The following is a 248008-nucleotide window of genomic DNA, read 5'->3' as shown; positions in this document are numbered from 1 at the left end:
CTCCCCGCCAGATGTTCTCCCCACCAGATGTTCTCACCGCCAGATGTTCTCACCGCCAGATGTTCTCACCGCCAGATGTTCTCCCTGCCAGATGTTCTCACCGCCAGATGTTCTCACCGCCAGATGTTCTCACCGCCAGATGTTCTCCCTGCCAGATGTTCTCCCCACCAGATGTTCTCCCCTCTGGATGTTCTCCTCGCCAGAGGTGCCTCACGGCTCCATTCCCCCCACCAGCTTTAGTGAAGCTCTCTAAAACACCCATTGGATTTTAAATTGGTTTTTAATTTGGATTTTAAGTACCCATTGGGTTGGTTTTCTCCCATCCCCCTAAAAAATAAAAGCTAAAAAAAAAAAAGTTTTTCATTCTCCCGACGCAGCGAGACTGACAGAGGATCAGCTCTGGGCTCTGGGCTCTGGGCTCTGGGCTCTGGGGAGGTGTTGGAGGCAGCTGGAATTTCAACAAGCCCGATTTTATTTGAGGTTGAGGGTGAATCATCTCTGGTTTGCTCCATGGCTCAAAGCAATGGAAAAGAACAAGGTGGTTTTGTGCTGAAATCCTGATCCGCTGCTGGGAAAGGGAAAGGGAAGGAAAAGGAATGAAAGGAAGGGAATTAGGATGGGATGGGATGGGATGGGATGGGATGGGATGGGATGGGATGGGATGGGATGGGATGGGATGGGATGGAATGGAATGGACGGGGCTAGATTAGAATCATACAGAGCAGAGGATTTCAGTTGGAAGACACCCACAATGACAATATAATCCACCTCCCTGACCAATTCAGGGCTGACCAAAGGTTATTAAGGGACTCACCCTCTAATTGGTGTCATTACAGGAGGAGCTGCTTCTTTCAGGCAGCAGCTCAGCTCAAGGGCTCAGCTCATACTGCAGCTGATATATTAAAAAAAAAAAAAAAAAAAAAAAAAGATGGGGGGGGAAATCTGTTGACTTTGGCTCTGATTAATTTTATATAAATTCCTCTGGTTCAACTCTAAGCTTATCTAAAAGATTTGGCATAAAAGAGTGCAGCCTCCTCTCCATCAGGGCTCCAGCCTGGATTTTAACATCCTTTATCTTCATGCAATATTTGTCACAGGGATTCAGACCAAACTTGAGGCTGTAAAAATGCCAGGGATGCCCGTGGGAGTGGCCAGGAATTAAGTATTCCAGGGAAATATGTATATTATATTTAACATATATTAAGTAAATATATATAGGTATATTAGGACATAAGAATTGCACTTAATTAGGGAGTGCTGCTTCACTTGCCTCTCACAGCACCCAGCCCAGAGTAAACAGACACTGCAATACCTTTGGAGGTGTTTTAGGGCAAAGGGACCTGGAGAAGGTTCAAGGCAGCAAAGCTGAAGGATCCCTGATCCATGGGATGAGGAGCTGCAGCTTCCTGAGCCTGAAACACAGACCAGGCTCTGTGAATTCCTCAGTGCACAGGTTTTTCCCTTCCTCCCTAAGATTCCCTCAAGATGTCTTTGGGAAGAGAGATTTTCGTGGAAAAAGTGTTTTGCAATTTTCAGGATTTTACTAAAAGGCTTCAAACATTACCCAAAAAGGTTTGCCTGGTTTTGGTTGGTTTTTTTTCCCCCTGCTCCAATGCCATGAGGTTTGTACTTCCAGTTATGCAACAGACACATGATGTTAAAGAGAAAAAATATTTGACCAAAAGTCAGCCAATAGCAGAAATCAAAACCAGATCTAATTAATTCCTTCATTTAAATAAACCAAGCTGCAGCAAGGGCAATGAGTGAGGTTGGATGGGGCTTGGAGCAACATGATCTGGTGGAAAGTGCCCCTGCTCATGGCAGGAGTGGAATAAATGGTCTTTAAGGTCCCTTCCAACCCAAACCATTCAGTGATTCCATGATTCAGCATCCACGGGGTGGGTGCTGGAGCCCTTTGCACACAGAGCAGGGATGTTCCTTGTCTGAGTCATCCCACGGTGACTCACGGGGGGACGCCGAGGTGTGGCCACTGAGCTTCACAATTTTGCCTCCTGGGATCCAGGGAAGGGAAAGGCTGGTTTATTGCCAGGAGAGAGCAGAGCAGGGCTGGAACACCTTGGCTTTGGGGGAGATGTAAGACACAGATTGTTCACTCACAGTGTTGTGGTGCCCAAAAGTGCAACCCTGGCTCTTCCAAAGTGGGTAAAGAATTAGTCATGCCTCAAAAAATCAATAAATTCTGTGAGATTGAATTTTTTTAGGCACTTCCAGATATCTTGTTTGCTTTAGAGAACACTCAATATTTAAAAAAATCAAAAAACCACCTCCTTGGTACCATGGATTATTGAAAGCCTCAAACTGCAAACCCAGGGGATGGGAGATGGAGGACACAGGGAGATGGATCAGCCATGAGACCACCTCATTTCCTCTCAACTTGCCCTTCACTGCAGCCAAACACTCTAAACATGAGTTACTTTCCCCATTTGAGAATTCCCAGCATTTCTCCAATGGCAAGAGCCAGGTGATATCCAAATATCCAACAGTGGCTGGGATTGTCTGGGGGAGGTTGATGTTCCACTGCAGCAGGTACAGGGCTGTGCAAAACACACCCCACTGCAAGAGATAACTGATCTCTGAAAGCTAAATGACTTTAAAGCAGTCATTTCAAACTGCTCAGTGGAGAAGAATAAACAGAAAGCTGATGGAAGAGAGGAAACAAATCTAAGAGGGCAAGAAGCTCCATGGCATGAGAAATCTGCTTCCCTTCCCAGAGCAGAACAACCCACAGGCACATGTCCCCTGCCTTGTGATTTCTGTGGCCTGACGTGTGTGGGACTGGCAGCACCCACAGTGTGCAATGTTTGGGCTGCAGATCTGCCATGGAGGCCGTGCTTGGCACCCTCCCAGAGTGCTAAATTCAGCCTCCAGCTCTGCCTCCTCCCTGGGCCACCTCCCAGCCTGGGGAGCTGTGACAGCATCACCTCCTTTCTCAGAGCTTTGGGGATGAGGCTCCTCCGGGGAGACTTTGTGGAGCCCCTGGTTGCACTTCCCCAAGGTGTCACTGCACTCTCAGCCCCAAAATTCAGTGGCTGAGTCGCCCCCAGTAATAAAAAAAAAGGATGTAACAGCAAAATCAGGCGACAGGAATCTCCTCTGTGACCAGCCAGACTTGAGCAATATCCTCCCAGGGCTTCTGAGAGCAGGGATTGAAGAGCCCCCCTTCTTCTCCTCCTCCTCCTCCTCCTCCAGCCCTTTTGGGGACTGGGATCATTCCAGAGCCTCCTTGGCTGCATCACCATCTCCCCCTCCACAGACATCACTTTGCCTCAGCACTGGGGAAAAAGTCTGTGAGAGGAAGGTTGAGAACTTCAGCAACTCGAGTTTGATGGCAAAGAAAGGGAAATCAATGGGAAAGGAGCACCACCCATGCTGCTCACATGAACCCTCATGTGGTACCAGCAAGTGTGGACTTGCTCTTTGTCCTCCTTTTATTTCCTTTATAAAGCAGCGAAGAAAAACTCCTGCCTTGGGAGCTTCCTCCTCCTCCTGGAGAACACGAAACTGCAGCTCAGCCAGTCCCCTCCTGCTCTGGCAGCACCAGGAGAGCTGCAAGTCCACCCCAAAAAGCTTCACCAGCTTCTCATGATGCTGAGGCTGTAGATGAGCAAAAGGCTTGAAGCTTTTATATTATTAAAGATGAGGAAAAGAGAAGCACTTTGAGCCTGACATTCAGATCTGAGCATCAGTTGCTCCTCAAGCATTAAGTGAGTCTTGGATGGAGCAGTTTGTATCAACAGAGATTTACAGAAGTCCTCACACTCCCCCTGGCTTTGAACTCCATAGAAATTCCATCCTCCTCTGCAGCCTGGTGCCCAGGGGCCCCTATGGAGAGTCCTTCATGCAAATATTATTAAATAACTGCAGGAGAAAAGCCTACAGTGACCCCAAATGCTGCTGCAGATGGGGCCAAAGACCCCCATGGCTCGTTGCCATCCAAATCCAAGACCTTGGTGCTTTTCTTGCCCAGCCAACCCCTCCAGAAACTACCCCAGCCTAAAAAGCTGAGAGGAATAGTGTTGTGCTGATGGAAGGGATTGATTTAATCAGTTCATGGCAACCCTCACTGAGGGCAAGGAGAATCCCCCTTGTCTCTGGGACAGTAAAATCCCTGTGTGACACCACACTGAGCCCATGGGGTTGGGAAAGAAAAGATGAAGGGCAAAGAAAGCCAGGACAGCTCAGCCCCTCCCAGCAGAAAACTGCAGCACCAACCACTCTGAAGAGTTTAAAATTAATTTATTACACAGCAGTCACAGAATCTTTGCAGTTGGGAAACACCTTTAGGATGATCAAATCCAACCTCAGTGGGTGGGTTTTGCCATATCTCAGGAAAACAGAGGAGAGAGAAAGGGAAGAGTTTTGGAGGAGTCTTTTCCTTCTTTCCTGCACTGGATTTTTTTTGCAGAGCACAGAAATCCATTTTGCTACAAAGTCTTACACTAAGCAGGGCCGAGATTTAAACCTCCTGTGTTTGTGTTCCCCCTGCAGCAGGCAGAGCCCAGGCACTGCAAAGGTGCAGGTTATAACCACCTCTCCCAGCAGCACCATATGTCACTAAAATATCATTTTTGCCATTTTTTTAATCAAGTTCAGTGTTAAAAATAATCAATACCAGACACAGCCTCCTCTCCCAGAGGCTTTGCAGGGCAGGTGGAGCAGCAGCAGAGCCCTCTGGTGATGAGCAGGATGGTGGAGGGGCAGCCTCCAGCACCGAGAGCAAAACCCAGAGGAACCACATCCTGCTTTGCCTTTACACAGCACAAAACCCTCATTTTTCCAACATATATTTTATATATATATATATATATATATATAATTTTTTATTTTTAACTAACTCAGAGCAGTTTTTGCTCGATGTCACTCCAATCCCACTCTCCTTTCAGCAGCTCCTTACCCTGAAAGCCAGGACAGAGCCCCAGGAGAGGAGCACCAAGGCAAGGATGGTGTCAGTGGCAGCACAGAGCCATGGATGTGATCACCCCAGTGTTCCAGGTTTATGTGGTGTTGTTTTCTGAGGGGAAAACAGGGCAGAATCCAGGCAGAACTGCAGAAATGAAAGCCTGGTGTGGAAGCTGATGAGACTTTGAAGTGCCTCAATTAAAAAAAACTTCCAAGATAAACAACTGAGGAGTGTCAGCCAACCCCTGCCTTACAGAGAGAGCAGCACCAGGGTATTAAAGCAGTAATTTTCCCCACTTTAAGTGAATTTAAACTGTGATATTCTGTCACTTCTTTGGTGGATGGTGTTGCCTGTAACTGAAGGGAATTCAGGCAAATTGAAAACAACCCTTCTGAACCATTTGTCACACAAAGCACTGGAATGTAAAGATTTCGCATTGTTCAAGTTAGGCACGTTCCTTTGAAAAGGCACCACACCATTGAGTTAATTTTCATTATCCTTTAACAGCTCAGGAAAGTGGAGTATCCTGACAAAACCCCCCTGTCAGCACACACTTCTGGGGTTCTCACCATGGATCTACCCCAGGACAAGGCTGCACTCATGAGCCAGAGGTGTCACAGGATATCCTGAGTGGGGAGGGACTCACAAGGATCAGAGTCCAGCTCCTGGCCCTGCACAGACACCACAACAACCCCTGGAGTGGTGTCCAAACACTCCTGGAGCTCTGGCAGCCTCGGGGCTGTGCCCACTCCCTGGGGAGCCTGGGCAGTGCCTGAACCCTCTGGGGGAAAACCTTTTCCTAATACCCAACCTAAACCCACCCTGGCAGAGCTTCATGCCATTCCCCATTCGTGCCAAACCCAGGAATTCACAAATGGAATCCAGTGTCTTTTGTCATCTTGTGAATTTATTTCAAGAATGGATAAATTTCATATTTGCCTTTAACCAGGCATAAACCAGCACTACTAAGAGCGATGTGTGATTGTGATGGGAAGGGACACTGCTCGAGTTCTCACTTGGGATGAAACTGAGCTGATGCAGGAGTTTAGGGGTTAATTGCTACAGGAGTTCCCTCTCCTAATCAGAATGTGCAAGAGCAGGTAAGATCTTGTGCTGACAGCAGGAGGAGGAGCTGAAATGAAACCCGAGGTGTGCCAAGGGCTGCACAACACGGCCCTTCCCTGTCTTTCATGAGAAAGCTGGGAAGAGGACAGGAACACAGGCACTGTGATTTTATCTCCCCCTCATTTAACAGGGAGGGTTCACTTTGGAAAGTGATAACAGGCAGCAGAACTGTTCCTGCTGCTGCACTGAACTACCCCTTGTCACTCACCTGGGTGTAACTGGGAACTTCATCGGAGCTGATTATCTGCTGTGCAGGGGATACAAAGTCCCATTGTCATCAAACAGGACAACCTGACCAACCAGCAAATCTCTGAAACAAAAGTATCACAGAATCCCAGAATGGCTGGGGTTGGAAGAGACCTTACAGATGATCCAACTCCACCCCCCTGCCATGGGCAGGGACATCTGCCACTATCCCAGGTTGCTCCAAGCCCCACCCAACCTGGCCTTGGACAATCCCTGAGATGGGGCAGCCACACCTTCAACCTGCTTCCAACAAACCTGAGAGATTCTGCAGGTAAGAGTGACCAAAAATGTGTTTCCTCACTGTTAGCAGCTGGCATTTTTAGGTAACTCATTCCACTGACCTGTGAGAGCAGAGGAAAAGTTACAGTAGCTCGTCCCCCTACATCAGCGTGGGAAATGGGAAAGCTGGGCCAGCAGGAAGGGAAATAGGGGAGTATCCCAGGAGTGGAGCCACCATCCCTCTGCAGACCACAGCCCGTGGGTGCCCAGGGATGGGTGGCTGTGGGTGCAGAGCTCACTCCCCTGGCATGGCACAAACACCTCCAACACCCACCCACGGGCACACCCAGGTCCAAATCCACTTGGGATCCTCCTGCAGCTGTCTCTGGGATAAGCACACCCTAGTGTGGGATACTGGGACTTGTTCCTGCAGTGTGGATGCATTGATTGGAAGCTTTGTGTGAAAGCTGAGACTTGTACTCAGATACCAGTGCCTGGTGAATAATGGCTCTTTGGTGTGTATGATTGGTGTGAATGGCCCTCTAACTACTGCAATTCTGAGCTTAATTTAAGAAATAGGGCAGTCAATATTAATAAAAATATGCGTGGAACTTTCCATCCTTCCTCAGATGGCGAAGGGCTCTCACTGCACTGAGGCTCAGGACACCCTTCCTATCAAGGTGAAGGGTCCCTGCCCATGGCAGGGGGTGGAATGAGATGGTTTTTAAGGCCCCTTCCAACCCAAAACCATCCTGTGATCACCATCCCTCTCCTGAGGCAGTCTGGACCGGCTGGGCAGTGAATCCATTGATGTCTGGGCACAGCAATGGATCTGGAGTTTGGGCACTGCCTGCACAGGAGTGGAGCAGAACTGGCACATCCACAGCCTGGATGAACCAAGCACTGACCCTGGAACAGCTTTTACTCCTCTCAGGAGAATGACATAGACAAATATCACTTAGAACCACTGAATCCTTTAGGTTGGTGAAGACCTCTAAGATCAAGACCAAATATTCCCCCAGCACTGCCAAGGCCACCACTCACCCCTGTCCCCAAGTGCCACATCCACAGGGCTTTTAAATCCCTCCAGGGATGGGGACTCCACCACTGCCCTGGGCAGCTGTGCCAGGGTTGGACCATTCTTTCCAGGAGGAATTTTTAATGTCCAATCTAAAGCTCCCCTGGTGCAGTTTAAGGTAATTCCCTCTCATCCTGTCCCTGTTCCCTGGGAGCAGAGCCTCCCCTGGCTGTCCCCTCCTGTCAGGGACTTGTGCAGAGCCACAAGGTCCCCCCTGAGACTCCTTTTCTCCAGGCTCAGCCCCTTTCCAGTTCCCTCAGCTGCTCCTCACAGGACTTGGTCCCTCAAAAATATTCAAGTGAAGTTTTCTGGGTCTGCAAGGCACCAATTAACTGCATAGGCATGTCTTTTTTCATGCACAGGAGTTGCAGACAGAATTCAATTGAGAAATCCAGAGGAAGGGACAATCCCACAGCTGAATAGTGAGGATAAAGCACTGCCCACACACTGCACTGGTCTATTAACAGAAGTAAGGATTATTTTTGGACTATGGCCTAAAAACAGCTTTTCTCAAGCCTTAAAGTGGATAAAAAATAATTTTGTTTCTAATCTTTCCTGTCGCTGCTGCCATTTTTACCTTCCCTAAGGGTGAAGGTGTGAAGCAAGGCAGCAGCATTGGCCAGCTCAGTGTGAACTGCTCTGCAAACCAATGTATGGAAATGCAGCCACAAGGGATGCCCAAATTCAGTAGTTCACACTGATGCCAAGGCCTGGAGTTTCTGTTATTCACTTTATCCCATCAAACTCCTGATAACTGTGTGAGAACAGTGGTTTGGGAGTCACTTACCACATCCACGTGTGTCAATCTAGCACAGGAATTGTTCAGAGGCAGAGAAAACACACACACACAACCCTTACAGGTAAAAAGCAGTCCCATTCCTCCCATGGAACAAGAAAGAGCAGATCTTTTCTCTCCTAATTACCAAAGAATTTGTGAACAGGCAGCACCTGGGGCTGACGTGCTACACCAGAGTCATGGTCGCATCCACATTTAATATCCTTCATGTACAGGCTGGAAATATCACAAAAGGAAGAGGAAAAACACTCACAGAAGTCAAGTAATTCTGATTTTATATTCAGGCTTTGCAAATCAAGGATGTCCTATTTTTACTATTCATTCAAGGCAAAAGTCTACACAGGCATGTCAAAAGCAGGGATTGAAAAACAGTGAACACAACAGTCTTGAAAATACGTTTAATGTCTAATCTTATACAAAAGTGACAGCATTTTCAAAAAAATATCAAATCCTGTATTTATAGCTTCTCACTATCATACAGCAAATATTTGTTTCATCTAAAGAAAATACAGCAGCAGGTGATAATCTATACTTTAAAGATGTGATTGCTTATATTTCGTATTGTAAACAAATGCAGTATGTCAACCTCAAAGCACAAGTCAAAACGAACTCCTCAGCAACTGAACTCAAAAATGATGCATAGAAATGTACAAATTCCATTGCAAAAGCTTCAGGCCAGAAGTTGCTCACACTTGACATAACATGTGATAAAGTTACTACACGGTATATAGTGACACCTTGAGTTTTTACACAATAGATTAACAGGAATACCCTTTTCACTGCTATGCAAAGAACTCTGCTCACAAAAACAAAGGGGTTATGAAACAGTTTTCATGACCTCAAGAAATACGAATATACATTGAAAAACATCCCATATATATTGAATTTTAGCCTAAATGTTCCAGTAATAAATCCTGCCTATTTCAGGAAGAACCTAGAAGTCTAGTTACTTTTACAAAACCCCTTTCCAAAAATCATTACTTGCTACTTATGCTTTATCCTTTCCTACCTCTTCCCATTCCCTGCAGAGACGTATGGCCAGTGCAATTCTAACTGGAGTGCTGCTACTGCATGATCCATTCATTTGGAATAAATGTGTTTTCATTGCAATGATTTACAGTCTAAGGCTGCAGGTATCAAAAAAGCACTTGAGCAAATGCAGTCAATGTTGCTTATGTTAATTTTTAATTAGTCTTGCCAAGTCTGCTTGGAGCGGGGGGCAACTGGGGTTTTTTTTTTAAAGGTTAGTGAAGACTTGCACTTTTGGTTCTTATTCCAAGGGTTAGGTTGCTGGGGTTTAAGTTGAAATGTTAAAATATTTTTGTTCAGCTCCAGTATTGTCTTCCTAAAAGAAAAAATAGACATTCCTTTGCTATCAGCTTTCATGACACTGGATTAAAGCAGCCACAGCACAGCTGGCTGCCTTCTCCTGCAAAAATACTGTAGGACTTTGCCATAAAGGCTCTGACTACCAAGGAGCATCACCACCAGGTCACCCCATGTGCTTTTTTTAGAGTGTCCATCACACGCATGCAGGAAGCCACGAAGGTACTGGAAGAGAATTAACTCGTGTTCACAGTTCCATGATACAAAGACTCCCTAATGAGCTACCATGTGAAGCAAAATCTGTTCCTAATTCTACCCACAGAGGCTAAGTGAGGAGATCCCCAGCTGGGGGAGGAAACAAACTGTCCGTGGTCCAAGTGTAGGCCATGAAGTACCACCAAGAGACGCGGCAAACCCCTCGGATGCGCTTGGCACAGATATGGCAAGAACATGAAAACTTAAATGCAGCACCTCTCGGGAGAGGCAGCTGCACAGCAGTGCACAGGCTTCCTGACATTCAATTTCTCCCAAATTCCACCTACTCCGTGAGGTATGCAGACACCCAGCTGGGAACAGGGGGCTGCTCCCGGGGAACAGCGAACGAGACCGGCTCGCGCCCAACCGCGGCGACGAGGATCCCTGTCGGGACACGACCCTGCCAAAAATCTGCTGGGAAGGGAATGCTCAGGTTGGGTTTTTTTAAGCTCAAGTTCAGTTTCCAGGGACTCTGAAAAAGTCTGCCGGGTTTACACAACCCGGCAGCCAAGTCAAATTTGAAATGACTAGAACCCAGGTCAGAAATAGGGAAGTACCTTACGTGGGGATCAGGTTCTCTTTTACACAGACCAAGCCAAACTTCCAACCACCACAGAATGAGAACTGGCAACGGGATGTCCTCATTTGCATGCATAAAACTCACATTTTGCTGATTCAAAGTTTAACTGCACATCCAGGTTATTTCACTTTGCACAGGAATGCCTGTTTGTGAACACCAACAGTGTGCTGACGAGTCACACCAAGGCTTCCAAACGTGGCTCTTCTCCTCCGTAGTCCCAGACCGAGCAATTGGTTTGAGTATGTACAAAATGCTGAGAAAACCTTCGAGTTCACATGCTCTGTCTTGTTAGTTTGAATCACTGTAGCATGTTCAAAAATTAGGTTTCTTGACTAAAATGTTGAAACACTTTCTCTATTGACTTTTTAGAATAACCTGAAAATAGACAAAGTATGACTATCCATCCGTTCAATGACCAGCAGGAGTCTGGCAACGAGACTTAAAGCATTAATGGGAATTTAAGAATTAACCTTTTTTTTTTTAATTCCATGGGCCTGATTCTTTATAATCCTTACATGACAACTCCTGTTCTTCCAAGGAATATTTGCCAACGTAAGAACCACAGGTGTGTTAGTCCATTTCTTCTCTTTGTATTTCACTTGATTAAACCAAATAATTATGCCAGCATTATGAGCAAGGTAAATTGATGTAAACTGCTCCTTCATACCTCAAATGCACATACAAGAGGCAATATTCTTCATAGCCCCATACATTACTGAAACAAAAACTGTAAAAATCTCTGTAAGTAGTGGATGAAGGTGGAAAACTACAGTATTTTGTTGCCCAGGACGTATTCAGCGGTAAGGCTGCAAGAGACAATAGATCATGGTCAATACAGGCTTTTCATTCACAGTCACAAATATTGTTAATCACAAATTCATCCTTATATTTTTGTTATTCCCTTCCTACTGCTCTATCAGCAATTTCTTTAGCTTAAAGAGATTAGAATATTTTCACTTTCAGAATTATTACAATGTTTTCCTCCCTTTTTTGGCTTTTAGAGTCTTTCCAAGCAGTGGAAGACCACTATAATGTGAGACATGCTCCAATTTAATGTAATTTAACCATTCTAGGATATTTAATATTTCACAAATTGCAGTTATCCCACTGACTTGAGGCATAAAACAGGTGTGCTGATGATACTCCTTACCTGCACTAACAGGTTTTTACCCTAATGAATTTCCCCACTTCAAAGTGAAACAGTTCATAGAGTAATTAGAGACCCAAATGAAATACTCACATGGGGACCACCAGGCATTGATGGAGCACCAGCAGGACCAGATGGCACTTGAAAAGGATTAGGGGGCGTAGGATATAGTCCTGGAGCTGGATATGATCCTGTGGGTGGAGGGAACGGCCCGGGCGGTGACGGTCCCCACGTTCCAGGCGGGACCGTCCCCCACGGTACCGTCGGCGCAGCCCCCGGAGTCTGGGTGGGAGCGGAATATGGCCCTGGGGGTGGATATGGCATGCTGGGAGCAGGATACTGCCCTCCCATTGTTGGTCCCCATGCTCCAGAGGGCATGGATCCCCATGGCCCGACGGGAGCAGGAGGCGCAGCTGGCTCTGTCGGACCTCCGTAAGGTCGTGGAAGCTCTGGAAAGGGCATATTTGGTGGAGGGTACTGCCCTGGAGGGACAGGACCTGGCACAGTTGGGGGTGGATATGGACCACCAGGAGGAGGGCAGGAGGGTCCAGTAGGAGGAGGAGGAAATGGAGCAGGCGGTCCCGGGGGCATTGAAGGATACATTCCCGTGGGAGGAGGTCCGAAGGGCACGCTGGAAGCCGATGTGTTGGGTGGCAGTCCCGTTGGAGTCATAGGGGGGGCGCTGGGGTTATTCCAAGGGTTGGAAGCCGGCCAGCCCTGCGGAGGCTGCCCGGGCTGCTGGCCAGGCTTGGTGCTGCTCACTTTGGAGGTTTTAGCGGGCGACTGGTCTGGTAAAGCATCTGCCAACTGAAAGACAAAGCGGCGGTGAGAAGGGAAAGGTGCCCGGTGAGGAGGAAAGGCGCCCGCCGGAATTCCCGGCTGCAGAACATCCCCCCACCACGTGGCTACATCCCAGCTGCCAGAGCGGGAGGAGAAGAGCTCTCGTGGCTGCACAGAGATGATTACATTCATTTTTGTGCAGCTCCTATCACTAAGGCAGCACGGTTAAAAAAGGCAGAGATAAAAGGCGACCCACCACACGGAACGACAGGCAGCTGCAGCACAGACCTGCAAACACTCTCCTACATTTCCATTACAACTATCCTGACGCCAGGAAAGCACAGCTCCCTTTGTTAATGTCACAGGAGAGAACCCACGAGGCACCCAGCAGCTTCTGATGATTAGTCCAGGGATTGCTACATCTACCCAAAAAGGAAAACACCACGACTGCGACACAGAGGAATTCTCTCAGCTCCCCTCTTCCTTCAAAAAACTACGTCAGCTCTTGGAATAATCAACACAGTTGGCTGATCTTCAGGAAAGAAAAACTGTTACTTACCGAAAAATCATCAGTTCCAGACATTGTGCTGAAAAGTAAGGTAAGATAAAGTGAAATTTGTTGAAAATAATAAAGGTATTTTTAAGCAAGACTTCAGGAGACATCTGCATTTGTCTCGTTTGGAGCACAGCAGGTGCTGAACTGGCAGCACCTCTTGGTGCCTCTGGCCCACACCAGCTCCTGGAGCACAGATCAGGGTGGATGTTGGGGTACAAATCCCCCTGAGCCCCATCCACACAGGCCCAGGAGTGTCCAAAGATGTGAGGACTGAGCTAAAACCTTCCGAGAAATTAAGACACATAATTCCACCCAGACACGAAGTAGAAATGCAAGTTTAGTTTTAAATAAATAGGGGATTTTTAAGTGCCCTAAACAAGTAAGAGCCTGTGTCAGTAAGTAAGAAAAAGACCTAATACCTAGTTTATATTTCAGCAACATTGCCTTTTGCAAAGTCAATTAAATTCTAGTTATAACAAAAATAATGTAGCCTTACTGAAAATCCCTAAATAGAACAGATAGAGCTGTATGCCTGGAATTTGTGTAAGAATTTACAAAAATTGTCACACATCAATTTTAGCTTAAGCAAAGTCCAACACTTTTGTAGAGAGTTTGTGTTTAAGCCTGATTAACTAAAAATAAAATAAAATGCACAGAGAATGCTGAGACACTCACACTTAGGGGACACAGAACACAAGTGCTGTTGTTACTGCCTCCACTGCTACTAACAGGATGCAACAGCTTCTCCTGGGGACTCAGAGACTTTATGTGAGAAATCTTCTGCAAACTACTGCAGGCTCCAATAACTTTGCCTTCATGAGATTAATTTAACCATGCAATAAAGAACTTTGCTCTTACAACTACCAGCTTTTGGTCTTCAGTGAGAACACCCAAACTTCTCAGCATCAGGGATCAGTGCCTGTGGCTGCTGGGACATCTGTGCCAGGTGCTGCTTTGGGGATCCAAAATGAGATAATGGGAATAAATTTACTCTCTGTGTTTTAGCCCTGGATTTATTGCTGTTCCAGCTGCCTCCCTGTGCTCACAGAACAACCCCAAAATTTTCTCTGGATAAAGTTGCCATGAAAAGGAAAAGTCCTGAGTCTCCACCTGCCTCCTCACAGGCAGGTGCCACACAGGATGTAAATGGGTCACATTGCAAGAGGAAAAATATTTTAAGCATTCATATGGAGCACATGGAGCCTGCCCAGACAGGGATGCCTGGGAAGGGTTCCAGGTGTTTTCTAAACTGGGAATTGGGAAAGGTATAGGAGGATTCTTGTGGGTGAAGTCAACGCCTCTAAACCAAAACATGATTAAATCAGAGAATCAAAAAATGGTTTGGGTTGGAAGGGACATTAAAGATCAGCTGGTTACAGCCCCTGATGTGGGTAGGGACCCCTTCCACTGTCCCAGGCTGCTCCAAGCCTGTCCAGCCTGGCCTTGGACACTTCCAGGGATCCAGGGGCAGCCACAGCTTCTCTGGGCACCCTGTGCCAGGGCCTCACCACCCTCAAAATTCTTCCCCATCTCCCATCCATCCCTGCTCTCTGGCAGTGGGAAGCCATTCCCTGTGTCCTGTCCCTCCATCCCTTGTCCCCAGTCCCTCTCCAGCTCTCCTGGAGCCCTTTTAGGTCCTGGCAGGGGCTCTGAGCTCTCCCTGGAGCTTCTCCTCTCCAGGGGAACATTCCCAGCTCTCCCACCCTGGCTCCAGAGCAGAGGGGCTCCAGCCCTTGCAGCATCTCTGTGGCCTCCTCTGGACCTGCCCAGTAGCTCCACATCCTTCTGACGTTGAGGACCTCAGAGTTGGAATCCCCACATGGATCTTATTGCCAAAAATAAAAGAATTATAGCTTTGCTGATGGTTTATCCTCCAAGTATTTCAGAACAAATAGCACCAAGGGCAGAGGATTTATTTACAATCACCAACTCCAGCAGTTGACTACAGAGCTGTCATTAACATGTATCCAACTTCCAACCTCTCCACACTTCCAAAAAAATAGGCACCAATGAGCCATATTAACAAATAACCAGAGGTGAGGAACTGTTAAAAAGATGACCAAGAGGAGCCAGAAAGTTTTAGGGGAGAGTGTAGGAGCCAGAAAGGAATGTAAGAGGAGGAAACATGTAAAATAGAAGTCAAGAGTATAAATACTACCGCAAAGTTGGCTCCCACATTACACCATCCTTGTATTCCCCTTGTTGATGGTGAAGAACTGAGTTCTAAGACAAAAAGGTCTCAGGGATGGAGGTTTGTAAGAAAGCTCAGATCAAATAGGTTTATAAGCTCCCTTAGGTTAATATATATTCATATTATTTACATTATATCATTTATACATTTATCTCTGAAACTGCACTGTAAATTTATTATCTGCACAGTCTCCTGATGTCAGGACAGCTCTGGATCAGAACAAGGGGCCACTTATCTCAGCATCCCATTTAATCTGAACAGTGACCAGTAGGGAAGAACAAGAACAGGAATGACACCCCAACCCTTCAGTGATTCCAAGCTCAGCCACTTCCTAAGCTGTAGACAATTTCCCTGGAGTAATAACCCTCAAAAAATTCCTTTTCCACAAACACATCCAGTTTCCTCACTTAGATGAGACAATGTCTCATTTGCCCCCTTCAGTGCTGTTCCTACAGCACCCACTGGCAAGAACTCCACAGGTTTTGTTGCACAAAATCCACCTCCTTTTCTTGTTCTAAACCTGGATTTTACTGGTTTCACTTGTTGCTCCTCCATTCTTGCAGCTGAGGAAATCAGCAGGTCTGTTCTTATCCATCCTGCTCATGCTGATCATCATCCTACAGACTTTTACCATTTTCTTTCAGCTTCTGTCCCTTCTCCAGGCTGAGCTCCAGCTTATTCCCCTGACCCTTGTGCAGCAGCTCTTCCACACCTTTAATTCTTCTCCCTGCCTCAATTTAAGGCTTTTCTGAGTCTTTTGGATCTTTTGGGATGAATGACAAGAAAGAACCACAGAGAATTGAAGATGTGGGATGACCATTGATTTATACAGTATCATAATTATGCTCTGGTTTGTCTTCTATTTCCTTCCTAATACTTCTTAATTTTTCAGCTGCTTTTAGATCCCTGTGGAACTGACACTTCCGTGGCAATATTTCACTCCTCAGTGTCAAGGGTCAGCCCAGCATTTTAGATGTGAAATTATATGTACCACTCTACATTTATCTACTCTGAAATCACGGCAGATTTATTGCCATTGAATTATTTCTGCCGATTTATTACCCAATCCTTACTTTCCTGAATGGCTTTGTGTCAACAAGACACTGCTCATCTCATTTCCCAAGTTATTTATGACCACATGGAACAACCCATGAACTCTATGGAAACACAGTGAACTTTTCAAGTTACACCTAATAATTTAAATAACCCTTTCAAGAAATACCTTGTAATTTAAATAAACCTTTCAAGAAATACCCAGTAATTTCAATAAACCTTTCAAGAAACACCTAATAATTTAAATAAACCTTTTAAGAAATATGTATCTGCAAAGCTGATGGAGTTCAGTGCCTAATTGCAGGAATACAAAGGTTTGTTAAAACTCCAGAATTAATTTATAATAGCAGTGGTTCTTTCAAGTGAGGACTCTTTGTCTCAGATGAGAAGCATGTTCAGATCAAAGACCGTTTGCTGAAAATTGAGAAACCAACTGAACCACATCAGGGAAGTGGTTTCTCCTCCTGTTATTAACAGCTCAGCTGTCTGAGACATATTTACCAGAAACTCAATTTCTCTTCAAGAAATCCCTCTTCTGCTAAGAATTCATTGATTTTTGCAATTAAAAACACTCAATAATGATAACTTGGCAGGTGCTTTTTGGTGGTGCTGTAGTTCAATTTACCTCCATGGACAGAGAAGCTACTTAATATAATCCCAAAAATAAAGGAAAAAAAATCATTAATATACAGACAAGTACAAAAAAAATCACCTTTACATAAGTACATAGATAATAATAATCATCACCATAATCAGATTATTAAAAAAACACCACCAAAACAAGTCAAGAGAATTTTCATTTCTTTAGGCAGATGGAGAGATGGGATAACACCAACTGAAAACCAGATCTAGAACAGATTGAAAAAAGTCCACAGAAGAAGTTGGAACATTTGCTGCGAGGGAGAGAAGGAAGAGAAGAAATGAAACTACAAGAGAAGTCAGAAGAAAATCCTGTGATCTGCCACAAAAGTGTCAGAGAGGAGTAAATTCAAGTCAAGCAGTGGGTGAACATGGTTAAAACAGGCCTCCTTCCCAAATATCAACTAATACCCCCAATATTTGTTAGCAGATCATTCCCAAATATTTCTGTGCCATGAAAATGAAGGGAACAATTCTGCTACATAATTTATGGAACAAAAAAAAAAAAAAAAGTAGTTAAGCATAGCTTATAATGAGATTTAGTGGCTTTTTTACTTTGGCAAGCAGACAAGAGCAACATTTGTTGGCAACATTTGGGATAACTGAGCCCATGCCAAGCATGTCAAGGATCCTCTTGCAGACAGGATGGCCTATTTCAGGGATGTTTAAAAAACAGACATTTAATCTGGGTACTGCCACCTTCATCTCATAGAAAAGAAACTGAAATTACCCTTAACATTCAGACAACATATGAACTCATCTGTACTTAAATCTGGGATCTATATTCCATTCAGGTTGTTCAGCAGTTGTGAAAAGAATTTCAGTCAGAACCTTGCAGGAATATCAATGATATTATTACAGTTATTGCCCAAGGCATTCACATGTTGATCAATCAGACTCAGAGACAGTGTCAGACAGAAAACCTCCAAGTAACTAAATTTTAAAGTCCCTCCTGCTCACATATGGACTCAAGATTTTAGGAAAAAAAACCCACATTGAATGGTGGCTTGATGGGATTTTTAGAGTCATCAGAATTAACAAATGGACTCCTGAATTAACCAATTATCTCTTGATAAGCTTTCCTGGTGCTGATGGTTTATCCTCCAAGTATAACTGATTGTCACTGATTGTCAGCAGAGAAACCCATTCAATGAATGTTCCAGACATTCATTCTGCCACGTTTAAACTCTCCAAATTATCTTCCCTGCAAGTTGGGATGAAGAAAGACCAAATGGAAGGAGGGTTCAGGAGCTGAAGTCATTTGGCAGGGAGGGAGCAGAAAGACAACAGAGCTGGCAACATTCAAACTGAAGTCCTGCTTGAATCCCCTGTGCTGTAAGATAAGATTCCCTTTGTTTTCCCAAGGCCAACGCCCCTGGAAACATCTCTGGCTTTCCAGAAGGCCAGAGCCTGCCAGCCCCAGCTCTGCTGAAGGGATGGAGATGAGGGATGGAGAGAGATGATCAATGCCAGGAGCTGAATCCCTCTATCCTGAAGAGCTGTGACAGGCAAGAAGGACTTTCACAGCACCTGCCCAGAAATTAAACCCTGAAAAACCTTCAAGTCACAATCCAAGGCCTCCTGGATAATCCATGAGCTGCTCCCAAAAATTCCCAGCAGGTGGGTGAGATGAACAGGGCTGTGGGGCTCACTGGGAATACAATTCCAACAGGGCTGTGGCAGGAGAGTCCTTCCAAAGGTGTTCACAACCAACTGGTGACTCTCAGAGAGGTTTGTGCAACTCCTGTTTTGGGAAGTGTTGGTGCTAAATCCGTCCCACTGAACAGCTTCCACAACAAACCAGCTCCACGCTGGTTTTTTCAGCTCCAAACCCTCTTGGATTGCATCCCCCTCACTGAAACTATGGCTGTAGTAGCAATTTTCCCCATGATTTTGCCTTTCCTGGCTTTTATCCACCATCAGTCCTCACAGACCCTCCTTAGGAAGAGCTGCCCAAAGCACTTTTTCTTCCTTTACTCAAAACTAAGCATCAACCGCTTTCCTTTTCTTCTCTCTTCTTGGAGTTGTATGACATTCATCCAACACTTGACGTGCCAGATTTAGTTCCTGTCTCCAAGATCATCTTTCAAACACACAGGAAAAAAAAAAAGGTTTTGGTTGTGCTGCATTTCCACTGGGTGGCACGGCTGCCTCGGCAGAGAGGGTTCCTTTGTCACTGTGACATGACTAATTCCTGCCAGCATAACCTCATCCACAACAGGATTTCTGCCCACATAAGTGTAACTACCCAACATAGCACACGGAGAAAATGGAAGAGACACCAAGTCTTTGACAGCTTCTGAATGTTTTCTAAAATATGCAAATTCCTGCAGCTCCAGGCGTTAAATATCAACACTTCAAGAGCCTTTAGAGAACCCCGGGATGGTTTGGGTTGGAAGGGACTTTAAAGCTCATCTTGTGCCACTCCCTGCCTTGGGTAAGGACACTTTGCTCCACCAGACCAGGATGCTCCAAGCCCATCCAATTCCAGGGATGGGGCAGCCACAGCTTCTCTGGATAACCTGTCCCTCCTCATCCTCACAGGGAACAATTCCTTCCCAATATCCCACCCAATCCTGCCCTCTGGCAGTGGGAAGCCATTCCCTGTGTCCTGTCACTCCATCCTCCTTTAAACAGTCCCTCTCCATCTTTCTTGCAGACTCTCTTCAGGTACAATGGGATCATCCCAAAGCCTCCTCTTCTCCAAGATGGATCATCCCAACACTCTCAGCCTTTCCTCACAGGAGAGCTGCTGCAGCCCTCTCATCATCTTGGTGGCCTCCTCTGGCCCTTGTCCCATCTTTTAAGCCTCCCCAGTGCTCACACACCATCAAATAATTTGGTGTTTATCCAAATATTTATCCAATAATTTGGTGGGTTTGCCCTGGGAGAATAAAGTTAATTGACAAACTAAACCAACAGCTACACCATCAGTGGCTGTGAGAGGTTTGGGGATATTTCTACCCTTTTCCCTGTCTGTTATAAATGAAAATAATGACAAAAGTCAGTTTTCAGGTTTTCAGGACAGATGTCATCAAGACCAACAACCAAACTGTGGCATTTCCTGTAAATTATCAACTACCAAAAAAGAAACTAATTCTCCAAAACAGAGGTCCTGGCAGTTTGCAAGAGCTGTAAACCAGAAAGCCATAAGGATGTGTGATCTGTGCCAGCTCTTCACCCTCACCAGGCCATTCGTTTTCACAGCTGCCTCCCCACCAGGGCAGGGCTGATCCCCCCAGCTGGTCCCCAGCCCCAGCAGATGGTCCCAGCCCCGGCAGGGACAGAGCACAGGGAGGGGCCTTGTCCCTGTGCCAGCTGGGACACAAAGTCAGGGCACAAGAGAGACTCTGCCCTGCCAGGGATCCCTCCTGCCCACAGCACCCAGCCCCGGGAATCCTGAGAGATCTGTCAGTGCAGCAGCTTGGGATGATCAGAACTGATCTGTCAGAGTTGCCTCTAATTTATCTTGAGAGTTACAGAGCCTCACCAGCGAATCCCAGAATGGTTTGGGTTGGAAGGGACTTTAAAGCCCATCCCATTCCACCTTCCCCTATCCCAGGGGGCTCCAAGCCCTGTCCAGCCTGGCCTGGAACACTTCCAGGGATGGAGCAGCCACAGCTTTCCTGGGCAGCCTCTGTTCTCCTCTCAGTCATTATCAGCTGAATTATTTCGATTGTTTTGGATGAAATAAACGCTCTGACCCCGAAGGGTGACTATCAAACAGCTCAGCTGCAGGGTTTTGGTGTGTAACTCCCTAAAAAAAGACCAAACCTGTGTGTCACATCCCAGCTGTGACCCCACCTCTGGCACACAAACCCAGTCACCTTTTTGCCTCCTTGGCAGAGCCTCTTTCCCAGGAAAATCCCTTTTCAGGATTCACACGTGGCACTGTTAAAATGCACTTGAATGAACTCAAAGCTCCAAGAACACCCAAAATGCTTCCCAGGACCGGCCTGACATTGACCACAAACTGTCCCTTCAGCCCCAGATCTCCCCAGGTCCCGGGCAGGGCAGTTTCAGGGCGTGTCGTTTTGGTTTCAAAAAGACAAAAGCAGCTACTTTTGTTCCTGCACCACTGGCACTAAGGCTGGGTACCACCAGATCAGCACCGTTTCCCACGGAATTCACCTGGAAACAAGTTTTTCATTAGAAATAAAACCTGACACTGACACCACACAGTGCTGGCCCTGCTCTGTAAATCAGCCGCCTTAAACACGTTAAAATTTGATAAACCAACTTCTCCTCAACTCCGAAAAACCGCCTTTCCCGAGCCTTTCTTTAGAGAGAAGGTTTTAAGTGAAAGTCGCTTATCTGCAATCCACGCTCATTGATGCGCTCATTAATAAACTACGACCACACAATACTAAAAAAAAAAAAAAAAAGAAAAAAGGAAAAAAAAAAAAAAAAATTTAACCCAGCCATTTAAGACAGCGCTAGGGAGGCAGCAGGCCCCGCCACCAGCGACCCCCGGTGCTCTGCAGGCACCAGCACCGCCCGCCCCCCGCAGGCGGGGCGGCACCTCCGGGATGTCTGAGGCGCGGCCCAGGCCGGCGGCTCCCCGGCCGCAGCCCCCCCGCCCCTCCCGCGCTCCCCGCGGCGGCGCAGGGCCCGTGCCGGCGGCGGGCCCGGGTGGCGGTACCTGTGGGGGGGAGCCGGTGCAGGCCCGGAGCGACGCGGCGGCCACAGCTCCACCGCCACCGCGACGGGCACCGGAACCGGAACTGCGTCACGGCGGACACGCCCACACCCCCCACCCCTCCCCTCGCCGCCGCCACCGGAGGGGCGCGCGCTGGGCCACGCCCCACCTCGGCCGCTGCGTCACCGGCACCGCCCACTCCCCCTGTCTGGTCACGCCCACAACGCGCGTCACCGGCCGCACCCACCCGTGACCACGCCCCCACCCATATTTTCCCGCCCACAAATACACGTCACAAGCCACGCCCCCTCCCATATTAGGCCACACCCCCTCCGTCCATAAACGCTGATCTGGCTGAGTGGGGGTCACGTGACAGCGCGCGGGGCCCCGCCTTGCCCGGCGCGCGCCCCCCTCCCCCGAGGTGACGTCACTCTTCCCCTGAGGGGGCGGGCGCGGCTCCTGAGGGGACCCGGCCCCGTGTCCCCTCAATGTCCCCAAGACTCCGGAAAGCTGCTCTTAAACGGCGTTTCGGCACCGTTTTCACCACTTTTATTACAAAAAATAAATAAACCGGTATCTTGATTTGCTGCCCCTCCTCGTTCGTGAAGCAAAAACTGCGCCGTGCTGTTCAAAACCAGCGGCAGAAATCAACAACACAAAGCCCTCACGTTTCTGCCCCTTCGACAGAAAAAAATAAGTGTAAATGTTCTTTGTTTAAAAAGAAAAATTAACAATTTAACTACTAAGAAAATGTTATTTCTGTGTGAAAGGTAAATCGCCACTGATGTTTGCAGTGAAAGCTCCAAGAACGTTGATTTGTTCAGACCCAAGGCCTCCAGCGCCGACACTTCAGCAAAAGCTGCACAACTCCTGTCATGTTTAACAGTAATTAACAAGCACATAAACAGTGTAATTAATATTCCTATAAACAGCTGTTTCTCGTGGATCTGTATGACTGCTGAAAATCCAATTTTGATTTTCTCCTGAAACATCTGAAGGCAATCCCAGCACCAATTCCAACCACCTTCCTGAGTGCTTTGGCCAAACCCTCCCTGAGCTCTGCCAGCCTTGGGGCCGTGACCACTGGCGGGGTTTTTCCCCTCATCTTGTACAAAAATCTCACCAATTTTTCACTATTTATCTCAAATAATCAAAGTATCCCAAATAATCCGTTTTTTTACGTTTCAAACCTGAAGTCGCCACTGAAATCTGCGTTTTCCCCTTGCCCTCTCCCTGTGTCCCTCCATTTGTGGTTCCCTGCCCTGCCCTTCCCTTCCCAGCTATGGCACTAATCCCGAGCCTTTCCATGCCCGGATAATTCCGTTCCACTCAGCAGAAACGTGGGCACGGGCGATGCCCAGCACATGCCAACCCGGCCGCTGGCGCCCTTCCCTCGGGAGTGACCATCTATTTGTGCTTTTCAAGGTCATTGTTGGGCTGTTTCTGAAGTAACGGGGAAAATTCAGTGGCAGGAGCTGGGTGCTGGCAGGTCAGAAACTGCCCGTGTCCTGGGCTGTGTTCCCAGGAGTGTGAGCAGCAGGGAGAGCAGGGGAATCTGTCCCTCTGCTCCAGTTTTTCCTGAGACCCAGCTGGAGTGTTGTGTCCGGCTCTGGGACACAATGGTCTCTTCTTTGTGTCCGCCAAAATCGAAAGGAGGTGGAGGTGCTGGAGCAAGTCCAGAGGAAATCCAGGAGATGCTCCAAGGGCTGGAAGCAGGCTGGGAGAGCTGGGGGAATTCACCTGGAGAAGAGAAGGCTCCAGGGAGAGCTCAGAGCCCCTTGCAGGGCCTAAAGGGGTTCCAGGAGAGCTGGAGAGGGACTGGGGACAAGGGATGGAGAGACAGGACACAAGGAATGGCTTCCCACTGCCAGAGGGCAGGGATGGATGGGAGATTGGGAAGGAATTCTTCCCTGTGACAGTGGTGAGGCCCTGGCACAGGTGCCCAGAGAAGCTGTGGCTGCCCCTGGATCCCTGAAAGTGTCCAAGGCTGTGTTGGACAGGGCTTGGAGCAGCCTGGGATAGTGGAAGGTGTCCCTGCCCATGGCAGGGGATGGAACAGGATGGCATTTAATGTCCCTTCCAACCCAAACCATTCTGAAATTCTATGGTAGCTGTAACAGGCATGAAACTGCAGTGTTTTTACTGACTCATTTTCATAAATAATTAATACCAAAACTAAATGGGCATTTGCTATAGACCCCATCCCATAAGGACATGACAACCTGCCCTCTGAATTTAAATAAAAGCAGAGAATATATAGGCTGACTTCACAGCTCTTTCACAATTGCCTTTCCGAGTCCAGCGACCCCTGGGAGTTCCTGTAGGAACAGCCCTTTCAGCGTTGCCTCCTTGGGAGAAATGAGCAAATAAGGATGAAATCAATCCTCCTTCCAGCTGTGTTCAGGGTATCTTTGCTTTTCCACTCTTGAAAGGGCAGTGCCGTGGGCGCCTGCTGCCGTGTCCTGGGCTGCCAGTGGTGGCAGCAGGAGTCTCCAGAGCCTGATGTTTCTTCCTGAGCAGTCTGGTAGTTAGAAACCATAATTAATGAGCAAACAGGCAGCTGACAACGCTGGTGATGTCTGACTTTAAATATCAGACTGGGGCTGCAATAGTGCTTTTAATCAATAATCTCACCAGCCAACCTTGCCAAGTTTCATGTTAGGATCACACAATATGTAGAAGCAGAAAATGATGGTGATTTTTAAAAATTTTTCCCCTCCCTTGGGCAAATGCAGCTCTTCATCTGTGTATGTGTATATGGTGAAGGGTGTACACGAATCCCAGAATGGTTTGGGTTGGAAGGGACCCTAAAGACCACCTTGTTCCAGCCCCATGCCATGGGCAGGGACACCTCCCACTAGACCAGGTTGCTCTAAGCCCCATCCAACCTGGCCTGGAACACTGCCAGGAATGAGGCAGCCACAGGTTCTTTGGGCAGCCTGTGCCAGTGTGGAATTTACATTCAATTGATTCATCTTAGTGCCAGGAATAGGTCTTGGGAGGGGCCAACACCAAGCCCTGGTCACATCCAGGAAGATGTAACTTTGCACACTAAATTATGTAATGAAAAAAACGTTGGGTTGAAACTGTGAATTTAAATTATTCAGAAAGGCTGTTTGGTGCAATAATGTGAGGGCAGCTCTTCATTACAGGCCTGCATTGCAGGGCCTGCACTGCTGCCTGTGTGCTACAAGTATTGGCCACTCTGTTTTTAGCTCAGCTTCATGTAAATATTTGGGTTGGAAGGAAGCTCTGGTCTAACCTCTGTCTAAAAACAGGGATAGCTGTGAACCTTGTCTGCGTGAGTTCTGAGTGTCTCCAAAGTCGGGGATTGCTCAACCTCTCTGGATGTTCCATCCCTAAAAACAGCCCCTGTGAGTGCTGCCATTATTCCCCTGATCCCATCAGACTTTCCCTTGCTGTACTTGTGGCTTGTCCTCCTGCCATGTACCTCTGCCCACTCAGTACCACCCGCCTGGATGGCTGGAGGCTGCCGTGAGCTCCTTCCTACCCTCTCTCCCAGCTCAAAAATACAATTTCCACAGCCTTTCTTCATGCTCTGGCCCCCAACTGTGCCAGTGGCCCCTGCTGAACTCCCTCCGGTTTCAGCATCTCTCTTGTCTTTCAGTGACAAAATTGGGCATAATTGCCTGCCTCAGCCTTTGTTTTGGGGTAAAAGACCAACAGACAATACTTAAATTGTCCGATTCAGTACTTTTCAGGGACAATAACACGGATCTTGAGTTGTGACAGGCATCAGAGGCAGGGAACTTTATCGCACCCGGAGGGCTCTTCATGCCACGAACAGTAAATTCAAAGGAACAATAACAATATCTTTGTTGTACCTCCCTTTTTACATCAGCCAGTCAGGAGGAACAGCACACAGCGGAGGCATCGCTTTGCCATCCAACCCGAAAATAAAAGGGCTTTTTTTTTTTTTTTTTTTTTTTAACAAATTTAAAATTCTGGAATATAACGTCAGCTTTCATTAAGAAAATGCCAGTCTCTTGCTGATGGGCTGGAACAGTGAGATGTAAGATATTAATCTTCAGTTCCAGTGTTGATTCTTACAGGGCGATGTCACTCGCTTTTCAATTCATGCCTCAGTGTGCTCTGTGAACATCAAGCACTCTGAAGAATTAGCTGAGCCACCCTGAAGCTAGATTTTAAAGGATACCAGATGGTATGTTCAATGCATGTGGTAAGCTTTTATATGCTTTTCCCCTATGGCCAATCACTGACTGATCATTTATTTCAAAACTCTCATAAAATAAATCACTTTGAAAATGACGCCGTCTCTAGTTAATAAGTGCTCTTCCTCGAAGCAGAGGCTTGTTGCCATGAAGATAAAATCATAAAACTGGTTCAAAGTGCATGGGGATGGCAAATTCACCCTATTGAGGAGAGGAGATAAACTGGATTGAACTGGAAAGGAAGCATAGCTGTCTGCTTGTTGTGAAATTATGAGCAGGTGAACTGTCATTAAAGACACTCAGACAGCCACTTTGGTACTAACACATGAGCTTTCTGTGACAAGGAGTTAATTTTTTGGGTACATTTTCTTCCCACAGTGGTGGATATGTAAAGCCTTGATCATGTGTCAAGTTACTGTATGAGTTTGTTTTCAGGTTTTGGAGTTAGTGATTATGTCTGGCAGCAGAAAACAGAGCTCTCTTCACTTTTTTTTTCCCTTCTTCTTCTTTAGTGAATAAGAAGTAGGAAATTCCTCTGTGGGTGACAGCAATGGAACCCACCTCGCCATCTGTCCTCTCAGAGAGGTGCTCACCTTGTCCTCACCCCCAAACTGAGAACCACAGTTTCCTGGAGTGATCCAAACCTTTGTCACTAATCTGTCATGGAGTCACAGAGTCGTTTAGGTTGCAAAAGACCTCCAGGATCATTGAATCCAACCTGTGACTGTCACCTCCCTGTCAGCCAGACCAGGGCACTGAGTGCCACAGCCGGTCATTCTTTGAACACCTTGAGGGAAGTACTTCATCACCTCCCTGGGCCAGTGTTAAACCTTTCCAGTGGGCCAAAGTTAAACCTTTCCAGTGTTTAACCACCTTTCCATGAAGGAATTCCTTCTGATGCCCAGAATTCCTTCTGATTCCTCCTTCTGATCCCTTCCTGCCCTTCCCCTTTGCTCCACATGCCCAATCCCAGAGCCTGGTGGCTCCCAGCGTGGTGTTGCAATCCTCGCAGCCTCTCAATGAGTTGTGTGACATTTGCTGCCTGGCTGACAGCCATGGCTCCAACAGGCAGATGATAATATAGAATTATGGCCCTTCATTCTCTGAAGGATCATGTTTTCAAGTGCTCAGCGCTGTGGAGAAAAAGCTGGAATATTTGTTTATCCTTGAAAAGCAGATAAAAGGACCCCTTATTTTATTTCACTCTGATGTTGCAATTGTACACAAAGCTCTGATTTTTTTGGAGAGGGAGGAGGAGGAGGTGAGGAATAACTGGCTGTGGAGGCTTTGCCCTGGCAGTGAGGGCAGAGTTGATTTTCCCCATGGCCCAGATGCTCTGACAGATATAAATACCCAGGCACATTCACACATCCCTGGGGGAGAGGTTTTAGAATAGTCACAGCGGGACAGCCCAGAGGTCCAGCTGGCCCCGTGACTGTGGGCAACACCAGGTCCTCAGGAAAAGGGGAAAGAAAAGGAATGTGGAGTGATCCTCTCCTTGCCAAGCCTCCACACCCCTGGCATTTGGCACTCTGGGGTCACATCTGGAGCAGCAGCCATGGGACACCCACCCAAGGCATGGCTGTGGGACAGTGTCATTTGTGCCATGGGTGATCTCTGCTGTCCTGTGAGCAGCTCCTGCAGGAAGGATGTGCCTGCATTGCTAAAAATCTCAATCACTCCATTTTTCATCACCTCCCCGTGACATCATTTGTGGCTGCATCTTTGTGCCTTGTTTTTATTTTTCTGTGTTGGGATCCATTTGCTCACTGGGAGATGCTTCCGTGCCCGGGCACTTTTCTCTGCAAACCTCTGAGGATCTTTTGAGGTCTCTGGTTTTGCACAGCCACTGACACAAGCCTCAAGGACAATGGTTTAGTGGTGAATATGGCAGTGGTGGCGTAATAGTTGGACTCGATGATCTTAGAGGTCTTTTCCAACCTAAACGATTCAAGGATTTTGTACATGACATTAAATGTTCGATACCAAGTTGTTCGTATCTCTAGTTTGGATGTGTATTGATGGTGTGGCCACACTGGCAAGGTCAATGATCCACTGATGGGTGCCAGAGAACACATTTAACAGGAAAATGACTTGTAGTAATGCAGGGAATGAGGCACGGAAGGATCGTTTGAGATCTCTAAGTCATTGATGTGACAAAGGTGCTACTGAAGGGCGTGTGATGAATTATCGACAAGAGTATTGAGTAAAAAACACTCTGTGAGAAGTGTTACATCCAGAGCTGATCCCGGGGGGGCTGAGCTGCATTCTCTGCTTTCCTGATATTCTTCTGGTAATTTCAGTAGGTTTAGGAATCTTTCAGGGTGGGAAATTTTTTTTCCCCAACATTTCTTGGCTAAACTGGGGTGGGCATTTAACAAGTGCCTGGTGCAGCTAAGAGAGTTTATTTCATTCCAGGACTGAGTTTTGTGTCTTACCTCTACCCTCCCTGCTCCAGGCAGGGATTTGATGGCTGCAGTTCCTTTGCCAGTTTTGGGTTACCTCATCCAAAAACCCCCGAATTTCACCCACTGCAGCTTCATACATTTAAATCTTGTCCCATCAGCTAATAGCAATTTAATGCCCCAAGAAATTCTGTGGGAATAACACCCATGCTATTCCTCCTCCTTCTCCTCGGCTTTCAGGCCCTGATTAAGCAAATAGCTTAAGTGCCAGGCTGAAGTGGTGCCTTTTAGTTGCTAATGCCATGCAAAAATGCCCTGAGAATAAAGCAGTTTTCATGATCTCTGTTAAGAATCCGCTTCCTTCTTTGGGTTTTATTTTTCCATCAGCCCGCTGGAGGAGTACAGCCAGAAAACAGATTAGCCCGGGAAGGACTTCTCAACTAATAAACAAACCGCAAATACACTTCTTAGTCATATTTTAGGTCAAATGGATTTGTCAAGTCAATAGTCGCCCAGCTATGAAGGAGTCCTATAAATAAATGAGACTTATATATATTTTAATATCTACCTAACAGAGATCCTTTAAGGTGCAAATGGAGCTGGAATTAACTGAAGTCAAGATCATTTCCAGAGTCATTAAATAAAGGAAAAAAAAAAAGAAATAAAAAAGAAAACAATAATTTGAGCTTTTTAACCTTGGGCTTGTTTCCAGCCACATCTCTCACAATGATAATAAATTCAGAAAATTCCATGAAAATCTCTATTCTTTGGACTCTTGAGGCATTTAGCATAATGTTCTCAGTTCCTCTTTCCCTTACGGAAAACAGGAAGATATTATGCATGATAGTAGCTGTTTAAATACTAGAAATTCTCCCTGGGGAGAATTACAGCCATTTCAGTGATAAATTACAAGTGAGATAAGGGAAGGTTGGGAATGAGCCCGATCCAAACTTCATTTCCAGGCTTCCTCACTGATTTCAGGGCTTTTCGGATGAGGTTTGGCACGAGAAAGTCTCAACCCTGCTGAGTTTGAGTGGCAGGTTTATCTTTGTGCAGGTTTACACTGGGGAGTTCTCGTTGGAGCGGTGCAAAATAATGTCAGCTCAGCACTGGGGTGTTTCTTTTTTGCATGGAAATCCTACATCTAGAATTCATCCCGAGCCTTCCCAGCAGCCAGAGCAGAGCCTTACAGCTCCAGGCAGTGAATGAGCATCATCCCTTACCTCAGCTCTCCCTGCCTGGGGGCCAGCACTCCTCCTCCAGTGAGCCTTTGCAATATTGTCTGAAGAAACAGATTCCAAATCCCCACCGTCAGCTCTTTCCCCCTCCTGGGGCGAAGGCATCCTAATTAATTAGCGGGAATACTCCTCTCTACAGCCATTTAGAAAGCGAAGGGGACTGACTGTTGTGATAAAGTGCACGGCAAAACATCCCGGGCTGAGCTCTAACAGCATCGCAGGGATCTGAGGACATAATTGCCTTGTTATTTTCCTGCTCCCCAGGGCTGTGCTGCAGGCACTTCAGCAGAACGGGCACTTAAAAAGTGCCTCCAGCAAAACTCCGCTCCCCGCTGCTGCTTTCCCAGATCTCTCGTTGCCTTTGCTCCGCTTGGCAGGAGCTCGTTCTCCTCCTCCTCCTCCTCTGGGAAATTCCCGGCCTTTGATTCCCCATCCCATGACTGCAGCCCCGGCCTTGGTTAAGGCGCCCGCCTCCAGCACCGCTCCTGGAGCCATCCATTGTTTCCCACTCCGAATTTCTTCGGGACGTGGAGCATCTCCTCGGGTTGGTTTCGAGGTCTGCAGCGCCGAGCGCCTATTGCAGCACAAATAATGTGAATAATATTTCCTCTGTGATGTCCCAGCCCGGTGTCACAGCGCTCAGGCCGGTTGGTGACCTGAGAAAACCAGTCCTGTTTCAGGACCTTGTCACACTCCTTCCCTCAACACAGGGAAACAACAAGATGTGCTGCCAAAATAGCAGAGAGGACCCACTCCCCAAACAGGAGGCCTTCCCCCAGTTTGAGCCGCGGGTTTAATGAAGTAGCAAGAGGTAAAAACAACCAGCGAGGTGCTCTTCAAACTCCTGAACAGCAGCTCCTAATCACACACATTGTTTCTGAAGAACACGTAGGTAGGAGCAAGGATTTCAGGATAAGACTCCAGCTAAACCATTGTGCTGAAGTGCAATAAAAAATGAAAGGACTCTTTCCCTCAGCAAAGATTTCACCGAGGTTAGGTCTGCTACTGCTAGGAATTGCTTTTCTTTTAGACAATGTATATATTACACGTGTGCTAAAATGTGTTTTTGTAGTTAAAAACGAGCTGTAATTTAGCAAATGAATTAAGTGCACTTTTGTGGAGATCCACTCTCACTCACTCACCGATTTGCAGTCAGTTGTTTGCAATGACTCTCCCTACTGACAGAAATTCAGACACCTTATAGCATCTACCCCATAAATGCAGAACAGCAGAAACACAGAATATCCTGAGCTGGGAGGGACACACAATGATCATCAAATCCAACTCCTGACCTTGCACAGGACAGCCCCAAGAATCCCAACATGGGCCTGAGATCGTTGTCCAATGCAAGAATTTAGTGTTTCATTCTAAACAACTTCATATAATAATGATAAATTTTATTTTGAGATGAGTAAAGCACATTTTGATAAATTGGGCTGGCTACTGCCTGAGCTCCTCTTCCTTGAGCCTTCACTTGTGGCTGCTGTGGGATACAGAGGACTCGTCCAAATGGACTTTTGGCCTAGCCTGGTGTGCCCATGGACATGTTCTGCTTTTAGAGAAAACCAAGTAAATCTTGTATTAGAGCACAAGAAGGAATTTTGGATGCTCATGACAGCACTCCAGCCAGCAGGCAATGGAGGGAAGTGTACAAGGTTTTTTTTTGTTTACTCCCTCCCACTGAGCATTTCAGGTTAAGGTGGATAAGACCCACTTGTGATTTCAGCTGTTACAGTATTAAATTTCATTTGCTAATGCCATATGTTGTGTGCTAACAAATGTGCCATTTTTAGCTCATAAAGTGCTGAATGAATTTATCTGGAATAATTTCCACCCTCACGTGGCCAAACATTTGGCAAACAAAGTCCCCAAGTGTGCTTTTGGGAGCTGTGTTTGATGACAGTGTGTGGGTATCGAAATAATTAAGAATGAAGGCTGGGGGAAGGAGGACAGAAGATTACAGAGCAGGGACACAACTCATAGCTTGGGAAGCCCTTGGAAAGAGGTGACTCCGGTTCCTCAGTTTCCCTGCCTCCTCTTTGTGTCTTCTTCCTTCCCTTCCTTTCCCCCTCGATAATCCTGCCCGTCTGGAATCAATAAAAGGAGTGCATCAGATAAGGCAAGGGATTATTTCCTTTTGCTTTTGCTATTATATGAAGCACAGTATCAAAGTATTCCCTGCATCCTCCCAGCTCCTTTGTGAAAGAAAGGATCCTTTTATTCCTTGCCTGGCCTTTTGTCTAGCCAAGAATCTGCCGCCCACTCGGGTAATTTGTACCAACAGATCCTACCTGTGGGAGCAGAAGATCCTGTCAGGAGGGAATATCCAGCAGAAACCAGGCATTGCTCATGTGTGAGGAAGGCTGGAAAGGGAAGGAGAGCAGCTGATTTTTTTTTTTTTTTCTTTCAACTCCTTTAGAGGAGGGGAAGGCTTGGGAAGAGGCTTTTGCTCAAACAGAGAACTTTTTAAAATCTTGCCTTAATAAATGTGTGTGTTCCTAGTGAGACGATGAAGTGCCTCTGCTGAGGGCTCAAACTCACACCCTCCCACTCAGTGACCCCCTCGGCCACATCTTCCCCAATAAAATATTCTCCTATTTCCCCTTCACATGTGCCTTCTCCTTGGGAACAGGACCCAGATTCCTGGTGTACAAGGATGCCTGAGCCAGCAAGCAGCATCACACTGGGATATAATTTGTCTATATTTGAGAGTATAAAAATGACAGGAGTGCAAAAATGACAGGATGTCCCCGTGGCCAGCCCTGCAGTACCTTGGCGCCAGCGACATCTCAGGCAGCTCCCAACCTGATGCCAGAGGTTCTGTTGGGAACAGAGGGACAAAAACAGCCTTCAGCTTGTCCTCAGCCTGCAGCTTCCCAGGTCAGAGATGTCAAAAAACCACCAGGGTGGAGGCTCCCACTCCCACTGCTGCAAGGTCATGGCCAGCCCCACAGAGAAAAGGCTCTGTTGTATCCCAGCACTGACTTTTTTCCTTGCTCCAGCTGTTAACCCAGTTCCCCTCTCTTGCTCCTCTTTATCCCTTCCTGCTCCTGCAGACACCCTTCCCTCAGGCTGACAGCATCCTTGGTATGTTTGTTGCATGGGAGGCTTCTGGAATAACACTACGATGCTGATAAAGAAATTAAGTTTGGGGGTGCGTGGGTGGATTAATGTCTAATATGTTAAAACTATCTGAAAAAAATAGCCACAAACATGAAATTACCTCAATTTGCGACTGTGCAAATGTCATATTTAATAGAGCTACTCCCTTTTCACTGCCCCAGTGTTCATAAAGACCTTTCCTCCTTCCCCTGAGTCAGAGGATGAAAAGTTTTGGATGGCTCCAAACAACACAGCCATTGCTCAGATTGATTATTCTTGACTAAATTTGCTTTTTTTTTTTTTTTTTTTTTCCGACTTTGGATATCAATTAAAGGAACACAACTCTTTTGTCTTGTGCGTTGCTCCCCTCAAAATAATGAACTGTTTAATACACCAGAGGCAATTTCAAATTATCTAGTTTAATGAGGAAGGTTGTGACGGAAGATTTATTACCCTTTCTGATCTGCTAATGTATTTTCTCAACCATCCCAGCAGAACCAATCACTGTATTTTCATTATACACTCTATTTTCAGGGGTTCATTAGTTGTAGACTAAAAATAACAGTGAAGGTCTCAATCTGAAAGCTAATCCAATTTCTTTTAATTGGAAGCAAAATTTGATCAGACAACTTTCTAATCATAACAGCATCAAGTATCAAGACCCTTACTAGGTGTTTTGTCCAATTTGAAACTTCGTTTGGCTACACATAAAGACCTGACCTAGAAATATAATCATGTCACTGCTAGGAAGGACAAACCCAGCCTTTTCCTGAACAAAAAAAATCCCACATTAACACAAGTCATGAACTGTGTTCTAGTCCAATTGACACACATTAAAAATAAAAGGTCTGGCAATGAACCTGCTCATCTGAAACAAACTCAAGAGATGCTCTGAACTACTGGCTCAACACCAGACTTAAGAGACAAGTAAGGCTTTTTTCTCCCAAAGAATTAAAAATAAAATTAAGGAAAATAGGATGGAAGAGCTTCTAGGTAGCCAAACGATCTCCTACCTTGAATCTGGATTCAAATCTTTAAGTTGGCACTTCCCAGCAATGTTGGATTACAGGATGTAACATGGGCCCAGTGTTTTTCCTGCTGCATCATTCTGATGTGCAAGAGCCACAGGAAAAACAAGAGGACAGGGAAGAGGGATCCATATTCCCAAGGCCCAGCTTTAGCAGAGGGGCTCTGGCTTTGGCCCTCTACACAGGCCAGACATCCTTCCTGGGAAATGATGGTAATTATGTTGTGAGAATGTTCCTCACAGAATCATGGAATGTTTTGGGCTGGAAGGGACCTTAAAGATCATAACATTCCACCCCCCCCTGCCGTGAGCAGGGACATCTTCCACTATCCCAGGCTGCTCCAAGCCCTGTCCAACCTGACCTTGGACACGTCCAGGGATGGGGCAGCCACAGCTTCTCTGGGTAACCTGTACCAGGGCCTCACACCCCTCACAGGGAAGAATTTCATCCTAATGTCTCATCTAAACCTACTCTATGTCAGTTTGAATCCACTCCCCCTTGCTCTGTCACTGTATGCTCTTCTAAAAAGTTCCTCTTCATGTTTCTCATAGGCTCCCTTCAGGTACTAGAAGGTCACCCTGAAACCTTCTCTTTCCCAAGCTGAACAATTCCAATTCTCTCAGCCTTTCCTCACAGGAGAGCTGCTCCAACCCTCTGATCACATCGTGGCAACCGCGGGAGCTGTGCTTGCTGCAGGCATCCCTCAGGCTGCTCCCAAACCCACTCTGCTCAAGGGATTCTCCACAGCAATAAAATATCTGGGATGCCCACACCAGGCTGTCCATGGGGCACTTGGCAGTCATTCCTAAAGGATCCCCACAGGAAGATGTCTGCAATGTGGGGAGGCTGGGCTGAGGATGTGTTTTGTCCAGATAACGCATCACCCAGACACCCAGGGGATTTTTAAAAGGGATACAGGGAAGTTATTGCACCTCCCGTCAGCCCCCACGCTATAGATTTTAGATGCATAAATTATATATTTACGTCCAAAACTCTATTATTCATAGAGTTGAGTAAACAAGTATTGATTTTTACACTGTAGCACGGATGGACTATTTGTGGCGATGCAGAAGCTCCTCTTTCACCCCGGGTACCTCTGACCTCAGAGCGAGGAGCATCCTTTACGGAGGATGACGATCAAGTTTAGAACCAGGCGGCTGCCGCTGCTGGGAATGGAAATCGATGATGTGCATTTCCTTGTGAATGGACAATTCCCCACCCACGGGCGGCTCGCCGGGGATGCGGGGCCAGACAGGCGCGGGCGGGGAGCGAGGGAAGGGAGGATGTGTGAAACCATCTCTGCTCACACACGGCAGCCTTGGCTCCTCCACCTCCCGGGCACAGGGGAAGATGTGCTGGCTGTGTGAATAGAGCAGGAAAAATAGAGAAGCTCGAATGCTATTTTAAAAGCGATACTACCTTTGTGAAGGGGCTGGCTATCAGTAGGTGAGCTCGTGTCCAGATTTCCCTCTATTAAATATTTCTCTCTATTAAATCTACAATGCCACTGTGCACGTTTAGGGGTGGCAGGGAAAAAAAAAATAAAAGTCCTCTAACTACATTTTCAAGTGCTCCGTTGTTTCAGAGGTTAACCAAAATTACTTACTTCATGGCTAACTTTGCTATATTGAATCAATGAACAAGTTCCTTATTGGATTTTTATTGCAGATAAAATTGACAGGGAAAATCGCTAGGATATACTTAAAAATGGGAAGGAAATGTACGTTTACAATAAAAAGGTCTCTGAAGGTCTCTTGTTTCATAGGAAGGAAGCTGTCTTTATAGTGCATGAACTATAAAAAATGATTAAAATTGAAGAGAGACAGGAAGCTGATAATTTGATTTATCATCTTAATGGCTATGATTCATGAATAAATAATATAATGGTTTATGTCTCTCTTGTAAAAGAAGTAGAGGAGAGCAATTTGTCTAATAAATGACTTCAAAAATTACAGCTGAGTCTTGTTTGCCACGTTTGTTCTATTTAAAAAGAATGAGCGAGTATCTTATTTCTTATTACTTACTAGGACATTTGTTGTATTATTTATAAGAGTCAAAAACCTTAACTAAAAGCCACTCATCTCTGACCACAGTCTCCCATTAGCTTTAAATTCAGGAAAGAGAAAAGGATTGATCACTAGATCAATAAATCTAACCTTGGATCTGACTAAAAGCTTCCTTTAACCTCCTTCCTCCAGTATCCTTTTTCAAAATTAAAGTATCCCCGTTTTTAATTATTTAAGAGCATGTCAATTTTATAGTAAGGCCCTGTATGACTGCATCATACAAGGATTTCTTCTTTATACTGGAAGCCCACCAGCATCTTTAAAAGGAAACCATTTAAATCATGATAATTTGTTGGTTTGTTTTTTTTTTTAAGTTGGATGTGCTGCTATAGATATACACACCCTGCTCCAAATACACCCTGGATTTCATCAAGACAAATGCTGAGAACAGGAAAATGGAGAAGAAATGTGTATTCCCAATTATCAGACACAAACTACCCCAAGGCCATCAATGATTCTGCTGGAGCTGAAGTCGCTCTGTATCGATGGCCCCGGGCCAGCGAGTGACATTGTTACAGACCTGCAAAAAGTCATTCCAGGCAAAAGCAAACTCCAGGGGACACAATTAATGGAAAGAGTGTTTAATCTTTTTCCTAAACCATCCTGTAAAAATAACTTGTGTATGTAGTTTGCCTGACCATTTCCATCAAGAGTCTGACCATTTCTTCCCTCCCCTTATATCAAAATAATTTATGCAAATCAGATCTTCTTTTAATGAGAAGCTGTTCACACCAATTCAATACACTCTGTTTCCACTTTGCTGCTATGGGACAACCTTCAAAACAATCCAAAGCACCTCTTGCAGGCACAATTCCTGATGCACAGCTGGTTGGGTGCCCCAAAACACAGGAGCTGTGGTCAGAGTCACCTCTGGATTTATGATCTTGCTCAACCACTGGTCTGCTGCATAATCTTGAACACGTGGGTTTTGGCACATTTTGCACCTTTCCTTGTTCCACTTTAAATCTTCATCCTGAAGAATGGAGGATTTCTGTCTTGGCAGGATTTGGGCTGAGAAGAGAGGCTGTGGACTCCTCATCCTGGAAAGTGTTCAAGGCCAGGTCAGACGGAGCTTGGAGCAACCTGGAGTAGTGCAAAGTGTCCCGGCCCATGGCAGGGGTGGAACTGCATGATCTGTAAGGTCCCTTCCAACCCAAACCATTCTGGGATCCTGTGATTCTAGAAAATGGAAGTTCTTACCCTGTTTTTGAGGCTAACTTTTAAGAGGGTTTCAAAACTGAAACCCTCTTTGGGTCAAGGTGTTCTAAGGTGGTTCTGGAACTGATAGGACTGTTAATGACAGCAATGGGAGGAAAACTTTAGAATGACAATTCTTGGCATATTGTAAAACCAGTTTTCTCTACCAGGTTTATTTAAAATAGAGAGGGAAAGAAGAGAAAAAAAGGTAAATGGATTTAAACAAAATAGACCCTTTGAGTCCTTCCATTTCATAAAACATGTACAATTCATGCCATGGATCTTGCACAGACTGCAGGTGTGGCATGACTCGATGTCATCAGGGACAAATGTCACACAGGTGGACAAAAATCAGGAAAAAATAGTGGGAACTTTCACAAAATCCCATTTATCAATACTTTCCACATGTAATATCTTTAAACTAATGCAATTAACTGCCCCACAGTCCAAAGGCAGTATTTTTATATGCCACACCTTCTTCCCCCAACTGCTGTATTATATAGGTCTCCTAAATTTGGAGTGTTCAAGATGTTTTTGGGGTAAGTGATGCATCAACTCATGTCAAAACAACGTAGGCTGCATCCAAAATGATTCTGAAATGTAGTGTGTTGGGGAAATGATACCCCAAAAAAAGTTCTCCCCGGCCTTTCATTTTGAAGGGACAAAATCTTGGCTGACTTTGAAAATGATGGTGGCCTTCAGTAACTTCTGAAGTAAAACTTTTGGTCAAAACCTCATTTTTATGGTCCTGCCATAAAAATAATGCTAATCCCTATCTAAAATTATGAGCTTTTTGCCCTAATTATGAGTTTCTGAAAGAGAATTTTAATCAAGAAGACTGCAAATATATCTGAGGCTACTCCAGATGTTGAACCAGAAGCTTTTTCTTTGTACTGCAGCCACCCAAATTCCAGCCCACAGTCCCACCATGATGGGCACAGTGGGCAAGAGCAGAGCAATGATGATCCCTACGCTGCATCTGGAAAACTGGCAGTGACAGGGTAAAATAGACTCAGCAATATAAAGCTGCCCTTGATAAAATACAGTTTATGTAAAAGGCAATGAATGGAAGCAGCACAAGAGAAAAATTACAGGAAAAAAACCCAGGGTCATTTTTCTGACATCAGTCCCACAGTTCCATTTGGATATGGAGGAGGGAGGATCTCAGCTGGGATAAGCCACCCTAAGTGTATCAATAAGGCCACGTTGATTTATAGCAGCTGAGAATTCATCCCGGAGCGCATTCATCCATGTGCGATGCCATGGATTGATGTGTTAGCATTTTCTCCCTGGAGACTTTGGTTCCAAACCTATTTAAAACCCAGTGAAAACAAACGGGCTGGTCTCTAGGCAGATGTCCCTGGAAATCTGTTTACATCATCACAGAGGCAGCAGCTCAGTGGAAAAGGTTTTATCTGCTCAGGTTGGGGGTAAGGGCAGGGTGGCAGGTCCCAGTGGAGTTGCACGGCAAAGCTCCCTTGGTAACTCCTGAGCCCACACCTTGCAGGATGGATTTGATGTCCCCAAATCCATAGGATTCTGTACAAGGTGAAATGGAAAGATTCGAATAGAAATATTGCTTAGTTTGAGTCTACAATTCTTGAAGCCAGACTCTACAGCACTGCCTGCACACAGATTCCCAAGGGATCAGTGATGGGTCCAGTCTTGTTCAGCTTATTCACCACCCTGGATGAAGGGACAGAGTGCTCCCTCAGCAGTTTTGCTGCTGATCCAGAACAGGAAGGAGTGGCTGACACACCAACAGGCTGTGCTGACACTCAGCCAGACCCAGAACAGGCTGGAGAGACGGGCAGGGAGGAACCTAAGGAAGTTCAAGCAGGATCCCCATATCTGAGGAAAGAATAAGCCCAGGCACCAGTCCAGGCTGGGGGCTGACCTGCTGGAAAGCAGCACTGTGGGGAAGGACCTGGGCTGAGCCAGCACTGTGTCCTGGTGGCCAAGAAGGCCAATGGTATCCTGGGCTGCATGAGGGAAAGTGTGGCCAGCAGGTGAGGAAGGTGATCCTGCCCCTCTCCTCAGCCCTGGTGAGGGCTCACCTGGGACTGCTGTGTCCAGTTCTGGGCTGCTTACTATGAGAAATGCAAGGAATTGCTGGAGTGGGCCAGTGGAGGGGCTGTGAAGGTGCTGAGGGGACTGGAGCTCGTCTCTGCTATGAGGAGAGGCTGGAGCAGTGACAGCTGAGAGGGGAACTAATCAATCCATACAAGTATCTTAAGGGCAGGTGTCAGGAGGATGGGAACAGACTCTTTCCAGCAGTGCCCTGAGATAGGACAAGGGGCAACAGGCACAAACTGAAACACAGGAAGTTCCATCTGAATACGAGGAAAAATCTCTTTACTGTGCAGGTGATGGAGGCCCAGAACAGGCTGCACAAAGAGGTTGTGGAGTCTCCTACTCTGGAGATGTTCAAAACCCACTTGGATGTGGTCCTATGCTTGAGCAGGGGGCTTGGATAAGACCCTCTCCAGAGCTCCCTTCCATCCCCAACCATTCAGTGATAACCTCACCCACAGGTCATTGCTGATTTTTTGATAGGATCCTTCACATGCATGAAATTAAACACATTTGTAATTTGGCAAGGCTTGGGGCTCAGTTTCAAAAGCATTTTGAGAGGATACAAAGGCTCCCTGTGGTCAAAGGAGGGGAAACAATGTGGTTCTTGGAGTTACAATTACACCATCTCACATTCTTTTGGCAGAGGAGTTCCGGGCCTGGTTTGGGTGAGGAGATAAAGCACATGCAGGGAACAGAACTGCAGGTCACCTCCTGGAGCTGCCAGCCTGGAGTTTCCTGCCTGAACCCACATCCACTGAGTCTCGTGGGATTCCACCAACAACAACTCAGCAGCAGATCTGCCTATCCATGTAATGTAAGTAATGCTTTTAGGAGCATTATCCATGCATGGTTTTCCCGTACATGGAATTTGGCAGGAAGCCACTCGACCGAATGCTTCACATTGCAAGAAAAATCAGCAGACTTGTTTTCTTTTTTAACTATACTCATTAAAAAAAAGCCAACCTCCCCTACTAACAAAGTAGGAAAGTTAGTCACCGTCACCTCAGGCTCAACCATGCAGAATCAGATTGTTAAATATGCAGATTTTTAAGGAAATATCTTCCTTCCCACCCTCCCACCCTGTGCTTTATCATTTAATCAGTGGCAATTCCTACAGCAAAAAAACCTGGGTATTTCATGTAATGCAACAGTAACACAGAAACAGAGCTCCCAAGTCCAAGCCCCATCTATCATCAGTAACTACATGATTATCTCTTCCAGACACTGATCAAATCCCAGTTTATGAGCAGTTTGCTTTTTACTGCTATTATACAAAATGAAAAGCTCTTCCAGAGCCCCGCTGCTCTGACGACGACGAGTCTTCCTCCTCTCCAACCAAAATCTTTTCAGGACCAGTTTATACATGTTTGTTCCTGCCCTGAGTGTTGTCCTTAACTTGAATTGTTTTTCCTCTCCCTGGTATTTAGTCCCCTGATATATTTATAGAGAGATCATATCCTCTTTCAAACTTCATTTTGCTTGGAATAGTAATGTTAGAAATAGACTGATGAATTTACTGCAGTGGATAGAGACGGACAGACACACACACACACACAGAGGCTAGAGCACTCATTTTAAAAGAAATGCAGAAAATACAGATGAGTCAATCTTTAGAGTTAACAGTGCATTATTTCAATCATGTCAGCAACACGTGTCAACTACAATAGAAAAGACAGATCAAGTTCAAAACTGATTTTCAGGGAGTTTTAGATCTAACGACTATCCATCCATAGAAATACCAGAAAGCCTACCTGGAATTCTATAAAACTCTAGCCTAGGGACCGTACCAAAAGCCCACAATGAATATAATTTCTAAAAAAGAGAGCTGTGAAGACTCAAAAGTACATTTAAACATAGACTAGTTGGGGTGGTAAATAATATGCAGAAAAAGAAAAAATAATCAAGTCGCTATTTTAAAAAAAAACCTAGAAGGAAAAGAGATTGAACATACTATTGTCTGTTCGGTGAAAATTTCTTGCACAAAAATATTTTCTAGCTTTGCTGCTCTGGCACATCAATCCTGAGCACTCTAACTTTTGACTTATAATGATATTCCTTCAGATACAGCTTCACCGAGGGAGGGATGGGAAGTGCATCGATACCATCATAAGTTGTACAGTTGCAAATGACCGTTCTACATATATGCTGGAGAGAGAAGGGAAAGGTCCTGTTCAAGGGGGTGGATAAAAGTGGTTCAAAGAACATACAGGAACTGGGATCCTTGTAGTGTTCTAGGAGTCCTGTGATGTCAGGAGAGTGGAAGACACAGGGGTCATGGGCATCAAAGCTGAAGTTGTGATTCCACTGCTCTATCCGGGCGTGGAGGGAGCGACTGTAGCGCCTGAAGCTCACGGAAAACAAATAGTCCTCCTGGGCAGAGTCTCTCAACAGAAAGGTTCCCTCTGGCTTCCCCTCCAGCAGCGCCTCAGCCGCGTATTTATCCATGACTCCCCAGTAGCAGGGATTGTTATTGATCTGGAGGAGGTCTGGCACTAGGCAGTGGACATAATCGATCTGGGTGTGGTATTTCGGGGGCGTTTCCATCCGTAGCAGCTCGTCATCCGTTTCCCACTTGGGCTTGTTCCGTTTCCGAGAGCTCGTGCACAGAGTTATGACTTCATCATCCGAGTCCATGTCGCTCTCGTCCCTGCTGCTCCTGCCCACCTTACCTGTCCCCAGCTCGGGCCTCGGGTCACCCCGAGAGGAACCGCTGTCAGTGAAGTCACAGGACGGGGAGGGAGAGTCCATTCCCCCGTTGGCAATCTCCTCGTCCCGCAGCTGATCCTCCCTGTCCTCGTGCTGGGATAAATCAGCGATTATCCATTCTTCTGCCTTTGGACTGATGGGGGCCGTGTGCCTTTTGATCAAGTGCCACCGGAAAGCCAGCTCGGAGCGCGGGGGGAAAGGGCACTTATCCAGCATCAGCTCACTGATATGGATTTTCCTTTTGGATGGCAGTCCGGAGCCGTGCCGGCTGCTGCAGTTCTTTATGGGAAAGCACTGGCCCACAGCATCCTGCAGCTTCTGCTTGAGAGACCGGCCCAAAAACCTGTGCCCACAGGACCGGTCTAGATCCAGCTCGATGGACGAGCAGCTGTACTTCCTCTCTTGGCTCCTTAAATTATTCCCTGACCTTCCTGCAGCACTTGCTGTTTCGGCATCAGGACAATGCTCAGTTTTCTTGGACCAGGAGAGCTTCTTCCCACTCCAGACATACCCATCCTTTCTGTCTGCGCTTCTGCTCCGGCTGCTCTTGGGCCTCACATCTGCGCTTTTCGCGCTGCTGTCCTTGTTTTCTGCCATTGTGACAGCTTTGCTTCACAAGCTGCCAGGAGAAGCTCACACTGTGTTTCTCGTGGGTTTTTTTTTTCCTACATAAGGGAGCTTCCTCGAGGCACTTTCTGGAAATATCTGAGGAAAAAGGAAACACAGCTCAGTTAACTGTTATGCACACACACACACAATGCAACAGCAGTGCTGGTGGATATAGGAGGACAGTGACAATTGCACACCATGCAAAAAATCACAGATTGAGGTGAATTCAGTAGCACACCCCACAAATACCAGCCTGATCCCAGAAAAAGCTCTCTTAACCCTTCCTTGGGAAAAGCATCCTCCAGAAAAAAAACTACCTTAACGTATTTGTTGAGTTTTCATTGTGATTATGCAGCGGAGCAGAACGTTTTAGGTGTTGGCAACCCCATTGTGCCAGGGCCCATTGCAAAAGGAAACCCTTCCTGGGGCAGGTGATATTGCTTTAGCTGTTTATGGAGCAAATTCTGCATCTCTTCCAAATAACCTTTCAAGAAGGAACAAACCAGAACAGAAACAAGTAGGTCAGAGTACAAAGAGCTACTGTACCTAGATGATATGCCTGTTTGCTACTAATCCACAGGGTGGGATGCCAGAGATCTTTTTCTTAACTGACACTTTTGGGTCACTTTCGGGATAAAAAAAAAAGAAAAAAAAAACCAAACCTAAATTTTATCAGTCACAGATTCTGTCAGTTTCTGAAAGCTGTTTTCCTCTGCCTTTTCAAAGGAAGGGAGCTAGGAAATACTGAGGCCCTAAGGGATTGAAATATCTGGGGCTTTACATACTGAAAAGGATTAAAACAATCCAGCTCCTTACTAAAAGCAATTTTAAAAGGCTGTGAAAGATAGAACTGCTTATTACTCATTAGAGAAGGAAGTTTACATTATTAAAATCAGTGTTGCTTTGAGACCTACGGTTGCTGATTTCATTTTCTTTTGTTTCCAAAGGTATATTGAATTCTCAAACAGATAAGAGGTTTCCTTTTGACTGCTGCACTTTGAAAAAAAAAAAAAAAAGATGAAAAAAAATCCTCTTTTGATTACTCAGTTGTAAGTGGAGCAGGATTTTTTTCAAGATACATAGATAGCAATATGGTATGGATGCTATACCCCCTGAGGCATGGCAGGATGTAGAAGTATTTCCCATCACTTATCATAATCAGGATATTTTATGATTCTGTGATGCTTCTGCACCAAAACCATGCACAGCTCCTCTGTTGCACTGGGTGGTTTGGTTTTTTTTGGCTGTGGGTTTTTCTGGGGTTTTTTTGTGGTTTTTTTTTGAGTTTTGGAATTTTTTTACAACTAATTGACATGGTAAATACTAAGCAGGAAAAGAAAAGGGCATCCACTTCCTCTCTCCATTCAATCCATTCTCATCATCAGGATTAGCCAGCATGACACAACCTCTCTGCAGTCCCCCGGGGCTGCGCAGGCTGAGTTCAGCCTCTGCTTTCAGTAAAAGAACAAGACAGCCTTGCCAAAAGGCTCACATGCAATCTGTGGGCCAAATGCAGCCCAGATGGAACTTTCACCCAGGAATTTTTCACATTGCATTCCTTATTTAAAACCCACAGACCTGAGAGCTGTGGGGGAAAGGAAAAGGCAGGGGAAAGGAGGAGATGCTGAAATGTAGGATGAAGGTAAGATGGGTTCAATACTGGAAATATGTTGGGAAGAAAAATGGCATTAGAGCAATGCAGATGAATATCACCTCACTGGTACCCAGAGGAACCACAGGAAAGGGTCCATGTTTTCAGCAATTACAAATCAAAGATTAAACTAAAGTTTTATTTTTCTTTTCTCAGTGTTTTTTTGGCTAATTGCCTTTCAGTGAAAGCATGGCAAGACACAATGAAGACAAGAGAAAGGAAACATTTGCATATGAGACTCCAAATATCTTTATATAGACCAAGATTCATTGATTGCTTTTGGAGTGTTGATATTTTTCATCCAGAAATACCTAGAGTGGAGCACTGAATTTTCTCCACAATTCAAAAAAAAAGAGGAGAAAAAAAGCAATCTCATTTACCCTGGTGATAATCTGAAGCCATTGAAGACAAGAAGTTTTTAGATTCATCTTGTAGTAAAATATATTAATTGTCTATATATGGGATTTTTAATTGGACAGAGAGATATCACTGAGGTTGCAAAGTCAAGCACTTAAAAATTAGGATACGACAGTTTGTAATTGCTTTTGAAACCTTCCATTATCTCACTCTGCTCATCCAGCCCATATAAGGAATAAGAACATGCAGAATATGGGTTTTTAATTAAAAACTGCAAAACATACAAAACCCAGAAGTGCCTGTTATCTCCTAATTTCAGCCTTCCAACTGAAAGCAGCTCGGGATTTACGGGAATTTCTGGGCTGCTGTTGTACCAAGCTGTAAAACCACCTTCTCCTTTGTACCTTCCTCCTGTCGTGAATCATTAGTGGCACCTGAACCCTGAAAGAGAAGCTGGGGGAGCAGCATGTGCTGCTGCAAAGCCACGCACCATTAGCCTGAGCTGCTTCCCTGGGGTTTGAAGGGCTGCTGGAGCCACTCCTGCCACGTCACAGCAGGAATTGCTAATCAGACAGAACACCAGGGCTGTAAAAAGAGCAGAGAACAGATGAAGAAAAAAAAAAAAAAAAAAAAAGGGATGTCATCCTACTAAAGCCAGGTTTGAACCTGATCATGTGTTAGTTACAAAGGTCTGTGTGCTGGGGGAGAGCTGCCTCTCAAATCCCACAGCGAGGGATCCACACACCTTCACACCCTTCTGCATCAGTGATTCACAGCCCCGCTGATAAAACAGGGCACCAAAAATAATTAAAGTGCCAGAAAGAAAAAGGCATAAAGGGCAGGGAAGGCATTCAGTGCTCTATTACCACTTCGGGCCATCCATCTAAAGCAGCTCTTCCTTTCACTGCAGCGTCCAAGGGAAATGCCACATACTTCCATTAAGGGCTGGAGCGCTGCTGGAAGAGCAGGACAGGAGGGCAAGGATGAAAGAGAGGGAACACAGAGTGCACTTCTCCCTAGAGGGGAAGGTTAAATGGAGGAGTCGAGCACTGTGCAGCTCACACGCATCAGGTCTGAGCTCCTTTTGGGGGAAATAATGAGTGTCCTGCCTGCAAAAGCCTCGTCCTGCACGGGGACACCTCAGGCATCTCCGATGATGGCAGATTTGACAAAACCCTTATGCTGGAAATCCTTTCCCCTAAGGAAATAGCAAAGATAAAGACACATGGGGGGATGAGCAGAGTTCACTTCGGGCCACAGGACCCGGCTGGTAGTCCAAGGTTACCCAACACTGTCACAGCTACAGTCCCTGGGGACAGGGAGAGAGCTGGGTGGCTTTTGCTGTTGGTTTTGTGCTGTGCCCAGCTCCCTCCTTCAGAGGTTCCTCTCTCCTGTCTGTAGACAAAGTGCTTTTTCCTTCACCAGCTGATGAACCTGAACCCTGAGACTTCAAGCCCAGACTAAAACCAATATCCAGCTGCTGTTTGGAGGGATAACAATATTCCCTCCTAGCCAGGGGTAGGCTGCAACCCACAGCTGTGATAAGACAGCGACAGCCTCACCATATGTCTAATCAATAACGCCAATAGGAGAATCAAACCTGTAAATGTAGACAGCCTTTTTTTAAATTTACTTATTAAATAAATGCTTGAATATTGAACTGCCTTAACCAGATACTTATGTCCTGAGCTGCTGGATCCTTCTTGCCTCTAGCCCAGCAGTCCTCTCCATCAAGCTGCTTCCCTTTCTGTATAAAGAAGGAGCAGATGGTGGGGGGTCTCCAGCCCGACCTCCCACTTGGAGTGGGATTGCTGCCAGCAAGGGCTCAGGGGAGCCATGGCACGGCCTGGCCATGTCCTGAAAACCTCCCAGGATGAAGGTCCCACCACCTCTCTGCTGCTCCCACACTGCACAACCCTCCCAGTGCAGGAAGGACTTGGAAAGTTTTCTGTCCCAGCACATGAAGCGTCGCTGTATTGTGACTCTAATTAAACGACAAAAGAAGGCTCACAAAGAGCAATGAATCAATTTTGGAAAATTGTTATGAAAGTTGATTTCGTAGAGCTGATAAAATCCTGAGAAGAGCAGGCTGCAATAAATTGAAGCACTTTCTCTTTCGTAACTTACATAAAAGTTATTTTAAAACAAAATCTCACTGGTCACAAGCTGCTTTCATTAATTTCACCCGAACAGATTTCGGCCACAAGACCACATTTTAAAACCTGACCTTCCCAACCTACCAAGAATAACAATAAATCTCAATTCCACCATCTTAATTTATTTTTCTTCAGTTTTGGCTTTACTTTGATTTATGATATGACCTAAAAATACCTAAAGCTTGACTCCAGAGGCCTTTACAGCAAATTAAAACACTTATCACACATACACACAAAAGAAAAAGACTTTCTAAAGATGCCACTGGCAACCTAAATATTTCTTCCTTGGAAACACCGTGTGGAACTGTAGGAGGAGGGGAGCCATGCCCAGCTAACCCCAACACGAGGGATATTTTATTCACTCCCAGGAGGTGGAACTGAGCTGGCAGCAGGTGCCAGAGGTGAGGGCTGCTCGTATCTCCTGCCTTTAATGAAGCTCTGCTCATGTGTGGCAGGAGAGATGCAGAGGCAGCGCTGGGCAAACCGCAGCAGCCTCTCCAGCACTAAATCAGTGAAAGCTTTATGGTCCATGACCAACACTCCGCGCTCCACCCAGAAACCGAGCAGAGCAGCCCATTCCCGGCTCCCGCCCCGCTCGCAGCCACTCACACCTATTAATCAAGGCGGCAGCAGCCCCAATTCCCGACCGGATTTAAAGGATAACTTTTGCATTTAGTGCCGTGTCACTTCGGACGCCACAAAGCCACAGCGCCTGCAGTTCCTTGGAAAAGTGACCACAGGATCCTGACTCTCCCATGAAAAACCTCCCCCCAGTTTTCCTGTGCTGTTCCAGGAGTTATCCCAGCAACCTCCAGACAAGGGAATTAGTTGCTACACAGAACCGAATGTAAAATGGCTTTTATATTGCAAAACACTTTAGGTGCAGTTTCTATCACAGCCTCCGAAAATTAAAGTGATTAAGAAAAATAAACACATTTGACAGGCATTTGTCTCCATCCCAGGCAGCGGCTTGCAGCAGGAATAGCTTGGTCTTCCCACTCATCTGATAAGCAGTTCAGCTCCGAATCATTTCTCTAGAACACATTATCCTCGCCAGAAATCACGATTTACTGAAATATGTAGGGTACACCCATGGAAAACATGTCTCTACACAGCTTCCACGAGGTTTAATAATGAAATCCGGCCATATTTCTGTAATTTTTTTTTTTTTTTTTAAGAAGTGTGCCTGCTTTGTAATCCTGTCACTTATTCATTCATGAAACTACCAGCAATGTGAGTGTTAGAGAGAAACACATTTCCAACACAAATAAATCACTCTGCTCACCCCAACCACCAATAACCCTGCAGCAGAGCAAAACTGTAAGATAAAAGGGTTTTGCCTGGAAGCAATTTTTTCTTAGAAACAGGAATAAACTGGGCCAGATCGTTAAGGCTGCATAAAGGGAAGACAGATAATGCTGTTTTCGCCTCTATATTTCAGGTATGTTCAGTTCTAGCTTAAAAAAAAAAAAAAATATTCCTTCAAGAGATCAGCCAGGATGCTTTCTTCCTATTTTTCAACCCAAAAAAAAAAAAAAAAAAAAAAAAAAAAAAAAAAAAAAAAAGGAAGAAGAAGCAGCTTAATTATTTTTTGCAGTGCAATCACTACCTGCCTGACTACCACTGCTGTCAACTCCACCTCGCACACGCATCAGGATGGCTGGAATTCCAGAGTAATTCCATCATGACCCATCAGGATCCCCGAAGGGGTTTGATCCTGCGGCTGGGCGAGCTCTTATGGGGGTGATGCCCAAGGGGGCACAGCCCCTCCTTTGGGGCTTTCCCTGCCGTTCCTGTGCCTCTTGAGGAGCTGCCATTAAATCCATATACAGAAGGATAAGCAGGGAATATATATGTGCCCTATTTGTGTTAGGATATATATGTCAGGCACGGGGTTTTTCAGAGGAGAAGCCGGCGACAGAGCGAAAATCCTGGACAGAATCTCCAGAGTGACAGGAGATCTCGGTCTGAACGTCCTCGGTGACAGGAGAACCTGAGCCCGCCAGGCACCGGCAGCGGCCGGGCCGGGCCGAGCCCCCGGTGACAGGAGACCCTGGACCGAATCCCCCTGGTGACAAGGCTCAGCTCCTGGGCCGAGCCCCCCGGTGACAGAAGACCCTGGACCGAGTCCCCGGTGACAGAAGACCCTGGACCGAGTCCCCGGTGACAGGAGACCCTGGACCAGGTCCCCTCAGTGACAGCAGACTCTGGACCGGGTCCCCCCGGTAACAAGGCTCAGCCCTCGGGCCGAGCCCCCCGGTGACAGAGGGCAGACCCCAGGCCCAACCCCGCCACAGTGACAGCCGACCCCGCTCCGAGCCCTCCGGGGGCGCAGAGCCCGAGCCCCGCCGCTGTCAGGAGACACCGATTTCCCCTCAGCACCGCCGTTCTCCCCCGCCCGCCGCCCCTCAGCCCCCGAGCCCGACTCACGGTGGTGCGGCCGAGCTCTCCCCCGGCTCGGTGCCCGGCCGGGTGCCGGCGGCTCGGCGGGCTCGGCGCTGGCCCCGCGGCCCCTCAGCCGCCCGCCGCCGCCGCCATCCCGCTGCCGGGGCCGCCCCCAGCCCGCCCCGGACCCGCCCCGGCGCTGACGGCCGGGCCCGGCCCCGCTGAGGGCGGAGCGGCGGCGGCGGGCGCGGGAAGGCTCGAATGGGCGGCGGGGCCGGCGGTGAGCGGCGGGAGGGAGGGAGGGAAGGAGGGATGGCGGCTAAGGCCACACCGAGACTCCCGCGGGCGGTGCGGGACCTTGGGGCAGCCGTGGGGAATGGGGGTCCCTGCCGGGGTCCGGCGGGTGCGGGGCGGGCCTGGGACGGCCGAGGGAGAGGCCCCGGCCGGGGGAGAGGCCCTGGCCAGGCCCCTCCGGGCCTTAGGAACCCGGGCCCCAACCCCGCAGTGTTCCCATCCCCGCGATATCCCCGTCCCCACGCCTCCTATCCCCGAGTCCCCTTCCCCACGGTGTCCCCATCTCCCATCCCCGCGATAGGCCCATCTCTGAAATGTCACCGTCCCTACGGTGTCCCCATTTCCTACCCCGTGACCTCATCAGCACGTCCCTGATCCCCGTAATATCCAATGTCCCCATGTCCTTTTCCCGATGCCTCCATCCCTGTGGCTCCCCGTAATCTTGTTTCCCCATCTCTGTGGCTTCCCCTAAACCCGTGTCACCATCGCTACAGTGTCCCCATCTCCTGCCGCCGTGACTTCATCAGTGTCTCCCCATCCCTGTGGTGTCACCATCCCTACAGTGTCCCCCTCTCCCAACCCTCGTGCTCCCCTCCTAGCAATGTCCTCATCCCCATAGTGTCCTCATCCCCATAGTGTCCTCATCCCCATAGTGTCCTCATCTCCCATCCCCTTGGTGTCCCCATCCCCATGTCCCCATCCCTTTGGTGTCCCCATCCCCACAGGTGGTTGAACGGGTGGCTGTCCCAGCAGCTCTCACCTTGTCCCGCCTCCACCTGATGCTCTTCCTGAAGTGTTTCCTTTTTAACTGATGTTATTTCTCCTCTTTTTCCCCTCTCCATGAGCAGGGAGGTTGGATCAAAGATGCCATCGAAGCAGAAGCCGATGCGATACGGCCACAGCGAGGGACACACCGACGTCTGCTTCGATGACACCGGCAGGTAACAGCCCCATCCCAGAGCCCCAGAGAGGGATGGGCTTGTTCCTGTTTGATTTTATACCAGGAGTTTAGTACTAGCAATAGTTTTGTCTCTGAAAGAGTGGCAAGTCGTTGGCACAGCTTGCCCAGGGCAGTGGTGGAGTCCCCATCCCTGGAGGGATTTAAATCCCTGTGGAAGTGGCACTTGGGGACGTTGATTGGCAGTGCTGGGGGAATGGATGGGCTTGATGATCTTAGAGGGCTTTTTCAGTCTTAATGATTCTGTAAGTTTCTGTATCAGCCACTGCTGTGTGAGATTCTGGGATGGATTTATGGCCTGGCATGGTCCAGGAAATCCTTTGGGTTTTGCCTGTGCTGAGAACTGTCTGTGTGACATATTTAGGTGCTCTGATTTTAGAAGTGATTGATTTATAACTTAAATGTAACCATATATATATCCTTATGTATATATATAGTAAGTATTATATATATAAAAACTCTATATGCACATTATATGGGAGTGACTTCATAGATTTTTAGCAGAAATCAGTGTAGTGTGGGAGTAAATACATTTATGTATGCGCTAAGAAATTAAAAATATGGCTGAAGGAATGCAATATTGGGATTGCTGTATTTTCATCTCTTCCTTGTGCTAGTTCTTGAGTGTATAAATAAAAACTATATATTTAGTATTACCTTTTTATAGACTAAAAGGTGAACTAAAAAAAAAAACAAAACAAACCCCAGGCTCTCTCAAAACAAACTCAAAGGATACACCTTATATACTGGTTATGGTTAAAGTCCACATTATTTTATTCCTTTCTCAATTTCATAATCATTGCAAAACTGTTCTTAAGAGATGGTCTAGTAACAATCTCTTGTAACCACAAAAAGCCTCGTTTGGTATCACAACCAAATGCTTAAAAAAGGATGCAGATTCCTGGATTTTAACAAATCCTGTCTCTTTCCACAGCTGCATTGTGACTTGTGGCAGTGATGGGGATGTGAGGATTTGGGAGAACCTGGATGATGATGATCCAAAGTCCATTAATGTGGGAGAAAAGGCCTTCTCATGTGCTCTGAAGGTAAGGATGTTGACACAACTCCTCACAGTTGTGGATTTTCTTACAGATTGTGGATTTGCCAGCTCAGGGGATGCTGCTTCTGTAGGTAACAATAAACAAGAATTACCTCTGACAATTCATTCTGCCCCATAAACAGCTGTAGAGGAATTATCACTTACACTAAACTTTTGTGATGGTTTTTCCCCTCCTCTTCCTTCACGTTCAGTTACATTAATTTCTGACTTTGATCTCCTTTCTGAGGAACAAAGCCAGCAGATTAAGCTAATTATGCAGTGAACTTTTGAGGCTGTTTCAGTGCTTTCTCACCATGTGAGTTGCAAGAATTTTCCCAGCATAGGATGTGATCATCAAGTATTAGGAAGAAAGCCAAGAGGTTGTTTTATGTGGGCCTGTGTTAAAGTCCAAGGAATTATAATCTGTATTAATCAAAACTTGTTCTCACAAAGTGAGTAATGGTTTGGTAACACATTTTTTTAATAATTGGTTGATGTTTCACTCTCAAAATTGTTGTTTGGCCTAAAGATGCCTCTAACCCAGTGTCCCCAAGGTGAGAAGAGGATTAATATAATAGAAAATAATTATTTTTACTCTGTGTGTTCATGTTTTCAGCTTGAGAATTGTCACTTTATTTCCTTCATGTCCAATTTTTTTATGCTACATTAATCATAGTGGGTCTAATATATTGTCTTTGTGGCAATTTTAGTAGAGAAGACTTCCAGAAGCCTACATCAGTTCTATTCTACAAATGTTGTGTATTTAATCTGGAGGTGATAAAGAGAAATTTTAAAATTGTTTTTCAACTGCTTGTGATTTTGTAGAGGAGTATGAAAGAGGAGATAAATGAGCATTCCCATATTTGTATTGCATTATAAGAATTATCATTTGAAATCCTTTTAAGAACTACTACTTTAATTGAACCCTCTTTCTTATGTCCTTTAAAAAATACCTCATATATCTATTCCTCAATAACTGTAAAATCTATTTTCATCACTGATTTTTAGAGTATTTTGCTCTAGATTTCCATCACATTAATTATTATAATAATTGCTAATTAATAATTATGTAATTATTATTTCACAAACCAAGTGAGGTGACTTGAGTGGGTTCTCTTAACTATTCTCCATCTCCATTTTCCTCATCTATTCTCCAAAACTATTGGAGAATAGATGAGGAAAAATCCTGGGAAATGTTAAAATTGGTGCTCTAGTTTTGAGGAATGTTTTATTTTTAAATAGTAGGGACTTAAATCTCCCAAAATCCTTTTTTCAAAAATCACTCTTCATTAATGAAATGTCATGAGGGACTATTCTGAGATGTTGATGTAATCTAGGTAAGAAATCCAATCTCTTATTTTTTTAGGTTATTCACTACTGACTGCTGCTTCCTTTACCTTCAGGATTTTTACTATAATTTTACACACCTTAACAAAAAAAAAAAAAAAAAAAAAAAAAAAACCCAACAAAAAAAAACCCCTAACCACAATACTGCCTTTCCTGCCAAAAATACACACACAAAAAAAAAAGAAAACAAAGCATTTCTTTATATTTATTTTAGAGTTTTACTGCTGTGTACAACTGAGGAATAGTATTGTCACTCAAAGATGTATTATTTTCCAAGTATGGAATAATTATTTCTTTTCTTTTGCACTTTTTTAAAAATCTGGATTAATTATTAGTAAATGTCTGCCTTCTGTTTTCTGCAAAGAACTGAGCTATAGTTCATGAACTTCTCATCTTTCCTTGGTGGCATTTAACTGAGAATTCCAGTCCAAGGGTGCCCTCTCCTGATGCTGCAGCAGATGAATCTAAATAGCATGCAAGTTAGTTTAGTTAAAGTGATAGATTATTAAAGTTATTATGCTTGTCTGTATTTTTTGGGGAAAAATTTGAGTTAAAGAGTATTTTCCTTACTATTCTTACCATCAGACCTTTTTGGGATGAATAAAGTTAATCTGCCAAAATATTTGGGATGTCAGAGGGGGGTTTTTTATCTCTGTGGCATAAATGTGTTGTAAGTGACAGATTTTATGGCTGATTTTTGTTGTCAGAATGGAAAGCTGGTCACAGCAGCCTCCAACAACAGTGTCCAGGTCCACACATTCCCCGAGGGAGCTCCAGATGGGATCCTCACTCGGTTCACCACCCACGCCAACCACGTCACCTTTAGCCCTGATGGCACCAGGGTTGCTGCTGGATCCAGGTGATGTTGGCACCCTGAGGAAAAGCCCTGCTGCCCTTCAGAATCTGGGAAATTCCTCACAGGAATCTTGGCTGGTTGTCACCAGTGAGGGCGTGAACCCACAAACCTCTGAGGGCTGTAAAAGGGTTGGAAAATGCCTTCAAGGGGGTGGAGGGGAAGAGAGGAATGAAGAGGAGTTTAGGAAACAATGCTCTGAGAGATACTTGATCCACCAAGTGGTTTTAAATAGAAGCCTGGTGTTGTGAAATGATTTCTTTTCTTTAGGGGGCCTTGAGTGTTTTCAGCTCTCAGCCTGAAGCACAAGTGTTCACCCTTATGGATGTCTCCTCTTGTCAAGGAGCTGAGGATGATGTCCCAACTGCTCAGGATCATGGAGCTGCAGATAAATGTGCACATCTAAAAGTTAGATTGGTTCTGATTTGTGTGAGAGCTTTGAGTCATTCTCTGGCATAAGCATCACCGATCTGCCAAACGATAACAGATGACACTTCCAAGAGTTGCCTGAGGGGAATTTAATATGCAGTTTAGTTCTTTTCTTAGGGCAGCACGTGTACTTTTACAGAATATACTCTGGTCCTTTAACAGAGGAAGCAAAATAGCCAGAAGGCAATGGGGTTTGTGTGGGGGTTTTTTCATGTGTTTAAGGCTCGGGTGATTCTTAATTGGATTTGGTGAACTCTTTGGGCAGTCATAGCTAATTCAGGCTGTCTGTTTGCCTCTTTTCTGGAATTCTGCTCCACAGGGGGAGGTGGCAGAGATCTGCTTCCTGACTCCTCTAAGTGTGGGTTGAACCAGAAAAGCATTTTGGATGTAAATGCTGGACTGTGAACTCTGGCAGCAGCTCCACCAAAACTGGGAGGCTGGGCAGGAACCACTGTAATCTCCAAATCTGACAGGGATCATGGCTTTGGGCCCTCTGCCAGTGCTTGTTTCTGAGAGAACAGCTCTGCCCCAGGATCCAGCTTTGATTAGAGAGATTAGGCAGGCAGCAAACTCTTTGCTGTTTCTAAAACTTTTATAACTTCCCCCCAGTACTCCTGCAGCCTGGCTGGGGCTCACACATTTTTAGGAAAAAGAGCTCACAAGACTGTCAGGCCACCCCTCAGTGAGTTCTTCAATGTCATACTAAAGGAGAATGGTGAAAGCCATGAAGTGAAGGAGTGCAGCTGAGAAGAATTGCTTTTATTTGTACCAGATTTCTCCATTTTTACATGAAATCTCCAAACTTCAGTTGTATATAAATTTAGCATCCAACTAGCTGTCAAAGTTCTCATGAACTGCATGAAAAAGGTTAAAAGTGATGGTTAACCCTATAGAATTAAATCCTAAAATGAAGTTTCTGAGGGTATTGCAATGAGGTTTGAGAAGGAGTGGTACTGGAAGTTTATCACAGGAGCTCTTTGTCTTAGGAATTAGGATTGATATTTTGATTTAAACTGCAGCAGTGGCTGCAATTTTGGAAGAAGGAATGAAGCAGTAAATTTTTTCTTATTGTATCTGATACACTAAATAGTCTTAAAAATCCTGTTAAAGAGTAACACAAAATAAACTACTTGCACCATCTCTTTTTTAAAAACCACTTGGCCAAATAATTATAGTAATGAATATGGGTCCCACTCAGCAGATAGTAGTTGTTAAATCATCAGGTCTCTGGTATCTGAGCAGAGATTTTTATTAGATCATGTGGAATATTATATTGAAGAGATATATGGTCTGTGTGTGCATAATATCTTCTTAAAAAACCCACTATATTTTATGAATTTGGACAGGAACAAAAATAATTTTCTGATAAAAACAGTCTGGCCTGACTCCTATTCTAACAAGCCTCAAGATTCTCATTTTCCATTACATCATGTGGTGTCGAGAGCTGTAACTTCCCCAAAAGATACTCAATGCCCAGTTTTTATTGCCATAAAAACATAGCTTGTCATTGTTAATAGGAAGCAATGTTAACAATTTGATGTCATTGTGATCTGCAGTGACTTTATGATCAAAGTTGTGGAGGTGACTGATAGCAGCAAGCAGAAAACGTTCCGAGGACACGACGCTCCTGTTTTAAGCCTGTCTTTTGACCCCAAGGATGTTTACCTGGTAAAAAAAAAAAAACACCAAAAAACTTTTCTTATTTGCTTTCTGCTTTGAATCTCATTTTCCCTGGGGAAAAAAAAATTAAATGTAATTTTTACCAAAAAAAAGTGACCAGTGACTGGGCAGATGAGACAACTTCATTTCATCTGACCTTGCTGGTGATGGAGTCAACTTTTTGCCTCCCAGGAGAACTCAGTCTTTGCTTTACTAATCTGGCTGTGTTCTTCTTGAATCTAATTTAGAGGAGAAAAGGTGCCTCACTAAAGAAATTTAATATTAATTTTGAGCCTCTTTTGCAAATAAATAGCTCATTTGAAGTATGAGGGTTTGTAATTACAGCAGCTTGGAGCTGAGTACAATTATCAAGATGACAGCATTGGAAAGTTTTAAATCTTAAAGTGGTTTAAACAGGGAGGCTTTCTTCTTAAAACTGCCTGTGCATCCTGTGTCTGTGGCATTGGTTATAAGGATTTTTTCTATTTTGTAGCATTAATTTCTCTATGTCTTTAATTATTAATTTGTTTACTCCTTTCTCTTACCGAGGCCTCGGCGAGCTGTGACGGTTCTGTCAGAGTCTGGAGCCTTGCAGATCAGGTAAAAGCTGCCCTTTCCACGTGAAATCTTTCCTAAGCAGTCCAGGATTTCACAGGCAGCAAGAAGAGCTGGACTGAAATAACCCTCCTGGAGCAGGATTTTCCTTTTGAGGATGAAATCTAGCCACACTTCACAGAATACTTGTATCTGCTTCTGGGAGAAATTCCAAAAGCTGATTATGAAATGTTGCCTGAGTAGCTGTGTTTTGTTCTTCCTGTCTGTGAAATCCCTGATTCCTTCCGTTCATCTCTCCTAATTGGCCAACACTGTGAGTGCCAAGGACAGAAATGAGGATAGCAACTGACAGCAGATTCCTCATAGCAGAATTTTCAGCTCGTTGCTTTCAGGACTGAGGAATTTTGATTACCATAAACAATTTAGTCATTGTAGTAAACACATTCAACCTCTGCTCTTAGAGCTCTAAGGAACATGAGAATTTCAGGTGAAGGCTTTAATAAGGCAGTCCTGCATTTGGATATGGCATTAGTTTTGCTAAATGCTAAATGCCAGTGACTGGAGTAAGAATCCCTGTGGAATTATTCCTGTAAGTACAGTTGAAAATATACCCCCCACACTTGTGGCTTGCTACTTTTTTAAGACACAAACACAGTTGTGTGAAATCTCATGTTCCAGACTGACAGTGGGTGCCTTCTGGGGAAATGATCCTGAAAATGTTCCAGGATTGGGGCAGTTTGATGCATGAATCTTGCTGTGATTTGAGATTAGAGTCATTCATTCTTTATACTGCTGGGACCATATTCAGGCAGCTGTGTGTCACCTTGCTGCAGTTGATCTGGGTTTGACAAATGCTTTTTGGCCACATTTCTCTATAACCTAAAAATAGATGATCTCATTTGTTCTGTACTTAATTAAAAATACATGTTCTGTGATCTTATTTCTGTTACAAGTAGTTTTATTGTCATTAAAATAGTTCCAGGGCTACATTGACAAAGTACTTTCAAGGCAGTATGTACTACTGTATTTTGATGAAAGAGATTATTTCAGTTCAGATATATTTCTTCCTTTTGTTTTTTTTTCCCCCACCCTTTTCCTTTAAGAATTTGTACTAAACAGCAGATTTTTGCTGAGCTAAAAAGCTTATTTTATTTTTTTTTTTTCAGACATGCACAACAAGCTGGCTGCTGCTACAGAAATGTAATGATGTGATAAATGCTAAATCAATCTGCAGGCTTGCCTGGCAACCTGGCACTGGCAAGGTAAGTGACATTGTTTTATCACATCTTAATCCTTATTTTGCCTCTGAGTCCAATGGTAGAATTCAATCTGGGCAAGCCCAAATTGCACCTCCTGGGAGTAAGGAAAAAAATTGGGTGAAGTTCCCTTTTAGGGAACATAAAAAGCTGGAAATGGCTCCTTGTTTAAGCTCCAGACTGAGTTTGGCAGGAGTCCAGCTGTCAGCCCTAACCAGCATGAAACAGTCTTGGTGTTCTGAATAGGAAGGAACATTGTACACGAGGGAAGTAATCAAATTGTTCACAACAGAGCATCAAAAGAGTCCTGTCCTTCTCTGCTTTAAGTAAATTATTTACTAGTCAGTAAATGTTTCCTCAGTAAGTTGCTCCCTTTCTTTTCACCTGAAGATCAAAGTTGCAGGAGCATGTAGCCAGGTGGGAGTTGGTGTCTTCTCCCAAGTCACAAACATCAGGACAAGAAGAAATGGCCTCAGTTTGCATCAGGGGAGGTTTAGATTAGATATTAGGGAAAATTTCTTCACCAAAAGGGTTGTCAGACCTGGCACAGCTTCCCAGGGCAGTGGTGGAGTCCCCATCCCTGAAGGGATTTAAAACCTGTGTGGATGTGGCACCTGGGGATGTGGTTTAGTGGTGAAGATGACACTGCCAGGTTAATTGACTTGATGACCTTAGGGGCTTTTCCAACATAAGTGAGTCCATGATTTTTCAAAATCCCTGGCTGCTATGACAGTGTTATCTATCAATTTTCCATGGAAGAGCGAATGTCACCCTCAGTACAAATCGTTTCAATATCCATATTGCACAAAACCAAATAATTTCCATTTTCAGACTAATTCTTCACACACACACACACACACACACACACACACACACACACACACACACGCATATTTGAAATGTAAGCAGTTGTCTTGCTTCTCTTACAAAGCAAATTGTTAAAATCCTAACAAAAAGAAACCCTAAAGAAATAACCAGCCAGTAACATTTATGTAGTTTTATGGAAGATGAAATGAGCTGGTTTAAGAATCAGCTACTCAAATCAGATGTATTGAGAAATTGTAACCTGATCAAAAGGAGTTTGGGGAGGGAGGGTAAAGAATCACCTAAGCCTCGTGCTCAGGGCATTGAAAACTATGTGTGTGTGTGTCATGTTTTGATAAATAAGAACTTAGAACCTTATGGTGCAGTTTTCTGCCAGAAGGAAATGAAGATTACAGTAAAAACAGGCATGTTTTGCTCTGTTGCCTGTGGAAAGCATTAAAGAACCTTGTAATTTAAATTACTTCAGCTTCCTCTCTCGGTTGGCATGGCTGGGATGTTAGAGAGCTGTTAAATCCTGAGGCAGTGCATCTGTGAGGCTTCTGAATGAGGGAACTGTGCTGTTTGAGTGTTCTGTTTGACAGGTAACTTGTTCTAAATTGTGTAATATTTTTCCTTTTGAGCAGCTGCTGGCAGTTCCTGTAGATAAAGTTGTTGAACTGTTCAGAAGAGAAACCTGGGATAGTCAATTCAATCTGTCAGATGCCTCCATCACACAGGTAGGTGCAGGAACCAGGGGATTGTTAAATACTCTGTAATTTAAATGTAATTCTGCTAGAAATTGTCTTCTGCACAGCACCTCTCCCTTCCCTGGCCCCCTTCTCTTGGTAATGATTGTTCACATTTTCTGTTTCACTTCTGGCCCTTTTACTTTCTGTTGGAAAACAGCGCAGAGGTGCTGAGTGGTGTCAAACACCTTCATGTGGCTCTGATCCCCTTTTTTTCATTTATAGTAACCCACCAGGTCTCTAAAGCCTCCCAGTGACTCACTCACTGCAGCTGAAGAACATCTGTTTTCACAAATTGCTCTAAATACAGAGCTTTTTTTAGAGGAAATGTCAGGAGTATTATTTCTGTACAGAGAAGAGATGTCGGTTGTTCACTTTATATTTTATTGAGCTGAAATTTAGTAGACCTGACTGTGCCACCTTCTTTCTTTTGGCCTCACCATGTACTTGGGAATTTTTGGGTTGAGGAGAACCACCTTCTGGTGTTATTAAGATGCAGAACACACAGCCTTGGATTTTAATTTATGGGACTGTATTTTTTAAGTTCATTAAGTTCAATATAAATAAAGCTCTGTTTAGTGCTGAGTTTGCAAAATGCTTCTTTCTGCATGTCTAGAATTGGGTTTTGTTTGGCCTCATGGCACTGTTTAATGACAGAAGATGCATATTCTGAAACAAAAATAGGTGTGCTGTCTTAAAGAGTGTTTTTTTTAAGCAGCCATTTTTATAATAGTGTTTAAAGAAAAAGAGCTGCTTAACCCCAGCCCATATACAGGAAGCTGGATATGGTCTGCTAAAAATTATTATTAATTTTCTTTATTCCAGAATATCTGTCTGTTTTTAAGCTCCAGAATAGGAATGCTGTGCATGCATTAGTCACTTTTTATTATTATTTGTTTTATTTTTTATTTTTCCTTAGCCCTTGAATGTTGTGGTCTGGTCTCCTTGTGGGCAGTTCCTGGCAGCTGGAAGTGTGGATGGGAATATTGTGGTGTGGAATGTGGAGACCCAGCAGTGCATAGAGAGGTATTTAGTATTGTTCCATAAATCCCCAAATTCATCTCTTTTTTCTCAAAATAGAATTTTATAATCTTTTCTGTAATACTTTTTTTTTTTTTTTGTGCAAATGCAGAACTCTGTCTCTTGAAAAAAAACCCTGATGAGATTTACAAGGTTTTCTGGTTGCAATTTGGTTAATTGAAACTTTTAAAAAACCCTAATTTCCCCCCAATTAAAATCAAAGATATTATTAAATGAGGTAGAGAAGAAGAGAATTATCTGAATATTCTGTGTAGGAAACATGATTGTAACTGCAATCTATTTATTAAGAATTATAGACAGATTCATTAATAGTTATGTAAATAATAATTATTTATATAATTATTATTATTATGTACATAATTAATGGAATGATTTTTATAAGGATAAAAGGTGGAAAAGACAGAAAATTAATTTATCTATTTATTCAAGAGAAACAAATAATGTTCTTTGAAATACTGGATGGTTCTGGAATAAATGAATGCTGAGGAGTTCCTTTGTCTTCTAAATGTGTATCAGGAAGCTGTTGTTTTAAGAATATGATTCTGATTGATTTTTAAACCTTAAATTATTTTCTTCATAGCAAAGGAAGACTTGCTCTGTTTTTAGAGCAGCTGTTTACTCTGAAGGGGACCTATTAATTATCTTATTATGTGTAATATCACTTTCTTGCACTAATAAAAATTACCACTTTTTGCAATAACTCTTGGAGAGGAAGGTTCTGTCCCGAGGACCTTACTAAAATCCATTACTTTAATTTTCTTTTTAGGATGAAGCATGAGAAAAAATACTCAATTTGTGGACTGGCATGGCACCCTAAATACAAGCAAATTGCTTACACAGACACTGAAGGAAATCTGGGGCTGTTGGAGAATATTGGTGATGTAGAGAAGCCAAATGACAAGGTGCTCAGTACCAATGACTTCTTGTATTAATAATATTATATAATGAATAATTATAATGATTATAATAATTAATAAAACTTGTTATTAATAAATAATTCTTAATTATAATAATTATAAATAATTCTTAATTATAACCATTATTTAAGTTATAAGTTACATGGAACACTCTGTTTTGTGTTTTGCAAGTTCCCTCTTGTGTGTTAATTTATTTCTTGAGTTCCATGTCCAAAGGAAGTTCTGTGCCAATCTGGTTGTAGGTTTCCAGTGCAGTGGCCAAAGACTACAACGACCTGTTTGATGGAGATGATGACGATTATTTAAACGGGGATATGGTTGAACCACCTTCTTCCCCAAAAACTGGAGATAATGAGGATGATGCTGATGACCTTGTGCAACCCCCAGGCCACATGAGGCGGGCAGTGATTGATGATGATGATGATAACTCACTAGGTACTCAATGAACTTATTTTCTAGAGCTCTTTTACTGGGATGATCATATTTAGCATCCTCTACTCAGATATATTCTGCTTTGTTTTTCCAGACAAATCTTGACTGTTTGAATTTTTTTAACCTATATTCTGTCATAATACTGTATGTAACTTTTTTTCTTTTTTAACTTCTAGATATTGGGCTGATAAAAGCAAGTTCTGGTCTTCTTGAAAAGGAGGATGATGCTGATGATCAGCCTGGTGGCTTTTCAGCTTTACCATCATCTACACAACAGCCTTTGTATGATGGGCCAATGCCAACCCCCAGGCAAAAGCCCTTCCAGTCTGGCTCCACTCCTGTGCACCTCATGCATCGATTCATGGTAAATCCGTGTGGTTATTTAGATTTAGATGCTTCATTTGTATTTAATATTGTCCATTTTGTGTCGTGTTTTAATCTAATCCAAGATTTTTTTTTAATACATTACATTGTGAAACTAAATAATGGAAATTAGCTTTGTTTTCTGGCAAGGACTCCATAATGTTTTGGTTTACATTTCAGTAGCTTTAGAAATAAATACTTTGCTTTAAGACAAAATCAAGCTAAGCAGTTTGTACCTGTGCTACTCAGTTCTAGCAAATCCTTTTAAAAATTCCTATTAAGTCAGAACTGCAGATATTTTTGTGCTGCTGAGACTCCTTTAATCATTCACTATTTCTTTTTATCTGCAAGTTCTTTACACTTAATTTGGTAAGGAGAAAGATTGCTGAGCAGTGAGAGTGAAACTTTTTTCTGCCTAATTCAGCTGTTTTAGGAGCCACAACTCCTGATTACACAGGTCTTCAATCATTCTCCAGCCTGCCACCCACTTTGGTTTCAGATAAAAATCCTTCCAGCAGGCTGGTTTAGGGCAGTATATCTGATGGATTTAAGCCATTTGATTTGATTTTTTTTGACGGGTGTCTGTGGTTCCTTTTGCCAGGTGTGGAACTCGGTTGGGATCATTCGCTGCTACAACGACGAGCAGGACAACGCCATCGACATCGAGTTCCACGACACCTCTGTGCACCACGCCACACACCTGCCCAACTCCCTGAGCCACACCATGGCTGACCTCTCCACTGAAGCCATTCTGCTGGCCTGTGAGAGCACAGAGGAACTTGCAAGGTAAACTCATGGCCTTGCTCTCCAAAACCACATAATGGGGATGTAGTGGTTTTGTGTTTGCCGAATTTTTGTTTTGTTAAATTTGGTGTAGTGGTTTGAGTGTCTACTTTTGGGATTTTTTCTGGGAGATAGGATTTGAGAGAAAAGGGCAAAGCAGGTTTAACTTAAAAGTAAATAGATAAATTTTATTAGCACACACACTAAAAGAAGAAAAAGAGAGGGAAAAAAAGAAATGAAACTTTCAAAATCCTTCTCTTACCCCCACAAGTCTTTACTTTTTTGCAAACAACATAGAGACAAAATTTGTGATTTTCAGCTAGTTTTATTATTTGAATATAGATTTTTATTAATTTTTCAGAAGAGGAGTCTTTGAAGTTTACTAAGGAATTTCTTCTACTGATAATTTAGAACAGTTTTTTTTGTGAGTGTGAACTTACCTGTCGCTGACTGGAAGGAAAAGAACTTGGCTTGGACATGTTCAGGATTTTTTATGGATATTTTTCCAGAGGTGTATCTAACTCTTTAATTGGTCAACTAAGCTGTCAGTATCTGCTACAACTTTTTTAGAAAAAAACCCTCACATCTGGGCTAAACCAACACAAGGGAACTGCTTTTCACTTATTGCCAATATTTTGGCTTTTATTATCAGCTTTTGAGCTTTTTGGCTTTTGATTGTGTTTGTTATTTATGGGACCACTTTCCAAGGAGAATTTGAACTTCCACCCACTTGAAGACTTCAACAGTATTGAAAAATGTAATTTGTTAATTGAGAATTCCTTTTTAATTCCTTTTTCAAATATATATATACTGGAAACTTCACACACTGCAGGCTCCAAGGGAGTTGTAAACATGAACAATAGTTTCTCAGTCTGTCAGATCAAAGATCAATCATAAGGTTTCAGCTATTTCCTTTCACACTGTTGCTAAGGAGATATTGGGAGATACTCATAAGAATTTCAAGTGTGAAGAACACAACTTTATGAAAACCACAGAAAGATTTAAGCAGCTGGGCCAGCTAAACTCTGTTCTTGCATTTAAGAACAATTTCAACAGTATTTTATTGTTGGTTTCTGTGGAAATATCTTGAAGAAAGAGCTTTCTTCTTATTTTCACACATAGAGCCTTGTGGTAAGTTGAAAAGCACCCTTTAAAAATATTATTTATTATATATTGGTTGTCTGATTTTCAAACTGTCGCTGTTTTTCTCAATGAAAATGGGTAACCTCTCAAAAGACACGATGTCTGTGGATTGGTTGTAGGCAGTTTTCAGTTATTAAGGACTGAAGTTTTTAATATTTTTTCCCTTTGAAAGACAGCATAAGATGACTGACTTCTAATGAGGGCTGATGTTCAGGGTGCCAAGGAGGACATTTACCTGCTTCCATCTGAAATATCTCCCCTCAGACCTTTCAACTGTTTCTGCTTCAGGCTTTAGAGGCTTTAAATCTACAGTTCTGGAGGTCAAGCTGGCTCTTCAGTTTTTGAATAATAAGAGCAACACCTTTGCAAATGACCACTGGAAATTTGTAGTTCCCTCTGGAGTTCCCTCAGAGATCTCTGATAAAAATTTAATATACTGGTGTATTTTCAGATATTGCATTTTCTTTATGTTGAGATGTTTATTGGTTCTTTGTCTCTGCCTTAGCAAGCTCCACTGCATCCATTTTGGCTCCTGGGATGCCAACAAGGAGTGGACCGTGGATATGCCAAAGGATGAAGAGATTGAGGCCATCTGTCTGGGTCAGGGCTGGGCTGCCTGTGCCACCACTGCCCTGCTGGTCCGTGTGTTCACAGTTGGGGGAGTTCAGAAAGAGATCTTCAGCCTCCCAGGCCCTGTGGTGTCCATGGCAGGACATGGAGAACAGCTGATGGTTGTTTATCACAGAGGTAGTTTTCTCTTTTCTCCCTTTTGTCTTTTTTTTTTTTTTTTTTTTGAACTGGGGTTGTTGTCAATCCTCACCTCTTACTGGCTTCACACACTGAATTTGTTTGTAATCACCAGAGAGTGTTTTCTTCTTTTCTTCATGGTATTTCTTCTTTTCTTCTTCTGGGTGATGCTTTTACAAGGACATCTATCCCAACCCATGGAGCTGAGACTTCTGAGAGCAGAGCCTGTGTTTGATATTGGGATGCTGAGATTTAACTGTGGGGAAGGAGAGAACTTTGCAACAGTGAAATTAATGTATTAAATTTGGGTTACAGATGTGCCAGAAAGAATTACTGTAGGAAATTAAGGAAGTTGTTATGCACATCTTGTGTGTAAAATATCAAATAAGTGTCCGACAGTGGTATCCATGGGTAGCATTGTTTTAGAATTAATTTTTGATTCAAAACTGATTTACCCAATTCTTCTGTTTTCTAACACAATCATTGAACAACTTCTTCCTAGGTACAGGGTTTGATGGGGACCAGTGCCTTGGGGTACAGCTGATGGAGTTAGGAATGAAGAAAAGACAAATTTTGCACGGAGACCCTCTTTCCCTTACCAGGAGATCCTATTTGGTGTGGGTTGGATTCTCCGCTGAAGGTATGAAACACCTGCATGAGCGGTGTTGAGGAATATTGACACTGCTGGGGGGATTAACAGGAAAGCTGGGGAGGGACTTTGGACAAGACAAGGGGAAATGGCTTCAAACTACCAGAGGGCAGGGTTGGATGGGATATTGGGAAGGAATTCTTCCCTGTGAGGGAAGGCACAGGGTGCCCAAAGAATCTGTGACTGTCCCTGGATCCCTGGAAGTGTCCAAGGCCAGGTTGGATGGGGCTTGGAGCAGCCTGGGATAGTGAAAGGTGTCCCTGCCCATGAGACACCTTTTATTATCCCATTCTTAACGTTCCTTCCAACCCAAATCATCCTGTTATTCTCTGGAGAAGTTTGGCTAATTAATGCCTTTTCAATAATGTAGATCTTGGGAATTGGATTTTTTCCTTCCAATCTCCTCAACAATAAACAAAATTCTATTTTTCTATTCTTTCAATATATTTTGCAAGAAATCTTCAATGTTTTCCCATTCAAATGTTACCAGAACTTGTTCTCCTGATTGGTTTTCCTGCTCAGTCAAAAGAAATAAACTATGTTAATACACCATAAGAGCACCCCAAGCCCTTGAAGTTGGTAGCTTGGGAAGACCTTTTATAATAAACATAAAAACTAATGGTATAATAAGCTGATTTCCTTTGGGAATCTGCCCAAGCATTATAAATTCGATTTCTCCATAAAACGTTTTAATTTTGGAACCTGTCAGCTGCCCAGCAGTGGTGTTGGCTGACAGAAGGTGGCGCCCCTTTCCAAGGAAACCGCCTTTCCCAAAATAATTTGTGCCACGTTTGGGAGACAGAATGTCCTGTCTGAAACGTGCAAACCATCCTTTCCCAGCTGGATCCAGCACTCCCACCTGAATGCTCTCGTTTGTAACAAACAGGTACCCCTTGTTACGTGGATTCCGAGGGGATCGTGCGGATGCTGAACCGAGGGCTTGGCAACACTTGGATTCCAGTGTGCAACACCAGAGAGCATTGCAAAGGGAAATATGATCATTACTGGGTCGTTGGCATCCATGAGAATCCCCAGCAGCTCAGGTCAGATAATTCACAAGGAAACACTTTGTTTGTCTTGGTTTTCAATCCTAGGGAATCTCTTTTTATTCCCTTTGTACAGATAAAATCTTCAAACTTCAGCTGGTGCTGAAACAGGTGCCTGGTAAATATGCACAGCAAATGGTAACTCTCCAAACAGAATTCTGCACGGAGGATTCATTATTAAACTGGTTTTGAGTAACTCATTTGAGTTTTATAATTTGTAACTGACTAATTGGCTCAGAGGTGTGTGTGGGTACTTTATTGACACATTCATAAAGCTGCATTTTTCTAGAGAAACTTTCTAAAGTTATAGTGGCTGGTAGAAATCTGCTTCTGCTTTTGATGGTTTTGGTTGTTTTTTCTTTTTTTTCCCCCCTATGTTTTCCATTTTTTTTTTGACTTTGAAAAGAATCCAATCCTATAACTCATCTACATCATCAGACATATGTAAATCAGAGCAGTCTGTTATTATATTAATATTTCAACTGTGGCCTTGAAGAACCATTTTGGATGTAAAATTGCTAAAATATTTAGCTGAAAGCCAACCATTTCTTTATAAAATATTATACTGGTGTGTCTAAATAACTGTTTCTCTTCAGTGTGACATGCATGCTGGACATTTTTTTGCTAAGCTTTATTTGTAGCCTTTTTTATTCAGTGGTCTGTGTCCTTTTCCTACCAGGGCAGAATCTATCAGCTCACATATTTTACTGAAATTTAGACTCTCTCACTTCACAAATTATAGACAATTGTGGAGTTTGGTGGGAGAGTGCATTTTATTTAAACTTTTGTGGCGTTCTTCATAGTACTCTGCTTTTTTGGAGTAAGGAAAATAATTTGATGCCTCTGTTTAAATGTCACTTCCCTGCCTGTTTTTCCCTCCAAATCATTATGTTGGCCTCCAGAAAATTCACCAAAAATGTGCAGGTCACATCACATTGATAAGATGCGCAACTGTGAGTCTCTCATCCTGAGTTTTTCCTTCTACTCCAAGAAGGAGAGTGCTGCTCTCTGAATTGCAAAGAACATTTTACTTGAAGCCAGCAGCATAATGAAGATAAGGAGGGGGGGAGAGTTGTTGTAGAAACACCACATGCCTTAATTAAGAGATAACCAGAACACTGATGCTTCCTGTTCTTTTTTTTTTGTCAAGTCTCTGAAACAGCAGCTTAGAAACCCAGATGTTTTTGTAAAATGCTGCATTGGTGCTGCAGGAAACACAGCTCTGCCCCAGTCAATGGTTTGCTTAAGTGATTGTTACCAGAAATTACTCCTTTAAAGTATAATGAAACAATAAGTCTGTGCCTTCAGTTGTTCAGTGGTTTCTGATTTTAATATATTGCATTTACTCTTTGTAACAGCTGTTAAATCAAACATGATGTGAGGTCAAGATCAGAGTGTGTTACGTGCCACATTTGGAGTTTAAAGTGTGAACAAGAGCAGCGTGTGCCTTGCTGGTTTTGAAATCTTTTCTTGCTTGCCATGTAAAGATAACCATTTATCATGCAATCTTGCATATTGCTGTATTTAAACCAGTCATTTAATTGCTACTTTCCAGAGGATAAATCCTTTTAAAGTCCCTTGCTGCTTAGGAGCCCTGGTTGAGATCATGGTGGAACATCTGATGACAAGTGGGTGTGTGTTGTTTCCTGTGCACAGGTGCATTCCTTGTAAAGGAGCCCGGTTCCCTCCCACCCTGCCACGACCTGCTGTAGCAATCCTGCCTTTTCAACTTCCTTATTGTCAAGTTGCAACAGAGAAGGGACAGATGGAGGTATGGAATGGTGTGGAGTCTACAGCTGGGAGGCTCAGGTGTCCCTGGAGTAGGGATTATACAAGACTCCTGTTAATCAGCTCTTCTGTGAAAGAGGACAGTGCAAACCCTGAGTAAAACACGTAGCCAAGGGGGTTATTTGGGTTGAGTGTTTTGTGGAGCTTTTCTGTTTCTTCAGTTCACAACCATTCCTAGAAGAACACAAAACAGAACTGGTAGAACTGATGCAAAGTTGTATTTACACATGACCTGTTTCTGACCAGTAAAACCTTTCTCACTCTTGTTATTTTAGTGATACCAGATTTGGGGATCCCAGTCAAGATGCCCTTGAAAATGTCTGGGTTTTACTATTTTAGGCCTAACAAAGTTTTTGAAAGGTGGACTAAGTATCCAAATTCATAATCACTAAAAGCACAGGTCTTCTGGCTTGGTTTATTTAGAGGCTGATTGAAGCAAGTTGTGCTTGTGGACAACTTCTAGAAAAATAACTGTATTCTTCAATTTTTATTGGTTTAAGTATTTCAAACTTGTGGTGCTCAGCTGTAATGCACAAAAGAGAAATTAACATAAAATTTTAGTCTCAGCCTTTGAACAGTTTAATGCTATTTGAAATTTATTCTCTTTGCCAAAGGTGTAGATAAAAAGTTTCAATAGTAAACACACTCATTTTTAATGAATTCTCCTTCATTTAGTTCAGCATTTTGTTCTTTATCTGATAGAATATGTTTGCCATTCCTCTCTCTACTCAAAATAATGGGATGAGAATGCCAAGAACTGTTAATTTGGCTTGAGGGAATATGTGTAGGTAAAGAAAAGTTATTCTAATACATCTGATGAAAACATACTGGTTTTGAATAAGTTTATAATTATTTTGAACAAGGCTAGCCTGGTCTAATAGCCATATTTGCATTATAGTTTCTGTTTATGTGTTTCTCAGGTAAATTAAATTTACTGAGTTATTCTGGGATACTTCCAGATACTTCTGCTGTGGGACAGCAGATAAAATAACTTGTTCTAGAATTGTCTATCCTGGTAGTATATTGGTGAACATGTAGGTTTCATCCTGCTGCAAGCCTGTAATATAAATGGAATTGAACATATATCTGGCAACTGGATCAGTTTGTGTAAGTGTGGTTGTTATCCATCTTTTCCTTGGTAGGAAAAGACTGAAGGGATTGACTTGAAGGAAAATTGTCTACCCCTCACAATCATTATCAGAGGAAAGGGGCATTTAAGACTAACTGGATAAAATAGATTGTAAATTATTAGGCATTTGTGTTGTGGACTGTTTTTTTTTCCCTCTGAATTCCAACACTCATTTTTTTTTACCATTTTTTCCAGGAACAGTACTGGCGCTCTGTTCTATTTCACGGCTACCTGGATTACTTGTCAAAAAATGGCTATGAATTTGATGAAAATGCTAAAAATCAGGCAGTGAAAGAACAGCAGGAACTTCTAATGAAGCTGTTTGCTGTAAGTACAAATAACATAATAGAAAGAATCCCTGAGATATATCTCTGACCCTGGAGGTGCTAAGGGCCAGGTTGGACGAGGCTTGGAGCAACCTGGGATAGTGGGAGGTGTCCCTGCCCATGGCAGGGGGTTGGAATGTGATGAGCTTTAAGGTCCTTTCAACCCAAAGCATTTTATGATTCTATAATTTATTTGGAGATGGCATTTGATGTAAAAGCTGATGTGATTCCTCTTATTAAGAGTCTGGCTAGTGAATGGCAATCTACCTGGGGAGGTGGTGGATTCACCATCTCTGCATGTGTTTAAGAAAAGACTGGATGTGGCACTTGGTGCCATGGTTTAATTGAGGTTAGGGTTGGGTTAGACTTGATGATTCTGGAGGTCTCTTCCAACCAAGTCATTCTGACTCTGTGACTGATAAATGTGGGCTGCAGGTAATCTTGTTTATCAGCGTGAAGCTTTTTCTTTGATCTGTAGCTCATGATTCTTGGTGGCTTATCTTTATTCATTCACTCCACCAACACAGTGATAATTCTACTCTTGGAATCTTGAAGCAGCTGAGGAACTGAGGTGTGTGACTCCCCAGGCTTCTCTTCTCTTGCAGCTTTCCTGTAAGCTGGAGCGCGAGTTCCGCTGCGTGGAGCTGGCCGACCTCATGACCCCCAGCGTGGTGAACTTGGCCATCAAATACTCCTCCCGCTCCCGCAGGCTGAACTTAGCCCAGCGCCTCAGTGACGTGGCTGTGGAAAAAGCCTCAGAGCTGGCAGCAGCAGCAGCAGCACAGGAAGATGAGGAGGAGGAGGAAGAGGATTTCCGACTCCACTCCAAGGCTCGGTAATGCAAATTTCCCTGCCTTAAAAACTGGGGTGGTTTTTACTGCTCTGTTCATGTTTTGATGTGCACATCTCTGGCCCGCAGTTTGCAGGGTGTTTGTGGGTGAAGGGACAGTTTGAGTTGCTCTGTTTGTGAGTGGTACTTGTGTAATGGCACATCCTTGTGAGGATTCATTAGTCCAGGGATAGCAGCACAGAGGGAAATATCTCCACTCCTCACTTCCTGTGTGCTGTGTCCAACAGCCTCAGAGCCAAAGCAGCCTCAATACTAACTTTCTCTGACTTGATTATTTGACTCCCACCTATTTTTTTCCTCTTTGTCTCAGTCTCTCAATCTTGATTCATTCCACACCTGTCTTAAAATCCTGTCTTTCTTCACCCATCCCTTCTTTTCACTATCCTACCTCAATTAATTTTATTTAGTCTTATTCCCTCCTAATTAATCCCAGCTCTTCAAAGCTATGGAACATACTACAGATTGGCTTTGTGTTCTTTTTCTCTTTGTGCTGTCAATCTTTCCTCTCCTACCTGCATCTGCTTTGTATAACATGATGAGGCAAAAGGTGTGTTGTGTATGTGTGTTTTGGTAGATTTTTAAAAATTGTTATAAGGTTGTTTTTTAACATATTTAAATTTATAATAATAATAATATTTGTTTATATTCATTTATATTGTTGGAAGCAATGTCTTCCTGTAGCAATTTTATGTATGAAGTTTGGGACTTATTTAAGCAAAAGGAAGTGGTAAGTCCCTGAACTTATCTGTAGCCTTTCCCTTATTCTTCTGTGTTAAGTTGCACAGCCAAAACTCATTTCTAAATATTCTGGCTTGTTCTTCTGGATCGTGTGTGGCAGCTATAATCCCATGTCTGCAAATTCAACCACTCTGAGGGTTAAAATCCATCACAAACACTATGCTGTTTTTAGGGCCAGAATAATCTAATACTGACTGTTTTGGTTGAAAGAAATGGGCCTTTTGTTTATGTATATTATACAGATTTTGGTAATTGGCAAATTTTAGGAGGAAAATGCAAGAATTATACATCCTACTATACTGGGAATTTAGAGAATGATTAGATTAAATGTTAAAAGTTGATGCCTTCACTATAAAATTATATATCCATGTTACCACCTGTGTGTATATTCATGGATGCAGAAAAGCAATCTGATGATACTGGAGGTATATGTGTTTACAAGGAGATTACAGAAGATCTTTAATATTTGCATTTATATTTATTGCAAAGTGTTCTGGCAATGAAGTTATGGAGTGGTTAATGAATCTTTAATCATCACGGTTTAATCAAGGCATAATGCACATAAATGCCAAGTGTTATTGTTCTTATTGCCTAAATTAGGTAAATGAGCTTGCTCTCTGTTGTTTCAGTTTTCCTTCTGAACTTGGTGACCACTTCCTTTCTGCTGAATTCCTTCCTTTTAGTTACAGCAGCTCTGCCACGAATCGGGGTCAGCTGCCAGGCAGGAATGTTCAGCAGGACCAAGAGGAGGAAGATGATGAAGAAACTGAGGCCTGTGAGGAAGCAGAAGAAACCCCAGAAGTGCACCAAGAGAGTAAGAAAAATTCTCTGAATAGACTGGGAGTTTTCCAGATAACTTTTGCAGACTTAATAAAGAATTAAGTGGCTCCATATTCCAGCCTGTGCCTGCAGTCGCTGCAGAGAAACAAATTCACTGTGTGTCATCTGCTGTGTCACAGCTGTGTGTGCATTGTGCTCAGTATCCATTAGAAGGGCCCTGGGGGACTTTTTCCTGTTGCCTGATTTTATTCCTAAAGGACTGGTTCACCTTCTAATCAGTTACTTTGGTTTCAGTTCCAGTCTTGCAGGAGGTGGATTGATGGATGAGTAGTTTTCTGGGCACACTTTAAGGAATAAACTTAAGGTTTAAGAAATAAATTTACAACTCTAAATCTAGGTAGAGGTGACAGATGGTTTTGTAAAAGTGTTTGTACTGTCTGAAAATGAAAAGTCATGCTTTAAAATATAGACAATTTTACTGTAAATGTGGAATCAAAGAAAGGTTTGGGTTGGAAGGGACCTTAAAAATCATCAAGTTGCAGGCTTGCTGCCAAGGGCAGGGACAACTCTCACTAGACCAGGTTGCTCAAGTCCCATCATTCCTTACTTCTCTGTTTGGTTTGATTTTTTTTTTTTTTTTAAGAATTTATGCTACAATATTTTATTGCATTTAAATATGTACTCCTTTCTTTTTTCAGAAGAGCCAAATCATTTCTCCAAAGGTGTCACTTCAGCAGAGGTGATCACTCCAAAGCCTGGTGAGTAAATAATTTATTCCAGGATAAGAGGATGACACCTTTGTCATTCTTCACAATATCTGCTCCTGTTTTTTATCCTCTGTTCTCCCATTACTACTTATATTTAGTGCATTACAATGTTGTCAAATGGAAAATTCACAGAATCATGGGATGGCTTGGCTTGGAAGGGACCTTAAAACTCATCCCATTCCAGCCCCCTGCCATGGGAAGGGACACCTTCCACTATCCCAGGTTGCTCCAAGCCCTGTCCAACCTGGTCTGGTCACACTGGTTGTTGTTCTCAGGTTTTTAAGAGGTTCTCTATTCCTGTCTTCACTACCTAATGATGTTCCATATCACTGTTGTGATTGCCTTAGCTGTGCCAGATGCTGAATCAGTGCCTGCCTGGCCATGCCATGAAGACATTCTTTGGGACAAGGGAGACATGAGAACACTGATCAATGGGTTTGTTTCACCAGTTACAGGCACATTTATTACTTGCAAGGCAGAGTGAGAAATCCTGAGGTAGAACTGTGTGTGTGGGCAGGCAGGGGCACAATGTGACCTCCAGCAACCTGCCAACCCCCTTGAGCAAGAATAATAGGAGTGGAAACGGATTTGGGAGTGGAGGAAGTCCTGGGTCTTCCTCTGGGTTTGTATTTTAAGCTGTTGGTCCTGTGTGGCATTTCTGATAACTAAGAATAGCTGAGCACGTACAGCATAACCTTCACGGGGTTATTAAAGTCTCTTTCTACTCATGTAAAATGTGCACATTGCCTCAAAGATTAGGATATATGTGTGAGTGCACACATTTTTACATTCTCTTTTTATTCTCTCCTCTGAAATAGCTCTGGTTGCATCCAGCAGCAGAGGAAGAGTGAATCCATTTAAGGTAAGAATTTTTGCAGCTGGGTCGATTGCGGTGCTCTGAAAATCACAACAGATTCTGTCTGGAGTTTTTCCAATATAACAGATACCTTGGAGGAGAACATGACAGAAAATAAATAAAACACCTGTTTATTTGTTTTGCTAGGTGTCATCCAGCAAAAAGGACCCAGTGGTGCCTTCAGCTAATATTTTAGACAATATGACCAAATACTCAAAGAAAACGTCTGGCAGTCGAGCTGTAAACAAGCAGAACCCTCCAGTTATAAAGCCTCTGACTCCCAAACCCAAGACCAAGCAGGTAGTGTTTGTAATCTTTCTTGCATCATTTCAGTGAGGAAAGAACAAAAAAAAATGGAATTTCACCAGCTTTTATCAAGTATGAAACCCTGTGAGTGAAGCAGCTTGGATGGCAGAATTCATTTAAGCATAGTGCAAAAACTATCACATAAAACAGCAGAAATAAAAATCAGGTGTAGAAATTACTTTCTGTACTGAGAGTTGTGCTTTTATTTTAAATAATGTAAATGTCTGCTGTGCTGAAATTGGATGGACTAGATACTCTATTAATGCAAGTGATTATTATGTCTTTAGGAAAGGGGTTTGTTAGGTTACATGGTACATGTCTGAGAGTGAGGTGTTGCTACTTTTTTCTTTCTTTTTCTCAATTTCTTTAGGCTTTGGCAGCTTCCTTCTTCCAGCCTCGCACACCTGCAATTAATCCTGCTGAAAAAATAGTGGAAGAAAAAGAAGAAAAAGAAGAAAAAGCAGAAAATGAGTCCCAAGAAACCAAAGTCACTGCACAGGAAAACACTGAAAACAGAAGGTGAGAGACACTTGCATCTCAGTGCCATGGTCCAATTTTGATAGAAATGCAAGTCCAAAATCTATTTTATTTCTGAAGATGTTGGGCTGGCCAAAGAAATGCAACATGAAGATTAAAGTTTAGCTCACAAGTTGTCACATTCATGAACCCACTTGAAAAATGTGGGAGGGAATAATAAATGAGCAGTTCAAAATATAATTTTGGGGCTCTAAGCAACAATTTTTGCCTTGTTACTAATTGTAATGACCTTTGATAAATGAAGCCACGCTGCTGTGTCACTTTCAGTATGGGAAATACTGAAAGCTTCAACAGCTCTAGAAAATTTTAGTCTCAAAGCCAAGAATCTTATGTAAAAGAGTAAAAGTTTTATTTTGATTTTTTTTTAAAGAGAAGATCAACAAAAACTTGAATCACTTGAGGAGCTCCTCTCTTCTTAGCTAAGGTTCTAATCTGTCTTGTTCCTGAGAAGCAGATGTACTTCCTAACAATCTCAATCCTCATGAAACCTGCATTATTACAATCATGTTTCATTTAGGCTTCATTTAGCTGAGGAAGGTGAGGGTAATTATTACTCATTTGGACTGGCATTCTTTTTGTTAAGCTTTGCAGATGATGTTCTACAACAAGTGGCAAGGAGAGCTGTGAGAAGGATGAGCTGAGCTAATGAATGTGCTCTATTTTTAGGTTGATGGGACCCTGTCAGAAAGGAAGAGAACCATTATGCTTTGTCATTCTAAAACTGGAATATTAATCTCCAAATATATATATATAAATATCTCACAGTTTTAATAAAAACGCTTGACTTAGTCTTGCCTTGTCAGCATGTTCTCTGAGCATCCTGCAGTGGCAGAGAGGAGGCTGCTGCCCTGAGAGCTCTTCTGAGAACAAAAAAAAAAAACCTTTTTGGTGCTGCTCAGAAATGTTGCTTTGGGAGGATGTGTGCTTTCCTAGAATCTTCTTAACCAGGCAATTTTTGTGTGCTTGCTTTAGGCCAAAGACAGGTTTCCAGATGTGGCTAGAAGAGAACAGAGCAAACATTTTGACAGATAATCCTGACCTGAATGAAGCAGAAGTAATAAAAGAAGGCATGAGTCGATTTAGAATGCTGACATCAGAGGAAAGGATGGTAAGGAAACATTCTCTGATTCTGTGGGTTTGATAATTTTTTTCCCTCCAGTGAATCCCCGGGTTATTTTCAGTTAGGAATTTTTTTTCTTGAAATTCCACTCTTGTCTGTCTTTATGGATTTCAGTTTTGAATTGTGCCATGATCTATGACATGTAATTTATGAATATATAAATTGAATTATAAGCAATATCAGAAAACAGCTTTTCCTCACAAAGTGAGGCTTGTGAGACAAATGCAATCAGTGAACAAATAAAAAAAGAAATTAGTGTAAAGTCACATAGACAGGCTTAATTCACTGGGGATTAAATTTGTTCTAATTTAACTCGTTGGGCCTTTTGGGTTTTTCATTTCCCCAGAAAGACAATTAAGAGCTTCAATTTCATATACAGTTTCAAAAAAGTCCAGTTTTGAAGAAGAATGTTGTTAAAAGAAAGGAAAGGGAAGAAATAGTTCCTTAATTCATCCCTATTAGTTCTTCGCAGGAATTATTTCAGTACCTTCAGTACCTAAAATCAGAGTAATAATGTGTATAAAACAAAGTGATGAGTTTTGTGGCCGAATTTGCAGTTTTCTGTTCCCCTTGAAAGGTGTGGACTGAGAAAGCAAGAGGAGGAAGAGTTGGTGACTCAGCAGAAGACAAAAAGAGGAAACGTCCCACGGCTGAGGAAGATGAAGTAAAAAAGAGCCAGGAGCAGAAATCTGAAGACACAAATGTATCCAAGAAATCCAAGCCTTTAGATGCATCCACAAACAACAGATTGTCAGCTTTTGCCTTCAAGCAGAGCTAAATGAAGTGGTGCCCTCTCAGTGTCTGTGTTCTGAAAGTATTCATGGAAGAAATTCCTCTGTGTTGAGGAATTGGCTCGGAGAGTGCGGGCAAAAAGAGTGTCTGGCTCCAAATAGTCTATTAGAAATTTTATCAATTTTTGAGAGGAATGTTGAATCCCCTCTCACAGTCTTTTCCATGGGCCTGTTCCCTGGCAGCACAGCCCTGTGTAGCTGTGGTACACCCTGTGTGCCTTCATACCAGGGATATTGGGTGCTAAATGCAGATTAATCCTTCTGGGGAGGGTAAACTGTGTCCAAAATCTGCCCTGGGGTTTTAAAGAGGCAAAATAATGGCTTCTCTACAATTCCTACTGCCTTGAGAGTAAGACACTCAAGGAAATGGCTGTGAGGGGGAAGAAAGCTGAACACCAGCAACATTTTAAGATGGTTTTCAACATCTGTGGCAGTGGCAGAGCCTGATATGGCAGGGATAGAAAACCAGAGCTGAAGCTGTGTTAGGAAGGTCAGGTGTGCAAAGCCAAGCCATTCCAGACTGTGCAAAGGTGCTTTCCCAATCCATGCCTCAGCAGGATCCAGAAACTGCTCAGGACTTGTAATGTTTCTAACATTTGTTTCTGTAATATTTGTTTCTTTAAATAAAATGTAGCTGATTCTTTGTTTGAGGTGGTAGAGTCTTCTTTGCAGTTGTAATTGAAGTAAAGAGATTTCTACTTCCCAGTCCTAAGGCTCTGGAGGCAGAGCACCATGTCCAATAAATGTATTTAAAGCAAACTCAAATTTTGAAACATTTTCTAAAATCAGTTAAAATAATATAACTTTTTAGCATAACAGCTGAGACTGAAGAGTTCTCAAATTCTTTTTTCCCCCCCTGTGTTTGCACAGCCTTTCATTGTTTTCTTTTTTCATTCCTCTTCATACTGGCAGAGGGTGCCCAGAGAAGCTGTGGCTGCCCCTGGATCCCTGGAAATGTTCCAGGCTAGGCTGGACAGGGCTTGGAACAACCTGGAACAGTGGAAGGTGTCCCTGCCCATGGCAGAGGGTGGAACTGGATGAGCTTTAAGGTCCCTTCCAATCCAAACCATTCTGTGATTATTGTTGAAAATACATCAGTTGGACTTGATGATGTTAAAGATCTTTTACAACCTTAACAATTCTTTGGTTCTATAAAAGGCAAAAAACTTTCTATTCAAAACAGGGTTTCTATTTTAAACCCTGAAATCTGTAGATTGAAGATTGAGTGAGATTTCACCAAAAACCATCAAATCTTACCATAAGGAGTGTTTTGTTAGACTATTTTAGCAGTGGCTGTAGGTCATTTTGGAGAAAACAAGAAAAAAAGGGTCCTGATGTCAACCAGTGATGGGAAATACAAACAGAAAATCCTGAAGACCTGACAACTTCAATACTTCTGTCACCCACAGTTCTTATCTATCATTTCACATTTTATTTGTTTGGGCTGGTAGTGGACAGCAGGTAATATTTAAAATAAATAATAACTTTTTGCATTGACATAATGCAGGAAGCATTCTGATTTTTCTGCATCCTTTGGGAAGGAATTACTGTATCAGAGACTGGGATTTATTTTTAGCTAGTAAAGCCCATTTGGATGTATTGGAAAAAAAAAAAAGGATTGCACTGGTAAGGAAAACATTTTGATGAAAAATCACTGTGCTTGGTGAAGTGAAATGTTTTCTTGTTTTCTTTTTCCTAGACTAGATTGTTCTGAGGGTAACTTGAGCATCTCCAGTGTGATGCTGGGAAATTTTCCAGGTAATTCTTGTCATCCACATCCAAAAATCCACATTTGGGCTGCCTGTCCAGAGTCCTGATGTTGGAAGTGGGCAGGGAAAACTTCCAAGGGAGCTGGGGAGGCATCCACTGCTGCAAACAACTGCTCCTCCAGAGCATCCAAAGTCCTTTTGGCCCCCAGTGGAGGGAGGAGGAAGCAGCCAAAATAAACCCCCAGGGGAGTTTTTTGGGAGCTGGATGTTTGCAATCCTGCAGCTCTTCTGAACAAACACACCAAAGGTCGGTTTAAAGGGAGGCTCCTGGATTTAGGGGGTGGTTTCATGGAAATCACTGGGGCTGTTGGGCACCATCCTGCAGGGCCCTGATTGCAATGTGGGTTGTTTTTTTCTCCCTGCATAACAGTTTTTGCAGTGTGACATTTGTGGGTTTCATCAGACCCAGTGTCCCCAGCCTTGGGGTCACAGTCTGGATCTCACAGCAGGTTAGAGCTGGCAGAGCTGTTTCCAACACCAGATTTGAAAATTTGCATCAGAGCTGCATGACTGTGGGTAGAATCATGGAATTTTTAAGGTTGGAAAAGACCTCCAAGGCCATGGAGTCCAACCATTCCCCCAGCACTGCCAAGGCCACCAGTGACCCATGTCCCCAAGTGCCACATCCACAGGGCTTTTAAATCCCTGCAGGGATGGGAACTCCACAACTGCCCTGAGCAGCTGTTCCAGTGCCTGAGAACCCTTCCCATGAATTTTTTTTTCCTGATATCCAATCTAAACCCTCCAGTACAACTGAAGGGTGTTTCCTCTCCTCCTGTCCCTGTTCTCTGGGAGCAGAGCCTGATCCCCAGCTGGCTGTCCCCTCCTGTCAGGAACTTGTGCAGAGCCACAAGGTTCCCCCTGAGCCTCCTTTTCTCCAAGTTGAGCCCCCTTTTCTCCAGGCTGAGCCCCCCAAGCTCCATCAGCTGCTCCTCCCAGGACTTGTTCCCTGGTGATTGCTGTCCATGGCCATAAAATAAACAGCAAAGAGGCTCTGGAGACCATGGCAGTAAATATTCCAACTGCTTTAGTGCTGGGAGCATCATCTCCCATGAGGCTGCTGTTACATTTTTATCATCAAAGATGGGATTTGCTCTACTACACAGCTCCAGGCAGAGCTACAAACACATCCTCCATCACCTGGAGCCTTCCAGGGAGCTGTGCTGAGCCAGGCAGGAACGGGGTGCGCTCATCCAGCAACAGCACAGGCAGGACAGGGATGAGTATAAATCCTAATTGGAGTGGAAATGAAATGCCAGACCAAGAAACAGAAAATGTGGAATGGATTTTCAAGTGAAAACAGGTAAATCTCTGCTATCTGGTTTTGATTTTTTTGTTTGTTTGCTTGTTTTCAATCTTTTTTTCAAACAACATTGCTGAATAATTCAATAGAATTTCACTGGAGTCTTCAGGAATGTTTGTTGGTCCTGAATTTCTGCTGGAAAACCAGCAATTTGTAAACTGTGACAAGGAATCTGCCTGATGTTTTCTCTTTGGCTGTGCTAGAAATCCCAGTGATTGGGTTTGATGCTTGGACTTGGTGATCTTAGAGGTCTTTTCCAAGCCAAATGATTCTGTGGAATGGGAGAGTCGGGGTGGATCCATCACTTTTGGATTCTCAGGGTGGAGCTGAGCAAGGGACAACCTGTATTTGGACAAGATTTCCCCTCTCAGAGGTTCTCTGGCTATGAGATGCACCTCAGCTTCCTTCCAAAAAGACATAACTGTCCTAATCATGGAGTGACCTGGTGGTCCTGGCTGGATAATCCAGGGAGGAGATGAGTTGTGAGAGCTGCCCATGAGGAAGTTGGGTATTTCATGGAGTTCTTTGACAGAGAACAGCAGATCTGGCTTCTCCCTCTGCCTGGTTGTTGCACTACAAACGTGCTGAGCTGAATGCTGCCAAACAAACTAAATAGTAAATAATGTACTTAAAGGCAGGCAAAACACAAATACCGACCCAGGCTGTGAAAAGAGCCACTTGATCCTGACTCAATTGGACACAAATGGCAGGGAAAATTTGCAGGAATAGTTTCAAGGCATGTGTTGCCAGGGAACAGTCTGGCCTCCAAATCACATTATCGATATCTTGGGGTTTTAGCAGCGAGGAGCAATTGAGGGGAGTGATGCAGGGACACGGCTGCTGTCCCCATTTGCCTGGGCTGTGAGTCCAAAGCCACCCTTGGTGATGGAATGGGGTGGAATGGAGGGACCCAAAGATCATCCTGGCTGATGTCAGGTACCTTCTGTTGGGAGCAGGTCCATGACAGCCAGGAGACTTTTGTTCTATGTCTGGTTTCACGTTGATCAATATGAATCCACCTGCTACAGCCTATCCAGGCCGCTCCTTCTGAAGTTTTCCAGATTTTGGGGAAGAGAGGCCCATTGGCAAGAGATCCTGTGTCCTTGCTCTGCAAGGGCAGGAAAGGAAAGCTGGGGCAAGGTAAAACTGCTGCCTCCACCTCCAGTCTCATCCCTAAAATCCTAACAGGGAAGTCAAAGTTCAGATCCCACCTGCAGAAAACCCCTCAGACCCTGGAGATCCTCTGTCCTCATGGGGCAACAAATCCTCCTGTAACAGATGAGTATTTTAGGAGCCTCTAATCAATTTTGCTCATTATTCTGGGTAATAGAATTAAACTGCTCGTGATTCACTCTTGCAGCTGACGCACTGTGATTCCAGAGGCTGATAAATCTCAGGCTGTGCTCCCAGAGCATGGCAAGGATGTCCCTAGGCTGGGATGTTGCCATCCATCCCCTCTGTGGGCTCAGCTATTATTCCAGGATCATGTTGGGGCCACGTCCTGTTAACAGCAGGATTGATCTGCTTTGCTGCTTGAGCTGTTAATGATGCTCTGGGTCTCTGCACTGGGGGAGTGCAATTCATCATCCCCAACTTTAAGCTCTGAGCCCAGACCTGAATGATCCCATTTTGTAGCCAACAGAGGAAAACCAGGTGTCTTCTGTGCACGATTTCTATTTATTCCCCGCAGCTTTTTAGCAGCTGTTGGTGCAGAAATTCCCTTTGAAACACCTTTTTGATGCCTTCATCTCTCCCCCTGAGGACTTTGCAGGGTATTTCATCCTTAGCTTTGGCATGGAGATGGGTTTTTTTAGGTGATTCCACTCTTCCAGCCCTGAGAAGCACCTTTTGCACACAGGGAATGATGCTCCAGCCCTTCCCAGCTGGGTCCCCTCAATACCACCAAAGCCACAAGGAAGCTCAACAGATTAAGATTAAGTCCTTGTTTGATATTTTCCCCACTTTCAAAGACAAGAGAGGCCTCTGAAGGTCTTTCTCATGGACCTTGGCCCCCAGCAGCATCCCCTGGTTCTCTCAGGGACCCCCCAGTGCCCTTCAGTAGGTGCACAGGGCTTTCACCTCCTCTGAACCTTATTCTACATATGAAAATAATTTAAGTCACAGTCTCAGGATTTTTTGCACTCCCTGTGTTGTTGATCGTTAAGAATTTCTTCTCTCGAAACAACGAAAATATCCTCAAAGCTTTAATCAAGCAGAGAAGAGAAAAACAGGGCACATTCCCTCTAGGGGAGGATCTGGAGCACAAATCCTGTGGGGAGCAGCTGAGGGAGCTGGAAAGGGGCTCAGCCTGGAGAAAAGGAGGCTCAGGGGGACCTTGTGGCTCTGCACAAGTTCCTGACAGGAGGGGACAGCCAGGTGGGGATCAGGCTCTGCTCCCAGGGAACAGGGACAGGATGAGAGGGAACAGCCTCAGGTTGTGCCAGGAGAGGTTTAGATTGGATATTAGGGAAAAAATTCTTCACTGAAAGGATGGCCACACATTGGAATAGGTTTCCAATGGAAGTGGTGGATCACCATCCCTGGAAGTGTTTAAAAGTCATGTGGATGGGGGTTGTCCCCATGTCACTTGGGGACATGGGTTAGTGGTGGCCTTGGCAGTGCTGAGTTAGTGGTTGGACTTGGTGGTCTTAGAGGTCATTTCCAACTTTAAATATTCATTGATTCCTCTGGTTTATAGTCTGTATTTCACTTATTTTGGTATGTATTCAGAAATAGCAAAGAAAAACTTACTTGAGGAGGGTTAATGAGAACATGGGGTGTAAATAACAGGGAACTATCACTAAAATCTCATCATAACATACTTCAAAAACCCAAAATGCCAAGGCTTAGTGCTTCTTCTCACCCAGCTGATGTGGGGTTGTGTTTCAGAGGGAGAGGACTTCACTGTGCCTGGAAATTGGGTTGTGTCCTTTCACATCCTGGCACAAATCCCAATTACCTGAAACTCCTAATTCCATGTTGGCCAAGGCTGTTAACAGAGCTGCTGACATCAGCTCCCGTGTGTGCCACCTCTGCTCAAACATCCCCTGAAAAAGTGGTTTTCTGCACAGCCAGGCAATGATCACACTGGTAAATCAGCTGGAAACTGCCCTTTTTGCCCCATAAATAGGAGAAAAATTACAACCAGCTCCCACAGCAGCCAAGCTCAGGCATTTACAAAGTCAGGGTTGACTCCAGAGGGAGCTTATCATCTTCTTTTCCAAGAAAACAAGGAGAGCAAAGACTGGGGAGGGCCAAGATGCTTTGATGGCCTTTGCTAACCCCTTTTCTGTATGGATGGTTGGGTCTCAGTGGTTTGAAGCTCCTCAGGAACATCACCCAGCCCCCTGAACCGTGGCTGCTGGGCTGGGATTCAAAGGGAAGAACAATCCTTCTGCCCACAGATGTTTTTAGTCAGGGAACTTGCCTGATTCAAAGAGAGGATTTGGGCATCCTCAGAGGATTGGGAAACGAGCTGGGTGTCAGGGGAGGAGCAGGGATGCAGTTCAAGGCTCCAAATCCTCCTGGTACAGCAGTTCCTGTTCCTGATCAGAGCCTGGGGCAATAAAAGGGAATAAAGCCTGGCCAGCTGCAGGGCCCTGGATTTCACCTGAGTCATCCTGACTCTTCTGGTAAAACCTGTGATCAGAAACCAAATGATAAATGTGGAAATGTGGAGCATGTTACAGCTGCTGGGTTGGTTTTTTTTTTAATTTTCTTTTTTCCTTTTTTTTTTTTTTTTTTTTTTTTTTTTTTTTTTTTTTTTTGCCTCTTGCTTGTCTTAGTTAAATGCAGCTCTTGTGTCAGGGGAAAGAGGAGGAGGAGGAAAACCAGTGAGTCACACCCCACCCTCTGACAGCTCCTTCCCCTCCTTATCTTCCCAGCAATTTGCCATTTCCTAGGCACAAGAAGGGGACAATTTGTCCCTGCTGCCTTAAGGACCAATGGTGTGAAGAGAAGGGTTTGTGGCTCCTTTAGATCTTGGCCATTTATTTGATTTCAATCCAGAAAATACAAGTCCCCCTCGTGCTTGGGTGATGGAGCATTCACCCTATGCTCAGCTGAGCCTTTAGACTCAGTTTCCAGCTCATAAAGTCCTTGAATAGCTGCAGCTGGAGGGGACCTGCGTTCCAAAAATCTGTCCCAGCATTTATTTATTGACCAGCACCTGAACCCAAGCTGTGCTCTGCCTGCTGGGTTTGCCCTAAAAGCACCCAGGAGGACACAAGATGCTCAAACCACCTTTTTGGGGTGACACTCCAGTAAGTTCCCCACCAAAAATATTTGGTCTTGCTCATCAGAGTGATCACATTTCCAGGATCTTGGGTGGGAACATGAAAACATTGGGACAGGCCAGCCCTGCAGCAGGAAGGTGTCTGCAGGGGTCTGAAGGGATGGAGGCCCAGCTGGCAGGAGGTGCTGGGAATGGTCCCCAAGGAGGGTCAGTCCACTCCTGGGATCATTCTGGTGGCTGCACCCCAACCCCAGTGGCCTACAGCACCTCACAATGGTGGTGGTGGCACCCCAGCAGTGCCAGAGAGTGACTGGGCAGGACGTGCCAGCACCACCCTGGTGGGAAAGGGACCAGCTCTAGGAGTTTGAGGGATTGGGGACAATGTGGAGAATGATTCTGGGAGCTGCTGTGCAGGGTATGAACCTGCATCCCAGCAGGACCTGCCCCATCCATCTCCTTGCTGCTCACCCTGGGCTCCTCACAGGCCTCCCCCACATCGGGGTGATGGAAGGAGCAAAGACTAGACTCCTACAGCAGCTCGGGGCTGAATCCCCCAGGGAATCCCCCCATAACCCCAGCCCACACCCAATACCCCCTGCTTGAGGGATCTCCCTGTACCCTCCTCCCAACTCAGGAATTCTCAGTGTACCTCCAGCCCGGGGGGTCCCCCTGTACCCCCATCACACATCTCAGCCCAGGGATCCCCCCCACACCCTCAGCCTCGGGGGTGTCCCATATCCTCATCCCCAGTGATCCCTCCACACCCCCAGCACACCTCTGCAGGATTCCCTTCTGGAAGCTCTGGACCCTCAGCCCAGGGGTCACTCTGGATCCTCCTATAGCCCCAGCCCAGGGCATTCCCCCCCTGCTCACACACCTCATCCTAGAGGATGCCACATCTTCAGACCTAGACATCTCTTGGGATACTCCATTAACCCCTGCCCACAACTCAGCCCAGAGATCCCTCCATCCCCTCAGCCTCAGCTCGGGGACCCCCCTGCACTCCCAGCCCAGATCTCATCTGGGGGGATCCCCTCTGACCCTCCTGTACCCCCAGGCAGGAGCACCCCCAGTACCTCCAGCACACTCCTCAGCCCAGGGATCCCCCTGTACCCACAATCCAGAGATCCCCTTGGATCTCCCTGTGCTCCCAGCCTGGATCTCAGCCTGGGGCATCCCCTCAGATACCCTGAGCATCCCCCTGCACTCCCAGCCTGGGGTTACCCTGTATCCTCATCCCTGGGGATCCCCTCTGGTACCCCGTACCCCCGGCCCACACCTCAGCCCAGGGACCTCCCTGTACCCTCAGCCTCAGCTCGGGGACCCCCCTGCACTCCCAGCCCAGATTGCATCTCAGGGGGATCCCCTCTGATCCTCCTGTACCCCCAGCCCGGATCTCAGCCTGGGGCATCCCTTCAGATCCCTCAGTACCCCGAGCATCCCCCTGAACTCCCAGCCTGGGGTTACCCTGTATCCTCATCCCCAGGGATCCCCTCGGCTCCCCCCGTGCCCCATCCCGGGGTACCGCCCTCAGCCCGGGGGATCTCCCGCTATCCCCATCCCGGCTCAGGGATCCCCCCCTGTCCCCCCATCCCGGGCAGCCCCTCCCGGCCCGCGGGGCTGAGGTGACACGGCGGTGACACGGCGGTGACACGGCGGCGGCGGCGGCCAATGGGGGCGGCGCGGGCGGGATAAAAGCGGCGGCGGCGGGGCCGGGAGCGGCGGGCACGGGCACGGGCGGGTCCAGGGGGGGCTGAGGGGGCTCGGGCACGGCTCTGCCCGCACGGCCCCGCTCCCAGCGCGGCCCATGGAGGCGGCGCGGGGCTGGAACGGGGTCCCGCGGCAGGAGCGGGAGAAGCCACCCCCGGACAAGCCGCGGGTCCCCCCGGGCGGCGGCACCGGCACCGGCCCCGGCGGGGATGGGTGGCGGGGAGAGCGGCCCCGCAGCGAGGAGGACAACGAGCTGAGCCTGCCCGGCCTGGCCGCCGCCTACACCTCCATCCTGAGGGCGCTGGGCGAGGACCCGCAGCGCCAGGGGCTGCTCAAGACGCCCTGGAGGGCGGCCACGGCCATGCAGTTCTTCACCAAGGGATACCAGGAGACCATCGCGGGTAGGGAGCGCTCCCGGGGCTGCCTTGTCCCTCGGAATGAGTTTCTTAAAGCATCCTTGTCCTGTCATCGCATCACCTTTGTTGTCACCTGTGTGTCTCCTCCCTCCCCAGATATCTCGGGTTTATTTATTTATTTATTTATTTATTTATTTTATTATTAAACTCTGTGCAGGGGTAAAGTTCCCATTCTCGTTCGGGTGAGCAGAGCAAGTGCTTTTGCTTTCTCTCTCTCCTGATGGGAAACTTTTCCAGCCCTGCCTTAGGAACTTGTGGGTTTCCTCCCTCCTGTGTCCGGGCAGGGTGGGGAATAGTTGTTTCCATTAGTAGATAGAAGGGGGTTGAGTTTTCTCAGGAAAAGTCCTGTTCTATGGATGGTTTAATCAATCGAGGTTTGTTTAAAGGTGGGGATGAAACTTCAGGAAGCGAGGTGAGGAGAAAGGAAGAGGACAGGGAGGTCCCATCCCCATCTCAGGGTCCCAGCAGCAAAGGCAGGTGTGGAGGGGAACCCCAGGTTCACATCCCTGCCCCAGCTGAGTGTCTCTGCTTCCTGGCTGAGGAAAACACCTGGCTGAGATGTGTTCTCACCAATAACTTGTGGCTCCAAGGCAGGGTAAATACTGCTTGAAATTTTTATATTTTTTTACATCACTTTTCCTCTTCTCAGCCTCTTGACTAAGGACTGCACCCAGTACAAACAGTAAAGGAGTCTGGAGAGCTTGGGAATTCCCCTTTCTGCTCCTTTTTACAGCAAAAGGCGAGTTCCTGTCAGTAAGGGATGCAAACAAGGGTCTCTGAGTGGGGCTGGGGAAGGAGCTGCTCCTGCTCTGCTCCCTGGAGTCCAGCCCTGGTGTGCTGAGCCTGCCCAGAGCTGCAGCAGGAGATTGTAGCCCAATGTAAAGGCTGAACTGTGCTGATTGATGACCCATCAGAGTCCTTTTCTATGTGCACTGTGCTTCAACTTAAAGGCTGGGGGTTTGTGTTTAGTTTCATTTTTATTTCTCGGCTGTTGGCTCTTTTGAAATCACATTACAACAACCTCCAGCATTCACTTACTCATGGGCAGCTTAAACTCTCCTGCCAGTGCTGTGTCCCAGCCTCTCCCAGGATCAGCATTTCTGCCTTGGGAGTAGTTCTGCCTTTCAGATCAACCCAGGTTTTTGGTTCACATCTGGGAACAGGCTCTGGGCTGCAGTGACCATCCTTGTTCCTCTCTTAGTCCTGCTGCACGGTGTGTTTGAGGGGAGGTTTCATCAGGGTTTCACAGTATCATCTTTTCTGTTGTTTTGTTTAACTTTCCTCATTTGGCCTGCTGTAAAACACGGGAGGCCTCTCAGTCACCCAGAAGGGATTTTTTTTAGTGGTGATTTGAGCATGAATTTCTGGGATTTATGCTCAAATGAACCTGGATGAGGTCGCTGCCCCTCTTAAGTCCTCTCTTATCTCACTGCCAGTTTTGTGTGCACACATTACCTAAAGTAATCTTAAAAACTTTTTTTTCTGCTCCAAGGTGGGTTCTCTAGGATCTCTGGGGTCTTCTAATCTCTCACATTCATTTAATTAAGCAGAGTAGTTGTGGATACTCCCCTCCTCTGGTTATCCATACCTGGGGGAGAGCTGTATTATATCCAAGGATAGAAAATGCCACTGCTGGGTGCTCTACTCCTGAACTGCTTTTTTCTTTTTAAGAAACCATGTGAAGCTGTGAAACTTAACATTCCTTCCTGTGTCAGGTGAAGAATCCTTTTACTTTCCAGCTACTCTCCTCTTCTTGCAGGATGCTCAGCTTCCACTCCTCTCACTCTTCCCAGGCAAACAGAAGGAAGAGCTGCAGCTGAACAAGCCCACAGCAGACAGCAAAGCAAGTGGTGGATCAAGAGTTTGTTAGGAGAGTCAATATGAGTAAATTATTCTCAGGGAATTTTAAATCCCTCATGAACCCTAGAGCCAACAACTACAGAATATTTGGGCACAAGAGTGGCTGTGGGATTTCTGCTGTCTCTGCTGCAGCATCCTGTGCTGTTCCCTTGGTTATACCAATCCAGCTCTCTGCCTGGCCAGGCTGTGAACTGGACCAGCAAGTGGCCTGTGAAAAAGAAAATGAACCAAAAAAAAGCCCAAACCATCCCCAAAAATCTGATAAAAATCAGCCCTGACCTCTTGTTTTCTCAGGTTTTTTTTTGCAGCTTATTCAGCTCCACATGTGGAGTTGTCTGGATAGGCAGAGGTTAAAGCAGTGATTTGCAGGGTGTGTTTTGAGGAGTGTTTCCATTTCATCCCTGCAGCAGGCAGAAGATGAGGGGCTGTTACAATAGCTGCAAGTTCCATCTTCCCAGGAAAGGTTCCTCAGGTAAAAGCTCAGTGCTGGTGGTGCTTGTACAACAACACAGCCAGAGGCAAAGTGTGCTGCAACAGGTCCCTGCTGAGCTCCAGACCCAGCCAGGAAGGATTGACACAGGTGAACCAGGACAGTGAATGTCAGAACAGGGACAGGCTTTAAAATCAGCCCTGTGAACTTTGCTGCAGCATCTGCCCTGGGGAGGCAGAGGGAAAGCAATTAATGTCTCATGGAGCTTTCATTTTCCATAAAAGAGCACAAAGAAAGATGTGGCAGATATACATCCAAATTATAGACTTGTTTAGGCTTCTGAGATTGAGTCCAACCATTCCCCCAGCATTGCCAATATTACTGTTAGCCCATGTCCCCATGTGCCTCATCCACAGGGCTTTTAAATCCCCCCAGGGATGGGGACTCCACCACTGCCCTGGGCAGCTGTGCCACTGCCTGACCACCCTATCAGTGAAGAAATATTCCCTAATATCCAATCTAAAGCTCCCCTGGAACAACTTGAGGCTATTCTCTCTCCTCCTGTCCCTGTTCCCTGGGAGCAGAGCCTCCCTTGGCTGTCCCCCCCTGTCAGGGAGTTGTGCAGAGCCAGAAGATCCCCCCTGAGCCTCCTTTTCTCCAGGCTGAGCCCCTTTCCCAGCTCCCTCAGCCTTTCCTGGTGCTCCAGCCCCTTCCCCAGCTCTGTTCTCTTCTGGTGAAGTTGCCAGGCCACTGCCAGAGGTCTATGCTTGGTGTGCTTGACTTAAACCTCCCTCAGTGTGTTCCTGCAGAGGGTTGGACATGTAGCTGGCCTTTAGGGATCCCTTCCAGCCCAAACCATTCCATGATCTTTTTGGTTTCTGTGTGTCTGACAACACGGTACACTTGGAGCATGGTTAAATGTGCTGGTCATTTGATCTCCTGGGTGTTGTCACTGCTTCCATGACACCTGATTGTATTTGTGTGTTTAGATTTCCCATAGCTTACTTTGTCGTGTTGTAGGGAAGATAACACCTCAATTCTGTCTCTCCATTCAGATTTGTGAGCAGCAGAGAAGCTGATTTCTGCTTTCCAGCTTCTACTCTGTGTTTCCTCACTTGTTTTCAGCAGTGCAGAGTGACAGTGTTCCTGCTTTCCCCTCATTCATCTCTGCTATCTGTGTTCTGCAGCTGCTCAGTGTTGTGTGTCAGAGCCATTAGTAGAGTTTACTCATTAAATATCTATATCAGGCTCTTTCTGTTAATTCCAGATTGTCATTTATTAATCCTGGCTTTACTAAAGGCCTCAACCTCTTTCATTGACAGGATGTATTCAAATGTGCTGTTCCCACTTCTGTAGTACCAGTCATCACCCTTGGATTGCAGTAGTGAGAATGCCTCTAGTGATTTCAAATAAAATCCACCTGGGGACCAGATTAAAAATCCTGACAGCTCAGTGCAGACACTTGAGCACTGCTGTAGACTGGCAGCTGTTGCAACAGAATCCTCTCAATGTCTTGGTAAGGATGGCAGAGTAGGAAAGTCACCAAAAAAGTAACTTCCAATTTCATGGAGTGCCCCTGTGCCAGCATCCAAGAAATGTGCTCTTTCCCAGAGTCAGATCTATCAGCTTGTTACTTCTGGGTGTAAATTGCATTTCAGAATAGCCCCCTTGGCTGCTGAGGGTTAATAGCAGGGCTGTGAGAGCCAGGTGCCTTTAGCTTTTTGACAGCTGGTTCAGGCAGCTACCTGCCCCACAAAGGTTAAACCTTGTCCTTCCTTTTGCTAAAGGCTTCATGTCATGCTCAGAGATGCTCTCTGAGGGTCTAATAATGAACACTACAAAGCAGGAACCCTGTGCAAAGGCAGTAAATTAGTGAATAAATGGAAATACAAGGTTGCAGACAGCACTAACTCACAACTGAAGCTGAAGGCTTCAGACCCAAACAACTGGTAAGTTACAGAAACAGTGTCAATGGTTCTGCCTTTGAAAGGTGAATCATAAATGAGTTGGTTTGGGTTGTGTAATCCTGCAGGAAACATTAGGCACGGGGCTGGACAAGCTCCCTGCATCTGCAGGAGGAAGTTCACTTGTTTTCATCAGCCACAAACACTCAAAGCAAAACATGTTCACCAAACTGGGTTTGCTGCTGATGGTGGGAGCTGCTACCAGAGGAGCCTCCCAGCCTTTGTTCATATAAGCATGGCAGCTCTCAGGCATGTTGGCAGGTTCACCTGTCCTTTCAGTGTTTAACAGGGAAATGAAAATCAGAAATGCTGGGAGGGGATAACTTTGCTTCCCAGACCTCTGTGGTTTGAGAGCTGCATGTTATTTTGCCTGCAAGCCAAGTCACTCTGCTGGGCAGCTTTTATTTCAAGGCAAGCAACTAGTTAGGTCATTTCCTCACTCATTAGTTTGTGTGCTTTTCCTAGACTGACAGGTGAAAAAAATTCAGCCTTAATATTCTTCTCTTCTAGTCTGTGCGAGTTTGGTATTTTCACAGAGAACATCAGTGGTGTGAGCTTGTAAATTTTTCCAGCCTGCTTGGTTTGCTGTGCTGAGGTGATAAGCATTGCTGTGTCAAAACACACAGAGCTTTAAGCAAACAAGGCTGTTTGATCAGCAGCAATGCCCTTTGCTGGGAGCTGGGGAGGTGCTGTGTTTTCCTGGAATCGAGGTGCTGCTGGCTCATCCATGAGGACACAGATGCAGCACCGTCATCTATTAACAGCTGAAACCTCAGCATTGTTGTGCTCCAGCCATGGCTTGTTCCTGGTAAACCAGAGGCTGGGAAACACAGGGTTGTTCAGAGTGAGGTTATTTTGGGGTTTCTTCAATCTCTGCCCCCACATAAGGGAAGCTTGCCATGCTGGAGCACACACTAAATGCAATGAAACTTCTGGGAACTGGGATTTTCATGGATCATCTCTCCTGCCTGGTAATGCTCAAGTAACACTAAGCTTGGTTGGATTTTGTCAAGAATTTATTAAATATTGTAACCTCTTGGGTCTGAGCTGTTGCAGGCTTCTGATCTTTCATGTTGCCCTCCTGAAGTGTTTTGTCTTTGATTTTTCCTTTGTTTCAGTTTCAGAAAGAAGTGTGGATGAGCACCTTCTGTGACATGGGACATTGAAATGGTTATTGAAAAGCTGATACATTTTAATGAGCATCTCCATAACGCTGCTTTCCCTCCTATTAATAAACCTCCTGGCAGAGAACAACTCCTAGAACCTAATCTTGACTTCATCTGTCTGCAGGAGCTGATCTGTTATGAATAGACTCCAGCCTCACTACAACGTGGAGGGTATCTTAGAGAAAAATAAACAAATCTGTACAAATCACAGCCAGAATTAGCTGAACACCAATAATGCTTTTCCTTTATCTTTGCTCCTGTGAAATGTCCCTTGAATCACGCGTCTGGTTCACCTCCCTTCTGGTGGCTGAGGGATTAAGCTTTGCTTCTGCAGCAAATGTTCCTGTCTGAAGTGTGGAGTGTCTGGTTCTAGTCTTTTGGTGATGAAATCTGAAATAGTAGCCAGAACCTTGTAAACTCTTTTGTGTCTAAGGTTTCTCCTGGTTCCTGCTAGGAAGGTTTGTTGTGACAAGTGTTCATTTCTCAGCATCTTTTGAACTCTGTGGGCTGTTTAAACAATCATGTGGCATCTCAGGCTGTGCCTCTTTCTAGAGTTCTTCAGGATTTCTTGAAGCAAATGACATACCCAGAGCCTCCCCTTTCTTAGCAACCTGAAGTCATTAACTTTCTGCAGCAGTATAAGCCCTTTACATTAATATTTTTACTGCCTGGCTCTCTGAATGCATAATAAATTCCTGGTGCCTTTTCAATACTCAAAGGCTGCAAGAATTTTCTTGTTGCTTGTCTGGAATGTTTTCCCTAACTTCAGTTACCTGTAATGTCATCACAGGAGTAAATAAAAAACAAAGCCAGGTTTGACTCTACACTTTACTGCTCACCCAGCAGTAGCTGAGGGGTTTTTACAGCAGTTTCCTTCCAGATTTCATCCTGACCCTGCAGTCTGCTGGTTTCCCTGCCACTCATTCAGCTGTGAACTCATGTCCCCTGCTGCCTGTTACATCTGTCCTCAGCTGGGAGGGAACTCTGAGCAGGACAATCAGAAATACCTGCCAGAATTCCCCAGGTGGTTCTGCCTTACAGATCAGTCAGCCTTAGTTGGGTCATGGCACTGCTCTTCTGGAGCATCCTCCAAACCATGACCTGCTCCTGGGTTCATGTGAGGTCCCTGCCAGTGCTTTGGGGGTAACTCTGTGTTCCTGGAGGTGTCTGAGCTCAGCCAGTGTTTAGTTTGTTCCAGCTGGTGTGGTTTGTCCCATGGGATGTCATCCTGCCTTGGCCTGAGCCCATTCCTGCCCTGCCTGTAGCACTTGAGGGTCACTGTGAAGAGCAAAGGACAGAGGGGACAGCCTGGACCTGTGGGATGAGTGTCAGGAGAACCTCATGCCTTTTGTCTCTGCCAGGATGTTTGAGCTCAAGCAGCAGTGTCAGGGAGTTCCTGAGGCTGCCTTCATCCTGCTGGCACTGAGCAACCTGCACTTAAATTGGAGCTGTGTGGCAGCTTAACACCACAGGGAAGTGCTTAAACTCCTGGTGAGAACAACCTGCATCACTTCACTCCCAGGCAGAGTAAAAAAAGGCAGCTCTGAAGTGCTGTGAAGCTGCTGCAGTGCTGCCATCCTTCATCCCCTCCACATCCTGAGCCCGTTCTGGGTGGGCTCTGCCTTCTCTGATTGCCAGAGGTGCTTTTGCTTTCCTGTGACACATTAAAGCCATGCAAATAGTTTCTATAGCAACAGATATCTTTGCTGAGCTCTGACGCAGAGTCCTGAAAGGTCTTTCTCATTCTGTCTTCATCCAGTTTTGATTTTTCATTTTATCAACTCTTTTTGAAGATAAAGGGCATATTAATTCTGCTCTGTTGTAGAAATGAACTTGCAGCACAGGTGTCTGTTCAGTTTTAACATCCCATTGAAGTTTTTTGCACTGGGATCTGAACTTTTGGCTGAAGGAAAAATCAGCTGGGATAATTTAGGGAGCACCCTGACTCTACAAACCATGGAATCAAACTAGTGAAGCAGGCAGCATGGCCTAGTAGGTAGAGTGGAACAACAGGAAAAGGGGCAAAAATTTGTCCCCAGCTTTGCTTCTGGTCTGGTTAGTCTGAGGCTCTTTCCCCTTTTGTCCTTTCAACTCTGTTAAATTCTCCAGAACATGTTTTGCAGCACACAGGCTGAGCTTGTCAGAGCCCTGTTTGATGCTATTGCAAATGGAAAAACTAGGAAAAAATTCAAAAAAGTATAAAAAAAACCCCTGACAAATTTAGATAAAATGGTGTTGCTTCCCTTCACAAGGTGTTTGAGTCTCTGCCAGAGAAGTGTCTCCTGTGTAATTACTGCAAACAACTGCTGCAGTGGGTAGAAGCAGCTGTGAAAAGATGCTCTGCTCACTCTGCTTTGCCAACACGGGGCTTTGGCTCCAAAGGAAGAGATGTAGGGATGGACAGGCTTCAATCTGTGCTGATGTGCAGGAAGAGAGACTTGGGAAGTGTGAGCAGGAGGGGCTGGAGCAGAGTAGGGGTGACTGGGGCTCTCCACACTGTGGCCATTTAATCAAGTGGTGACTTTCAGCCTCACACTTTGTTTTACCTTTGTGTCCTTGTGTCACCTGGCACTTGGGGAGGAGTTTTTGGGGGGCCTAACACTGAGCTGATTTCTTCCTTTGTGGGCCCTTCTTCTCAAGGAGTAGCTGGTGCTGACAAAATCAGCACATCCTGCTGCAGGCACAAGTGCAGGTGTTGTCTGTGACCTGGCTGCAACTTGCTGCTAATATTAAATAAATAAAAGGTGCAAAAATGGCAAGACCACTATAAATAAGAAGTGTGAAGCACCTCACAGCTCTATGGCTGCATTCTTGACATGCAGATCTGTTTTCTTACCTCTCAAACTCCCCTGGCTGTGCAGGGGTATTGCCCACACTGCTGAGACTGGGATGTGCCTTTTGTATTCCTGTCTGATTGCTTTGGCCATGAGAAGGATGCAGGATGCCTTTTATTCCTGGAGTTGCCTGTGTGGTACCTCTGAGGTCACTTAAACTTCTCTTTGGCTGATCTGTCTCCATGATACAACACATCTGTGAGAGAAAGTTTGTAAGGCTCTACTAATATATGTTTTTTATGTTAATTAGTGTGTAAATGCATTTATATGCACATGGGTATGAGGCTTCATGGGGGAAGTACCTTCTGTAGCTCTGGCCCTGCTCTGTGTCACACACTGCCACAACTCTTAATGAGAATTTGGCCATTTCTGGCTGTTCTGAACAATCTGCTTTGCGAGTGCACTGACGTAAATCCGTATCTGACATCAGGCTCTGATATGCTCCTGGCAAGGCTGCTGTGAGCTGAGCTGGGGGGTCTAATAACAGCAGCAGTCACTCTAGAGATGCTTTGTGGATCTGTTTGGATTTTGTTTTAATAACTCTGGCCACGGCGGCAGGTTTTGTGCAACCACTGTTTGCCTTTCTGCTGTGGAAATGGCAGGGCTGCAGAGTGCTGCAGGAGGGAGCTCAGGATCCAGACAGCTGCTCTGCCTCCCCTTCCCTCTCCCGTGAGCCTGTTCACATCCTCTGCTCTGGATTCTCTCTTTGCCTGGCTAAATTCATGATTACACAATGCATGATGCTGCCCATGCAACCAAAACCCTCCCCAGCAGCGCTTGGTGTAAATCAGAAATTTGAAGGACAGAATAGTGTGCCTTCACAGAGTTGTTCCCTGGTCTTTTCCGTGCCCCCTACTCCTGCTCTCTGACCCGACCCAAAACTCTTCTAGGATTCATCCTGGCTGCCTTGCAGGTTTCCAGCCCTTCCCAGGAAAGAGCCCTCGTCGCAGGCGGAACGCCGTGCCGCAGTTTCCAGGGTTACCTGCGCAGAGCTGATAGCAGGCAGGAAATTAAAATGTGTTCTGATGATGATGATCCCTTATCGACAGCAGATGGTGGCCATTAGCTGGACGTGCTTGTCAGGGGAAGGCACCAAGGCAAGCAGAGCAGACACCACTATTGGATTTGTGTCACCATTGCTGTCAGATTTGTGTCACCATCACTGTGGGGTTTGTGTCACCACCTCTGCAGGTGCTCCGTGGTGCTTGCAGGACAGTCCCTGAGTGCCCTGGTCTGGCTGTGGTGTGTGGGACTCTGCTTTCCTGGCAGCGACTCCAAGGAGCCATCGTGGCTTCCAGCTGAACTTGTTTGCAGAATTCCTTGTCCTTGTTATCAGCCCATCTGCACAGCTGGTTCTCTCCTGCATGTTTCTCCTCTCTTGTTCTTCAAAAGACCTGGTTTCTACACTTGGGACTATTTGACTTTTAAGCTCTCTGAGCATGGTCCAGGTGCCTGCAGTCTTTGTGGAGACTCATATGCTGTAACCTGTGCCAGGATTGTTTGGGGATTTGTCAAGGGACTGCTGAAAGTGGAAAATCAAGTGAGGATCCATTCTGCTGAGCTCTGAGACTGGCCAAGTGTCATATTATATGTTCCTTTTCTTACTGAGCTGTCTCTTCTCCCTTCTGTCTCTGTGGGAGTTCATGCACCTCACCTTTCTGCTAACTCTGAGGTGCAGACTTAGGCTGCAGTGTGGATGTGCCTCCCCATTTCAGATCAGGACAGCAAATATCTCCCCAGATGTGTCTCTGATTTCTGCGTGTACCTAAACAGCTGCTGCCTCGTTTGCTACAGGATGAAATCTGCATGCAAAGCCTTCTTGGAGACAGCAATGCTGGTGTTAAAGTATTTGGAGGAACCACAGTGATGGCTTAGCTTTTCCCTGACCCCTGGGAATGGGGCTGGCTTTGCTTGTGGAAGCAGCGATGGAAGCCATGGTGCTCTCTTTGTCAGCTGTAGGCTTAATTGCTCTTAAGATGTCAGTCATTCTGCAAAGACCAGACCTGTTCTAACCCCTGCTCAAGCTATTAATTAAATAAAACACTCCAGGCTGACTTCTGGGGCAGCACGTAGGCAGTGTGACACTGTGGAAAATGTGGGATCGTTCACAAAAAAAAAGGTGCTTGTGATGTTACTCCTTACTTCCCTCCCAGACCTTAACCCTCAAGTCTACAGCCCTGAGAGAGTTCTGCCCTCACCACAAGCTTTTTCAGGTGCTGGCTGGAAGAGCCTGCCGTGCTTTTTATGTTTATTTTTAATGCAAATGTTTAAATTTCAGATGTCCTGAACGACGCCATCTTCGACGAAGACCATGATGAGATGGTAATTGTGAAGGACATAGACATGTTCTCATTGTGTGAGCATCACCTCGTTCCATTTGTTGGAAAGGTAACTCTCCCTCGCAGAACAAACCTGGGAATGCACAATAAAAGACCTTAAGTTCATGTAAAAGACTCTGCAGCTGTAGCTGCAAAGCTTTTAAGGCCGTAAGTACTTGCTGCTTAGGGCTACAGTTCTAGAAGTTTAATCTGCAGAATACAAATAAGGAAGGTCTCCTTAATGTGAGGTTTTATTTGAATTTAAGCCCCTGAAATATAGTGCTCAACCTTTCCTAGTCTAAGTAATCTAATGGTTTCTGACATTTCATATCAAAGCTCTTCTCCATGAAGCAGCAGCAAGCCTCGAGGGCAGACATCTTGATATTAAACCAGCTCACCCTGCACACTGGCTCTGTCATGGATTTAGCTCCTGGCTCAGAGTTATCCAGTGCACATTCATCTCTGAAACCCCCTGGGAGTGGAACAAACTCATTAGTAGCCCTGCCTTAATTGTGTGAGCCGAGTCAGGGTGAGGGTGGCCAAAACTGGTGATCCTTGATTGGGGAGTCCCGTGAAAAGGGCTGGTGCTTCAGAGGGTTCAGTTGGAATTGTAGTGCCAACAGCTTCAAGGAAATAAAATTTCTCCAGTTAACCACTGTAGAGGTGATGGAGAGTTCTGAGTGGGAGCTGCACAACTAAACCTCTTCACTCCCTTATCAGCCCAGAAGGATGGAGCTTAGCCTCATCCATCTGTTATCACAAAGTGCTCACAGGTCCAAGAGCAGCACGTGCTTGTGTTGTCTGTAAAATTCAATCAGTGCCACATATGTTCCAAGCAAATTGTCTCCCAATAATAGAATACATGAACAGAAAACAGCTGTTTATTTGGTTGAGTCAATTCAGTTTTGTTTGCTTTCTTTTCTTGCTGTTAGTGTTTTATGCTGGAGAGCAGGATAACCTTTTTCTGTGCAAACTTTCTGTTGTGTGCCTGTTCTTGGTTTGTGTGTACTGTGAATATTCTCCCTGTTACTCCTGTGGCAATGTGTGCATTTTTTTTTTTTTTTTTTAATATCCAGCTGTTTACCCTGTGTGATTTGGAGAAATCTCCACACAAACACTGACTCAGTCCTACTAAATGACTTGGTATGGCTCTAAATACTCAGAATAACCATTGCCCTGCTGGGTGCACCAAAGAGGCTGCAAACACCCACCTGTAGGTCTTGCATTTGCAGTTCTGTCCTAAAGGAAATCAATAAACCTGCAAAACTACGGGGAACATGGTTCAAAGCTCAGTTCTAAGTCGTGTCTCTCACTTTGTCTGAAATGTTTCATGTCTTTTCAGGTGTCAGTGGGTTGGTTGACTAACAGAAGGGGTAGGAATGAGCAAGTTAGCCAGGTAATCAGGTGCACTGTGGTACCTCTACTGCAGGTACAGCAGCACAGGATTCTGAGATTCTCCAGGCAAAGCCAGAATCCCCCACTGACACTCCCCTGCTGTATCTTGGCTCATTTTTCAAGTCTCTGGTACAGTGGCACAAGTACTGGTTTATAATCTGTTATAACTGTAAACCTATTGGAATTCAGTGGCCTCCATGGCTTTCTAAAAACAAGGAGTTAAATGTCCTTCCTGTCATATCTGAGCACTTTTCTGCTCAACTTCTTCCAATTTAGTTCATGTTCAGCAAATCCATATTTGAGCAGGATGGAAGCTGAGTTAATCATCAGTGATCTATGATACTAAAACAAGAAAAAAAGAAATCAAATCAGGAAGTGCAGCCTGATTTTTGGTTGCAAAGTACTTCTTGGCATCAGAACTTTCACTGGAAGTGAAGCACAGTCCCTCTTCCTTCCGCTCCCTAAATCCATTTAAGAAAAGCCTGTTTATTTTAGACAAATAATGCTGTGCTGAGTAATAGGCTGCCTTTGTCCCCAAATGCAGCAGCCTTCTGTGACATTCCTGAGACTTGGAACATAAGCCTTGACTCCTGAAGAGCTGTGACTTTTGTCCCCCTCAGAAAAACTCACCTATTCTCCACCAGGACCTCACGAGGCATTCACAGCCTCAGCTCCACAATTCCCCAGGCTTGCATGGTGCCACGTTCCTCCCACGTGCTGAGACTTCTGGGCTGTCCCAGAGTTAATTCTGGGGGCAAATGCACATCTCATAGTCTGTGCATGAGTTTCATCTGCCCTTGGGAGGGTGATATTGCTGCTGTTAATGTTTGTTCTCCCCTATCCAGGTACACATTGGTTATCTCCCCAACAAACAAGTGCTTGGCCTCAGCAAGCTCGCTAGGTAAGTGCTCTAATGAAAGTGATGCTAATTTGTAAAAAGGATTCCAGGCTGTGCTTAGCTGTGCTAATCTTTTTAATCTCCTCTCCCTCTAAAGCTCAGCCTCACTTTGTGTCCAGGATTTGGATTTAGACCAATCCCCAGTATTGTTTTTCTTTGTGGAGAGGACAGATAAGTCTTGGAGCTGTGTGTCAGTTCTCACCAGTGGCTGCAGCAGAGCCCTGATGCTTTTGTAGGTTCTCCCAGAGCAGTGGGGTCTGCAGGGAGCTCTGAGGCAAAGAACAAGAGAATTCGGTTGTGTTCTAAGGCAGGCCACAAAAAACAGTGAGAATTTCCAGTTCTTTACCACTTGGTTGTAGATTGAATAATAAGGACAAAAATCTGATAACATCCAAACTGTAGATGATCACATTTTTTGTGGATATAAATTGAATCTAAAGCTTATCTCTCTTAGCTGACTCTTCAGAAAAATTTGGCATTTCTTTGTTTCACTGCAGAGGTGCTGAGAGTGCTGTGGGGTAGATTTTATAGATAAAGTGCAGCCTAAGAAACAAAGCAATTTGTGATACACTTGAGAAATTCATTTCTTATGTAAAATAGTTTTTTTCCTCAGCAAGTGCCTTTGGGTCAGTACTTGCACTGACTCTTGTAATTAAGTGACATTTTCTTGTGCTGGTGAGGAAGAGGATGGCAGATCCCTTCAATAAGCAGATTATTTGGGATCAGAGTGGAAGGGTCCCTTTTTGAGAAACAAATCCAAAAATCTGACTGAAGTTCAGAAAGACCACGCTGGTGTTGCTTTCTCTGATGGGTCTGTTAATCCTGCTGCAGTTGCAGTAACACTAATGAGAAATTAGCCCTGCAAATCTGCCCTGCCTGCTGGGTTTTCTTAGCAGGCAAGAAATGTGTAGGGTATGACAGCAAAATGTCCTAAAGTGAGCCAGATTTGTTCTTCTCTGCTTTCCCAACAGGGAGTTGAAGGATCCTTGGAGGTCCCATCTCTGCTGTGTGACCTGGTATTGCAGGGAGGCATCTCCCTGTCCCCAGCAGAGCTTTTGGGAGTGAGCTTTGCTCTGATTAAAAGGCTGGAAAGAGCTTGTTCAATCTGTAATGTTTCTCCTGCTTTTTTTTTTTTTTTTTTTTTTGGTGGCTGTTCAGAGCTGCTGGGATTGTAGGCTGGGGTTCTGAGCTGTCACAACTGCAGTTGCTGGGCAAAAAAGTTTGCTTCATCTCCTGTTGGCTGCTCATGCTTGGGGATGTGTGTGGCATCCCATGGTTTCTGTTGAGTTTTGGGTGGTGCAGGGCTGGGGGTGTTGTTTTGTTGTTGTTTCTGAGGAGAATCCATCCTTCCTGAAGAGCCTGTCCTTAGGACGTGGTTTCATTTCTGCAGAGTTCCAATGCAGGATTAAGGATCACATTTGAAATGTGCATCTGTTGGCTTGTGCTTGCTCTGATCTCTATTTCTCTCCTGACTGCAGTTGTAAAAAGGAGCTCAAAATGCTTTTCAATGATTTTTTTTTCTTTCAAATGCAAGTGGCAAGGTGCTGTTAGAAAGATACAGTTTTCCTACTATTTATCCTCAGAATGGAAACCTGCATCAATAGGTGCAATATGCTCAAAGGTTAAATCTTGTCTCTTTCTAAAGTGAGGGTAAAAAACTCCCATATACTGCAATAATGAAGAGATTAGATCCTTGTAGAACAAAATGTTCTCACTTTGGAGTGCTTGCCCTGAAGAGGTTGGGGGCACCAAATTGTGCCTCCCTTTCGTGCCCTATATAATGCAACCAGTGTTCAAAGCAAAGATTTGTGAGGCTGTTGGTGCTCTAGGCCTAATCTTTCATAATAGGATTAGTCTAATGTGGTGAGTTTCTGTAGTTGTGGATGACCTGCATTCAGTAAACAAACATCTTTCTCTGGGTTTTAAACTGAGGCTTGAAAATGCTCTTTCAAATAACTGTTTTTACATGAACACCTTGCTAGGACTTCTTCTATGCAATATCTGAGCATGTTTCCTATCCATATAGTTAATCTAAATATTGTGTTGTTTGTTTATGCTGTAACTCAACCATTTCATTGCTGGAGGGGGGGTTTGTGCATTTAATTCTCTCTCCAAAACAGCAGGAGAGTCTCATTGTCGGGGATGATTCTTGTAAGTGATGCTTCAGGCTGCCAGCCTCTGTCTGGCTTTTGTCTGGTGTGACCAGACAGGTATCAAAGCTTGCTATAGCAACTCCTTTTTGTGGCCACTTGAAGTGTAATTAAGCATTTGAGTTGGGTATGAGCAACCCCTGGAGTTACAGAGCAATTATATGGATTTTCTTACATGGGTGGATTCTAGAGCTGTCATTAAATGTCCCTTCCACTGCCCACCAGTGGCTTCAATTTGAAGTCCTGTTGGAGGGGACCATTAAGGTGATCCCTGCACTGAAATGTGAAGGATGGGGTGAGAGATTCTGTTTTAAAGAAGAACAATTCTGTCTCATTGTTCTCAGTTAAATTTGTGGCTAAATGCAAGAATCCAAGACATTTTCTTGCTCAATTTCAGCCTTCTGGGAATCCATCATCTGAACTGACCTTAAGGCAGCATTTGGTCTAGTGTGAAGCTCAGTGAAATGTTCAGGAATTAGGGTTCTGGGAGTCTTTGGACATTAATTCCCCCACAGCCCTGCAAGGCAGGTGGGTGGGGACACAAGGAATTCCAAACCAAGAGAAGGAGACCAGAGAAGAAGTGACTGGTTTATCCAAAAATAGTCCCTGGTGCTGCAGGTGGGGGGAGCCTCTCACTCAACACAGTGATGTGCCAAGAGAAGTCTGTGAGGAATACCTGGACAGCAGAGTGGAAATCCATGGATTTCCAGCAAGGACATGGATCAGTGCAGGAGTCTCTTTTGACAGCATCAAATTAATTGTGAAAATCAGTCAGTGGCTAACTGGAAATAACTATAGTATTGTTTTTTTCCTTTCTCCTTTAGGATCGTGGAAATATACAGTAGAAGATTACAAGGTAAACACAAAATTTGGGTGTTTGTTGTGTGCACTCCTCTCCTAGTCAGTGCAGGGGGCTGGTAATTGGTAGATGTGGAGTTTAAGAGGGAAGAAAAACACTTATTGAAGAGGTTATGTTATTGCACTTAGCCCCTGCATTCCCAGTGAAGGGTAACTTCTGCCTAGGAAGGTAAATGGAGGCTGGAATTAATTCCAAAGGTAAATGTGCTACCAGGTAGAGCTGCCAGGAATAATTAAACCATTTGGATGCTGCTGGGGATGAACTCTCCTGCAGAGATTTGGAGAGATGCCTTCAGGAATTCTTGTCTGAGGCAAAGGAGCAGGAGCTGCCTCCTGCCCCTGAGGAGAGGAAGCTGCAGAGTCCAAACCCTTGGGTTGGGCTGAACCTGCTGCCTTTGTCCTGTGGTTAAATTTGGCCTGGTCTTGGCAAGAGAAGTCTCAGTGACCACCAGGCTGGTGAATAGAGGGTGCTAGAACTGCCAGAAGTAAAGCTTTGCAGGACAAAGATAATTTTTTAATCTCCCTTTCCTTAAGAGGAGAAATTGGGCATGTGGAATAAATGATGCAGCAGTAATGCTGGGAACAAACACACCAAAAACTGAAACAGAACAAACAGGCACGAAAATCTTACTGCAAAATAGGAAATGGAGGAGCTGTTAGAACAAATTGTGGTTGGAGAGGTGGAATGCAAAATGGCTTCAAATATAAACAGGAAAATAAAAGGTCTGTTCCAGGATACAAAATGGAAGATAGGATGGATGGGGATTGGAGCAACCTGGTCTAGTAGAAGGTGTCCTCGCCCGTGGTGGGGGGTTTGGAATGAGATGAGCTTTAATGTTCCTTTTAACCCAAACCATTCTGGGATTCTGGGAGTCTGAATTCCCTGTTGTCCCCTCAGTCCAGGAACGCCTTACCAAACAAATTGCAATCGCCATCACAGAAGCCTTACAGCCCGCGGGGGTCGGCGTCGTCGTGGAAGCGACGTGAGTGATCCCAGGGGTTCCAGGGCTGAGATCCCAGGTGTCCCAAGGGTGGGGTCCCAGGGGTGCCAGGGCTGGGATCCCAAGTGTTCCAGGTGTGGGATCCCAGAGGTTCCAGGGCTGGGATCCCAGGTGTTCCATATGTGTGATTCCAGGTGTTCCATGGGTGGGATCCCAGCTCTCTGTGTGATCCCAGGTGTTCCAGGGGTGGGATCATGTGGCTCCATGGGATCCTTGTGCTGCAGGGCTGGTGCATGTTGCCCCTTTGGCTGTGGCAGCTGTGTGCTGTGCTATTACTAATCTCTCTGCCTCTGAGAGATTATTAATAACAATAACAATAATAATAACAACAACCCTATTAATAATAAAATATTGTTAGTAGTAATAAAAAAAATTAATGATCTTGATGTGCTGGAGCCATTTAAAGTGGGCACTGCCTGATCCTCTGTGGAATTGTGGCAGTGAGGAGCTGTCCCACCTGCACCAGCTCCATGCCCTGTGCTCCTGCTGCCTCCTCGAGCAGAGCAGAGCTTGGCACCAGCAGCAGACATGTCCCTGTGATCAGAATCCACCTTGGGGAAGGTGGGATTTTAGTGGGATCAGGGGAGAGGAGGCAGCCCTCAGTGGCTGAGGATGTGACTCTTCCAGAGCTGAGGTGCTGCAGATTCCCTTTCTGGTGGTGAAGGTGTTGTTACCTTCCCAGAACTGGATGTGACCATGTAAGAAACATCTCTCCCTGTGGGATTTCTCCTTCCCCAGGAGTGTTCCTGATGCACTGACTCCCCTCTCCTTTCTCCCAGGCACATGTGCATGGTCATGCGTGGGGTACAGAAAATGAACAGTAAAACTGTAACCAGCACAATGTTGGGGGTGTTCCGGGAAGATCCAAAGACCCGAGAAGAATTCCTGACTCTCATCAGGAGCTGAAACTGCGTTACCCTCTGGATGCACTCTGGATTGTTCTGTCCTGTGTCACTCTCTGTCCTCTGTTCCCACGTCCCAATTTGAAACTGAATCGTTGTGAATTGTTGTCCTAGTCTTTGTGCAGTGAAAGGCTTCTGGTGGCAAATGGGAAAGGTAGGGATGAGGGAGGCTCCTCCTGGATTGCCACTGGTGCTGATGTCAAAGGGTTACGAGCCACAAGCAGGAGTTTGGAAATGTTTTTCCATCCGTGATGCAGAATATCCAACTGTCAGGAGAGAAGTGGGGCTTAGGAGTGAAATGGATATTTATGAAATAATTGTGTTTATTAGAATAAATGTGGAGCAGCACAGGAAACACCTGAAAGGATGTGGATTTTTGTAGGATTGGGATTGTCCTCAATTATTGGACTATGTTTTATTGCAAGTCCTGCAGTGGTTGTTTCAGTACCTGGATAATGTATGTTATACCTGTGGTGTGTTTTATATACTTGCTGGTATTAACCTTCCCTTTTTGTGTATTTTTTTCGTTGTTTGAGAAATGTTTAAACTCTGTTTTTCCTATCCTCTTAACAGGCAGGGAATGAACTTCTGAATTATTTGGGGCACAGCCCTGTCTCAGTGCCAAGGGGTTTGTGCACCTTTTTCTCTGTGCCTCAGAATGTCTGACCACTTGAACTGTCAGTTTCTTACTCTTTTTAAGGAAACTTTAATAGAGGAGAGGAAAAAAAAACAAACCCTGCAGAGTCTGTCTGCAGAGTACTGAGGAATCCAAAGAGGTTTTTAAATATATTTATATCTTGAGCTTTCCTTCTTGGCTTTCCGTGGGTTAGACCAAGAAGCTAAAATTAGTCTGATAATGTGAGAATGAAGATTTGCAAGCATTCCAAGGTTTCCATTTCCAAAGCTGGAGCAAAGGTGAGCATGAAATCCTGAGCAGAGCACACGGTACCTCCCCTCCCTGAGTACAGGTTGGGTTATTTCGGGGCAGAGTAACCTGGAATGACAACAGCTCATTTCGTAAGAGCAGCTGAGAAAAGCATTTCCAGGGCCACCAGAATGAATCAAACCACTTTTTTTTTTTTTTTTTTCTCTTTTTTTTTTTTTTTTTCTTTTTTCTTTCCCTGTGTATGTGGCAACCTCTGTAAGTGGCAGAATTGGTACAAAAAGTTTCAGTGCAGCTGGACTTGGCTGAACTTCTGCTTTGTTACCGTTTTAATGGGTTTGTTTTGTAACTCTTAATTGGGAAAAGATGAGGTGCAAATGGAAACCACCCTCCTCACACCGAGTTTGCAAAACCAGTGTCAGCCAGGGGGGATTTGGATGCCCAGAGGTTCCCAGGGTTCTCTCTGCTTTGCTGGATATCAATCCAAGATGTCCTGCACACCAACCTCAGGGGCAGTTCCCCAGCTCCATCTCATCAACATTCCTCCCTCTTGCTCCAGCCCATGTTGGAAACAAAACTAAAATGTGACTGGTCAGGTTGGGCCTAAAGAACTTGTTCAAGGAGAACAAACTCATGTGTTTAATTACACTAATTTTACTTTGAGGACCTTCACAGCATTATTGGAAAAATCTTTTATAAGATTCTGTCCTGGATTCTGTAGGATTAGGTGCTGTAACAGTGTTTGTCACTGGTGTAAACAAGCTGTGCTGCACATTGCTAAACCACACCAACTCCATGGCATTTGTTTTCCTGAAATCTCCAGTTTTCAGTTCAGTATTTTACAAATATCCAGCTGAAAAGCCTTAAATCTTTTCTTGCCTGAAGTTGGCAGTAAACCTCTCCTTTTAGCCCGACTGGAAGGAGATTTTTGAGGACCAAAGGGGCACACACCAGTACACTTATTTCTCTTTCCTTGCTTTAGTTTGGAAATTAAGTCTCTGTAAAACACTCTCTTGCTCCTGAGGCACCAAAAAAAGTTGTGTTTGAACCACTTATCTCTATTCAGGATAAAGTTCACGTTGCACCACCACTGTTTTTTATTTCTATGTCACCTGTTGCCCTTAAAACATACCTCTCTCTACTCGTGGCCTTGGATTTTGTTCCCATTTTTGTTGTTGTAATTCTCATTTTTTGGAACATCAGCATTGTTGGGATACAGGAGCTTTAACTACACCCTGCGTGTAAATATGTATAGGATGTACAGCCCCTGTTGTACTGCTCACCAGTCCATTATTGTCTCTGAAACATTAAAGCACAGTGTCACCCTTTGGAGTGGGAGCATCCTTGGGGGGCCTGGAGGTGATGGCTCTGCACAGGGAAAAGGGCAGGAATTCCCTCCCTTCAGGTGGAGATGGTTTCTTCCCTTATGTTGTGTTGCTCCTCTGGGATGGGTGTTGCTGTTTTCCACAACTGAGTCCCCAGCAAAAAAAAGGCAAAAAAACCCCTCCAGGATTTGTTGTCACCTTCCTCTTTCTGCTCCTCGGAGCCAGAGGAATCAAAGAGCAAATACACTGGAGTGGGGTGGTGGGTGGCAGTGGCTGCTCCTGGCATTGAGTTTGGGGAGTTTCACAGTCTTCTTGTACCTTTCTTGAGCTGTCCTGGAGGCCTCACATTGGCCTGAAGAAATACCTGGTTCCTGGCCAGATGCTCAAGTTACCTGAACAAATAAATCCCATCAGCAGCTGCAACAAAAGACCTCGAAGGTGAAGCCAGGCTTGGGTTGGGTTGGGTTGCCCTGCTGGGTGCAGGGTGGATGGGCTGGCTTAAAGACATTCCTACTGTCCTCCAGCCTCCCAGGAAGCAGATATTGCTGGGATTCAGGGAAAAATAAAATAAAATGCATGGATCCCAGACTCCTGAGGAGCAGGGCAGCCCAAGTGCAGAGGGAAGGGGGACTGCAGGGTCTGTGTCCACTGTGGTGGTCATGGAGGGAGAAGGGATGATGGCTGAAGCCTCCTCCAGCCCTTGGTGTCTTTTTTAATCCAGATGGTCTGAACTGTTTGGAAATAATTCTCCTGGGAAGCCCCAGGAGCTTTGGCAAGAGCCGTCCTTGTGGTGAGGCTGAGTTCTGTCTTTGTCACAGCTGTGCCTTAAAGCTGGTGCTTGTGGTGGAAATGGTTTGTTTGGGAAAACAGGCACTTCTGCAAGAAATTATCTATTCCCTGCCTTTTTTTTTTTTTTTTTTTTTTTTGGTGGGATTGGGAAGCAGCCTCACTTGTTTTGCAATAATGGGAAAATCTGTTTTCACTGGGGTGAAAAAAGAAAAAAGATTTGGCTTCAAAGTGTTTATAGCTAAAAAAAAATTTAAAAAATCCCCAAAAACCTGAAACAAAAAGCTAAAACAGAAGGACTAAAACCTGTTAAATGAGGGGACATCCTCCCAGCCCTGAACTGCCCCATTTCCCAGGTTTACACCTGATTTACCATGTGCTCCATTCCTTTCCTGATGCTCTCCAGTGCTATGTGTTGCTTATCAATTTTATTTTCTCAAGGGTCCCCAATCTGAGCAGCCTCTTTGAGGTTTTTTTTTTTTCTATCACTGTGGTTGTTTTGGATGTCTCCCATCACCTCCTGCCCCTGTGCTGTGGAGTGACCAGTCCATAAATCCCTGTGCCATACCCAGCCAGGTCCTGGGCTTTTTGGTCCTCACCACCTTTGTTCCACCTCTGGGTGCAGGTTTTTATCATGGAATCATTAAATTTGGGAAAGCCCTCCCTGGCCACTGAGCCCAACAGTTACCCCAGCACTGCCAAGCCAAAGATGCTTCAGTTCAGGCAACTTCCTCCAGCTCTGGGCTCCAAATTAGGCTCTTTTTAGACAAAAAAAAAATCTGCCTTCCATTGTCTGAGTGGCTGCAGGCAGGAGCTGGGATCATCCCAGAGGCTTCACAACCTTCCTCACCTTGGAGAGTTGCTTAATGAGCTCCAACAGCTCCTTACCTGCCCCTGGTTCCTGCCCCTGTTCTCCAGGGCACTGTTGGGGTTGGGAAAGAACCTGTAATCAGCTGTGCCCTTTGAGCCTTGGCTGAGCCCTTCTGTCCAGCTCCTGGAAATAACTTCTAGGAAAAGCTTTGCCTTCCAATTGTTTTTAAAGTTACACTCATGATTTAGGAATTGAGGGGGCATAAAACATTAATGCTGTTGTTAATAAGTCTTGGACTGGGAGGGACAGAAAATAAATCACAGTATTCATAGAAATATTGTTAAAATACACAAAGAATATCATCACAAGGAATTTATTTGTGGTTTTTAACAACTTTATGTTGTGTTTTTGCTGTTGGGGTGTTGCAGGGGTGGTTTTGGCAGGTGAACTGCACCACGTTCCCTCTGTTTGCTCTTCTTCTCCACACCAGGATTGCAACAGTGGAGCAGAGGTGAAAAACCCACTGTAAGAGGGGTCAGCTCCACTGCCAAAGGCCTGAAAATGATTTTTAAAGTGCCGAGGCAGGACACAGTGGTGCTGCTGTGGGTGGGTGTCTGTGCTTCAGCTCCCTCCTGCCCTGGCTGTGGGTGCCTGTGCACCCTCTCAGCACCCCCTGGCTCCACCAGGGAAGGCACAGCTCATCCTACAGCTGCCATTTCTTCAACTCCCTTGTCCTGGAACAAGGCATGGAGCTGCCAGAGGGCTGCAGGAACGCCTGGAGGAGGTGACAGTCACTGCTCCAGCCAGGACACGCTGGAGGTGCATCAACGTGTGGGGAAAAGGCAAAATTTCAGGATACAGCCACTGGAACAGGCTCCCCAAGGGAGTGGTCACTGCACCAGCCCTGCCAGAGCTGAAAAAGCATTTGGACAACTCTCTCAGGCACAGGGTGGGATTGTTGGGGTGTCTGTGCAGGGACAGGGGTTGGACTGGATCACCTTTGTGGGTCCCTTCTCATTCAGGACATTCTGTTCTCTGCTGGTTTTGGACTCTGTGCAGGGTCCCAGCCCTTGGCTCTGGGGACCCGAACTGACACACCCCAGGTCTGTGCTCACCTTCTCCAGCCTCCTTTCCATTGCTCTTCACCCCTGGACATCAGCTGGGAGGGAAATGGGTCTTGTTGCTTGGGGGAGGCAGAGAAGGACGGGAAAGGTTTTGTAGGGAAGCAGCAGTGGGAGGAGAGAGGGAGTAAGAGCTGACAAGGGGTTTGCAAAGGCTCTGCTCCAGCCGGGTGATGCCCCAGGTCGGGGATGCTCAGAGGAGCAGCTCCCAGCGCTGCCCCGGCTCGCACAGTCTGTGGCTCCCTCTGCCGAGCCCGGCTCCGAGCTCTGCAGGGGCTGGAAATGCTTTCTCGGGAGGCTCGGAGATCATCCCGATGCCAGACGGAGGGCGTGGAGGTGGGAGATCCACTGCATCCCACAGTGATGCTGCAAACACCCACCTGTGCTGCCCCTTGACAGAGGTGGGGATGGAGCTGGTTTGTCCAAAAGCAGAGGCTACTTGCCAGGATGAGGTATTAAAAAATTTATTATTATTTAAAATTACCCCAAAAACCTATTTTCTTTAAAAAAGTGGGGATTTTGGCTGAGCTGGACCACATCTCCTCTGACCAGGCTCTGTCAGTGGGGTGTTTTCATAGAGAAAAGAGGGAAGAATCACAGAAACACAGAATGGTTTTGGTTGCAAAAAAAAAAAAAAAAAAAAAAAAAAAAAAAAAGTCCTCTGCTGTGTGCAGGGAATCCATCCACTATCCCAGGTTGTTCCAAGCCCTGTTTAACCTGGCTTTGAACATTTCCAGGGATGGGGCAGCCTCAGATTCTCTGGGCAACCTGTGCCATGGCCCCACCACCTTCTGAGTAAACAATTTCTTCCCAACATTTCAATCTCTCTTTTCTCTAAAAACGGTTCCCCTGCTGTTCTGCTCCTGCAGACACCAGGTCTGCCTGTGCTGGGTTTGGGAGAATCCATGGGGAGCTCTGTGGGTATCAGGTACCCAATTCTTTGTCCTCAGGGAACCCCCAGCTCTGCCACTTCCAGCGCCCCACCCATTCCAGGTGTGCATTCCCAAGCCCTTTGCTCATCCCTGATGGGTGGCAGAGGCCACGCTGGGTGAAGTGGCCACGCTGCTGGCCTGGGCTGCCAGGAGCAGCTGGTTATTTGTGTGTCCTGGGAGCATTCCTGGCTGGCAGCCAGGCCAGCAGCATCGCCCGGCCTCTCCTGCGCAGCCGCAGCCAGAGGACGTGGGGAATTAATTATTGCTTGATCCCGAGGAGCTCTGCTGGAAAAGCCCTCCCCATCTTGCATAAAAACTTCCCTGGAGTGGGAAATCCCTGCCTGCTGCTGCTGCTGGTAGGTTGTTCCCTGAGACATTCCCATGTTGGATATGAGTAATTTGTGCCCACACCGGGAACCAGGGCTCGGGTAGGACAGGAGCATCCCCTTGGAAGGGGCACTTGCCTGGCTCCAGGGCTGGGGCTGCTCCTCCATCACCTTTTAGGATAGGTAGACATGGAATAAAAGATCACGTTAACAAATGTGGGGTGATCCAGCTCCTGCTGGGATTATGACAGCCCAGCAGCTGCTGAAACAGTGACCACCAGCTGCTGGCTTTGCTCCCAGCTGGACATGGGCTGCAGCCTCTGCCCCCCTCAGGACAAGGGGACTGAATTTCCCTGGGCTGGATGGGGCTCAGGTGTGGTGGAATCCAGGTGCACCAGCAGGTAAGAGCCTTTAGCGTTCAGAATGGATTCATCCAACAGCTTCTGACAGCATGGAAATTATTTTTTTTCCTCCTGCTTTTCCTTTTTTAAGCCTGTTTCCTTTTGCCAGGCAGTAATACCCACAGACTCTCCCTAATGCTGCCATGGACTTTTCCTTGGAGCCTTTTCAGCTTTTCCAACCCAGGTTTTTCTGCCTTTTTCTTTCCATTCTCTGTTAGTGCAACAACCCTGCACTGTGAGACCCAGACAGCAGCACAGGGACCTGGAAAGGCAAATTGTTTATGGAAGGAAATGGCTTTTTTGGGAGGATTTAAGTTTGTCTGAGCTGTGTTGGGAGGCCAATTCCCAATGAGTGCAGGGAGCAGTGCAGGGCTGTGGATGCTCTCATGGACAGGGAAATTCAGATGGGACTGAACACCATGGCAAGTATTTCCCTTCTGGGGTGGCCTGGCCCAAGATGCTTGGGAGCATCCTCGTCCCAGGAGAAGCAGCAGATGAAGCATTCAAATATAAAATAAACCTTGCGTTTGCAAGTTCTGCTCCTCATGGGGCATTTGAGCCACACTGGTGCCTGTGAAGGGACACTGATCAGGGTCCTGGGCACTCAGGAGGTCTCTGGAGGGCATCCCTGGGCCTGAATGCAGGAATGGCCAGGCTGATGAGGCAGAGAAGAGCCTGCAAAGCTGGACTTGATCAGCCTGGAGATCTGGAGGCTCAGTTTGAGAAAACATGGAAAAACCAGGGGCAGAAGGTCCTGCCCTTCCAGCAGCAGAGTATCCACAGGAAGTGGCAGCACCAGCTCTGAGCATCTTTCCCTGCTTGATCCAGCCCCAGGAGGGTCTGAAATGTGCAGGTTTTAATCCCAGCAAGAATCCAACCTTGAAATCCCACCCCAAAAGTCTCCACACACACTCTGAGGCTTTGGGCCAAGCCTCCATGTGCCTCCACAGCCTCTGAGCTGCTCCAGCCCCAATTCCTGCCGATTTCAAAGGAAAATCCCATATCTGAACAGCTCCTGGGGCATGGACATCCCAAAGGGACAGTGAAGCAGCTGCGTGGGGAATGCCAGGGATGTGGAAAGCTCTGCCACAGGCTTTAAATAAAGATCCCCAACCCCCTGTGGAACTGTGGAGGGCTCCTCCCCTCTCACCCACGGGACGAGCATCTATTGAATTCCAATTTTTTTTTTTTTTGTTGGCGTTCAGGAGTCCGAAGCCGCCCTGCCAAAAAGGGGATAAATAAGGAGGCGCCACACCCCGGTGTTACAAAACCTTGTATTAATCATCTCCCTTCACTTTCAATATAGCGCAGATATGAAATAGAGCCATGGTTCCTAGTTACACGGGAGGAAATGAGTAATAAATACATCGGAGCAAGTGGAAATCACGAGGGTGTTTCACTGGGAACAACATTGGAAAACTGTACACTTGCAAAGACTTGGCAATCTCCAAACATTAGTATTTCTTTATATTCGGGAAGCTTTTACATGTAACAAACATGCTATTGCCATATATGACCAAAAAAAACCCCCAACAAAATAAGAAATTAAAATTTAAAAAATAGGCATTGCTCGGCAACATTAACTAGGCAAAAATAGTTTTTTTGTGCACTAACTTTGTACAGAAAAACCAGGACAAAAGGCATGCATGGACAAGGAGAGGCTGCCCGGGAACGGCATGCAACAGAAGAGAGGTCAAAGCTCTTTAAAGTCAGCTTACAATAGGCATAAATACATCAGGGTTATATATATTAATAAGGGAGGAAGTATTCTGTTTAACATTATTAACATTCCTTTTTTTTTTAATGTATTTTTCTTTTTTTTTTCTTCCTATTCCTCCCAGAGGAATACAACATTCACCTTTAAGTAAAGATAAAGGAATACAAAAAATAAAACTCACTTTTGCAAACTCTGATGACTCGTATAAAATCAACTTTAGTGTTTATCGTCGCTGTGTGCAAATTATAGACGTCTGCGGGACCCACTTTCCACCAGGCACATTCCGAAAGCCAAACCCGACAATGGAGAAAGGTGACAACAACAACAACAAAAATAATTTTCCCTAAGTGCTGACCCAACTCGCGGCTTTAAATCACAGTTTGGGATTTTTTTTTTTCCTGCCTACTTTGAACCCCTTCATGAGAGGCAGAGCTCAACTCCAGCCCAGCCCAGGTGTCCCTGGGGATGGGGATGACACTGAAGGGACAGGGTTGTGTCGCATCCCAAGGTCACTTTGTGTGCCGGGGACGGCTCAGGGGAACAGCACCAGGAAAAAGTCCCCGGCGGCGCTGGGGGGACCAGGGCTGGAGCTGGGCCAGCACAGGGAGGGGGGGATTTGCCCACCCGACCCCCAGGACCCCACGGTGGCGACATCTCCGACAGGACAGGGAGGGGACAGTTGCAGTGGGGCGAGCGGGGGGTACAAAAAAGAAAGGCACTGCCGCTTTATTATTGAATATTTTGACTTCACAGCCTCACTCATGCAACTGTTAGGAGGGGGGTTTTTTTGTTTTCTTATTTTTTCTTTTCTTTCTATAAATAACTTTTTATTTCTTTTAGGATTCAAGCTATTTTTTTTTTTTTCCCTTTTAAGCTTCTTTCCCTGGAGCTCTGCCACCTGCACTTTGCACCGGCAGCCAGAGCCAGGCAGCACTTCCCGAACGCAACTGAAGCCACTTTTTTGTTGTTTTTTACTCACAAAAAAACAAGAAACAGCAAACACAACTAAGTCGTTAATAACCTCTACACTGTCAATGGAAAATAAGCTTTTTTTTTTTTTTTTCTTTAACATCGAAAGGATAAAACAATTGAATTATTTGGTGGTTGTTAATAACAGACATTATCATGGTTCCCAGCCATAGCAAGTTAATAGGTAAAATATCCAAAATAATCTCTCTGAACAATCAGAAAACCTCCGTGTCCACAGTCAGCGAAGGAATAAATAGAATTTCAGCTCTGTAAATACACTGGAGTCTCCCCGAGGGAGGCTCCTGCTATGGTGGTTCCACTCACACCTCACAAGCTGGGGGTGCTTGGGGGTGACCCAGGTCCCCAGCGCCAACCCCGCTTCACCTTCACCTCCTCACACCTCCTCCCAACCTCCCTGGCCTTCAGGTTCTCCCTCCTCCACCCTCCCCATCACCCCCCTCAACCTCCTGTCTGCCGGGAAGCAGGACACCAAGAACAGCAAAACATAAAACATTGCATTTGGCACTTGGGTTTTTTGTATATATATGTGTGTATATATATATATATGTATATATTCTCTTTTTTTTTTTTTTTTTTTTTTAGAAAAAACAACTTAAAAACGCTGCATGACAAAAGGATTCACACATCTCCCAGCCCTGCCCATGCTGGGGCTCCCCCTCAGCCCCCAGCCCTGCTCCCTCTGATCCCTGCACACAACGGTGCCCACGTCCTCACAGCCCACTTTGGAAATGCTGCTGCAACCCATCAACTCAATTGATTTTACGTTTGTAATTATTCTTGGAAGACTCAGAGCAGCATCAGGACCAGTGGGAGCATCACTGCAGGTCTGAGCAGCGTTGGGTCGGATTTACCGATTTAACACCAAATTTGGCTCCCGTTACAAAAAGCAGCAGCGAGCGAGGGGCAGCCCAACCACAGCCATCCCCATTTCCTGCCTGACACATGGTTAATGCCAGGAAAACGGGGTTGCAAAGCTGCATTTTGGTGCCCTTTGTGGCTTTATTTGGGGGGCTCCTTCATCCCTCCTTGGCCACGCTGGAAAAGCCCCAAGAAGAGCCGGATTTGGGCAGGCTGGACCAGATGTGTGGAGCCAGGATGCAGCAGCTTCCCGGTACCTGAGCAGGCAAGGCAAGAGACATGGAAACTCTCCCAGTGTCCCCCAATTTGCAGACTCCCCCCGGGACCCTTCTCTGGGCGAGATGCCCCCGCTCCATCCTGATCCCGATCCCGCATCCTGATCCAAGCGGGGCGCAGGGATGGGCACCTGCCACCCCTTCACTGCCCTGAGCACAGTGCTGCCTCCACACCGCGGGGCTCCTGGCTAAACTGAAAGGAAATTTTGGGGTTATTTTATTATTTCTGTCTCAATCTGGGCTCGCCGGGTCAGTCCGTGCCTGAACGCGGCGAAATTCAAGAGGTGGGACCCCGAAGCCCCTGGCAGGGCTGGCAAATCCTCCCCGAAGGGATTTTGGTCATGACTCCGGGCTCCTTGGTTTCCTCCTCCAGGAACAGGTGCTCCGGTGAACCCTCCGTTGTCAGCACTCTCCTCCTCCTCCTCCGTGTCCCCCCCAACCTCCCCATGCTGCTTCATCATCGTCGCTGAGATTATTATTATTATTTTTCTTTTTGCCATCTTCTTCTTCCCCCCCCACCCTTTAGCATGGATGTAATAAATGACAACACAAATTCCAAGTCTAATGATATGTTCACAAGGACAATCTACACATTCACAAAATTAAAACAGGAGAGAGAGAGAGAGAGAGAGAGAGGAGAAAGAGAGAGGAGAGGAGAGAGGAGAAAGGATGCAAGCTATCGCTGAGGCTCCCTCAAAGCCCCCGACCTCGCCGCTGGACCCGCAGCAGTTGTTGTTGTCCCGGCCAGCGTCCCCCTGGCGACGCCTTCTAGATCGTGGAGGTTCTGTCGACACCATCTGCAAGTGGGAAAAGGAGAATTAGGAGCAGCCCCCGTGAGCACTGGTACCCCCCAAGCTGGGGATTTGGGGGATGGACCCCCAAAGCACCCCCACCAACCCACAGCCCCTACAGCGAGGTGGTGTCGGGGCCACCCCCACCACCTCCCATCTCCCCCAGAGGTGTAGAAGGGTTTTAGGGTGTCAGTGCTCTGCTGGTCCCTCTGTGCCACCAGCTGTCCCCATCCCACAGCAGCTGTCCCCAAGTTGCTGTCCCAACACCATCCAGGCCTTCTGCCACAACCCCACAACTCTTTCCCAGGAGCAGAGGGGGTCTCTGGGCAGCCTGGACTCATCACAGGGCAGGTGACAGTCTGAGACTCTCCTATAGTGGGACAAGTTCACGTGTCCCTGACCAGGAGCCAGGGGACAGGGACAGAGCTGGTCCCAGGGGCTGCCTTGCCCACAGTTCACCCAGCCCTGCAACACCTGCATCACAGAGGACGCAAAATTTTCCTCCATCTGAGGATCATGGCAGGACAAAAAGCCCCCAGGAGTCCTTTCAGTCTCCCCAGAGCCCCTGTTCCCAGCACCCTGTGACAGCAGGGATGCATCCAGCCACAGCCCAGCCCCAGGAGTGAGGAGTCCATGACCCACCCCAAAGCCTCACAACTGACCCTGGTATCAGCAGCCCTTGTCCCCACCCCCCTGGGGCAGAAATCAGCACCCAACAGCACTTCCAACCCTCCAGCCCTGATCCCACCCCTCGTCCCCCATCCCAAACCCCATCCCCTGGATGGAGAGTGGCGGGAGGCAGCTCCCAGAGTGGCTGCAGAACAGAGAATTCCCTGTTACCACTTGGGGCACCACAGCCACCTCCCTTCTCGACACTGAAAACAAACAGGTTTGTTACGCCTTTTTTTTTTTTTCTACCCCGAAAGGTTTATTTTTTTAAGAGCTATTTATAGCACGACCGGTTTGGAGAGGCTCAGGGAATGCGACCTGGAAAAAATAACTCGGAGGAACAGTACCCTGCAGAGGAACAAGACAGCTAAGCCTCGGCTGGGCACACGCCGGAGAAACGCTTCGGGTGACAGAAGTGTCCTTGTTTTCCCAGCCAGAGATGCTGCCAGGGCCCTGCTGCTTCCCACAGTCCTTGTTCTCCTGTTCCTCTCCCCGGGAAGGGCTGTCGCATCCGCAGGGAGCCTGGCGGTGGCACTTGTCCTCCCCGAGGGCTCCTGGTGGCACTTGTCCTCTCCTAGGGCTCCTGTCCTCAACCATCCGTCACAGTCCAGGAATTCCAGTGAGACCTGAGCTGGTCATTCAGGAATCCGGGCGGTGCCGTGCTCATCCCATCGCTGGGGGTCATCCCTTGTGCTTGGGGGGTCCAGAGCATCGCCAGGGGACACCGGGAGCTTCTGGTGCCAGTGCTTTGTGCTGCACCAGGCTCTCCATCGCTCTGCTGCTGCTGCCTTTTCCATCTTCCCTGCTTGGTTTTGCCCCGGTCCTCCTCCCTCCCCGTGCCCATTATCTGCTGGCACCCCCAGCTGTGTGTGGCACAGCCCCTGGCAGGGGTTTAGCCCCCCCAGCTGTGGGGCACCCCCAACCAAACGAGGGATCCAGTGGCGGGAAGGGCACAACACTCCAAAGCCTGTGACCCATCCGAGCGCGCCGCCGGCGGCAGCAGGGGCTTTATCGAGAGCTAACGAGAGTAGCGAGCTAACACTAATTATCATTAGCAAGCTGACGAGTGGCTAAATTAGCACAGACTCCACTAGTGGTGGTGCGATCCCTGCGTTCGGCTTTACCCCCTGCCCCGGCCACCTCCACGCTGAGAGAAGCCAAGATTCCCACGTGAACGCCCCTGCGAGCATCCCCGGGAGCATCCCTGCATCCGGCCCCGCTCTCACAGCCACAGCCTGTCCCAGCTTTTGGGGGGCACGGGGCAGGGGCAGGTGCTGGGGGGCTCAGCAGAGGCGGCGTGGACGTGCTGGAAGAGCCCCAGGAGGAGGGAATGCTCACCGCTGAGTGCGTGCTCCGTCATGCTCAGGCACAGGGACTCCAGCCTGTTGTTGATGTCAGGTTCAGTCACCGGCACCTGGAACTCTGCAGGGAGAAAGGGAATAGGAGATCTTGGTCAGGGGGATCCTGCCTGCCTGCTCTGTGCAGGAAATCATCTGGAAAATGACCCAGGAGGGTCTGACGGACTCCCAGTAAAATCATCTTCAGCAAGAGACACTCACAAAAGCAAGTCATCACCGTCTGTTATCCATAAGGGATGAATCTGAGGGGGTTCAGGTGGTGGTAAGAGATGTTAGGGGCAGCAGGAGCAAGAGCAGAACCCTACCCAGGGAGGGGGCAGCCCTGGTCATCTCCTGGGGATGGATGCTGTCTGTGCAGGCAGGGTTAGTGCTTGGACATGGGATAGCAGCACAGACCAGCAGAGCCACTGTCTGGCTTCTCTGGGACCAGCCTGGCTCCCACTCAGTTGCCCACATTATTGCTGCCACATCCCTGGGGGGGGTGAGCACACAAAAGGGGACACACACATGAAATCTGGAGTGTCCCAACACCCCTGTCCTCATCTAAACGGCAGCAAACTTTCCCCACCCTGCAGCAAAACCTGCAAATACGGCTTGTGCTACTGTGCTGGACGGCATCTCCCGCTTTCCACTGGCTCACAGAGACACGGGATGAGATCCAGGAGGGTTGAGGTCCTCCCCACAGCCTGGCAAACAGCGGTTTGTGAGCCCAGCATCACATCATTGCTTATTTTCCTTGCGACTTAATCCACGTCTTTGGCTCCCTAGTCCTCCTACGCCCTCATCCACCGCAGGCTGACGCGCAAAGAGAAATCCATTTATTCTCCTCCAACGCCTGAGAAATGTGCCCTTGTCCCGGTGTTTAATCAATACCCAGGAACAGCTGCTGCTCCTGCTGTACGGAACATTTGCTGCCCAAATGCTGCAGTTTAACACTGCTGGTGTGTGAGGCCAGGGAGCTGCCAGCCCAAACCAGCAGCAGTTGTAGGGATGAGGGTGAGTTAACTGGGGAATGGATTCTCTGTCCCGAGGTGTAAATGGTGTATTGGTAGGAAAAGGCACGCTCAAAAGCTAAGGAAGGGACACACAAACAGGCTTCCTCAGGGCCAGGATGCTCCAGGTCCAGGGTCCAAGGTCAGCGGGATCCTCCCTGAATCAGAGGATGCTCCTATACACAGGAGCACTTTGGCAGTGCTGGGGAAGGAAGCACTGACACAGCACCATTTCCCTTCACACGCACTGTGGAAAGAATTTCCCTTGGGTGCATGAAGGCAGCCCTTCCGCACCGGGGCTCCGTGTCCATCCATGAGGAAAAAGTGATGGATGAGCTACCACCTTCCCTCCTGACATGAGCCCCCTCAGAAGTGAGCTTAGGCAAGGCACCAGCACTGTAACACACAGAGTCAAGATGGCAAATACAGGGTCAAAAATCCCTCCAGCCATGTCTGTGGTTAACCCAGGAATTCAGATATACCCGAGTGGGAGCACACTGGGCTGTGTGCCTGTGGGGAGGCTCACCAGCACAGCTTCTCTCACTTCACCTGTCTGTGGGTAAGTGGAAAAGCACCTCTTCTGCCTACCTGGCTGCTGAAACATCAGCATGGTCTGCGGGGACGTGTGGACCGGCAGCGAGCGCGTCCTCTGCACCGAGCTGTGGCTCCGGCTGGGCATGCTGTTACTGCCCCCAGGGTTGGCAAACCACAGGTTCTGTGAGGAGCAAACACAAAGTGTGGGGTGCAAAGCAAGACCTTCTGTGCCAGGGGTTTATAATCACTTTAGAATCACAGGATGGTTTGGGTTGGAGGGGACCTACAGATAATCTCGTTACAATCCCTGCCATGGGCAAGGGACACATTCCACTATTCCAGGTTGTTTCAAGCCCTGTCCAGCCTGGCCTTGGACACTTCCAGGGATCCAGGGGCAGCCACAGCTTCTCTGGGCAATCTATGCCAGGGCCTCACCACCCTCACAGGGAAGAAATCCTTTGCAGCATGTCATCTGAATCTCCCCTCTGTCAATTTAAAACCCTTCCCTTTCTCCTACCACTATCTGCTCTTGTCAAAATCCCCTCCTTCCCTGTTTTATAAGCCACTTTAAGGACTCAGCTTTTCCCCTTCTGCTGCTTGGTTTGCCCTCCTCTCACTGCTCCCACTTCTCCATCCCACTGCACAGAGGGGAACGCAACCCAAGCCGCTTGAAGAGTGGGGGAAAAAAGTGAGGATCTGGACAAATTAAGAGAAGGAAAATCAAATGAAGCTGGTGGGAAAGGGATGGAAGAGCTGGAAAGGGTCCCGAATGCCAACCAACCTGTCTGCCTTGCTTGAGGATGGCAGGGCTGGCGGCGGGGCTGCGCTGGGGGGTGCCCAGCAGCCCCGTGGGGCCCAGCAGCCCCAGCCGGGCCGTGGGGAGGTTTCGGGAGGGGATCTGGAACTGGCGGGGATTCCTCCGTGCCAGCCCCGCCCCCGTGGACCCCGCTGTCGGCAGGGAGTTGGACTGGCCAAAGCCTCGGCTGCGGAGAGAGAGCACAGGGGGTGAGACACTGAGCCCTCTGAGGGGGTTCTGACCCTCCCAATCCCACTGAGAGTGGGACAGTGAGCCCTCTGAGAGGGGGTTCTGACCTTTCCATCCCACTGAGAATGGGACACTGACCCCTCTGAGTGGGTCCCGACCCTCCCATCCCACCAAAGTGGCCCCTCCATCCTGCACAGGCAGCAGGAAGGAGGCAGTCTGGGTTTGCAGCACCCTTTCATCTTCCCATCTCCCTTCCCGCCCTTCTAGAGTTCTCAGAGCCACACTGGTTTTCTTTAAAGCTTATTTTACTCCTCCAAAATGGGTCTGTTCTTAAATATAATCTAAAATAATTCAGGTAATTCCACGGGAACTTGATTTCTTTGAGATTTCTCACGAGTGGATTCTCCAGTGTCTAATTTAGGTTCAGCTTATGCTGTTGGGTTTTCTTTCTCCATTTCCAGGAGGTTCATTTTTACAAACATGATCACCTCTGAGACTTCTGAAGTTCTGTAAGATTTGGTTGGAATGACTTGCAAATCCAAGTTTTATTAGGGAGGGCTGAGCTAAAGGTGCTTTCCTGAAACCTCATCCTGAAAGTTCCTAGTTACCTCCAGAGCACTGTATTTTTTGAGAATAATTAACTTGCAACCAACCAGGCATTGCAGAATGAAGCAAAGGGGTGATGTAGTTAAAAGTGATTTAAAAATCTTTTTTCCTTGCTTCCCTGGGATCACCTGAAATCCAGCATCACCTTGGAAGTCAGCAAATGTGTTCCCAATAATCATAGGCTCTCCGACTGCACCTCTGGCTCTGCCCTCTCTGAAAGCTTCCAGCCTTTTTTTCTGCCACTTGACAGCTTTTTGAGGAAACTCCAGTGCTGATATCATCATCCAAGGGCAGCAGGGAAAGAGCCCAGTAATGGGATATGCTGCAGAGCTGGGAAGTGCTGGATTTGGAGCCACGGAGACAGGGTGGGATCGGAGGGAAAGGCAGTGGCCACATACACAAGGACACTGCTTGCTGTTCCCTTCTCAACCAGCACCTGGTATCTCACTGCTGGAGCTTTTCCAACCGTCCTCCTTCCCTAAACGCAGCTCTGAACCCAGCAGAACCCATCTCTCCCTCTGGGAGGCATTGTTCCCACTTGGAGTGCTCTTGCTCTGGCCACTGCATCCATCCCTCCCTCCCCTCCCGAAATCCCACATACCTCCTCTGCTGCCGGTACCCTGACAGCTCCAGGAGGGATTTCCGAGGGAAAGACCGAAAGAGTTTCTGCACCTGCTGTTTCCATGACAGCAGTCGCTTCTTCTGGATCTCTGTAAACGCCTGCCCCCCAAAAAAACAGAGAGAGAGAGAGAGAGAGAGAAATAGGAAATGTATGAATGTTCTTCTAGACAAAGCCAGCAGGGATGTGCAGGTAAAAAAAAGCAGCTGGAGCAAGTGATGGGGTGAGTTGAGCCCCATCAGAAAGTCCAGGGGGAAACACTGGTCTTTCTTCAGGATTGACTCATCTCAGGTGGAGGAAATGCTCTGGCAGCATTCCTTGTGTCCCAGAGTGACAGCCCAGCTCTGCCTCAAGGCTGCCAGCTCCTTTTGGCAGAGCGGGGGTTTGACAGTGGGTCCTGACGGGTGGTGACACTTGTCACCTGGATGTGGCTCTAGGGTGGGCAAAGCTGGGATTAGGAAAGCTGAGCTGCCTTGTGGAATCCTGCATCCTATCCTCCCCCCTTCTCAGGGCTGGGCAGAGCTTGGCTGTGATCCTGGCACCAACAGGCTCTGCGGGAGGTCACCCAGGGTGAGCCTGTCACCCACCCAGGCTCCCCGCAAAGGTCACCCTGGCAGGGACAGACCTGCTCCCAGAGCTCCAGGCAGGAGGTGTGGGTGACAGAGACACCCACGTGCCACCACTGCTAACTTTAGACACCCAAGGTCTCTGTTGAATAGAAGCAGAAGTCTCCAGAGGACAATCTGGAAGCTAATTAGTGCCTGACTTGATTGCTCCGAACCACTCTGGAGGAGATGCTCTCTCCTGGTGCTGATTATGCTGGAGCCAGCGCTGAGGGTGGTCCTGGGACATGGGCTGGCTCTGCTGGGAAAAGTGCAGGCACTTTGGGAAAAGTTCCATGTCCTCCTGGCTTTGTTCTCTGGCCTCAGGCTGTGGCTTCCACCACTTCTGCTCCCTGACCCCTCCCATATGAGCAGGTGATGGAAGCAGTTTGTTCTTCCAGGTACTGCCAGTGCAGGTAGGAGACACTGCAGGACACCAGCCATCCCTCCCTGCCACTGGGCAGGAGTGTGCCAGAGCCCTGAGGCACAGTCTGGGCCATCCCAAGTCATCCCCAGGCCGAGGCAGATCCGCTGGGAGCAGGAACAGATGTAAAATCCCTGTTGCAAAACCCCAAGGCCCACGTGGTGCAAAACGGGAGGAGGCAACGCCAAAGGGATCGCTGGGTCTGTCTGATGGAAACAGCCTGCACGTTCATCCCAGGATTCTTCCTTTCATCCAGCTGCTGATGGGACTGTCACGAGCCAGAAGAATTTCCCAGCTCCAGGCTTTGGCAATTAAACCAGCGTGGGGGGGAAGCAACATTTCCATGCACCACGTTGGAGCTACCGCCTGCTCCAAAGCCTGTTCTGTCAGAATTACTATTAATACCCCCAAAAAATATTTGTGTTAGAAACTGCAAGGTTTACATAAACAGACGCTTTGGAAACAGTTTCCAAGTGATGAGAACAACAGTTGTAGATGATCTGACACGACTCACCTCGTGGATTAGACATTTGTCTATGAGCTGTAAATAGGAACTTATATTCTCTTCATCGGGTCGGGAAACTAAAAGTTGTGTGCAGACTGGAAAAAAAAGAGAAAGAGAAGGGAAATGGGGATGGGGACACCAAGATGGGGCCCAGGAGGGGTCCCACAAACACCTTGGACATCCTGTTTCCCTTGTAACCACAAATAGGTTTTTCATCAGTGAGAAAAAACGCCCTTCCCCAATTCCTGCTGTGCCTTCCTATATTTAGGGCCAGATTTTGTTCTCTGTTACGATGGTGTAAATCCAGAATAACACCATTGGAGTCCCCAAAATTAGACCTAAGCAACTCAGGGGCACGGGATTAATCCCTATTCATAGGCAAAAGAGCTCCTGTTCCCATGGCCAAAACCTGCCCCCACTGCAGAGTGGTAGATTCCCACCGTCCCTGATGAATTTTAACCTCTTTTGGAATGAATGTCATTGAAGGAAGTGGGAATGAGCTCACAGAGGAATGAGTTTCTCCTGTTGTAAACCCCTGGGTAGTGCTGGGGGTCCAGGAGGACACCACATCTTGGCAGGGCTTGGGCAACACTTTGGCATTTGTCACAGGAATAAAATGGGGCTGTTTCTGCAGCCAACCAGCTGGGGACAAATTCTGCACCAGGTTTCTGTACAGAAAACATCTCAGCTAATTTTTTTGCCAAAAAAGTTTGGAAACAGAGATGAGGTAGATATTTCTTCGTGGCATCCCAATGAGGTTCTTTCTGTTCCCAGTCTCTTGCAGATGACAGTCCCCTTCCTTTTCCCCAGGGAGATCTCCCTCCATGCAGCCAGTACTGACACCTCAGGAGCCATCAGTAAAGGTTAGGGCACATCCAAGCTCACACAGATTTGCTCCAAGAGCCCTGAATATTGCACAGGAGGTCAGTCCCCACCTCAGTTTGCTCCTGTTACCTCCCAATGTGTTATCCCTGATGCAAAGCTGCACACCCTGCACTAGACATGGAATAGCACCAGAGTATTCTGGATGTTCTGCATCCAAACTGGGGCATAAAAAGTGGCTTGGACCCACTGATTTGCACTCAAAATGCCTCACATCCAGCCCATGCACCACTACCATGCTACCCTGCTCCAAGCAGAGCAAGTCCAAGGGATGCTGCTCAGGACACCTCTGGATCAGTGGGATGACCCCAGGGCTCTGGATGGGAAGAGAGAGGACAGATTCCACTCCTGACCTCAGGAAAAGTTGTGATTTCTGCCTCTGACCTGGGGCAGGGAGAGGACGCTTTCCAGCTTGGACCTGGGGCTTGGAATGCATGGGATCCACCATGGACCTCGGGCAGGCAGCGTGGACCATTGCTGCCCCTCCCCAAAATCACAGCCCACCTCCTCTGTCTTCTTACCTTTAACCCCAGCACAGCAGGACCCCAAAAAACCATCACCCCTGAGACTGGGACCAGCAGGATCTCAGGGACAGGCGGCTGCCAGGGCACACCCCCTGCCCCAAAGCAGCTCTCCCTGGCAATGAGAGGCCAGCAAGGACAAGGGACAGCTGCTCACCTTTGCCCATCACTCGGGTGAACTGCCCGGGCAGGTCACCCTCGGGCAGAGGGGCGCCCCCTGACTCGCCCTCACATCCCGGCAGATGGTGCTGCTGCATCCCGCCCACCGCAGAGTCCTTGCAATCCGAGCCTTGGCTGTCCGAGCCCAGCAGGGAGGAGGAGGAGGGGTGGTGCGAGTCCACGTCCCGGCCGTGCTCCTCCGTGCTCGAGTTTTGGGAAGAATAGGCTTTGATGGGGGTGAGGATCATTTGGTGTAGCTCCTGCAGCGGGACACGCAAATTGCCGCCTTCCAGGATGTCCTGTGAATGAAAGGGGAGAGAAAAGGGTTTGTCTTTGCAAGGACCCCTCCTGTGACCCCTCTGAGAATTCCCAGCTTTGCTCCTGCTGCATTCCACAGCCAACAGACACATTTCATTCATCGAGTCTTTTCCTTGTATCAGGGGACTGTGTCTGATTATCCATGGAGTGCTCAGACCTGAATCCCCAGAGATAAATGTGTCCCCCTCAGACCCGAATCCCCAGAGGTAAATGTGCCCCCCTCAACCACTAGGACCCAAACCCAACAACAATCCACATGGAATGTTTCCACATTCCCACCAGGGAAATGGTAAGTCCATGAAAGTGACTGAGCCTGGGAGATTTCAATGCCCAGAGCAGCAAATAACTTGTTTGCTCCCCAGCAATCCTACAATCCCAACATTTCAGCTCTATTTCACTGGAATTACATTAACATGGCCTCATTTCCCCTTTCCAGCACTGCCTTCAAGCCTGGCTCCCATTAACTGCTCTGCCCCAAAACTGTTTGCCATGGCATCCTCATGCTCTGGGATCATGTCAGAGCCCAGGACCACACTGGGATGCAGGAGCCTGTCCTGTGGCAGCAGTGAGGACATCCCTGTCCACTCTGGGATGGGCTGGGGGAGTGGATGCAGAGGGCACTGAGAGGGTTTCAAGGGGAGCAGGTGGTTTGTGGTCAGACACAGAAGGGGACACCACAAGGAGAATTGATGCTCCCACAGCAAAACCATTCAGCTTGGAGATCCTGGGGCAGATCCCTCCAGGAGGGAGAGAATTTGGGTGCACTCCCAGCCTCACTCCTGATGTGGATCAGGAACTCAATTTTTATGGTCAGATCCTTGTCCCACTGATGGGAAAAAACTGCATTTTATTTTTAATGTAGAACAGCTCGCTGCAGGCTCCTGCACGGTCTGGCTCATGGGACACTCCTTGGAAAAAGGCAACTTTTGGAGTGAATCCTGATGCACTGAAGGAAGGGACACTAAGTGGGCACATGGGATGTGTGCAAGCCCTGAAAGAATTGTTGATTCTAATTCCTGCAGCATTCCCAGCTCACTCTTGGACGTCTCAGCACCATTTCTCTCAAAAATCTGGTGTCAGTCTGCTGGGTCCTATTTTTTTGGGAGAAAATCCTGCCATGCTAACTAACAGAGAGGGGTGGAGCAGCTCTTTCCAAGAAAGCAGCAGTATTTAGCAGCGAGACACTGCCCAAAAAACCATCAAGTCCCACACATGCTCTTGTTTAGCAAAAATTGGATGGGAAGCCTGGAAAACCAGAGACAGCAGCTCACAGGCAAAGCAGGGTCCCAGGAAAGCAGGACAGGGTCACAGTGCCACAGCCCAAAGCCTCCCCTGGAGGGCTCCAAACCAGTCCCTGCCACTTTCCTCCTGTATTTTACAGCATGCCTGGCTGGCTGTGCCAGCTGAGCTGGGCTCCAGCTCCTGCACAGCACCACTCAATCAATCCCAGATTCCCAAATCCCAGTGGAGAAGTGGAGGAAGAGGCTGTGCAATCGCCTGGAAAACACAGAGCTGCAGCCAGCTCCATCCAGCCCTTGGATTTAATAGTTATTATTAATAACGGAGGTAAATATGGCTTTATTAGCTCCTGCCATACTCTGAGCACAAGCCCATATTATAAATAAATAGTGAAGCAGTGAGCTAAGGAAAACACCAATAAATAGCAACACACCACAGAAGTATTTAAAAGCCCCTAGTGGGAGGCTCTGCAAGTTGCTGTTTGAAGATGGTGCAATTAAATATAATATAATACAGCGATAATAAATAGGGAGAGGTTGGGTGAGGAGCTGCTCCCAGCTAGGCTGTGGTGCTGCTACTTCCCCAGAAGCCCATTCTGCAGGGTTTAAGCTTTTGTTGGAAGCAATAAAGAAGTTTCTATTTATTCTCCTTGGAAATTCACAGTGTTGTTCAGGCATTGACGTGGGTGTCTGGTGTTTTATCTGGGGACAGGGTGCCCATATCATGTTCCAGGAAAACCCAAGTCTTTCTGAGCACCCTGGAGTTGGCCAGGGCTACAGGGTACATCCATCCCAGCTGTGGGACGTGTGGGAGATGCATTAGGACCCACTCTGCAAAATATAGCTTTGAGCAATGTGGTCTAGTGGAAAGTGTCTCCCCCACCATGGCAGAGGGTTGGAACTGGATGGTCTTTAAGGTCCCTGCCAGTCCAAACCATTCTGGAATTCTCTGAAATAAAACCTGCATCAGATCCCCACAATATGTGTAAGCAAAGAGTGCTTCACCCCAGAATTAATTCCTGGCTTCTTAAAAAACACAAGAAATACAAAAATGGTTGTGATTACTTACCCCTTCTAGAGATTTGAGCAGGTTTTGTCTTTCTTTTAGCTTTTGGATACTGATGACTATTTTGTGTCTTGCACCTTTGGTAACATTCTGCAAAAACAGGACAGAAGTTGATGTTAACACTTCCACAGGGCAGCTGGCTCAACCCAAACCCTTCCTCTCCTAAACAGAAAGGGCTGCTAGAAATCAATTCTATTTTTGACTGCAGGGATTTGTGGGGGACATAGAAAATCATCCAGAGACTTGCTGAAGAGAGAAATTTCCAGCTAGTCTGTCCCACCCTGGTGCACCTCACACATGGAAAGCAACAGTGTTCCCATTCCACTTTATCCCAAGGATAACCCAGAGGTGAACCTGAAAGCAGTGGGGATTGGAACCAGATGATCTTTAAGGTCACTTCCAACCCCAACCAGCAACATTCTATGATTCTATGACATTTTCAAAGGCAGTCAGCCATCAAAGCCCCACTTTAAGGGAGTTGGTTACTGCAGGTTGCACCCCTGAAATTCCTGAACTTAATCCCAGCTAGGAAAAAAAAAAAAACCCAAGTGCAGCTCCCAGTAATGGGACTTCCATGCTGTGACTCCAGTAAGAACAGGGGGAAAAAGTTTTTTTCAGGTGCAACAACAGATGTTTTCACTCCCCAAGACCCCATTTCCCTTTCTCTACTTCCCAACCAGGGGAAGACACACCAAGGGGCTTTGGGAGCTGTCACCCCCCCAAGTGACGTGGGACATACTTGTGCCTCGAGCTGGCATTCAGTGAGGGCCATCATCTCCTCGTACGTCATCTGGGAGAAGAGGGCGGCGTACTTGTGCAGCCGGAGGCTCTTCAGCCAGGCTGGGACATCTGGAGCACAAAGGCAAGGACAGGAGAGCTCCACTGAATTCATGGAACAGCACAACCATGAGCAACAGCATCAACAGTGACACGAGTGGTGTCCTCATAGACAACTCACTGAGCTTTGGGGATCTTTGGGATGACACAGGGCTGTGGATGTGGATGGGACAAGGAACCAGCCCCTGGATGAGGACAAAGTGCTGTGGGATGTGGATGGGACAAGGAACACGCTCCTGGATGAGGACACAGGGCTGTGGATGGGACAAGGAACCAGCCCCTGGATGAGGCCACAGGGCTGTGGGATGTGGATGGGATAAGGAAGGATGAGGCCACAGGGCTGTGGGATGTGGATGGGACAAGGAATCAGCCCCTTGATAAGGACACAGGGCTGTGGATGCGGATGGGACAAGGAACATGCCCCCCCCTCAATGAGGACACAGGGCTGTGGGATGCGGATGGGACAAGGAAGCAGCCACTGGATGAGGACACATCTCTGAAGTTGGGTTTCTGTGAGAAAGCCTGTAGGAAATAGCCCATGGGGAGCTGGTATTGTGCCTCTGCATGCCAAACTCCTCACTGCTGTTTTCCCAGGAACATGGGAACTGCTGAAGCTCATGGAGTGGCTGAGCTCAGGACAAGCAAAGGGCTGTTTTGTGGATGGCAGACACTGATTTATGGCATGAGAGATGGTGGCATGTGCTGAAAATGGAACCAGCTGCTTAAACAGAACTAGAGAGGTGGGTTTGGGATGGAAAAATGATGTGCCATCAAAGATGGCCCCAGACCCTGCTTCAAAGGGTGACTTGGGACCTCAAATGCACCAACTGAAATGACTTCTTCTTTCCCAGTCGTTACCTGCAGTGTAGCACCTCTATGCCCAGCTGGATGGGTACCCAAAAATACATTTATTCTCATGACATCAACATGGTTTCACCGTGAGGAGGAACCTGGGAGGGGAATCCTTCCTCTGTGTCATTCAAAACCTCCTAGACTCCATGATGGGGTGTCCTCCATGGAGAAGGCAATGTGACAACAAGCAGCTACACAGGGTTTTGCAGGTTTGGGGTCTGTGGGGACACCCCACAAGGGAGGGGGGCCCTGGAGGTGTCTGTGCTGCAGCACAGCACTGGGCCTGTGATGACACTTTTCCTCTGTGAAGGCTTCAAACGCTTTGCCAAATCAAGACCTGCTTTATTTAGTACCTACAACCCAACAGGAGCTCTGCCACTGCCTTCCCAGCTGATGTGCTCTGCTCCCAGCAATACCTTGTCCACAGTCCTTGTCCCCTTCCTGAGCAGTGAAACACTTAGGAGCTCATTCCCACTGCTGGGACATCCATCTCATGGTATGGGTCCAGAAAGTCCCACACTGTTGAGTACCACATGCAAGCCAAGGATTATCCATGACCTTTTCCTGAACCCAAGGCTCATCACTGGAAGGGACAGGGCAGGAGGGACCTTAGTTTGGTTCCCTAAGGCAATCCATACATCTGCCAGAAGTCTCCTGCTGCCTGGGCTGATCCCAAACCCACCTTGCACTCAAGCAGAGGATGCAAACAATCCCAACATGCTGCGTCTTGCTCACACTCTCCAAATCCCAGACACACACCAGGATTCCTGTGTCAATGAAATTCCTCAAGTGCTGCACAGGAGATCAATCCCCACCACACCAAACACGGGGAAAAGCAATTACTGAGCACAGATGGGCTGAAATTCACCGTTTCTCAAAAGTTCTGACATGCAACTGTCCCAAAGTCTGCTACCAGCACCCTCTTAAACTGGTTTCTGTTTGAAATAAATAAAAACCTCTCAACAAAAAGCCCCATTTTCCAGCACAGGCTCAAATCTCAACAACATTTTAACAAAACCCACACCGTTCTAGTGACAGCCCATTAAAGGTCTCCCTGATCCCACGTCCCCATGGGACACCTGCCTTTGGCACACGTCCATGGCAATGGCAAAGCCCACAGGGATACTTCCAGAAGAGAGATACAACTTCATGTAAACATTGAACCCTGCAGGAAATCCATCTGCAACCTTTGCAGAAACAGCTCTTTGCCTTTGCATCAGCCTGTCTGGCTCATGCCTTAATTCTGGGGAGAGTGATGGTCCCAGAGCCCCCTGCCAGCAGAGATGGCAATCCTGGAAGCAGGTTGGGGAGAAGAAGCCATCCCAGGACACAGAAGGTGTGTTGTGTGTGGTGGAGTTTTCCCCCTTCTCACAGGGAAGAGGTAACCAGGAGGTGGAAGGACATGCAAGGTGATTTCATGGACCTTGGAAAGTCAAACTTCCCAATGCTCTCCACGGATGGGTGAACCACCTGCCTGCAGAGCTACTCTTTAATCAGCAATTACCAGGAGCTAATTGCAAAGTCATGGCACGGCTGTCAGGAAATTTAGAAGGAAAATAGCTCACTCTGCCATATTTACACACAGGACACCTTGGATATACTCCCAGCAGAAACCCCCAGCTCTACCCAGACCTTCCTCCTGGTGCACCCCAAGCTGTGCCCCAGGAATCACAGAATCCTGGAATGGTTTGGGTTGGAAGGGACCTTAGAGATTAAATAATTCCAACCCCCTGCCACGGGCAGGAACATGGGAAGGAACAGACAGACAGATGGGCTCCATGGAGAGCCAAGTGTCCATATCTTCCCCTGGAGAAACCAAGAGTTAGGATAAAGCCAAAGGGCATTTTCCCTTCAGCAAAAAAGATAGATGGAAAGAAAAGAAAGGGGAGACTTGAGAACATAAAGGAAAGAAATAGGTGACACTGGGGGAGATAAACTGGTAAGGCAGATGGGGATCTGTCACGGGCTCCTCACATTCCAGATCCCATGGGTCTGGATCCTCCTGGATGCCCCAGAGGGTGTTAAAGAAGGAACCAGCTGACCAGGGGCAGGGGTGACACCAGCCACAAGAGCCTGCAGGCACTGGGGGAGATGTGGCTGCAATTCAGAGAAGGGACTTGGCAACCAGAGCAGCCGGCCTGGATGGAACACGAGGCAGCTCAATAAAAATGCACCGAGTTGTGCGTTTGTGCAGGGACGAGAAACGGCACGATCGGAGTGCAGGGAACGGGCAGTCCTCTCTCTCTTTTTTTTTTTTTTTCAGGAAAGCTGTGGGGATACAATGGGTCATATGCAGCCCATGGCGCTTTGTTATTTGAGGATGATGAGCTACACAGCCACAGGAATGCTGTCTGGAGGCAAACAAGCCTCTGCTCTGCTTCCAAGTCCAGTTTTGGGCAACACACCTTCAATAAAACGCGGACTTTTTGGACAAAAACCTGGCAGAGAGAGGCAGGAACAACCCCAAATTTAGAAAAATTCATCTGGGAAGGCACTGGAATGGTTCAGCTTGAAGAAAACCCAGCTGAGGGGGAAGGACATGGCAGACACAGACACCAGAGGTTGTGAACATCTGTTCTGCACGCCCCTAGACAGGGGGACAAAAGCCTTTTGGCTGAGTCAGCAGTGGGGGAATCATGTTTGGAAGTCTGGGAAGGGACAGCCCGAGGAAGGGTGGACATATCCCAGCTGCACGCAGCAGCAAGGGGATGTGTTACTATGTGGGGGTTATTTAATTGATCATTGCTCGGGGACAGCCTCTGGGTTTTGTGGATTTGGCCACACAGGTTGTTTGCACGGCGCTGGGAAGTTTCTATCCACGCAGATCCCGGAGCTGCAGCTGCAGATAACAGGGAGTCAAGCTCCCCGTGGTCTCCTCCCCAGCTCTTTCTGCAGAAACCTGGAGAAATGTAGTGTTAAACAGCTCCCCGCCCCCGAAACACTTGCTCCCAAAAAAGTTCTGGCCAGACAGACTGCAGGACCCGACCTGCCTCTGTTACATTCCTTGGAACCGTGAGGGGTTTTTCATGCATTTATTTCATGCACATCAAAGCCATCCAGAGCCAAGCCAAACGCAGTCCCACATCACACAGATTAATCCATATCTCAATTTGTCTGTAATTAGACTAAAATCAGACCTCGTGACTGTGAAAAAATACAATTATTTCCCTATTCTGACACACCACTGATTTGTACACAATTGAGCCACTTTGCATTATTGCAAATTGGAGTTGTTTAAATCAGTCTGAGAGCTGCAGGGTCATTTTCAGTCTGTTCCCAGGAACACACAGTCCGTGTGTTTGCCCAGTTTTTATCTATTTATTCCTCCTCAGCCTGAAGTTTGCTCTGCATCTTTGATGGGGTTTATTTCTGCCTTGTTTACCACCAGAACCACGTATGTTTATTGCCAAAATCTCTGTGAAATGCAGGTATAACGGGAAAACCAACCGAAACACACAGGTTAAATTCACTGCAAACAAATACCCCAAGCCAAAACTTCCCCAAATACTTTTTGGGTACCAAACACTGCAATGGTAAATCACACGTGGCTTGCTAAGCTTGCTCTAAGCTATTTCTCACCATCATAAAAAAAGAAAAAAAGAGCACCACTCGCAGCCAAAAGCCACAGGCTATGGAAAAAATCCAGCTTTTTTGGAAAAGCTGGCAGCTCACAGGGTTTTGGGGCAAAAACCAGCCCGCTGGCACCCAAGTGTAAGACGTCAGATCAGGACCAGCTGCTAGTTAAAAGAAAACCCAAGGCATTCCCCTAAACCTAAATTCCTGAGCCAGGAAGAAAACGCCGGGAGGCCCCGTTGGGTCAGGAGGATCCTCGCCCAAAACCGCCATCCCGGAGCCCCACGGCTCTTCCCCTCCTGCCTCTGGGTTCTGGGGTTGTGGGGGGAGCTGGTTTGTCACTCACCTTTCATCCCACTCCCTTCCTCCTGGAATGTGTTACGAGCGGAAGGCTGATCTTCTAAATGTTCACTCCCACCACTTCCCGAAGAGGCTACACTGCTTTGTGGAGACAGGGGGGCATGATCGGAAGGGATGCACTGGGGTCCTCTAGCTCGTAAGTCCTCATGAGACATCCATCCATGTCCTAGAGGTTGGTTTGGCACATTCATGGGTGGGGTAAGGGACACAGAGCGTTTCAAAGGGCTGTGGTGTGTCTGGCCTGAGAGAACTGAAAAAAAAATAAAATCAAAGAGGTTATTCCCCCCTCGCGGCCCGGGATGCAGCAGAGTCCCCCGAAAAAAAAAAAAAAATTATAATCATCAAATGAAATTATAAAATGTGTGGTGGTGGTGGTCGGCCATGGTGCCTCGCTGATGGCTTTGCAGCAGCCCTGAGCCCTACCCTGAGCTCTCTGATTTGCCTCCTGGGAAGCAAAAAGGATAGGAGTACCTGCAAGGAGATGGGGTCACACGAGCTACCTTGGGCTGCTCAAGGAAAGGTGTTGTATGGATTCCATTTCTAGGGAAAAAACATCAGTTGAGCAGTTCCAGAGTGTAAAATCCCCAGGATGGGGATGTCCCCACAGAGATCCAAGGGAAGCATCTCTGTCTCTCCCTTTGGTTTAGGACCTGGCTTGTACCCCGAAGCAGGAGCACTTAAACAGCTCCCAAAATCATTGCAAGGGTACTTCTCATGCATAGGAATGTCTCAACCTTGTTGAGTCCTACTAAAATCACAGGATCACGGGATGGTTTGCATTGGAAGGGACCTTACAGATCTCATTCCAAACCCCTGCCACGAGCAGGGACACCTACCACTAGACCAGGTTGCTCCAAGCCCTGTCCAACCTGCCCTTAAACACTTCCAAGGACTATCTCTTTTTTAAGCACTGAAAGAAGTATTAAAAGATTGTTCAGTTTGCTTAACAAAATTCATATTCCATCACTCAGAGTCACTAAACTACTGGTTTAACCATAAACACAGTGTATGTAATTTAACATACAGATTTAGGATCCAAACCAAGGAAAATTTCCCTGCTCCAGGAAAATCTGAGGGCAGAGGGGTTAGAATGACCTTTCAGCCTACAAGGAACAAAAGAAAAAAAACTTTTCAATTTTTCTTTCCAAACCAAATTTTTAAACTGTACAAAACCTGGGGGAAATTCATTGTTCTCAAGGCTTTTCTATCTAAAGCACCAAAGCCCTAAAGCTCCTTAATCCCCTTTTTTCACATTTACAGCAGTTCACCAAAACCACTCAGACTCCTGTCCATGTTATTATTTAATATAAATGAGTCTTGGTGGAAAACCCCCAGCCAGGTGCACTGTGCTGCAAAGGTTAAGCCAGGCTTAATTCCCAGCTCAAGCCTGGGGGAAAACCCACCATCAAAGCCATCTTGCTGACCAGGAGCGGGATGAAAATGAGGCAATAGTGGGGTTACAAAAGGAGCAGAGAGAGAGAGAAACACCAGAGCAGCACATTTGCATTTATTAACCACCTGCAAAAAGCAGCTGGTACCACAGGCAGCTGCTGGATGAGGCCAAAAAACCTGTGGATTTGTGTAATGTTTAAATAATTCCTACTTCTGAAAGGGTTTTCTTGTGCCAACACGTAACACTGACACCACGCTCTGCAGGGAAGCACTGGGGTGGCTTATGGGGAAGAATTTGTTCCTTTCCCATTCAAAAACTATATAAACATCTTCCAGAAGTCTCTTGGCAGAAAAGGATGTCAATGAGATCCTGAGATTGCTTCCAGAGCAGTGTTATGCTTCCCAAATCTGTGATGTGATGCATCCGGATGGGGAAACAGACAGATTTCAGAAGGTCTTGGCCAAGCTTTTTCAACTCTTGGCTTTGCAATTGTACCCCCAAAACAGCATCTGTAGATGCCACATCACCCTCCCAGGAGAAAAATATATTTAGGATTCAAAATCTCCAAACTACAGGGGGAATTACAGGGGAAAAAATGGATAAATTGGTTAAAATGCATCACCAGGGCTGAGCATTGGCTCTGCACCACCCAGAGCCTTTCTGTGCCTGCTGCCCCCAGCCATGGTCACTCTGCCCTGGGGAGAGAATCCACCCGGAATTTTTCGTAGGAAAATCTCTGGTTTAGGAAATATTTGTGCCCCTTAGATGAAGGAGAGATGCAGGAGGAGAAATGACAAGGAGGACTGATGTTAATTTCCCCTTTCCAGGAGGCGAAGGGCTGCTCTGCTAATCCAGCTCTTACAGGGTGTGTGCAGACACTGGTACCCAGCAGTGCTTACAGCACCCTCTCCCCACTAAAACCCTGCACACAAGAGAGTATTTTTGGCCTAAATCCAGCTCAGATTCCTTCACGAGCAGCAATACCCCTGCAAACTGCTGCTCTTCCATCTTCATTTTATGTCCCCTAATTAGAAGTCGGTGTCGGCTGAAGGAGAAATAATGAACTCCAAAGGATGGCCAGGGACAATTAGAAACCATCCAGTGCACCAGATAAAAATCAGTTCCACTTCTTTCCCTGAGATAACACAACACTGGATCCAACAGAACACATTTTGCTAAGCCCAAATTGTTACTGAACTGTGAGTCAGTTCACACAATCCCCTGAGATGCAGCAGGGATAATCCCTCTACAAAGGATGCTGCAAGTCCCCAGCTCTTTGAAACCACCCCAGCTGCTCTGGAGACCAGACTGAGATGATTTAAGGGCTCTTAGCACTGGCCTAACTTTAGGGTTTGCTTTCTGGCTGTAACAGACATTGGTGATAATGTGATTTCTTGCAAACTCTCTTACCCATTTCCATCAGCCCTAAAAATGCTGAGAATCCTGGGATGACACCACTCTTTTACTTTCCAGGGGATAATAAATGCCCATATTTATTATATTTATTAATAATATTTATTAATGATGCTTCTCGTGGTCACACCCTCAGTTTTTTGAAATAAGAGGATGTAGCTAATTATTTCCAAAGCATCTGTTTATTGTAGGTCCTGACCTGAATTTGACCATTCTGTGTAGTTTTGGATGGTCCAAGGTGAATCCAGGGTTGCTCCTGGCTAATAAATGGTCCAGGTGGGTTTTAACTTCAGCAGAAGAAAACCAAGTGTGACTTTATCACCTTACACTTAATCCTCCTTTTCTTTTACTACAAAAATATTAAGCTTTAATTTAAAAAGGAAATCAAAAAATGTTATTCTGGGTCAAGATAAGCTCCCAGAAGGTGGGTGGGAATGGCTGCGTCTCTGAATGCTGTGAGCTGGGCAAATGAAGAGGGGAAACCACAGCTCCAAAGGGCATCCCATGCTGGCACACAGATCCTTTACATTTTATAAGAGTGCCTCACTTCTGGTTTAGACATATTTTCCTGCCCTTTAGGTGCTGCAAGACTCTACAGGAGGCAGCTGCTGACCACGCTGGGAACATCCCTGTGGGACCCTCCCCAGGCAAATCCAGATTTATCTCAGACCAAACCCTTGCTGGGCTGGCAGGCACCACAACACACTTATAGAAACTCTGAGGCAGCAAGTGCTCTCACCCCCTGAAGCCCTTGGGTTTGGGATTTTTTTTTTCTCCCCCTCTCTTCCCTTTTGAAGTGGTGCCTATTTTGGGAGGCAAGGACTGATTTCAAGAGGGTTTTTGTTCGCTGAGGACCATGTGGAACAGCGTCAGACATTTGTGTTGTGGTTTCTCAGGGTTTTGGGCCAACTTTTTTCAGGCTGAGAAGGGAAAAGCCACCCATTCCTGTAATTAGAGCTGAGGAATTGCAGGCAGACCTTCCTCCACACAGCGTGGGATGGCTGACAAGGTGCTCACTCTCTCTTTGCCCTTCATGAAATTTGGCTTAGAGTGCTGCAAAAATCCTTGAGAAGACACACAAGTGAGACTTTCCAGTGAGAACCAAACCCACCACTGGGAGTATTCAGAATGTCTCCAATCCCCACCATGCCCCTGACAGCCAAAGGAGCAGCACAGGGTCCATACATCAGGTTACAATTCCAAATATCCTCCCTGTGCTTGCAGAAAGGAAAAAGCACTGCAAGGTGCATATTGAACTCTTTGGGACCTGCTTTTGTTTGGATTTTTTTAATCTAAAAATGGCACTTCTTGGCCACAAAGCTGTTTATGGTGTGTCCTCAGGCAGCATCTGATCACATACAGCTCCTTTCCTGGTCTTCTGGTACCTGCAACAGCAGCCTGACCCCAAAAACTGGGGATGTTTTTAATCCACACAAGGTTTTGTGCAGCCTGGAAGCTCCCCCACAGAGAGGGGAAACAAAGCAAACCCCAAGTTCAACTCAGTCCTCCCCTCTGCCTCCTCCTTGCTATCCCAGTCACGACACATCCTCTCCTCCAGGAAGGCTTCCCCGTGCTGGCACACCAATGCCCAGGGAATTTCCAGAGTTTCTTTGCCGAGAACCCTTGGAAAGAGCTGCCAGTGGGTGACACTGCCCAGCTGGCACCCAGCCTCCTTCCTGGGCACCTCATTCACCCGCTCCCCACGCTGCCCCAGGCAGCTCCAGCACGGCCAGGGCAGAACCTGAGGGAACATTTTTCAGCTTAACATCCCCTAACCCTTGGAGCCTCTTCTTTGTGGCTTTATTTTTCCTTTAATCTCTCTGTGTTCTGTGGCTGTGACTTTATCCATGTCCTGGCCTCTGAACCATGGGATGATATAACCCATGAAGGTGTGAAATTCAGAGTCCTAAATGCAAGAAGGGACTGGGTATAAGGGAATTAGTGGTATTAGGGAATTAGTGGTATTAACCCCTGCATCAGGAAAAAAAAAACCCTACAAGCAGAGTGCTGCCTTGAGCAGAGAAATAGGAAGAAGCACAGGCTGCAGAAAAGACTGTCAAGCGAACCTCTTTTAAGAAATGGTGTTTTTAAACACAATTTCCTGTTCAAGAAACTGGACAGAGAAACAATAACCTGTTTGTTGCTGCTCCCCCTGAGCAGTGCACACGAGGCCCCATCCAGGCACAGCGGGGAAGGAACCCTCACAGGGGTTTGAAATTCCCTGCATGGCACAAACACACGTGGAGCTGCTGTCTGGCTCCAGCAGGAACTGCTGTGGCTGTTATTTACTCATTTGTGTGGCAGCAGGAGCGGGGCTGCATCTAAAGATGTGTAAATTCAGACCTTGGTGGCTCCAGCAATCCGACGGGATGTGTTTCTGGAAGGAAGCCCAGCTTGTCTCACCAAGCAGCAGGAGCTCAGGAGCTGCTTTCAAGCTCCTTCATGGAATCCTGGGATGGTTTGGGTTGGGATGGACTTTAAAGAACATCCAGTTCCACCCTTGCCATGGTAGGGACACCTTCCATTATCCCAGGGTGATCCAAGCCCTGTCCAACCTGGCCTGGAACACTTCCAGGGATCCAGGGGCAGCCACAGCTTCTCTGGGCAATCTGTGCCAGGGCCTCCCCACCCTCACAGCTAAGAATTTCTTCTTAAAATTAATCTAAACCTCACCTCTTTTAACTAAAAACTTTTCCCTTTTGCCCTATCACTATCAGCCCACATAAGAAGTCCCTTCTCCTCTTTTTTATGAGCCCCGTCTAAGTACTGAAATGTCCTTGCTTCCCACTAGAACATCCAGTAAGGTGGGAGCATGACAGAAGAGATGTGAATCCAACCAGGATTTAACTCACAGACAAAAGAATGCATGGAATGGTGACTCAGGGAGTTGGGAGTGGGTGGGGATGGAGGATTAGGGGTATGTTGCAAGGAGGTGCTGCCCTAAACCACGAGTCTCTTGGGGTAAACACAATGCCCCAATGTCCAGGCCAATAAATGCATTTTTTTCTTCTAAATCTATACACAAACCACAGAAAATCAGTGTTTGTCCCTGGGGAGTCCTGGTCCATTAATATCAAACGCTGCTGTGCTGAACCAAGCCTCCCTAATTATCCCAGAAAATAGCTTTTGCTATGGGCTCCTGGGAGAAATTCCTCCCCTGCTCACGAATGAAGCCAGATAAACAGCACTGGGATGTAGAAACTCTCCTTCCCAAAGTCCTTCTCCACCCAAAAGGGACATCTAAGAACATTTCCTTTTCTCAAGCAGCAGCCAGGGCTCCCCACTGCCTCAATCCCTAATCTGAGGAGCATCTCCCTGCTGAGACTTCCAACAGCATCAGCTTCCACCACACATTACTCCAGAAACCTCTCCACCACTTACAACCATTTCAGGAGGTCAACCTGGAGGATGTGCATCCTTTACACAGCAATGTGCAACCTATGGAAAACCAGGAGTGAGAAACAAAGGGCCTTGAACCAGTCAGGGGACAGAGGTGAATGTGAAACCTCTGGAATTGCCCCAAGAAACTGGGATCCAATAATCCCTAGAGTCATTAAAGAGCTGTGGAGTGAGAGCAGGGAGGCAGAGCGTCTTCAGCAGTGACAAAATGCATGAGAAGAACAAGTGTCTTATGTGATGTACACCCCACAGTCATCACCCAGACTGAAACAGACCTGCAGCCTTTTCCATCCTTGCCAACTCATTCTGGATTTTCTCCTCCCTTAGCTCTTTTTAGCCACTTTCACTCATTCAAAAAAGCCACCTAGTCCCCCTCTCTTGTAGGCACCATGGCACAAATTCTGCAAGACAAACTCCTCAGTGTTTCAATCTTCCTCTGGCCTCCAACTCTTGGGAACTCACACACCCCATCCCGAGCACCTTCCCCTTCCATCTGGGCTGGCCATGTCTTATTCCTTCTCCTCTTTCTCTTTCAGAAGCTTAAAATCTTACCAGCTCCAGGAGAAAAGAGAAGCCTGCTGGGTCTCTGAGGCCACCAAGGGGCAAATGCAGAATCCAGTTCCTCATATGAGAAGATGCAGAAGATGGTGCCCATCAGGGACACCTCATGACAGGGGGAATGGATTCTCACTGACAGAGGGCAGAGTCAAACTGGATATTGGGAAGAAATTCTTCCCTGTGAGGGTGGTGAGGCCCTGGCACAGGGTGCCCAGAGAAGCTGTGACTGCCTCTGGATCCCTGGAAGTGTCCCAGTCTAGGCTGGACAGGGCTTGGAGCAACCTGGGATAGTGGAAGGTGTCCCTGCCCACGGGAGGGAGTGAAACTGGATGTTCTTTAAAGTCCATCCCAACACAAACCAGCCTGGAATTCTAAAATTCTATGACTCCCAAACCCTGAGCCCTGCAATGCTCCCCCAACAATCCCCAGCAGCAACGGGACAGCCACGGCTGGTGTCATAAACCAAAGTATTAATTCTTTCCCTACTGTTACTGCTCCAAATTAACTCAGCTCAGCTTTCCACCTCCTCTACATACCGACAGCAGATGCATCCTAAAAATCTGCCTTCATCATCCTCCAAAACATTCCTGATTGCTCAGATATTGCCTCGCACTCGAGTTATGACACAGATCCCTGCGCCAGCTAACACGAGACCGCATTGCTCAGCAAACAGGGGGGACTGTGGTTACAAGAAAACATCAAATGCAGAACAGCCAGCCCGAAATAAAATTGCATAACGGATGGGAACAGCAAAACTTGAGGGAAAAATAAAACAAAAATTAAAAAAAACACCCAAAAAACAAACCAGCTTCAAGGCTGCCAAAACTGAGCCATTGATTACAGCGCATTTGATCCATTTGCATGCAGAGAGCTTTGCTTTGGAGCCGAGATGGAAACAGTCTTAATATAGCTGGAGAGAAAATATCCTCCTTGCACTCTCCTAACTGCACTTTGATAGGAAGCAGCCACAGAGCAGATGGTGCCTATATATAATCACCAGACCTATTATCCCAGCCTCTTTTAGTAATTTGAAGGATGTGATAACCACAAGGAGAGCAGCAAATATTCCCCCTCCCTCCCTTCCCCTGCTAATTAAAATATCCAAAAAAAAAAAAAAGAGAAAAAAGAAAAAAAAGAGAAAAAAAAAAAAAGAAAAAAAAAGGGGGAGGAAGCTATAATTATAGTAACGAATAAAAGAATTTCCAAATGAAGTAAATAACTATTTTGTGCACTGCTCCTTTAAACCAGAAGTCAGAAGTTAATTAAACAGCAGCGTGTTACTGAGTCAGGAGAACACAGCAAGTCTCAGTGCAGTGGGGAAGGAGACTGGAGACACTCCAGATGCATCCAAACCACAGCATTCCCATCCCTGCTCTGTGCCCTCCTGCCACTTCTCTGCAGATGCTGTGTGATGGTGAGGGGAAGGAGAGCTCATCTCTTTCCATGGATTGCATGGTTGCATGGATTCAATGGATGAGCAACAGGAAGGGGGTTCTCTCCAGGGGTTTCTTGCTGCATGGAGATGCTCAGGAAAACATCACAAATGTGATTTTAGTGATGCTTTGAGAGAAGGCTGGGGAATGGTGGTGTTGGGATACAGTCATGGAGAAGCAAGAAAGGTTTGAGGGGGGAATTACTCATAAGGCCCTTAACAGATGTAAGTTAATAGTGGAGGTGCTGGGGAACATCCTGGCTCCCAGATGGAGCCCTCAGTCCCCTGCTGATGGCTCCAGGAGTGATACAAAGTGCAGACAGGAACCCAAGGTGATGGGAAAAGCAAAGCTTCCCTTGGGACAGCACCAAGTTCCCATGCACAGAGTGACAACGGCTTGCTGTGGTCTGTGCCTGTATCCAACAGGCACCAGGGCAGCTGGAAAAACACACCCAGGTCTGGGAGAGTCCATCCATCAACAAAACCTCCCAGAGACAGGAGACTGCCAAGGGGTCTGAGAGAATTACTGGGGCTGTCTGACTTTGCTCCACAACCCAGAGAGCATCAATCAGCTGCCCTGGTGGCTTCTGTGCCACTTCCAGGTCACAGGGGCTATTCACTGGTGACAGGAATCCCAGGGACTGTAGGATACACACAAAACCATTGCTGCTGCTTCCTAACATCCATCCCTGGGACACCCAGACTGCTGTCAGGAATCAGAGGTGGAAGCTTCCATTTCCCCTCACCCCAACTCACACGTCAAGGGACAAGCAACACACCAAGAGCAAACCCAAGGCAGGCATTCCCTGCCCTGAGCGCCTACAGTCACTGATTGCACTGGGATTTCACAAGCTGAGAGGGTGGGAACATCCCTGGGTGCTGCTGGAATAGAGATTCCCAAATTAGGTGGCCTCGTTCCAGGCAGGAAGCTGCAGAGCCGTCGCTCCGTGAGCAGGGTATGTGAATTTGGGAGCAGTGCTCTGCAAGAGCACAGAATCACAGAAGATGTACAGTTGAAAAGGACCCATAAGGATTATTGAATCCAGGTCCTGGCCATGCACAGGACATCCCAAGAATCCCATCCTGTGCCTGAGAGTGTTCAAACACTTCTTGACCTCTGTCAGGCCTGGGGCTGTGATCACTTTCCTGGGAAGCCTATTCCAGTGCCCAGCCACCCTCTGGGGGAACAACCTTTTCCTGATATCCAACCTAAACCTCCCCTGACACAGCTTCACACTGTTTTCATGTGTGAGTACAGACCAAACCTTGCATAAAGAAGGTCTGGATGAATGAACTGTGTGATCCCAGAGGAAACATGTGTGACATGCCCACTTTGGGGACAGCCATATGTCTCTGGCTGGCACCTTCTCCTCCTCCCCACCCATGCAGGCCAACCACCAGCTGCTCCATGGCTTACCCAACACAGGGCAGTTTGCAAGGGCAGCCCAGAGCACAGGGATTGTTGAAGTGCCTGGAAGCACCATTTGGTGTCAGAAGGGCTGGTTTAGGAGCACTCACATATGTCTGTACCAACCACACATGGTTATGAGCCACCCATGGTATCATCACCTGGTGCAAGCCACTGCTGAGCCCAGCCTCAAGGTCTGCTCTCCTCTTTCCTTTTGGAGACCCTTCTGCCTTTTGGTGACATCTCTGCCACCTCCAAGCATCACTGCTGATGAGGGGTCAAGCAGAGCCACAAGATCTATCCCGCTGCCCATGTGAAAATCCACTTGCCAGAGCACACCCATAGGAAACATGTTCCCTTTGCTTCCTACTCACTCTGCTTGCCAAGCAGGGATCCCTCTCTTGCTCCACACCCTGCTACAGCAGGATCAGCACATCCCAAAAGCTGTAGGCTGCACATATGCCCCGTGTTGTCACTCATTCCCAAGTGAGAGCAGAGCGGGCACGGCAGCGAGGACCCTGCTCTGTCTCTGTGCTGTCTGATGCCTCAGGTAACATCAGCTCTGCCTTGCTAACCCCATTCCCCCAGAGCCATCTGCATCCTTCCCAGGGCTATCCATACCCTCCCTGAGCCACCCATATTCCCCCAGAGCCATCCACATCCTGTCAGAGGCATTGGAATTCCTCTTGAGCCATCCACATTTCCCCAGAGCCATCCACATCCCCCAGGGCCACCTGCATGTCCTGAGAGCCAACAGCTGCTGGTAAAGAACTCCTGCCCCATGGCTGCAAGGATGGGCATCCCTATAAGCAAAGCTACCTGTGGTCTACAAGTCCTGAATGAACAGAACAGGAGAATCAGCCTTCCAGATATCCTGAGCTGGGTGCTCTTCAGTGGTGGATGAGTTACTCTAAGTCACCCTGTGAATCTGTCACTTCTTCCCTTCCAGTGCAGGTTATGATGTTTGGAAGGCAACAGATAAACTTGGCTGATGAATTTGGGTGTCAGTTTAGAAACCCTGTGGAAATGACTCAAGGTGGGACCTCAGCATCACATGGACCTTTGTCACTCAGCCAAAAACACAGTGGGAAAAGGGATTCTTTGGGAGCAAAGAAGTGAAGGGAATGTGCCAAACAGGCTTAAAGGAAGATCCAAAGGAGCAGAGGCTGCTAACCTGAAGTTCCAAGGTTAGAACAGGAAAGACACTGGCTATAAAACACACTCAAGAGTAGTAACAGATCTTTCCCAGCATTGCTGACACCTCAAAAGGACATTGCTCTTGTTCTCCAACCCCAGTGCTTGATGAGCTCCAGGATGAGGTGGGTGACCACTCATCTCTCTGGCTGAGTGATGGTCTGCAGAGCATCTGTGCCTCCCAGGGATAAAGAGCTTTGAATTTACAGAGGGGACAGAAAATCTGCATCTGTTGTTCAGTGCTGGAGTAGAAGATCACACATGGACTTGATGATCTTAAAGGTCTTTCCCAACCTATGGTTGCAAGATTCTGTGTTGTTCTCACTCACAGTCCTGTTTGCTGCTGTATTGATGTACATAGATTTCAGCAAACTCTGCTCACACTTGCTCTTCTCATAGAACCATTCTGATTTCAAGCTACAAGATTAGCAAGATTTTGTAGCACTGGGAACCTGACAAAGTGTGAGACTTCTGGAAGTGTTCCCTGCCCCTTGTGTGTGACACTAGAGGGCATGAGCAAGACAACAAATGCCCTTGTCTGCCACCACTGAGAAGCTCAAGCGTAATAAAGGCCAACGAGCTTTTCTCAGCCCATCAGTCAGAGGGAAGAAAAGCAGACATGAGAGGTGTCCCCAGCTGGCAGGATGAGTGCCAGAGTGCCAAGTCTCAACAAGGCCAACTGAGGAACAATTTTCTGAAGGAAATTCCAAAAGCTGATCCACCCCCGGCAAGAACAGGACATTTGTTTGCTTCACTGCTGTAACCTCACTAAGGCTTTTTCATTTTCTCATGACATGTTTTGCTAAGTCTGCATGGGAGGAAATGTGTGAGGCAAACACAGGCTGAGGACACACAATGCCCTCCCTTCAGGTGCTGCTGAAATCTACACAGAGGACAACAACTTTCATCAACTCCCCATCAACCCCACAGAGATCAGGGTGGTCCTGTGGGTTAAAACATGCAGTAATCCCATTACCCAGCTCAGTCTGGGTACTGGATATGGCAACAGGGCTGTCTCCAGTGGCAGGCAGTGAGCTGCTGCACAGCAGGGTAGGGGAGGAAGAGTCAGAAAACCCACACTCTGTTCATGGCAAGTGCTTTCTTGGTGTTGTTTGTTCCACCTCAATCCTCTGATGACTCGGGGAGAGCTCCAGCATGTTCATCTGCCCTCTCACTGGGAATTCCATAACTGGAGAAAATGTTGGCAAAACCCTGCTCAGCCATGTCACACACACATGTCCTGACACACAGTCCAGCAGCTGCAGATCTGCCTGTAGGGCAGGATCACAGAAACACAGAATTGTTTGGGTTGGAAGGGACCTTAGAGATCATCTAATACAATCCCTTGGCATGGGCAGGGACACCTTCCACTATCCCAGCTTGCTCCAAGTCCTGCCCAACCTGGCCTTGGACACTTCCAGGGATGGAGCAGCCACAGCTTCTCTGGGCAGCCAGTGCCTCATCATCCTCACAGGGAAGAATTTCTTCCCAATATCCAGTTTAACCCTACCCTCTGTCAGTTTGAATCTGGGCTGGGGTGCATGGAAGAAAGAACCCTGATTTACTTCTCTTCAACTCTAGGATAAGCTGGAGATTTTTGTTTTTCAGGACAAGAAATCTGTACAGGTGAGTATTTCTCCTTCTGCCTTGTTCTGCTTGCTCTCCTTCTCCTTCTCCTTGTAGACAAACACCACCAGTTTTCTGGCAGAGACTCCCATGGGAAGGGTGTAGCAGGCCTGAGCACCCAGCATCTCTCCCATTTGTGCAGGAGAGGAAGGGTGGCTCCAGACTGGCAAAAGCTTTGCTGGCCCAAGGATCTCCCTGTTCCCTCTGAGGGGAACCCAGGCAGTGCAATGACACTGAAACACCAAAGAGTGCAACATCCCTCCAGTATAAACAGAGTGCCAACTCCTGGGATTCCTGCTCTATGGGATATTCCCTGGTCCTGACTGATTCTATCCCTCAGTGACCCGTGACTTTATGGTCCAAATAAATCCATGGTATCTGCAATCCTCCTTCTCAGCAGAGCTAGTGACAGTCTCTCCTTTGCCTCTGCACAGATTCCCTTCCAAGAGGGTGGAAAACACAGGGCTAAGCTGTGCTTCCACTGGATAACAAATCCTGTCATGCCATCAGACTGTGCTCGGGTGGAGCCAGTTACAGGGGTAGGGAAGGAGCTGGAGCCCCCACACAAGGAACTGTTGGCAGCTTTGAAAACAAGCTGCTTTCCTCTGTCCTTTCAGATTTTCCAGGCTGTGTCTCCATCACAAAGGCGTTGTGCAACCCCAACATTTTGCAACAGCTGACTGGCCTGGCCACAGAGCCAGGACTCCAGGCTTCACCCTATCCCCCACGCCAGAGCAGCTCCAGCCTCCTCCTGCCTGTGCTCCCGAGCCCAGGCCAAGGCTGTCTGCATTCCCACCATGCTAAAGCTTGGTTTAAAGTTGCATCTCGAGCTTTGCAGGAATTGCTGATGCAGTGGATGGGAAGGAGCATATGAACATCACAGTATCCCAGAATGATTTGGGTTGGAAGGGACTTTAAAGCCCATCTGGTTCCACTCCCCTGCCATGGGCCAGACACCTTCCATTAGACCAGACTGAAGACTCATCCAGCCTGGCCTTGAACACTTCCAAGGATGAGACAGCCACAGCTTCTCTGGGCCAACTTCCATTGTTTGGGGTGAGTCCACATCCTCTGATCACTCCAGACCCAAATTCATCACTCAGGACACTGGTCCCACTCCTGGAGCACCATTACTGTGGTAAATCCAGAGTGACTCCTTCAGAACACTCCAGACATGCCTCCTGCAATATCTCCTCAAGCCTTGGCTAAACCTTGGCTAATCCCTGTCAGGGCAGTTATGGGAGAGCTGGAGATGACCCAACCCTGAACCAAATCTCAAAACTGGAGTCTAGGTTGAGTCAAAGTCAAGGACAGCACAAAACAAAACATCACATGGGCTTCAGCCACCCGTATTTAAGCCCTGTGCCATGAGAGCATTAAACCTGATTGTGCCACAGCACCAGAAGAATGTAGCTCAGGCAAGATCACCACCTCACTGTTCTGGGAAAGACTTTGCCCCATTTTGGTGTCAGGAACAGGCAGTGCCTCTGCAGGGATGGGTCAGGGAAGGTTGTGCCCTGCAGGGTGTTGCTGGATTAAAGCCTCTGCACAGATAAACACCTCTGAGTAAGAGGGAGAACTTAAAACTAGTAACAACACTAAAACCTAAACAAACACTAAGGAGTTGAGGGCTTTGCTTTGGAATAAAAGATTAATAAACATATCGATTGAGGCAAGGGGCTGGGACAAAGGCTGACAGCCGTGTTTATTTTTTAGCATCTATCTGTGGACTTACTAGGCTTTTGCCCAAGCCAAATATTGTGTTAAGGAAGTTTATGAACTGACACATGAAGTGTGGTTGGGTCACCTCCAGCTCAGCCCACGGTTGTCTGAGCATGGTGCCACCAAAATATGTCTGCAGGAGTTACAACAGCTTAACACGTGGGCCTGAACTATCACTAGGAGAGGATGATGCAGCCAAGCAAAGTGGCAGAGACTGAGGAGGAATTCAAGCAGAATGTAAAGTGTAGGGCTGTTGGCAGACCCACAAGTGTTCCTGTCCCAGTTGTTGCTGAACACACTAAATTCAGGGGGAATTTAGGAAAACCCACAGCACTGCACCACTGCTGAGTATTTCAGCTGTTGCCTCAGTTTTGGCACCTTGTGCCAATACTTGGGGATCACAATGGCCAAGGGGTGGGTCAATGTTTCTGCTGAGAGCTAAGTCTGAGCACAGAAAGGCTCAAAAAACCACCAAGGGGTTTGTGGAAAGAATCCTTCAAGACCTAATGCATCTTGCAAAGTTCCAGCCACTGTCAGTGATTAACCTGCTGCACCCACCACCCCTCCCTGCTTCCAGATCCTGACATGAGGAACCAGACCCCTGCTGCAGCCTCTCTTCCCACTGCTTCCACGGTGTGCAAAGCCTCTGAACCACCAGGCATGCAAAAAAGCACATGGAAAACCCCCCAAAAATAATGTTTGGAGAGGTTTAACAGACCAACTGCAAGTAAATTAATGGGGGTTTTCTCACCCTGCTTCCCTGCTGACCTTTCCCATGCAGCTCAGTCACCCTGGAACAGCTTCACAGCACAGGGTCTGGCTCTCAGAGAAGCTGAACATCTCACAATCCCACAGCAGCAGGAGCTGGGGGCTTCACAGACAGGGGATTGGTTGGGAATGATGGTTTAGAGTCTGTGGAGAAGCAGAGACCCTTCTGCTAAACCCCCACACGCCTGCAAGGATGGACACAGGAGAGGCAGGGACCAGGGTGCTACAGCAGTAAACCCTGTGTTTTGTACCACTTTTGATTTGAAACACCACTTTAAAAAAAAAACAATTCTTACAGGAGAGAGAGAAAAGCCCAGAAGCCTTAAGTGACCATTTTAAAGCTTTTAGCTATTTAATTGTGGCTTTCCACACTCTGACAGAGAAACCAGGGCTGTTGCCACAAGAAGCCTCTCCTCCCCAAAGTGCTTTCTGCATCCCTGACTTCTAGGAGATGCTGATAAAGCATCTTGGAGAGACTCTTGAATATCCCAGAGTGAAGGAGGACATGCAGCCCCTCAGGTGACACCCAAAGGTGTGACAGCCCTCCATAGAGTGAGTAGGTGGGCAAGGGAGCTTCTGAATCCCACTGAGGAGATGCTGCATTCCTCACAGGTATCAATGGCTGCTTTGAACACCAGTTACAGCTGCACTACAGCTTCACACAAAAGCCAGTGTTAGACAGATCTCCCCATGTGTCCAGGCCTTGGGTTGGGCTCTGCACCATCCATCAAAGCCTGGCAAGGTCTCCATGGGGGAAGAATCACCCAGCTCTCCTGGAAAACACTGAGGACTGTCCATCTAAACTCCTCAATCAGCACCAGCTTCACACCTCTGCACTGCAAAAACAAGGGAATGTTTTCCTATGCCCTGAAGCTGGTGGATTCCAGTTCTGCTTCCAAAACTTATGCCTGCACTCAGGATTCCAATCCCATTTCTTCTCAGTAAGGCCTCAGCACACTTTTGGACTTGCCTAAAGGCCCCCAACTCACTTCTGAGCAAGAAGCATCAGCTTCCTGCTCACTTTAGGCGCTCTTGAAACACGAACAATAAATCTACACAAAATACAAGGGGTTCCCCTCAATTAACACATTTTTGCTCTAAAAAAAATAAAAATCTATCTTTTTCTTACTTTTGGTGTTTTTCCCTCTTGTCCACCTCCCAGGTCTTTAAAATCCCACAGCACTAGAGGGAAAGAAACCCCAGAGGGAGAAAAACCCCAACAAGGCAAGCGGGAAATAAAAAAAAAAGCAGGTGAGGAAAGTAAAATATATTAAAAAAAAACAAACCAAAAAGGAGTTTTCTATGGCCCAGATGAGTTTAGCCCCTCTGCTAACCATGCCAAAGCAGTAATTCCTAGCAGGATGAGAGGGAATTATCCCCAGGTCCTCCCATGGGGCTACTCACTGGTGCTTGTGCTAGTGCCGATGGTGTTGATGGTGGTGGGGACAGAGGAGGAGGAGTAGAGGGGCAGGTGGCCGTTCTCACAGGCCAGGTTCTTGTCCTGCCAGCTGGAGGCGCTGACGCTGATGCCGGAGTCCCGGGAGTTCTGCCACCCGTTGAGTTTGTCATCAGAATTCTGTCTTTGGTGATAGTAGTGAGCCTGCCCGTAGTCCACTGAGTCCGAGCGGCCGCGGCTCTGCCCGCCGAAGCCCCCCGACGACGACGTGCGGTCCTCCAGGTGGTTCAGCCACATGGCCAGGGCGCTCCTGTCCTCCAGGGAGGTGGCGGGGTGGATCAAGGCGTAGGACAGCAGCTGCCTGCTCTCCTCGATGTGCTGGTTGTGCTCGATGGAGTGCGCCAGGATTTTGGGCAAGAGTTTCATGTACTCGACTTTCGCCTCGATGTTGCCGGGCTTCAGTAAAGGCAGGTGGGTCAGCAAGAGGGAGATTGCTTTATCCTTGGATTCCTGCTGCCACTGGTTAATGATTCCTGTGGAAGGAGTAGGGGAGAGAAAAAAGATGATGATTGAGAAATTGAAACACAGAGTTAATAAAGAAATAACGGGGCCCTGGCAGGGTAAATGCAACGCGCCAAAGGGATTTGCACACGTGTGATACCACAGCAGGAGCATGTTGTGGAAAAAGTGTTTTGAGAAGTTTCATTAGGATTTTCATTCTCTTCTTTTAGTGTTTGTTAACAGATCTATATACCTGTAACTTTGGGCCTGCTTTGCTTTTCTCCTGATCCTATCTCACAGCAGAAAAGACACTCAAACCACACAGAGCATCTCCCAGGCAAGAAGATCACCACCCTCCAAAACCACTGTCAGGGCAAAGTGTGCCAAACTGGATGCCAAAAGTTACCAGGTGCTCCCGAAAATCACTTAAAAAACCAAACCACACCCAACTCTACTTCATTGCTGTTGTGCTTATTTTAATCAAAATCACCACTTGGCCCAAATTTTCCATATTGTTGCAGATTACAGAAAATACTACACAAAAGCACTCAGTGGATAAAGGTAACCTTTCAAAAGAACTTGGTTGGAAAACTGAAAAGGTCAGGATTCAAAGGAGATAACACAGGTGAGAACCACAGAGATAAGAAGCTTTCCAAGCAGGAACACAATCATCCAACCAGGGTGTTGGTGCATCCACCAGCCCCAAAGGTAAGGAGAGAAAGGCTCAGCTGAAGCAGCCCCAGAGCTCCTGTTCCTCTGTTAGATCACAGCAAATAGGAAGTTTTGGAAGACCAGGGGGAAAAAAAGGAAACCTAGGGGTTAGATTTAAATATGCAGAAGGAAAAGTCAGAGAATTACAAACTGGTCACTTAACAGGAACCCCTAGAAAACTGATGGAACAAATAATGAAACAACCTATTTGTGAGCACTTAGAAGATAACGAGATGATAAGTGACTGCCGACACCCATTTGTCAAGAGCAATTTGATTTCCTTCTGCGACAGAGCAACTGGCCTGTGAATAACTGGAGGAACAGGCAGTGCTGTATATCTTGATATTCATTAAGTGCTGCTGCACATGGCTCCCTCAGCAGCACAGCAAAGAGAAACTGCTCTAATGTGGGCACACAACTCACCCGAAAAACATATGGAGGGAGCTGGTGGTGCTGATTCACTGTCAGACTGGGAGGATGTGCTGGGCAAGGAGAGCTGTCCTGGCCCTGACACCACCCAGAGTGTCACTGGTGATAAGGGTGATGTGATAAATGTGATCAGCATGCAGGTATTGTGCTAAAAGACAGGAAAACACTCCAGGAAACTGGACTAGAGGTCAAACAATGTTGGGGACTTGAAGGGTTGGCATGAAGATGTGTCAGGGGAGGTTTAGGCTGGAGATCAGCAAAAGGTTCTTCTTCTCCCAGAGGATGGTGGGGCACTGACCAGGATCCCCAGGATTGGTCACAGCACCAGCCTGCCAGAGTTCCAGGAGAATGTGGACAATGCTCAGTGCTCTCAGGCACAGGATGGGATTGCTGGAGTGTCCTCTGCAGGGCCAGGAGTTGGACTTGATGATCCTTGTGGGTCCCCGTCTAGCTCAGGATATTCTGTGCTTCTGTGAGACTTGGAGAGATGTGAAAGAACATCTGCATTAAGCAGGTGCAAACATCTGCATGCAGGTGGGAACAAACAGCTGTGCAGCAAGAGCCTGGCTTGGGAAGCACCACATCAATTAGATACTATGCTGCACAGAAAAGCTGCACCAGCCAGCCTGACACTTGGCTGAGAGGTTAACACTGGCATGGACAAGCTGCTCTGCACATCTGCTGCTGCCCAGGGAAATGGTGGAGTCACCATCTCTGGAGGGATTTAACAGGAATGAGGATGTGGCCCTTGGGGACATGGGCCAGTGTTGGCCTTGGCAGTGCTGGGGGAATGGTTGAACTCAATGATCTTGAAGGGCTTTTCCAACCTAAACAATTCTATGATTCTGTGACTTGAACTGCAGCAAAGATGAATGAGGCTGGACATGATGAAACTGCCTTCTGTAGGGCAGGATGGACTAGGACGTTGTGAGATCTGATACAAACTCCAAACATCTACCAAACCTACCCACCCCAGCCAACTGACACTTCCCAGCCCCAGGGCAGTCACTGTGCTGACCAAACCCCTCTGTAAAGCCTTCAAACTTTCACCCCCTGTCTTAGGTTGTGCTACAGGGGCCACAACTGAACCATGTGGTGGAGTAACACTCCCTCCTGCTTGCTGTAAACACACACTGCCCAAAACTGCATCAGGTGAAATGCTGAAAAAAATCCCCCCAAAATGTAACATTCTCTCTCCCTGTCTGCTGTCTTCAGACCATTCTGTACAGGAAGGTGCTCTAAATAATTTATTATCCCTACAGCCTCTGTGTGTTTTTGAGCTAGGATAACTGAACCCACACCACTGAAATACAGATCTGGATCTCCACCTGTAGGATCATTCATCAGGTTTGCACTTGGGAAGGCACCAGAGCAAATCAATACCCAGCTCAGGATATTCTGTGACCCAGGAACTGGACTCCAGGATCCTTGTGGGTCCCCTCCACCTCAGGATATTCCATGATTCTGTACGACTCATGGGGCCAGCCAGCAGCTAACCCAACCCTCCCAACCACCCCTGAACAGAAAAGGGGTGTTAAATCAGCACCTTCTCCCAGTTAGGACCAAACCCTGGACATCAGTTTCCTGACACAACTGTGGTGGTGAGCAGCACTCCTTTCTCCAACTCACCTTCCCAAGTTCCAAAGCATGCAACTGTTTTAACAGGAAGCCACTAGATGGCTTGCTGGAAACGCTGCCGACTCTCCCTGGAACTTTCTGCACTGGAATTTACTTCTCCACAGAGCTCCCCCCTCCTTCAGAGCCACTTCCTGAGCCAGCAACAGCGTGCCCTGTGCCCAAAGGAGCAAGGGACACGACGTGGCACGGCTTTGGTGGACAAGGAACTGCTCTATTGTAAAAGAGGGGATTTCTGGTACTCTGGGTGTGCTCCCGTGCCCGTGGCAATGCTGTGAGGTTGTTTTGGTGCTAAAAAAATGGGATTTGGGAGAGCAACACTCAGCAAAAGTGATGCTGTAAAGGATACACAAGTGTAGGAGGACTCAAGACCCACCAGAGCATATCCATGTTTTCCATATGCAGATATCCCTGCTCCAGGCAAGGCTTCCTGTTGGGATGAATCTGATTTATCTGTCCCCTCTCTCTTAGTCAGCTGCCTTGGTGAGTTGAAAACATGTCTTATTTTCTCCCATCCTCCTGCAGAGAGGGATGTCACACCCCGATATTTTATCATCACTCTCGTGGTGGTTCAGCAGCACTTTCAGGCTGGCACAGCCAAACCCCAGCCTGGCACCAGCTGGGATTTTATAGCAGCTCAGATAAACTGAGAAATCAAAGATCATTAAAAAAAAAAAAGCCTGCAATGCACTGCTCGAAAACGTTGGTGCCACTTAAACACAGGAGCAAAATACACACAGAAAAAGCAGAGCCTGGTGTAAACAGGGTGCAGGAGAGGAGGAGGAGGAGGGAGGCAGGTGGCTGTGGCTGGACTCCTCCTCACATGGGGGAGAGCTGAGCATGAACATCCCCACTGGAGAAACACAGCATGGCACCAGAGCTGCTTCCTGGGAATTTTGCCTTGGACCACCAAGAGATTTGATGGTTTAAACCACAACCCCAAAAGATGGGTCACTGACCCAAAAGCCTGTGGCTGATGAAGGGCTGGGAGCCCCTTCCTGCCCCAGCCCAGGCAGGAGCTGGTCTCCTTCTCAGCCAGCAGCAGGATGTGCACAATTAAACAAAAATGGAAAATAATTAGATCTGAAAGAGGTTTGGCTCTCTCTGAGATGGGGCTGAAGGTCAGGCTTAATCCTATCTGCCAGAAAACAGAGGGATCTGGAGAGGGCAGTGCAGGAGAGGGAAAGCTGGAGCTGCCTGTGGGAAAGGGGAGAGGGGCTGGCAACACCCCAAAGCCCCTCTCCAACCTCTCCCTGAACACAGGAGCTCCCACTTCAGCCCCTCACCTGCTCCCAGCCACTCCTGGGCACTGGGATATCTCATCCTTTATTGCCAGAACAAGCACTCTGGGGCAGCTGAGATTAGGATGTGTTTTGGGATCCCACATCCTGGGGTCCTGACACTGTACCTGTGGTGGGTTGCAGGCATTAACCTCATTAGTTCCCCTGGATGCTGCTTCAGGGATGCCTGGTGCTTCCCATCACAAGGATTTCACTGCTCTGTGGAATGTCACAGCTACTGGCAAACCTGAGCACAGAGAAAGCCCCAAAGTTAGAATCCCCCCCCCTCCTTGCTGCCTTGAAATCCCCCAAAATCCCTGTCCTGCCCACTGCTGCCATTGAACTGCCATCTCCTTTTGGAGATGAGGTAAGATAACAACTGACCAGCCCTGCACTGGGAAGGGATGGGAGCTGCTGGTACTCCCAAAGCAGAAAATCCCAACTTTTATTACGGGACATTTTCTTGGATGAGAAGCTGAATGAAGGTGGGATGTGAAACTACTTTCTACTGAAGGATGACTTAACTGACAGGATTTTGCTGCTAGACAGCCCAGCTGATGCCTGTGCCTCATGCCTGTGGATAAATCCAGCTCCAAATATAGTCGGGTCCTGCTTCCAAGACTGAAACCTGTGCTTGTGCTATGAATAGGACCAACACCATCCTCAAAACTGGGGCTTTCTGGCTGGAAACAGAGGTGAAGTTTGTCAATTTATTAAGCCATTAAGGGATTTCTCTGTCACAAATCTGCTTAATCACTGCTGGATCCCTGCAAACTGTTAATTGCCACCATGTCCAGTGGTGATGGATCCACCTCTAACGCTGCACTGCAGGAGGGACCTTCCTGCCTTCACTTTGAACCTGCCTCCTGAGGGATGGAGGGGTTATTTCAACCACCAGCAAGGCTCATGGTCATGATGCCCTGGGAACAGTCACAGTTTTCCAAATGTAAAGCCAGACCAGATGGACAAAGGCATGGACAGACACAGCCCCTGCAAAAAACAACATGAGTAGCACAGTGGTGCCTGCACTTACAAACCCTGAAAGAAGTAACTGCAGGGGTTTTAATTCTAGTTTTGATTTTTGCGAACAGATTTCTGGGCCAGAAGATTCCAGTTTAGAAACACCACCCCTGCTGAGAGGGATGGCCAAGAGCAGCTGCCAGCACAGGAGAAGAACGTGTGGGTCTCACCAGGTGATATGTCTTCAAGGAACAACGATAGTGCCAAGTAACTATCAGGCACTTGAAGGAACCCAAAAAATAACCAAACCCATCCAAGATAAACCATTTCATTTTGAAAATGGGTTCTCCTCCTGTTACCACATACAATTTATTTCACAACCCAAGTGAAGTGTCCAGAGGAAGCCACAGAGATGCTCCAAGGGTTGGAGCCAGGCTGGGAGAGCTGGGGCTGTTCACCTGGAGAGGAGAAGGCTCCAGAAAGAGCTCAGAGCTCCTTGCAGGGCCTAAAGGGGCTCCAGGAGAGCTGGAGAGGGACTGGGGACAAGGGATGGAGGGACAAGACACAGGGAATGGCTTCCCACTGCCAGAGGGCAGGGCTAGATGGGATATTGGGAAGGAATTCTTCCCTGTGAGGGCAGTGAGACCCCAGCACAGGATGCCCAGAGAAGCTGTGGCTGCCCCTGGATCCCTGCAAGTGTCCAAGACCAGGTTGGACAGGGCTTGGAGCAGCCTGGGATAGTGGAAGGTGTCCCTGCCCTGGACAGGGGGTCAGAACAAGATGGTCTTTAAGGTCCCTTCCAATCCAAACCATTTCAGGACTCCATGAATTTGGTGATTGTGATTTTGGTATAAGATTTTGAGATAAGAGATGTGTAACTTATGAAATAGACAACAGCTTATCCTGAGTAACAAGGACACCGATTTAAAGACTGGAAGTGTTTTAAAAGCTGCCCAAGGATCTTCCAAGTGACAAAGAGGACATTCACACAGGAGGTTTGGTATCATTGCCCCTCAATGCTAAGTCAGTGCACTTAAAGGGCTCCAAGTTGTCATCAAATTGCTCTTAAATTACAGTTTTATTATGCCCTTGTTTTCAGTTTTCCATAAAAAGTTCTAAAAAGCCCATTCAGATAATTTGCCCAAGCAAGAAATTACTAAGAGAGGGAATCATAGGATCATTAAAGTTGGAAAAGACCTCTAAGATCATTGAGTCCAACCATTAACCAGATGCTCAAATCTGAAGGGCACCCTCCAAGCTTCCCAGCAGGGCTGAAATGAACTGCACTCTCAAATGTATTTGGGGAGAAAACACAGGAATTTGTACAGAAAAGTTTAGGTTGGGATCCTTGATCTTGTAAAGTAACATACTGCAGTATTAGGGACTGGAGAGAGGAACTGGGTGCTCCTGGATGGCAATCAAGCATTTCTAAGGATGGACAACACCAAGGTTTTCATGTCTTGGATGGCCAACAACAAAAGAAAAATCCAATCCATTCTTAGGCAGCTGGCAACTGCTTCCAGTGAGTCTGGAGTCAGTGGCCACAGAGCAAGAGATGGCTATTTCTGGGTTTGCAGGAAGGTTTTTCGAGAGGTTTCCTCAGCAGCTCCCAGAAGAGGCTCCCATTGTTTGCTGTTTCCTGGATTCTGAATGTGAAACTGAATCTGGGTGATGGGCAGAGCTGTGTGGAAGGCACCCACTATTTGTTGTCAGAGGCAGAATAATCAGCACCTGGACTCCTCTTGCTGTGCAAAGACCCAGCAGCACATCACTACCCACCAGCTTCTCCACACATCCATGGGAGATGCTGCACTTCCATCAAAATCCCCCAGATCTGCAGTAATCCAGGTCATCTCCAGTCAGCCCTGGGATCTCACACCTATTCCAGCTGCCTGGGTGCCTTCACCAGGGCAAAAGGGGTCAAGAAACCTGACCTTGCACATGAACACAGCCCAACCACCTCTGCTTGGCCACAACATCATCTCCCAGTGAGTGACCATCATCAGACAAACCTGAATTCTATGTCTACTTGTTCCAGTTTCTCCCAAGCACTTCTTCCAGCTAATTTTATCTGGTTTTATGTTTGAATTCATTTGACTTCAGATTCTGAACTAGGTGATCTTTAAGGTTCCTTCCAACCCAAACCATTCAGTGATTCTATGAGCAGGGTGGACAAACCACACCCCACCTCACACAGGGCAGCTTGGTGCAAAGATAAAGCAGAAGAGCAAAAAAAATCAAGAGATTTCACCTATGAGTCTGAATTTGCACTAAGTGTATCAACCAAGGGCAAGTTGCTGCCAGTCCCAGCCTTCCCACAACTGGGTTTACTGGTCTGTGAGATGGTCCAGCTCCCCACCACCCATCACACAAATCCACTCTCGAACAGTAAAGACACAAACCTCTGCCCTGGCTCCTGCTGCAGCAGCTCTACTGAAGGTGAAGCACAAAGTGTTTCCAGCTGAAGGGATTTAAATTATTATTTGCAGTAATTAGCACCTGCATGTCGGCCCAGTCACAATACTTTGTTCGGGCAAATTTACATCATTCCCTTCTAAATCAGCCTCACTCAAAAGGCCAACATTAAGGAAAACAAAGTGAGAACCCCTTTGGAAACACTCTGTACCCCATCCAGAGCACATCAATACCCTCGCTGTTAAACCTGGCAGCCTTTCTCCCTCCACCAGAGGCCAAATAATCAGAATTTCAGCATGTGCCTCCTCGTTATTGCAACCGGCGCTAATTAAAAGGAAAAACATCTCAACGATAAAGGTTACTGCAGACCTGCCAACTGCAGCAGGCACAGAGGCAGGCTGGCATTGAAACCCTGGTGAACCTCAATCCTCATCTCCCTGTGATCCATGCAAAATCCCAGCCAACACAGGGGACAAGACACCAGCGATGCTCCCGAACATCTTCACGCCCGTGCGTAAATCCCACCAAAAGCTTCCCCCTGCCACGGGTCTGGATTTATGCCTGTGCTAGTGCTGACCTCAGCGGGGTGGGAGGACCTAATCCCACACGTCTGAAGGCAGTGGGAGCTGTGCCAACCAGCACGGTGCCTGCTGGATCCATGGCTGCCTGGCACGTCCCGTGGCTCCCAGGGGAGGCCGGCTCTGCATCCCGGGAAGGGCTTCCTCACAGGTCACCAAAACTGGTCACTCCAGTGGATAATGCAGGATCTGACACAGGGAAAGGCAATAAACCCTCATGCCTGGCTTTTTGCTGTCACTCCTTTCCATTCAGCCCAACTTGGGAAGCAGTGGTGAAGCTCTTGCGCTGGAACAAGCCTTTGCTAGGAGGTGGGAACAGCCTGCAAAAAAGCTCTGGACACCAGGAGGGCTTGGAGACTGCTGTGAGTGGGGTTAAGGCCTCTGCACTTTCCCTCCTGCACCACCCAATCCCACAGCTTTGAACCCCCAGGTCTAACACATTCAGTGCTATCCCACCAACTTTGGTCTATAACAAGATATAAAAAGGCAACCACAGAATTCCCCTTTCCCTCACTGCTCACTGTCCTGTGCAGATTCAAGGGTGGACAACCTCTCTGAAGGACAGACAGACCTTTTGCCCACCAGCACCCAGGAGGAGAGGACAGACAGACATCACACAAGGCACATGCACCTTCTCCAGCAGCCACATCCCACCTCACACCCCGGCTCTGTTGCAGTGCCAGGGAGCACCGGAGTGAGATGGAAAATCCGCCAGCGATGCGCAGCAACCTCTGGGTTCACATGGTGCTGGCTCCCCTCCGTGTTTCCAGCAGCTACATCACACTCAGAGAGGCTAAAAATACATTAGGAAAGTACTTAATGTTTCTTTTCCACCCGAGCGGGCTGCTGCAGAGGAACTCCAAGTGGGAAGGGAGGTGAATAAAGCGGATGCAGGGAGAAGAGGTAAAAAAAAATGCAGCAATAGGCACAGCACGTCCTGAAAAAGGTGGTGGCCGGGGAAATCCCAGCTGCAGGCAGCACTGGTTCCTTGGAAAAATAAAGGCAAGAGCCACGTAATCATGAAAAGCAAAGTGTTTCTGACTACACAGCAGGATTTATGGCCAGGCTGGACAGAACTTGGAGCAACCTGGTCTAGTGGAAGGTGTTCCTGTCCACGGCAAGGGATTGGAATGAGCTGATCTTTAAGGTGCCTTCCAATCCAAACCAATCTGTGATTCTGCGGTTCAGCACTGACAAGAGCACAGAAAAATTCAGGAAGGAGCATCTCCTCCATTCCTAATTACCAAAATTAAGAAGCTCCATGTAAATTAACTACACAATATTTGCTGTAAAATGCAGCAGTGAGTATTTAACCACCAAAGCAAATACTGTTCTAAAGACACAACCTTCCTGCAAAGGATCCCAGCATCTCCCTGTGTGCAACAGCAGAGTCCTTCACCACCCAGGGCTGAGGCAGGAGGGATGGGTTTGTCAGGACAGTTGGGTGGCAAGAGGCACATGGGCTGGTGCACTTAATTTTGGAAGAAAAGCCAGTTTCATAGAATTCTGGAATGGTTTGGGTTGGAAGGGACCTTCAAGACCACCCAGTTCCAACCCCCTGCCATGAGCAAGGACACCTTCCACTATCCCAGGTTGCTCCAAACCCCATCCAACTTGGCCTTAAATACTTCAGGGATGGGGCAGCCACAGCTTCTCTGGGCAACTCTTTCAACAATTTCTCACCATGCTTCTTGGGATGCCAGGCAAGAGACAGGTGACTGTATGACACGTAAATTCTGGGGAAATTAAAAGCAAACAGCCCCCTGCTCCCATCTCCAAGACCCCTGTGTGGGATAACACACGAGCCCAACTGGACTTGTTGCCCTTTTAAAGGCAGCTCTCCTTAGGCAGCGAGTTCAGCTGTGTATCACTGACAGCTCCACTCTCCATTATGCTCCCCAAAGCAACAGAAGCCCCATCAAGTGTCAGCAGGAGTTGGGAATTTCAGCACTGAAGCCAGGCTCAAAGACAACCCTCAATCACATCTTTCCATCCTGTCATCCCAAACAGGCTGATGAACCCCCACCAGCAGACAGAGCAGCTCAGCATCCTCCATCCAAGCTGTAAACTCCAAATGGGAGCAGAATGCCCATTATTTTGGTCAGATGCAGAGCAAACTGGAATATCTTTCACCAAAACATCCCTTAACTCCCACTGAGATCCACAAGAACAGAAGAGCCCAGCTCCACTGTGAGTAGAAATGAGTAAGATTTTCATATTTTTGCCACTATTTTCCCCCTCTGCCTCCCGAGCTTGCCAGAGCTCCAGTCATTAGGAGGCTGTTTGTGCAAACCCAGAAGTGATGTATTTTTAGCACTGGAGAATTGCATGGCACGATCATTAAGGAGCTTCTGCAGACAGCAACAAGAGCAGGGATTTTTCCTTCTCTAAATTGGCTCCAGCCACTACAGTTTTCAGCCCAAAGCAGACTTTCAGGAAATTCAGGAGGAGAGGGAGCCTTTTTCCATGACATATTTAATACTGAGCTGAAGTACACTCGATTTTCACACTGTGCATCCGACGGGAGGTTTTATGGATTTGTTTTCTAGGCTGTACTGTTGCACACTTTTGCTACAGAGCATAATACCCTGTATTATCACAACACTCCCTAGCAACAGGACTTTAATTTAGTGCAGAGATTTCCAATGCTGAGAGAATTTCACTGACTCAGAGCAAAGATGACATGCTGGGAAACCTTATCAAAAGCCCCACGGGTGCCAAGGGAATCTACACCACATGAATGATGGCATTCGAGATTCTCAACACAACGTGGCCAGAGCTGGCACAGAGAACACCTTGGGGAAGAGGAATCTGCTTCATTGATTTCACGATCCACAGTCCAGCCTGGAGTGATGTCTACATTGATGGTGGCAGTGCCAGCGGGTGGGAAATAAGAGTGAAAATCCAACAAGTGCTCAGTGCTTGGACAGAGACATGTGGGGAATGGTTCAGTGTCAGAAATGAGAGTTCAGAGCCACCTCCTGCTTCTCATCCCAAGGTCAGGAGGAGGACAGATGTTTGGCAGACAAACCAATCAACCTCCTACAAAAGCTGTCCTGAAGAGTGAAGCCAACCTCACACTGGACAAGAACACCCAGTGCCAGTTTCCCTTTACTCACTGGAGCACTCAAGCCCCTGGGCCTCACAGGCATCTTGGTCCCAAACCTCAGATGAAGATGGACTTTGGGAAGCCCAAGAAAATAGTGCCAGAGTCCCACCTGACCACAGAGAGCATGCAAAGGTGCAAAATCCCCATCAGCACTGTGGACACTGTCAGGTGTTGCTCCACCTCTGCCCACTGGGGCAGAAGAACAGGAGAAAGCAGCAGCACCATCCATGGGTGGGTTGAGAAGGCTCTCACAGCAGAAATTACACCAAAACCATGTCCTTTGTGGAGAGCAGAGGGGAATCCATCAGCCCTTGTGCATGCAGTGAGGAGACAGGAATATCAGAGCAGCCGTGCCAGGTCTGATGGACAAAGATATCCCAGCGAGATCCTGGGTCAAGTGGCTTTAGCTGCTGCTGTGCAAAGCCAGCTGAGCTCAGCCCCAGAGCCTGGCCCACAGCAACAGGATGGGTCAGCAAGGATTAAAAGCATAATTAAACAGGGGCTGCAGATTGCTTCCAGAAGCCCCATCACTCCCTTGAGCCCGTGAGCTCAGCCATGGGAAAACGCTGCTGGATTTGCTGCTTCTGGGACCTGGGGTACAGGTGGGAAATGAATTCACTGCCTCCTTTCACTTACACCAAGGTTATACTGCTCACATGCCTCCACATGCCCTCAAATCCAGATTTTCAGTGGAATTTCCTAGGATGCAGGAAGCCAAAGAATTAAACCATCCAATTTCTGTATCTCTTCTTTGAGCTTAATCCATAAAAACACCCGAATCTTCCTGACTTTCAGTGAAGAGACTACAGGCACAACCACAGGCACAGAGGAAATACTCCTCTGACTTCTTAATTTCAATTGCAAAAAGCCTTTAACCAAGAACTTAATTGAAATGCAGATAAGTTCCTTCAAAGGCTAAAATAAATATATAAAAAAATTATCTGAATGTCATAACGGTGTTGCCTAAAATGGATAAAGGATTTAGAAGGGGGAAAAATAATACTAAAAATAAGTTATGAAGGGTATGCAAGGTATTGATATACAGCACATGGTTTAAACTGTTAATCATTGAACAGATTCCAGTATAAAAATAAAGAGACTGAAGCTGCACATAATGGAGGAGTTGCTCTATTTATAAACTTCTCTGTGCAAAGGGCAGTGAGGGCTGGGATGAGCAGGCAGTGGAGGCAGAGGGACGCTGCTACGGAGCCTATATTGGAGGGAAAATAAACAAGTTTTTTTTTAATTTTTTTTTTTTAAAACGTTGTCAACAAAATCAAATCGAGTTGCCCAGGAGCCTGTGTGCCCCGGCCATGTGAGCAGCATTTCCAGGCCTGGCATGTGACAGCTCTCCCAATTTAGCCAGTAACTGACTCCCTCTGACCTGTAATAACACCGCTCCCAAATTAGAGCCCTCAATTTGACTTGGCTCTGGTCCTTCCCTCCCAGCGACATAAAGCATCCTTTTTCCCCCCCTCTCCCCGAACATTCCTAATCCCATCCTTTTTCACTGCCAACTCAAACTCTCATTTAGTCTTTTCCTATTTTTTGGGGGGTTGTGGAGGGACGAGGGGGTGCAGGCAGCAAAGGGCAGGGGGGAAAAAAGACCGGTGGAAAAACACCAAGAGACAAAAACAACAACAAAAATCAGACATAAAATTCCAAGTTGGTGACATTCAGCTGGAAAAGCTCAATGACTCACATGCAAATAAAAAATCTGCCCAAATTCACTGTTGCATGACGCAGGCCACTGGCTTCAGCATGAAAAAGGCCGGGATGAAATCATCCACAATTAAATGGGAGCTTGGAAAGCTGCAAAAAGCAGCGGCATCAGCTCCGGCTCCCTCGGCTTAATAGGAAACACAAAGGAAGGAAGTTCAGCGGAGTGAGAACATCCCCCTTTTCCCCTCCTCCCCACCGATACCTCGCACCATCATTCATCCCCAGCCCTCAGAGTGGCTCCTCCAGCATCAAGCTGCTCCCCCCCTTCGAGCCTGCTGCCAGGTTTTAATGGGCTTTCCTGGAATACCAGCTCAAAAGTAAAATAAAAATGAATGTGGCTACGTAGCAAGGCAAACCTCCCCCCCTCCACCCCAGCGGCTTCTTCCAGAGATTTCTGATCTTTGCAGAATGGTTGGAGATATTGGAGAGTTAACACTGAGAAACCCTGGACCAAATCCAGTCCCTCCCCAAATCCTCTGTATACGCGGGGAGGGATTTGAATCTCAGTTCTCAGGTTTGCTCTTGCATTGCAACAGTGCTTTAAACCTTCTGAGTTCTCAAATACCGTCTGAAGTCACGTTACAGGAATGCACTCGGAGCCACACGCAGGGAATGGGGTGCCAGGGTTTCCCCTTATGCCAGGATGAGCACCAGGCTCTGCATCCTGCCCCTCCAACACAGCCCTTCTGTGGGGCTCTGCCATGAACCAGGTCACTGCCCTCCTTCAACCCAGAAATAACAATGTGAGGGGGAAGAATAAACTAAAAAAGGTCATTTTAACCTGGATTGGGAGTTACAGCATGGTTCTCAAAAGGCTTTTGGTGCTCCACACAAGAGGGAAAACAAACCCGAAAACAAGAGCTGACACCTCTGCACCCTCCAAAGTGCTGCCCTGGAGATCACCTGGTGAGTGCCATCCCTCTGATCTGCTCTGGTCAGATCCCACCTGGAGTCTGGCATCCAGCTCTGGGACCCCCAACACAGGAAGGACATGAAGCTGCTGAAGTGAGTCCAGAGGAGGTCACAGAGATGCTCCAAGGGCTGGAGCCAGGCTGGGAGAGCTGGGGGTGTTCACCTGGAGAAGATTCCAGGGAGATTTTAGAGCCTCTTCCAGTGCCTAAAGGGGCTCCAAAAGAGCTGGAGAGGGACTCTGGGCAAAAAAATGGAGTGACAAGACAATGGGGAATGACTTCCCACTGTCAGGAGCAGGGTATTCCCATAGGATATTGGGAAGACATTCTTCCCTGTGAGGGTGGGGAGGCCCTGGCACAGGGTGCCCAGAGAAGCTGTGGCTGCCCCTCTGGAACTCTGGAAGTGTCCAAGGCCAGGCTGGACAGGGCTTGGAGCAACCTGGTGATTCTATGATCCATCTGGGATGTGGGAGGACAGCACCCCAAGCATCCAAGAGTGGCCACAACCAGCAGAAAGGCCATTGCAATGAACCTCACTTCAGCTATGAAGTGAATCCTCTCTTCACAAGGAGAAATTCGGTGACCAGCTCCACTTTCATTTGGAAACTGGCTGCTTCAAGCTTTCTGGACTTCCCTTCAGGCTGGATGTGCCTTGTCCCTGGGATTATCCCCAGTGCTGTGCTTTTGGAAGATTCCAGCCTGAGCCAAAGGCTTCTCAGCATTGGCTCACTGTGGCCTGCAGTGGCTGCAGGAGCAGGGTGTGAACAGGTCCATAAAAGGGAACTGGGAGACTTGAGCCTCCTGCCAGTAAAGCCTACATTTGCTCTGAAGGAATCTGCACCTCCCCAGGAAAAAAAAATAAATAAAACAACCAACTATAAAAATAATATATTGAGGTCTGCAAGTGGGGAAAGGCTGCAACTGCCTGCAGGAGGACATCCGACTGTGCCTGGGCCATCTGGTCACCCACCCTCAGTGACACTGCCCTCCCTTTGCCACCAGATGCTAATTCCTTTCATCCTGCCTGGCCCTCCGCTGGTGTAATTTTAGGTTTGTGAATAGGACCATCTGCCTTTGAGATGCTCGTTTATTTTCGGCTGAGCCCTCCCTTTCACCACTCCCTCCTTAAAGGAAGTCCAAACCAGGCACTGTTGGGAACAGTGCTCCTTGTCTGGCCCTCTAATCACCAGGCATTAACGAGCTATCTAGAGGATGTTCTGCTCTGCTGTCACTCGTCAAATTGGGGGTGTCATTATCTTCAAAGCACTTTGCAAACACTTTTTTTCCCTTTCCTCCCCGTGTTGCCACCACAAAGTAGTAATTATTCACTTCTCTCTGAATATGGTGGGCTTGGTCCAGCACCCTGGAGCTCGGCCAAGACGTGCTCAGCAAAATTCAACATGGCCAAAGTAGAAGCTAAAACAAAGTGGTTCCTATCTTTGGATGCTGAGGACTGCTACCGTTGCTTCCTTTCCCACAGCAGACATGGAAATGGTAAAAAATAAAAATAAATCCTGGAACCACAGCAGCCAATAGTGTAACTTCCACGTATTAAGCGATGCCTGGAGAAAAAAGAGAGTTTTGAGGAAAGTTTTGCTTTATACACATTTAAGTGCCATGAATGAAAGTCACTGTCACAATTATGGAAAACAGTAATTAACAAAATACTGCCTTAAAAATGGTGAAAAAAAAAAGCTTCTGGCTGGGGTGAACCATATGGGTGCTCCCAGCCAAAGCTGCACATGGAAAACCCCTGAGATCACAGCAAGGCCATGGGCAACCCCACCATGCCAGGGGCTCAGCCCATCTCTTGGGATGGGTGTTGGATCCATTTCTTGGGATAAATCTGTGTCCTCTTGCATGTCCCAGCCAAAGGCATCCCAGACTGCTGGGGAGGACACAGGCAGGGTGAGCTAACAGGCTGAATCTGTGCATCTACCAGCCACAAAAAGCACTGATTTCCCTTCTTTTTAAGATTTGCACAAGTGTCTAAGACAGGTGGGAAGAACAGCTCCAGGTAACCCCTTCCAGAATCAACTGGCTTCTTTGTACAAATCCAGGTTGTGCAAAGCTTGTGAGCTCTGTAATTATTTTTTTTTTTTTAAGATGAGGAAGGTTGTGGTTCAGTCTGAGGTTTGAGACAGTTCTCAGCTCTGTTATGAACCTCCAGGAGCCACAGGAGCCTATTGCTGGAAATCAGTGTTAGACACCAGAGAACATCTGCACAGGGGAGCTCCTCCTCACTGCAGACACCCCACAGGCTGAAGAGCAAGAGCCTGTTGTGCTGCCAAACCTCTCACAGGGAAAACATACCCAGGGCTTCAAAGAATAAAATTTCTCTGCAATTCTTGAGGGGTTTAAATCAAGCCCTGGCTTTGGCTGGCCACAACTCTCTGCTCTGTGGGAGCCTGGAGAAACACCTGGTTGTTGGTTGCTTTGAATTCTCTGCAGTAAATGAAAAGAAAGAGTAACTTAATGGATCTGATCAGATCTCAGATTTGACAGGATTTCCTGCCTGCGTAAAAACTGACCCATTTTGCTTTGGCTTGAAGGTACAATGAACAGAAAGCTGCACTAGCTGGGCTGTGAAGTGAGGACAAGCAGCTTCACCCCCACGCTGGGGTGAATCCCCAGGAGGAATTAGGGGATGCAGACATCCCTCCCCTCCCCTTCATGCTGCTCACATCACCCAGAGCAAAGCACTTGACCAAAGGCAGTGATGAGTCACTGCGAGGAGGAGACTTTCTAATTTCACCCGCTTTGATCCTGCCCTGAAGTGCCAACGTCAAAGAGGAGGGAGGGGAAGAGCTGGGGCTGAGTCAGGGAGGACGGGAAATCTGTGCATCTACAACAGAGACATTCAAAGCAAAGTGAAACTCCTCTTTTCTAGGAAACCCCCACAAAAGAAAAGTGACACAAAGAGCTGACTCTCCCCAGCCTGTACCAGAGCAGCACCTCTCACTGAGTCCCTGTGTCCTTCCCAGCTGTACAAGCACTCATAATGCAGAAACACCCAGTTAAAAATGCACCTTTCCCTGGGTAATTCACCTTTCCCTGTGGAATTCACTGTGCCCGCAGCAGCTGGTCTTGTCTTTCCTTTATTAACCAGCCTCACATTTTGTTTCTCATATTCCACGAAGCGCTGCAGGACCTCAAAACAAAGAGCAACATTGTTCCTGCAGAATAAAACCGCTGTTCGCCCAGTTTTTATTGATATTTCACAAAAACATCCCAGGGGCTGTAAAGATTTTGGGGGGGTGGTTAAAATGATGTGTCCCGGTCACAGCTTTTTCACTGGGAAGGTTTCCATGAGCCCTTTTCCACTGAGAACACATGAAAAGGGTAAACTGAACTTAAAGGACAAGGAACACTGATCCTGGGAGTTACAATTCCCACTGCCTGGTTGGGTGGCTTGGCCATGCCTGGCTCCTCTCCCACAATTGCTGATGCCCATCAAAGGCACCAGAATTATGCTGAGGAACCCAATTTCTGTCCCAGCTCTGAGCAATGATGAGTCTGACACTTGTTGTTGCCTGAAACACAAAAAGTTTTCTCAACTAATTCAAGTTTTTGCTAAACCAAAATCATCCTCCTCCCCTTGTCTGGATAAAATGTGTTTTCAGCTATTGAAAAAGCCACAAGGAGAATTTAATATTTTATTTTCTTGACCAAATTCCGTAATATTTGGGAAGAAACTTCCAATAAAATGAAAATCTTGTATTTTTGTGGAGGGAGGGGGAGGAACAGACCTCCCTGCAGAAGAAAATTCCCTTCCCTGCATCTTGTTTTCCTCTGAAGAGCAGCAACACATTGCAGTTACTCACACGGAAGGATTCAACCTCCACAACTCAGAAGAGATGAACAGAAGGAGTGACAGGATTTCTAGAACCTGATGACCCCTCTCTTACCCTCCAGGCTACTGATTCCAGCTAATTGGAGCCTCGAGTGGCTCCCAGCCAGTCGGCAGCAACACAGCAACAAATGTGCAGAAATCCAGTGAATTCTGAGAGATACACAACACATGCTGGGGTCCAACAGCCTGATCCATTCAGGGATGATAAAAACTGAAAGAATATTGTTAAGGGCATTGTCCAGCTGACTTTTCAATGCTGACAGGTTTGGGGCAGCAGTCACCTCTCTGGGATGCCTGTCCCAGTGTTTGACCACTGAGCTGGTAAAGAAATCACAGATTCTTTGGGTGGTTTGGGTTGGAAGGGACATGAAAGACCATCCAGTTCCACCCCCGGGCATGGGCAGGGACACCTTCCACTATCCCAGGGTGCTCCAAGCCCTGTCCAACCTTGCCTTGGACACTTTTAGGCACAGGGCAGCCACAGCTCCTCTGGGCAAGCTGTGCCAGTGCCTCACTACTCTCATTACGAAGAAATTATTCCTATTATCTAATCCAAACCTCTTTTACTTTAAAGCCATTACTCATTGTCCTTCCAATTGAAATAATCCATTATTCTATTCTATTCTATTCTATTCTATTCTATTCTATTCTACTCTACTCTATTCTATTCTATTCTATTCTATTCTATTCTATTCTATTCTATTCTATTCTATTCTATTCCTTTTCATCCTCATGCAATTCCATGCAGCTGGGCTCTGCTGCAGGCAAATCCTGCAGAAAGACCTGATTGCTGAATATCTCCAGCAATCTGGACCCTGTCTGGAGAGATGCAAACTGCATCCATCCAACACATAAGAGCCTGGGCAAGGCTTTACTATGCCATAATACAGGAACAGCATCATCCCACCCAGCACTACATCTGCAACCTCCATGGCAGGGGGAGGTTTACATCTCAGCTCCCCACAGGAAAAGTGAAGCCCCCAGCTCAGAAGGATTCCTGCAACTGCTCAGACACTCCATGTTTCCAGCTCTCTCTGTGTGGTGTGAAGAGAAAATTCAGGATTTTGGGGTTTACACAACTCTGAGTTATCCTCTGCCTCCTCCACTTTCCTACTGTGTCTCCTCCTGGTATTAGGGAGGGAAATGTCTCAAGCAGAGGGGAATCAGAAGCTGCAGCTCTCTGGCAATCCCTTAAAGACAGGCACTGCAAAGGCAGTGAGCCTCTGCTCCTCCTCTGGGCTACTTTACAAGCAGCAACACAGCAAGGGACTTGTTAAAGGCAGAAAACTGGGCACCAGGAACAAATTCCCTGCCCCTCCACTTCCCACAGTTGTGGAATATGCGCATACAGGCACCGGGACAACAAACTGCAACTCTCAGTGTGACAAGGAAAGCTGCAAAGTAAACACTGAGGGTTTTATATGGAAGCACAGCAGGAAGGAGGGGTGTTATTCCCGGAGATGCTTCTCCATCAGGTGCTGACAATTGGTTCAGAGCATGAAAGGACTCCAGCTTCAGCAGGAGCAGCTCACAGCAGCACAGGGAGGAGCTGGCGAAGGTGGTGAGAAGCCCTGGCTTCCCACTCACACCACACACCCCTGGGAAAAACCTGGAAAAAACAGGTTTTGGGGAGAGATCAGAGATGCAGTAAATTCCTGGCTTGATAAAGCAACCAGTGTGAGGCCATGCTCAGCTTTCAGGGCTTATAACAGCCACCAGTGTTTGCAGAAGGAAGTTATTTCGGGGTGAAACCTGATCAGCTCCCAGGGCAGGAGCACAAAGGCTGGGAGAAGCATCTCACTGCTCTCCCTGGGATGCAGCTGCCAGGAGCTGCCTGAACCACGGTGCTGGCACTACCTACTGTCCCTCTCCTGCCACTCTGTGTCCCATGGTGCCTCCCCATGTCGCTGACACTGACCTGGATGGGATGAAGATGCTGAATGCAAGACAGAGTGAAGTAGAATAGAATAGAATTTATTTTCCCCCAGTATTCCAGATGATTTTCACTCCCAGCATGACTTTCAAATGTCTTTTCTCCTCCATCAAGAGTTTAGCACAAGCAGTGAGGATTTCTCCTTGCAGGAGCTGACAGGGATGGACAGATCCCACTGCAAAAGCCATGGAGCTGCAAGGCTGGAGCCCACCAGCATTCCCTTTCTCCTCAGCCTGGCCTTTCCTCTCTTTCAAGTAATTTTAACAGGAGTTTAAAGCTTCCTGCACCTTTAGGGGGTGTGGCAAGACACCTTGTTAGTGGAGGATGAGTGGCAAAGTCAGAACTCTTCCATCCCATCAAAGTTGACATCTCCCACTGCTCTGTATCCCAATGATTTTCTACTACACCAAAAAAATTAGAATTGAGTTTAAAAAACCATCCCCTCACCCCCAACCAGCCCACCTATCACTTGTGCAAGGAATGAGGCAGTGGAGAATCATCTCCCTGTGACTCAAATCTGCCTCCAGGTGGGTGACATCCAGGAGTTCCCCTGGACTGCTGGCCATGGTGTCACTGGTGTTTCACTGGGATTCATTGTCAATGGGATCAGGAAGCAGCCTCCCTGCCCAGGTTAACACAGGTGCTCATCAGCCAAAATTGCTCCTGCAGCAACTCCTCCCTTCCAGCCACGTACCAAAAACCACCTACCCAAGGAGAATGCAAAAGTAGCCAAGGGACATGGGTGGTTTGGGATTTGAGAGAGGAAAACGTTCAACACTCACTGCTGCTTTTATTTTGTTTGAGGCAGTTTCTGGGTAAATCCATTGAATCAGAAGCACCCAAAGCCCCAGCAGCTGCTGTGTCCTGTGCAAAGTTTGCACTCAAGGAGGTTTTTCTTCCCTCTCCAGCTCTTAAAATAAAAAGTCTGTTTCTCCAAACCACTTCACCACACTGCAGTGCAAACCCACTCCCAGCTCTCCCAGTGCTGAGGATTACTGGGTTACAGATCCGTGGCCTTACCACACAAACTCAGTTTCCTGGATACTTGCACCACAGCCTCTAAATTCTGTTGTGGTCTGGACTTCACAGGCTGCTGGTTTTAATGTTTTTTTCGGATGCTGGAAGCAAGGCAAGCTCCCTGCAAGCCCCAGCCATTTTCTTAACCTTTTTTTGTTTGTTTGATTGATTTTCCTTTTGCATGATGCTGTGGAAGAGACACAAGCCATGATGTGGCAGGACACAAAGGTGACTCTGGACACAGCTGGGTCCTTCCATCCTTGACTCAGCAAACAGTTTCTAATAGATGATGCTGCCTGAAACCACAGCTGCTTCCAACCTCTTCTCATGTAAAAACCAAGTGAAGGTACTTTTCATTACGTAGATATGTCTATTACCAATATAATTTATAGCTTGGCATTATTCAGGGAGATTAATGAAATGTCCTTGCTTCTAAAGATAAAACCTCTTTCCAAATCCTTCCCATACATGTACTGCTTGCTCAGCAGTCCTGCATTATTCATTGGTAACATCAGAGCACTTTTGCAGTGCCTTTCCAATAGCAGTGCTCTCCAAAGTGGGCTGCTCCAGGTGGGATGAGGAGATCCAGACTCATCTCCTGTTCCTGAACAGGGCACTTTAACTCCTCTGGGATGACTCAGGTGAATGGGGCTGTTTCTCCTCAGAAGCCTCCTAGCCTTTCACACTGGGGTTTATCTTCCAGCCTCCTCCTAAAGGATCATTTAGGTTTGAAAAGATCCTTAAAATTTAGTCCAGCAATTAACCCAAAACTGATAAGGCAACCATTAAACCCCGTCCTCAGGTGCCACACCCACACATCTTTTAAACCCCTATAAGGGTTTAAAAACTCCACCACTTCCCTGGGCAGCCTGTGCCAATATCTGAGCTTTGCTACAGTCTGATGCTGGGGACTCTCTGGGTATCTTGCCAGACAAATTTCCCCAAAGTTCTATGAGAAGCTGAGGCTGCTGACACGAGCAGCAGCATCTGATCAGCCACAACGTGTGATGCTGACTAAGGACGTGTTTGTCATTTCTTCCTGGCCTGTTTCACAAGCTTTGTGGCTACTGTCATGCCCCAGGCACCTTCACAGTACAAGAGGTGAGGCCTTAAAGGGAAAGCAAAAAAACCCCAAGCTCTGGGGAGGTGACTACAGCTGGCTACAGGGATCAAAGCTGTGAGCAACAACTCCCATGAAACTTCAACACCAACAGGCACCAAAACCTCACCCAACAGCCAACCATGGGAAAGTCAACCTTACTGCACATTTGAATCAGAGCCTCGATTCTGTACACCCTAAAAAACATTCATTTTGTGCCCTTTGAGCTGATGTGGGGAGAGAGGACCCATCTGACTGACCACTGTTTTAGGAATGTCCAAGCCAAGCCCACCAGGTGAGTGCTCCCCTCTCAGTGCAGAACACACAGAGCCCACTCTGATCACAGAGCTCTGGAGATCTGGAGCTGGGCAATGCTGCCTTGCATTGCCCAAGCCCAGACTCTGGTTCAACACTGGCCACACACACCACAGCAAGAGAAACCCACCACCAACCCCACTCCATCTCAGAGAATCACATCACCTGCACATTCAGAGCTCAAGAAAACCCTCAGTGCTGGCAGAGGACAGAAGGCAGCAAATACCTCTGTGACTGTATGAAAACACAGATCCTCAGCAACCAGCATTCAGGAACTTGCTTTTGATCTCAGGTTTTGCCTGTAGCATCTCCTTGATGAAACCTGTACTCCATCAACAAATCCTAGCCCAGGGGATAAACTGGATAATCAAACATCTCAGCTTGTTGCTGAATTTCCCAAAATAAACAGCACGTTTACAGTATCAACCCCAGATCTGCTAATCCTCCCCAGCTATCCCCATCTCAGCCATCTGAACATTGGTGACCTCCAGCAAAGTGTGTCATGGATCCTCATCATCCTCCCTGCAACACTCCAGCAAAACAAATCCTGTGCTTCAGCCCAGACCTCCCTGATGCCAAGTGTGTTGTCACACAGGAGAGTAAGGCAACTATTTCATTATGAGAGTGAAATTCAGAGCTCCCACAGAATTTTTTTCCAGTTCAGGCAGAGAAGTGCAGCCCCCTCACTCTCCCACCCACAGCCCCAGGTGTCCTGCAGAAACCACAGTTCCCAGGGACTTTCCCTTCTCTTGCAATGGCAGGTTGGCTTCCAAAAAATGAGGGCTCAGGGCAAAGTTGTGGAAAGAACATTAGTTTTTATAGATCAGGGGAAATTTGTTTGCAATAAGGGCACCCAAGCACTGGACCGTGGAGGCAGGACAATCTTTTTCAGAGGACAAGATTAAGAGCAGAGAAGCCAAATGTGTCCAAACAGACCCAACACCACCAGTGCAGAAAGACAGAGAGACCACCTCAATTCTCCCTCCAGGGGTCTGTAAAGGAGATATTTTCAATAACTTTATAAACAATATAAAGATAAAAACAGTCATTCAGAAAATTCAAGATTAACCAGTTCAAGGGACAACGCCATTGCTTGTTCTTCTGGAGGGTCCTGCACACATCAACTGATGCTGCCCCTACAAAGCAAGGCAGGGCTGTATCACACAATCACAGAAGGGTTTGGATTGGAAGGGATCTTAAAGATCATTTCATTCCACCCCCTGCCATGAGCAGGGACACCTTCCACTACCCCAGGCTGCTCCAAGTCCTGTCCAATCTGGCCTGAAAGAGTTCCAGGGATGGAGCAGTCACAGTTTCTCTGGCCAACCTGTGCCAGGGCCTCATCACCTTCACAAGGAAGAACTTCTTCCCAATATCCTATCTAGCCCTGCTCCTGACAGTGTAGCCATTCCCTCTTGTCTTGTCACTCCATTCCTTGTCCCAAATCCCTCTCCAGCTCTCTTGGAGCCCCTTTAGGCACTGAAAGGGGCCACAAGGTCTCCCTGGAACCTTCTTTTTTCCAAGCCAAACAATCCCTGAACATCTTCCCATGGATCAAAGGTGAAGTCAAGCTCCAGTGCACACAGAGGTGCAGAGATCCTCCTTGGCTGGACTGTGACTCCAGCTCTGGCTCCAGCTCCCTACTGTTCAACAAAACCAGGATAATTCACACCTACTGGGACACTTTCTCACCTCCGGGAGCTGAAGCCAGTTGGAAGTTTACAGTCAACAGGTTTCTCCCCCTCCTTTGCAGTTCAGTGGAATTGTTTCAAAGATCCTTTGTCTAGAACAACACAGACAGCAATGTTTATCTAAAACCAAACAACTAGGACAAAAAGTGCTTTTCCTGAGCTCCTCAAGGCACCAGGGTTTGATTGGAAGGTGCAGGGCTGGCAGGGAGGGGAGACTTGCTCAACAGCTACAGTAGGTGATAAGACCAAGCACCTGAAAGGCTGGAAAAATAGCTTTAGAAAGCATTAGCTCCCACACTTTCATGTAATCAGATACAACGCTAGCCAACAAATCCTTGGATTGGCTATTGGGTTTAATAGCCAATCCAAGTTTTCCTTGGCTGGCAGACAGAATTTGCTTTCTGTTTTTTAACTCCAGCATAAGTCACCCTTGAGAAACAGATTTTGCCTGCATCGTATTTTAAACAAGTCAATATGAATGTGATTTAGAGGGGGTAGAACTCAAAGGTTGGGGTCCTGTGTTTCCATTTCTTATTCCTGAGCAAATGTCCTACTCCTGTCTGTCTGGCATGTAGGAAGCCTGTCTAGGGCAGCAATGTGTGATTTGTGAATGATTTTCCATCACTCTGAGCAGATTTATTCTGGTTTATTGCCATTGTATTGACATGCTCATTGTATCTCACTGCCCTGGCCCTAAAGATCTCCATGTGTGCACAGGTAAGAGAGCAGCTGTAAGTAAGACTCTACATGGAAACAAAAGAGTGACAAAAGTCCATCCCAGGGATTTCAGATATTCAGTAAGAGAGGAATTAAGGCATATATATATATATATATATATATATATATATATACACACACACACACACACATATATAATATTTTAGAATGCTATCCTTTTTGATAATCGGCCTATTCAAATTTGGGTACCAAGATTCCTTCTGAACTGGGAAAGTTGCATGGTTTAGATTCCTCTCAATAGCTGAAGGACCTGTTTTCTAAATCCACATACACCCAGGAAATAGATGACAACTTGTGACCTAAAGGTGAGTATTTTACAATGTGTTGGTTGCCTGAGGCAGCAGCTGGACTTGATGATCTTAAAAGGTCTTTTCCAACCTAAACTATGAATCTACAAGTGTGTATTTTAATAAATACACTGTTTTTTCAATAAAAGATTGTTCTGAAGATCAAGAGCATAGATATTGCACTGAATGGTTACACTACATTACTGCAGGATGCATTACTACAAATGGGATTTTTCTGTCTTCACAGGCCAACTAAAAACCCAACAGGTTTAAGGTTTTATTTTTTTAACTGTCTTTAAACCAGCCACGCTTGCCCAGGCACAGGAACCTGTCAGTGAAGGCCACAGCCCTGTGCCCAGGGAGGCAGGAGCCAGAGCAGCACATCAGATACAGCAAACACATGACCAGGACTCTAAAAATACACCCTGGTATCACCAAGGCCAGGAATAGCCCAGGAAAGGGAGGATGGATGGAGCCGTCCTGACAGGATTTTCTTTGTTTTATCTTTTCACACCTCCCAAAGGCTGCAGCTTTGAAAGATTAACCCTGTGGAGAGGAGTCTACATGCTTGGCTCCAACCATTGCCCGCATGGGGCAATCCCTAGGGAATGGCAATCTTAGGGAATGACCATGGGGCAATCCCTAGGGAATGGCAATCTTAGGGAATGACCATGGTGAGCCACAACAGCACCAGGTGAGCCTGCTGCTTCCAGGACCAGCACTGGGACAGGCTCCTTTGGCATCACTGCCATGTGGATGTGGCTTTTGGGGACAAGATTCAGTGGTGGCCTTGGCAGTGCTGAGGGAATGGTTGGACTTGATGATCTTAGAGGGGTTTTCCAGCCTAAATAATTCTGTGATTTTATGATTCCTGTGACACCTTTTACTTTATCTTCCCTGGTTGAAGGGATCAAAACCCCTATTGAAAGCCCAGTTATTGATCTGCTTGGGAAAAGAGTGCAACCTGTCTTGAACATGCAGAGCTGAGTTCAGAGCACCAGGAAAGGTCCCTCCAGGCGCTGCATAAAGGGAACTTCATAAGGAAGAAGGAAAGAGAGATCACAGCCACTGCCAGGTAACCTAAGGGCCTGCCATGAGGTTGGAACATCCTGTCTTCTCCTTGAAGAGGGATTGGTATTTTCAGAATGTGCATTCTGAGACAAGGCTGGAGCCTGGGGAAAAACAGGCAGGTCTGGGGAGAGAGAGAGATGAAAAAAACCCCACTAAAACCCCCCCACTATGAGACTATTCACAGATTCATCAGTGCAAGGCTCAAGAGGGGCTGGACTGTGGTCATTTACTCTGACTGACTGAATTAAAAGAGGAAAGAGAATTTTACATTTGGGGAGCCCTGCACCCCAGCCTGAAGCATCTCCACCAGGGACCCTGTGGGGAGCTGACATTGCCAAATTAAACTCCATGCAGAGTCCACCTGAGTGCCTCATAAGCTGCTGCAAGGTTTAATCACACCACAAGCTAAAAACCCAAACCCCATCTCCAGCTTGAACATCTCCAGCATCCATTTCCAGCACTGTGAGTTTCCAAAACCAGCTACCACCCTCCACTGAGAGCGCCCACGTTGGTATTTATATATGGATGGATCAACTTGTGTCCTCCTGGATAAACTAAGTGACTGAGTTTCCTTAATCATTCCCCTGAACACAGGCTGCCACAAGTACTACTCCCAGAGCACTCACTACCTGCTGACAGGGACTAACACAGATTTATCCCCCAGGCAGCACATCTTTTATTCACTGTGTTATCCCTGTCCAGAGAGACCTGGACTTCTCACGTCACTGGTAAAGGCCACATCTTAAATCTTCCTCCAAGGAACTGCTGCTTAATATGCAAACCAGACCAATCAACTTTCCATTCAAATTCATCAGCATTTAAATGAGGGTGAGTCCTGCTGTGCACAGCAGGGCTTGGACTCACAGGTCTAAGGGTAAGGGGAGGAATTATGATAAACAACACCCATCGTATTGATCCCAAATTTATCACCAGCAGGTCTGTCACTCTCCAGATTACTGTCTCCAGCAGCTGGTCCTCCCCTAACCTGCAGCCACATCTTTCCTAAGCCTGGGTTTGCTGCAGGGGGATTTATTACAAGACGTGGAAGGAAGAGCACTCCCATCCTTTCCTGCTGAGGGTGTGATGATTAACAGAATCATTTAGGTTGGAACAGCCTTCTAAGACTGAGGGCAACCATTCCCCCAGAACTGCCAAGCCCACCACTGACCATGTCCTCAGGTGCCACATCCACATGGCTTTTAAACCCCTCTAGGGATGGGGACTCCACCACTGCCCTGGGCAGCCCATTCAAACTCTTGCTGAAGAAGAGATGCTCAAAGAGAAATTCACAAAGAGAAGTGAAAACCTTGCTCCCACCTCCACACCCACGTGGAAAATTCAATTTATCTCCTCTCCTTTGATGGAGAGTTTGGCATAGCCTCTCATGGCCTCCACCAGCACCCTCAGATCTCCTTCCCATCCCAGGCTCCCTGTTTTTTCCTAGTGGGTGAGGGAGCTGTGCCCTTCTGCTCTTGGCTCAAAGTGAGAGCCAAGTTGTGCCCCTGGGTGCCTGCAAGGGATGGATGCAGCACAGCACCAGAACGGTTCAGGGCAGGTCCTGCCAGCACAGGAAATTAGGGAATTAGGGAGAAGTCCAAAGCAGCAGCTACAACCAGGCTGTGCAGGGACTCTCTTTGTATCTGTCCTTCCAGGTGAAGAACGGAACACGCCATCCACAGGCGAGAGAGCAGACAGGGATGAAACAGGGCTGGGCTCCTTATCCCCCCCCACTTCTTCTTCTTCTTCTTCTTCTTCAAGGGCTGTGACGTGCCTGAAAATAGAACATTTTGTAATGGTAAAAAAAAAAGAAAAAAAAAAAAGTGGAAGAAGCAGAACTGGGTCAATCAGCAAACGGGCTGATTTAAGAGAAGAAATCTCAGCGTTCGTAATGGGCTAAAAACAGCGCTGATGCGTCGCCGAGAAAGAATATAATTAAGAGGCTTTTTTAAAAAGCGGCTCTTCCCCACCCCAGCCGCAGAAATCACAGCTCACACTACCAGGATTGCTTCCACCTCATGGAGCAGGAATGTGCTGGCGTGCCGCAGGCTGGCCCAAGAATGTGGAGTTTCCGTGGGCCGGGAGAAGATCCCGAACGGCAGCGGTTCCCGGCATTCCTCTGTGGGTACATCACTGCTGTCCATCCACTCATAAAGCACAGCCACGGAAACGGGGCTCAGGGGGGAGGTAAATGACGTTTTAATTCTTTTGGTGTTTAAGGAGGGGGAGTTGGGGTAGCCCAGTGGGAAAGTGAATGGAATAAAGATTAAGTGGATGGGTGATGGGGTGTCTCTCACTGGAGGTTCTTCCCAGGAATGGCCTGGGAGGACCTACAAGGAGTATTTCTATAAGGAACACACTTTTCAGCAGCATTCATTCAAGAATGAGTTTCTTGGAAGAATACCCTGCCCTAATTAGGTACAGATGGCCCAGTTTGAACAGGCAGCAGGCGTGGAACTGCAGAGGGGAGATCTGTGGCCCTGCACTACCCAAAGGGTCATGACAGCAAACTCTGCCTCCCTTTGGACACCAAACCCAAACTGATGCCTCAAAGCAGAAAGGGACTTTCCTGGATTCTCCCAGGGCTGTACAATAGAGTCATAGAATTATTCAGGTTGGAAAAGACTTTTAACATCATCAATTCCAACCACAAACACGGCCCAGCCTAAGTGCTGTGCCCCTCAGAGTGTGCTGGAGGCAAAGGGCCACGGGCTTTTGACTACAGATCCCGTAGCTCTGGAAACCCAAACAGCTGGGGTGAAGCCACTGCTCCATGTCCAAGGACACCGTCACGCTTTGGGAGCATCTCTGGGGACATCCCCACCCACTCTGCCCTGCCAGAGAGGAGCAAAGTGGATGAGTCAGTCCTAGAAAGTTCATTCTTTCGACTTCTGCTTCTTGCCCTAATTAGTCTTAGGGGCAATGAGATAAGCAGCCTTTCCTTCAATCTTGCCCAAGCCAAATTTCATGTGGTACTATTCACCTTGGGGTGGTCCCCCAGAGCTGGTGCTCTCCTTCCCTACAGGAACCTCCTTCCCCATCCCACAGTGACAACCCTTTTCCTCACCATCTGTCCCAAACACAAAACCACTTGGGATCAAGGAAAGCTCCACATCGGCTGGAGATGGGGAGAGAGAGGGTCAGAGAAAAGGCTCAAAAAGAGAAGGAGAGAGAGCTGCTCCTGCTGAGAAACCCCAATTTGAGCTATTCCACCTCCCTCTAAACATCCAACAAGGAGCCGGTGTATCGGGCATGCCAAGCCCCAGCAGCTCCCTGCTGGAAAATTTCAGCTGGTGCCTCCCCCTCCCTCCACACAAACCTTCACTCTCCCTCTCTTGCAGGCACGCACAGGGAAAGGGAGGGAGAGCAGAGCAAAAACCACAAGCAAATGTTCTGGTGCAGTATTTCCCCTCGTCAGACCGTCGCACTTGAGATTCAAATCGTGCTTAAGGAATTTAAGAAAAAAAAAAAAAAAAAAAGCCCTTCCCCAGTGCTGGAGGCAGCTCCAGAGGGACACGCTGCTCTGGCTCACCAGTGCAAACATAGATCTTTCCACAAGAGCTTAAACAAACTGGAAAATAATTAAACATTACTGAGAAATTTCGTGGGTTTTTTTTTTTTTTTTTAAATATGGAAAAAATAATCGTGGTAGACGATATACGCTGGGAAACCTCCAAGAGTTTGACCTTTAACTGAGCAGCTAGGACAGTCAGACAAGTATGCCTGAGGATTGCATATACATGCAAAGGAGCTCCAGAGGGTTTTCCAAACCCTTCACAAACCAACCACACATCTCTTAAAAAAAAAAAAAAAAAAAAAAAAAAAAAGACAAAAAAGAAATGTTTTGTTCTCCATTTACCTGTCAGGGGATGCTTAAATCCGTGCTACACGTGACATTACCCAACCCTACACTGCACTCTGGGAGATTTTATTTCACGTGGACTCTCAGCTGAATAGGAGGAATAAGCCTTCTTTCCCGATTTTAAAAGGAAAAAAAGAAAAGGAAGATGAAGGGTGAGATTCCTCATTACTCCAAGGGGTCTTTACGTTGCTCTGACAATGAAAAAGAGTGCGGGGAAGTGAGCAGAAGAAACCCATTCATCTTCTGAGAGTCCTTCAGTCAGCCAAAATAAGATGTTTCAGCTTAAACACAAAAATCCTTACAGCAAAGAGACAACCAAACCTGTTTTGTTTCAGAATAATGCAGGAGACTTAAACCTTATCTCTGGAAAACTGGGATCAGAGGTAACCAACCTGATGTGACTGTTTCCATCCTGCCTCCCTCCCCTACAGTGGCTGAAGCTGCACAATGTTTCCAGTGCTTTGGAAAAATAGTTTCAGGTTCTGCTGCCTCTCTCTTGGCACCAAAACCAAGTTTCCATTAGTGAAAGGCTGAGGGATGATTTCACTTCAGAGCTGAAATGGGGAAACCAGCAAAATGAGTAAGATGCAGCTAAACATATGCCGAGGTCTTTGTCGTACGCCTGTCCTGAAAAATGGGGGTTTATCCACTTTTTTTTGGGGTACAAAATACCCAAAACAAATGGGAGATGCTTCTAAAGAGGATTTCTGAGCTGTGTGCCATCAGAGATCATCAGGGATGGTGTGGGACAACAGAACTGAGGAGAGACCCCCAGGAGGGTGCAGGGGTGTCCCAGGATGGGCAGAGGTATTGGGGAGCAAGGGACCCAAGCCAGGAAAACACCCTGGGATCCGAGAGGGTCTCCCCAGGCAGCAAAGGTGCAGGAATGCAGCAGGCAGGGAAGCTGACCTCCAGCTTGCTGCCAAGGAACGCCGAGGTTATTCACGTCCAAACAAATAATTCCTCTATAAATAACGCGGCCGCTCCGACTTCCTGAGCAAAACCCTTCTCCTCCTCTGGAGCTCCCGGAGGTGGAAGGAAATGGCATCAGCTTGGGAGCTGATGGCAGGAGGAGGAACTCCACAAAATTCATGTGAGGGGATCACGGACCAGCTCCTCCACACGCTGTTCCTGTCCCTGTGCATGTCCCATGTGCTGGCTCGGGCACGTGGGACACACACCAGCTGCCACACAGACAAAAAAACCCCCTTGTTTTCCTTCTTTCCTGACTCTTTTCTTCTTTTTATGCCACAGCAAGAAGGTTTGCAGCTCAAGCCATCAAGTGACAGCTCCTCACATACATTAAAGATGCATCTTTTAGGCACCACTTCTCTGGGCCAGCACAGCAAAGGCACCTTGGGAGTCAAAAAGCATCAAGACACATCCTCGGCGAGCAGCCAGGACACTCTGCCAGCATTCCAAAGCAGGAAGGATGCAACAGGGACTCAGGCCAGGCATGCAACACAGGGTGGGAAAGGTGCAGGTCCTTTTCCTGGGTCATTTTGTTTTTGGAGCATCTCAGTCCACCTTGCTCTGCTGGGCTGCCTGAGCCTCCCACTGCTGTGGATGTGGAACAGAAATGGTTTGGGTGCACCTGAGCCCTGCCCTGAGCGAGCTGGTGAGGCTGTTCCCAAAAACCTCCTGTTTCCTGAGCCAGAGCCATCTGTCTAGACAGGACATTCCTCACTCCTCCACCAGCCCAGTGCCTGGCATGAGTTGTGTCCTCACTTGTCAAGGGCAGGCTCCATGGTGAAATCCTCCAGGGCAGAATCCAGGAAAGCCAAAAATTCCCAAGAAAGTCAAAACCAGATGCCTCAAGAGGTGTTTTGGCACCTGAATTCCCTGGACCAGGAAGGATTCAGTAGAATGCTCAGGCATCTCCTCCAGCCCCAGGAGATCTTCATGGAGAGGCAGCACCTGGCAAGACACTTTGGACATCTGGGAGAGCCAAAGCCTGTCCAGGTGCCCAAGAGGATCCTTGCTAAGGTGGAAACATCCCTGGAAGTGCTCAGGGCTAGGCTGGATGGGGCTTTGAGGGACCTGGTCTAGTGGAAATTGTCCCTGCCCATGACAGGGGTGGGATAAGATGGTCTTTAGGGTCTCTGTAAACCCAAGTCAGACTGTGATTCCAGGAAACCAAGCCCCCAAGAGCAAAGGATGGATCCTGCACCACTGCCCAGCCTTAAGGCACTGTCACAGCTGGAGATTTCAGGGAAAATGAGACATGGCATCTCCAGACATCCAGAGAAAAACACACAAGATCTTCTCTGAGAGGTCTGACCCATATCTTCTTCTCTGCAGCCAGGAGAAAACCAGGTGATATTTCAAAGCAGAAGTGCAGAATCAGGCTCTTTTTCCTTCTGCTTTTAAGGAAAACCAGACATCTCAGACAGACAAAGGCCTGAGTGCCTCCTCCCCTGTGCAGTTATTCTGTAACTACAACTGCCCGCTGGTTCCCAAACCTTTCAGCACTTGAGTCCCACTGACTTGCAATAGGTTGCAGACATGAAGTTATTTAAAGCACTTTTAAAATATTAATTGACACTTGCCTTACAGAGGGGAAAAAAAAAGGGAAGAGACAGAGATAGGAACCCCAGGGATCCAGACGATCCAATTTCAGGCACCTAATTAAAATTAAATTTCAATTAATTTCCAATTACTTTAGTTTAAACTTATTTGGTATTTATACCTTTTTTTTTTTTTTCCTGCTAGTTGCCTAAAAATGAATCTGTCCCTTTGGTTGCTTTTCAATTAAATATCATATTGACACACAAATTAATGTTTTTATTTGCTAACTCCGAGACTATTCAAAAATCCCTACACATTTGATTCAAGGACTTCAGGAGAACTTGACAGACATTCCCCACCTCCCTTTTTCACTACGGTAGGAATGATGAATCATTATATTTACTACAGGCTCATTCTCTGCAGCAACGTGTTAAACTTTGCTCAAGTGGAAACTGAAGAATGGAATGACAAGGTGGCTTCAGCACCGAGGAATACTTATGGAGAAAACAATGGGATCAAAGCTTATTTTGCTTGTATTGTGCTTTATTGTTTTTTTAAATTTTTTTTTTAATTCTTTTTGGTTTTGGTTGGTCTCAAGAGTTTAGAAGCAACAGATTTTTTCCTCAGCCTGGGGGTCCCTGTCCTTGTCTCAGCCCCAATGGCTTTCTCTGCTTTTAAGGGACCAGCCATGGCACAGAACTGATCAATTCAACTCAAAGGGAGGAAAACTTAGCACTCCAATAACCTCTTTACAGACACTTTGCTATAAACGCCCCACCCCCAAGAGCGTGACTTGAACACTGGCAGCAAACAAGCAGCACTTGAATATTTAATATCAAGCACAGCAACTCATCGTGGTATGTTTTTATACTAACACAGGTTGTCATCATGTGAAGTCTCATTTTCATTCTTTTCTTACCAAGAAAAAAAAAACCGAAAAAAAAAAAAAGCTTTAAACAATAGGGATTTCTTAAGTTTTATTTATTTCATCTGCCCTGTTCTGTATTTACATCCTACACTTTGCCTGAGTTTCCCAGCATTATGCAAAGACTGGGAGCTGCTGCAGAGAAAACTGGATGGCTGGTGCTGTGATAAATACCTGTAGGCTCTCTGCCACCACTAATGAGAGAAAATATGTATAGAAAAAAAAAAAAAAAAAGCTCTCCAAAAGTTGGAGTTACAGTGCTCATCTCTGGAAGGATTCCCACTCATTTTTGGAAGCATGCATGCCAGGGGGGGAAAAAAAAAGAATCCAACAAAACCTGTGGGCGTCTGAAGCCACCTCAGCTTTGAGAGACTGAAGATCTGGTTTAAAATTGGCAAAAACATCCTTCTGCAGAAAGACAAATTGCAGACAGGCGCGATTCAGTGCTGCCTGGGAGAAAACCTGGACCAGGAATATTTGCAAGGAAACAGAGAGAGAGAGGGGGCAAGAAGTATCCTCAGAATGCTCTGCACCAGATTCCTTCCACTTTGCAACTGGAAATATTTTTTTTTTCCCATTAAGACATCACTGACACACCATGGATTTCTTCTTTTTTCCCCTCCCCCCCAAAAAAACCCCAACAGAGCAGTGGTTTACATCGGAGCTGCTTCTGTTGAGAACAGGGAGTTCCTGGTCACTTCAAGATGTGACGTTCATCCCTGCACTTACTGCTCGAGTGGAGCCACTCCGGGGTCACGGTGACAGATGCAGATGTAGAAAAAAAACTCCAGAATACCCAATAAACAACACACCAAATTGATTCCTTCATGCCAGTCCATTCCATATCCCCCCCACCAAGGGCTGAGCTCTGTGCTGCTGCACCAGGCTGGAGCCCAGGGCTCCTGCTGGAGCTGAGCCAGACTCGCAGGGAGCTGCAGGAGCTGTGGCACAGCATCAGTGACTGAGCCAGGAGCACACAGGGGGGACTTGAGGCTGCTGACAGCCAATAAAACACCCACACTGAACCCGAAACAGGCACACCAGGAACACCAGCCTCGGGGAGTGGTGTCTCCACACAGCTGAGTGACACTATCAGCTCCAGAATCGCTCACGCGTTGTTCAGAATTGTTTGTACCTTCAGTACAAGAAGCTGAAAGGTTCCTGGCACCAGCACCTGCCTCAAAGGGACTGCAATCCTGCATTTCTTGCCCCCCAAGGGCTTTTTAAACCCCTGGGACACCTTGACAGCCCTGTGGCAGCCAAAACCAGGCTCCTGGTCCCTCATCCTTAGGGCACAGCCAGTTTCCCCCATCAGCACAGTGACCACTCTGCTGTAAATGGTCACAAAAGGGGAAGAAAAAACAATCATCCCATGCAGCAAAAACAGGTCTAAAAACCAATGGAATACTCAAGAAGTTACCACTCCCTTCAGATCATTAATGCACAGCCTGAGAAATAATGTCAGCAAAACTGTAAAGCAAATGCAGGTTTTTGTTTTTAAGCTGTGCAAGCAGCAGTTCTTAAAAAAAAATAAAAAAATCAGCTTTTCTCCAGTTTTGTTTTCCTCTTGAAATCTGTCAGTTTGAATCATTTCTCTGGATCAGGAAAGTGCTTTATGATCATCCATCCCCAAACCCAACAGCTTTGCTCGTAACGCCTTTAGAAAGGAAAGGAAAAAAAAAAAAATCTTTCTGTTCTCTTTCTAAATCGTCAAAGAGGCTGGTTGGATTCCTGATGCTCCAGCATATTTCTGTCTTTTACCACACTTCAAGGCTATTTTTTCCCTGCCAAAATATGCAAGGAAAAGCAACACAAGCCCTGCAGCTTTGGGGGAAGGGCCAGCCCTGCAGCTCTTATTATCTTTGGATGGGAAAAGGGAGACAGACAGAGACACTGTTGATGCCTCAGATATTTCTAGATCCTACCACTGTCCTACCAAAGAAGCCTGAGACATAAAATGCCATTGGAAATATCACACGGGCCATTAAAGAAAACACTCTAAGAGTCTAATTTGCTTATTATCAGCATCTGGAGCCTCTTGGATGTAAGCAGCTTGAAGATTGTGGTGGTTACACAGCTCACATGCTGCTCTACACGATTTAAACCAGCACCAAACCTTCAACAGGGGGTTCACATCTTCCCGAACACATCCCTGGTGTCAAACATTTTATGGACTTGAACGTTTCCTTGTGCTTGGGATGTGACCTGACATCCAGCTGTGCATCCAGCCAGGGTAAAGCAAGGCAGGGTAAGATTTGAGGCTTGTGCTCCTCTCTCATGATTCACAATTTTTGGCCACAATTCTGTGACCGAGCAGATAAAAGTTTGGCCTTGACCAGTTCACAGCTGCGTGATGGTTTGACAATACAAAGCTCAGAACTCGTTGTTTTGTGGGATCAGTCCCATCCCAGCCCTGACCAACAAAGACAGAATTGCCAAGTGCATCAACCCAAACCACCACGGCCGTGATGATCCATCATCCCTAAATCCAGGGTTCAGCACTGTGGAGGCTCTTCTCCAAAGACACATTTAGAATGGGGGGTGGTATTAATTGCCCTGGTGGAAAGTCAGACAGAGAGCAAGCACAGCTTCAAAGATTTATTTAATTGCCCCAGAACAAGACACAAAGTCCTTAAGTCTGTTTTCCATTAGAAAATAAGTAGCCCAAAGAGATTCCCATTGTTCTCCTGCTTCTGGGGTCAGTTTCCCAAACTTACATCTCAGCACAGTGGGTCTGGAGGGAACTCAAGGAAGTTCCCAAAAATGCCGGGCTTTTGGAAAATGAAAGTTTATAAAGCATCACTTTTAGGCCTCATTACGGAGAGGATTTCCCACACATCCCCTTGCAGTGATCCCAGCACAAATTCCCTATCAGGCTGAGGATGTGGCATCCTGTACGTCACAGGGTAAAGGACACAGCCACCACATGGGAATGGCAGGAGTTTGACACAAACTACCTTTAGCTCCCCAGTTTCAGCACTCAGAGTCCCCAAGACTTAGCAGGTAAACAGAATCAGAGAATCCCAGAATGGTTTGGGTTGGAAGGGACCTGATGCTTTCTTATGCTATCCCCTGCCATGGGCAGGGACACCTTCCACTATCCCAGGTTGCTCCAAGCTCCATCCAACCTGGTCTTGGGACTTCCAGGGATCCAGGCGCAGCCACAGCTTCTCTGTGCCAGGGCCTCCCCATCCTCCCAGCCAGGAATTCCTTCCCAATATCCCATGTAACCCTGCCCTCTGTCAGTGGGATGCCATTCCCCCTTATCCTGTCACTCAGGCCCTTTTCCAAAGTCCCCCTCCAGCTCTCCTGCAGCCCCCTTAGGCACTGGAAGGAGCTCCAAGGTCTCCCTGGAGTCTTCGCTTCTCCAAGCTGAACAGTCCTAATTCTCTGTCTTTCCTCATGAAGATGTGCTCCAGCCCTTTTTTTCACCTTCACGGCCCTAAAACACCACCAGCTCCATTGCTGCTCACACCCCTGGGGCATCCCCAGCCCTGTCCACCACAACCAAGGGAAAGCTGTCAGGTTTTCATCCACAGCTCCACAAAAACAACGGGCATCTGTTCCCCGACTCCACCGCGACACAAACCCAGACTTTACGGAGTTTATCCACAGCAATTCTTTCCAGCTCAGGGAAAACTGAGGTTCCTTGGCTGAGGGACAGGCCCTGCTGCTCTTGTGCACGTCGGCTCTCCTGCAAAGTGCCCCAAGCAGCCACGCAGATGGCAAAAAAGCTCTTTTTTTTAAAATCCTTTTGAGCAGCATCTCACTGATGATGTCCCACGGGAGGAATCTGGCTCAGCTCTGGAGACCACGCATGGGTCTGATAGGAACAGGACTTGCTGTGCTGATGGACTGGGAAATCCCTCCCACCCCCTTCACAGATGTTCCTCCAAACACTTCTGCTGATTGAAGCGACACCTCCGTGTTCAGATGAACATATGGCTGCGTTTGCACCAGCTCTGCTTTAATTGTTCCTGCAAGGTGCTTTAAGGACAGGCTGGACCACAAAAGGATCATTACAAACCTTTTTATGACAAAAAAAAAAAAAACCTCCAGGCTCTAGGGTTTATTTTTCCCCCTGCAGAGCCTGACCATCCCTGCAGTGTCTGGGTATGAGCCTCAGAGCTGTGGTCCAGGTGCCTGGCTTGAGGACACAAGCTGTCCCTGCCTCCCTGGGTATCCAGCTGGAAAAGGTCCAGAGAGCTCTAATTAACCAAACTGCTCGTTTACCTTCACAGAGCTGCTTTTCCCAAGGGCTCCACTGGAGATGAGGGAGAGATGCTGTGCCCTGTGAGGACAGATGGATGCAGAGCTGTCAGCTCACACAGGTGCCAGTGTAAACCAGCCCTTCCTCCAATGGTTTTATGGCCAGGAAGACAAAAAGGAGAGTTGAGAACACAGAAGCTCACTGAGATGAGCAGCTTTACCAATCCCACAACTACACCAGGAAAGGGTTTAGCCAAAAGATGCTCCTGTATCCCAGGCTCACCACAGATTACTTCTTTCCTCAAGGGGATCCAGGTCTCATTATACATAATCCCAGCTCTTCTCAAAATAAGGTTTCACCATATGAAAGAAAAAAAAAAAAAAAAAACAACAACACCAATACACTAGGAAAAAGGACCTTCCAGGTGAAAAAGGAATAGGGAATCCAGGTAAAACTCACTTCCAGAGGGAAACAATCCAGCTATGGAGCCACAAACAGTTTAAGAGAACAGGAGAGAACATGGGTAACAGGGAACTTGTGGGCCAGAGAAAAAGGGGTTTATGGATAGAAATTAATTCAAAAAAAGGAAAAGGCAGGAGAGTGGGACTGAAAAAGAAACCCCACCAGGAGTGATGCAGAGCTGCCTTTCAGTGCTCCAGCCCTTGTGTTTTCTGGCCTTATTTGTGAAACACAAATAATCCAGCCTTCTCCGTAAGCAGCCAGATCCGGTGGAATTACATGTCTGAAAACACTCGGTAAACAGAGGGAAAGCTGTGGAAACACAGCTCAAGGCAATGTGCATTAACAAGGAGGCCTTTATCACTCAACCTGGCACAGGGAAGCTGCTGGCCCTGGCTGCAGTCTGTGCAACTGGTGTGTTCCATGGGCTGCCTGCTCAGACTGGGGATATCCCCCCAGAAAATCCACTCATTTTCCCTCCTTGTGATGCAGATGGGACACACTGGAAATGCACAGGGAGAAGGGATGCTGCTCCCCATCACTGTCCCTTCATGGGGCAGGAGAAGGGATGGGGAGAGCAAAACATGTAGGAACCAACCTCCCCCTCTGAGCTGAGATCTGCCTTCACCTCTGGATAAAATCCCTGCAGTGCTGCTGACACGTACCAGGTTAGGCGGGGGAGAGAGGATTTCCAGCCACGGGAGCCCATCACCCACTGGAAAGAGCAGCAGGCAAGAGCTGACCCCATTTCAGGGAGCTGATGGGAAATGCCGAAATCAAATCCAGCTCACCCAGAAAGCAGGAGCTCAGCTACAGGAATGAGGGAGAGGAATTGTCTGGCCAGACCAGAGGATCAGCATGCTCCCTCCTGGCTGGAGGATCTGAGGATATGAAAGTATTTTCCAGACCAAAAACATACGCATTTATTTTCAAAGATCTCCCGTTAAGGAGAGCCCTGTTCTTACAGAAACAAATTCCCACCTCTGCTGAAAAGCTGTTCCAAGGTTTTTACAAGGAAACCTCAGGAGAGAGGGGTCTCCCCCTTTATCCATATCTGCTTTCTGCATGCAGGATGAATGGGGGCTCACATTTTTTTGGCCCAGATGGCCACATCCAGGCACCCCCAAAGCACAAACCCCCATTCCTTCACTCACATGAAGGGTGGCAAAGCCACTGCAGCCTCCTGCTTCCACAGTGTGCTCCAAATAAATTATTATCCTCAGTGCAAATAAATACTGTACTGGGCTCAGACACCTTAGTTCTTGTTTCCAAGCTATTCTTGACCAAAAAGAAAATAACTCAGAAAAATTCAGGTGGAGCTTTATTTATTTTTTCCTAACCAAAGAAACTTTCCTTCTACTTAAAACTGGAATCCCTTGACTTAGGCTGATGAATCCTGGTCCTCTCAGGATTTCAGTGGGGAACCTTTTACAGGAACCTTGGACCAATGTGTGCTAGAATAAAGAAATAAATGCACAGAGCAGGTGGTGCACTGGAAAAAAAGAAAAATGAACCCAAGAATCCCAGAATGGTTTGTGCTGAAAGGGACCATAAAGAGCATCTCATTCAAATTCCCCTGCCTTGGGCAGGAGACACCTTTCTCTACATCAGGCTGCTCCAAGTCTGAGCTCCAGCTGTTACTTCAGACAGAAAATGCTTCCTCTCTTACGGCAACACAATAAAATGAAATATTTCTGTGGCTTCTACTCTGACAAGAAAATGGCCAGAGCTGGTCACAATGAATCTTGAGTGAGCCCTTGGCATGCTCCATTGCTTGGCTCTGGCACTAGGACACAACACTGTCCTTTAGCCCTAAGTAGGATTTCCTCTCCTTTTTCCTCCTCATTACCAGAGATCACCAGAGAGAATGATGAGGAAGGATGAACAGTAAAAAAGCTGGTTTTGAAAAAACAGTTGGAATATTGCACAGCCCAATTCATCCTCTATTTGATAGTTAAGAGGAAAACAAAATCCTTTGGACAGAGGGAGGAGAATTGCAGCAGCTCCAGCCCCAACTGTCCAGTTCCATCCCATAACCCTGAAGGTTTCTCCTAAAACCACAAACCCTTTTTGCTCAGGAGTGAGGATGCATGGTCCACATCACCACAGCCCCCATTTCCCTAAACACATCCCTGAAGTGATTTAGTATTTCCACCCTGCCAAAAGCACCTAAAACCTGAGAGAAGAGGGGCTGCAGCATCCCTGCTCCCCCCCTGGCATGCAGGACACAGCAAACCACTTGCCCTCTAGTCCCTGTGTAGGCTGACAGGGAGGAAAGGAAACTCCATAGTTCCAAAATCTCCACCCTAAACAAGCAGAGAGGTGTAGGGTGGAAGAAGGGAGCTGTGCCCAGGCTGGGTGCACAAGGATCCCCCAAGATGCCAACAGTCAGCCTCAGGAGAGCACAACAAGAAGCAGCAGGGCTAAGAAAGGAGGGAAAACCACATTCCCCAGTTTTACAAGCTTTTTCCAACTGCTAAAATTAAAAAAAAAAAACAACCCCTGAGAAAATTTAGCAAAACATGTCAACAAGTTTCATGTTATAGCCCAGACACACGTGCTCTCCTCAGTAAGTTGCATTTTTAGAAACCTTCTTTTGCAAAACCTGTTGGTGTTGGTGGGCTTTTTGTTTATTTTTCTAGCTCCAAGTACTCACAGGCATCCTGGAGATTAAGAAAAAAAAAAAAAGGCCATTTTTAGACTTGCATGTGCAGAGAGGACTAAGAGAGTGTCACCATGTGTCTGAGATGTTAAATCCTCCAAAACCATATGCTGATGATTGCTCTAACAAAAGAGACTGCAATGATAAAAGGAAGCCTTATGCTCAAGTACCCGTTAGTCGTGCAAGATTAGAAATTACCTCACAATCCAATCCTTATAAAAAAGGATTTAAAAGCACAGGATTTCTCCTTAATATGAAAGCAATGAACTGATAGCTACTCATTATTGAATTACTCATTCAGATTTAACAGCAGCACAAGCACAAAGCTTCTCATCTTCTGTGTCCTCTTGACAAACTACAAGGGGGAAGGACAGGAGGCAAATATATCCCATGGGATTCACATGTAAATCCCACTCCCAGAATCACAGAATGGTTGGAAAAGACCTCTGAGATAACTGACTGCCACATCCAGTCATGATGTGAATGAACACTTGAACACCTCCAAGGATAGTGAACACCTCCAGGGAAGTTGAAAACCTCCAGGGATGGGTTCCACAGGAACCTGGGCTTGCCCTGCTGAATGTGAGGTCAAGGATTTTTCTGGCTGACCAATACAGCATCTCCCCAGTGCAGGAGAAGTTTAATTATGCAAAAAAATGGGCCACACATTAAACAGCTCGTGCCAAAACTAGTGCTGATCAAACACAAAGGAGTGGGTGGACACCTCCATGCCCAAGACCAACGTGGCCAGACAAACCATTCCCTGAAATAGCTCCTTCCCAGCCTCCTCCTCCCAAACCTGGCTTCGGTTTCAGCTCCAGCTGTTCCCTCACAAATTGCTCCTCCTTAAATAGTCTCCCTTCCTCGGGGAGGATTTGCCCCCCAGGATGACAGCAGGCTGCACTATCAGGAGAAAGCTAAAATAGACTTTCACTAAGATTAACGTCCCACCAGCAGCTGTATTACAGTGAAATGCAACCACCTGGAGGGTTAATAAATACTTGGATGGATTAATACAGAGACTGAAATTTATAAATAGACTGAATACTTCACTTCTGCACTGAATTCCCCTGAAAGGAGGAAGGTGGGAGCACCCACAAAATAAGGAATACAGCACCCAGGCAGAACAGCTGTGCACACTATGAAGCATCAGGAAGAAATTCTTCCCTGTGAGGGTGGGGAGGCCCTGGCACAGATTGCTCAGAGAAGCTGTGGCTGCCTCATCCCTGGAAATGTTCCAGGCCATGCTGGATGGAACTTGGAGCAATCTGAGATAGTGGAAGGTGTCCCTGCCCATGGCATGGGGTGGGAACGAGATGATTTTTCAGGTCCCTTCCAACCCAACCATTCCTGTAATTCTCCATCTGCAGCATCAATGCTGGAGGATACAGAAACAGGAAGGAGCTAACAATGTTCTTGTCGTTTATCACCCAATGCACAAAATTAGAGATAATAAAGCAAAGCAAATCTGAGAAGCATTTTTAGGGCAGAAGGGACCAGAAGGCAGGTGCTTCAATACCCTAAATGAGTGTCATCACACACATCCAAAGTCTTTCCAAGCAATTTCTGGAGAGGTGGTTGCTGCAGTCTGGCTGTTTGCAAGCAAGTGCTGCAGATCAAGCAATACTCAGCAGCACTGCAAAACCAGCTATGAACACATCTGAATCTGGTAAATGGGAAAGAAAACTAACCTGGATATTGGGATTACCCTTGGAAAGACCAACTGTCCCTTCCCATCCACCAGAAATAAAAGCAACGTGCTGCAGAACAAGCAAAGATTTGAATCCATAAAGCCAAGTTGGAGAATCAGTTTGTGCTCAAGTTGTGATTCACCACCAAAAAGATCCAGGTCAGGAGAATCAGAGAGTTGAGTGCAGAATCAGATACAGTTATCTCCAGAAGTTGCGCTGTTATCTGGTTGCAACACACAGTTAGTTCCTCTATAGGATAGGCAGTGGCGAGATGTGATAAATGGTAAAGCCATCCTTAGCAACGCATCTATAACACACCAGCCCCGTGTAACAGAGCAAACACACACTGGGAAAAGCAGTTGGTGATATGAAGGGAAAAAAAAGAGGGGGAAAAAAAGCCCACTTCCTTGACAGGATTTATTTTTAAATGATGGTTGCTCAAGCCTGCTCGGGGATTCAGTCAGGAGCAGCTCCCATGCATGAGGATGAATGGTGACTCAGCAGGTAAAAGCTGTCAAAAACACGTCCAAAATTCAAATGATAAAAAAAGAGGAAAGCAATCAGGAGGAAAAGTTATAAATACCTTGAGCTGTTTTGCTTTGTGCACTGGTTGGATGGATGTCTGTGGCTGCAGATGAGGGGGAACCCCATCCCCAAGCACCCATGGGGGTTCCCTCCTCCAAGGGCAAAACCCACTGATGTCAGGGGGATCCCAGACCCCAAGAACCACTCTGGGATCTGTGTCTGCCCCAATTGTGATCCTATCACCACTGAATTTCAGATGGGATGCTAAAGACAGCCTTGCACCCCCTGCTCCAGCCTTCATTCCGCATTGCTCCAGAGAAAACAGGGAATGAGACTTTTTAATGCACATTCAGACAAAAATACTTCTTGTTTTACACTGCCTTTTTTTTTTTTAAGTTTTAAATAAAAGTCAAAAAGCCCAGCCAACATGAAAGGCTGGATAAACACTCCTCCTTTCCCCAGCAGAAATTACAAAAATGCCTTTGAATTTGTTTTGGCAAGAAACAATGTTTTTTATGAAAGAGATTCATTGAAAAGTCACAATTTGGAACGTATTCATCTATTCTACATTTTTAAAAAAAGTTTTAATTACCACTTTAGGAGTATTTTGACATAGTTTATGGTTTGTTAGATTGTGCTCTGTGTTACAAATGCCAAACACACCTTTTGGAAGTGCCTTATTATTGTATTAATGCAAAATGTGGGGTTTGTGCTGCCGAGACTCGCGTCGGCAAATGAAAAATAATAAATTAATTCCATTTGGAGAAAACGCTGCCATTTATAACCCAGCAATTAAAAACAGATTTAATTTTAGATAGTGCTGCATTCTTCAGCTTAGCAAGTTATTCAGTACCAACACTGGTACTATCAGTGTATGCTCAGTTCTTTAAAAAACACACCCAGGCCAATTTCTCACCCCTTAAATTAGCGACGCTAGACATGAAAAGTTAATGCTGCTTTCCTCTCTCCTGAAAGCTGCAACATATGGATTCTGCTGGGAAGAAGAAAAAAAAAAAAAAAAAAAAGCAGCACATGCTGGGATTTCTACTATAACAGGCCAAATTTTATCAGCCACTGGCATGTAAGTAGTTAACAAAAAAACCCAAAACCTTAATGGAGTGAGGCAGCGTTTGCAAACCAGGGGGTGTAGACATTTTGAGGGAGAGGAAAAAAAAAAGCCCAAATCCTGGCTCTGGAGAGATACCCACAGCCTCATCTCCCTCCCCAGGGCCAGGCAAGGTAGGAGATGGAGAGAGGAAAAAACACTTTTTATTTGGCTGCTGCTCTGGCAGCAGGAAGGTGATGCCCAGGGAGGGCTGGTGCTGCGGGCAGGGCTCCAGCTGGCACCGAGGGGATGGGAGGCTGCTGGCTGCATCCCCACGAAGGGAAGAGTCAGAGCAGCCCAGGGACCAGCACCTGCATCCCTGGCAGAGATGGGGCAACCCCAGGAATCCCTGAGAGCCAAAAAGCTGGAGGGAAATGGGATCTTGGTGTCCTCAGTGTCACTCCCATAGGGCACAGAACACTCGCTGTCACCACCAGCAGCCTCCACACCATGAAAACAGACTCTGTGGCCAAGGAAAGGGAAACAGGAGTAAGGACGTGGGAACTCCCCTTCCCCCACTTGTCCCCACAGTGTCACCAGGCTCCCGGCCACCTCCAGCAGCAGGAGACCACAATGCACGGAAAGAAAGGAAACACACACGGGTTGTGGCAGCAATCCAGGCTTAGAAAGCAGAATTAACACATGTGGTAAAGGACAAGGAGGGAAACAGCTCTCTAATGATGGCAGAGGAGGGCCCAGGGCATCCCCTGCAGCACTGAGACACCTCTTTGCTACTGTCACAGCAGCAGGGCTGCCAGGACATCCCCAAGGGTGGCCTGACCAAAGCCAGGTGTGTTCTTGTCACACGGATGCTGTGGGCTTGCTGCAGGAAAAGCAGGATAATGCTTTGGGCTTCTTTTTACACAGGAGCTCAGGACAGGCAGCACACCCAGAGCTGTGTGAAAACAGCCAAGTTTGGGGTTTTTTTTTTGACATCGAGATGATGAAGATAACACTCACCACAGTAAGACTTAATAGTGCAACAAAAAGATCTAGTGAAGCACTAAGGGGATCCCCCTTCCCACCCAAATCCCAGCACCAAACTGGGACAGAGCAGCAAAGTCACACAGACCACCTCAGATCCTGAGAGAAAAGCTCTCTGCATCCTTGGGACCCTGCCATGGGTAAATCCAGATAAACCAAGTGATAAGGACTTAAAACCCCCAGAGGGGTTTGCCAGCCCCCAAAAGATCGAAGGGCACCTTCACCCCACCTTGACCTGCCACAAGCCCCTCTTGGAGCGCATGTGAAAGCAAACAAAACTAAATTAAATCTTTTATAAGGCTCCCCCTTTTCCTTGGACAAAAAAAAAAAAATTAAAAAAAATAATCCCCAATCACGTATTTTTATTTATCAAGATTCCAGCAGTCTCTTTTCCTGCTACATCCCTCTCAAAGGCTGTACTGAGGAGGATTGCTGCACTAATTGTAAGTCTATGGAGAAACAGGCTTTCCTCTGCTTTCACACTGGAATTAGTTACGCTCAGCCTGACCTTGCATTATTTTTAAGCTCTGCAACATTAAAAGAAAATTACAGAGAATTGTTAAATCCCTTAAAAGGTAAAACAACCCTATTGCTCCAGGTTTACACACACACAAAAAAACACAAACCCAAACCAAAAAACGAGCTCTTAAATCACAACTACTGCTTTAATGTGGTAGGATTTGGTCTTATATTTTAAATTCATTCATTTCTCGTTCACTCAAACAATCACACCAGCTTTAATGAGCTCTCCCTATGAAAACTCCAACTACAAAGGATCACATTTGCTCTTGTTCCAGAGCTCCACACACCTCGAAAGGAAATCCTAAAGCCTTGCGTGCTCCTTAGCAGCCAGATTACCAGCTTTTAATCCTCTCTGCCAGATGTATTTTTAATCTTTTTGCATGTAATAAGGCAAATTAGTGTAATTGTATGGGTAAACTGAATCAAAATAGGCACATAAGATTAAAAAAAACCCTGAATTTGGTTATGTTTTGCAGATCTGGCAACTAGCAGAGCTGAGGGCTGAATCAGCCCTGCAGGCACTGGCAGAGGGAGAATCACTGCAGGGTGATTGAGGAGCTTCATCACCCCTTGGCCACAAGTCATGGGCTTGTTTCTCCTCTGAGTAGCCAGCAAAGGAACCACAGCAGCTCCTGGATGAGCAATCACAGCCTGGTTTGGGTTGCAAGGGACCTTAAAGACCATCCAGATCCACCCCCTGCCATGGGCAGAGACACCTTCCACTACCAGGTTGCCCCAAGCCCCATCCAGACTGCTCATCCCTCCAAATTTACACTGCTCTGGCTGTCTCAAGCCACCCTCTGAACTCATTTTGTGTGCTCTTTGCTATCAGCAGGTTAGATGGGATATTGGGAGTAAATTCTTGGCTGTGAGGGTGGTGAGGCCCCAGCACAGGCTGCCCAGGGAATCTCTGGATGCCCCTTCAGCTGTCACAGACACCACCCCGTCACCAAAACTTTGCCAGGCAAACCTGATACAGCCCAGGGAAATGGATCCTGCAGGCAGTGAGGATTCTGCAGTGGTTCAGTAGGACTGTGGACTGGAGCCTCAGCTATCAAACACTGAGATTACTGACTGCTCAGGGCAGAGGGAGAAGACACCAACTATTTCTGCTTTAAAAACAGAAACCAACTGAACATCATTGCTGACATCCAGTTTGGCTTCAGGAGGGATTTAAAGAACTTGGGCTTCTTCATTCCCTAATCCCACACCAAGCTTCCCCACTACCAACCAGGATCCATTTCTAACAATGCAAAAGCATCTGCCCACATTTTTGCAATTATTTCAGGCCCAGCAGAGAGCACCCTCCCCTTTCTGTAGGGTTAATCTAAAGAACAGTTGCCAAAATGCTGAGAACACAGCGGAACAATAGCTCCTCTGATGAAATTCCTCCACTCCATAGAGAAACCAGTATCCTCCAGCTGCTGTGGCTTGTCCAGAGAGATCTCCGAGTGTTTACCCGCTCCCATAAATAAAAGGATAAAAAAAAAAAAAGACAAATTCAAAGATTTGAATGCAGTTTGCAAGAAATGACTGCAGAGCCCTGCCATCTAACCACAACACAAGTTTTATTAATGCAACATTTGCCTTGTGTGAAATATAAACCCAGGACATCAGTGGAGGGAGGGCAACGCCGGCCACCTGTCCCTGGGGATAGAGACTCACTAAACTTATCAGCACAGAGACCACTTCCAGCAGCTCCATCCCTTTAAATCCTCATTCTCAGTGGAATCTCTGATCAGTCATTTATAAAAGCTGGGAAGCCAGGCTGGACAGCTGAATTACAGCAGCTATTATCCACATATGCCTGAATACCAGCAGACACCTTTATTTATAAAGGCTCTCCGGCTGACCGAGATTTGACATCGTCTACAAAAAGCACTCAGCATCCAACTGGCTGCTCCAGAAGAATGTGAGGAGAGGTTGGCAAGCAGGGGCTAAGCAGACACCTTTGCACAGCTTCCCTGCTGCTGCCATGACTTCTAACCCAGCAGGTTTAAGTAATTGATTTCCCGAGCAGACACACAAAGTTACACACCTTTGCCTCTTCTGCTACAGACTCAAACGCATTGTTTTCCCCTCATCCCTAATCATAAAATATTTGGAGTATTTTATCAGGCTTATCCTCTCTCTTTTTAGGGTCTCTGCACTTTCCAAGATGCTGTTTGTTGTTTGTTCACCTTTAGGCTCATCCCCACCAGTGAGCTGTGAGTTCATTTTGCATGAAAATTGGGAACCCTTGGCACACAGGTAACACAAGGGGATGGGGAGGGAGAAGCTGGTAAAAAAACCCAGTTGCTCTTGGCAGATTTTCTTTAGCTCTAACAGCCTCAGTGACAACCCCTGATAACAGAAGGTGACCAAAGTGTGAATTCTGCTTTAAGCTGACAGAATTGCCAGGAGCAGCACATGCAAACACAGCCCACAGGGCCCAGCTGGGCCAAAGAAGGCTCTAAGTACTCGTGTGCTCCCATCACACCCCTGATCAACTGTAATAACCTGAAACAGGAGCTGCCACCTCTGCCAGGACACAGAATGGATCCAGTTCCCAACAGGGCTCCAAGGGCTGCCCTGACCCTGCCAGCACAGTCACTGTAAAGAAGGGATTTCCTTGCCTCATTCCTCATTTCTTAAGCAGGGACCATTGAAAGCATCCTCCTTTGACCTCCAAAAGCATCCCTGCTCAGCCTGGAGAAGAGAAACCTCCAGGGAGACCTCAGAGACCCTTCCAGTGCCTACAGGAGTTATGAGAGAGCTGGAGAGGAGCTTTGGACAAGGGATGAAGTGACAGGACAAGGCGCAATGTCAGAGGGCAGGGATGGAAGGGATATTGGGAAGGAATTCCTGGCTATGAGGGTGGGGAGGTCCTGGCACAGGTCCCCAGAGAAGCTGTGGCTGCCCCTGGATCCCTGTAAGTGTTCCAGGCCAGGCTGGACAGGGCTTGGATCAACTTGGGATAGTGGAAGGTGTCCCTGCCATGGCAGGGGGTGGAACAAGGTGAGCTTTAAGGCCCCTTCCAGCCCAAATCATTCTGCAAGTCTGGGATCCTTCCTGTTCCCAGCACTCTTGCATCCATCCCCTCCCACTGCAGCCACACCCCCAGCACCAGACTGAGCCTCAGTACAACCCTCCAGCTGAAATTCCCTACAGATGATGAAAAATTAGAGAGCTGACAGCAGCAGGAGCAGCCAAGTGACCTCGGGCATCCCCCACAGCACAACCTGGAGCTCTGGGGAGGTTTCCCCAGGGAGCTGCTGGGTGGGATCCCTGTGGTGCCACCTTGAGCCCCCAGCAGCAGAGTCAGGAAGGAGCTGTGGGCTGCCCCTGCACTGCAGAGTAAGTTGTTATGGTTACTGAAGGGTTTTGTTGGGCTTTTTTTCCTCTTCTTCTAAAAAGAATTCTTATCAGTTTAACATAATACCACCAGTCAATAACAATTCTTATCTTAAAAGGTCACTCAGGTAGTTATAACTCAACATTTCATCTATGTTTGCATTATCTGGAGGGAAACAGCCAGGGGACTTTGTATTTTTTTTAATAATCCACTTCTTTGCAACTGTAAGATTTTTAAAAAATCCTACCCAGAACCAAGCTGACCCTGTGGCAATTTGAGCACACTGGGGAACAGTCAGAAAAAAAGGTAGAAAAAAAAAAAATCACACTGATGTTTGCTGCATGAGAAACAAGAGGAACATCCTAGCAGGAAAACTGAAAAGCAGGAAAATGCATGGACACAGAGTGCAGCTGCTGCAGAAACACCATGTTCTGCTTGTAAATGTCAGATCAGCCAAGTTTTGCCACAACAAAAGTCGTGGGGTTTTCCCCTCCACATTTCTCTCCTCAGTTTCTTCCTTCTTAAATTCCTATTCCTGATGGAGGACAGAGAAAAGAGGGCAGCAGGAAAAACCCAATGACAAGATGAACTGATCTGTGGATGTTCAGGGTTAAAAACACAAGGGAAAAAAAAGGAAAAAAATGCAGCAGTGTGGAAAGTGGGTTTTAAGTTGCTTCTGGCTAAACTTGGTTAAGCCCTGTTTTATCCACCCACTCAATTTCTTCCTATAACAACAATTAAAACTCTAAACACAACACATGCCCATTCCCCACCAGGCACCAACACAGCCAAAGAGCAGAAGAACTAACTGGTTAAAGGAGAGGCAGGTTTTTGGCCTGCCTGAAACAAGTTGTATTTAAAAAAAGGCAATCTGGAATTAATTATTTTTGAGAATCAGTAACAGAAGAGAAGCTTTTTGAAGTCTCCCCATGTTTCTAAAGCAGGGCAGCCTTGCTTGGGAGCAAAGAGTGGAGCAGAGCTATGGAGTCCTGCAGAAGACAGTCACAATATTAACATTATTTTAATTAAAATAACATCTTCAGGCATGATAACTCAACAAGCTGGGCCACATCCAGCTCCTGCAAGTAACAGGGAAGGTTTGCAGGGGTTGTGGCAGCAGCTGGCTCAGCCCTTGGTGCAACAGAGCCATCAGTATCATCCATCTGTGTTTTCCATCTTGGACAGTCCCTTGTCCACAACATAAAATGACCCCAAATTTGTGGTAGCACTTTTCTCTGCCCTGTGGATTATTCTGACAGAATACAAGAAAGTGTTTGCACTGCAAATGCCCTGAGGAGTCTGCCAAGGGCAGCAGCCAGGGTTAATGGTAGGGAAGTACATGGTTTACAGGAAGCCTCAGCTGAGGTGCTGCACCACACACCTGCACAGAGCCCACCAGAGAAACCAGGCTAAAATTCAGACACTTTCACCAAAACCCCTGACACAGCCATGCCATGGAGTCATTGCAGATTAATACATCAATAAAACCCCACATTGTGAATGGGGCATTTGATGGGTGAGCCTGTGCTGGTGAATCCTTCACTTACAGCTCCTCCTGATTTAGCCAGATGTGTTTTTCTCCTGTATGGAGAACCAGGAGAAGCCCATACACAGCCAGCTCCTGCCAGGTACAAAACAAACTGGGTTTCTGTCTCTGGAGCTGGTCCACTCACCCTGACCAGGCTCATTTTCTGCTCAGTACCTAGAACTTGAGCAAATCAAGTTTCAGGGCTGTTATGCTATGGATGAAACCATCCCACAGTCTATTCCATCAGAGAAAATCCAGAAACGCAACCTCCTCTGCCCAACAAAATCCTTTCCAAAGAAGACCCAGCAGCAACACCTTCTCCAACAGAGAATCCCAACCTTGTTTTGATGAGATCCTGCCCTTCCACTTAATGCATCTGCTGCGGAAGAGGAAATCGGGAGCGGATCTGCTCACCCCAACCTCAACTTTATTTGTAATTACTGGGACAAGATGGAAATCCACTGGCTTGGCTGTTTGCCATTGCCAAACTCGCACTCAGCAATGACCTCTGCAAATCTCTGTGCGTCTCTTCTTAGGACCAGAGCACTGGGAAGATAAACACACCATTTTTTTAAGGGAAAAGGGATGAACATGCAAGCCTGGGGATCCCTTGCATCAGACCCGCAGCCTCTTTTAGATCCCCCAGCAGCTCTTACGTAACCAAGAGTTAGTAAAATAGTAATGGTCTTGTTTATTCGGTGAAAATAGGGAATACAAAGGGCACATGAACACTCAGAGGTAGAGCTGCACAAACACACAACTCATGTGAGGGCTCATCCCACCACCCTTGGGGCTTTTCTGCAGACAAAAAGGGCTTCAAACACAACGACCTGTGCTTGTGTGGGCTCCTGCACTGGGCTGGCACCGTGCAAGAAGTGAGGAGGAAACTGGGGCCATCAGGTGGGAGCCCCAAAACACAGCACTGCAGAGCAGCAGCTCCTCCCCTCTCTGATGAATCCAGCCCCAGGGTTGGGGTGCAGTGGCAGTGCCAGGGGTGCCCTTTCTCCCAGCAGTTATCTGTGGTAACACTAGACACGAGCTCGACGCCGGAGCACTAAAGCACTGACGGATGCAGCCTAAAATAAAGCTGGTGTTCACACTAATTACTATTTCAGTTATGCTGATTGCAAACATAACTCCCAGCTCAGTAAGAAGTGGCTTTCATGGGCCACAAATGAAACCAAGGTGGGGTTTTTTTTGATGGAATATGAGAAAAAGAAAGGGCAAAGCTTGAGAAATTGTACAGAGATGGGAATCTGCACCATGATCCACAACAGTCAACTGCTTCAGGGAAACTCTGCAGGAAAATTCAGTTGCATCAATTAGTTTTAAAGCAGCTGGCCTAATTGGAAATATATAATTGGTGAAATGGGCATGCAGCTTTGCTCAGATTTTGAGGTCTAACATGGCAAAGGATGCAACTGTGCAGAGGATCATCCACCAGCAACAGCCCAAGCTACGGGCAGAGCGCTTTCCCCACTCATCCATTTAATCTCGTTTGCAGATAAGTGTATTCACAAACTAGATTATTTTAATTGATGGCTCTACAGCTGGTTCCTATTCAGCTCTTGATCTAAAGCTGTCCTCGACCTCTCCCATCAATCTATATCCTGACAGTGATGCTCTGTGTGCTTCCTCTCCTTCACCAACATCCTCCCTGCACCCACTCTGGTGGGAGAGAACTTCAGCTCTGCTGCTTTTCCAAGCATAAATACAAGATATCCACACAGAAGGAATCAAGGAACAAGCTGGTCCAGGCAGAGAACTCCAGCTCAGGTCTGTGATGATGCATGAAATGCCTCCCTGCATCTTTCACATGCACTTCCACAGAGGGATTTTTCCCAACTGAAGTCAGTGGAGAAATTAATCCTGGCATCAGGTCCCTCACTGAGCCATGAACTACTACCTGAGAAAATGGTTAAAAGGACACTGCAAAGTATGGAAAATCTCTGGGATGAAGCAGCCCACCCATGAACAACCCCCTTGCACCACACTGTGCTCCAGGCAGCAAAACAGGCTGCTACCACTAGTTAACTTTTTCCTTCCCATTTTAAGCATTACTACCTAAAAAATTACTACCCTGGCAAGCTCTGCCAGCCCCCATCCAAAGGACCTCTGGCCCTCATTACTTCTGCCAGTGGAGGAGACCTTGTCATTCATGCTGCCAAAATTTTGGGAGCAAGCACAGGAATATCTCTTTACTCCTCTTACTGCAAGGGACACATGCCAGGAACAAGGGAAGGAGTTTTTCAGCAAATAGGAGAAAATACAGAAGGGCAAAGTGCAAGCCCAAAAGAGTCTTATGTAGGTCCCATCACTGGGGTGGAGGGGACAGCAAAGGGGAACCTTTGTAATGCCACACCACAGACCTTCCTCCAGCCTGCAGAGCTTCCCACAGCCACTCTGGAAAGCATCCCTAAAAATAAAAATAGCTTTGAATCACAAGAGAACACTGGGTGTGTAGCCTGGCTCAAAGCCCCTGGCTAACATCACTCTGTACTTCTGTACCCCTCCCCTTGGTATTTTCCAAAAATCCCAGCATTGACAGCTTTTAGCCCTCAAGTTTGCAAACAAAACCTGGGAAAGACGTGTGGCAGCAGATCAAGCACCAGCAGGCAGGTTAAAAGCAAGTGTCTAACAGCTCAGCAGATCTAAGGTTTGCCCAAATCACCCAGAGAAGATGGGGCTGTCCCATCCCTATAAGTGTTCAAGGCCAGGTTGGATGGAACACTGGGAGCCTGGTCTGGTGGAAGCGGTCCCTATCTGAAGAGTTTGAACAAGATGATCTTTCACATCCCTTCCAACCCTTCTGTGATTCTGTGATCTCTCCATTTAGAAGTCCCAGCTCCTAATTTTTAATGAGCAGAGCTGGCAGGGCTGCTCACATCCCTCTCCAGACAGAGACAAGTGTGTGGAATGACCACACAATGCCAATGTCCAGCCCTGCACTTAGAATTCCCTATCACTTCCAGTAAGCACAGGCTAAGCTCCTCACCCCATCCTCCTCCTGGGCTCCTCCAGTCCCACTGTGTGACAGCCCAGCAATGTCCACACACTGACCAAGGACATTTAAACCAGAGTTCAGCATTGCAAACAACTGTAAGCCAAGAAAAAAAATTAAATGGAGAGCATTTTCAAACTGGGCACTGGGATGATCTGCCATCAGTGGGGGTTACTGGGGATGAACTACAAAATTTGCACAGTGCAAGGGCAGCAGCTTCCTGATGGGCTGGGAAACTTTCTGTGGCTGGGGTGGCAGCAATAGATGCAGGGCTGGAGCCACAGGGAGCTAAGGATATAAGCAGCAAGGTCTGCAGGAATATGTAATACCTTTTAATAGACCAGCTACTACAGTTGGGGAAAAAAAAACACCCCACAACCACACAAGCTCTCCTCTGAGCTGGTGCACCTTCATGCCTGGCCATTTTTTCCAGCTGCATCACTTGGTCTATTAAAAGACATTACAGCTCCCTACAACCCTTGTCTCTTCCTTTGGCCAGTCCTTCCCAGGATGAGGAATGTGGGTCATCCTGATACCTGAAAGCCTGCTGAAATGAAATAAAGATTTTGGCCCTAACATATGGAGCAGTTAATGTCCTGTGTACAGGCCAGAGAAAGCCTGTTGTCCTTTAAGGCCAAGAGCTTAAAGCTGTCACTGCTTCCATCAGTGCACGTGGGTGTTTGGACACCTGGAGGACCCACAGGAGTCTTTGGGCACTTCTATCAACCTTGCAGGAATGAGGAAGCCAGGGCTGGTGGGATGGGATGTGGGACTGCTTTGAGAGAAAAATGCAGAAGGATTGCAGGAGTAGATGAAAGCAGAAGCACATTCTGCACTCAATGCCCAAAGCCTGTGGGCCATGTTTCAAGGATACAGCCCCCACATCTCCTCACTGGCTCTGCAGGCCACAAGGGCAGCCATAGCCAGCACCCCTAGGTGCCCCAGGAGGAGCACAGGTCCAATTCCCACCACAAGGCTCACCCCACTCCTGCCTGACCTTTACTGGAAGCTTAGAGGAGGTCACCACGTCCTGACAGCTCCGAGCAGCTGGGACTGAAGCTGCCCAGCAAGGCCAGGCTGGAAGGAAGGAAGGAAGGAAGGAAGGAAGTTATAGCAGGCTTTTAAATAGTGCTATGGAATACCTGAAACTTCTATTTCTGTGCATGGATAATAAGGTTTCCATATTCTCCTCCTTCTCAGCAGACCAAGACATTCATGCTCAAACTGAATTAGCAACAACCCACACTCTTCACCAGTTTAAACCATTAAAGCCCAGTGAAGCCACTGTGTAGGACAGTCCCAAGCTGGACATTTCACCTAATGAAAAATGTATGGATACCCTTCTATGTTTTCTTCCCACTCCTATTTTCCCTTTATAACCAAGCAATGGATTGCAGGTGGTCTTGCAGCCACCTGAGCATCCCCACACCTTTGTGCTCCCAGAACTCCAGTGCAGCTTCCTGCAAGACACCTGAGGTTGGCAACAAGGTTATATCCACCCCTCCAGGCTTAGGGAGGGATCCAGAGAACCATGGAATCAGGAGGATCCTCAGGGCTTTCTGAGGGTCATACAGAGCCACGTTGGGTTTGCAGTACTGATGAGGATGGCTTGGCTGTCATTATGAAAACACCCTCACACTTGGAAAAAAAAAAACAAGATAGAACGCCTTTAAACTAAATATACTTGCTTCTGTGTGGCAATTAACTAGTTAAAAAGAGTTATTTTTCTTCCTTGAGTTTTCCCACCACATCTGCCATTCGTCAGACCTCTCATCTTGAGTCTCCCAGCCAAGAAACAACCTGGACACCTTTGCTGAAATGGGTTTTCCTCCATGCCTGGTCCACACACCTGAAGGCTCTGAGCCCAGCACCACCAGAGAGGATCTCTGAGCTCTGCTCTCCCTCTGGGACCCTTCCTGATCTCTGGTGCTGGTGATATTTCCAAGGATGGTGCCCATCCACCATGGACCAGCAGGGCTGCCACTCCTGCTAAGGACCATCACCTCGGGGTAACATTCCAGTTTTCCCACCTCTTCACAGGGTTAGGACAAGCAACAGGTCCTGCATGTACAAAACAACTCCATTCTCACCAGGACCCAGTGTAATTCCAACACCTGCTGCAGTACATTAGCCCAGCAGGTTACATTCAGCTGGTGACATCCCTTCCCAGACAGTGGATTTCAGGGAAAAGGAACATCCCCTGCCTTACAGCCCCCACCAGGGATACCAGTGGGGCACCCTACAAGCAGGGAGCCACTATTTCCAAGTCAGCAAACACCAGGAAAACGTACCAGGAGCCCCTTCACACCCCAGCCCAGGAAGGAATTCAGCCTAAACTAATAATGCAAACACCAAGATTGAAAGAGTAACGAGTAATGCAAGGTTTGATGACGATGTTACTGTTCAGGACTTGGTGTGATTCCATCACCAGCCAAGTGACAAGTGCCAGACTGCCAAACAGGCGTGGAGCAGGAGTGATTTAAGGAACACAGGAGGTTTTAGGGAGGCAGCACTAACACGAGACACTAAAAGATATTTCCTAACAGAGCCAGGTTACAAATCTCAGCTGACCTTCCCTGCACTGCAACAGGATTGCCTGGAAAAGAGCGTGTCCTGCTCTGCAGGATGCAGGGACATGTCCATCCCATGGGAAAACCATACAGAGGCGTGCTTGGTGAGAAAGAGGAACTCAACAGACCCAGGTTTTGGCACCAGAGTTACAAATGCCCTGGAGGAAGAGATCATTTTTGGAAGGCACGCCAGGGAGAGCTCAGGCAGCTCCACCAACGCAGCCAGGGCCAGGCAGGAGGCTGGATGCCAAGCTCTGCACACAGGAGAAATCCTCGCGCCAAGCAAGGTCAACGGGATTACAGGGGCAAGCAGGGATTGCTTGCACGAGTGGAGATGGGAAGGGCCCAACTCCTGCTCTGCACCCAGCCTTACACCCAGAAAACGCCACCACACAGGCGGCCCTACGTGACTCTGTGTCCAGGACCACTCCAGAGCCCTGTTTTCCTTCACAATTTGCCTTTCCTGATGGTAAGAGGCAAATTATCCCCCCCCCCAAATTCCCATGGCCAAACCCACAGCCAGAACGAAAAGCTGAGATGCTGATTAAAAAAAAAAAAAAAAAAAAAAAAAGAAAAATATATTGCTCACACCAACGCACAGAGGGAATCACAGCAAACCTGTGCTGAAGCTGGCACGGGGAAAGCTGCAGATTTATCCAGGAGCAGCCGAGTTTGGAGAATGTGTTCCCTCCCAAACCTCCCCACCCAAAGGGATGGATGAGGTTCATCCCTTCAGCTGTTTATAAAAGCAGCAGTATTTCGCCCAGACGCACTGGGCAGCATTCCTCCCTCTCATTCCTGCGAGCTATATAAGGGAAGGGCCAATTCCAGCCCGGCTCCCCTGCAGCCAGCCCCGATCCCTTTGCGCCGGAGCAGCTCCAGGCTCGGTTTCCTGCAGAAGGACTTAAATCCGTCCTCGGTGGAACACGGCGCTGGGCTGGACCTTGTCATCAAATGGCAGCGCAGGCAGCTGCCAAATCCTGCCGGCTCGGTGCTCTAATAGGGAACAGCTGGAGAAGGACCCCGCATTCCTCCCGCCCCGTCCACACCGGGGGCTCTGTTCGGGATCCGGCCGTAAGATTTCCACCCATCACTGCTCTGCCACGCACAGCCCAAACCCCGAGAGCTTCCAGTCCCCTGGGGTTTGCTTTGCTTTTTATGGGTTGCGGGATTTCTCTCTCTCTTTTTTTTTTTTTTTTTTTTTGGAGAGAGGTGCTGGAGAAACAGAACTGCGCAACTAAATGACATTTTGCCTTCCCCTACTGACCCCTCTGTGCTACAAAAACTCTACTTGAAGCAACTTGCATCCCTGTGTACATCCACACTTAGGATCAGACACATCAGTAACACACACCCCCCATAAATAAATAAGGGAACACCGGGCGCAATTCGCACGGCGCTTGTGCCATTCCCATCCTGCTCCAACTCCCATTTACTTTGGAGGAGTTGAGCAACTTGCGATGGCGAATAAATAAAAAAAGAAAAAACACACTTTCGGTAGCCACGCACATTTTCTGTCCCTGCACCGCTCAGTAACATGAAACACTCCACTCATATTTTCTTAGAGCTCTGCTGAAACACAAGGGGGGTATTCAGAGCCGCAGGAAAAAAAAAAAAGCAAAAAAAAAAAAAGGCGTCCAAACAGGATCTGAATGATGAAATAGGAATTGCCACATTTAACAGGAAAAAAAAAATAAATTAAAAAAAATAGGATAAGCCAGTTGCCCAGACCTTTATACAATAACAGTTCGTCTGAGGTAGCAATGGGCTGCTGCTTCTGCATGTTGCAGAGAGCAAAGCGAGCCACGTTGCCCAAAAGAAGCCTAGAAAATCCAGACTCTACGTGACCTGACTTACTTATTTCACAGGAAACTGCATGGAAGGAGGAAGGGGGGGAGCACAGGGGGGGGAAAGGAGGAAAAAAAAAAATAAAAAAAACCCCACCAATCATTCATGCTACCGTAGTTACACCACGCCATGGAGAGGAGTAGTTTGCTGTGAAAAACCAAACTGAAAATGAGCCAAAAAAATAAAACGTGAGCGAGAAGAGCCGCAACCGAGCTGGGGGAGATCCCAAACCGCACCCGCTTCTAGGGTATATATACATATATATATATATATTTTTTATATTTTGAGGGCATTATAGCAGCAAACAGCAGCACTCACCGGGGTTGTTGGCCTCCCCTTCGAGGATGTGGAGCTCGGTGCAGTCTGCCAGGGAATGCTCGAGGCAGAGCTGGAGGAATCGAGCCTGGGTCCGGCTGACGCGTTTGAGCAGCGAGAGCAGCGCAACAGTCTGTTCGCACTCGTTCCAGCCCTTGAACCACCCGGCCAAGACGCCGACCTGGTCTCGGAACATCATGGTGAGCCGGAGGGGCAGCTCTGCGGGGAGAGAATAAATAACCGGGACAGCCTTCCCTGCCCCGGCGCCGCTGCCGCCACCGTGCTCGGGTCAGGGGTGTTTAAAAATAAAAATAATAATAATATGGATTTTAAAAATAATAATAATAATAATAAAAAAAAAATTCTCCTTTGCGAGGCGAAGGGCGGGTTTGGTTTCTGGACGCGGCTCTCGGCCTGGGCTGGGTTTTTTTTTTTTTTGCTCCCTTCTCTTTCTGGCAGCGCTGGATTCCTGGAGGGAGGGAGCGAGGGAGGGAAGGAGGGAGGTGGTGGTGGGGCCGACAAAAAAAAAAAAAAAAAAAAAAAAAAAGGAAAATCCCAGCGTTCAGGGCTGCAGCCAGCGAGGGGAACGACCTCCTCCCGGCGGGGGGATTTCACACCTGGAACAGAGAGAGAGGAGAGGAGGGGGCGTCAGGGGGGCCGCAGGAGGAGGAGGATGGAGGGGAAGGCTCCACTCTGCCTTCCTCCCACTCTCCTCATCCAACGCGCATTCCCACACCGTCACCGCGATCCCCCCTCAGCCAGCACCGCCATTTGGGATATGGGATAGGGGGGGAGCACCCAGCACACCCCCCTCACCCCCCACCCCCGCCCCATCCCAAAAGTTCTCCCCCACACACACAACACACACACACAGACTCTGTATAATAAAAACACACTCACCTGACTCATACCGGCCCCGGCCATCGGGGGAAGAGGAGGAGGAGGGGGGCGGTTTTAAGGTGGCCGTGCCATGTCCATGGGATGAAAAAAGGGGGGGGGTAAAAAAAAAAAACGAGGGGAAGGAGGCGGGAAAAGGGAAAAAAGGGAAAAGAGGGGAAGGACGGGAAAGGGGGGGGGGGGGCGCGCGCGCGCTCCGCGGCGCGAGACTGAGGCCGGCCGCGCGCCGGGCCCCCGCTCCCCCATGTCGCTCATTTGCATACGGGTGACGTCATCGAGGGGGGAGTGGGCGGGGCCGAGCCGCGCGCCGGAGGGGGGAGCCCGAGGGGGACGCGCGTCCCCCGTGTGTCCCCTCTGTGTCCCCCCCCCCCCCCCCCCATCGCTCCCAGTCCTTTCTGCCACTCCCCCCGGGAATTTTGGGCGCTCCCCCTGCACAGGGAAGGCTGGATAACACACTCCGGATCCCCGCGCCGCAGCCGGCCCGCGGAGCTCCCGCTGGAGGAAACCGCCCCCTAGTGGGCTGCGGGGGAATGGCAGCGGGGGGATGTTTTGGGGGGAAAAAGCGTCGATTTGGGGTTTTGGTAAATGTGGTCTCGTCCCCCAAATGGTAATTTTTAAAACTTTTTTTTTTTTTAACCAGAGTTTTGCATATTAGATAAATGTGTTAAATATACATGGATTTAACCCTGCCAAGCACCCAAGTGCAGAGACAGGATTTGTGTTTGGGTTATCATTTCCTGTGCAGATTTTATTTCCCTTTCACGTTTCTCGTTTATTTACTTTCTTTTTTCCATTTTAATTTTTTTCTTTCCTAATTTTTTAAAATTTATTTTTAGATTTGTTTCCATCCCCTTGCAAGGGATGAGTGATATGGGTATATATAAGAAGGAAACGGGGATAAAAAACCCTAAGCACAAATGTTTGCAAGAAGGCATCAAATACTGAGCACAATCAAACATTTTAGAAAGCAAAAATAAAGGTGTAAAGTGTTCTTATCTGTGGGCTTTTTATTTGTGGGAATATCTGTCAGTTTTAAGCCATTTCTTCTTGTCTTGTCACTGCAGGCTGTCATCCAAAGAGTCTCTCCAGCTCCTTCAGAGCCCCTTTAGGAATCCCTTCCCCAAAATATCTGATCCAAGCTCAGGACCAAGTAACACTGACACCTCTGCCCAGGGCAGTGGTGGAGTCCCCATTCCTGGAGGGATTTAAAAGCTGCGTGGATGAGGCACTTGGGGACACGGGTCAGTGCTGTGCTTGGCAGTACTGGGGGAATGGTTGGACTCAATGATTATTTTAGATGGGTTTTCCAACCTTTCAAATTCTATGATTCTATGATTTTACCTTTGCAGCATCTCCCAGTTCTCATCATTTTGAGGATGAGGAAGCTCAGAGTTGGGAGACATGCCCAGGTGTCAGGACATGGTCTGGGAGGGAGACACGATGGGATCATGGCAAAAGGTGGGGGCTGAACTTCTCCATCAGTGAGTCACAGAATCACAGATTTTAAAGCTCATTTCATTCCAAACCCCTGCTGTGGGGAGGGACACCTCCCACTATCCCAGGTTGCTCCAAACCCCATCAAACCTGGCCTGGACACTTCCAGGGATCCAGGGACAGCCACAGCTTCTCTGGGCAGCCTATGCCAGGGCCTCCCCTTGCTCATAGGGAAGAATTCCTTCCCAATATCCCACCTGACCCTTCCCTCTGGCAGTGGAAACCATTCCCCTTGTCCCGTCACTCCGGGCCTGTGTCCCAAGTCCTTCTCCAGCTCTTTTGGAGCTGCTTTAGAAATCCATCCCCTATAAGTGGCTCTGTGCTCTGGTGGGGGCTGGAGAAAGGAAAACCCCATGTTTGTGCATCCTTTGGTTGCTTCTCAAAGCAATGCATGTCTGAATCTGCCCCTTTTGAGGGAAAAATAGTAGTGGGGAAACAAAGGCCACCCAAAATCACTGGGAATCACAGAATGTGTAGGTTGGAAGAGACCTTCAAGATCATCGAGTCCAACCCAGCCCTGACACCTCAACTGGATCATGGCATCGAGTGCCACATCCAGTCTTTTTTAAAGCACATCCAGGGATGGTGACTCCACCCCCTCCCCGGGCAGACTATTCCAGTGTTTAATCACTCTTTCTCTGAAAAACTTCTTCCTAATAGCCAATCTATATTTCCCCTGACACAGCCTGAGACTGTGTCCTCTCCTGTCAGTGGCTGCCTGGAGAAAGAGACCAACCCCCAGCTGTCTACAACCACCCTTTAGGAAGTTACAGAGAGTGATCAGGTCACCTCTGAGTCTCCTTTTCTCCAGGCTAAACAACACCTGGTCCCATGTGCTGGAGCATCAATCCCACTGCAGGATGACGACATGAGGATCACCAGGTACACGCAAAGTGCAAACGGTCCATCTCCACACCACACTCGGAGTTTGCTTTTAGCTCTCAGCCTGTCTTGGTGACTAATTAAACAAACAGGACTTCCCTGCCAACAAACCCCGGCCATCTGCCTCATCCTCGAGCTCCATCCCAATGAATGCTCCAGCAAGGAGCCCCTTTCCCCTCACCTAGTGCTTTGGGATGGCCATGGGGATGCACCATCTGCCGCGCCGGGTGCGCGTCTCGCAGGGGAGCGCGGAGCGAGGCCCCAGCGGCACCAGCAGCTCCTGGTGGGAACAGCCCTCGTGCTCACACCCCGCTAATTTAAGGCTTGCCAAGCCGGCTGTGCCAAGAACGCCTCCCAGGTTTTGCATTTTGCACATCTAAAGCGGGAAAGGCAGCGTTGGGAAGGATATTTAGGGATGAAGGAGAAAATGCATCCTGGTAAGGTGGTGGGAAATGGTGTCCCCCCCACATCAGTAAGTTCTGGATGAAAAAGGACCAAAGCCACGGTTTCTATCCTGTGCTCCAGTAGACACCAAGACAGTGCTTACTAATGAATCCAAAAATAATCACCTGCCATTGAGGACCCCACAGTTCCTGTTCCCCAGTGTCCCAAGGAGGCAGCTGTGGAGGAGCGAGACCCTGACGTAACAGCACACGCCTGATGTTTGGAGGTTTCTATGGTAATTAAAAAACAGATCTGTGACCCGTGGAAGAAATTCCTTGCTGCATTCCGTGCTCTGCAGGGCGGGTGCCCGTGCAGATACGTGCGATGGAAGGATCCTCAAGCTGGATGGGAGCAAATCTCCCTCACTGACTGCAGTGGGGGGACTTACCAACACCCCCGTGGCCAATTTTCTTCCCTGCAGATGGAGAATCCAAAGTGCAGCTCCCACATGTCCTGGGAGCAAAGACGCCCCATGCAAAATATAAGGCAGATTGAGTGGAGAAGCAGGGTAATTCTCTTTTATATGGTAATTCCTGTGGGACCTTGGGATCTTTGCAGAGCCAGCTGGAGAATTTCTGCAGGGCTACAAGTCCATGGATAGGAAGCAGAGGCTGTTTGTGGGGCTGTGCATTGTCTGTGTTGTTGTGGGCTGGAGCAGAGCAAATGCTGGGCTGGGGTGGGTCATGGAATCACAGAATATCCTGAGCTGGAAGGGACCTACAGGGATCGTTGAGTCCAACTCCTGGTCCTGCAAAGGACACCCCAACAATCCCTGTGCCTCAGGGCATCGTCCAAATGCTCCTTGAGCTCTGACAGCCTTGAGGATGTGCCCATTCCCTGGGGAGCTTGTTCAGTGCCCCAGCACCCTCTGGGGGAAGAATCTTTCCTGATATCCAACCTAAACATCCCCTGACACATCTCCAGCCGTTCCCTGTCACTGTCACAGAGAGCAGAAATCCGAGCTGCCCATCCAATGCCCCTCATGAGGAAGCTGCACCCTCCATGAGGTCTCCCCTCAGCCTCCTCTTCTCCAGGGTCAATACAGCAACATTTAGATTTCTGTTTACCATTTCAGAGGGAAAATAAGAGGCCTTATTATAATAATATTAGTAATATTAGTAATATTAGTCAAGCAGGTGGTCTAAGCAAATTAGTGAATCCTGACGATTCCCGAGTTCAAAGGAAGCAGTTGCTCATCTCTGTGGAAGCTATCTGATAACATATTTAGCTGAAGAAAGGATGAGTGTGTCCACCAGCACACAATGGCCCAGATTTCCTAGCTCATTAAACCCAAATATTAGTGAAAATACCGTGGTAAGCAGGCTGAGATAATTAAACACAACATCACTTCCATTTGTTCCTAAACAGAGTGTGGGAATTGGCCACTGGGATGGCAGCATTTCCTTTACCTTGGGTGGTGAAGTGGAGCTGTAAAATTCACACAAAAAAAACACCCTTTGAAAAGCAAACCCACACAAAAAAGAAATATAATAATATTTTAAAGAAAGAGTAAACAATAAAACCTATGTGGGTCTGTATTTCCAAACTGGATAGGCAGACATTAAAAAAATCACAGAATTCTTGAAGGATTTGGGTTGGAAGGGACCTAAAAGACCATCTTCCAGCCTTAAAATGACTGTCCACATGTATCAGCTCTCAGTGTGGATGTACAACCACTGCTTCATAAGCCCTGTTAGTAGAAAATGAAGAGTTGCACAGCCCAAATCCTGGTGAAAGCAGCAAACCTCACTCCTCTGATGCCAGAGGCAGTTATCACTGGGTGATGGAGAATGAGGGCTGGGAGGAAAAACACATTTCACCCTCTGGCTTGAGCTGCAACCACAGATCTGAAAGGCAAAGAGAAGGAGTGGCAGCATCTGGGTGCAAACACCTGGGGAAAGGAGCACTGGGAAATACTGGTTAGCGTGGAAGAGCTGCTCACGTTGTATTTGTTTAGCCATTGTCAAGGGGTTGCTGTGAGAAGATCCTGTGTCCTCTCTGAAATGCTGGGAGTGCAGGGACACCACCTCTCCAGCAGTGTCAGCTCTGCCCTGCACGCTTGATGAGCTGGCTCACAGGGACCCTGGGGACACAGAGCCAACAAAGTAAATCAGCTTAACTAATGGTCCTCAAAAAACCACCCCTGGCAAATGTACCACAGGCTGCTCTCATGCCTGGAGATGCCAACAGAATCTGTGATGAAGAGGAGCTGAGGGAGAAGGGGATGCAAAGAGGGATGTGAAGGATTTCCTGTAAGTTTCACTGGGCTCTGCCAGTTTCAAGCAACCCCTTGAATATAAATATTGCAACACCTGATTGTCCCATCAACAGCAAGTGAGTACTTACAGAATGTGCCTTTGCAGGACTGAGATCTCTGTGCGTGCTGGCCTTCAGGGCAGCCTGGTTATCAGTACTGGATTGTGGGGCACATGAGACACAACCCATTCCATCCTTTCCAGCTGTTGGCATGGGCACAGAGAACAGCTCCACTCACACCTGACATAGACCTGCACCCCTGAGTAGCTCTGAGCCCCTCTTCATGCCCACCAACACCCCATAAATTCCTGCCATCCCAATAACTCCCTGCACGGCTGTATCCCATAGCCAGCCTCCTGTTTACCTACAACACTCGGATTTTTCCAACCATTTCCAGCCGGCACTGAGAGCAGCTTGTTGTAGGACTTGGAGCTGACTGAGGCTGTGCTGCAAGCAGATGGCCCTGATGAAACAAGACACTGATCCCCAAGGAGGCACCGTGCAAAGGAGCTGCTCGACTCCCTGGCTCCAGCAGCTCCAAGGCAGGCTTGGATATGTGCATTAGCACGCACCATCGAGGAAATTGCTTCCCTAAACCACTCCTCTCAAGAAACTCTCTTTGGAAGGCTGGTTCCCGCTTGAGGCACGTGTCAGCAGCACTGACACTGTGGCAGTTTTCCTAGTTAGTTATTAATAATGGAGCAGCTGACAAAATTAGGGTAATTTAAGAATATCGTTAAAGGAGGGAGGAGGAGTTTTCAGGGTGGGTGAAGGTTTAGGTGTAGCTGGGATGCTGGGGTGGAGGAAAACCTCAGTGCTCACACTTGGTGAAATGGAAGGGGATCCAAATGTGGAAGATAAACAGCCCTCAGTGATCCTCCTGCTCCTGGCTCCAAACAACTTCAGCAAAATCCAGGGAAGTGACATCTAGGGCTGCATGGACTAACAAGCATGTGTGAGCACAGCTGGAACAGATGTAAAAGGAGATGATCCACTGAGACCTCTGAGGGTTGTTCTGCATCTTGCCCAAGCCCTCCTAATGACAGAGTGTTGAATTGCTGTGAAATTTGATGGAGACTTTTTCATTAAGAAGTTGGTGCCAAAAGGGAAAAACTGGAGCTGGCAGACTCATTCACACATTTTTGTGTCTCTGAGAAGACACTTAGATATTGAAAGACTGGGAAAGTTGTAGTTATTTCTTTAATAGAAATCCACCAGCTCTTGGCAAACACTCCTTTTTGGTCCTATAGCAAAATGTAAAGGTAAGTTCTTGTGCCACTCAAGGTGTCTCAGTAGAGAAGAGTTTGGATGATGTTGCAGCCTGGTCCTGAGTTTGGTACTGAGCACCTGGAAGGAGACTGGCTTTGAAAGGAAAGACAGCAGCTGGGTCACCAACCTTGTCTCATGTATGGCAGCATCTGGTGAATGAAAATCATTGTTTTTCAAGCTGTGTTGTGCCATAAATCACTGCCCTGGTCTTACTCTGATCAATGGAATGTGCTGCCCCACAGGGCTCTACTCATCCTGGCAAGCAGAGACAATGCTATGTCCAACTCCTTCAGGGCTCCTCACTTGCCATCCTCACCCTCAGCCTTGCTGCCAGCAATATCCCACCCCAGGCTCAATCCAAGCTGCTGCCTTTTGAGCTTGCAGTCTTTCCCTACAGCGAAAATCCTTGAAATTCAGGGCCTTCAGGAACTGGAGTGAACAAACCAAGTGCGGTGTCTGTGCTGCACGTGAGCAGGGAAGACACAACATCTGTATCTCACAGTTCTGCTGGCAGGAGACTGATGCCTGATAACCCCTGGTAGAGCTCTGTTCTGCCTCCAAACTCAACAGCATCTGAAGAGTTACAGGGAAAAGAAATAAGAGGGCAACTATCAAAATAATTCCCAAGTTAGCAGCCCTCCCCCCTCCAGCCTGTTTGTCAAAGTGTTGTTCATGAGGAGCTGATAGACACTGGAATAAATAGCACAAGGAGAGAGAGAAGTGATCCATTAGACCTCTCACCAGTCCTCTGACTGCAGCTACTACTGAGAAATCTGCCAGGAAATATTAGATGTGAAGTGGCTATGGAATGGAAGAAGAAAAATTATTAGGAACTGCCAAAACCCCTCAGCTGATGAAGACAAAAAGCTGGAGGAGGCATTTAAAAACTAGAAAAGCTTTTTAAGTACAAATCTTCTGCTGATAAAAGGTCACTGCAGACTGAGGATAGAAAATTCTGGTAGCAACCAATTGTCCTGATATTATTGCTGGTCTTATAGAAGCAGTTCTGGGATTCACACAAATCTCAGGAGGGTCCAGGTAGTGCAGGTGTTTTCTAAAGAATGGAAATCAGAGAATCCCAGAATGGTTTGGGTTGGAAGAGACTTTAAAAATCAATTAATTCCAACCCCCTTCCATGGGCAGGGACACCTTCCATGTGACCAGGTTGCTCCAAGTTCCACCCAGTCTGGCCTTGAACACTTCCAGAGTGTGACAGAAATGTAAATCCTCATGTCACAACTGTGACAGTGATGCCCTTTCTGTGCCTGAGGACTGCATGCACAAGGAGAAGGAACAAAAGTTTTTTTGGTTCCCCAAGCCTGATGAAGGCTCAGTAATCCCAGCATGATTTAATAATGTCATTGATTTCCAAAATTCCGTGGGAGGAACACAAAGACTCCTCACTTTGGACATCAGACTCTGCTGATGGATTCATTTAGTCTTAAGACTGTGTCTACATGTAGTATTTTTATTCTTTTAAATTATTCCCGTTATGAGGTGGTGTAATTAAGGCAGGACCTCTCCTGGCTCAGCTGCAGCAGCATCCACGTAAAGGTGCCTTTATGCTGGTGTTGCAGATTTATGGAACTCAACTAGTGGCAGTCCCTTTTTACAGGTATATCCACACTGCACTACAAGCTCTTGTCTCTCTACTCACATTGCTCATGGACACCAGTGAGTAAAAGCAACACAGAAACAATTTGCAGAGCTGTCCAACTAAATGTTCAGCAGACACTTTCTGCCCCCCTCTGTGGTTTTGGGGGCTGTTTTGTTAGACCTGCAAAACCTGGGACTCTCCAGTGCTCAGCTTTGGCCTCACAGCTGTGCTCAGGTTTGCACCTGCATCCTTGTGTGCCATCAGAAATGGAAGTAATACCAAAGGTATCCAGAAATAAGCTCCCAATCTTGATTTTCTCTTTTTTCCTGCCCCTTTTCCAGCATATTCCAGCAAGGCAACACCAAGCCTTTCTTAACAGCTCAGTTCAGAGGACTTCTGCTGTGGCAGATGAAATTCAGCTATCCCTGACATTAATTACATCAGCTACACACGCACAGGACACCAGGGACAGCCTCTGCAGGAGCTGCACGTCTGCTGCAGTGACAGAGGCCAGTCCTTGTTTACTCTGGATGTGAGGACAGCTGAGCAAGTGGTGGCTGGTGGCTGCAGAGACCTCCAGTGACAGACGTCAGCCCCAGACCTCCCTCACCTGGCAGACGTCACCTGCAGACCTGGCAGAGTTTCCTCAGGGCACAAGGAAATCAGCAAGAGAAACTCATCCAATTCCTGTCTGCTTTTACCACACTTGAAGTTTGATGTTAGCATGTAAATGAGGCATTTAAATCAGACCCACACAGAAGCTCATCTTAAAGCTGAACAAAAAAATGTACCTGGGCAGCCTGTGGACAGCCTCCATTCTTCACCATTTCAGTGCAGAATTTTTCCCTGATATCCAATCTAAACCTCCCCTGCTGCAACAAGAGGCTGTTTCCTCTTGTCCTATTCCTTGTTTTTCTTGGGAGAAGAACCAACCCTCAACTGGCTGCACCCTCCTGTCAGGGAGTTGTACAGCAGCCACCTGAGCTGACCAGGATTTTCCCTATGACCATTTTCCCCTCTACTTAGGAGGCAGATGAGGAGGAAGGAAGATCCTAACACAGCAACTTTCCTGGCAGAAGGAAGATGCCCATGTCACAGTCCATTGGCAACTTGGAAAGACACCCTGGGACATCCCTAAATAGCACCACTTTGTCTGATCAACCCATTTGGAAGCCTCAGCTCTGATTAGGGTTGATGAATCAAATCAAACCAACCTCTCCTGCAGCAAAAAAAAAACCATTATAAATCTGAAACACTCCAGTGCTGCTTAAAAGAACCACGTCCTGTTGCCAGAAGTCTTCCCATGTTCCTTGATGTTGCCAAATCCGTAAACATCATCTATAATGAGCAGAAAAGGAATGTTATATCACCTCTATTACAACAGGGTGACAGAGCAGAACAGCCTCTGTCAATACACTGTGTTTTTGTGGGTCACAGGAAGGTTTTATTTCTCTCTCAGAGCCTTGAATCCCTGCTTTAAGACAGCCAAGGGACACACTGGGCAGCTTTAGAATTGCTCCTTTTCCTTCTCACCTGATCTGTATTTTGGCATGGCTTCTTAGAAGAAGGGCAAACATAATGAAGCACCTACTGTACTTTTTGTAACTCTCATCAGGTCTTTCATTTGGGCCAGCGAGGAAGCTTGTTAGAGCAGAGAAAGCAACTAAGCATCTCTGGAAAATCATCTTGCTCTATTAAAAGAGCAAGTAACAAATGAAAAGCTGGGACAGACTTAATGGTAAATACATGGCCTGGCAGTTCAGCACAGCTACATCCTGCTTGCCATTATTATTTAATACTGGCATCGACTGAAGGATGAGGCAGACCAGGCAACTCTCTGTGGGGTTACCTGAATACCATTTCACTGGGAGATTAAATAAGCCCACGGGTTTGGATCACGCTGTTTGATGGGAGATTTTAATTAATTGATTAAATATTGGTGACTAGTGCGGTGGAGCAGTAAACAACACCTCCTTCATCATCTCCGTGGGCAAACAAGTCCCTGCTAATTATCAGTGCCCAGCTCCAGGGTGGAACCAGCACAGCATTAACCTGCTCCTCTGGAATAACAAGCTGCCCAGCCACTGTCCCACATGCTGTGTGAGGTGGTGGTGTGGAAGCAGCTGCTGCCATGGATCAGGCACTGCTCCATCCCCACAGACACCTCGGGGTATCAATCATTCCTGGTTGATACACAGTGCAAACAGCAGCCTGGTTTGTCCAGCAGTTTATTCCCAAGTTGTCCCTGGCCAGGATGGTCACTTTAGGCTGAGCAGATAAATTATCTTACAACCAGCCTGCTGATCACTGGCTGGAAATCTGTGGCTACAGGCATCAATTCCCCACTTCTATCTGTCCTTACAACTAACCATTACTCTTCCAAAAGCACCACCTAAATCTTTTCCTCAGAGGTAATTGCCAGGAGTTTAAAAGCAGGGTCAGAGACAACAATAATAAAAAAAGAAGGATGGGAAGGAGAAGATGGAATACCTTTGAGTAGGAGAAGCTTCCTTCCCTGGTTTGGAGGTGTGCAGCACATTGTGTGTACCCTGGAGCTGCAGGAGAGTGGAGCTGAGGATCGTGGAGCACAGCTTTCCCTGCCTGAGCCTGAGCAGCTGTCCTGAAATTGGATGTGGAGAAAAGCTGCAAGGGAACAAAAGGGAGGACAGAAAGCAGCTACTTCCCATTTCTACATGTTCTAAGGAGCATTTTCCCTTATATGAGCAGATGTGAGACTCAGTTCGTTTGTCTCTAGGAGAATTTGTCTCTCTTTAAAGAAACAAACCACTTTCTTTTCTCAACAGACATTTTTATTGCTTTAGACAACACGCCACTGGAGTGAAAGGAAATAATTTTCTGCTATTCTTTAGCTTATTCCTTTGTTAGAGCAGGTACATTTCCTGGGACTATTGATAAAGGTAAGAGTTAACTTGTTACTGGTCATCCAAACTGACAATGCAAGTGAAAAGAATTGGAAATCCCTCAAAGCACCACAAAGCTGCCACCACTCTGGAGAGTGATTAACCAACATTTGAATGGAGAACAAGTTCTTACAGGCACTGCCAACAAGACTGAAAGTCTGTGTCTCAAGATGTCATCGCAGAGGCTCAGGCTTTAAAATGTCAGCAAAATGTAGTTCAAGAATAATCAACAAAAATCTTTCCAAAGGGCTTTGGCTTAAGTCCCTCACAAACAAATCCTTCAAAGCAGCCAGAAACAGTGTCCTGAGCCACACCTTCAACCCCCATCTCCTGCCACAGTCCAACCTTCAGCTACAAAATAAACACACACGGGGTTAACGATGAAGAATATTTACTTTCCTTCATATGGTACATTCTGTAAAGTGCTAAGTTCCTAAATTATGCCGAGTTAAAACGACACACGGCTCTAGTATTTTAAACACAATAAATATAGAATGAGCCTTGTGCAACTGCACTGGCAAGTTTTATTCTTTTTTTAGTAGACAGCCTAAATTTAGTAGTCAAAATAGCCTCCAACAGTGCTCCAAGAAAATCTAGGAAGCAGTTATAAATAAAATTACATCCTTCAGAGCTTTCCTACGCACTTCTCCTGTCCACATTGCACGGGTAAGCAGCGCTCCTGCGAGCATATGGAGCGAGGAAAAATAAGGAAGCTGAAAATTACCCAACAGAAAAAAAAAAAAAAAAAGCCAAATCCTACAAGTTAACGCTACATATCCTCCCATAAATAGTCTGGCTTCCACATTTAATCTTAGTGCACACAACCCAGGTCTTTTATTTTTAACTCCTGTTAAAAAACTCTTCCAGGAGGAACATCTTGCAAGACACGGGTCGACTCATCCTCATCTTGCTCCTTTTTGCTGCAAAGTGGAAAAGACTCCTGCACGAACTGCCTGCACATGGGGCACTGCTGGAAATACTTGATGCAGCCGTCGCACAGGCACGTGTGTCTGCAGGGCAGCAGGACCCAGTTCACGGGGCCGTTCTGGCAAACAACACAGTCTTTGCTGTTTTCTTCCTGCAGTTCTGGTTCATCTGCAGCCAGCCCGGCCTTTTCCAGCAGCCCTCTGTCAGTGCTGCTCTCAGCAGGGCAGGTATCGCTGGAGGAGGGTGCAGGACTATTTGCAGACATGAAGAGTTGCTAAAATACACATAAAACACAAATATTTAGGGGTGAACAAACTCCTCCCCGATCTCTGCATGCACACAGGTGCAGTGGTAGATCCACTGGGTCCATTCCCAGTGCCAGACTCTGTGTGAGTCCTGGCCTCCAGTTAAAGGCATTTCAGAAACATGAAATTACATTAAACAGTGGGAAAATATTAAAGATAAGTCCTCAGACCTTGGCTGCATCAAATCAACGTCATGCATGAACTTTAACAGAAGTGCTCAGGTTTTGAGCGGCTCGGGTTTGTTTCTGGTCCATCAGTCTCTGTGCCTGGAGGGATTTTCTATCCATTCCTACCAAAATTATATCCACCACGCTGTCAAATCTGCTTCACTCAACCCATTCTGCTCTTGCTCATATTCCATTCCCCTACTCCTATTTTTGTCTTATTTTACGTGAAGTGCAAATTCTTCTGGGCATGATTCCTAAGTATAGTGCAAGAAAAAGGAATTTTAAAAAGGTGAGTTTCTTCTTAGGCTTTCCTGATTAAAACAGAATTTTGGAGAAAGGAAATAAATATTCTGGGAAGAAGAAGCATTCAACACTGAATTCCTTCCTACTGCTTCACTAAGTGGACACTAGGATTCCTAGATTAGAAGCAGGTATTTTCTCCAGGAAATCTTGAATATTTTCATGGAAAATATTTCTGTACAGCAAATTCCTGTGGCACTACTTAACTGATAAAATAATTTTAACAACCATCCAGTTCTTTGCATGACAATAGAAGTCTTGTACTAAGTTAGGCTCCTGAAAGCCTACACAAGCTAAAGTTAACACTGTCACACACACAAAAACAGACTCTGTGTGTGGCTTACCTTCAGATCATGGTATTGACCTTGAGCTAGGAGGAGATACTGATACAAAATTCGGCAGGAAAGTCTGTAGCTTTCATCAGGAACGTGAATTACAGCCACCATTGCAATCTACAAACATAAAAAAAAAAAAAAAAAAAATCTATGTTTAATAACTTATCACTGAGAGAACTGGGGACATTCACTCTGGATAAGAGAAGGCTCCAGGGAGAGCTCAGAGCCCCTTCCTGGGACTAAAGGGGGTCCAGGAGAGCTGGAGAGGGACTGGGGACAAGGGATGGAGGGACAGGACACAGGGAGTGGCTTCCCACTGCCAGAGGGCAGGGATGGATGGGAGATTGAGAACTGGGAATTCCTCCCTGTGAGGGTGGGGAGGCCCTGCAAAGGGTGCCCAGAGAAGCTGAGGCTGCCCCTGGATCCCTGGAAGTGTCCAAGGCCAGACTGGACAGGGCTTGGAGCAACCTGGGATAGTGCAAAGTGTCCCTGCCCACAGCAGGGGTGAAATAAGATGATCCTTAAGGTCCCTTCCAACCCAGATTATTCCATGATTCTCTGATTTCTGACCCGCTTAACTCCTTAGACAATCAGGAATTCAACAATGTTGACTTCAAGCACTGACCAAAAAAGAAAAACAAAAATTAAAAATACACTGGGCAAGTTATAAACAGGATGTGGCACAAGAGAGCCCTTGGTGCTCCTTCAGCTTCCCACCCTGCTCCCCCCTCATGGAGCTCTTCTGTGGCCAGTTTATAGCAGAGACCTGCTCTGGCTGCTCCCACCTCATGGAATTACATCCCAAACTGGAAAGGCACCTGATCAGTCTTCTCCACTTTCTCCCCCTTCCCTCACAAACACACAGACTGCAGTTTTTAGACTCCAAAAAACACTAAGAAGTATAACTGATTGGCTTGTAATCTGAGCAGGCAAAAGACAAATTTCACTGGAAAGGATTCTGAACCCCCACGGGCTGACTTTAGATAATTCCTCTGGAAATGCAAGCACTCCAAGCTTGCATGCTGTGCCTAACAACCCCCACCCTGCCCAAATTACGTAATAGCCTCTAAAAAGCTGGGAGAAAAGAAAGTGAAATTCAATATTATTGTAGTTCCCAGAAGCTGTCAAAAGAGAAATGAAATATAGAAGCTGTTTTGCTTTAAAAAGAAATTTAAAGGCAAATTAGACTTGCACTTCAAAATCCACACATGGCTAATTAAATACGGAGTTCAAATGTGTATGTACCTACACATATGGATTTATAAGAGCTGAATTCACTATTCCTTGGCAAAAGGGTCTTTTTTTTCTAAATCACAGTGCCTGAGATCTAAGCTTCCACTCTATCTGTGACAGTCTTCCAGTAATTTCTGTAACTTTATATATGGTCATGCTAATTTTCTGGACCTAGAGGAAAATGGTGGCACAAATCCAAGTAGGGATGATCTTGCCACGAAACCAGTTAGGATGAAAATCAGACCCCTCCTCCAGGAAAGAGAAACTGGAACACCATCCACGGTGATGGACACCCACACAGACCCCCCCAAATAATTCAAAGTGGTAATACCACACTGGCAAAAATCCATTTCCACATTCCACTTCTATTTTACAGGTTTGTTTCAACAAACCAGACACAATTCTGGCATTTGTCTGGAAAGAAGTTCAGGTGGAATTACTCCTAGACTGGATTTACGGATTCTAGGTGTGTTCCTTTCCTCCAAAACCAGAAGAAAAATACCTCCCCCACTTTCCTTCCACCCCTTTATTCTATGTTAGGGCTCAAAAGAGAGATGTTACAAATTCATGCCCATGCTAACGTCAAATACATTCAAATATTACATTTAGAGTCTCTTTATATTAAACTACTCTGACATCTGAAGCTATAAAAATGTATTTAAACATTAAAACATCTTAAGTGGGGACAGGAGGGAGAAGGGGAGTCCTAAAGTCAGGTGGCAAGAAGCCAAGGACAGCCATCACCTGGAAAGGGGACAAATTTCTTAGGCTCTGGTGTGATTACAGCTTGCAGGTAAATGCATGGAAAAGTGTTCAGTGGATTTGGGCAATTGGCTTCTGAGTTCAGCTGTGCTACTGTTCAAGGAGTTGGTGCAAGCAGATTTTCAATCCAATGAAAAGGTAAGAGATAAAAGTATGTCTCAGATTATTCAGAGATCATCAATTTAGAGTTTATAAAGAGTATTGAACAGCATGTGGCAAGGCTGAAGGTGCTTTAATAGCAAGAGATTAGGAGGAGAGTTTTTTGGGGGAGCTGAGTATCTCCTATCAGCCTCAAGCCAGACCTTCACCCCTTCCTGTAAGTGCCCTGGAGTTGGCTCCTGTGAGACACAACCATGACACAGACCTGGAGCAGAAAGGTAATTTCTAACAGCCAAGTCAGCAATCAGCTCCCTATTTGTGCCAGACAAAAAAAAAAAAAAAAAATCCTGCTGCCCTGCCAACAGAATCCAAGAGTCTGTGTAAGTGCAAGAGCTCCACCTCAGGCCTGTGTAAGCCCAGAAATCAGAGTAACAGGTGGCTAAACTGCCTCAACCCTTATTCCTCTCACCACAGGGACCTTGGAAGGTGGAAGCTTTGGAGAAATCACAAGCATCTTTTAAATGCTGTAGTGAATAAGTAAAGAGTAAGGAATGTTTCTCCATTGCCTCTTCAATGACTGAGGTTTGAAGTTAAAGCTTTGAATTGCTTTGTTTTAGAAAATAAAGTGAGGGACCAAATTCTAGGGAATGGGAAAGTGAAGCTGCTTTATTCAACCTCTCTCCTGAAACATTCAGACCTGAAACACAGTGACCCTGAAATATACTCTGAGATTACTTACAATATCATATATTTCTCTGTCTTCTTCATCTGCTAACGTCAGCAGCGCTACCAAAGGATAGCGAGCTCTAGGCACGGGGCCAAAATCCACAACTTGAGCATCTTCTGGTAACTGACAATATTTCTCTGCCTTGTCATTTTTTTTAATGCTTTGCCTGTGTCAAGGAAAACAATCAGTGGCTGCAGTTGTAGACAAATGTGACGTTTGCATGAAGAATATTTCTCATCGTGTTTGTTCATAAACGAGTTGTGCCAAAATTTGCGGCGCGTTCACCAGCCTCAACGCTCCCCGTGCCAAAAAAACCAACATGTTTTGTCAAAACAATTCAAAAAAAGGATACAAGTGCTGCTGTTTGTAGAGGTATTCGTTGTAGAGAGCATCCTCTAACGTCTGAGGAGTCTTTATTCTGAAGCAGTAGACGTGTTTCTGCAGCGCTTCGTGGAGTTTCTGGACATTGCAGCCCCAGTAGCAGGTGAGGACACAGTCCTCCAGGCAGTCAGGTGTCAGTGTTACTCCCCCTGGGAGAAAGAGGAGAGGGATTTCATTAACTCACCACATGAAGGAATTCTGGAATTGCTAAGTCTAGATGCTTGAAGAGCTGCAAGCAGAAAACAACTTCAGTGTCACTTTTTTTTATCATAGAACCATAAAATTATAGAACAGTTTGGGTTGGAAGGGACCTTAAAGCTCATCCAGTTCCACCCCCTGCCCTGGGCAGGGACACCTTCCACTAATCCCAGACTGCACCAAGCCCTGTCCAACCTGGCCTTGGACACTTCCAGGGATCCAGGGGCAGCCACAGCTGCTCTGGACACATGTGCCAGGGTTTCAGCACCCTCACAGGGAAGGATTTCTTCCCACTATCCCATCTATCTCTGCCCTCTGATAGTGGGAAGCCATTCCTCCTTGTCCTGTCCTTCCAGATCCTTGTAAAAGTCTCTTTTTTCAGGCTTCTGTGAGGTACTGAAAGGCTGCAATTTGGTCACCCTTAAAACGATGAACATCATGAAATAACAAAAATTATTTATCATTATAAATAAATCTTCTAACGATTTAGATTAAGCTCAGTGTTTATGGAAGTCAGTGGGGATGAGGAAGTGGGTGTGAGGAGATAAAATGGCTGATTAAGCTCACAAAAATACCACAGGCACTTTATGAATGGTAAATTTTAACTTCTGGTAACACTTTATACACTCATTGTCAGATCCAAGAGCACAAGCCTTTGCCCAAAGTCCATTCCCTCCTGAGATAATGGTATTAATTGGATCACTTATCTACAAAACTCTCTGTGGTCTCGAAGAATAAGGCTCTTGTTCATGCAGAGAGAGGAGAAAAAGGGTATCTATGCTCTCCATTCTTTTTCCAAAAACCTGTGAACTTCTAAATCCTTCCTGCACAAACAGGAGCAGGAGTGCTCAAAGCTCCTGAAAAATCCCAGATACCTGAATTGTTGGATTTGTTGTGTTGAAGGGATTTTATGTTGAGGGAGGGGAGAAATCTGCTGCAGCCCTTCCTCATGCATTGGAAGGCCCCATATCCGTGTGGGTGGAAGATGCTCAGCCCTGCTCACTGCTCCCCAGTGATGCAGAAGGCCATGAATTCCACTTGCTGTGTGGGTGATTTCAGGAATGATAGGGATGGCTTGAACTCTGATCCAAACAGATATTTAAATTCAGTTCCCATTGGAGAAGAGATAGAAAAAGAGGGTGATTATTTATTTATCTATTTATTAAAAATAGTGCACTTCCAAACTGCTGAAGATCTGGGCTTAGATTTAAGTGGGTGGCAAATATTCCATAATGAATTCTGTACAATTCTACAATTCCATGAAATTTATAGAAACGCCCACAGTGGTTGGTAATTTGCAAATGTTTTAGTTACTTAAAGATCTGTAATAGTAGGAAGTGTTCCATTAATGAGAATTAAACTGTACCTCCATATCCAAACATTTCACCTTTAAAAACATCACGTTTATAATCTGTGTAAAAGTTTATTTCTGTGGGAATGGAAGTGTATTTCTGAGGAATTATGATAGAGAAAAAGGATGAGAGCAAGAACGATGATCTTCCTTCCAACCCAAACCATCCTGTGATTCTAGGCAGAAAATGGAAAGTACCAAGTTCAGGAATGCAAATTGACAAAAAAAAAAATCACATAAGAAATCCACTGACTTGTAACTGAAGCTGCAGCAGGATTAAGGATTTCTAATCCAAAAGGGTTCTTCACTTGTCTCATCCGCTTTTTCAATACCCTTGTGCTGGAATCTGTCTCTTCTGAGTTCCTCAGAATAACAGGAACACCCAAACCAAACCTAGGAGACACGAAACAAGAAGAATGAGTGGGTTCATGTTACTGTTGACACATTTGATTTTTTTTTTTCAGCTCTAAATAACAAACAGCAGAACAAACAGAGATAGCTTGGCTTTCCAGAGTATCTGCTAGGATGCATGGATAATATATCCTGTCATTTCGACTCCAGCTTTTTGTCAGAAGGCAGGAGTCTGCACAGCGATGCAGGGAATCTTTAAAGTGGGAATATTTTGCTCTGGATTTCCACAAAGGGAATAAAATTAATGAGAGCTGTCGGTGCCCTCTAGTGGTACAGGTTTAGGCCAGAATTTCCTCCCATCCCATCTGAGTCCTGCAGAGCTGAGCACCACTCCAGCCTCCTCCCAGGAGCAGGGACACTTTGCACTATCCCAGGCTGCTCCAAGCCCCATCAAACGTGGCCTTGAACAATTCCAGGGATGGGGCAGCCACAGCTTCTCTGGGCACCCTGTGCCAGGGCCTCATCTCCATCACAGCCAAGAATTCCTTCCTAATATCCAACCTCAAGCTACTCTCTGTCTGTTTAAAAGCCATTCCTTTCAGGGAAACATTTCCATTTCACCAGTGGCATCACCAAAGGCTCTTGGCCATCCTTGATTTGAGCACACAGAGGGTCAGCTCTCTGTGCTACAAGGGAAAACACCCACAGTGACTTCCCTGGGGCTGTAGGGGAATATCCCAGTTAAACATCTCACAAATAAACCAGAGGCAGCAGCTGTTTCCCTTCTTCACCTCAATGGAGCTGATCCCTGCAGCTGCACATAAAGGTGTGTCCTGTTTTATACCAGAATCTGCCTGAATGTGAAGGAAAATCCCTGTTCCTTGGAAGCTTTTTCTTGCTTGAAAGCAACAGGATTATCCTCATGAAAAGCAGCAAGATAAAAGAGCCTCTGGTACAGTTTTAGCAGCAGCTGAAGGCATGGAGGCCTTTCTGTTCTACAATAAAATGTAGTTCCCTGTAAATTTTAAGTGTAGGAAGGATGAAAAAAATGATAGTTTTTATTTTATGATCTAACAGTCCAGATCATTAGCTGGTAGAGGAGAACATTAATTCCATCAGAGCTAGCTTAGAAAACTCAGGAATTTCCAAGGGTTTAGTTAATGAATTAATGTTTCTGCAGAGCCAGACTTCCAACAAGTGCCAAGTCTTCAGCTCCTCCTAACAGAAGCATTCCCCTCCAGCTAAAAATACAACGCCCAGGTAAGCAGGTGATGTAAATTCCACTTCACCCCGTGCCCAGGGCACCTGTGGGACTGGCTCTGGAAGCTGCCTGTGCATTAACCTACTTGGACTGTGAGCAGAGCCACAGGTATCCAGGGCTGGCCACAGGAACAGATGCTCCTCCTATTACTGCAAGGCTTGGCAAATGAGAACAGGAACATTCCTGAACAGGTGGTGTTTTTCAGGCTGACTGACACCACCACAAACACATCATTACACAAATTAATGCCGAAAATTATGGGGGAGCCCAAATGCCACGGCAGCAAGAGATCAGGTATTCTGTGCTCCAGTGACAGCATTTGCATTTACAGTGCTCTGTGTGGCAAATGAAAGATTTGAGCTGTTTTCCTGAGCAAGTTCAGGAGCACTTGTGCTGTAACTGCAGCTGCAGGCATGGGGAAATCCCTTGGAGGCTCCTGGTCACGGCCATGGCACAGGAGAATTCCAAGGGAGCAGCAAATGCTGAGCTCCTGGCTATGGCTCCTTGATTAACAGGCCTGTAATACTCCAGTTTGAATAAAAAAAAATGCAATATCACCTAGTGCAGGTGCAGCTAGAATCTCTGGTTCTGAATAAAAAAATGCCTCTGGATGGTTCTCTGCACACCCTGTACCCAAAAGACACCAGTGGACAGGGGATACACATCTAAGGATCTTGTAGCACACAGCTATTTCAGAACATTTCAAGCAGGGAGATTGCCAGCATTTACTACAAGCAGATAAATAATGATTAAATTGGCAAAAGGATCAGTGGTTAGGGATAGACATGATGAAGATTCATCTAAATCACGGTTCAGTATCATCATTTTCTTAAAGACAGCTTTATCACCAGCACTCTGCAGATATTAATGCGGAACCAAAGAGTGAACCAACAACTCAAGTTTTATTTTCACAAGCCACACGACTCTGATGTAGCCACAATTCCTACATGAAATATTTTGATTGCCAATCAATGCTCTGCGCTTGGCAAGTACCAGTATTTACATTTACAGCCACTCCTCAGAGTTAGGGACATTCAAGGGGCTGTTTCTGAAAAAGGCAACAGCGGCATTTTTGCGGCATCCTCTCAAACACAAGCAGAGGCTCTTTCACTCACCACGCCGCAAGACATTTCAGGAGATCAGTTCACAGATTCACAGAATCATTTAGTTTGGAAAAGACCCTGTGGCTGCACCCAGGGAGTTGTGCAGAGCCAGAAGGTCCCCCCTGAGCCTCCTTTTCTCCAGGCTCAGCCCCTTTCCCAGCTCTTTCAGCCTCTCCTGGTGCTCCACACCATTCCCCAGCTCCGTTCCCTTCCCAGGACACACACACAGAGCTCAGTAAATACAAACGCTTTCCCTGCCAATAATATGAATGGCATTACGAAAACACTTCGGTATTACTGAAAGAGGAACGAGCTTAACAGAAATACGTATAATTAATTTTAAAAATTATTTTTATTGCTCGTTTAGAAGCCTAGGAGTGTTTGGGTTGGAAGGGACCGTTCCAAGCCCTGCCGTGGCCCCCCTGGCCTTGTCCCCCCTCAGCACAGCCCAGGCCCCCTCGGCCGAGCCCCACCGGCCCCCGAGCACTGACCAGCCCAGGACGAGCGCGCTGGTGACGAGGAAGCAGACGGACACCAGGGCGATGTAAAACAGCGGCGAATACTCGTACAGCGTAACCAGGAACACGGCGGCCATCGGGGCGGCCGCACCGCCCTCAGCCCGCGACTGAAGCCGCTGCCCTCAGTCTGCCAGGGACGGGGCGGGACCATGGCGGCACCGAGTGAAGACACTGCTCTTCTCATGCCAGGGACAGGGCAGGACCATGGCGGCACCGAGTGAAGGAACTACCCTCCTCATGCCAAGGGATGGGGCGGGACCATGGCGGCATCGAGTGAAGGCACTGCCCTCCTCATCCAGGGACGGGGCGGGACCATGGCGGCACCGAGTGAAGGCACTGCCCTCAGTCTGCCAGGGATGGGGCGGGACCATGGCGGCACCGAGTGAAGGCACTGCCCTCAGTCTGCCAGGGACGGGGCGGGGCCATGGCGGCACCGAGTGAAAACAGTGCCCTCAGCCCGCCAGGGACAGGGCGGGGCCATGGCGGCAGCGAGTGAAGCCGCTGCCCTCAGCCCGCCAGGGACAGGGCGGGGCCATGGCGGCACCGAGTGAAGCCGCTGCCCTCAGTTTGCCAGGGACGGGGCGGGACCATGGCGGCACCGAGTGAAAACACTGCCCTCCTCATCCAGGGACAGGGCGGGACCATGGCGGCACCGAGTGAAAACACTGCCCTCCTCATCCAGGAACAGGGCGGGACCATGGCGGCACCGAGTGAAGGAGGCACTGCCCTCAGTTTGCCAGGGACGGGGCGGGACCATGGTGGTCTCAGGGTTGACACAGACACATGAAACGCCACAGATGAAATAACACGTCAAAGACAACTTTATTGACATCCATGGCAAAATCAAAGTATCGTTTGTATCCATATATTTATATCAATAAAGATAGTTTTTATCAATTCTGATAAATGTACAGTTATTATATATTCTATGACATCTATTACATGAAATATGGCATATACAATTTATAAATAGAAAAAAATACAGTCTTACGCATTATTGTAAAATTCTACCACATTATATATCATATATAAAAGGAACATCATTTATTTCATATAATACACTGCAATGTAATGTTTTTCTAAAACTAAAAAAAATAGCACTTCCTGGCTAATACATTTGAAACTCCATTCCAGCAAAATTCTAGTATTGCATTTCTTCTAGCTTGTACATATAGCAATTTAAAAGTATTAATAATAACACCAGTTAACATATTTGACAAGCTTATGATTTAACAAAAAGAGTTCTCTAAATATAACAAAAATATATAGTTATTTCTGAACTTTTCCGTTATTCAAATCCATATGAATCTATCAGGTTCATGATAGATTCAATCCTTTGAAGGCCGATAGGTCTTCCTTCAAAATCCCGCATCCTTGAGCAAGTGGAAGGTCTCTGCAGGGAAAAGCATAAATAGATGCAGTTAATACAGACACAGCTCAGAGACACAGTGGAGAGGGGCAGGCTCTGGCAGGAGCCCTGAACCTCTGCCCCGGCAGAGCTCTGTGCTCGGCAGCAAGCGCAGCTCTGTGCGCCGGCTGCTCACAAAGATGTGCGGCTCGCCTTGGCCAGCCCCAAGAGCATCTCCAGCAGGAGCTTTCCTTCACACAGGCCACGGTCTGTGCTGCTCCAAAAGCCTGCCCAGCTGGCCTTCACCCTCCTGCTCACCTTCCTGCTCATTCCAGCCAGCCTGCCCACTTCCTTCTTTATCATTTTCATCCTCCTCCGCATCTCCTCCAACTCTCTAAACCTCCTGTTAAATCGAAGCCTTCTCTGCTCGATTTCAATTCTTCGCCTTCTTGCCTCTTCTTCAGCTCTCCTGGCTGCTTCTCTCTGCCTCATGGCTGCTCTTTCACGCCAGAACCAGAGGTAGAAAGGCAGGAAGAGCAGTTCAGTAGCAGCCCAGTAGGGCCCCTGCTGCAAGGCTGCTGCGAGCAGGGGCACCCATCCACTCTCAGGTGGCTCTGCGGTAGCTGGCTCCAGGCCTTCAACGCTCATTAGGGCATCCTTGGGATCTAAACCATCGTCCACAGGTTTTGGCAACCCAAAGATGAGCAGCGCAACCAGGGCGAGAACGGATTTATGAGCCATGGTCTGCGGGAGGAGAGAGACAAGGCTTTCAGTGGGGTGACCAAAGACAGTTTGTGGGGGCTGAAGCCAGGCCCGGAGACGCAGGGATATGAGGGCAGGGAGCAGAGGGCCCCAGAGAGCTGGCAGGCAGCAAGGGCTGTCCCCGTGGGCCAGCAGCAGCCCCGTGGCCTGCCCAAGGCCTCAGCACCAGGGGCTGGCCCTGGATGCAGGGGGACAATGCAGCCCCGGAGGCGGCGCTTGTGCCCCGGCCCTGGCCCAGCCCGGCCCCGCCACGTGCGCACTCACCGCTTGCCCAGGTTGTGCTGGGCCAGCGTTACCTGCGGGGGCCTTTTGGAGCTGCCCCCATTGTGACACCTTGCCCTGATGTCACACGGGCCAGAGGCATCACAGCCAGGCCAGCCCTGCCCTGTGTCCCCACCCCAGCTCAGGGGCTCCGAGGGGCCCAGCAATGCAAGGCCCGGCACCCACCAAGTGCAGCCCCTCGGGGAGGGAACGGGCCCCCAGGGCTGGGCTGCTGCACAAGGCAGGCAGAAGCTACTGCTGAGCTCTTGTCAAAGAGAATAGAATCAATTATTCTGAAAATAATATATAATATCAAGTATGAAAGCACCAGAGATACTTTTGTGATGGTGCTGGCTTTTGAATGCATGCAGAGGATGGACACGGATTAGTTTTTCCTGCTTGACTATTCCTGCATCCAGCCCCTCCAAGACCTCTGTGAAATCCTCCCATTTTCAGACACGAGAGATCAGGAACTGGTGCCAGACCACCTCCAGACTTCTCTAGATCCAGAAGGAGCACACCGGTTGGTTGTGGCTGTGGAATTTGAGCTGCTTAGCATAACACTAGCACAAAATGGCTGCTAGTGTTGTACTGGAACACTTGAGCAAGAGACAAGAATCCCATGTCAACGTGCATTCATGTGCTCCATGTTGCAGGAGGCACCTGTGGCAGGAATAAAGAACATCTTTTCCTTGGAAAGGGAACTGCTGTGGCTAGGACCCCTCTGGTTTTCTCCTCCGTGGTGCCGTTTGCATGCACAGTCTGGCCTGACATAATCTCAGTGACACCTTCACACATGGTCAAGCATTGTCCATCTCCTCACCCTTGGGTTCCCATTGCAGAGCCTCATCCCCAGTGTTCCATCAGGGCCCCTGGGGAGGTGGGATGTTCCCCGAGATGTTCCTGCAGTGTCCCCATTCCCCCTGTGCCTCATGTCCATGTGTTCAGGTGGGCACAGAGAGGATGGGGACTCCTGCCTGCCCTGCGTCCTGTCTGCCTGTTGGGCCTGTCCCAAGGCAGCTGGGCTGTGATTCCTGTCCTGTGTCCCCCTGACCCAGCTGTCCCTGCTGTCCCCCTGTCCCTGCTGTCCCCCTGTCCCTGCTCCCAGAGCCCTGTCCCTGGGCAGAGCCCTTCCCTCCCCAGGCACAGCCCCATGGGGCGCTCCCTGCTGCGGCCCGGCCCGGCCCCAGAGCAGGGTCCCCCTGCGGGTGTCCCCGGGGTGGCCGCGTGTCCCCAGCCGGCTGTGCCCGGGCAGCCGCCTCAGCCCTGAGGGCTGCAGAGCTGCGGGAGCCCAGGGCTCTGTGCCGGCCGCACTCCAGAGCTCCCTGCTCCAGCTCCAGGGGCCTCAGCGCCCGCCCTGTGCCCTCCCGCCCGCACGGCCGCGCCGGGCCCCGCTCGCTGCCCTCATGGGGCACTCCTGGCCCCAGGGCTCTCCAAGGCTTCTCCAGGGCCCTTCCTGCCGCCCTGCAGTCCCTGCACCGGGCCCAGCCCTGCACAGGGGCTGTGGACAAGGGCCTGCAGGGACAGCACCGGGGCCAGCGGCTTCCCGGGGCCACAGGGCAGGCTGAGATGGGCTGTGGGCAAGGAAGTCTTGGCTGGGAGGGCCGGGAGGGCCTGGCACACGCTGCTGAGAGAGGCTGTGGCTGCCCCGGCCCTGCAAGTGTTCCAGGCCAGGCTGGATGGGCCTTGGAGCAACCTGGCCTGGCCAAAGGTGTCCCAGCCCAGGGCACAGGGGGAGAACTGGATGGCCTTGGAGGTCACTGTGGACACTCACAGACACAGAGTTTGTTCAAGAAGTGCCTTTATTGGAGCTTTGCACTGACTGCAGCTCCCAGTGGGAATGGAGTTCCCCAAGAAGGGAGTGCAGTCAGTGTCATTTTTAAAAACCTTTAATGTATTTTAGACATATTCAATGACAAAAATTTATTCGAATCATCCTTATATTAACAATTATTTTCTACATTGTTACAAATGTTATACTAATTAATACAATGATGACGTTTTCTAACTCTGAAGATTACATAAGTTTGCTGGTTATGCTTACACTATAACATACTTTAATTTTGTTCCAACAATTCACTGTAATTATTACTATAAATTATAATTCTTAAATAGTAAATGGTATGATTGTTCAAATAAAACTAATATTTCTTCCTATTATAATTATTACTATATTGTACAATATTATTACTATACATCAAAGTGATTTTAGCTAGAACCATTAAAACACTTAAAATATTTCTAAACTAATCAAGAAGTTAAATGTATGCTATCCCGGCCAATCCTCCTTCAAGAGACTCCATCCTCGAGCGAGTGGAAGGCCTCTGCAGGGAAAAGCATAAATAGATGCAGTTAATACAGACACAGTTCAGAGCCACAGTGGAGAGGGGCAGGCTCTGGCAGGAGCCCTGAGCCTCTGCCCCGGCACAGCTCTGTGCTCGGCAGCAAGCGCAGCTCTGTGCGCCGGCTGCTCACAAAGATGTGCGGCTCGCCTTGGCCAGCCCCAGGAGCATCTCCAGCAGGAGCTTTCCTTCACACAGGCCACGGTCTGTGCTGCTCCAAAAGCCTGCCCAGCTGGCCTTCACCCTCCTGCTTACCTTCCTGCACATTCCAGCCAGCCTGGCCACATTCTTCCTGATCATATTCATGGTCCTCCACATCTCCTTCAACTCTCGGATCCTCCTCTTAAACCGAAGCCTTCTCTGCTCGATTTCAATTCTTTGCCTTCTTGCCTCTTGTTCAGCTCTCCTGGCCGCTTCTCTCTGCATCATGGCTGCTCTTTCACGCCGGAACCAGAGGTACAAAGGCATGCAGAGCAGTTCAGTAGCAGCCCAGTAGGGCCCCTGCTGCAAGGCTGCTGCGAGCAGGGGCATCCATCCACTCTCAGGTGGCTCTGGAGTAGCCTGCGCCAATTCCTCTGCGCTCATCTTGGCATCCTCATCCAATCCATTGTCCACGATCTTTGGCACGCCAAAGATGAGCAGCGCAACCAGGGCAAGGGCTGATTTATGAGCCATGGTCTGCGGGAGGAGAGAGACAAGGCTTTGAGTGGGGTGACCAAAGACAGTTTGTGGGGGCTGAAGCCAGGCCAGGAGGCGCAGGGATGTGAGGGCAGGGAGCAGAGGGCCCCAGAGAGCTGGCAGGCAGCAAGGGCTGTCCCCGTGGGCCAGCAGCAGCCCCGTGGCCTGCCCAAGGCCTCAGCACCAGGGGCTGGCCCTGGATGCAGGGGGACAATGCAGCCCCGGGGGCGGCGCTTGTGCCCCGGCCCTGGCCCAGCCCGGCCCCGCCACGTGCGCACTCACCGCTTGCCCAGGCTGTGCTGGGCCAGCGTTACCTGCGGGGGCCTTTTGGAGCTGCCCCCATTGTGACACCTTGCCCTGATGTCACACGGGCCAGAGGCATCACAGCCAGGCCAGCCCCGCCCTGTGTCCCCACCCCAGCTCAGGGGCTCCGAGGGGGCCCAGCAATGCAAGGCCCGGCACCCACCAAGTGCAGCCCCTCGGGGAGGGAATGGGCCCCCAGGGCTGGGCTGCTGCACAAGGCAGGCAGAAGCCCCTGCTGAGCTCTTGTCAAAGACAAAAGAATAGAATCAATACTTTTGAAAATGATACGTAATATCAAGTATGAAAGCACCAGAGATACTTTTCTGATGGCTCTGGTTTTTAATACCTGGCCTGAATGAAGGTTGCGTAGTTTTTTCTGATTGATTACTCTTGCATCCAGCCCCTCCAAGACTGCTCTGAAATCCTCACATTATTGGACACCAGAGATCAGGAATTGGTGCCAGACCCCCTCCAGACTTCTCTAGATGCAGAAGCAGCACACTGGGTGGTGGTGGCTATGGAATTTGACATGCTTCGCAGAAGAGTAGAACAAAATGGCCACACTCGTGTTATACTGGAACACCTGAGCAAAGTGCAAGAATCACCTGTCTGGCAGTGTCCCCATTCCCCCTGTGCCTCATGTCCATGTGTTCAGGTGGGCACAGAGAGGATGGGGACTCCTGCCTGCCCTGCATCCTGTCTGCCTGTTGGGGCTGTCCCAGGGCAGCTGGGCTGTGATTCCTGTCCTGTGTCCCCCTGTCCCTGCTCCCAGAGCCCTGTCCCTGGGCAGAGCCCTTCCCTCCCCGGGCACAGCCCCATGGGGCGCTCCCTGCTGCGGCCCGGCCCGGCCCCAGAGCAGGGTCCCCCTGCGGGTGTCCCCGGGGTGGCCGCGTGTCCCCAGCCGGCTGTGCCCGGGCAGCCGCCTCAGCCCTGAGGGCTGCAGAGCTGCGGGAGCCCAGGGCTCTGTGCCGGCCGCACTCCAGAGCTCCCTGCTCCAGCTGGCGAGGCCTCAGCGCCCACCCTGTGCCCTCCCACCCGCACGGCCGCGCCGGGCCCCGCTCGCTGCCCTCATGGGGCACTCCTGGCCCCAGGGCTCTCCAAGGCTTCTCCAGGGCCCTTCCTGCCGCCCTGCAGTCCCTGCACCGGGCCCACACCTGCACAGGGGCTGTGGACAAGGGCCTGCAGGGACAGCACCGGGGCCAGCGGCTTCCCGGGGCCACAGGGCAGGCTGAGATGGGCTGTGGGCAAGGAAGTCTTGGCTGGGAGGGCCGGGAGGGCCTGGCACAGGCTGCTGAGAGAGGCTGTGGCTGCCCCGGCCCTGCAAGTGTTCCAGGCCAGGCTGGATGGGCCTTGGAGCAACCTGGCCTGGCCAAAGGTGTCCCAGCCCAGGGCACAGGGGGAGAACTGGATGGCCTTGGAGGTCACTGTGGACACTCACAGACACAGAGTTTGTTCAAGAAGTGCCTTTATTGGAGCTTTGCACTGACTGCAGCTCCCAGTGGGAATGGAGTTCCCCAAGAAGGGAGTGCAGTCAGTGTCATTTTTAAAAACCTTTAATGTATTTTAGACATATTCAATGACAAAAATTTATTCGAATCATCCTTATATTAACAATTATTTTCTACATTGTTACAAATGTTATACTAATTAATACAATGATGAAGTTTTCTAACTCTGAGGATTACATAAGTTTGCTGGTTATGCTTACACTATAACATACTTTAATTTTGTTCCAACAATTCACTGTAATTATTACTATAAATTATAATTCTTAAATAGTAAATGGTATGATTGTTCAAATAAAACTAATATTTCTTCCTATTATAATTACTACTATATTGTACAATATTATTACTATACATCAAAGTGATTTTAGCTAGAACCATTAAAACACTTAAAATATTTCTAAACTAATCAAAAAGTTAAATGTATGCTATCCGGGCCAATCCTCCTTCAAGAGCCTCCATCCTCGAGCGAGTGGAAGGCCTCTGCAGGGAAAAGCATAAATAGATGCAGTTAATACAGACACAGTTCAGAGACACAGTGGAGAGGGGCAGGCTCTGGCAGGAGCCCTGAGCCTCTGCCCCGGCACAGCTCTGTGCTCGGCAGCAAGCGCAGCTCTGTGCGCCGGCTGCTCACAAAGATGTGCGGCTCGCCTTGGCCAGCCCCAAGAGCATCTCCAGCAGGAGCTTTCCTTCACACAGGCCACGGTCTGTGCTGCTCCAAGTGCCTGCCCAGCTGGCCTTCACCCTCCTGCTCACCTTCCTGCTCATTCCAGCCAGCCTGGCCACATTCTTCCTGATCATATTCATGGTCCTCCACATCTCCTTCAACTCTCAGATCCTCCTCTTAAACCGAAGCCTTCTCTGCTCGATTTCAATTCTTCGCCTTCTTGCCTCTTGTTCAGCTCTCCTGGCCGCTTCTCTCTGCCTCATGGCTGCTCTTTCACGCCAGAACCAGAGGTACAAAGGCATGCAGAGCAGTTCAGTTGCAGCCCAGTAGGGCCCCTGCTGCAAGGCTGCTGCGAGCAGGGGCATCCATCCACTCTCAGGTGGCTCTGGGGTAGCCTGTGCCAATTCCTCTGCGCTCATCTTGGCATCCTCATCCAATCCATTGTCCACGATCCTTGGAACGCCAAAGATGAGCAGCGCAACCAGGGCAAGGGCTGATTTATGAGCCATGGTCTGCGGGAGGAGAGAGACAAGGCTTTGAGTGGGGTGACCAAAAACAGTTTGTGGGGGCTGAAGCCAGGCCAGGAGGCGCAGGGATGTGAGGGCAGGGAGCAGAGGGCCCCAGAGAGCTGGCAGGCAGCAAGGGCTGTCCCCGTGGGCCAGCAGCAGCCCCGTGGCCTGCCCAAGGCCTCAGCACCAGGGGCTGGCCCTGGATGCAGGGGGACAATGCAGCCCCGGGGGCGGCGCTTGTGCCCCGGCCCTGGCCCAGCCCGGCCCCGCCACGTGCACACTCACCGCTTGCCCAGGCTGTGCTGGGCCAGCGTTACCTGCGGGGGCCTTTTAGAGCTGCCCCCATTGTGACACCTTGCCCTGATGTCACACGGGCCAGAGGCATCACAGCCAGGCCAGCCCCGCCCTGTGTCCCCACCCCAGCTCAGGGGCTCCGAGGGGGCCCAGCAATGCAAGGCCCGGCACCCACCAAGTGCAGCCCCTCGGGGAGGGAACAGGGTCCCCAGGGCTGGGCTGCTGCACAGGGCAGGCAGAAGCCCCTGCTGAGCTCTTGTCAAAGAGAACAGAATAGAATCTATAATTCTGAAAATAATACGTAATGCCAACAATGAAAGCACCAGAGATACTTTTCTGATGGCTTTGGTTTTTAATACGTGGCATGAATGAAAGTTGCATAGTTTTTTCAGATTGATTACTCCTGCATCCAGCCCCTCCAAGACTGCTCTGAAATCCTCACATTATTGGACACCAGAGATCAGGAATTGGTGCCAGACCCCCTCCAGACTTCTCTAGCTCCAGAGGCAGCACACGGGGTGGTTGTGGCTGTGGAATTTGATGTGCTTCGCAGAAGAGTAGAACAAAATGGCCACACTCGTGTTACACTGGAACAGCTGAGCAAAGTGCAAGAATCACATGTCCTGCAGTGTCCCCATTCCCCCTCTGCCTCATGTCCATGTGTTCAGGTGGGCACAGGGAGGATGGGGACTCCTGCCTGCCCTGCATCCTGTCTGCCTGTTGGGCCTGTTCCAGGGCAGCTGGGCTGTGATTCCTGTCCTGTGTCCCCCTGACCCTGCTGTCTCTGCTCCCAGAGCCCTGTCCCTGCTCCCAGAGCCCTGTCCCTGGGCTGAGCCCTTCCCTCCCCGGGCACAGCCCCATGGGGCGCTCCCTGCTGCGGCCCGGCCCGGCCCCAGAGCAGGGTCCCCCTGCGGGTGTCCCCGGGGTGGCCGCGTGTCCCCAGCCGGCTGTGCCCGGGCAGCCGCCTCAGCCCTGAGGGCTGCAGAGCTGCGGGAGCCCAGGGCTCTGTGCCGGCCGCACTCCAGAGCTCCCTGCTCCAGCTGGCGGGGCCTCAGCGCCCGCCCTGTGCCCTCCCGCCCGCACGGCCGCGTCGGGCCCCGCTCGCTGCCCTCATGGGGCACTCCTGGCCCCAGGGCTCTCCAAGACTTCTCCAGGGCCCTTCCTGCCGCCCTGCAGTCCCTGCACCGGGCCCACACCTGCACAGGGGCTGTGGACAAGGGCCTGCAGGGACAGCACCAGGGCCAGCGGCTTCCCGGGGCCACAGGGCAGGCTGAGATGGGCTGTGGGCAAGGAAGTCTTGGCTGGGAGGGCCGGGAGGGCCTGGCACACGCTGCTGAGAGAGGCTGTGGCTGCCCCGGCCCTGCAAGTGTTCCAGGCCAGGCTGGATGGGCCTTGGAGCAACCTGGCCTGGCCAAAGGTATCCCAGCCCTGGGCACAGGGGGAGAACTGGATGGCCTTGGAGGTCACTGTGAACACTCACAGACACAGAGTTTGTTCAAGAAGTGCCTTTATTGGAGCTTTGCACTGACTGCAGCTCCCAGTGGGAATGGAGTTCCCCAAGAAGGGAGTGCAGTCAGTGTCATTTTTAAAAACCTTTAATATATTTTAGACATATTCAATGACAAAAATTTATTCGAATCATCCTTATATTAACAATTATTTTCTACATTGTTACAAATGTTATACTAATTAATACAATGATGAAGTTTTCTAACTCTGAAGATTACATAAGTTTGCTGGTTATGCTTACACTATAACATACTTTAATTTTGTTCCAACAATTCACTGTAATTATTACTATAAATTATAATTCTTAAATAGTAAATGGTATGATTGTTCAAATAAAACTAATATTTCTTCCTATTATAATTATTACTATATTGTACAATATTATTACTATACATCAAAGTGATTTTAGCTAGAACCATTAAAACACTTAAAATATTTCTAAACTAATCAAGAAGTTAAATGTATGCTATTCCGGCCAATCCTCCTTCAAGAGACTCCATCCTCGAGCGAGTGGAAGGCCTCTGCAGGGAAAAGCATAAATAGATGCAGTTAATACAGACACAGTTCAGAGACACAGTGGAGAGGGGCAGGCTCTGGCAGGAGCCCTGAGCCTCTGCCCCGGCACAGCTCTGTGCTCGGCAGCAAGCGCAGCTCTGTGCGCCGGCTGCTCACAAAGATGTGCGGCTCGCCTTGGCCAGCCCCAAGAGCATCTCCAGCAGGAGCTTTCCTTCACACAGGCCACGGTCTGTGCTGCTCCAAGTGCCTGCCCAGCTGGCCTTCACCCTCCTGCTCACCTTCCTGCTCATTCCAGCCAGCCCGCCCACTTCCTTATCATTTTCATCCTCCTCTGCATCTCCTTCAACTCTCTAAACCTCCTGTTAAATCGAAGCCTTCTCTGCTCGATTTCCATCCTTTGCCTTCTTGCCTCTTGTTCAGCTCTCCTGGCCGCTTCTCTCTGCCTCATGGCTGCTCTTTCACGCCAGAACCAGAGGTAGAAAGGCAGGAAGAGCAGTTCAGCAGCAGCCCAGTAGGGCCCCTGCTGCAAGGCTGCTGCGAGCAGGGGCACCCATCCACTCTCAGGTGGCTCTGGGGTAGCTGGCTCCAGGCCTTCAATGCTCATTTGGGCATCCTTGGGATCCAAACCATTGTCCACGGGCTTTGGCACGCCAAAGATGAGCAGCGCAACCAGGGCGAGAACGGATTTATGAGCCATGGTCTGCGGGAGGAGAGAGACAAGGCTTTGAGTGGGGCAACCAAAGGCAGTTTGTGGGGACTGAAGCGAGGCCCGGAGGCGCCGGGATGTGAGGGCAGAGAGCAGAGGGCCCCAGAGAGCTGGCAGGCAGCAAGGGCTGTCCCCGTGGGCCAGCAGCAGCCCCGTGGCCTGCCCAAGGCCTCAGCACCAGGGGCTGGCCCTGGATGCAGGGGGACAATGCAGCCCCGGGGGCGGCGCTTGTGCCCCGGCCCTGGCCCAGCCCGGCCCCGCCACGTGCGCACTCACCGCTTGCCCAGGCTGTGCTGGGCCAGCGTTACCTGCGGGGGCCTTTTGGAGCTGCCCCCATTGTGACACCTTGCCCTGATGTCACACGGGCCAGAGGCATCACAGCCAGGCCAGCCCCGCCCTGTGTCCCCACCCCAGCTCAGGGGCTCCGAGGGGGCCCAGCAATGCAAGGCCCGGCACCCACCAAGTGCAGCCCCTCGGGGAGGGAACGGGCCCCCAGGGCTGGGCTGCTGCACAAGGCAGGCAGAAGCTACTGCTGAGCTCTTGTCAAAGAGAATAGAATCAATTATTCTGAAAATAATATATAATATCAAGTATGAAAGCACCAGAGATACTTTTGTGATGGTGCTGGCTTTTGAATGCATGCAGAGGATGGACACGGATTAGTTTTTCCTGCTTGACTATTCCTGCATCCAGCCCCTCCAAGACCTCTGTGAAATCCTCCCATTTTCAGACACGAGAGATCAGGAACTGGTGCCAGACCACCTCCAGACTTCTCTAGATCCAGAAGGAGCACACCGGTTGGTTGTGGCTGTGGAATTTGAGCTGCTTAGCATAACACTAGCACAAAATGGCTGCTAGTGTTGTACTGGAACACTTGAGCAAGAGACAAGAATCCCATGTCAACGTGCATTCATGTGCTCCATGTTGCAGGAGGCACCTGTGGCAGGAATAAAGAACACCTTTCCCTTGGAAAGGGAACTGCTGTGGCTAGGACCCCTCTGGTTTTCTCCTCCGTGGTGCCGTTTGCATGCACAGTCTGGCCTGACATAATCTCAGTGACACCTTCACACATGGTCAAGCATTGTCCATCTCCTCACCCTTGGGTTCCCATTGCAGAGCCTCATCCCCAGTGTTCCATCAGGGCCCCTGGGGAGATGGGATGTTCCCCGAGATGTTCCTGCAGTGTCCCCATTCCCCCTGTGCCTCATGTCCATGTGTTCAGGTGGGCACAGAGAGGATGGGGACTCCTGTCTGCCCTGCATCCTGTCTGCCTGTTGGGCCTGTCCCAAGGCAGTTGGGCTGTGATTCCTGTCCTGTGTCCCCCTGACCCTGCTGTCCCTGCTGTCCTTGGTGTCCCCCTGTCCCTGCTCCCAGAGCCCTGTCCCTGGGCAGAGCCCTTCCCTCCCCGGGCACAGCCCCATGGGGCGCTCCCTGCTGCGGCCCGGCCCGGCCCCAGAGCAGGGTCCCCCTGCGGGTGTCCCTGGGGTGGCCGCGTGTCCCCAGCCGGCCGTGCCCGGGCAGCCGCCTCAGCCCTGAGGGCTGCAGAGCTGCGGGAGCCCAGGGCTCTGTGCCGGCCGCACTCCAGAGCTCCCTGCTCCAGCTCCAGGGGCCTCAGCGCCCGCCCTGTGCCCTCCCGCCCGCACGGCCGCGCCGGGCCCCGCTCGCTGCCCTCATGGGGCACTCCTGGCCCCAGGGCTCTCCAAGGCTTCTCCAGGGCCCTTCCTGCCGCCCTGCAGTCCCTGCACCGGGCCCAGCCCTGCACAGGGGCTGTGGACAAGGGCCTGCAGGGACAGCACCGGGGCCAGCGGCTTCCCGGGGCCACAGGGCAGCCTGAGATGGGCTGTGGGCAAGGAAGTCTTGGCTGGGAGGGCCGGGAGGGCCTGGCACACGCTGCTGAGAGAGGCTGTGGCTGCCCCGGCCCTGCAAGTGTTCCAGGCCAGGCTGGATAGGCCTTGGAGCAACCTGGCCTGGCCAAAGGTGTCCCAGCCCAGGGCACAGGGGGAGAACTGGATGGCCTTGGAGGTCACTGTGGACACTCACAGACACAGAGTTTGTTCAAGAAGTGCCTTTATTGGAGCTTTGCACTGACTGCAGCTCCCAGTGGGAATGGAGTTCCACAAGAAGGGAGTGCAGTCAGTGTCATTTTTAAAAACCTTTAATGTATTTTAGACATATTCAATGACAAAAATTTATTCGAATCATCCTTATATTAACAATTCTTTTCTACATTGTTACAAATGATATACTAATTAATACAATGATGAAGTTTTCTAACTCTGAAGATTACATAAGTTTGCTGGTTATGCTTACACTATAACATACTTTAATTTTGTTCACACAGTTCACTGTAATTATTACTATAAATTATAATTCTTAAATAGTAAATGGTATGATTGTTCAAATAAAACTAATATTTCTTCCTATTACAATTACTACTATTTTGTAAAATACTATTACTATACATCAAAGTGATTTTAGCTAGAACCATTAAAACACTTAAAATATTTCTAAACTAATCAAAAAGTTAAATGTATGCTATCCGGGCCAATCCTCCTTCAAGAGCCTCCATCCTCGAGCGAGTGGAAGGCTTCTGCAGAGAAAAGCATAAATAGATGCAGTTAATACAGACACAGTTCAGAGACACAGTGGAGAGGGGCAGGCTCTGGCAGGAGCCCTGAGCCTCTGCCCCGGCACAGCTCTGTGCTCGGCAGCAAGCGCAGCTCTGGGCGCCGGCTGCTCACAAAGATGTGCGGCTCGCCTTGGCCAGCCCCAAGAGCATCTCCAGCAGGAGCTTTCCTTCACACAGGCCACGGTCTGTGCTGCTCCAAAAGCCTGCCCAGCTGGCCTTCACCCTCCTGCTCACCTTCCTGCTCATTCCAGCCAGCCTGCCCACTTCCTTCTTTATCATTTTCATCCTCCTCTGCATCTCCTTCAACTCTCTAAACCTCCTGTTAAATCGAAGCCTTCTCTGCTCGATTTCATTTCTTCGCCTTCTTGCCTCTTCTTCAGCTCTCTGGGCCGCTTCTCTCTGCCTCATGGCTGCTCTTTCACGCCAGAACCAGAGGTAGAAAGGCAGGAAGAGCAGTTCAGTAGCAGCCCAGTAGGGCCCCTGCTGCAAGGCTGCTGCGAGCAGGGGCACCCATCCACTCTCAGGTGGCTCTGGGGTAGCTGGCTCCAGGCCTTCAACGCTCATTTGGGCATCCTTGGGATCCAAACCATCGTCCACAGGCTTTGGCAACCCAAAGATGAGCAGCGCAACCAGGGCGAGAACGGATTTATGAGCCATGGTCTGCGGGAGGAGAGAGACAAGGCTTTCAGTGGGGTGACCAAAGACAGTTTGTGGGGGCTGAAGCCAGGCCAGGAGGCGCAGGGATGTGAGGGCAGGGAGCAGAGGGCCCAGAGAGCTGGCAGGCAGCAAGGGCTGTCCCCGTGGGCCAGCAGAAGCCCCGTGGCCTGCCCAAGGCCTCAGCACCAGGGGCTGGCCCTGGATGCAGGGGGACAATGCAGCCCCGGGGGCGGCGCTTTTGCCCCGGCCCTGGCCCAGCCCGGCCCCGCCACGTGTGCACTCACCGCTTGCCCAGGTTGTGCTGGGCCAGCGTTACCTGCGGGGGCCTTTTGGAGCTGCCCCCATTGTGACACCTTGCCCTGATGTCACACGGGCCAGAGGCATCACAGCCAGGCCAGCCCCGCCCTGTGTCCCCACCCCAGCTCAGGGGCTCCGAGGGGCCCAGCAATGCAAGGCCCGGCACCCACCAAGTGCAGCCCCTCGGGGAGGGAACGGGCCCCCAGGGCTGGGCTGCTGCACAAGGCAGGCAGAAGCTACTGCTGAGCTCTTGTCAAAGAGAATAGAATCAATTATTCTGAAAATAATATATAATATCAAGTATGAAAGCACCAGAGATACTTTTGTGATGGTGCTGGCTTTTGAATGCATGCAGAGGATGGACACGGATTAGTTTTTCCTGCTTGACTATTCCTGCATCCAGCCCCTCCAAGACCTCTGTGAAATCCTCCCATTTTCAGACACGAGAGATCAGGAACTGGTGCCAGACCACCTCCAGACTTCTCTAGATCCAGAAGGAGCACACCGGTTGGTTGTGGCTGTGGAATTTGAGCTGCTTAGCATAACACTAGCACAAAATGGCTGCTAGTGTTGTACTGGAACACTTGAGCAAGAGACAAGAATCCCATGTCAACGTGCATTCATGTGCTCCATGTTGCAGGAGGCACCTGTGGCAGGAATAAAGAACACCTTTCCCTTGGAAAGGGAACTGCTGTGGCTAGGACCCCTCTGGTTTTCTCCTCCGTGGTGCCGTTTGCATGCACAGTCTGGCCTGACATAATCTCAGTGACACCTTCACACATGGTCAAGCATTGTCCATCTCCTCACCCTTGGGTTCCCATTGCAGAGCCTCATCCCCAGTGTTCCATCAGGGCCCCTGGGGAGATGGGATGTTCCCCGAGATGTTCCTGCAGTGTCCCCATTCCCCCTGTGCCTCATGTCCATGTGTTCAGGTGGGCACAGAGAGGATGGGGACTTCTGTCTGCCCTGCATCCTGTCTGCCTGTTGGGCCTGTCCCAAGGCAGTTGGGCTGTGATTCCTGTCCTGTGTCCCCCTGTCCCTGCTGTCCCTGCTGTCCTTGGTGTCCCCCTGTCCCTGCTCCCAGAGCCCTGTCCCTGGGCAGAGCCCTTCCCTCCCCGGGCACAGCCCCATGGGGCGCTCCCTGCTGCGGCCCGGCCCGGCCCCAGAGCAGGGTCCCCCTGCGGGTGTCCCTGGGGTGGCCGCGTGTCCCCAGCCGGCCGTGCCCGGGCAGCCGCCTCAGCCCTGAGGGCTGCAGAGCTGCGGGAGCCCAGGGCTCTGTGCCGGCCGCACTCCAGAGCTCCCTGCTCCAGCTCCAGGGGCCTCAGTGCCCGCCCTGTGCCCTCCCGCCCGCACGGCCGCGCCGGGCCCCGCTCGCTGCCCTCATGGGGCACTCCTGGCCCCAGGGCTCTCCAAGGCTTCTCCAGGGCCCTTCCTGCCGCCCTGCAGTCCCTGCACCGGGCCCAGCCCTGCACAGGGGCTGTGGACAAGGGCCTGCAGGGACAGCACCGGGGCCAGCGGCTTCCCGGGGCCACAGGGCAGCCTGAGATGGGCTGTGGGCAAGGAAGTCTTGGCTGGGAGGGCCGGGAGGGCCTGGCACACGCTGCTGAGAGAGGCTGTGGCTGCCCCGGCCCTGCAAGTGTTCCAGGCCAGGCTGGATGGGCCTTGGAGCAACCTGGCCTGGCCAAAGGTGTCCCAGCCCAGGGCACAGGGGGAGAACTGGATGGCCTTGGAGGTCACTGTGGACACTCACAGACACAGAGTTTGTTCAAGAAGTGCCTTTATTGGAGCTTTGCACTGACTGCAGCTCCCAGTGGGAATGGAGTTCCACAAGAAGGGAGTGCAGTCAGTGTCATTTTTAAAAACCTTTAATGTATTTTAGACATATTCAATGAAAAAAATTTATTCGAATAATAACACCAGTTAACATATTTGACAAGCTTATGATTTAACAAAAAGAGTTCTCTAAATATAACAAAAATATAGTTATTTCTGAACTTTTCCGTTATTCAAATCCATATGAATCTATCAGGTTCATGATAGATTCAATCCTTTGAAGGCCGATAGGTCTTCCTTCAAAATCCCGCATCCTTGAGCGAGTGGAAGGTCTCTGCAGGGAAAAGCATAAATAGATGCAGTTAATACAGACACAGTTCAGAGCCACAGTGGAGAGGGGCAGGCTCTGGCAGGAGCCCTGAGCCTCTGTCCCGGCACAGCTCTGTGCTCGGCAGCAAGCGCAGCTCTGGGCGCCGGCTGCTCACAAAGATGTGCGGCTCGCCTTGGCCAGCCCCAAGAGCATCTCCAGCAGGAGCTTTCCTTCACACAGGCCACGGTCTGTGCTGCTCCAAAAGCCTGCCCAGCTGGCCTTCACCCTCCTGCTCACCTTCCTGCTCATTCCAGCCAGCCTGCCCACTTCCTTCTTTATCATTTTCATCCTCCTCTGCATCTCCTTCAACTCTCTAAACCTCCTGTTAAATCGAAGCCTTCTCTGCTCGATTTCATTTCTTCGCCTTCTTGCCTCTTCTTCAGCTCTCTGGGCCGCTTCTCTCTGCCTCATGGCTGCTCTTTCACGCCAGAACCAGAGGTAGAAAGGCAGGAAGAGCAGTTCAGTAGCAGCCCAGTAGGGCCCCTGCTGCAAGGCTGCTGCGAGCAGGGGCACCCATCCACTCTCAGGTGGCTCTGGGGTAGCTGGCTCCAGGCCTTCAACGCTCATTTGGGCATCCTTGCGATCCAAACCATCGTCCACAGGCTTTGGCAACCCAAAGATGAGCAGCGCAACCAGGGCGAGAACGGATTTATGAGCCATGGTCTGCGGGAGGAGAGAGACAAGGCTTTGAGTGGGGCGACCAAAGACAGTTTGTGGGGGCTGAAGCCAGGCCCGGAGACGCAGGGATGTGAGGGCAGGGAGCAGAGGGCCCCAGAGAGCTGGCAGGCAGCAAGGGCTGTCCCCGTGGGCCAGCAGCAGCCCCGTGGCCTGCCCAAGGCCTCAGCACCAGGGGCTGGCCCTGGATGCAGGGGGACAATGCAGCCCCGGGGGCGGCGCTTGTGCCCCGGCCCTGGCCCAGCCCGGCCCCGCCACGTGCGCACTCACCGCTTGCCCAGGTTGTGCTGGGCCAGCGTTACCTGCGGGGGCCTTTTGGAGCTGCCCCCATTGTGACACCTTGCCCTGATGTCACACGGGCCAGAGGCATCACAGCCAGGCCAGCCCCGCCCTGTGTCCCCACCCCAGCTCAGGGGCTCCGAGGGGCCCAGCAATGCAAGGCCCGGCACCCACCAAGTGCAGCCCCTCGGGGAGGGAACGGGCCCCCAGGGCTGGGCTGCTGCACAAGGCAGGCAGAAGCTACTGCTGAGCTCTTGTCAAAGAGAATAGAATCAATTATTCTGAAAATAATATATAATATCAAGTATGAAAGCACCAGAGATACTTTTGTGATGGTGCTGGCTTTTGAATGCATGCAGAGGATGGACACGGATTAGTTTTTCCTGCTTGACTATTCCTGCATCCAGCCCCTCCAAGACCTCTGTGAAATCCTCCCATTTTCAGACACGAGAGATCAGGAACTGGTGCCAGACCACCTCCAGACTTCTCTAGATCCAGAAGGAGCACACCGGTTGGTTGTGGCTGTGGAATTTGAGCTGCTTAGCATAACACTAGCACAAAATGGCTGCTAGTGTTGTACTGGAACACTTGAGCAAGAGACAAGAATCCCATGTCAACGTGCATTCATGTGCTCCATGTTGCAGGAGGCACCTGTGGCAGGAATAAAGAACACCTTTCCCTTGGAAAGGGAACTGCTGTGGCTAGGACCCCTCTGGTTTTCTCCTCCGTGGTGCCGTTTGCATGCACAGTCTGGCCTGACATAATCTCAGTGACACCTTCACACATGGTCAAGCATTGTCCATCTCCTCACCCTTGGGTTCCCATTGCAGAGCCTCATCCCCAGTGTTCCATCAGGGCCCCTGGGGAGATGGGATGTTCCCTGAGATGTTCCTGCAGTGTCCCCATTCCCCCTGTGCCTCATGTCCATGTGTTCAGGTGGGCACAGAGAGGATGGGGACTCCTGTCTGCCCTGCATCCTGTCTGCCTGTTGGGCCTGTCCCAAGGCAGTTGGGCTGTGATTCCTGTCCTGTGTCCCCCTGTCCCTGCTGTCCCTGCTGTCCTTGGTGTCCCCCTGTCCCTGCTCCCAGAGCCCTGTCCCTGGGCAGAGCCCTTCCCTCCCCGGGCACAGCCCCATGGGGCGCTCCCTGCTGCGGCCCGGCCCGGCCCCAGAGCAGGGTCCCCCTGCGGGTGTCCCTGGGGTGGCCGCGTGTCCCCAGCCGGCCGTGCCCGGGCAGCCGCCTCAGCCCTGAGGGCTGCAGAGCTGCGGGAGCCCAGGGCTCTGTGCCGGCCGCACTCCAGAGCTCCCTGCTCCAGCTCCAGGGGCCTCAGCGCCCGCCCTGTGCCCTCCCGCCCGCACGGCCGCGCCGGGCCCCGCTCGCTGCCCTCATGGGGCACTCCTGGCCCCAGGGCTCTCCAAGGCTTCTCCAGGGCCCTTCCTGCCGCCCTGCAGTCCCTGCACCGGGCCCAGCCCTGCACAGGGGCTGTGGACAAGGGCCTGCAGGGACAGCACCGGGGCCAGCGGCTTCCCGGGGCCACAGGGCAGCCTGAGATGGGCTGTGGCCAAGGAAGTCTTGGCTGGGAGGGCCGGGAGGGCCTGGCACACGCTGCTGAGAGAGGCTGTGGCTGCCCCGGCCCTGCAAGTGTTCCAGGCCAGGCTGGATAGGCCTTGGAGCAACCTGGCCTGGCCAAAGGTGTCCCAGCCCAGGGCACAGGGGGAGAACTGGATGGCCTTGGAGGTCACTGTGGACACTCACAGACACAGAGTTTGTTCAAGAAGTGCCTTTATTGGAGCTTTGCACTGACTGCAGCTCCCAGTGGGAATGGAGTTCCACAAGAAGGGAGTGCAGTCAGTGTCATTTTTAAAAACCTTTAATGTATTTTAGACATATTCAATGACAAAAATTTATTCGAATCATCCTTATATTAACAATTCTTTTCTACATTGTTACAAATGATATACTAATTAATACAATGATGAAGTTTTCTAACTCTGAAGATTACATAAGTTTGCTGGTTATGCTTACACTATAACATACTTTAATTTTGTTCACACAGTTCACTGTAATTATTACTATAAATTATAATTCTTAAATAGTAAATGGTATGATTGTTCAAATAAAACTAATATTTCTTCCTATTACAATTACTACTATTTTGTAAAATACTATTACTATACATCAAAGTGATTTTAGCTAGAACCATTAAAACACTTAAAATATTTCTAAACTAATCAAAAAGTTAAATGTA

The 248008-nt window shown here is 47.7% G+C and overlaps 6 protein-coding genes across 8 annotated transcripts; 2 read left to right on the top strand and 4 right to left on the bottom strand.

Annotated features, from left to right (window-relative positions):
• Positions 1–8643: 8643 nt before the first annotated feature.
• Positions 8644–21853, bottom strand: MAPK1IP1L (mitogen-activated protein kinase 1 interacting protein 1 like). The gene is made up of 4 exons (XM_083863433.1): positions 21555–21853; positions 13033–13060; positions 11787–12500; positions 8644–11352 (listed from the first exon to the last, which is right to left on the bottom strand). The coding sequence occupies exons 2-4, from the start codon at positions 13054–13056 to the stop codon at positions 11341–11343; spliced, it is 750 nt and encodes a 249-aa protein (XP_083719559.1). The 5' UTR covers positions 13057–13060; positions 21555–21853; the 3' UTR covers positions 8644–11340.
• An 18559-nt stretch (positions 21854–40412) lies between these two features.
• SOCS4 (suppressor of cytokine signaling 4) lies at positions 40413–48816 on the bottom strand. The gene is made up of 2 exons (XM_083864029.1): positions 48766–48816; positions 40413–42267 (listed from the first exon to the last, which is right to left on the bottom strand). Exon 2 carries the CDS (start codon positions 42157–42159, stop codon positions 40849–40851), a length of 1311 nt encoding a protein of 436 aa, XP_083720155.1. The 5' UTR covers positions 42160–42267; positions 48766–48816; the 3' UTR covers positions 40413–40848.
• A 136-nt stretch (positions 48817–48952) lies between these two features.
• Positions 48953–76397, top strand: WDHD1 (WD repeat and HMG-box DNA binding protein 1). The gene is made up of 26 exons (XM_083863189.1): positions 48953–49000; positions 49863–49955; positions 50907–51018; positions 53066–53217; positions 55197–55308; positions 55849–55899; positions 57021–57116; positions 58559–58651; positions 59580–59686; positions 60468–60603; positions 60861–61053; positions 61227–61414; positions 62015–62199; positions 63845–64086; positions 64589–64726; positions 65622–65778; positions 67438–67552; positions 68894–69025; positions 69630–69859; positions 71296–71426; positions 72091–72150; positions 72978–73021; positions 73163–73315; positions 73692–73840; positions 74831–74966; positions 75556–76397. Exons 2-26 carry the CDS (start codon positions 49879–49881, stop codon positions 75754–75756), a joined length of 3390 nt encoding a protein of 1129 aa, XP_083719315.1. The 5' UTR covers positions 48953–49000; positions 49863–49878; the 3' UTR covers positions 75757–76397.
• Positions 76398–84819: 8422 nt separating this feature from the next.
• Positions 84820–104950, top strand: GCH1 (GTP cyclohydrolase 1). The gene is made up of 6 exons (XM_083864370.1): positions 84820–85186; positions 95734–95843; positions 98014–98069; positions 101041–101072; positions 101973–102057; positions 102855–104950. The coding sequence occupies exons 1-6, from the start codon at positions 84883–84885 to the stop codon at positions 102979–102981; spliced, it is 714 nt and encodes a 237-aa protein (XP_083720496.1). The 5' UTR covers positions 84820–84882; the 3' UTR covers positions 102982–104950.
• Positions 104951–112305: 7355 nt separating this feature from the next.
• Positions 112306–207051, bottom strand: SAMD4A (sterile alpha motif domain containing 4A). Of its 3 annotated transcripts, none has more exons than XR_014590353.1 (13): positions 206804–207051; positions 205907–206520; positions 147611–148135; positions 131280–131543; positions 126411–126520; positions 125675–125761; positions 123048–123348; positions 121497–121582; positions 119939–120057; positions 118528–118729; positions 117801–117927; positions 115210–116284; positions 112306–114199 (listed from the first exon to the last, which is right to left on the bottom strand). XR_014590353.1 is itself a non-coding variant. In XM_083863186.1 (13 exons), the coding sequence occupies exons 2-13, from the start codon at positions 206100–206102 to the stop codon at positions 114171–114173; spliced, it is 2130 nt and encodes a 709-aa protein (XP_083719312.1). In that variant the 5' UTR covers positions 206103–206520; positions 206804–207051; the 3' UTR covers positions 112306–114170. The 3 variants fall into 3 exon arrangements, 2 of the variants coding, with proteins under 2 accessions (XP_083719312.1, XP_083719311.1); XM_083863186.1 differs by having other exon boundaries at positions 116201–116284; XM_083863185.1 differs by lacking the exon at positions 112306–114199 and having other exon boundaries at positions 115077–116284.
• Positions 207052–217445: 10394 nt separating this feature from the next.
• Positions 217446–227829, bottom strand: CGRRF1 (cell growth regulator with ring finger domain 1). The gene is made up of 6 exons (XM_083863805.1): positions 227655–227829; positions 224702–224841; positions 222871–223048; positions 222531–222678; positions 219707–219814; positions 217446–218864 (listed from the first exon to the last, which is right to left on the bottom strand). The coding sequence occupies exons 1-6, from the start codon at positions 227756–227758 to the stop codon at positions 218514–218516; spliced, it is 1029 nt and encodes a 342-aa protein (XP_083719931.1). The 5' UTR covers positions 227759–227829; the 3' UTR covers positions 217446–218513.
• Between the last annotated feature and the right edge of the window lie 20179 nt (positions 227830–248008).

This window comes from Zosterops lateralis (assembly GCF_965231275.1).
Source record: "Zosterops lateralis genome assembly, chromosome: 6".
Classification (NCBI taxonomy): Eukaryota; Metazoa; Chordata; class Aves; order Passeriformes; family Zosteropidae; genus Zosterops; species Zosterops lateralis.
The sequence above is the reverse complement of the archived record's forward strand: the minus strand, read 5'-3'. Positions and strand labels throughout refer to the sequence as shown.

Coding starts and splice junctions, on each gene's coding strand:
- MAPK1IP1L (XM_083863433.1), bottom strand. CDS start 13,056: ATGTCTGGAACTGATGATTTTTCG. Junction 12,501..13,032: donor CTGGAACTGATGATTTTTCG/GTAAGTAACAGT, acceptor TTTGTCTTTCAG/TTGGCAGATGCTTTACCAGA.
- SOCS4 (XM_083864029.1), bottom strand. CDS start 42,159: ATGGCAGAAAACAAGGACAGCAGCGCGAAAAGCGCAGATGTGAGGCCC.
- WDHD1 (XM_083863189.1), top strand. CDS start 49,879: ATGCCATCGAAGCAGAAGCCGATGCGATACGGCCACAGCGAGGGACAC. Junction 49,956..50,906: donor TGCTTCGATGACACCGGCAG/GTAACAGCCCCA, acceptor CTCTTTCCACAG/CTGCATTGTGACTTGTGGCA. Junction 59,687..60,467: donor ACCCAGCAGTGCATAGAGAG/GTATTTAGTATT, acceptor TTTTCTTTTTAG/GATGAAGCATGAGAAAAAAT.
- GCH1 (XM_083864370.1), top strand. CDS start 84,883: ATGGAGGCGGCGCGGGGCTGGAACGGGGTCCCGCGGCAGGAGCGGGAG. Junction 85,187..95,733: donor ATACCAGGAGACCATCGCGG/GTAGGGAGCGCT, acceptor TTTAAATTTCAG/ATGTCCTGAACGACGCCATC. Junction 101,073..101,972: donor ATACAGTAGAAGATTACAAG/GTAAACACAAAA, acceptor TTGTCCCCTCAG/TCCAGGAACGCCTTACCAAA.
- SAMD4A (XM_083863185.1), bottom strand. CDS start 206,102: ATGATGTTCCGAGACCAGGTCGGCGTCTTGGCCGGGTGGTTCAAGGGC. Junction 123,349..125,674: donor TGCTCAAATCTCTAGAAGGG/GTAAGTAATCAC, acceptor TTTCATTCACAG/GACATCCTGGAAGGCGGCAA. Junction 118,730..119,938: donor GGGTACCGGCAGCAGAGGAG/GTATGTGGGATT, acceptor CTCTCTCCGCAG/CCGAGGCTTTGGCCAGTCCA.
- CGRRF1 (XM_083863805.1), bottom strand. CDS start 227,758: ATGGCCGCCGTGTTCCTGGTTACGCTGTACGAGTATTCGCCGCTGTTT. Junction 224,842..227,654: donor AGCGCGCTCGTCCTGGGCTG/GTCAGTGCTCGG, acceptor CGTGTCTCCTAG/GTTTGGTTTGGGTGTTCCTG. Junction 219,815..222,530: donor ACAGAGAAATATATGATATT/GTAAGTAATCTC, acceptor TTATGTTTGTAG/ATTGCAATGGTGGCTGTAAT.